General features: G+C 36.9%; 2 protein-coding genes across 2 annotated transcripts; one reads left to right on the forward strand and one right to left on the reverse strand.

Annotated features, from left to right (window-relative positions):
• The first annotated feature begins 24,881 nt into the window (after positions 1-24,881).
• LOC139695169 (lachesin-like) lies at positions 24,882-185,487 on the forward strand. Its single transcript, XM_071593835.1, has 9 exons — positions 24,882-24,977; positions 55,232-55,439; positions 59,595-59,750; positions 61,753-61,881; positions 76,304-76,441; positions 115,426-115,575; positions 153,007-153,087; positions 173,319-173,429; positions 185,316-185,487. The coding sequence occupies exons 1-9, from the start codon at positions 24,882-24,884 to the stop codon at positions 185,471-185,473; spliced, it is 1,227 nt and encodes a 408-aa protein (XP_071449936.1). The 3' UTR covers positions 185,474-185,487.
• A 19,180-nt stretch (positions 185,488-204,667) lies between these two features.
• On the reverse strand, positions 204,668-286,879 carry LOC139695414 (apolipophorins-like). Its single transcript, XM_071594160.1, has 61 exons — positions 286,795-286,879; positions 273,775-273,810; positions 272,859-273,103; positions 271,394-271,579; positions 270,681-270,830; positions 270,313-270,505; positions 268,563-268,830; positions 267,504-267,669; positions 267,224-267,406; positions 264,403-264,555; positions 262,534-262,681; positions 262,011-262,134; positions 261,353-261,512; positions 260,216-260,440; positions 257,955-258,137; positions 256,710-256,897; positions 256,162-256,309; positions 255,583-255,698; positions 254,652-254,872; positions 253,291-253,440; positions 252,678-252,896; positions 252,257-252,441; positions 250,703-250,834; positions 249,497-249,626; positions 246,810-246,973; positions 246,288-246,496; positions 245,136-245,383; positions 244,470-244,608; positions 243,526-243,916; positions 243,029-243,307; positions 241,136-241,348; positions 239,932-240,042; positions 238,984-239,176; positions 238,241-238,469; positions 237,243-237,390; positions 236,980-237,139; positions 235,750-235,944; positions 234,635-234,870; positions 233,719-233,895; positions 232,826-232,978; positions 231,240-231,405; positions 230,885-231,069; positions 228,647-228,867; positions 227,100-227,205; positions 226,813-227,005; positions 222,161-222,288; positions 220,880-221,005; positions 219,269-219,406; positions 217,837-218,035; positions 216,893-217,098; positions 215,988-216,115; positions 215,394-215,502; positions 215,168-215,301; positions 214,788-214,939; positions 213,040-213,223; positions 211,515-211,653; positions 209,616-209,822; positions 209,395-209,521; positions 208,032-208,153; positions 206,450-206,641; positions 204,668-205,136 (listed from the first exon to the last, which is right to left on the reverse strand). Exons 1-61 carry the CDS (start codon positions 286,853-286,855, stop codon positions 205,101-205,103), a joined length of 10,413 nt encoding a protein of 3,470 aa, XP_071450261.1. The 5' UTR covers positions 286,856-286,879; the 3' UTR covers positions 204,668-205,100.
• Positions 286,880-288,358: the final 1,479 nt, after the last annotated feature.

Genomic DNA, 288,358 nt, shown 5'->3' on the forward strand with positions numbered 1-288,358 from the left:
GCCATGGCAGAACGAAACGCTCCTCTAGCGATAGGTGCCACGGTTCGCGGCTTAACGACCCCTTCTGATGGACTCACTTAAAGCGCCCACCACAAAGCACCTTTACCAGGGATCGGGATACCAGTGAAAAATACCTGCCGCCGCCGGGATTCGAACCCCGGCCTATGGGAAGACAGTACGTTAGCCACCATACCATCCCTATCCCTCGACCTAAAGAGATAAATTCATTACTTCGTCGACGCATTTACATAATAAATTATTGAATTCCTTGAATGAGTTACTTGACATATGGCGCAGAAAAAGAGTTGTCAGCAATTTAATTTATACAAGGTACGCCATTAGTTAATTAATTGTCTTCTACCGTATCTTTGGGAATGTTATTTAACCCAACCAGTATATACATTTAAATAAAGGTTAATAACTCATCAGTTCATCATAGCAGTCGGGCTACGTAATTTCGACCCATGAAAATGGAACGATGTATTGATGACCCCGATATAGCCTCGATAGTGTGTGGAGTGGTGCGGGTCATAAAACCGCAAGTCCACAGTCAAACGCCGCCAACGCACGGAACATTGCACCGTCATGACCAGAAGCAAGTCACGAACTTCCAACGGATGTTGGTAGTTTCAGGGCTTTTACTGCCCATCAAGTACATATTGGTTTGGTGTTGGTCGGTGACGTGACAAGTATTAGTTAATAATTAGTTATACTTCCTCTAAATCCCAATATTCTGGATACCTCAATTTAAAAGATCGAAGCAGGACCTGCCATCGACCTTGGGAAATTTTTAGTTGTTGGATGGTATGCTGCAATGTTAATTTGTATGAGCGTGTACTTTTGGGATGGAACTGAGGTTATAATAACTTCTTCGCTGAACTTTAATTCCCGCTTTATTAAGTGTATAACTAAGGTCAGCATATGCTGTATTCGCAACACAACGACGGAGAAAAGTATCTTTTATATTTATCGAAGCTGTACTCACATTCCGTTCGCATAAATGATTGGTAAAACTAAGCAAAGAAAATATTAATTTAATAAGCAAAAATGATGTTCATAGCATGGGGAAAATATTAGTTCTTATGATAATTTAAATTTGACAAGGAGTTTTTTCAGACAGTGAAATATCAACCCTTTGATTCAGCAATGCACCATAACAGCTACCTTAATATTATACAGTAATCATTAAATTTACGCTAAAGTAAAATGTTAAGTAACTTATGAAGAAGATCTTTCAAAAATATATATATTCCCTTATATTTCACAAATTTAAATTTCAAAGATACTTTATAAGAATTCGGGATATTACGAAACTCGGAAGAATTTCACTTCCGATTTTATTTCCTATATTTTAATTTCATCCATAGATAAAAATGAGTTCTTAATATCGCGTCATGTTGTTTATCTGGTATGAACACAACTGAGTGCCGCTATTAACCATAAAACTGTGATCATCAAATTACCACCAGGTGTAAGATAATCAACTTTCGCATGTCAGATGTGAAACACAGAACCCAAAAAGCGGATTCCCGTAAATTTGAAGATTCATAATACATTTCCGACATTTTTATGTATTGTTTCTATTCTTTTTTTAAAACGCTTCTTTAATGATTAAGCACATACAAATTACTATGGAAGTACTTTAATACCCAATTTGTGTACATTGAATTCTGTAGCGTCGAGTCCCTTATCTTTACAGTGAAATTCAAACGGTGCAAAAACGATCCCTTCTCTTGGAAATGGCCTCGCACAAATTTCACTTGTCTACTCTACCATTCAATGATTTCCTCTCAAATGTCAGCGGTAGGAAATCTCTCATTCCGGGACATAATGGGACGCTAAAGTCTCCTCTCAACTAACAGATGGTAGCAATGAATCAATGATGCCAAAGGTTATTACTTCACTCTAATTCTAGTTCGGGATCGAGCAAAAAGCCATACGCATTTCATCCCCTCGGAGACTTCTCCAAAATTTGTTTATCCAGATGGCCCTTTAATTGGCCTGAATTTTCGTCTATTTACTCGTAATGCAAGTTTCATATTTAAGTAAGAACTTTTCCTTTTAAATTTATTTCATACGGAATGATAAGAAAGGTCGGGACATTTCAATCCTGATTTTCGATAAAAACTGTAATTTGAAGAAAATATTAAATCAGATTCCAACTGTAACAGAATATTAAGGACTTCGCCGTTGTGTTCATTTTTCGGAGCATAGAAACCTAAAATTCCAAGTTCTCCGAAATAAGGATGAATCATTCCTCTTTTCCTGTATAAGTCAGGAAATTTATTTGTTTAAGTATGCCTACACATGTTTTAAGATTTAAGAGAATGCATAAATATTTTAATATAAGTTTACTTTCTTGAGTATAATTTTACTAATTAAATTCATTTAATTTTCTTCTTTATTTAACACTCTTATAACGCTTATAGTGATCTGGTGAGAAAACATTCTCGCAAACGCTGGAAAGTTTTTTAAAAATTCCTTCCTGAATGATTACATTTTTATTTATACTGCTCGTGTTTCTCGGAAGCTTTCTATAAATAATTAGTTTTAATTAATACAAATATACTTTCCTCGATATCAAGGCATCCGTGTATGGCATCACAGAAGAAATTGCATCGAAGGATGTACTTCTCTGCATAATATCCATCATTAAATATCAAATTTAATGAATAAACGAGAGAACTATAAAATTTAGCCAAATTGGAGGTCTTATATTTCATATTTTTACGATAATTTTTAATATCATTGTACATTACGTGTGCCTCGATCATCACGCAATGTGCAATGAAGTCTAGTTTAAGGCTAAGCTATAAATGCCATTTGTCTACACTAATGCAGTACGAGAAATTTACTTTAGAGAGAGAATGTATTTAAGTTGAACACCTCCCATTGGTACTGTCCTTTAATAGTTTCTTCATTTTTAAAACCAACATGAGATAGAGCTGAGTCTATCGATGACGGTTATCTTTCTAAAAGCCTTGTTACCATCTCAAGCATCCAAATCCGCCAACCCTCCAACAGTGGCAGCTCCGGTCTGGTCTGGATTTCAATTCCGCAAATCATTTCCCCCCTCCAGTTTGCTCTATGTCATCATTCCCCTTATTACACCCCGCCAAAGCCCGCTCTCCATAACTCCTCAACATCCTTCGGACTTTCAAACATCTTGACCGATGAGAACTGTGGGCCATGCATCAATAATGATCTCGCTTGCTTCTCCCCTTCCCCCAACGAAGACAAATCACGCGGAGAACTGCGTCACCATATTTCCTGGTCCTTCGAGCATAAGAGTCTCTTCTTACCCTCTTCCTCTTCCTCCTCCCTCTTCCAATTTCTCTCCTTCTCGAAATTCCCACCCCTCACTCCCACAACGCCCTTATGAATCGACATACTCCCTCTCACCCTTCCCCTCCCTTCGATCGCCCCTCCACCTCTTTCTGGCTCGTATGTACGCAATCCCCTTTTCTCGACCGCCCGAAAAAAATAAATGAGCCCCCGTACAATCTTCTCCGCCATTTTGCCAAATGTGACGGCTGCGATATGGGAAGTGGCCCCAGTCAGTAAAATTTCCATCCACTCACTCTGGCTACTTCATCTTCGCATTTCGTCCACCCGAATGTTAGCATCTGGAAGGGGGTGATGGAGGGAAGGGGGGAGGGTTAAGAACATCCTGCGCAGCCGTGTTGCCAAACCTCGTGTGCATTCTATAGAGAGCACGTAGCAGACTCGAGGGGTGTGCCTTAAAATAGAGGTTTTCCAATCTTAAATTGTTCGCTTCGACAACATATGGCAACGCGGAAGTCATCGCTGGTATGTTTGCTTCGGTGTGTCCACACTAGGGGCTCCATCCACATCTCATACTGTTAATTTGTCACATACATACATACATACATGGTAGCCAGCAAGCCACCACTGGGGTGCAAGGCAGGGGGTAACCACTCTCTACTTTTGACATAAAATAGAAAATACTTTTCCCCGTAGCATAGTCGAATAACTTTATCTGATCCCATATCGTTCATGGAAAAGATGGAATCTTAAATTTATCTCTTCTAGAGTTTATCTCTCCATTATTATTTATCCAGGTAAATACCTGTAAGATATCTCCTACCATAGTATGTTGGAGCTAATAATATAGGTTCAACATGATCGCTAAAGAGATCTGATGTGTTGAATATGCGGCGCTATTCCCGCAGCTAGTTTCCAAATAAACAAATACTTGATCTAGCCCGGAGGATTTGTTGGGTTTAACGTTTTTCAGCAAACGCTCTATTTCACTGTGTGTAATTTTAGTTTCTGGCACCGGTTGGCAGAAATGATTTAGCAAGCTATCGGAGGTATCCGGTGAGATATTGGTGAAGACTCTTTAAAAGAGTGCATTCAATAAGTCGGCCTTTCCAAAATTGCTGGTTACTCTTTCGCCTTTATCGCTTTTCAGTGCATTAAGAGTAGACGTATTTTTCCTAACGTCTCCGTCGTACGACCAAAATGCTTTCTTGCTCACATTTTCAATAACAGCTAATATATTTCCTTAGAATTGGCTTAACGTTTTCCTAAATTCCTTCTAGGCATTTACCCTAGATAGCTTGTAATCACAATCACATACACGAAGCGAAAGTATAATCACAGATCAAATCTCTTGTGTACATAAAAAACTATAGGTATAAAGTAAGGAACGTAAACTACATCATCTTATCGAACGAATTATACGATGATGACTCTTTTGGTAGCAATAAAGTTTGCTTATATTTCAAATAAAAATTATATTTTGAATTAATCAGTTCATCGCTCTATACTATAATAATACTTATCTCTCGAAACGTTACGTACTATCTCTAGTCCAAAAGGGAACGTAAAGCAGTTTTATATTTATTTCGATATCATTCTGTTTCATATATTAATTACATTTTAAATCTTATAATTTAAACTTTTATCTACAATTGGTTTTCAGATTAGTTCCTTGTTCTATCTCTTCGCACCATTAACATTTTGGTAGCATTGCTGATTCGTGGTACCAAAATACAATACTACGTATAACTGCACTTAATTTTGAATTCAAAAGTGGCCACTATAAATATCTCTAATGACATTCTAAGGGGGGACAAACAAACAGAAAGGAAACTACTCCTCAGTCTTTCAAAAAACATAGTTCAAGTGTAAATACATGCATATGTCAGTTCATCCGCAATTTTACGGGTAGCTTTTCATTTTAGCTAAAATGACTAATCTCCGTTTCACCAGTTTCATTATCGGTTCAAAGCAAAAACAATCAAACTTTAATTGTTATCAAATCTGTCTTGATCGGAAAATTTTGATTACATACTTGCAAATAAGCGGAAAATTACTACACGGTCAAAATAGTCCCAAATATTTTTTCAGCATCAATTTGATTCGCAGCAGTCAAAAATATTCTCCGTCGGGGGTGTCCAGTATTGCATAAGGCTTTAGGTAAGTTTTCTTGTTCGTCAGCCATTCAGATATAATTTTTTTATTCAGTCTGCCGGATTATTATAAGACATATGAAGAGTGTACGGCTTCATTCATTCCTACTATTCAACAAAAATATAAAAAAATAGAATTTTTCAATTTTTATCACCAGTTTTTTGTCTTTGTCTGATTTCTTTGCGAATATAAATGTATAAACTAGAAGCGCATTTTTGGGCTCCAGGTTCCAATTCTGTATCAATGGTGTACTCACTTTCGATTTTACCTAACGCATTGCGACTGAACCACATCCTATCTAGAGGGAAGAAAAGGTAAACACCGGCCGTGGCAATCATTTGGTAAATAGTAGTCAACGAAGAGGTGACAAACTACGTTTAAATAAGTTAATCAACACAAGAGCCAAAATGCACATAGACACGAGGAATATTACATTACATCAAGCAAGTTTTTTTGACAATTATTTCAAAAACAATAATTAAGTATATGATTTTTGTCAACATTCATTAAAATACATTTCTTGTTATTATTATTTTTTCAGAAAGATTTTATTGCACGGATTTGCTTTTGATGATTTTAAAAAAACAATGCCCTACCTATTAATCTAAGACTTTTGAAACCTAACCTAATCTTTTTTACCTTATCCCTTTGAAAAAGCTAGCAAATAATATATCAGGCATTATAAGTTAACGAAGACTGAAGTAATAGTATATATATACGACTGATTTTGTAGCTATATATTCATTCAATGAAGAAAGCATTGAACTTAAACGTATTTTAAAATACATTTTCCACTATTCACCCTTTTCCACATGGCATTTTATTCGTCACCAAAAAATGCTCGAAGCAAATTGCAAGTAACGAGATTAAGTTTCAATCACTTGTACTCTACATTTGATACCATGAGTAATTTTACTCAATTAATTGACTTAATGGGCGCCCCATAGAAAGGTGAAGGCGCTTTTTGAATGTAAGAAAGGAAATTTCATCGCACGATTAAGTTTCCTCGATAGCTCAAGTGGTTAGAGTATCGGCCCGGCATTTTGAAAGATCCATGGTTAAAGACCCGGTCAAGAGAATATTTTTGCACTTGTGATCTGCTTGTGATTCCGCCTTCTCCACCTCTCTTATGTTCGTCTTTTACAGGTATATAAGTTCCTTTTGTCCTGTATGTGTTCCTTTCCCTTTTCCTTATATCTAATTCCATTTAAATGAATATCTTTTCCCCGAATGGCGGGTTTTTGTGTTTTAATGTCTATAGTTCCTTTCATATATATAAATATATTCAATGCATATATATATATATAATATATACGATTAATTAAAAGCCCGGTCAAGGCGAATGATTTTTATATCTGAAATTGCTGCATTAAAATGCATATTAGTGGATGACTCCGTTAAAAGTTACTGCTGCGGCATCTCCCGCAGTTTCTTTGGAATTTGAGAAAATAAATTGAAACACGCCGAACAGTTAGTGTATTTAGAAAGTGTTTTATAAGGAGATATATTGTATTAGTAGGAATATTAAAAGAGGAATCGTGTAAGAAGAAATAAAGAGATGGGAGTTGGCGACACCTTAGGGTTTGAGATGATTACTTCTTCAGCAAATCTGGGCGAGGGTTCGCCTTAGCTGTAAAAACTGATTACTGAAAATCATATTCACTGTACCTCTATCTTCATAATTATTAAATTAATTTAATGGCAATACGATGGCATGACCCATGCAGTGCTCATTCGTCTACAAATCCACCTTTTGAGATAAAATATTTCAAAAAACACGGTTTATATATTACTTAGATACGTAATTGACACTTGAGCCGTAAGCAAGTGTTACGGGTTGCTGTATGGAATCATGGTGCCATGGATTATGCATGGAAATGGAAATAAAACACGTAATGTACAATGTAGAACAGTTTGATGGACAGCATGCGTGTTTCTACAAACGATTTATCGCGAATTTTGCACTCCAGATGGCTTTGCAATATGATTCATGGCCGTGTTGATATCGATTTCCTAAAGCGTGACGTATATATAATTAATGAATTATTTTGGGGTCGTTCTGAGTGAGCAGGTAATCAATGAGAAATTCTTTTTGAATTTAAATATTTAAAACGCATCTTTAGAAATATTGAGAATAGTTAATAATATTTTTTTACTATAATGTCTGCATGAAAGAAAATTCTTTCATTGCATTGGCCGATTTCTCCTCAATTAGTTAGTTAATTTTCCACTACTACTCCCATATCTGGTACGTATTAAATATTAGTACACGTTAATACACTTTAATAATGTTAATTGTTAGCTTAAACCTTTACTTTAGGGAATGTATAATTTACTGCTACGGCTACTCTCCTGCTTCTAATATTGTAACTCAAAAATTGGGCGGCCGAACAAATAATGAGGATATGATTTGGAGTAAAGAAACGCTAAATGTAAAATTTTCCCTATTTCGAGTAGTTCAACGTTGTGTGAAATAACAGTTTGATGCGCTACCTTTCTAAAACGAATGAATTATGACAGAAACATTTAGAAAATATTGCTTTATACTAAAACCATTTCAGCATCTGCTAAGACTGCGTGGATAAAATAGCTCTTGGCTACTGTATTGATTTAGACACTGCGTCAAATTAAGTAGAAATGATTAGGTTACTTAAGTCATTTCAGGCTTAGACATAAGGTAATTGGGGTGAGGGAATTATACTAAGCATGTAGAGTGAATTGGTCTGAGGAAGGATCGGATACGCAGGCTATAGGAGTGTGGTACGACGTGGTGATTATTTAAAATAATTACGACTGAAGCCACACACCGCGATGCTATGACAGCGGTGGTGTCGAGGTTAGGAGGGGCATGAGCCGATTGAGTCCGAGTTTAGTGGTTTAAGCTCCAGATAGCTCGACCTGCAAGGGATTGTCCAAGTGAGGACTAGACAATTAATTAGAGATCAATGAGATGGAAATGTATCTTAGTACTCGCAACGTAAGCCATTTACAAGTAAAATGTAGATATTGGAGTCGGAAGGTATAAACATAGTAGATTGAACAATACTCGTATATGAGTCTTCTACAAAATAAGCAATATAAAAAATTAAATTGAAACTATTTTGTGAAAATAGTAAATACGGTAGCAGCGGAAGCAGTTCAGACAAATGGGGAATTTTAATATTGGAATTTGTAGTTGTGCATGGAGAAGGATGTGATTTCATTGATATGTGAATGTTATGAGGCACAAAAACATTGGGTATGCAATAATAAGATACTCAAATATTTGGGAATGTTGAACAATAGGTATTTAGGAAGCAAAAGCAATAGAAGGAAACCAAAATTTAATTGGGCGATAATTGAGATTAATTCTAAGAAATACATAAAAGCGGGAAAACTGGTTATTAAGTTACATAGTTGTATGATTCTTTAAATAAGATGATTTTATGGCTATTATGAGCAGACGTACTTCAAACTGCGTTAAGCATTTCGTAACTCTCTAGTAAACTCATCACTTTATTTTGCCTAAACGCGTTGCATTTCATCTTCACAAATTTATTTTATAATAAAAAACTCAACCACAGAAGTTGACGCTTTTAAAGCTATGTGTTCGCCAAATGGGAAATCTCATACAAACAATATTATGTTGGATATGCCCAATATTTGTACCGTAAAGAGAGACCGAGAATACTTCAAAGAAACAACTCTACAATATCTACAGAAACTGTAACTGATATTCATCTTCCAAGTAGTTTTTTTGTGGAATGAAACATAATTTTATACAAATTTTCGCAAGGTTGAGAAATCATTGTGTTATATAAACCTGAGGAAACAGATTTCTGCTTCCTTCCCCAGTGCCCAATGCTCATTCCCGCGCCATTCCCCCACCCCCACCCTCCTCTACCAATGCGACCATGGCGCTGTCTCTTTCTTGGTGATTGGGAGAGACACTTCTGTTCTTCCATCACCACCGTCTTCTGTTCACCCCTCTCCAATTTGGAGGACGCCCTTCATCTCTCGTGGCAGTCAAGTGTTATTTGAGACGGGTAGGCGGGGATCGCGTTTCTACCAGCCGCGTGGTACAAGTTTTTCCCACAATAACGGCTAGTGCAATACATTAATTAATATCAAATATAAAAATAAAAAGGTCGTATTAGTTTCCAAATTCAACACTTGGTATTGCGTATTCCATTTTTTCTTGAAAAAATGAAATGAAGCAATAAATTCAAATCTTAATTGTGGAGGAATAATTAGTTAAAAGTTTTATTTCTACTATGCTATTTTTATTCGCACGACCCCGGTTTTCAACACTTCTTGTCATTTTCAAAAGAAAGAATGTTGAAACCCGAGTCATGTAAATACAAATGGTATAGTGGTAACCACAATTGTTAAATCATTTCCTTCCGATATAGAAAGTTTCCACAAAGGTAAACCGGAAACTATACGTAAAAATCTTAATATTCATTCGAATTTGAATTTAGATTAATCACCATGTTATTTTTTCCTCGAATAGGGGAAAACAGAAAGGGAACTCATGAGAGAATCTCACTTCCGCTGCCGTTGCATAAAAAATGTTTTTTGCCATTTCCTCCCAATTAAGGTGCTTTCTATACTAATGGGTATTGAAACCGGCACTGATTCACTTTCAATGTTATTTCGATGAGGCATTCTCCCAAGTACATCAAGTATAAGAAATAACACTCACCTGGCATTTTTCCCGCTACAGAAGTCCACAAGAAAGTATTTAAATTAACATCAAACGGTAAGGTTACCACTTTGCAAGGACGTCAGATCTATCATCAAACTATACCTGATTATTTTGTGCCCGTTTAGACCTTTGGCACTTAATGCGTGCACTCGAGTACCTGCGAATATCCGCATACATTTTCACCCAATAAAAATCTCTTCATCCATTACTGTAGAGTGACCCAGAGTACCGAATAAGGAGTTATCGAAATATTTCATGATCTCCTCCCTTTCCTACTTCGGAACGATAAGCCGAAGAATGCACCTGATACCAGTCGGGTGACACATTATCACCTCGCCAATTCCTTGAAATTCTGCTGGCATATCTTTCGACTTCCATAAAAAAACTCTCCACATTCAAATTCGAGGTTCATAGAATTATGTAGGAAGACACTGACCCGTTCCAGGACATTTGAGCAGTTTTCCGCGCTATATTATCTTACGTCCTCTTTTAATACGAGTAATAATTTAATTTTACCATAATAATTTTTTCTCTAAAAAAGTCGTTTCTCAAAAAGAGATCAACTGGGAAAAATTTTCCTTCCTTCGCGAAAACGTATGTTTTAAAACAGATGAGGGAAAATTAAAAAAACCGTATCTTCAGATTTTTCCCAGACCAGAGAGGGACTTGTTGTTCCTGCACGCACCAATTTTTCCCCATTGGGTACTTTGAGAAATTTTTGACCCCGAAAAACATCGCTGGGCATACGGATCAATATTTACTTAATTCCGTAAGCGTGGGACTGTGGAAGGCAATCAGGGCCCCTCATCCGGCGATTCTCCGAGACAGCGCGGCTGAGGATGCGTTCTCTGGAGTATTGGCAAGCATGACGAGATCCTTTTTGAATTTAGAGTAATGGTGACAAGGAAAGCTTAAGCTTAGGAGTGTTGAAGGCTTCATGGTGATTCTTACTTTAATTTCTCTGTTGACAAGTTTTTACGAGGAAAAATGCTCCTACGACGACCTTATGTCCTAAACGTCTCCAGATTCTCGAGTTCCCTGGATCATCTCCAGCTTCCCTTATTTAGGTCGCAAAATATCCACCTCATTCCAGCAGGACCGAAACTAGCGAATCTGTTATTTTTGTCGGTTAATGATACTGTACAATATCCCAAGTGAACCGCTCGCTAACAGAGAGCACTTTCCTCGCCCCTATCACGTAAATACGTGTCCACAATCCTCACCTTCGGGACTTCGTACGTCTCATCTAGCTCGCTTCTACACATTCATGACCTCGCCGTAGCTGGACCAATAAACTTCGCGAAGTACCTGCTTGCCGCAACAAATAGTCTGGCTGAAGGTTCGTGCATACTAAATCTCTTGGCGAATCTCTTAAGATACCGCAGAGACTCCTGTACACTCACCTCATTAAGGACATGAATCACACTTAACACTCAATTAAAGTTCGCTTGTAAATCAAAATCGCTCACTACGGAATGTAACTCTATGGGAGTTTCTCCTTCCTCTGGCTCACCAATCACGCCTTCGAACCGCTGTTTCTACCCATTTGTTTTCAAGAATCGTGACGAAAGGATTATTGCAGCGGATACTGAGTCAAAAACGTGTTTTAAATGAGCATTTACTCTGTCTGCAGCTTCAATAGTCATGCATTTCTGTGAGTCAGTGACAATTTCACAAGCCTGACTGCATCACTCTCCCCCTCCCCACTACTTTGTTAATCATCCAGTCCATTTCAAACTAATCCTTAACTCTTCAACTACCATAAACCCCTTAAATAAACAAAATACCTAAGGTAACTTCTCCGACGTGTTATGCCTCTATGACAACATACTTTAATAAATCAGGTAAACAAATTTAGCAAGTAAATTCAATGAAAAAAAATAATATGCTATTGAATAAAACTCAACATTTAGTTGCATACTAAGGAATAAAAAAAATATTGGCTCTAAAATAAATGTAAAATTTTAACGTGTACAAACTAAAGTAATATTTAAATACAACATTAGTAAAATAAGCTAAGAAGTTAAATAAGCTAATTAAGCTAACACTCTAAAATATTCTGAATAAAAAATTGTATCACATTAGCAAAGCTCCCTAGCAAACTATTATTATTTTATTTTTCCCTTTTGCGTTAAATAAAATAATTCTATGCCAATCTGTATGAATTGATATTAATCTTTACTTTACAGTTCTTTGAAAACACGAAGGATCGGAGGTTGAAACTAATGAAAAGAACTCTCTTCAAAATACCTTTCCCCTTTCGAATATGAATGACATCGACACCCTTTCAGCGCAAGTTCTTCAATTTTGGAACGCAACAAAGACGCCCAGACTGAGAAAGGGAATCACGTAGGAAAATAAGGAGACTGCCATATATCCAACTATGATCTTCCAACCAATTATCTCTTTGACACTACCTATTTCTATATAACCATCCCCAATTAATTTCAGTCAAGAATTCTATTATGAACGTTCTCTCAGGGCAAGAAAACTGCTTCAAAAAATGCTTAAATTTCAAAAGAGAGAGGAGCAAGAAATACCGCAACTGAAGAGGCCACTCATTATGCAGTAGAAAGAGGTGCTTACTCAACATTTATATCAAAGAATATTTAACGAGCTTAGCACGGCGTACCGTTAATTGAGATTAAACATTCCGTATACTCACGAGGCTTTCCTGTTCTCATGCCCACCATCAATCAATCGTTTGATTTCTTCGCAGATTTTAAATATTATTAGCAAATAAATGGGTCAATTTGAAAGAACAAACCTGAAAGACGAATCATAAAAACAAAAATATTCTTACCCTTATCGTGTCTCATATTTCATAGTTTTGTCTAGTAATTGAAAGAGACCATGGCAAATCCACAGGTTTAACAGGTAGGATTCTTTTTAACGTAAATCACCATTTTCATGGGATGGCGTAGCCTGTAGTACGATAGAGCGTTGGGCTATTAATCGTAGGGTTAGTATTTACCCGAGCACCCTCGGGTGTAGGTGCTGTACCCTAGCAGTATGATATTTGAGTACCAGATCTTCCTGGGAATTAAGAGAGGTCTCCATCGAATGGAACTGGCCTCTCTGTTCTGATGTGGCATGTGTTCATTTCAAACGCCGTGGGATAAAGTATGGTGTGAGCCCTCACTTTATGCATCAAACGCATCGGTTTGATGACTGTGGTTCTAACTCTTATTTCATGCACCTTGATTAATCAATGTATTTCTTCTTCGGATCGGTTTCAAAATATTCCTAAGGTTATTGTAGTAGCAATAGTCAAATAGAACTCAATTTCGCTCTTGGAAGAAAATGAAAAATATTTAGTAAGAAACGATGGAATATTTTCCACGATTATATCGATTTGTTTGGATAATTTATAAATCCAGAGCTTCATAATGTGACCTAATGCTAGGCTATCAAAATATATGTTTTGACAAAATGGTAAATTCGGAATACCCCTTGGCTAATGCCCGTAGAATTCCAACCAAAAAAGAGTTGAATGATCAGAATGGTAAACCTTCTAAGAAAATATCTCAACTACCTAGGCTCATCACATAACATACTGGAATTAATCAGAGACAAAAGCAAAATAAGCGTCTCGTGAGAGATAAAATCATAGGTAAGAAGGGTGAATATCAATTTTACCAAATCTCAAGAATAATCTTAATACTCCATCTACATAAGACACTATTGTCAGAATCTTAATGGAGAGATTAAGTACTAATCTATTCCATGAAATCTTTGACTCGTGCATGAGTTAATTTTATTTTGAGCTGCTTTGCATCATAAGTCGAGTTTTCTGAGCAGGGAGGAGACACTCATCAAAAGAAAATAGTTTTTGTTAATCTTGGAAATAATAATTACAGATAAAATCGTAAAAAAGGAAGACTTCGTTCAATAATATGCCATATAATCGGAAACGTCAAAACTTCGTCAATATTAAACCAATCAATGGATTACAATGCAACAAAATATCGAAGTGTAAAAATCATTCGTTTTGACCGAGAGCCCGGTCAAGGTGAATAATTTTTACACTCTGAAATTGATGCATTGTAATGCACACTTAGCGGATGATTCCGTTAAAAGTTACTGCCGCGGCACCTCCCACATTTTCTTGGCAACTAATGAATTTTCAATCGGAATATTCAATTAATTTATTCCAGAAATTCTTCATCTATGCAACAAGAAAGTAGCTCAGCACAATGATTCCTTGAGCAATCGATAAATCCTGGTTATGCCATCACTGTAAGCATCGGGATTCAATGGAAGTAATATTACTGCACCTTTTGTTGCCTCAACTATGGCATTGCGTAGTTGGTGACATCCTCGGATTTCCTCATATCCTAGGACAATTGAGGGATATTAGATTATTCTCAGCTAATGAATTAATCTCGCAAAATAGCAGCAGGTATTATCAACTGGTTCTTCAAGAATGGTTGAAAGATAAATGCGAAAATTAAAGAAAAACAGAAAGGAATAAGAAATGAGGCGAATTTGGCCGCATAATAAGATTATTCTAAAGGAAAAGAAACTGAGCAATTTAATGTTTAATGTTTTATTCTTTTTAGACCGTGTTGTAACCATGCATACAAATTGTTCTCCTATTCGGTACCAGGTATGGCCGATGTAACCCAGAAAAAAGTTGCATGCTACAATGATCGAACCTTCGACTGGCCTAGAAAAATATGTATAAGGCAACGAAGCCACGCTTCTGGCTGCGCTCAAAATTCGCAGTCACATAAATCCAACCCTCATCAAAATAAAAGTGTCATTGACCTTTTATCTCCTTCCTTTGTCACGGGAGACATAATTAGAAGGAAGGACGCCATTACTCATGTGGTATAATTACCGTCCGAAATAGGCAGAAAAAATATTTATGACGCTTTTACAGCTAAGACAGCATGGAGTGCTATCTGATTATGTCTTTATTACTTATCTATTAACTTGTGAAATATAGAGTTTTACCTTTATTAAAATATTATATTTCTGGATTATTGCAACCATGTTGTGAACTGTGAATTTGGTAAACCACTGCTCATTTGAACGAATGAAACATGGACAAACGCTGCAAATTCGCCCAAGTAAACGAGCGCACGCATAGCTATAATCCGCTCTTAGCATGAATTTTCTTTTGATTAGCCAATTGAAATGAACCTGGCGGTAAGGCCTTCCCAGTTGGGAGCACATGATTTCATTAATCACTAGTGTTAAAAAATTATATCTACTCTTTTGGTATAACAATTCGTTTTATAATTTTTCATGCTATTATTTCAACTTCACCGACCATAGTTTCTACATATGGTGTATTTATTAAGGCAATACTTGTGGGTATTTGGAGCACTTAATACACTTTAATATTCTAGGGACGAGGGTTGCGGAAAGAGGGAGGGTGAAGGAAAAATGAGTTGGTATTTGGAAGGAAATGAGGAGGGGGGAGAATTTGTTAATGGATGTTTTCGGTATGAGGCCTATTAGCTGCTAGAAATAAAAATACAAAACTCGAGGCGAAAATAATAGGATTTGTCAATGGCTAAAAGCAAATAAAAAGATAAAATAAGAAATAGTGCTAAGGAACGAACTTGTATAGATTTTTTTATTCATTTACACGTTGAAGGATTGAAAACAACTGAAATGATACGATCGCAATCAATAATATATTTTGTAAAAAGACTTGAGTAGACTTACAACTGTACAGAAACTTCGAGTAGGGGCAAATAGGGATAAGGTAAAAGGTAAATGCATACGACAAACAAATATTTTCAAAGGTATCTACTGCATTATAATGGGTAATTGAAACTTCCCCAAATTAACGCCTTATTTGGTATCCTGGCAAATCCTGTTTACAATACCTTCCAGATCCACTCAACTCCAATGATACAAATTATTATTGGTAATCTACGAGTAAAGGTAGGTTTTGGATGGGCACAATGACTAAGAAAATATTTTTTGACTCCTAACTAAAGACAACCCAACATTCTACTCTAAAATAAGTCCCTTTTTATCTCTGTGCACTTCCTTGCTCCATTCATCTTGTCCAACATCCCTATACTGCCCTTTCCACGTTTGTCTAGTATTCTCCCCTCCACTCTTGCCTAATATTCTCCGCTCCGTACATACCGGCGCTCCGAATCAAAGTTTTGATGAGCCTTTTGTTAACATCCCTACTCAGCGTCTCTTTCATCAATTCTCTCTTCCTTGTGAAAGATCATTTTTCTTACGCATTTTATTTCCTTACGTCACTATTACTTTGACCCGTAAACTCTTCCACCACCAATAGTTTTACCCTCCTAATTTAACGTTTAGCTTGGCCTTTCTCTTTCTGGAAAACCGTATAGCCCTATTTTTTTTAAATATTCCTTCTCTTCCCATATCTATATACTAAACATACATATGTAATATAGATTGAGCGTGCATATATATACCGAATTTCCTATTCACTCAGCAATGCTTACAACTCATTGGCTGACTGACAAACTAAAGTTTGATCAATCGCAAACCTAACTGATTTTTACAATTGTCCACCGACTTTCATTTCTATCTTGAGTTCTTCCCGTGCCTCTCACACCATTTCCCCCAAATATACAATGAACAGCAAGGATCAAAATGGGCAAAGCTGCTTTTCTCATCCTCCTTATACTGCCCATACTATCCGTTCCCCACTCGCACCTGAGCAGCCTGAGACATGATACAAATACATGTAAAAAATATCGGATTCTTCCCCTCACCTCACTTCTATCTTCGGCTTTGTTGGCGAAAGAAGAAAGTAAGACCAAAGAGGGTGCAAAGGGAGAGAGAAGTCTGGCCCCTGAGACATAAAATGCACTCAAGCAGTGAGCAAACTCGGTCGAGGAAGAGGCGACGGCATCCCGTGTTCCCGTAAGCGGCCGAGGCAGGAGGGTGATGAGGTGGCAGATGAGGCGGAGAAGGAAAAGGAAGCGGAGGGCAAAGCTCGCCTCGATGCGGTAATGAATGGGGGCATCCGTGTGGAGAAGTGTAGCAGCCGTCCAAGGTTTACTACGGGCCCGGGTAAAGGGTTGGGAAGCAAGTGTGACGAAAAGAGAGTCGGAGGGTCGGGTATAAAAAAAAGCCTCGCTTGGAAGAGTTGTCCTTGGAGGGGGAGGGAGAGGGAGGAGATGGAGATTTCCTTAATTATAACGAGGGACCTGGGCAACACAAATAATGGGTCAACTCGTGGGAAATAATTGATTTTTGAATGAAGAGGTTGAGGCAGTGAGGGACGATCTGGTCTCTTTATGATGGCGGAGTTGACTCTTCAGTACGTTTTAGTTTTATTAGGCAGACAGAGGTTTATTAAATTTTTTTTCATCATGTTCGCCCGCTTTTTGCTTTTAAGCGAGGACACGAGAAGATAATCTGTCTCTGTTTAATTACATTCGCTAAGAAAATCTGTTCCCGTAATTGACAACCATTAGTAATACAATTTAACTGTATGTTTCATCATTTTACTCAATGTAGATTACTTCGTGCTTACTCATGTAAAAATAAATGTATAAATAAACAAATTTTTACTATTGCTACCATCACTTACCGATTCAATATTGCGGCGATTTATAATAGTTTATCAGAAATTCTGAACATGTACAAGAACCCAGAACGACAGTCGCAACATTTTCGTAAAAAAAATTTTTTAATAAGTGAATCTTGTCTTCAACGTGTTCCTTTATCATCATTCGTCAACTTCTGGAGTATGTATTTGATTAACTTGCACTAAACTGGGCTAAATACTTTTTCAATTAATTTTAACGGTAAAAAATGTAATGCAGGAAATTTTAAGAGAGAAATAAATGCATGAAGGTTCCAGTTTTACGTGATATTTAGGGTACTAAAAGCTTCAGCTTCCTGAAATATTGTTGAAGTTCATTCGTCGCTAAATATTTGTCGGCAAACTCAATGGGAATCGAGGAAGCATCGGGAAACGATCTGCCTCTAAGGTTAAAAATAACTCCCGGTGCCCTAAAAATAGAATATCATAATGCTCTTACATTTACTTAGGTGTTGTTGCATGGTTTATAAGTCTCTATACTATTTTTAAAATTCTAGCGATACTTTATTTCAAATTATTCTTATCTTAATTTACAATTTGGGCGATTTTCCGTAAACTAATATCAACTGATTCTGTTTAGAAGTTATCCCCAATTGTTTCAATCAATACGGGTCCTCTTTTTCCCATCAATTACCGCAAAATACCTTTATAGTGCTAAAATGTTTGCAAAGTGTGAGAACCAAAGTAAGCCACCCCTTTCTTGTAATATAAGGAATATTAATTTTTAATCCCCTTGGAATTAGCTTTTTTTAGAGATTATTTGAAATAATATGAATTCTCTGCTCAAATAGACTATACCAAGTTAAAACAGTGGATTAATTATCCACTGTATTAACTGGGATTATCAATGATTAACTGTATTATGTATTATATACCGTGGAAAGTGTAAACAATCATTTGGTAACCAATGCGACGGCTAACGCCGGACTAAGCCTCATCCCTACGCAGTAGCACCATCTTTCGTAGATGTACAGGGTGATGCAACATAAATTCATTTTTCCAATCGCAAAACGCTTTCAAAAAAGAAGTTATGTTGCCACACCCTGTACCATATTATCATGTGTGCGAGCGAAATATAACTGAACACGAAATCCTTAAATATAAGCTATTAAGTTAAAAGTAAAATCCCCAACGAATAAAACCATTTGAAATATTTTTGAGGATGTGTTAAAAGTGAGAACGAAAGAATTCATTACAAACCCACATAAGTAAGTGTGATATTTACGTCTAATTTGGTATTCTGAGACCTTTTGTCAACAGTTTCAAGTTTGTCTTCGGGACAGCGGCAGCAAAGATCAGTTGACGCCTTTCACCAAAGGTATTATCATAATTTAGCCAAGGATACGACGGGTTTCGTGAAAATAAACGGAAAATCCTGAACAGACACAGAGATCAGGGACCCTTTCTCGCCAATACCGAATGCCCAGTAAAATATCTCGGCACACAACGACTATACATACTTCATGGGTCTGCATAATTTTGAAACTTACGATGAGTTACGAGAATGTAAACACCACAAATCCCGAAGGTCGACCCGTGAAAGAAGAATCATGAATATCATCACTACTCCTATGGATGGCCCGTAATACGTATATATACCCCTTTACCTTCTATGAACACACTGTTTGCTTGCTGCTGACTTGTAAAGTTATTTACGACGTTGAGGCGTTTTTCTAGAGATGATCAAGATTTGAAGACGCGTTTGCGTCGATGATGTTTGTGTGACGAAATAATTAGGCCTGATATTAAAAACTATATGGAAAATTTATACTTTTGGGGGGAATAAATCCAGAAAATGTCGAAATACATATGACATTGCTGGTGAATATCGTATTATTCTTACCGAGAAGCTAATCTTTAGGTTAATTAAGTGTTCTTTCTTCCAATTTTTCTGTTCCACCCAAACTTTTTCAGCAATGTCCCATTTACATTCATCTTCATGGCATATGTTTCCATGGCACCAATGTTACGCTAATTTCCTTATTTATAAGACCATACTCTTGTTTTTAAAGTTACGATTAACTTCTGCGAATATACAAGGAACTAGCTTTTTAAAAAAGTCTCCTCTATTATCTCCAGATTTGATAGTTCGGTCATGGTCACACAGCTGTGCGGAAATTTTGATTCTGAAACAAATTCTCCATTTAGTTTTAGCTTAATAATTGGATAATATTATATATTCTTCATTTATGGGATGTTTAATTTCCCTGGAACTCCATGGTGAAAATCCTGATCCGGAAGTGCTTGAAGAACAAGAGCACTTTGTGGCAGGGAGCAAACCGTCTTCATAAATTAATTCGTAACTAAGGCAGGGGCAATTAAATGTCTAGAGAAAAACTATTCTCACCCGACTTTAATTTCTAGAAGTTAGCTTGTTTCATCTAAGTTTAGTTATTGGCCTACAAACGGTAAAAAAACAATACAGCAAATGCCATTATTTGCATTTTTTCGAACCATTTTTATAGAGAATAAGGAGAAAACTGAGAATATATGCGGCTAAGAAAGAGAATAGAATGAATGCTGGAACTAGTAATTAAAATATTTGAATTCTTAAAAGAACGGTGAAGCAGCCCATACCTTCATATCAACGCCAGTTACAACAGCTAAATGAAGCGCACAGCATTCAAATTATATTTTTAAATTTCAGCTTAATAGTTAATATAATGCTTAGACAATGGTCACGGATTAAAATAGTTTAAAAGTGCACATAGCATCGGATTTTAAACACTTAATAAGCCCTGCAAATCAGTGTCCTATGGAACTCAATGTTTTAGTGCGTAAGCTTTAATTAATTCTTAGGCAACCATTATGAGTGCCAAGTCATTATGTATACATGTTAATCAAAGAGTAATAAATATTATAATATGATAAAATTGACTAATTTAAATTCGAGGTCGAAGTGAACTATGATATTCTCCCGTGTATGATTCAATTTTCAAATACTGGGTGCGGTAACAAAACTTCCTTTTTTGAAAGCGTTTTGCGATTCAAAAAAGGAAGTTATGTTTCCACACCCTGTATCAATCAGTCTGTTGACAAATCAAATGTAAGTTTTGAATTACTCAAAATAGAAAAATGTAACAAGAAAACATTTTGAATGAAAGGGTAGATAAAGCATAACTACAGAGAATTTTAATATATATTTAGCTGAATTGATAAGAGAATAAGCTAACAGTCTCACCTCTCAGTCACTCTACCTCAAGTTTCTGACCCTAATGAGTGTTTTGTTGTGAGTAGTAAGGGCAGAAAAAAACGATAACACTTATTTGAATGCATGCGTACATATGTATATATACATGATGAATTATAATGTATGCATTGGTATAAATACCTAATATGATTGAGTCACTATCAAAAACTGACGGACACAAAACTCAAGAAGGGCTGCGGTTTTGAAATTTTCAGAGATTGTTGACGCTTTGAGAAACCAACAGAAAAAATGTACCTCACCTCTGGTTTCTCAGGTTTGCTGGCAAATATTTCCCATAAAATACCTTACCCTAAATCTTAGGATTAAAGACATTTCAAATAATTTGATAGTTCTATCGTATTGACTGTTAGCTGACATTTTCAGGGATTTCGAAAAAGGAATATATTCAATCCACAGCATAAGGGAGGCATTGACGAAGATATTCAACATATGAGCTTTGATAATACATATAATTTAATTGACACGCAATATGCTGACCCAGATTGGTAGATTCATTTTTAATCCTCTTATCTACGAAATTATTTTTTTATTCTCTCTAAAATACTGCTTAACAGGTCTGCACAGGAATGTTGGACTCCATACGGTTAAATGTGAGAGCATATTACTCTGCCGACAGTTTCTCTCATCTCTTTCGATATTCCGCCAAACATTCCTTCAAACGTAAATGCTTAATAAGCTTTTCTCTTTTGTGCTGATGGTCGTCATGGAGATCGTTCCAGACGCATTCAGCCGTATTGCATTGGATACAGGAATTACAGGTATTATTGGACGTTTTCGAAAGATGCTGCTGACAGAGATCTTACTGGAAAAATAATTTTATTCAGAATTTCTAAATATTTTTTAGCTTTGGTAATTTATTTCTCCGCTAAAAATCGTCGGCTACAGAATATGAAATAGTAATTTTAATCTACTTACTGCAATACATCTGCAAAATGTTCCCATTGCAGCAAATGAGGTTTAAAAACATGTATTTATAGCCCTGAAAAAGTTAGAACATTCCCTGACTGGATAAACAACAAATACAAATTTCTTTCTTAATGGTTTTCTTATAATATCATCGTGAAGAAAGTATAAGAAACCATTGAAATGAAATCAGCTACCAAGCTAAATTCAGCCATTGCATCCCCCATTTACCTTCCTCCCGTAAATACGAAATGGATTTTGCGCAGTGTATCGAGCCTCAAAAATAAATAACATTTCACTTCTTTCAAAATTGTAATCAACCGACCTCATTCATACCATTAGAGGTTCATCTTCGAGGTTACTCTTCAAGTTATTTAAAAATCTGTGCGCAAGGACGACGGCTTCATTCACAGTGAGCTGCCCATAGAGCAAGGCAAGAAATAGTTTATTTACCATGTAAGAGTTATATTGCATATATTTTTATTTATTTAAACATTAATCATATATTCCTTTTTTTATAATTTGTGTATTTTACTCCTGTGTAAAAGATATTAGAAGGAAAGTGGCTTGCGTGTAATGCGTTGCATTCATTCGTTCACCATTAGGTCACATTTTATTTAGCACCGTTTGCATTTATAGTTCAATATTTTATGTATATTAAATGAAATATGTGGAAGTGATTACTCACCTCCAGCATGTCATTGTCACACACAGTTGCTCTCCATCCTTCGGTTCCGTCAATATACAGGGTCCGTCCGGAAAATAAGTGTACTGAGCTCAGGAAAAAAATTTATTACACTTTTACATATCTTAAGCTAATATTCCTCAAAATAGGACCCTTGTGAGTCGATACACTTGTTCCAGCGGCTTTCCCATTCCTGGAACGCTCCCGCGAAGGCATCATCGGGAACCTCTCGAAGACTCGTCGTCGACGTCTTCTCTGCCCTCCACGAACATCTTGTGCCACCGAAAGATCATGTTTCTGGACATGGCTGACTCCCCGTAAGCCTGGTTAATCATACCGACAGTTTCGGTAGACGATTTCCCAAGCTTTACCGCAAATTTGATGGAATAACGCTGCTCCAAAAACTTCGGCATCGCGTTCCGTGACGTGGGTCGAGCGTGGAGCTTCGCGTTAACAGAGCTCCTCACTACACCACAGCTCAGAGCCGACTGCCTTTTTTCAGCGTCGCTGGCCAACATACCTCCTCCAATCGCAGCCCGTCAGAGCGGTGCTGGGCGCGCCTGGAGCGGCGCATTTCATAGTAGGAAATGAGGAGAATTGTCTTTAGGCAGGGAACGAAGTCAAAGTGGGTCGAAACCCTACAAGGATCGGAACCATAGCATTCCCACTAAAAATTCGGATTCTTCAGATGGTGGTACCAACCCTGCAACGACATACGTCGAACGAAACTTTTGCGCAACCTTCCTTCATAGGAACTTCATCGAACATGTGAACGTTCACACTTAATTATTCTTATCACCACCACATTACAGTTAGAACACCATTGAACAGGGGCTCGATGACTCTATTTTTGAATAAACTATGCCGAAATTAAAGGTTTAACGTCAAATAAATAAGAAAGGTGGAATATTTAATGTAGAATTACTGAAAACTTTTATATGGATCGATAATTTTATGGCTCATAAACTTGACCAGAAGGGATAGAAAATGGCTAAATTTGGAAGGTATTTAGTTTTCAGTAGGAATGGGGATGGAGAAAGTGCAACGGACAGAAAGGAAGATGTATTAGGCATAGTAGGAAAAGAGAGCACAAATTTTCAAGATTCTGGAAATTTGAATGGCAGAGACATTGAGAGTCGACATGATGGCGTAACCTGCTAGATAGCAGGGAAATTGCATTGGTTGATGAGGAATGGGTAGGATATTTAATAGGCATTTCCAAGCTACGTTCTTAAGGAAATGCATCATGCTAACAGAGTCGATAATTACGTTCTCCCCATCGGCAGGCAACTCATAATGATGATAGCTATCGCTACCCATTCCGGTATTTTCTTCTGTTACATAATTAAGCATTGATCATTCACCAGGAGTCCCGGTGAGTTGAATTTTTTATAGCGAACTTTAAAGAACTATAAAAGCAATCGCGTAATCCATCTTAGTGACAGCGACAAACCCTGCACTTTTAGGAGATCTGTAATCTTGACAATATTGATGGAAGAAGAAGAAAGTGATGACAAGGGATGATGTTTCTCTCTTCAGCGACTGTTACGTCTGAAATGTCTGCTTATGGCTGGGTATCGAATAACAAAATGAGACCACCTTTTCACATTTTCCCCACAAACCAGGGTACGAGTCCAAAAAGACTTAAAATCCGGATAGCGGATTCTAAGGAGCTACGAGTTAGAGGGGTCAACCCGTGCGCAGTTTTATTTTCTACGGACTTGAAAGATTTCTCCAAGCACGGTAAATATCGTTTAGTTCATGGGATCAATGAGAAGTCTCATTTAAAAGGCAAATATTTTCTAATTTGAGGTACAACTCTATGTTTAACTGAAGACATTTCAACGAGAGATCAAGTGGAGAATTTCTGACGTGAAGTGGAGTGGATCCTGACACTATTTTACGCCGTATAAAAATAGGAAAGCCCACTAGGATTGAAAAAGTTGGTACTCCGATATCAGTCCAAAATACTACATGGAGAATTTTATTATCGAAAAGTTTACAAAGTTTTCATCTTTATAAATCTCCTGTGTGACCACTGAATATCATAATAGTTATAATTGTAAGTGTGTCTCTTTCTAATATTCTAATAATGATAGAAATACTTTTCCATGGATCGATTTTCTCCAATACGACTAATACAGGCGACCTGACCTTGCTTAATTATTACTACATGGCTAAGCAATAACATTTAGCTTACCAAACATGAGACGGGCACTTCCCATCTAAAACCCTCCCTATCGAAAAAGAGATGAATATTTTAGTAAAGATAATTTAAGTTTCTTTGTTCTCGTATACGCGGATTCTTTTAACTATTTGCTTGTGAAATTACTTCACATTTATCACTGTGTTTCGACTCTTCTAATAATCTTTCCTTCTCCTTTTTTCAGAGGCTATGATGCCACGCTTCGCAGAGCCCATCCCTAACGTCACCGTAACAATTGGAAAGGACGCCCTCCTGGCATGTGTGGTCGAGAATCTCAGGGGATACAAGGTGAGTTAACACGTCAGCGCAGCGCATATTTTCCACAATTTCATTGCATTTGGGCGATTTTTTTATCAAAAGTAAATGAACCTGAAATAGGAGCTACAATCTTATCTATGAATTTCACTCAAGAGTATAATATTTCTCAAATCATCAATTATATTTTATCATGCTTATGGAATTGTAGATAATATTCTTCATTTCATGTGAATACAGGAGACTACTTGAATACTCGTATGTTATGAGCCTTGTTTTAGATCCATGAAACTTATTTTTTTTTTTAAATATAAACCCATATTTCCCTTCGGTTTATACACATACTAAATGATTTTAGATGCACAGAAATCAGTATCAATGGCAGGGTAGGCAACTAAGCAATTGAGATATGTAAGAATAACATTCTTAAATTTTGGAAAAAATTATACTGCCATCCCTTTCTTCAATGACTGATACTGATAAAGTGGCTGACTTAATATTTAACAGCATGAAACAATCCATTTTATATGAAACGAAATTAAGTGAAACTTGTCCTTAGGTTTAAGCTATTTGTAAAGTAAAAAGATAACGTTCACAGTCAAATTTAAGAAAATCATTTCATATCTTAGTCAGTAAAGTGACAGCTACTTTTCTGGTTATGAATTTTGCTAGTAGTTCAAGAATCTCATGCATAGATTTTCGTTGGAAGTTGGACGCAGTGATGCAATATATAACCTACTTCAAAATCCAGAAGTGCGAGGGTGATGACGAACACTGGGCGTTCTTTAAACAAATTACTACAATATAGATGTCATCATTAGTAATTGGTTCCGCTCTTTTTAGAGAGCAGCTCGTTATCCATACATGTACGAGTTGGTACAATTTTATATGATACATTACATATATGTAGGCACATTTTGCAATCAAATCCTCGAAATCGACTCGGCGGTTGCTTTTATATCCCAAAACTGCGCCCAATTATGCATTTTAATGCAAATTTTATCCAATAAATAAATTATTTTGAATATTCGTGCCCAAAATATTTTCCAAACACACGTATAAAAGAGACTCAATCAGTGCAACGATTGATTAAAGACTGCGATCTATGTATACATAGCTTTTCCTCTTTAAGATGGAAAATATGCATGTGTATACTGAACGAACGGAATTCCATCGCCATCCACGTCTGCGAGAAGTAAACTCTTTTATATGTAAATAAGTGAAAAAAATTGTCTGAAACTAATGGCACATCATTTCCTCATCACTTGACGTTAGTATCAAGTGCAATGTTCCCCGGTGTTCGCAAACCGAATAATTCAAAGGATACGATAATAATCTCACGTCTCTTGTGGAAGAACTTAACCTTCGAATTGAAAGACGAACTTCGCCTGAACTCTTATTCAAAAGGCGCATTAGACATGCTAGAACCCGGGACGCCATAATAATATTTGTAACTTTTATTAGCTTCCTATGTTTCATTGAGCCAAGGAGCGCGAATGCATTTCCAGCACAAGAGAGAAAATTTAGTTTCTATACCGGTAAGAATGCTCGAGAATTTAGATATTCTACATTTGCCTCCGTCTTAATTAGTCCTCACCAACATGAAGATGAATGGCCGCGCGGGAAACAGCATTTCTTCCCACGAACGAGGCGTAGGAGAGATAGAAATGTGAGAGCGGTAAACAGTAGAGGTGAGCACAGCAGCTCAGTCAACATTTAACTACGAGATAAGATCGATGGAGATGGCAGGTAGTGACACTAAAGTATGATACTAGTTATTCTACTTAGAGGTAACGAAAATCGCGAAATAAACAGACACTTGCATTTAAATCAATGGTGTGTAAACATTTCCTTTAAAAGTAAGTACATTTATTGGCTAATAATTAGGCCTATATTTTCCAAATTTTATATCGAGGACTACATATAAATAGTAATAGAAAATTCTTGCGGTGGTACAATAAAATCAATTTATTTAAAACCTCAAATTTCTCTTTATTTCACATACTAAGGAGCACACCCCTTAAGTAAGTGGAGATAGGAACACCAAATCAATGGTGGAAGTATCAGAATGTCAACTTTAATTAAATTAAAGTGTCAAATGAATACGTGAAATTATGTCTAGAAAATTGCTGCATAATTTTTCCCAAAATGAGAGCACCTTAAGTGATGAATTTTCTAGTGCTAAAAATTTTAAATTTGAATAACATAATGACACTAACCAGCAGGAGAACGGAGAATAGTTAATTTGTAGACACCCGAGACGCCTAGTTGCAGATTTTACAATTTTTCAAAAGTTTATGAGCTAGTATGTGCGTATGGAAAATCATTAATGAAACCAACAGGAAGAGTTGTATATTCATGAACGAAAGAACACAACACCAAGGGTCACCGAAGAGAAACTTTTTCGGCATTTAACCGTCGCCGCAGATACGCCTTCGGAACTTCGTCAGCAAGCTAACGTAAAAGTAAAAAAGCCTAACCAGCAGTGAAATAAAAGCAATTACACCACATAATAGTCAGGGGAGTGGTGAAAATAGCCTAGAAAAAGCGCTTAGATCTACCAGGAAACATGGATAACAACTGGCTTCTGCATCACATCGCTTGAAGTCAGCTGGAAACGAACTCAAGAAAGCATTTCGACCTGAAAAAGCTTCCAGGAGAGGGAGAGAGAAGCTATTATCACCTGAAACAATGTATCACAATTCCTAAGCCAAGGCAAATACTTATGGAGTAAAATAAATTGTCAGTATTCTCGTATAAGATGATATAACATTCGTAAAAATAGTTGAAAAAGAAAATAATACCAACATCCAAAAATGAAAAAAAATTCCAGTCATCAGTTACAGATTTTTATTTAAAGCAGTACTAAGTTCGTTATAGTTCAATAAAACTGTTGCAATTCAATGGCATTACAATATCTCTCTCTTTCTGTTAAGTCGAAGTTCAAGCCGAGAAAAATCTTAAATCACCGTCGATTACATGTCTCGATGACTAAGGATAACAGGTGCGTCACTGCGCGAATGAAAAACATTCCTATGCTGACAACATTTTGATGAGAAACAGGGGCTTGCAAGGCTGGAGAGGAGGAGGTGGAGGGGTGCTGGTGGAGAGTTTTCGGGATGTGGCGTTGGGAATGAGTTTGAGGTGAGGGGGAGAGGATGGGGGAATATATGACCGCCAACGTCTCAGTTACCCCGGAGGGGCATCGGTGTGGTGCAGGGTAGAGCACCCTTGGGGAGGGCGAGGGTGGCGAGATGGAAGGGACGAAAGGAAAGCGAGAAGGGTTAGAGAGGGGGGGCAGGAGACGGACGAGGTTTAAGGGAAGAAGAGACGACCTGGATGGTCCAACGCCTGAGGTTTCGCGGTGCAGTTCCTGTGAGGCTTGAGAGCCAGGGACGCCGCCGTGGTTTCTGAAGGTCGTGATGAACGAGAGTGGTCTTGGGGAACACTTTTAGAATAAACGATGACTCCGTAAGCCTTTCGTTTAGATCAGTTCCCTTATCTAGGAATGCCATTGGTTTAGCGACCATTAAGCAAACTTTCTCCGGGTGGAAACGTCTCGCGGTCTCTATTCACTGATTTTCACATCTTCAATGCGAACTTTCACACTGGGAGAAATTTCACTGGTATTGAGCACAGGAACATATGAGAGAGTTTGGCTCATCTTTGATGCCATTATCATTTTCAATCTTTCTCCATAAGATTTGTAAATGTGATGAATTTTAAAGAGCCAAATAAATATGATAAAAAATTCACCTTTGCGGTGTTTCGAAGTATATGGAATTATGTTTTTCTCCCACCACTCGATTTTCCTTTCAATTGAAATGGAAAATGTGCAAGTACGTCATCAACACCTCAATCCTCTGGCTCCTATGCAATATATTCTGGCTCAGATAAATTCTTGAAAAAATTGAATACAGAAATCTAAACTTTGTGAAATTCATGGGGAAATTTAAAAGAACTAAGTAAAATTTAATAACTTATGCATGAGCGTTACGCGTGTATTAATAATAATGTGATGATTAGATATGCTAAGGTAAATTCATTAAATTACAACTTAATTGAATAATCTTAAGGTACCTTGCCAAGAAACTTAAACTTTAGGAGTTTTGAAAACAATAATCAACGATGTAGTGAGATAGATGAAAAAAATCTTTTCAATACTAAAAAAATGACTACAATCGAATTTAACACAATTGTCAGTAAATTTCAATGTTTGCCTCGAATTTTGCCAAATTTGTTTGCTTTCCTATAAATGCACGTAACCTTAATAGATACAACCATATTTTTAGATAAACCTCTGAATCAACAACTTTGAATCATCACTTCAAATTTAAATTGATAGGTATATAAGAAGAAAAGATAAAGCTGTCCCTAAACTCTAAATAATAATTAGGATAAATTATAAAACTATTTTACCCTCTCCCCTTCCATGGACTACAACCTTGACGTGGTGGAAGGGCTTGTGCGTTTCAATTACCCCTAGAGCTCCCGGTAGGTTCACCCATGCGAGATAGGTCGAAGGTTAGGAGCCAGACGAAAGGTAGTCCACGCAGCGTCTGTTCCTCAGTGAGGCGGCTGCAATGGCGTCTGACCCCAGTGATGCTGTGAGTGAGTGATGCTGTCATGGAAACCATATCGAGGAAGGCTACGGGAAACCACCTCAATTATTATTCCAAAAACCTAATAATGGGCAGTATAGAGAATATGGATCCTGACAAGTACGGGACTCGGCCAAATAGGCCGTGTGTCATGCCCGGGAGCGGGAGAGGCAAGTCTTCCGCTCTAGCCATCTCTCGAAACACTTTCAATGCACAACCGACAGCAGCAGAACAGAAAATATTGGAGGAAGAAAACGAAATTAGTTAGGATATGAACTTGGAATACTAAGACAATGATGAGGAGAGGAAAATTATTGAGATTATAAAGTGAGAGATGGAAACAAGAAATACAGATATTTTAGGTTTATGCGTGGTCAGATGGAAGAATTGCTGGAATTATTGGAGTGATAGTTATAGCGTAATATACAGCAGCGGGGACGAGAGCCAACGAGAGGTTGCCATGTTCATAATAAAGGGTTAGGAAGAGGCGTAGTAAAACATAGCACAAGCAGCGTATAGAATAATACTAGTAGAGATAAAAGCAGAATCGACGAACTTGGTCATTGTTCAGGTATATATGCCACCGAGCAACCATAACGAGAAAGAGACCGATAGGGTATACGATCAATTAGAGGACATAATCGCGTGTGTTCCTGTAGGGAAACATTTGATAGTGACATTTGGGGTATTGAAATGCGACGGTAGGCGAAGGAAGAGATGGTGATGAGGTGGGGGACTACGGTTTATGCACGAGGAATGACCGCGGGGAGAACGAAATTGCATTCTGAAGAAGACACGGATTAGTCATCACCAAGATATGGTTTAGACACCACAAAAGGTGTAGGTATACATGTAAAAGGCCAGGTGGCTCAGGAAGGTATTAGTTAGATTATATTCTGGTTAGGCACAAGTTTAGGAAGAGGATGATCAATTCGCACAGCTACCCGGGAGCGGATTCGGACTCTGACCACAGTATAGTTGTTATTAAGGGTAGAGTCCCTTTAAAAAGATAGGGCAGGGGTGGCGGTTAAGGATATGGAATGTAGAAGCATTAACTGGACTGAAAAGGAAGGAGTATCATTAGGCTGTATAGAAAGTCATGAATGAGGGGAAAATGCTGAGTACTATTGAGGAAAAATGGAGATCTATCAAACAAGGGATATCGGAAGCCGCAAAGGAAACTATAGCAACCGAAAATGGGAGAAAGACATAGAAACCATGGATAAGATGGTTAAATAGATTAATGAGAGAAGAAAATGAAAAAATGTAAACACAGAGTTAGGCAAAAGGAAATATAAAGAGTTGAAAAATAAATTGAGACGAATGACATATAAAGCAAAAGAGGGGTGGTGGAAGACACAGTGCGAGCATATGGTGAGTTTGTAGAGGAAGGTGAAATTAGTGTGCTATATAAGAAGGTTAAAATACTACCGGGAAGTAAAAAGGGAAGACCTGTGTTAACAGTTAGATAAAATAATGGTAAAATAATACTTGAAATAGAAAAGAACCAAGAGAGATGGAAGGAGTATATAGAAGAACTGTATGGTAAAGAACTCAGACCAAAAAAGTTAGACATTGAAAAAGAAAATGACGTAGAGGAAGACAGCTTAGGTCCAGGCATACTAGGCGATGAGATAGAAAGGGCTTTAACGGAGATGAAATTTAATAAGGTTGTGGGGGTAGACAACATTCCTGTGGAACTACTAAAAGTTTTAGAAACATGTGGGAAGAAGCGTCTTCATGGACTGATTCGTAGTACCTATGAGGAAGGAATCTTCCCGGATGACTTCTTCAGATCAGAGTTAGTTCCTGTTCCAAAAAAGGTAAAGGCAGCAATATGTGACTTCTGCAGAACAATAAGTATTATTTCGTACGCAGCTTATCTGGTTCTCAGGATTATCAAAAAGAGGATAGATAGTAGGGCAAATGATTTCTAAGGGGATGATTAGTTTGTGTTCAGTATGGGGACAGGCACACGTGTTCATAGCATTGATATGATATCACTAATTGAGAGGAAATTTGAGCGAAATCAGGATATCTTTGTTTGTTCCGTAGAATTCGAAAAAGAATACGGTAGAGAAACGAACGTGAATAGGATAGGAATGTTGAGCCGAGAAAAGGCATGCAGGAAGTACACAGAGATGAAGAGTAATTTTTTTTTTAACTTTTCCACCTTCTTATGTAGTCAATTCATTTCACCCCGCCTCTTTTGATTCTTCAAATCCTTGTACTGCTCTTTCCACCATGTTTCATACGCCCAATTATTTTATTAGCTTTATGTACTTTCTATAGCATTGTACGTTATTTATAGAGGCATTAAATACACTTATGCAAACGATTTAATATTTATCCTATTACGTTCTATAGGACATGTGGGTCCTAGAACATAATATATTTCTTTGCTCAACTTTCTTCTTCCTAAATCTGTGCATACGTTCTCCCGTTTCCTTTAGTTAAATATCTTCCAGGACATTCCCTCTATTATCCATGCCTTCCCAATACTTTTCCTATTCGCCGTGCCTATTGTCACAATTGAAGCTCATTATAACCCTCTTTTGAGCTCTTCCCACCTATCATCTGTTTTCCTACCAACATAGTTCTAATTTACTGCAAAATCAGAGAAAATATATTTTTTCCGATGGCCTGCTCTCAATGAGGTCTTTTGAATAAAGATGGATTTGAAATTACATATAAATAGGAGGGATAAAGTTTGACTGCCTTTAGTAGAGCATATGATTTCCATTTAATTAATGAGCCATTAGCAAAAGGCCACTGTACGGTTCATGATTGAAAATTAACAGAGGTGGAATGACGAAATAAAAAATGCACTAGAGTGATAGATATTAGTCAATACTGTTTAATTGTAAGCACAAATAATGACAAGTTTCGATATGCAAAGGAATAACTTTTATCCGAGGGGCTTCGGTTATATATTTAAACGTCCTACGAATACCGTTTAAAAGCTTATGAGAAGTCAAACAAGGGCTGTATAATCGTACGTAACACTCCTGGGGCTTTTCTCGCCTCGGCAAATGCACTTGCATCAAGTCCATATTATTTCCCTTTTTCTCAAATCATGAACTATTTTCCTTTGTCCTAGATATAAACTCACCCAAAATGGCTCAAATTATATCAGAGCTTAAGTTTTCCACAAGGGAAACTTAGGCTTCATTGTTTGACGAGTGCCAAAATAGCGGTAAATATATTGCCATGCCATACACATATTCTTTCAACTCGTAATACGACGAAGGTAACAAAACTCTGTGCCTCAATTTTATATTTTTTGATCGATAGGTATCAAGTGAAATGGAGTTCATTTTTTTCACTTTTAGAGATTGCTTATAACTATTTTTATCAGAGAAACAGTTTATAGATAATATATTTGACAACGAAACCACCATGTCTTTCGCTCGAAATGTATGGGTGGATAAGTAATTTCATGGAGGTCCTGGTTGCCTATGAATCAATCACCTGAGACCGTACGTATTTTTAGAGAAATATGCTTTTTCGATAGAAAACCTTAAACAATAACAAAAACCACAAATTTTCACATGCCCAAACTACGCCTATATCCTCTTAATAGCATTTCATGCCTTCGTGCTGTAAATTATGCCATATCAATACCAGGTATCCCCAGTTCCACGGATACGTTTTACTGTGTTCCACTTTACACGCAGCGAAATAACATTATCATAAATTTAGAAAATATGGCGAGCATCGTAAAGAGTCTAAATGTATGCACAGATGGTCACTAATCTACAAACCATCACCCATTTCTCACTGATTGTACACTGAAATCTTAGCCGAAAAGGATATCCTCATCTCAGAGATTTATTTAATTGCAATAGTCTTACAAGTATGGGTAGGATTTTGAAGGACTCTGAAACTACACAATACTTATCCCTAGACCATAACTATGTAATACGACTGAAAATATCCTGCAACTTAATATCATACATTACGCTGGAAGAACGAAAATTTTAAGTAATTGAAACCGGCATTGGGAAAAACCACAGTATCTTTGATTTATCTTTGTCTTTTCAGAACTCTATTGGTGATGATTATTATTGGTATTTTATCATTCAAAATTAGGTTTTGGATGGACCCAAGATAAAAAACGGTAAAGTGACAATTCACTTTTCTCTCTAGACGAAACACAACCTGATATTCAAAACTACAATACATCCCTCCTCATCTCTATAGTTTCTTCCTCTCTTAATTCCGTCCAACGCCCCTATCCTATTACTGCCCCTTCCTCGTTTTCCTAACATTGTTACCTCTATCACAGTTTTCAACATCCCTTTGCCAATCAATATGCTATGCATCCATCCTTCCTGCCTCATTTGGATATCTACAATGACTCCTCTCTTCTCTCCCACCATTCCCAGAACTTCATCATTTGTTTTCCTTTCTATTCACGTCATCTTGTCCATCTTTCTCCGCACCCACATTTCAAATTCCTTCAATCTACGCCCATCATCCTGCGTCAATGGCTATGTTTCCGTGCGGAACATAACTAAGCTCAGTATCAAAGTTTTGACGGGTCTTCTGTTATAAATTTTACCAAACATACCTCTCATCAATTCCCTCCTCCTAGTGAAAGCTTCTTCGATTGAAGAAAAATCTTCTCCTTATGCCCCCACTACTTTGACCATTTTAGTCCAAAACGCTTCCTAAATCAATAAACTGATTCACCTGCTCTATTTTATTAAGCACTGGTTTGATATTTAAATTGGCCTATCTCTTTCTCGAAAACCGAATAACCTTTTTTTTTATTTATATTGATTTTCATCCCATGTCTATTGCACCGATTTTCTAATTCACTCAGCAATGCTTGCTGCCCTACGGCTTACTGATAAACTAAGCTCAAGTATCCGGAAACCTAAATGATTCTATGGATTCCTTACCCACCATTATCCCAATCTCCAGTTGTTCCCATGCCTCTTTTACCATTACCCTAACATAAACGCTACAAATCACAGGTTATGATGGACCTTGTGATTTTATCCACCCTATTTCAATTTGAACAATGTATCTGAAAGTAGTCAGTGTATTTTATTCAGACGCGAAAGGCTGAGTTGTAGTCATGGGTGGAGTGAATTTGAGCTCCTGCACTCTCCTAAGTCCCGATATAGACATTTCCAGATCTGCGCATTCAAATAACTCCTATGTAAAAATCGAGTCACCTAAAATTTGGTATTAGGGCACCAGGAGAGGGGCGTGCTTTAATTCCACCCCTCACCCTCACGGTTAACCAATTCCACTTGAGCAATATAAAAAAACACCCCTGGGGAGAAGAAAAGGGAGGGAAAAGGGAGGGAAAAGGGAAAATGGGGAAGCAGAGCGAAAGGTGCGAGCAAGCGACGTAATGGACCACCAAGTAAGCCGCTTACTTATTGCTAATTTTTCTCGCAAAAATAAAACACCCACTCGCGACCAATTTCCTGAAGATTAACGTCGTATTTGCGGAGACGGATGAACGAGGAGGAAACACTGCACACGCCTCGCGTGCCGCGTTCCCATGCCAACGGCCTATGGCCACCACCCGACCAAGCTATTTCCTTTTTTCTAATTGCCCCCTTCCACTCGGACGCAATGATTTGTGAGCAGAGCAGCGAGGGGGCTCGGTGAGCGCTCCCGGAAGGATCCAGCCCGTGACCCCGCGGACCTGGAGGATCAAAACCAGGAAGAGATGATGTCGCGGGAGAGGTAAAAGAGGGATTCCTTTATGAGGGCGAATAAATGAAGGTAAAAGAGCGGAGGGAACTTATTTTAAAGGGGATAGGAGAACGAAGGAAGCCAAATCGGCGACGGAAGTCCACAACGCGTTTCGCCTCACGTTCTCCTGAATGCGGGGAAGAGCAAAGGCACAAGAGAGCGGGAGGGAGAGAAATAGAAGGAAAAAGAGTGGATGGAAATAAAGAGGGGAGGCGGAGGCGGGAGGAGCCATTTGAAATAAAAAAGAGCCGCGGAAAGAAAATCTGCGAGCAAACACAAAGAGTCGGGGAAATGCAGAAGGGAAGAATTAAATCGCTCGGGAAGAAACGAATACGGCGCAAATGGGATTAATTAATGGACTTGAAATATAGACAAAGAAAGCGGATGGGAGGAAAAGGACTTTTGGGAATGAAATTTGTGGCTGAAATATATCACATTGCTTGAGGTTTGCTGAAGGGAAAGGAAGGGAGCAATGGCACGGTAATTGGGGGAGGGATTACTGGTAGGGTAGGGGGTGGAGGGGTGGGGTGTTTTACCGTAGTGGGAGGTGTGGGTAAGGATGAGGGGAAAATGGGAGGACTAACGAAGAGACCACCACCTAAACAATAAAGAAATCCATCACTCTAGAGAGAGATGATTGCCTTAATGATAAAATCATGAAAACATTAGGTACAGTCGGGTTTTTAAGTGCAGCAATTACAAGAGAAATTACTTAATAATGAGAGGAAAACAGTCACGCAGAGCTCTTTTACGCAAAGGGGGTTAATCGCAAAGTCTCCGGAATCACCAAAATCCTTCAATAATAAATTACCCTTCTATCGTCACTTAGCGTTTGATTTAAACTTTACCATTCAGTGAAAGTGCACGGTGCAACTACGCTGGAAGAAGCAATAATGAGCTATTAGTATCGCCTAATATAGCGCAACATTTGTTGAATATTTCTTTATTGCCATATTTCAAGGATCAACTTGGAAAAATTAATTTCACCAGCAACAAGAGCAATTCATTCACCAAATAGAGAGGCTTGTAATTACGGTAATTATCGATCTGACAAATGTTTGAATAACATTTGGAATTGTATTATTTCAAATAGCAATATCATACTTCTGGAGCAAAATTTATATTATTTTATATATAATTAAATATATTATAGTATATATTTATACTCACCTTATATATAACTCACAAAAATATATTGTAAACTGGGGATACTCATATAATTTATTTATATATTATATTCTGTTTTCGATCCATTTGAACTTGTTCAAGATTGTAACGGAATACTATTTAAAAGAAAATAACTACGAGGGTCATCCGGAAAGTAGTACCCGTTCGTGAAATAAAGACACAAAAGTAAATATTAACAAACATAAATAATTTTATTTGAAAGAGGATACTTTAAACTACTTCTCAACATAATCTCCAAGCAAATTAAGGCATTTGTCATAACGTGTGACAAGTTTCTGTATTCCTGCTGCATAGTCCTTCGCCGCCAGCTCATTGAGATACGCGAGGGACCCATCTTGCACAAATTTTTGCATAATGCAGATGGTGTTTAACAATTTCATGAACAATTGTTCGAGAAACATTGGGAAAATGCTCACAGATGTCATCAATTGTGACGCGCCGATCGTTCCTCACGAATTCGTCAACTGAGCTCACCAGTTGGTCTGTAATGACAGACGGTCTCTCCGAACGCTCATCGTCGTGTGTGTTCCCCCTCCCCATGTTGAAGTTGCGACACCACCGCCGAACAGACGACTCGTCCATTACATTGTCTCCATACACCTCCTTTAATTGGCGATGAATATCACATGGGCGAACGTTTCTTGCATTGAGGAATTTAATCACTGCCCTCACTTCACAACTGGCGGCGTTCTCAATTTTTTTAAATATTGTAAACAATCACAGAAACAACACAGGCAATGCTAGCGTCACGCAACTTGGCTCAGAGAAGGCAGACAAGCCACTGAAGCTATCTGACCTCGTCCAGCGGCTACTCGCGTCGTCAGCACTTCATGCGGCACGAACGGGTACTACTTTCCGGATGACCCTCGTACATGCGTATAAGTACGTGTAGAGTCAGGCCAAGACACATGAAACAATTAACAGGCACGAAAAAATATTCTATTGTTTCAGGCTTCACTTCGTGGAAGTAATTGATATCCATTATTAAAATAGAAAGAAAGACTCGTACTTTTCCACAGATTTTATTATACGGTGAAACGCGTTGTACCTTATAATAAAATCTGTGGAAAAGTACGAGTCTTTCTTTCTATTTTAATAATGGACAAAAAAATATGTTATATTAGCACATGAGTAATACACGAAAGGAGACAATTTCATCATTAATTTTATATAAACTCCACCTGAATTATTTTCGAAATTACATTAAACAAATTTTATTTTTAATCAAAGTTAATATATTTTCCGATATCAAATGAATATCAAAGTTAACGAGCCTTGACGTAATAAATTAGTCACGAGTTCAAAGTTTCTAAATCGGAGGATTGATTTAGGGGTAAAAACTAAACATAATCCATCAGTAATTAATTATACGGTAGTTGTGTTCGTCGAATTCAGAAAACAAATTATTCTGTGTTTTGTTAGAAGCAATATAAAGAAGGTTGTTACTACTCTACAATAAGGAAAAAAAAGAATCCAGAACTAAATGGCTCAGCTCCAAAAAAGAGTATCTAAGACAATTTCGGTATTTTTTAGAATAAGCACAATAGCCATTTTCGTTCCAGAGGAATTTATTTAACATACCAATATGCTTCGAATTGCCAAAGCTCTCTCCTTAAAAAGCAATCCATGTCAATTAACCTCCCCAAAATCAACTTCTTACTCTCTTTCCCTCCTCGCTACGTCGCCAATTCCGCTGATGTAAATCGAAATGAGCGAGATTGATGAAACACCCGCTGGGGAGCGGTTAGGCCATTGGACCCCACGCACTATTCTCCGATCCGATACTAACTCTTGAAGACACAACGTTGACTGAAGATTCACTTGAGACGATCAATTTAAAACGCCGAACCTAAGTCTTCCCCACTTGAATATTAAAACTTATTATAATTTGATATTGATGAATTATAAATATTTCTTTTAGATCATTACACTTTACGTTTACAGTTTTACGTGAAGTAGACACCCAAAACAAATCCATTTTTTTAATTGTGTACACACTGGAGATCTTTCATAGTACAAAGAAAAGCATTACTGAGCCCTTGCAGTCATATTATCAATAGTATTGTCTTCATAAAATAAATTATATCGTAAAAAAACATGTCGACGCATAATTTGAAACATTTTAATTATGTGAGTTTGATTGATTGTCTCTATCCCTATTATCTTAAAATACAGTAATATTATTATTATCTTTATATTATTTTTAACTCTACATCTATCCATTCTAATTATCTTGATATAAATCAAAAGTGCTCGGAGAATACTCCGCCTTTAATTCAATTTTCACGATCGAAATTCAAAAGATAAATTACTTGCAGCATGCGAGCCACACAAAAAAAACCAACCTTTCAGAGTGGAAGGAGAATCAATGTCGAATCGACTAATTACATTATTCAAAGAAGGTGTCTGATACACGTTGCAGATGGGCTGAGGTTATAAATTCGGCTTTAGGAAGTGAGTGGCTCCGTCGTTTGCCACGAAGCCGCTACCGTGAGAGCCCCTTTTCCTCAATATATACACACCCACATCAGTGTGCCAGTTCTTTTAAAGACGCCCGGGATTAGGCTTACGAAACATAGAGAGAGAGAGAGAGAGAGAGAGAGAGAGAGAGAAAGGGGGGTGGATAGGAAAGGGAGAGAGTGAGATTGAAAACCTGTCTGAAGGAAATACCGTCAGCTCTGCTCTGTTTAACTTCGCCGCGGTGAAACTTCCATAAGGAAGCCACCAATGGTGTAGGCGGTTATAGTCGCACCGGTTACGCCTGAAGCGTAACAATTTCCTCAAAATTCAAATGCTCGTTGGAGCTCGGGAACAATGACCCCACGCATAAACAGAAGTTGCGTACTATTTTGTGGCCGACGTGTGTTGCCGCACGGAGCCGAACAAATTTGGTTCGTGGTACGTCATGTGCATGTGCTCTTCAGCCATTAGTGCGATTCGAGGGACCCTCGCGTTTTGAACTTGTACCTACCAAAATATCATCCTTTAACTTAGGATGAAAATGGTTGACTAATTACGGTCACTAATCTACGTTTAGGGGCCGATACCTTTTTCTATGAATTATAGTCTTTTCCCGTACGCCATTAAATTGGCGTAGGCATTTAATGTATTCATCGTTGCAAAGTTATGTGTAATACTGCAACGCTATTAAACCTCCAATGTCAATAATTAATGTCTTAAATATATTTTTAAAAACCTTCAAAATGAAACTTAATGGCATTATTATTACATAGCAAATTGCAGAGAGAAGAAAACAACTATGCTTTTGCTATTAATTACTACACGTTTGTACAACTATGCTTTTGCCATAAATGACTACACTAATCGTTTGGCTATTTCCATTAGCTCTTTCATTTTTGAAAAAAAACTAAGTCCATCTTGACAAAGTCATAAAATATAGGACTGTGAGCGAAAAAATTGTATTATTAGCTTAAGTTAATGCTTTGGGCCTAAAAACTTGCAATTTGGGTGTATTTTAAATAAATATTTTCAAATACTTAATGACTTAACTGGTCAAGCATCAATGTTTCAATTTTTGAACGTCGTTATAGCCTATTCTATATTACAGAATAAAATCTAAGGTTTGAAAATACAGTATGGCACATCAAAAAAACATTAATACGTAATGTATCTGACAGTAGAAAGATAAAACTTGGGATATAAATGTATTCAGAGGATGTTTAATTGGTCAAAGCACTCATTGTTGCTAATAAAGGCGTCCATAATTGTTATGTTTCGTGATTTTTACTTAAATATGTACATTACTGTTTAAAAAAAAGGTTCCCTTTTAGAAGATACATCCGCAAACACTGGAGTTTTGTTGCAAACAAATCAATTCATGGAATACTAACCAGGAAAACTTCACAATCTTTGCTTTTTGGAAGATAACGCGAAACGTTCAATCATTTTTGCCTATGTCTTTTTTCTATTTTACTTGGAATCAAAGGAAATAAAATAATTTCAGTCACCGTCAATCTTTAAAAATACAGTTTCTACTGCAATCGTACGCTACGCTATCTTAAAATAGTACCCTACATTCCACAACAAAATCTTTTATGCGCATTTTAAGCCTTTACGGAAAAACGGTGGGCCTACATACACTTTCTTTGAAATCCCACATTAATGCGAGATGGGAGTGGTTATGATAGTTTTCCGCATTCGAGGGAATTATTTCTTTCGGGAATAATGAAGCGTAAGTGATTGCTTAATCGAAACGAGGGAGGCAATCATCGTCTATTGGACAAAGCACCAAGAATATTCGTCATCGTGGAAAGTCGGTTTGTCAGGACGCATAACATCGCTCTCCACCATCTCAGTTAATCAATCTCGAAAAGCCAATAAGAGCGTGGTGAGGAGGGAGCGGGAATTGTGGGGAGGGAAGGACAGACAAAGGGAAGACGGCGAATATAAGTTGCAGAGTGAAAAGAAAAAAGCAGGTGAGTGGAAGAAGAGACGATATTCCAATCAATGGATGATTTCAGGTCCGAGTGAGTCATCTCCTCCGCTATCGAGTACATGAAGCACACGAAGAGCGACGGGATTAAAATGAGAAAGATCCTTTAAAAATTGAGAGAAAATATGCTTGTATTTTTTCTGAATCAATGGAGCAGAATCTGTTCATGGAAAAACTTTGTGGGAAGGAGGAGGCGGGGCTCCTGTCGGGAGGAAAGAAAAGGATTCTCGGATCGGTTATGGGGGTGAAAGGTAGACGAATGAAGGATAACACCGCCGAGGAGGATTCAACGAAGGCCTGAGGGATGGATAGGGTGCAGGGCTGGCGGTTATGAGGAACTGGAGATAGTGATCCCAGGTGGGCAGTAACATTTGGGCAGAGAGAGAGAGAGAGAGCTGGGGGGAAGACAGAGGAGCAGTGTAGGAGTTCAACCGATATAAGACGAGAACCCTTGGGACAGGTGCAAGTGAAGTGGAGGGCTGGAAGAGACGGGTGTACGACTGAATGAAATCAGAACTGAAGGTATAAGTCGAGTGCATTCTTCGGTTCCACGGAGTGAATCATTCCCTGATACGATTCAGCTCACAATTCATCTGAATGTTGAAAATTTCGATGGTTGCTTCCATATTTAGATATGTATATGGTTATAATTCTAAACATGTAGTCACAAAAATTCTGCTCGACACAAAAGGCGTATCAATCAGAGGGAACGCATATGCATTGAATAACATCGCCGCATTATGTGAGTTGAGTCCAGTAAACTCGGTGAAAATTTTCTCGATGATGCACACTTTAACGATTACGGCCAATTTTCTCTTCTGATGAATAGTTCTAATGAAATTGAAAATACGAATGTATTTTTCTGGATAATAATTAGTTAAGATTTTTCCTCTACTTTATTTTATATAAGATTCATTTTGAGAATCAGAAAAATGAAAAACGTCCAAAACTATATTACGAAAATATCCTTCGGACAAATACAAAAGGATTCTTTGGATTAATGTAAAAATATACTTTGAACAAATTAGTATGACATCTAGGAAAAGTATTTTTTGTTCTTCGAAGTCTCTGATAATGGAGATTTTACTAGAGTAATGTCGAATAAAGTCAGCGAAAAATGTAAAAGAAATTATGCTTCATCAGTGATTAAAATAAATAAGAAATCGTTTTTAATTTCATCGTCTGATAAAATTAATTTTTAATCAAATTGGTTGAGGTAGAATACTCAGGGAATGGTGGGAGGGTGGAAAGAAACCTAGCATCGGCACCTTAACGAAGGGTGCCAAAGGGTTCCATATTTTACTGTAACATACAGCGGACAACATGATCGACTGCGCGAAGTACTGTTCACATTGCACTGCAATCAGGATAGAGCTGAAAAAAATCATGATACATTCGGGATTCAAACCCGGGCCCTAGATGTAGTAAGTCAAGATATTAACCAGGACACCAACGCTTTCCTTTCATCGAAATCTATTTCATCTTGTGAGTACGTGTGAGCCTTTTGGATTTTTAGACCGAAAACTTTTCAGTATTTTACACCCTATGACTAAGTAATTAATATTTGGAATAAAATAATTTTCATTTTCCGGATGTTATTGATACAATATCACGAAATAACTTTCTAAAAATGGTCATTAAGTTGACCAACAACATTCCAAAGCTAGATAAATACCCTGCTACAATCCTTCTTACGCGGAGCACAATGCAGGAAGGGACCGATATGATTGTTCAGGCATTCACAAACAGAAATACAATGAATATGCCACAATTTATCCTTCCCAAATGGGAAATGGGTTTAACAAAACAAGGGGGAAAGAGCATGGTCATTCAAAAATGTATGCGTGAATGATACCCGAGAGTCCTATTTTGCAGAAATCCTCTTGGAGACACGTCACTTCGGTCTCTTTGACTCAGCTTCATGTGGAAAACAAAGTTCATGAACTAGATGCCCCGTAACGGTTATACATACGTGCGGAGTTAAACTTTGTCATTGACGAACTTTCACCATTTGAATCTACCCTTCCTGATGTCATGCCAACTGCCCAAACACTTATTCGCCTACTTGACCCTTAGGAGGCGGAAAATACCAAATTTTCACTTTCCCACACTTACTTCCTGCTTCACTCTCACCAAGGAGTCGTAATAAAATTTAACCGAGCTGATTGATGAATATTATATTTGCATTAAAATTTTCTGTAACTGACGAAACTAGTAGCATCCTAAACAGTCATTCCTGCAGGTTATGAAGCATGCTTAATGTTTTTGAATTAATTTGAGAGTGCAGAAATATTGGCATGAGCAGAAATTGAGAAGCAGGTAATGTGAAGTGAGCACGAATATTAAATAAGAGGGAGAGAAAAAATGGAATAACTTTGATTGCATTAAGTAAGGGAGGTTGACATTTTTTTGAGCTATGAAATGAAATGTTGTGAATTGCGAAAGGCGTTAATATTAGACGAAATGCCTTCATAAAATGTTTCTGATATGTAATATATTTCAGAAAAAATAAGCCCTAAGCTTTCATTATGTTTTCTTTATCAATAATGATAATATAATTAGGGAATGCTAGTATTCCTTTTGAGAACAATAGCATAATCATCCCATATCCTTTTATTAAGGGAAACATGGTTTAAATTTGGACTAGGATACTTCACACTACATGCAAACTACTTCCAAATTATTTTTCAGTTTTAAGAATAATGTTCTTAAACAATAATGAGGAAAAAATAAAATAACGACCATTGGATTAAGGAGATTTAATCATGTACTTAAACTAAAGATGCAGGAGTGAGTTGCATTATTTCGAGCAATATGGATTGTTTACGGGTTTTTCGAGTCTTGTTAGTTAGGAATTGCCAGGACAGCATGGCGAAGTGCCGGGGTTCATCAAAAAACTATTCTTAACTGATATACAACTGATAATTATAACTAGCAGTTGTTGTTCAGTGTAAATGTGAAAACCGTGTAAAATAGAATTAATGAACATATAGTATGCCACTGTGCCATCTCATAGCAGTTATAAAATTTCTTGTAAGAACCAAGAGGAAATCTGAACGTTATACATCACAAAATCCGAAATTTTTCATCCATAATTTTAACTTTATAATACAATGTACGACAGGGGAATAATTTCCATATATTTCATTCCACTTTAATAAATAATATTCAGGAACGTAACTTTTATTTAGCTTGTCCATTAGAGGTTTTATTCCTAGAGCACTCACTCACTTTTCAGTAATCTGAAAAATAACCAAAAGGAATGCAATAATTGGTCATTTTTATTCTCTCTGCGTCATTTCTATACCAGCATACAGCATTTTTTATCTGTGTAAATTATAAGAGAGATCCCATAAATAAGCCGAGTGGGTGCATTGAAAATTTTAATAGACTAGCGCTCTGATCACCATGGCGCTGGTGAACCTAAGCTTCTTTCAAAGGAATGGCTAATTAAAATAACGGACGATCAATTTATGAGTATAAAATAAAGTTCTTGGTGACCTCTTGATTCATATTTTAATGAAAAATGTTGAATGAACTAGTATATAGAATATATCGAATGGATTTATCGTCGTCATCATCAGTACGGCCGACGAAGAGAGAGACAATACATTTCTAGGAAGCGAAATTGTGGTAGCATTTCAGGTCATGTTATAATTTCCATCTTTGTCCTACAAGTCTTTTCTAACTTCAAGAATATATTTTTCTAATGAATGGAGTAACATACAATACAATGTTAAATTTATGAAATTCTGATTTTTTACACCGTACAATCTTCTCTGTGTGTCGTGGTAGTCCAAGGGTAGAGGGTTGGACTACTGACCTCAGAGCCTGGGTTCGATATCCGGATAAGCCCCTCTGGGCACCTATGAATCCACCTAAAATATATGATTTTTCGGGTACCAGATCTTCCTGGGAAACCATAACCGACACAGGGAAAGGAACTGGCCCCCCAACCCTGTTGTGTGAATTTCACACGCCGTATATGGCATAGCACTGGGTGAACTCAGCCAATACCTACCAAACTGAACTTCAGGCTGATTACTCGTCTCTTACTCGATACTCTTCTCATGAAAATCATTTAAACAAACCCCTTTATATACACATGCGTGTATACACACACAAATATACTCTAAATACAACCGGGAAGCGGGAGCCCCTGGTTCAGATTCCGGATGCATCATACTGTACCGAAATTCACCCATGTCATCAGTTCGTCCTTTTTCTTATATGTTTTTCCTAAGTCCAGCATTTAAATATTCACATACACGCATACATATACAGGGTGCGGACACATAACTTCATTATTTCAAGCGCAAAACCCTACCAAAAAAAGTTTTGTCGCCGCATCCTGTATATGTATACATACATATTACCATCATTATACTTGAAAAAACGTATACCGATTATGGTCGGTTTGTGATGGGCAAAAGCTAACAAAGGGTTAATCTTAACAAAACACAATCTGCCGTCGATAAAAAATAATACCAAAAATAAATCAATGATACACCACAATGATCAACAGCAACAATGGCGAACTTTCAAAAGAAAATACCTTTCAATTTTTAAATTTTTATGCAAAGCAAATATTTTTGTAAACATGTATGCCGAATTTTCCCTCCAAATGGACCTTGACGTAACGGGAGGGCTTGTTCATTCCGATAACCCCTAGAGCAGTGCTATCAAGAGATATGATAATTGCTCCTGGTAGGGTCACCCGTGCCAGATAGGTTTACATAACTATTCCCAAAAACGTAATGATAAAGAGTATGGATAATAACAGTCCTGGCAACTACGGGATGGGCATCGAATAGGCAAGGCTTCCGCGCTTGCCATCACATAGTACAACCATTGCAAGGGAAAACCGACGGAAGCAGGGCAGAAAACGGAGGAGAAAAAGATAAAATTAGTTAAAATAGGAACTTGGAATGTTAGGACAATGATGAGGACAGGAAAATGAGAGAATATACAGCGAGAGATGGAAAGGGGAAGTATAGATATTTTAGGTCTATGCGAGGTGAGATGGAAGGATAGCGGCGATTACTGGAGTGAAAATTATAGAATAATATACAGCGGCGGGGACGAGAGCCAACGAGGGGTTGCCATAGTATTAAATGAAGAGGTAGGAAGGAGCGTAGTCAACATAGAGCAGGTAACGGACAGAAGATTACTAGCAGAGATAAAAGCAGAACCGACGAACTAGGTTATTATTCAAGTATGCATGCCACCGAGCAACCATAAGGAAGTTGAGGTCGATAGGATATACGACCAGTTAGAGGACACAATCGCGTGTGTTCCTGCAGGGAAAAATTTGATAGTGATGGGGGATTGGAATGCGACGGTAGGCGAAGGAAGAGATGGTGACGAGGTCGGGGACTACGGTTTAGGCACAAGGAATGACCGCGGGGAGAAAGTAGTTGAGTTCTGCATGAAACAGGGGCTAGTCATCACCAACACTTGGTTTAGACACCACAAAAGACGCAGGTATACATGGAAAATGCCAGGTGACTCAGAAAGGTTTCAACTAGATTATATCCTGGTTATACACTGGTTTAGGAACAGTGTGATAAATTCGCACAGCTTCCCGGGAGCGGATGCGTACTCTGATCAATATTTAGTTTTAATGAGGTAAAGCCTCCGTTTTATAAAGATAAGGCAGGGACGGTGGGTTAGGAAACATTACCTGGCTTTACAAGCAAGAAGTATAAGCGGACTAAAGAGCAATTTATGGATAAGGAATAAGAGCTGAGTACTATCGAGGAAAAAGAGTGAAAAGGTCGCTGAATTAAAAATACCAATGTATATTTTTCCACTCAATTTAATATGGTACAACTAATTTCGACGCATCGGCGTCATTTTTTAGACCTGAGGATGTCGTCGATGCGTCGAAACTAGTTTAACCGGAAAAAATTGAGTGGAAAGATACATTAGTATTTTTACTTCAGTGGCAATGAATTTTCACAAAGTTCAGTCTGAAAACTTCGAATACGTTTACACTTATGTGAGGAAAGGTATGTAAAAAATGGGGCATCGAAAGCCGCAAAAAGAAATAAAGAAACTGTTGATAGGGCGAATGGAAAAGGGTACCATAAATTAAGAATGAAAGACTGAAATGAAAGAATTTAAATACAGAGGTAAGAAGAAAGAAGTAAAAAGAGCTAAATAAGAAATTCAAAAGCGTAACAAATAGAGCAAAAGAAGCATTGTGGAGAGTCACAGCCGGAGGATGTGGAAAGTTTGCCGAGGAAGGGTGAAATCTTATCGCTATACAATAAGGTGAAAATATCATCGGGAAATAAGACGAGAAAATCTGTATTAAAAGGTGGACATAAGCTGGGTAATATAATAGTTAAAATAAAAGATCCATAGAGATAGGTACAGGCTTACTCGACGATAAGATATAAGAGGCATTAAGGGAGGTTAAATCAAATGAGGCCGTGGGGGGAGAAAGTATTCCCACGGAACTATTACAATGTCTAGGAAATTATGGTAGAAAGAGTCTTTATGGAGTGATTTGCAGTAAATTTTGGGAATGAATCTTGTCAAAAGACTTTGTCAGATCAGTATTGATTCCTATCCTAAAAAAGGCAAAGGCCACATTGAATGGGGGCCACAGAACAATAAGTTTGGTATCGCAATTAAAGCAGTTCGCAGGATAATCGGAAAAGGGATTACTTAGGGGATGATCAGTTGTGCTCAAGAAAGATAGAGGCACGCGTGACCTCATAGTATTAATGAGATCACTAATCGACAGGAGCATAAAACACAATTAGGATATATTCGCCAGTTTTGTATCAGTTAGGTTTGCTGATGACCAAGCTCTAGTTTGTCAGTCGGGCAAAGGGGTTGCAAGCAGTGCTGAGTGAGTTGGAAATTCTGATCGAGGATACAAAATGAGAATCATTATAAATACAACAAAGATGTTGAGATTTTCCAGGAAGACAAAGGCTAACCTCAACATTAAAACAGGAGGGATAAAACTAGAGCAGGTGTAACAGATTACGATCTCGGAAGTGTAAAAGTAGTAGGAACGTAAGGAGAATAATTACGTTAGGAAAAGAAACTTTTACACAAAGGAGAGATTTAATAAAAGAGACCCTGAGTAAGGATTTTAAGAAAATAATCTTCGAAATTTTTAAATGGATCCTAAATATATACTGCGTGGAAACATTGTCATGGAAGATGAATGATGGGCGTAGATTGGAGGCTTTTGGAATGTGGGTATGGAGAAGGATGGAGAAAGTGAAATGGACCGAAAGGAAAACAAATTAGAACGTGCTAGTAATTTTAGGGGAGGAGAGGGGAGAGATTCAAAGGAGACAGAAGAAATTGATGCAAAACATTTTTATTGGCAATGAGATGCCGAATACTGTGACAGAGGGGAGAAATTTATGGAAATGAGGATGGAGTGTGAATAGGATAGGAGTGTTGGACCGAGAAAAGGCAGATAGGAAGTACACAGAGATGAAGAGTGATTTTGTTACAGCATAGTGTTGGGTTGTTTTTTGTTAGAAGAGACAAGATATTTATTTCCAAGTATTGTCCATCCAAAAATTACCCTTACCTATTTTAATTCTATAGAATTTTAAATAATTGGAAGTCTGATTGACTTTTTTCTTTTTTAATTAGTGAATTCCGTCATTTTTTGCATTCTTGGATAATTCAAGTGAGTTAACGTGTCCAGTTGTGGAATTGTTAATTTCTACAAATGACACCAGAAATCACAACAATAATTTAACTACAACAGGCCATTAAGAATTGTTCCATTGAAAACATCGTATTTAAATTATTGATCCATTGAAAGGAATGTTAACAAATGGGAGAGTTTTAATTGAGTTATGTTTTGGTTAAATGTCCTCAGAGTATTCAAATATTGTTCAAGGTCATCTGAACACCTTAAAATATTACTTATTAGCCCATAACAATAAGAATTATGAGATAAGGTGAATATTAGATTTATATTAAGGATATTCCATATTATGTACTGATTTCTTAATGTCTGAACCTTAAAACCTTTGCATACCTGAAAATAATTTATTTCAAATAATAACGACGCTAGATTAATCAATTTCAACGGATTAAATATCATTCAGTTGCCGAGTCATAACTCAAGATTAACGAAAGTATGACTATCATCGTTACCATCTGAAATGCTAGCATTATTTTATTTAGACAGTGAATACCGCCGTTGCACTTTGCAGTATACAATGCATCTCTGTACTACTCATTACTTAAATGTTTATTTTTCCTCACATGGGCGTATTTCATAAAAAAAACTTTTTATACGTAGCGTACTTCATTATGGCTTGGAAAATTGATTATTTAGGGAGGATGTACACTAGTTGTACATTGTAAGCTTTAGAAATGTGTTTTTTGGTAATACTGGAAAAATTAAATAATAGTAATAGGAAAGGAACCAGAGAGCTCTTGACATGGCAGGGGAGGAAAGAGGGTTGTTGCGAGAAATTCGAAGAAGGCAGGAGGATAATTGGGTGCAGGAAACATTGAGGGGAAATGGGATACTGCTTGCGGGAATGGAGAGGAATTACATCTACATCTACATCTACATAATACCCCGCAAGCCGCCGCAAGGGCGTGTGGCGGGGGGTGTTAGGTCACCAACCGTAAAAAGGAAAAATACCACATGCAAAAAAAAAACAACACGGAAAATTACACCCACAGCAGCGCACACACTCATGCAAAAATCCCTTCATCCAATACTCATGCAAACACGTATACCGCAAAACAACTAAAAAACTGCACCCCATGATGCAGCACGAAAGCCATCCTACAACACGGAAGCCAGGACACAACAAGCAAGAAATTGAAACATCACTACCACATGAAAATGCACCAAGAAACACTCTACCCCCAAAGAGTCTGTAAAAGGCAGGGAATGCGACCCAACGTTGCAGGTAGCAGGAATTTCCCCCCGCGGAGAGGGACGAGGGATTGAAAGGGAAACTTAAAAACAGATGAACAGAACACGAATGAGGTCATTCGGAAAGAATGGGTTATTATAACAAAACACACAAGGTTAGTGGAAGAGCATGCATTTAAGTACAACTAATTATTTTTTAGACGCTGAGGGTGGCAAGTGGAATTTTTGCTATCTATAACCCTGCAGTTACAATTACGGGGAATGCTAGGTGTAGGGAAATAATAAAAAACTATAGATGAAATAAAGCGAGGTAGATAGTGTGTAGGGCTAAGGAACAAGGTTATTGAAATACTAACTATAGTTATAAGGATATATTGTAATTTAAGCTAGGGCTTAGGAGTAGAGTAAGTGCATAGTGTCAGAGTCCCTCGAGGAACTACCCTAATCCGGTAGAGAGCTGCCGATAGTAATAATATGTGCGTCGGAGCAATTATTTGGTCGAAAATAATCTATTTTCATATGCATGAGCATTATAAGAGGAATTGAGTAATGAAAGTGATGGAAATGAAACCAATTAAACCAGACTCTATAGTAAAATATTAACAAAGTCTTTGATATAAGGTTTTGGGAATGCGGAGATGGGTAAAACTATTGTAAGGATAAATATAAATGCATATGAGGGAATGCTGTGCATAATTCATAATAGGCGAACGTTATGGATAAAATTTAAAACAGACGAAATACGTAGTTTGAGATGCAACTATTAAGGTATATGATCGGAAAATGCGATGGGAATTGGAGGAAAATGGTAGGCCTTATGTGAATCTAAGTTATAGTAACTCGAGGTAAATGTTCGATATTAAAGGTTTGCACATTGTTCCGAAAAACTAGAGAGGTAAACAAGTACCCGCAATACTTCATTTCAGGAAATCTCCAATCCGGCAAACTAATGGTTAATGAGACTAATATTTTATTCCTTGAATCTTGCTCTCTCTTTAACCAAGTGACATGAATATAATATGATGCTTACTTCTGTAGTAATTTATACTCTGGATGCTGCTCTTTACAAATTACAACGGTTTAATTCCGTTAATTAACTCAGAGAGGTTGTGTAGATGATAAGAGCGTATTTTCATATTTTCATCTCGTTCTGTTATGCTCACATTAAAATTTCCAAATAACCAGTAAGCATTTTATACTACTTATGACTGAAAGGGCTTTGACTCAGGGCAAAAACACCTTCATCATAGAGTGAATTATGTTGGTCTGTCAATATTTCCTTAGAAAATCCAAAATATGAAGCTCGCAGTTTCGGAAAAGGTTTCCATTTAGTAAGCCTCATATTTCACTAGACTGCTGTTAAAATTTTAGCTATATATAGTCTATGGTTGCATTTTTATAGTCAAAGTAGAATCAATAAACTTTACTTTATTACACATCTGTCTTTTTGTAAGTGACCGCTAACAGTTGAATAAATCAGTTGAAACTTGGCCGTACATAAACAAATAATGAACATTGTTTGGTACGTTCAGTGGAAGTAACTTCCTTCGATCTGATTGACAAAATACAAGTTATGACTTTAAGACGGGTAACTACAAGAATTGTGACATGTGCCTTCAATGCTTAGGATAGGAATGGGAAACAAATACAAATTAAGATGCGACAATTAGACATATGAAAACTAAGTTTGAATGAGAATAGTAGACGATGGCACCTAGTAGAAAGCAGAGAGGAGGCCAAAATGATTGGAGTGAGGTGACTGGGGTAACCTTTCCACAGGGTTATATTAAAACAGTCCACGTAATGTCTTCGGTCACAATTAATTAAGTTGGTGGTCTTAATAAACGGCCCAAATATTAACAGACCGAGGAATGGGTAACGGCTTTTTTCGTGGAAGGATTGAAACCCTGGCAGTGGAATGAAGTGACCTTTTCCGGGAAATGGCAGGAAGGAATTGACGAGATAATTGAAGTCCGCATCTCTTCGGCAAATCATGAGCATTCCGATAAATTGATTCTTCGCCCGTCAATATTTTCACCGGCCCCTTCTCAACTTCCCATATATACTTAAGTAGAAACTAATACCGCGGATTTCCCGGTCCTCCCGCCTCATCAGATCCATCGTTCTGAACCCCTACCCTTGCCCGATACGCAGGTATTATTATCGTACAAAACCCATTGGGGGGAGGAGGGCGGAGGTCGGGGGGTGGGAAGGAATGGGGATGGCTTTTCCGAGGAGGCAATAGGACGGGGGGGAAGGGGAACTGAAAGCAGCTTCACTTCATCCGGATTTGAGAAAGGGAAATTCATTCGGCCGTGATCGAAACTTGCCTTTCTTTCTCTCTCTTTCTCTTCCACTGTATTTCTCTCACAACCACTCACTCCCCTTCCCCCCCTCCAATTCACTCTCTCCCTCTCTCTCTCCTTTGGAAAGAGATCTGGCTCGGATTTTTTCCCTTTCGTTTTGTACTCTACACAATTACTTATTTCTCTTCAACTTCATGGAAACTTCTTGGAAACGAGGATTGCACCGGATTTATACCTCCATTGTTGCTGCATTTCCTTGAACTTTAGTGAATACATATAATTACTTTTTTTTAATTCATAAAATGGTTTTTTTTGCAAAATATTAACCTAACATTTATTGAACGCAAAAATATTGCTGGCAATCGCAGCGAGTGAATGATATTAAATATTAATACAAATGAACAAAAAGTAATCAATCGTGGTGTGGTATCACATTTTCAGAGAACGAAACTTTTAAACAGATTTCATTTATATTTGCGTAGTGAACTTTGAAAGATTCATAGTGAGTTTATAAATTAGTACATCGAAATCAGTTAGCGGGTATAGTTCATAATAGTACTAAGTGTTTTTTTTTAAGGTTTAGACGTTTTGGAGCTTTGGAGCTCCAAATGTTGTGGACTAGTATAGTGGACATGAGAAGTATGACTTATTGTTTGGTTACGTTGCTCCATGGGTTCTGTGATGTTCTGATGAAATTGGAACTGGAAAACGTCACATGATGAAAAATTCGGTACCTTCCCATTACATGAATCAAAGGAATAACTTTTGAACAGTTCACCAGATCGCTATATTTTTCCAGTTGAATATGAGTCATCCTCATTACTCTTGTCTAGTTCTTCTTCATTTTTTATAGACCAGGCGTGATCGGTTGAAGCCAATACCCTCGTTATTTCATTCCACGAAACATTAAGCTAAGAAAATTCGAGGAACTTATTCGAGCAGTTATTTTTCTCAGATTTTTAGCAAAAGTATCGATATTAGGAAACCATCCTTAAATTTAGCATTGTATGGAAAATAAAATTTGCTGCCTAAAGCGTTCAAGGGAAAGGTTGCCCCTTCTATAAGAATAGTTGGAGATTTTACAGTTTCTTTTTAAATGATTTTGCGATGGAAAAACTAGTGTGTAAGGAGACTAGACAATTTGGAATATATGTCTGCTAAAGGAAAAGCTGATATGTGGGGAATTTGCATAAAACGGAAGCCTGCCAAATTAGAAAGTAAAGTAAGCATAAAATAATATAAGGAATAGTTTAATAACTTTATTTCAACCTGCCTGCTTCTTACTTGGAGTTATTTAATATTTTGGCGTCAAATACGTATACTATCCTGAACCCGTTAATAATATTTTTCCCATGGACAATACTCTTTATTGTGTACACTGTTCAATTAAGGTTAATTAAGTTGAGGGGAGAACGTTAGGCAAACGGGGAAAGGGAAGGAACAGGATAGGGATGTTGGACGGGATGAAGGGAGGAAGAAAGTACTCAGAGCTGAAGAGGGACCTGATGTAGAGTAGGATGTTGTGTTTTGCTAGGGGCCACAAATTATTTAATTAGTAATTACGTCCATCCAAAAACCTACCTTAACCGGTAGATTACCCAATAATAAAAGTTATGACTTTTATGTTTTTAATTGTCACATGGACGTCCCTATCCGTGGCTTCTTCCTGTCAAAGATGGAAAGCCGTCACTTCCTTGGGAACACCCTCGTGGCTCCCTGCGATTCCACCTTAGGTAGAACATACTTAAATTTATTTATGAGTCTAATAAATAAAATCTTGCCCACCGATACCCGATAAGTAACAATGCCCTCCATGACATAAATATATTCTTCAAACAGTTCTATTAAATCCTCCGAAAACTTGCTCATCTCTAGTCATGAAAGACAATCACATTGTACTCCTAAAATATCTCCCATTGAAGAAAATATTTTTACCTACCTTTTGGATAAACATTCCTTCTCAAATCCCTTAAATAAAACTCATCCCAATGAGTCCTATCACATTGTTTTAAGGTGAATATTTATATTTTTCAAGTACATTCATTTAAAAACTCGCTCGTAACTTCGAAAAAAGTGACTCAGAAACTGCTAAAAGATACTTTCAAATAAATTACAGATGGTTGAAGAGTGGTTACTTATTAATAAAATTTACAGTTTAGTTACATTCGGACACATATGCCTATTTCCATAATTGTAAATCTCTATTGATATATTCTAAGAATTTTTTGCATGGTCATATTAGCCGTTACGTTATAATGCAACCGCAGGAGACATATGCAATGCGTTATCGTTTATCGTCGATAATTCTAGTCAACTATTGATTCCATAACAATGATCTCGTAATTAGGGGTCCATGCCAGCGTTCGATCAAAATTCTTCAAAATAGTGCTAATTACAATATATACAACTATTGTAGTCTCATATTGATTTATGTAGGTAATTGATGCAATAATCACATACCTCATATTGGTGAATTACAAGATCTTGCAAACTGACTTGCACTTTTGAAAAGTTTGCCCCTAATTGATAGCCGCAAAATTACATTTAGTTACTGTGACCGTATACTAATATGTATATTATTGTAAACTTTCCACGGTTAAGGTGAGATCATGAAAAACCAATGTGGAATCAAGTAATCTACGAGTTTAAACAATCATGGGGAAACAATTAAATATTTTACAGGTTAGTGTAACCATTGTGATCCTTTTTCTCCCACTATATAATAATTAAATAATAATAATAATAATTGGGCCCATTTATAAGTTTTAAATTTTTTACGGACGCTTCTGTAAATCCGTGGGTGATTTCATGCTTTCATTTGAAGGGATGAAACTCGGGAAATTGCCAACATTTCGGAGTTTTGTTAAAAATGCAAAAGGATCCCTGCGTTCGCGCACATCGCGTAGAATGTACGTTCTGGAGGTACTGTCGCGAGGACATGCCGAACATTCTCTTTAAATAATTAATCCAAAAGGTGATGAGGAAAGAACGAACTGTAAAATCGGCACCTTGCGCTCCCAATTTAATTTCTAAGCACAAAGGCTCGGTGGGTGAATTCAACCATGCAGGGATTATTTACTGCGTTTACGTCATCCACTATTCATCTAATGTTCTTTCTTTTTTTTCCGTTCCTTCCGCAGGTGGCGTGGGTGCGAGTGGACACACAAACGATCCTCTCCATCCACCACAACGTCATCACACAAAATCCAAGGATATCCTTGTCGCATAACGACCACCGCTCGTGGTATTTGCACATACGAAATGCACACGAGGCTGATCGCGGCTGGTACATGTGTCAGATCAACACGGATCCGATGAGGAGTCGGGTGGGATACATCCAAGTGGTTGGTAAGTATTAGGAATGGTATTGCTGCGGGCTTATACGCTTAATCGTATTCACTCCGATGTAAATTTTACGGCAACGAGTGCCGTCTCAAAAGGTTATAGCGGACTTTTAATAATCCGTGAGTTTAGAGCAAAGGATTTACAGAGATAGATAGTTGAAAAATCAAAAATCTATCTGTAAAAATTGTGTTCAGCTGGACTAATACGTGATACCAGTCAAGTGTTAATACCATCGAAATAATTTAATCATAAGATATAAAATAATAACCAAAATGGTCTCTTCAACAACTTATTTTAATTCATTTTTGCTGTAAGTGGTTATTGAACAAATTATTGATTGCCGCGGCGACATATGACAGAATAAGAAACTCCTCGACTTTGTTGATGGAATGAGGCTGTGGTAGTTACAATTATTTTATACATTTATACCCACAGCTCAATCTCCAAAAAACAGTAATCCGGGAACCGACTTCCAGCGGGCTTTTGACGAATGGCAGACGCGCCGAACTAAGCATGTTACGATGCAGGGGGAATGTATTTTGAAGATTATTAAGTAATTGTAATTAAAACTGCAATAAATGTTGATTTTTGGAACCAGTCCCGATACTTATTGCATGGATCCTGTATTTTTGTGTTATAGGACATAATGTACAAATTAAATAATGAATAATTAATTGATATTATGTAATACATTCTAAATGTTATAAAAATATTCAATGCTCAAACGAAGTTTTTCATATGGTAAAAAATGACAACAAATATATATTACATACCTGTAAACATAATATTACAGATAGATAGGTCAATTACATGTATATAGTTAAAGTGCAACGTCATTGCTAATTTTATCGTTACTTTATCCAAAGTGGTATTGTTAACGTGGTTGCTATTACTGCTTTCAATTTCATTAACAAGGCTTATTATAAATAAAGTAGGATATAACGCGACGGAACTCAAATGATAAATGAATATCTCAAACAAGCTATTTGCGACTGTACCAGACATTATCGTTCCAACCGTCCTGCAAGTGTTGAGAATTAAATTACGTTTGTGAAAAAATTGCAGTAGTGTTTCCACCGGCTCTGAAGCAAAATTGGATTTGAAATCATCGCTCACTATAATAGGGTTCGCATGGGAATTTTCATGAAGGTCTTGATAACCTACAGGTGCGTGTGACGGAGATGTAGTTTGTGAATGAATTTTTAAATGCCTCCAATAGTTTTGATTAGTGCTGCAGTGTTGGTGAATGTCGTAAACGTTACCAAGGTGCGTGCGGTTAGGCTACAGCTGCACACGAGGCGTATCCTCTGTCCCTTTCGCATTGATGAGAAGGAAATACGGTTGGCACTACACACACCCACAACGGCACCATCTCTCTCCCTCTTTTTTTAATAGAAGTTTCATTTCAACACAAACGTCGCAGACAGTTGGAAGATATTCGATGCACACATAATCCCCAGTTGATTATGCTTGACCCTCCATTCATTTCACCTTCGTGGAGTGTCGTGCCCTAAAAGGAATATATTTAACCAGTAACGTTAGAGCTTCAGGGCTGCTAAACCGATTAGTTGGTACATCCGCGATGAACGTTCCAAAATAAACGGATCACGCCTTTTCAGTGACTAAGTAGGTTTTCCGTCTCATTGTACATTCTCCTTCACGCCATTGATATCATAAACAAGGTGTCAGCGTTGCGAATACCTATATCAATGGCAAAACTACTTTTCGGGTTCTCTATCATTTACGAAATACTTCTCCCACCACCTTCTTTCAAGGATTTCTCTAAAGTCCCTATGAAAATCAAATAATGGACCTGTCTATGTACGAATATACTTCAACCATTAACGGAAAATTTTAACTTAATTTTTTTAGCAATCCAAACACATACAGTTACAGTCTTGGTATGATGATTTTTCAATAAAACAGTTACTTATATTTTTTCGAAAAAACAACTTTGGCCTTCATTTCACCCTATTTGTCGTGCACAGTATAAATAAATGAGTATTTAAAATTCTCATGGTAACATAACTATCTTATTCTTCTCTTTCCAACAAAAGTGGCCCATAAATTTCAAAAATGGATGAGAACTTGAAGAAATAGACATGAATTTAGGCATCTCACGTTTGGCTGTTTCTGAATGTTAAAACATTTACAGGTCTATTAATAAATAAATAAAGCCATGGCTCATTTTATGACTAAACTAACTCTTTAATAAAAAATAACTTGAGTAACAATATTATTCCTCCACGTAAAATGGGGCTTGGGTTAATAAGGAGTAATATAAATCGGTTAATTAGATGAAAATAGGTAAAAACAGAGATTTACGAGATGTAATTATAGGTCAAGGAATGGATCGCACGGGAGAAAGAAATACAATGGGAGGAAATTGGATAATGAAAGGGAAATTTCGAGGAGAACAGGGATAATATTGTTCTACTATGCGAATTTTTCCTTGGATGGGTCAGGAAAAAAGAAAGGTTAATGAATGGAAGCAATGAAAAGAGTTAATAAAGGATTATTCTCATCAAATTTAAATATGGTGCCTAAAAAAGGCCGATATGCGTTCTTTTAAAAACATTTTGAAATAGCAGGGGAGCGAGGTTTACCTAAGGGGCTGTCGCGTTTCGTTATCATTATCCACTTCTTGAAAATACACATTCCCAGAAACATTTCACAAATTTCCCAGTTTCCTGTGCTATAATGCCAACCTTAGTCAAAAGTACAAAAATATTAAACGGTTAAATGAACAAAATTGTATAAACCTTAACCAAACACTTGAGCAGGGATGCTAATAATAGCCATTAGGGAATTTAAAAAACATTATCTTATTTCACCATATTAACCCGGTAAAAAGAAAAACTTGTACTTTTCCACAGATTTTAATTAATAGTATTATTGTACCATATAATAAAATCTGTGGAAAAGTGCAAGTCTTTCTTTTTAGTATGGATATTAAATACTTCCACGAAGTGAAGCCTGAAACAATAGAATATACTGTTAACCTGGAGCATAACACATCCACATATTCGGCCTCCGCATAACGTCCATTGAAATACTTAGCCACATTAGTTCAAAAAGACATTGATAATGTAATATCTCAACAATGAAAAAAAATTCAAATTTCAATAATTTAACTTAAAGAATGTACTGTAGAAAAACAGGTAATTAATATAAAAATTATAACATTAAGCCATATTCTATCTAATATCACAAAACTCACACATACTAGCGGTGTAACTCACTAAAGTTCTTTAAGCACGTAACTATAGTTAGTCACTTAAATACAGAAATATGATAACGATAATACCCTCACAAAAGATTTTAATAATAAAGGCAGTAACTGTAAATCATGTGCATATATCGAAATATAAAACTTGTAAATTTTTGCAAAAATTTCACGAGTATAATGCAAGAGCTTTTCTAAAGAGAATGTATAAAATCACTTGCCATTCTTTAAAATAATAACTAACTGATATTACCCAATTATTTTACTTAAGTGTCATATCTATTTCGTATTTATCAAAACTAATTGTATCTATTTTGACGTTAAATTACCTCAAAATATCTCTATTTGATTGCTCATAACATTTGCATTAAGCGCTAAAACGACAAAAATTCAGTAAATGCAACTTTTCCGTAATGATTCATAATTTTGTGAGTTCAGTATTAGAGTATCATTGACAATAATAGATCGTCTATGAAAATGCCCTATATATTCCCAGAATCATATCAGCTATGAAGGAAAAATGATCAATTTTTTTATGTAATGAAATAAGTTCATACAAAAAATATATTATCAAATATTGAACACAATTTTTACCTGTAGTAATTTGTGGCCAAATCTAGTAATATATTGAAATTCATATTTTTCTTAACTAATTCTTTTAAGTAGTTTCTTGAATATTATCATACAACTTATCTCTGTGTGTATATGTATATATATGTATATATATATATATATATTTATATATATATATATATATATATATATATATATATATACAGAATTGACGCCATAAGAATTAAAAAAAAAACATGTTAACCCTGTTTTCACTCCATGATGACAAGTATTTTTTGTGTATCTTCGTAAACCTTTTTAAACTTATTAACTAATATCCTCAGAGTAATCACAAAACTCTTACTTTTACATATTTTCAGTTCCTCCAAGCATCGTCGATCAGGAAACCAGTGGGGACATGGTAGTAAGGGAGGGATCCAATGTAACTTTGGTATGCAAAGCTGTTGGCTACCCAGAGCCCTATGTAATGTGGCGACGAGAAGACGGAGAAGATATAAGTTACAACGGCAAAAACGGTAATTATATCCCATATAATACGTGCATAAAGATGTGTGTGAATCGTACAGATTCCTTATTATTTCTTCATTCGGAATACAACCGTATTGTGAACTGTCCAAGACCGACAAAAATGAATCTCCCTACGAACTTCACCTTCTAACTTCGTATGTTGCAGAGAATACTTCAACAAAAAGTTTAAATTATAAATTAAGAACATATTCACAGATGCTTTAAATTATTATATTCTCAAAGATAAAATAAAATAATTATAAATTCTGTAGCAAGCCCTTAGTTTGTCTCACATTATACTTATCGTGCCATGATTATTCGAGAGAGCGCAGCTATTTACCGGAAATGATATGCAACGAAACTAAAATGTTTGACTCTCAGTAAATCACAGCCGTAAAACCTAGGCCATAGCTTTTATTCGAACGCTAATGCTTTGAACACGACCAGGGTCTTTCGGAAGCAACAATTTGAGGTGGAAAGGATTAAAAAATAATGTTGTAAGGGTATTGCAAAAACTGTCTTGTATGTCAAAGTGAATTTACTGAAATATGAGGATAATTCTCTTTTAGCATGTATGTATTTGATAACTGTGAAGTTTAAAATTAAACAAAAAAACAATTTATTCATGATCACGCACTTGGATGTATCTTATCTGTACGTTTGGTACCTCGGTTACCCGTGGGACATACCGTGATTAAATTTAGAATAGTGACTTCATATGGTTAGCATAAAAATTTGGAGATATGGAATTCAGTTCAGGGATATATATAAGATTTCTTTAATTACATTTTCACGTTTCTTTCAGTAGAATGCATTAATTAAAGTGACTGAAATCCTTGGTTTATAACCTATCGTGATTGCTACCTCACTGGTCCTGAATAAAAGGGACACAAACAACTAATATCCTTGCTTCGTTTTAACAATTTGGCAAGACGCCGTTTTTTCTAATTGAAGAGCAATTTTGTTTGGCATAACCTTTCACCTGTTCAATCTGTATCTGAAGTACCTTGGAAAAATTAGGCAGCTGAATATCCTACAACATATACGACACCGCAATACATTAAAGTATATGCACTTGCCTAACACCTAGGATACACCAAAGCAAAATTGCTCGACGAATAGTTTTACTTCATTAGTTATTTAAGTAAAAACAGTTAATAAATACCTAATGGGATTCAAAATCAGTATGTTTCCTTTCCATAACTCATTGCCCAGCTTCTTTCAACTGGTAATCTAGCTATCAATTCTTCCTCCATGAAATTAATCGTTCGTTATCCTTACCAAAAATCTACCATGTAGGTGAAGATGCAAATTAACGGAAATGTTTACACGGTTTAAAGTATTGAAACAATGAAAGTACAGTTAAATATTAGAAAAAGTGTTTTTAAACTACCTCTCGTTTGTCTGCCAATTTCATTGCCAAAAATGTATGCACCCCCTAAACATTACCTTTAATAAAATAATTTTACAAATGAAAGCTAAATAGACCCCTTTTTTAAAATTAATCAAACTGAATTCCATCAATTAAATTGTGTTGAACTATATTAATGTGAATTTAACATTTTTTTATAATAATATTAAAAATATCATAAAGCAAAGTAACGTTTAGTTTTGGTTACATGTTTATATTTTATTTTTATGCATAACTTGAGGCAAAAAAATCAATTGAAATTCAATAATTTCATTTCAATGTCAAATACTGACACAATTGAATCCAGTCATTCAAATTGTTACGACCAAATAATCCTGCTATGTTATTATTTAACCCTAAATAAAAATCTTGGTGGTCAGAAATTCCCTCCGAATTTGGAGCGAATTTACGACCACTTTGATTTTCCCTTAAGACATCAATCATTTACTGTGATCATGTCCATGTCTCACGTACTCAGAAGCACCTCCATACGCTGGCACGGCAGTTAACCACGATGACCTTGGGCCATCCGCTAAGCGCCGGTGAAAACGCATTCTATTTGTACACCCTCTGATGTCTCCCCCCTTCCTCCTCAACAGTTAACGTCATTGATGGTGAGGTTATGACGGTGACGAGAGTCAGCCGTCTGCACATGGGCGCTTATCTCTGCATCGCATCCAACGGTGTGCCTCCATCTATCAGCAAAAGGGTGCTGCTACGAGTGCAGTGTGAGTATGCCACCAATGGCCCAGTCTCACTTTGTAATACTACTTGCAAATGAATAAAGGTGCATTACTACCTATTTTAATTAATTAAATCATGAATTTATATCAATCGCTATAACTCTAAAGAATTAGGAAATTTTTAATATTAATTTCCTTTTGTTACAAACTTAATTTTCCTTCAACAAATCATAAAACTTGTCAATGGTGGTAGTAACAAAAACGTTGTTTACAGAGAGGTAAGGGGTTCTTTGTAACCAAATATAGGATTTTAAAATAACTATCCAAGTATGTATATATATATATATATACTTGTGTATGTGTGTATATGTATGTATATATATATATATATATATATATATATATATATATATATATATATATATATATATATATATCTCAATAATATAGAAGCACTCACGAGAGCAATATAAACTTTGGACGACACAACTGCATAAAAATGAAATAGATAGCATGTAAAAGGACAGTCAAGTCTGAGCTTCTCTTAGGCCTCCCTCAGGTCAGACTCATTTAAATATATATATATATATATATATATATATATATATATATATATATATACATATACATATACATATACATATACATATACATATACATATACATATACATATACATATACATATACATATACATATACATATACATATACATATACATATTTCATGCAAATTAATTAAAATAGCTTTAAGATTATTCAACCTACTAACCAAAATTCAGATTATTGTATTAATATAGTTTGAGGGTTCGGCTATCAACACAATTTTATTTTTATAATAATAAAAAAATTAATGATTGAATATTCATAACATGTTCTTTAGTCATAATCAATAATTGAAACTTTTTGTAAAACTCTAAGGATCCTCCACTATCCGCTTCACAAGGCAATAAATATCTCCTGTTCTACCTTCTCGTCCTCCTTCAACGATTTCATTCCAGATTACCAGGATAACAGGAACTTCCCTTATTATTTAGTATCTTGTTCTGGACCTCTCTTCCTTACGCACCGCTCTCACCTTCTTCCCTTCTTCCTTAAATGCAAGATAGTTTTTTAGCCTCCTCTGATTGCATATGTGCTCTCCTGCTATCTTAAAGTTGTTCTTGACATTTATTTTTGTTAATTTTTCTTTTTTTTATTCCGCTTGCTTATATATATATATATATATATATATATATATATATATATATATATATATATATATATATATATATATAATCTTTCTGTATCTACATGCTTGAACGACATTCCCATACACTTCCTCAACTTCGTCATCGTAGTCAGGCGTCGGGATGCAAACTTGTAGCAACACGGTATCCGTGGAATTTGCTGCCACATTCACCATGACAATTCTTACGTTGTATCGTATAATCTTCCCTCTAAATGTTAAACTCTTCCTCACTACGAATTGCCACTGCCTAATTTCCATTTCCTCAGCCTGCGTCAATTATCCTATGGTAACCGTATCAAAAGCCTTCTCCATTGAGCCATTTCATTTTACTCACGTCTTTGACATTTAATCCAATTTGAACCCATTTGCTTTCACATTCTCCGACCTCCCATATCCTTGGAGTGACCTAGAATCCCAGGATCTAATCCTAAATTCACTGTCGCATTTGTCAGGTGTACTCTCTCAAGCAGGTTCCCGTCCAGAGATTCTAACTGGGACTTGTTTAAAGACTGACTAATCTGCTGAAAAAGGTTTTATGGAGTTATCGGCAAACAAGTTAACTTTATTCTTAGTATTATGAACGTGAAGAAGTTTTTGATAAAAATGATCACTTAAAAAGGTAATTACTAGACTTTGTTTAAAAAATATTTAGCATTATCATTGATGAAGGCAGTAAATGCCAAATGTTTCTCGGCTAACAGAAACACTTAAATTAAACCATAATATATGATCATATTTTTATTTCGAAAATTATTTCTGTCGGGGCTGAGGATTGAAATTAATAACGAAAGTAAACAATGTTTTAACTTAATAAATTTAAACAAAATTAAATTTTAGAAAGCATAGCATAGCATGAGGTATCTTTAAGTTTAATTTATAGGTGGTATAAATAGTAGTTGTTTGATTCAAGTATTGCGTTTGCAGAGGCCATTGAAATTTGAAACATGTCCATATTTCATACGACAATGATGGAGGCAGCATGCGACAAAGATTGAAATGCATTTAAACTTCGATTTCTCATGAAAGAATCGTCAGCCGAGGCCCCTATTATCTCCAGAGGTTCATTTTGAGAACCTCCTTCCCTATAACACATTCAGAACGTAGTTTACAATGCTTCAAGAGGAGAAAAACTAATTGCAAGAAATATGTGCCTGGAGCTCCAATCACTTACTGCTTTTACAGGTACAGAAGGTGAACATTAATCTTGCTTTTGCCATTATGGAAGAAGATCATGAAAATAATGATCTCGGGAACTCATTCAGAATATTTGACAAATTCATTTGCTTGCACCTATTCGTTGTTAACAAATAAATTTCACATTAGATGTGTTTTTGCACAAGGGGTTCTGGGATTTCTCAGAGGGAACAAGGGGATGTTCACGTGCACATTTTTTCTAAGTCGAAGTTCACGTTACACGAATATAAGGATAACTTTCCGAAAGCTATCGCTGCAGATGAAACTTGGCTACATCGCTTTGAACCTGAGAGCAAACAGAAAAGCTTCTTTGGAAATCTCAAATGCCAAAAATGTCAAAGGGGTGTCTCCTGTTGCGAAAGTTACAGTCATATCATATTTTAATATTCATGCAAGTGTACCAACAGGTTATACCAGCATACATTAGTGAAAATTGAGTACACTATAGAAATGACCTGAAAAGCCTTATCAACCTTAAATATTACATTTCAAAGTAATAAATAGATACTAAATCACAATAATTCAGGGCTGCATGTCACAAATTTTGCTTTTATGGCGTATGAAACTCAATATGAAGTGTGTTTCTACTCTCACTGTAGACCATAGCAAGTCTAACGTGACTTTTCCTTGTTTCAAAATGCGAACAAACACCTTTAAAAACGCTTAATTAGAGGGATGAGAAAAAATAAACTGTTATAATATAGTCATTCTTTGCTGAATGAACCTTTTAATTTCCACGCAACAACGTTTAAGATCTTTAAGTATGAGTTCAGCAGGTTATCTTTCCATAAATGTCATAAATGTGTTTTACATGTCATAATGTGTCTCATTTTGCAAATATGATATGCAGAAACTGAAAACCTACTTGATTAAATCTTACAATTAAATCATTATTAAAGAATCAATTTTGTCTTCAGCATAATTTGTGGAAACAGATTAACGACCGTTTTATTTCTAAGCCTCACCTAGCGAAACAACCAAACATCGTACGCTGAAGTCACGCCATCAATTTCGCATACCTTTTACTTGCTTTCATATCATCTAATATTCCAATTCTTTTCCTGCTCCTACCTACCCACCTTATCATTCTCTTTTCTTTCACAAAAACTGTATAAATATTCTAATTTTAGCTTTTTATATTCCTCGTCATATACCACCGCAATTCTTTTTAAAACGTTCCCTAATACATGCTCGCTACGGTTAAATACTAATGAAACCGAAATGTATAAATTGTAATCTATAGATAAAACTCAATCAATGGTGTACCTAGTATGAATTCTAAAACCAAACGGTTGATGAAAGAAAATATTAGCACCAGAGGGGAAACCTGGTGACATTACCGCCCACTCCCGTCAAATGGCTTCATGACGGATATGTGGTCGAAACAGCGTTCTACAAGACTAAGTGAGGCAACGCCTAAGCTGATTCGCCTACCACGAAAGCGGACAGAGGCGCAAGGTCCTCATGCCTTCAGACATCTTTCCGGGAGAGTCCCTCGCTCAGAGTGGCTGGCTCCGCGAACTCCCGGCAAAACCAAGCAACCGCCGCCCACCGACCGCCTTACTGGTAGCACGATGATGTGAGGCGAGTAACGGGAGTGGGATGGTCAGAAAGAGAGATAAAATGGGAGAGGAAAGAAGAGAGAAGAGAGAGAGAGAAGGCCACGTTGAAGAGAGTTAAGGGAGGAGATTGGAGAGGAGGATGAAAGGAGGTGAGGGAGGTTTGGTGAGAAAACTACAACGGAGAACTGGTGGGTGGCCAGGAAAAGAGGCCCGGCCACAAAAATGAGCGACTCCGGAACTCGGCCCTTTCTCTTAATTAACGGCTGAGGGCTTGGGAAGTGGGAGGGAGGCAAATAATGGCGGGGAAGAGAAGGAAGAAATGCTGCCGGGTTGGGAGTGGAAGGGTCGAGATGGAAGAGGGAAGCTGCGAAAGCGGCCAAGAACGGCAGGTTAGTTTAGGGAAGGCGGCAGGGGCAAGGTAGCTGGCGGACAATGTGTGTGTGTGTGTAAGAGCACCCTCCCTCCTCGCCCCAGGAACCTGTTCCCTTGGCCGGTGGGGGCGGTGAGGGAACGAAGAACAGACCGACGGCGGTGGTATATAGAGTGCGGTGGAATCCAGGCACGGAGACAGCAGAAAGAAGTAAAACTAACCTCCCCTCTCACTCTATATATTCTTTCCAACAGCTCCGTCGAACAGTCTCTTAATAGTCTTTATATGTCGCATTCATTCCTTCTTAAGAAGGCCGCAAAAGGTCTCTCATCGACCCTGTCCAACAATCGCACGTGAGGTGTTCCAATCCGAGAGTGAGAGACGGACTCCCTCAACCTCCTCGCCGACTTCAACTTGACCAGTTGAGCTCCAGAACCCCCCACCCATTCGCTAACCCCTCCTCCAACTATTTACCCCTGTCCTCCTCCCAAGGACCCTCCCTCCCATCACCCCCTCCCCTCCCCTTCCAGCTCCCTTACTCGTCTAAAACCACACCGAAACCGACCTCCGACAATAAAATGAATTAATGAAGGGGAGGGTTTTGAATTGGAGCCATGCCGTACCCCTGAGATCCCATGCCGCCTCCCTATCAACCCCCGCGACCCCCCAAACTCCTTCTTCCCCCTTTATCTCGCAGGCACTCTTACACGCGTCCACCGAACTACCCCCCCATTTCTATTCCTTCCGCTTCCAACTCTCTCTTTCTCTCCAACTCCGCATCACAAACACAGCAGCTTCCTTCCTTCCTTTCCTCTCTCTCCCACTCCATCTCCTCGGACGCTAAACGCACGAGAACTTCATTTCCTATTCAAAATGTTCCCGTTAACCGGCCACGAAAATTATTTGACCTAAAGTAGAGAAATCGAATTCTTTAAATTTAGACGACCGTATGGAAATCATGAACCACTTTCAAGACTCAGATTTTCCAAACTTATTGAAATTAAATAATACCTGACTATCATTTTAAGTCTAATGCTTGAATGCTTGAATCCAAACCGCAGTATTATGTTTTATAGGTTGTCTCCACCATTCACTCTACCACTAAAGATGGAGGGAATTCTTCGCACAATTTTAAGGGATCTAGTTTCAATTTCTGCCCCCATTGTAAACAATGATGAAATATATTATGAAACTAGAACACAGTGCAACAATTTAATTTGCCAGCAAATAAAAATACTTAAACAAAAGATTCTTTAAATCCATATATTACATTAGATTTCAACACAAAATAAACCGCCAGAAGTTTCCGCTATGAAAGAAACTTTGATAGAAAAATTAACGCAGTGTCCATAGAACATCATTTTTTTCAACGTTTTGACCTAATGCTTTCACGCGTTTTTTCCACTTTCACAATAAGATGCAGATAAACTTGGCATACATTTATTTATTTCATTAGAGTCAGAAATTCCCCATTGGAAAAGAAAATGACAATTCTCACTATTCTTGACTTCTCTGCCCCTGGAATATTCCCTTCGATAATCTCCCCTTTAATATTCTCTCCACCCGTCCCCCAATACCCCCCTTTCCCCCCGCAGCTTTCTTCCCCCTTCGGTTCCCACCTCTGACTAAACGCCCCCCCCCACTCCCTCTTCCTGCCCCCCACCATCCCGCCCGTCCTCTCTCTTTGTGTTTTCCACTCTTAACGCCCCCTTCGCCCCCCATCCCTTCCCGCGCGCTCCACCGCAGGAAGCGTGTGTCTTAAACGAACGTTCGAACTCGTTTCATTTTCCAACTCCTCAAAGTTATCTTAGTGCCTCAATTGTGTCTAGCATCACGGCATTAATAATAAAGCATCTTGCACGTTGTATAATGGCCCCTCTTGTCTTCCCTTGTGTGGGTCATACCTGACGATTGCTATTTCAAACGTTACCTGGGAAGAAATACAATTCTAGCTAGTACAATTATGTCTTAGCAATAGTTCTCCATGAAATATATGCACAGCTTTTTCTCTTTTAAATTATGAATAATACTAAACAAGATGTTTGGGTTAACTTAAAACAAACTGTTGTTTCACCGACAAAGTGCTATTATTCCGAGGGTTGATCATGCAAATCTTTCTAACTTGCCGTGCTCCCTGTCACTGTCGCAAAGCTCCTTGCTCTGCCATTTTCTATGAGCTGCTTCCCATATTTAACCCTTGACTTTCCTTTATAGTCGTGCCCTCCATCTACCTATCCTTCGATTATGGTGTTCAAATAACAATTGTGTCCCAGGCTGTTCTCAGTTAGTTTCACTATACTTACAAGCCTCCTCCATAGGATTCTCTCTTTATCTGCTCTTCGAAGAACTTAATTTTTCCTCTACGAGTACCTATCCACTTTATTTTCAGTATTACTATGGTATCACATTTATATCTCTCTCAACTTTCTCTTCCTTGCTACTGCTGCTATCGTCCAAGTCTCATCTTTAGGAAATTAAACTAATTTAGGCTTCGAAATAAATCGATTCGCTACACATATTTCCCGTTTGTAATTGATTCATTTGACAAAAAGCCTTCTACGACACTTTTATGCTACTTACTACATCCCCATTTCTTCTTCCAACGAAAGTGATCCTGCTGCCAAAATAGCGGAGGTCTTCCCCTTGTTTTAGTGCGTCTTTTCGCAGTCTTATTTGGAGATTTCCCTTCCTTATTTTTACTGAATATCTTAGTTTAAATCTTGATTATCTAGAATTTATACTTTTTTATCCCATTCTCCATAGTGGTTTGTATCTTCGTCAGGTATTTTTTCTCTTGAGCAAGTATAATTATGCCTCACACATTGGTGTTTATCTTTGACAAATTCACTTTAATTGCTGGAAATTTCACTTCAGTGGCTTTGGCAAACACCCCCGCTGGTGTGCAAATGCGAGAATTCCAGGGAACTGGGTTCAAATCCCAGGGGGAGGTGAATTCTTTTTCCACTTTGAAACTCTCGGAAAGGTTGCCGCACAGTGAGTGAATTCGCAAAACATTACTGTTTCTTTGAAGTCATTAATAATAAAGTGTAAAAATGTGGATGCGTAACGCGTACGTGAAAAAGATATTTGATATTACTTCATTCGTGCATAAATCCTATCGGGGACTCTGGCGTCATTACAGCGTACATGTATTTAGGCATCGTTTTTGTTTTTATTGTTGGCTAAGCCTCACAGTTCCACAAGGGTCCAGGTTTTTAAAATAGAAAATGTAAACCTTAATTCATGAGTTAGAATTTTATACTGACGAACAAGTGTTTCTTCCGTTATGTAGACTAAACCAATTTTATATTTTATGCACAATGTTCCTGGCGTGTCGGAATGACTCGCGCGTATCAGGATATATATTTTTTCGAGAAACTCAATAATTATCGCCGATAGGGCCACCCATGTCAGGTAGACTGATGTATAGAATTCAAACTTGAAGTACGCCACGTAGAGTAACCCCCGACAATGTAATGACTGTGTCATTTCTCAAAGAAGAAAGATTATAAAATAAACGATTCTTACTTGGGAGATCGTTATACATAATTTAGCCCAATGACGGCAATTCAGCTGAGTAAAAGGAAAAATTGCATGCAAAAAATGGAAGGATGATTTAGCAGCAGAACACAAAATCTCTTACTGGAGCACATATGAAGGAATAACTGTCCTATATTTATATTATCATAAAGGAGTACAAGGGAGCGTAGAAGAGAGGTTCTAAGATTTTTAAAAAATAGCTATGCCTACTAAAAAGAATATAGGAGAAAGAAATGCGAAAGAACAGCCTATAGTTAAAGGGGAGAGAACTAAGGCGAGGAAAAAGAGGTAAATTATTTGAAACACGCATATGCGAACCCAAATAAGGAAATCTATACTCATTTGAAGAAAAAAATCCCTTTGGCAATAGAAAAAAGAGAAAGTGCTAAGAAGAATGAAGTAAAAAACAGATTATATTCGGATAAGAAAATTGAAAGCGAAAACATCGCGGGAAGATATCGCAGAGCTAAAATCAAAAAGTACTAACAATTGAGTAGCTTCAGGCGTGATGTGGAGGAAGTTGAACGTAATCAAAAACAAATTCCTTCATTTTCATTCTAATTATTGTAAATATAATCCATAGTCTACAGTCAATGCATGGTACTCCATTTGTAAGACCTGGGTAGTACCCCGCCAATCATTCAAAAACAACATAACACAATGCATGACTGTCCCAGCTAATTACGAGCAAGTAGTTTGAGCTTTCAGCATTCTCAAGTCTTCTTCGGGTGAGACTCAGGCAGACTGAAGCCCACACTATAGTAAATGTGTGCCCTTCTTCGGGTTTTCTATGCATATATTTTTTCTATTTTGCCGTCAAAGCGTTATGTTATCCTCGCGAGTGCTTCTACATCATTAATCCGGGAGCAATGGTAATTGCTCCCGGAAGGGTCACCCATAGGTCGAAGATTATGAGCAAGACGGAAGGTAGTCCACGCAGCGTCTGTTCCATAGCAAGGCGGAGGCAAAGACGTCTGACCACAGTGGGGCGGCCAGTAAGTGATGGTGTCACGTTAAAAACACAATTGAGGAAGTCAACGGGAAACCATCTCAATTATCATTTCCAAGAATACGATGATGGTCAATACAGAGAATGTGGGTTCTGGCAAATACGTCACTCGGCCCAATCGGCCGTGCATCGTGCCCAGTAGTCGTAGAAGCAAGGCTTCGTCATCTAATAAAACCCTTGCGAAGCAATTTCGATTGAAGCTGGACAGAATACACAGAAGAGGAAGATCGAATTAGTTAGAACTTAGAATGTTGGGACAATGTTGGGGACAGGAAAATTAGAGAACATAAAGCGAGAGATGGAAAGAGGAAATATATATATTTTTGGTCCATGCCAAGTAGGATGGAAGGATAGCGGGGATTACTGGAATCATAGTCATAGAGTAATATACAGCGGCAGGGACGAGACAAGGTGTTGCCATAGTAATAAATAAAGATGTAGGAATATGCGCAGTCAACAAAGAACACGACAAAGATAGAATATTACTGATAGAGATAAAAGCAGAACCGATAAAGTTAGTCACTTTTCAATAGGCCAGCAAGCAATCATAGTGAGGAAAAAATTGATAGAATAAACGATCAATTAGAGGAAATAATAAAAGATGTTCCTGCAGGAAAACATTTCATAGTGATGAAGGACTGGGATTGACGTTAGGTGAAGAAAGAGGTGGTGGTGAAGCAGGGTACTGCGGTTTAGGCACGTGGAATGGTCGCGGGGAGAAAGCAAATGAGTTCTGCAGGAGACAGGGATAAACCATCCCTTACACTTGGTTTAGATATCACAAAATCCGTAAGAATATATGAAAAATTACTAGTGACTCAGAAAAGTATCTGTTGTAAAAGTGTGTATCTGTCGTAAAAGTATATTCTGGTTAGACACAGGTTTAGGAATAGTGTGATAAATTCCCACAGCTTCCCGGGAGCTGATGCGGACTCTGACCACGATTTAGTTGCTATAAAGTGTAGCGTGCGTTTCCAAAAGATAAGGCTGGGGCGGTGGGTTAGAAAATGGAATTTATAAGCATTAAATGGATTGAAAAGGAAGGAGTACCAACAGACTGTAGAGGAAATCATGTTGGATGGTAAAGAGCTAAGTACTATCGAAGAAAAATTGGGAAAGTATCAAGAAAGGCTTGTCTAACGCCGCAAAAGACACTATTGGAACCGTTAACGCTAAAAGGACTAGGAAACCATGGATCACGGATGAAATGATTACAAAGATGGATGAGAGGTGAAAATGGAAGAATGTAAACGCAGAGTTAGGCAAAATGAAGTACAAAGAGTTAAACAATAAATTTAGGCGCGCAACAAATAAAGCAAAAAAGCATGGTGGAAGTCGAAGTGCGAGCATATGGAAAGTTTGCAGAGGAAGGGTGAAATCGGTGCGCCATATAAGAAGGTTAAAATGCTATCGGGTAAGGCGGGAAGATCTGTGTTAATAATTAGAGTTAAGTTCAGTGAGATAATAGTTGAAAAAGTTAAGATCCAAGTGAGATTGAAGGCATATTATGAAGAAATGTATAATAAAGAACTTAGGCCATCAAGGTTAAATAGAGAAAGAGAATATGACGTAGAGGAAGATAGCATAAGTCCAGACATACTCGAAAATGAGTTGGAAAGGGCATTTAGGGAGATGAAATTAAATAAGATTGACAACATTTCTGGGGAACTACTACAAGGTTTAGGCAAATGTAGCAGAAAGGGTCTATATTGACTGATTCGTATCATCTATGAGGAAGGAATCAGGCCGGAAGATTTTTTGAGATCAGTTTTAGTTCCTATTCCGAAAAAGGTAAAGGCAACATCATATGAGGACTACAGGACAAAAAGTTTGATATCCCACGCAGCTAAGGTTGTTCTAAGGATCATTAACAAAAAAATACAGGGCAGGGAATATGATTACTTAAGGGATGATTAGTTTGGGTTCAGGAAGGTGAGAGGCATGCGTGAGGCCATTGCAGTAATGAGATCATTAATCGATAGGAATTTAGAATGTAATCAGAATGTGTTTCTCCGTGCCTTGAAAAGGCATTTTATAGAGTGAATTGGGAAGAACAGATTAGTACAAGACAGAAAAAAGGAATAGATTGGAGGCACAGGAGACTGATCCACAACCTAAACATATCTCGGACCCCTCAGGTGTCAGTGGGAAACGGAGAGTCCGAATGGGCAGTGTTAACAAAACTGTAAAGCAAGTTTGTCTACGAGGGTGGTCCCGAAAGTACTCTACCAAACAAAGAAAAAACAAAAAGTTTGGAAGAAAATGTATTTTCATGTATATTTATTGCAAACGGGGAAAGAGCAGAAATAGGATAGTATGTTGGGCGGGATAAAAGGAGGAAGGAAGTACTAATATTAGAAGAGAGAATTGTTGTAGAGTAGGATAATGGGTTTCGATTTATCAGGAGAACCAAGATATTTATTTGTTAACATTGTCCATCAAAAACCAATTTAACCGGTAGATTACCTTAAAAAAAATTATATATGTGTAAAAAATTATATATGTGCGTGTGTGTATATATATATATATATATATATATATATAATATATATATATATACACGCACACACATTCAAACACGAAATCCCGGCATACGGCGAACAAATATTCCTTCACATGGAAATAGATTTAAGGAAAACGGATAGGAGCACATAAAAAGGACGAACACAGTAGAGGTGGGTAAGGCGGAATCACACGGATCACAAGAGTGATAGCTCAAGCGGTTAAGAGCATCGGCCCGGTAAGTGGAAAGATCCGCTGCTCGAGTCCCGGTCAAGGAAAATTTTTACTCGTATGATCCGTTCGATTCAGCCTTCCCCACTTCTGCTGTGTTCGTCCTTTATATGTGTTCCTATCCGTTTTCCTTATATATATTTCCATGTGAATGAAAAAATAATATATTTATCTTTATTCATACACACGCATACATACTATTATGTGTGTATTTTATTCAAGAAACGTCTTAGCCCACCTAGTTTTCCACAAATACTGCTGTTGTTGACACCTTGGCAGGGGCATCAAGTGTTGAATTATTAATTAACGATTAATCAATAAATACAAGAATTAATTTTTTCATTGAAAAATTAATTATATTTTATTTCGTTTTACGATCAAATATCAATGACAGCCTGTTAAAAAATATTTCTAACCTTACGAAAGGTTTACCCGAAAGAAAAACGTGTTTTTATCGAAAAAATCGTTGGTAGCGAACATTAGCTAAGAAATTGGAACTGATTTTCAAAACATCAATCTCTAAGATGGTACCTATCTTATTGAAAAAGTCTCTTTGTACGTAAACATTTTGTACAAGTTTCAACAAGTACTTGCGTGTATTCTCACACAAGTACTTGTTGGATGAACTTCCCCGGGCGCTAAAGGCGTTGAGTAGACACCATTCCGCAGTTGTTGATGCAGAGACCGTAGAGAATTAAAGAGGTTAGGGTGAAACCAGCCAAGTGCCGAAACAAACGAGCGGTCCATGAGCAGATTGTTAAGCGATAACTTGATTAGCGAGCCTCGGAAAACGCCGAAAGCAATTCACTGCTAAATCAAGCTAACCCCGGTGGTTTATTTTTTCCTTGGTCCCCTTTAGGTGTGGGAATTAAGTTCATCGCAGAATGTGTGAATGCATGCAACACTGGTTTCTCATCGGCGTCCTCGCAAAAATTGCCTCCATAGAAAGAACATGCAAATGATGTCATCGTTCACCCCAGTCGGACGTCAGTCCTCTATGAAAAAGTAATTTTGGTGAGGACTTTCAAATTGTTTCCCACAAACTCTCTGTGGGAAAAAATAGAGGCAAAAACAATGACTACTGCTTCATTAAATCGCAATTCCTACGCGTGTTCATCTAAACAGCGTATAATGTTAAAAAAAACGCTGTATCAACGTAATGACAGTTAAAAAGTAAAAACAGCCAACTTAATTCACGAATAAAGCGTTCCATTTAGTTAAATTGTAAATACTTATTTCTAATCTAAGTCTAATATATTAAATTTCTATTACTAACCTATTAAATTCACAGATGGAATCCCAAAATTAAAACTGTATTTTTTTGCGTATTTCAAATAAGCAGTGCCGAAATTAATAAAAACTAGTGTTGCTCGAATCTGAAAAATACGATTTTTGCAAATTTTCTGGGAAATTTCAGAGATTACAGATTATGTCGGACCAATCACTGGTTATTTAAATATTCCTTTCATGCCGGAATATTTCGGGAATACAAAGCTCATAAGTTATATAATACGTAGCAGGAAAAATTATTTTTTGAACTTGAAATCTTATATAAAAGCACAACTTTGGCTACACATCGTTCATGCTTAGTGATCATGCCTCTTGTACAATTTGATCATCAGGGGCATTAATGTATTGGTATTAATTACCGAAAATGTGTTTTACTGCACGATATATTTCAGTGCAATTTTTAAAATATTTTAACAACAAATATTTTAATATTTATCAAATAATCATTCTTATTTATTTGCATGAAACTTATTCTAAAGCTACATTTTTATAGCCTAACTTTCAACACCACATCTGCTGACTATGGATTGCTTTCCGTTTCCCAGTGCATTGAATCACAATCGATTTAAATGTTCCTTAAATGTTGAAAATTATATTATACTCTATGCTATGAATAAGCGATTTGCCTAACTTGAAATAAATTAAAATAAGGTTATTTATAACCACTAATCACTTCTACAACTTAGAACGGCTAAATTGACATGTCGTCATGCATCCGATAACTTCATAGAAAGAAGAAGATTATCATAATAAAAGTTTTATTAAGAGACTTCATATTTAAAAGTAATAAAATTAGCTCATGTTTATTGATTACCAGGGAAATTTAATTATAAATGAAAGCTGTACCTCGAATAAAATGTCATAATTCATGAGGGTGATAATTCACATGAGTCATACACGAGTCCTGTACTCAAGCTAATATCCACCAAAAAGATGAATGGCATCCCAAATTCTGTGCAAAAATTATTTTGCATAAAAGTAACGTTCCCAGTGACATAATAGCAATAAAAAGGGAATGAAGTAGCAATCGGAATTCACACATAAAATTTTGTTTTTTTTTCTTCCTCGTTAATTTATGTGTGTTGTAAATTTAAACGGAAAACAAGCCACAGGAACGATATCAAAACGTAAAATTCCACGATGATATATCATGCTTTTCTTTATATATGTTAAATTTTACACTATTGTACTTTCTATTAAAGTCTATTTCCTCTGCATGTGTCTCATGAATCCTTGTATAAAATACAGAGTTTTTTTCTGGATATATCGCCATTTTTATTGTTGATGAATATGTATGTGTGTGTGTGTAAATATATATATATATATATATATATATATATATATATATATATATATATATAATGTGTCTACATATAAGCTAGAATGTACTAAACTGACTCAAATGTCAATTTCCATTTAGCCATATCTAATGCAAATATTTTTTTTGCTTTTCTCCTCATGTTGAACACCCGCATATCACGATTGGATGGACCTATGACGCCCTTCTATGATTTCATTCAAATATTTCTTGGATGAGAAGTCCCGCCAATGTTGTGGATACAAAATCAACTGGAAGGTGCCTATTTGGGCCAAGACGTGAACCTGGAATGCCACACAGAAGCATATCCTAACTCAATAAATTTCTGGATTACGGAGAGGGGGGACATGATAGTATCAGGTAACTAATCTAATTGATTATTTTTAAATAATACCAAATTTTATCATTCAATGAAAACATACTTGAATTTCATTTCAATTAAGACTATGGCGCGGTATTAAATGACTGAAAATGTAATGATTCTAAGCTTAATTATTTTTCCATATGTTGTCAATAATACGCAATAAATACAAATATCGGTTTACATTCTATTTTTAAAAGGTATTTCATCGAGGTTATCAGCATGATAGATATGTGAAACTTACTCCTGTTTTGGCGAAATAGCTGTGTGTGTATATTGCAGGCAAATGTTTTTTGACGTGTATGAGAATGTTTTAACTTAATTGTAAACTGAGGATTTGATTTTTTTAACAAAACATTTTCTTTTGATAAAATTATCTATGACTTTTCTTGATTGAAAAATCTATTTCTCACTTATCGTAAAATTAATAATCTACTCTTCATCGCACATCCACTCTGGTTGCCCTTTATGAGTGTCATACTGACACTCTACGTTTTAAAACCATTCGGGAAATGCAAGAAAGACAAAACATAAATGTCCCAACCGTAAATTTTCAAACGAGCAAACACGCGAATCGCAAACGAGCAAACGCTCGAAGTACTCCCTTAGCACGCAGGCGTTACTAGGACGTGAATTAACAAAGAACTTGAGTGAGTAGCGGGGATACTCAACATTCCGACGGCCGAGATTCAATTTTCTGGTGAGGCAGAAGTCACTCACATCCTTAATGGGTAGCCGGTGAAAAACGGTTTAAGGGATGCGCTCCGTCCATTGGATGGGGCATCATAGTGAGCCCAATTTTGAGAAATCAGGCATCCCTCCCCTTCTCTCCCCTCAAAACCTACCCCTTTCTATCCGACGTTTGTATCCACCTAACTTTAATGGCGGAAAAATGAACGCAGATGCCCAGTGACCATTGCCGCGATGCGCGTCGAAGACGAGCGGGATGAGGTGGAATAGATTACAACCCGATGATTTGAGGTCAACCCAATCATGTACCACTCATTGGTCGCAGCGCTACAATTGCACAATCACAATGATAAGGTTCGAAAAATGTTGACGGCTCGGCTTTGGCGTGGTTACTCGGGGTTGGAGGGAGAAAGAGGTGGAACGCGGATCAGGAAGAGTATTCATTCGGCATCCAAACCTTCTTTTATTTCCTCGTCCCCAAATCTTCTGATAACCCGCCCAAATGCGGCTATCTGCTCGTCTGTGTAATTCGATTTCCTCCGCTAGGTTTCGCTCCGTCGGTTCCCTCCACCCACCTGCCCCCCTAACCCCCTCTGCCCCCGCCACGCCCACTCCCCCTATCCCCAACTTTGTTCCGCCCCGACGACTGACATATTACCGTTCCATATCAGATGACCGCGGATGGCGATCTTAAGTAATCCAATTATCGATAATCCCGCAACGCCACGTTTATAAGGAACGGATATATGGAACGCCAGGTTTCCACAATGTGAATTAAAAAACTACGGACATGAACTCTATCGCCATCCGTCTCGGGAAAAAGGGTCCATCGCAGAGAAGAATGAGACCGTGGGGGGGGGGGGAGAAAATCGCTCGACAAACATTAGAGAATGAAATCCGTTTACCTCGATTTCATTTTTCCCATCAAGTTTTTCCGAAGGATGAGCAAGATCTATTAAAACGGCAAATCGACCCTTGCATTGCCTGTGTCACTCTCCAATCTCCCAATTTTATAATAAAAGGTTCTCACTAACTCATCCACTGTCTGTGCTAGTTTTGCTCGTTCTAATGATGTCCACTTTGAATCAACCCCCCAAATCAACCCCTCAATTGGCTTTTTAACTAAAACATTTAAACCCCATTTAGTCTTTACTGCTAAAAATGTTTTTTCTCAAATAATTATTACATTATTTCATTAAAATTATAATTGCCCAAAAAATTAATATTCTTAAAAAGATATCTTGAGCCGTCACATTATCAGCATATTCTAAGTATCAAAATTAAGAATTCCAACGCCTTTAAGGAAACTTTTCATCAAGCCATTCATTAGCATCAAATAAAGGCCATGAAATAATGCTACTGTACGATGTCATGGTATTACCGTCGATGGGCATCCATGACAATAGCCCTTTCTCTCATAGATGGATGTAGATATTTTCGCCACCGATTTATCGAAGATCAAAAGTAAGAAGGAGGTATTGTGAATTAAATAAGGGTCCATTGCTAGAAGAAGGGTATCAGGTTCTATTTCCTTAGCAGAGTAAAAGGAATGTAATGCCGTCCAATGTCTGTCCATCCTACCTTGACTAATTTTTTTAAACTACTTTAAACGACACTCTGCCTATGAGTGTTTATTTTAGCAAGATAGCAGTATCAATCGTTATCGAATCAGAAAAAACAACGCGTTCCTACCGTATGCAATGTCATTTGGAATAAGAATGTTACACAAAAGGCATGGACGAAGTTGAAGATATAAAACAGTGTGCTACTCGTAATAGCTTCTCAATTAGAAGGGTTTTCTCAACGGAGAAGAACTTTCCAACAGCTTTTATCAATGTCATGAGTAAAAATATTATAATTCTTTGCATAATAGAAAGGTAAGCTGTTATGAAAGGTTTTCAATTTTTGTTTCCTGTACTGAGTGGTTATATACACACTAATAATAGCTCCTAGGTGATAACTTTTAAATTTTAACTTGGAAAATTATGTGGAAGCCAAACTCAAGTAATTTATTAACAGATATTAATGCTATTGCCTCTGCACTAAAATAGAGTTCTATAGTATTTTTTTAGCAATAGTAGCCCTAGAAAACAATTTCTCCTAGTTTCAAGCCCGACATAAGTTGAACCTACTTCTCTTGGACCGTTTATTATGATTTTCATTCTTACAGAAGTGTAAAGTGCAACTGCTATTAGCCCAAATTTTTCAGACTCTTTCAGAATACTTCTTACGAGTCGCGAAGAATGAGACCGTCTACTTTTCAACAGTTATAACCCTTGAACCAAAATAATAAACAGCTTGCGTGTTGGATCGGGTGGGAACGTTGCGAAGAAATTTCAAAGGTAATAAGAAGTTGCCATTAGTTAAATGGAGTATTTAAGTTTTCAACATTTGAACAAGTATTTGCGGCTCAAAAATAAATGTGCTGAACCCGAAAGTCAACAAAAATATATTGAAGCCATTTAAGGAACAATTGATATAATTAATAGCGTTCACGTCTTTTTTGGCAAGTATTCGCTCAATAAGCTCGTCAAGTAAACTTCCATCTACAAAGAACACAGCCTATAACATAACCTTTCTTACCATCTTTTTTGGAATAATATCTATGCCATTACAAAAAAGGTAGTACTCTAAAACTGCAACAATGCGCACCAGCCTATTTCCATAGTAGCTTGCGTTTGTTACCTATTTTCTGTATTCGTTTATGTCACTTAGGGCATGAGATTGTTCGCAATTGAAATAATTAAAATTTAATTACAACGTACGCACTAGAATGTTTCATAAAATTGAATTAATGATAATAATAATTACCTCCCCCATAGTTTGAGAACTAAAGCATAATCAATGCAAGTTTTAAAATGAACTTCGAGAAGATTCAGAGTTAGGTATAACTGACCATCAATTCACTCTTGGCTACTGATGGTCAGCAAGCAATTACCCACCAACATCGAATTTTTGAGGGAAAATACCACCCTCAGGGAAGTAGTTCGATTCCTTTTGCGTTGAAAACCAATTCACAGCTCATGTACGTCAGATGCATAAATTTAGAAATAGATTTAAATATTTTTCAACAAATATTTGATTATACTTTGAATGTTACTAATTTTTAATGGCACGGATACATTATTTTATAAAAATAGCAAAGAGGGCTTCAATAACTAGAAATTGGAGGCACAAGACAGCCGTAAGAATGTTTCTCACCTACGTAATTAATACACATCTTCTCAATGCAGGGGGACGCACTCTATAACCCCCTTCGCATATCGGAGACCGGACGCCGGATCTAATCGCATTTGAGCACTTAATATACTCCAAACCTTCCTCCCGTTTCTCAACTTTTTGGGAACTTCTCCGTCGAAATAAAGCAAAAATGTAGGGGAGATGAAAGGGATGAATCTGAAAATCATTCTTGAAGAGGGGGGGGTAGAAGGGCGAAATCCTTCGAGGCAGACGTTTTTGAACACGAAGGGTAGCGGAAGATACGAGACATCAAAACCGTGTGGAGGTTTGCGGGGGGCGGAGTGAGGGGACGGGTGAGGCGGACGTTGGGGGACGGGGAAAGAGAGGCTGGACACTTCGCGTGTCCGGCACAAAAGGCCTACCCCAAACCGACTACGAAATAAAGCCAACTCCGTCTCATCTTCACTATCCTTGCTCCGGCTTCGCTATCTCTCGACCCGCCCTCCCTTCCCTGCCTCCCGCGACCCCCTCCCCTCCCCCACCGACTGCTGCCCTTGTTCCCCCGTTTTCTCCCCTCGTTTCTCCCTTTGAAGTAGGGTACTTTTGTCCGTAATGAAAAAGCTGCGGATGAAAGCAGGAGCACTGCCCCGACTAAAGACTTAGCTCCAATGGATCCCCCGTGTTCCCATCCACCCCCCCCCTTGATGCCATTTCCAATATCATCATGTGACCAATGTAAGCGGCCTGTAGTACAACAGGACAAAAGGGTCCCACCCCCTTACTTCCTCTCTTTTTTTCCCTCTAGGCCGGGATAAAATCGTTCGCCAGGGCTTTTCGCTTCGATGTCCGGCTACCGGGTGGCGCGCTGACCGACCTCTGCACCGCCGGACGAAAAAACCGGAGGGGAGGGTTTAGGGAAGAGCGGTGGTGATTGGATTTATCAGGGAACGCGGAAAGGGCGGAAATCGAAAAAAATAAGCTTTTGCGTGTGTAGTTGGATTAAATATCTTTCGTTTTTGACGCAGTGTTATGCGAATTCCAATACGCGAAAGCTCTAGGCTTACTCCACACCTATATTCGTTACGAGGACCGTAGAATGGAACTCGAATATATATATATATATATATATATATATATATATATATATATATATATATATATATATATATATATATATATATATATATATATATACATATGTATATATATATGTATATATATATATATATGTATATATATATATATATATATATATATATATGTATATATATGTGACTATTTCCATATTTCACTTGGTATGAACTTTAGCATGTTCAAACTTTACAAATGTTCGGTACTCGTACATTTACGAGTATATGCATTTCACTTGGCAATGCAGGCGTTTCATTATTTACCGAAGTGGCGCTCTGGTTTCAGGAGTATTTAATACTTTAAAAAATATTCTTCAATTATGTCTCATAAAAATGTCATGCACATTCCGCTGTACTTTAGCAGTTTTACTACGACATTATTTTATCTTAGTTCCCACAATAAATACGGATAAGTATGGATAAAAAGTATCAGGAACCATATTTTCCTACCGTGACTGTTTATCGCAGCGCGCAGGTTCGTTGGTTGAGAATCTTACCAACACACGCACCAAGCGCCTGCGAAACGTTTGCTCGTTCAGCCTACATCATCTTTTTAGTGAACCCCTGTTGATTCACTTGGTGAAAACGCTTAATGCAGCGAGCAATTGAACAGTGGTATACCACCAAGTTTTGTGTTGCACTGGGGACGTTGGGCATGATTTCTAAAGTATTGAAGTGTGAAAGAAAGTCAAAAATTGCAGTTTTTAAGCAGAATGAGCTCGCCAAGAGAATGTGAAGGACGAGTTCCGCGCTGGATGGCCGTCGACTTCAATAAAAGACGACAACGTGCAACGCGTGCGTGAATTGCTGAATTCAGACCGTCGGTGAAGTGTTTGCAAGATCGAAAATCCAATTGGCATTGATATAATGCCAGTGCAAACCATTATTAGAAATGAAAATTCAGCCATCTGTACCAAATTCGTCGCGAAGGTCTTGATGGAAAACCAAGAGCAGACATCGCAGTGGTGCCTTAAAAAAGGCCTTCTGCAATGCCATCACGACGAAACCCCAACCCCCTACAATCCCGACTTGGCACCAGCAGACTACTTTCTATTCTCAAGAGTGAAATGCTCTCTCAAGGAACACCAATATAATCCTAAGTGCCGTCAAAGAAACCCAGGAAGAAGGACCTTCCGGAATTCACCTACCAGTTGAGCCTTCGAGTTGTTTACTTATTTATTTACACAATTACGTTGCAATTAGGCAAATTTCCTGGTGACAACGGTCAGGTTAGGTCAAACGACGACGAATGACGAATGGTCAAACGACGATGGGCATCGAATAGGCAAGGCTTCCGCGCTTGCCATCACATACAACCATTGCAAGGGAAAACCGACGGAAGCAGGGCAGAAAACGGAGGAGAAAAAGATAAAATTAGTTGAAATAGGAACTTGGAATGTTAGGACAATGATGAGGACAGGGAAATTGGAGAATGTTAAGCGAGAGATGGAAAGGGAAAATATAGATATTTTAGGTCTATGCGAGGAGAGATGGAAAGATAGCGGGGATTACTGGAGTGATAAGTATAGAATAATATACAGCGGCGGGGAGGAGAGCCAACGAGGGGTTGCCATTGTATTAAATGAAGAGGTAGGGAGAAGCGTAGTCAACATAGAGTAGGTAACGGATAGAATACTACTAGTGGAGATAAAAGCAGAACCGACGAACTTAGTTATTATTCAGGTATACATGACACCGAGCAACCATAAGGAAGAAGAGGTCGATAGGATATACGATCAGTTAGAGAACATGATCGCGTGTGTTCCTGCAGGGAAACATTTGATAGTGATGGGGGATTGGAATGCGACGGTAGGCGAAGGAAGAGATGGTGATGAGGTGGGGGACTACGGTTTAGGCACGAGGAATGACCGCGGGGAGAAAGCAGTTGAGTTCTGCAGAATACAGGGGTTAGTCATCACCAACACTTGGTTTAGACACCACAAAAGACGCAGGTATACATGGAAAATGCCAGGTGACTCGGGAAGATATCAGCTAGATTATATCCTGGTTAGACACAGGTTTAGGAATAGTGTGATAAATTCCCACAGCTTCCCGGGAGCGGATGCGGACTCGGACCACAATTTAGTTGTTATGAAATGTAGCTTACGTTTCAAAAAGATAAGGCAGGGGCGGCGAGTTAGAAAATGGAATGTAGAAGCGTTAAATGGGTTGAAAAGGAAGGAATACAAACAGGCGGTAGAGAAAATCATGGAGGATGGTAAAGGGCTTAGTACTATCGAAGAAAAATAGGAAATGATCAAGAAGGGGTTGTCTAAAGCCGCAAAAGACACTATTGGAACCGTTAACGCTAAAAGGACTAGGAAACCATGGATCACGGATGAGATGATTACAAAGATGGATGAGCGGAGAAAATGGAAGAATATGAATACAGAATTAGGCAAAATGAAGTACAAAGAATTGAACAATAAATTGAGGCGGGCAACAAATAAGGCAAAAGACGCATGGTGGAAGACGCAGCGCGAGGATATGGAAAGTCTCCAGAGGAAGGGCGAAATCGGTGCGCTGTACAGCAAAGTTAAATCGTTATCGGGAAGTAAGAAAGGAAGAGCTATGCTAATAGTTAGAGATAAAGCGGGTAAGGTAATAGTTGACGCAGGAAAGATCCAAGAGAGATGGAAGGAGTATATAGAAGAACTGTATAGTAAAGAACTCAGACCAACACAGTTAGACATTGAAAAAGAAAATGACGTAGAGGAAGACAGCTTAGGTCCAGGCATACTAGACAATGAGATAGAAAGGGCATTAAGGGAGATGAAACTAAATAAGGCCGTGGGGGTAGATAACATTCCCGTGGAACTTTTAAAATGCTTAGGAAAATGTGGGAGGAAGAGGCTATATGGGCTGATCCGTAGTATTTATGAAGAGGGAATCTGGCCGGAAGACTTTGTGAGATCAGTTTTAGTTCCTATTCCGAAAAAGGTAAAGGCCACGTCATGTGAGGACTATAGGACAATTAGTTTGATATCCCACGCAGCTAAAGTTGTTCTCAGGATCATTAACAAAAGGATAGAGAGTAGGGCAAATGATTACTTAGGGGATGATCAGTTTGGGTTTAGGAAGGGGAGAGGTACACGTGATGCCATTGCAGTAATGAGATTATTAATCGAGAGGAATATAGAACACAACCAGGAGGTATTTGCCTGTTTCGTAGATTTCGAAAAAGCGTTTGATAGGGTGAATTGGGAAAAACTAATGAGTATATTGCAGAAAATAGGAATAGATTGGAGGGAAAGGAGGCTAATCCGCAACCTGTACATGTCTCAGACTGCTCAGGTGCGGGTGGGAAACGGGGAGTCAGGATGGGCAGTGTTAGGAAGGGGTGTAAGGCAGGGTTGCCCATTATCACCGTTGCTGTTCAACCTGTATGCAGAGGAAATGATTAAAGAGGCATGGGAAGAACTCGAGGTAGGAATGAAAGTGGGCGGGGAATTCGTAAAATCAATTAGGTTTGCTGATGACCAAGCCTTAGTTTGTCAGTCAGCCAAGGGGCTGCAAGCATTGCTTAGTGAATTGTAAATTCAGTGCGACAGGTATGGGATGAGAATCAGTATTAATAAAACAAGGGTTATGCGATTTTCTAGAAAGAAAAAGGCCAAGCTTAACATTAAAATAGGAGGGCAAAAACTAGAGCAGGTAGAACAGTTTACGTATCTCGGTAGTGTTTTGGACCAACACGGTCAAAGTAGTAGGGACGTAAGGAGAAGAATTGCGCTAGGCAAAGAGGCTTTCACAAGGAGGAGGGAGTTGATGACGGGGACTCTGAGTAAGGATGTTAAGAAAAGACTCGTAAAAACTTTGATATGGAGCGTAGCTATGTACGGTGCGGAAACGTGGTAATTGAAGCAGGAGGATAGACGTAGATTGGAGGCTTTTGAAATGTGGGTGTGGAGAAGAATGGAGAAGGTGAAATGGACAGAGAAGAAAACAAATGAGGGAGTACTTGGTATGGTGGGCGAAGAGAGGGGTTTGTTGGGAGGAAACCTATGGAGGCAGGAAAAGTGGTTGAAGGGGGTATTGGCCGGCAGTGGGATGTTGAAGACTGTGATAGAGGGTAGAATGTTGGGCAAAAGAGGAAAGGGAAGGAACAGGATAGGGATGTTGGACGGGATGAAGGGAGGAAGAGAGTACTCAGAGATGAAGAGGGACCTGATATAGAGTAGGATGATGGATTTTGTGTTTTGTTAGGAGTTGGGGGTTGAGGAGTTGTCTGTTCCTTTCCTGTATGATGTTCTATGAATTCTAACCCACTGTCCTTTCCTTTCCTTGTGTATTGTCTATTTCTCCTTTGGTGGGTGAAACAGCCCCCTGACGCTATCTCTTGGCTGAAAGAATCGGGGCGCTTGGCGACATATTAGACCCACGGATCTCAGGGTAAATTGACTATCCTCGATAGCTCAAGTGGTTAAGAGCATCCGCCCGGCAAGTGGAAAGATCCGGTGTTCGAGTCCCGGTTGAGGAAATATTTTTACTCTTGTGATCCGTTCGATTCCGCCTTCCCCACCTCTATTGTGTTCGTCCTTTATATGTGTTCCTATCCCTTTTCCTTATATCTGTTTCTGTATATATGAGTATATATATATATATATATATATATATATATATATATATATATATATATATATATATATATATATACAGGATACGGCAGCATAACATTATTTTTGAAAGCGTTTTGCGTCTGTGCGTCTGTGCATATTTAGATACTGGGCATAGGAAAACAGATAACAAAAAGGACGAACTGATGGGATAGGTGAATTCCGGCACAGTATGATGCATCCGGAATCTGAACCAGGGGCTCCCGCTTCCCGGTTATTTTTAAAAGTGTATTTGTGTATGTATACATGTGTGTATACATGTAGTTGTATATAAGGTGTTTGTTTAAATGTTATCAAGAGATAGATGATTGTAAAAGAAACACAGTAATCAACCCGAAGTTCAGATTGGTAGGTGATGGTAGAGTTCACCCAGTGCTAAGCACGAAGGCGTGTGAAATTCACACAACAGGATAGGTGGGCCAGTTCCTTTCCCTGTGCCGGTTATGGTTTCCCAGGAAGATCTGGTACCCGAAAAATCATATATTTTAGGTGGATTCGTAGGTACCCAGAGGGACTTACCCGGATATCTAACCCAGGCTCTGAGGTCAGTAGTCCAACCCTCTACCCTTGGACTACCACGACACACAGAGAAGATTGTACGGTGTAAAAAATCAGAATTTCATAAATTTAATATTGTTTTGTATGTCATTTCATTCATCGTATCAGGCATATATCATTTAAAAAATATATGTTTGAAGTTATAAAAGACTTTTAGGACAGAGATGCAAATTATAACATGGCCTGACCTTTAATGCTACCACAATTTCGCTTCCTAGAAATGTATTGTCTCTCTCTTCCTCGGCCGTACTGATTATAACGACGATAAATCCATCCGATATTTTCTATATACTAGTTCATTCAATATTTTTCATTAAAATATGAATCAAGAGGTCACCAAGAAATGTATTTTATACTCATAAATTAATCGTCCGTTATTTTAATTAACCATTCCTTTGAAAGAAGCTTAGGTTCACCAGCGCCATGGTGATCAGAGCGCTAGTCTATTAAAATTTTCAATGCACCCACTCGGCTTATTTATGGGATCTCTCTTATAATTTACACAGATAAAAAATGCTGTATGCTGGTATAGAAATGACGCAGAGAGAATAAAAATGACCAATTATTGCATTCCTTTTGGTTATTTTTCAGATTACTGAAAAGTGAGTGAGTGCTCTAGGAATAAAACCTCTAATGGACAAGCTAAATAAAAGTTACGTTCCTGAATATTATTTATTAAAGTGGAATGAAATATATGGAAATTATTCCCCTTTCGTACATTGTATTATTAAGTTAAAATTATGGATGAAAAATTTCGGATGTAGTGATGTATAACGTTCAGATTTCCTCTTGGTTCTTACAAGAAATTTTATAACTGTTATTAAATGGCGAAGTGGAATATTCTAATTAGTTCTTTTTTCCACGGTTTTCCCATTTGCACTGAGCGTCAACTCCTAGTTATAACTATCAGTTGTACAGGATGTATTCCAAAAGTAATCCATATAAATATCCTGCCCCGCTCCTACTTGTCAGAGTTAAATTAAATCGCTTGGAGTAGGTGGGAGGTATGCTAAACTTTGCCTTAAAATCAGTCTCAGTGCTCTCCAATCTGTGAAAGTGGTAGGGCGTCAGCTATTATAAACCTCTGCGCGCCAACCGTGTCACGAAGGACCAACCGAGAGGAAATTTCGAGTTAGCTTATCCAACGCATTGGAAATGAACCTGATTATTTGGAATACGTCATCACTGGTGGTGTAACCTGGGTTTTTGAATACGACGCAGAAACAAAACACCATTGCTCTGAGTTGCTCACCGACCCCAAGTTCTCGAATCCCAAAAAGGAAAGAATGAGCAAAGAAAAGTAAAAATAATTATCATTGTAATTTTCTACGGTTAAGGGGTTGTCAATAAGGAGTTTGTTCCTAAAGGGTAGACAGTTGACGCTGTCTTTTACGTGGATGTGATGAAAAGACCCCGAAAATGGGTCATCAGGACGATGAAAGACATCTCCACTGCCTGGTAAGTCCATCACGATAACACGCCTTGCCACAACGCGGTATGTGTCCGTGAGTTGCTACCCAAGTACCAGGAGCCGACGCTGCCCCACCTCCATTGCCCAAAGGTCGCCCCAGCAGACCTTTCAAGGTTCCTTCGGATTAAAGCAGCCCTGAAAGTAACCCGTTTTTCGTCCATAGAAGAGATCCAATCAGCCGTGACGAAGACCTTGCCAGAGGTCCCCGAAGACGCCTTCCAGGGCGCGTACCGGTCATATCAGAGTCCCTGGAAAAATGTGTAGAGGCCCAAGGACAGTACTTTGAAGAATTTTAAGAGTTTATGCAAATTTTTTCCATAAATTACTTAGTTAATAATTGCAGTACTTTTGGGACGCACCCTGTAATTAAAATATTGTTTTCCGAATGTTATGGTAATACTTTTTACTGAAACCGTCTATATTGAATGCGCATCTAAAGGTAAACTATCACCATGGGTTGTGCAGTACCCAATTCATTCTTTTGTTGAAATAAGTTGGCAAATCGACTTCACTTCCGGAAATTAACAAGCAAGAAATATTGAGCATATCGAAGTATTATTTGGCTTACCCTTCGTATATCCTTATGGATTGTTTCATAAGTATCTGAAATGAAAAAAATGCCACCTTTACATTTACTGCCAATTTGAGTCCAACACCTCATTAGCAAAGCTAATGCGCTGCTGTTTTTGTTCGAAATTGAGCACAAATTGGAGTACGAATTTTGCGGCGACCCGTGTCATGCCCAAATCATTGGTAAAAATCACATGGTGCGAGCCAATCGATATGTTCAGGTCTTCAGCAACTTCTCTAACTGTGATTTTACGATTGATTAATACTATTTTCCTCATTTCATCAATGTTTTCGTCTGCTGTTGGCGTGATCGGGCGTCCGGCACGCTCTTCGTCGTTCACATCTTCTCGGCCCTCTGAGAACATTTTCTATCACCGATAAACGTTGCTTCGGTCCAAGATGGCCTCTCCTTATGCCACAGTCAACATTTGAAATGCGTCTGCGCACTTAATTTCGTTTTTCACACAAAATTCGATACAGATACTTTGATCAATTTTTTGGAACAGGCAAAAATCGAAGACAAGCCAAAACACGTCGAAGCAAAACAGCTGCCTAGAATTAACTGCACGTTCAAATAGGCCAAAATTTACGGCTTAATTGAGACACATAAGAACCAACATAACAACACGAAAAATTCAAATATGAAATGTACGTAACCCGCGAAAATCCAAAATTCGCGATACTTTTTGAACAGACCTCTTGACGTTCGATGCACATTAACAAAACCAGGATGGATTTCATATTTCCATAACTATATTTATGGCTATGTAAATAGGAAATGCATTAGTCTAGAAAATAAAGCCGGCTATAAAAATACTAGGTGAAATTCTCTCTTGTGTGGAAAGATATTGTAATTAAATAAAAGTGATTCTTGGAATATTATTTATTTTTAATAATTTTCCACTTCTTATTTCATTAATCAAGGCAAAAATACTTACTATACATTTTCAATCATATAGAAAAATATTTGACACCAAAAATCATAATATTCCTCCCCAATCTAGCAACGTGATTATTAGCAAAATTTGCTTACCCGTCAATAATACACCCTCCGAATCCTGCTGACTGTCAATATAATTTGGATAATTTCCAAAGTAAACTCAAATAAAGATGAGAAACCATTAGATCGAACCTTCAGCACTCAGGAATTGAACCTGGTCCCTCATCTAGTTTTGGCATCAATACGCATGGTCCGAAATCCGATCATCTTCCGATTCTTTGCTAGGATTCACAACAAAAAACTCTCTAGACATCTTTCCAAAGCGAATTTAACGTATAAACCCTGTTTTGAAAGAACAAAAACAATGGCCATGATCCATTTTGGAGTTGTATATAAAGAGGCATAAGTAGATCTGGAGATAGGGATGAAAGTTGGCGGACAATTCATAAAATCAGTTAGATTTGTTAACGATCAAATTTCAGTTTGTCTGTTAGCCAAGGAGTTGCTAGCATTGCTGGAGAATTAGAAAGCCAATGGGATAGATATGGAATGAGCATATTGTTCAGAAAGAGAAAGGTTAAGTTCAACACTATAATAGGATGGCAAAAGCTAGAGCAGGTGGAATAGTGTACGCATCTTGCAAGTTTTTTGTACTAAAACGGTCAAAGGGGTAGAGAGATCTGGGAAAAAAATGCTTTAGGCAGAGAAGCTTTTACAGGCAGAGAATTGGGACGTTAAGTGAGGATGTTAAGGAAATACTCATTGAAACTTTGATATGGAGCATAGTTATGTGTAGCGCGGAAACATGGTCATTGAAGCAGGATGATAGCTGTAGATTGGAGGCTTTTGAAATGTGGGTGTGGAGAAGGATGGAGAAATTGAAGTGGACCGAAAGGCAAGCAAAGCAGATGAAGAAATACTGGGCATGGTCAAGGAGGAGAGGGAATTGTTGTGATAAATCTAGAGGTGGCAGGAAAGATGTGTGCAAAGCATATTGATTGACAGTGAGATATTGAAGACTGTGACAGAGGGGAGAATGGTAGGAATATGAGAAAGGGGCAGGAATAGGATAGACACGCTGAACAGAATAAAGGGAGGAAGGAAACATGCAGAATGGAAGAGGGACTTATTCTAAGTCCGAGTTTCAGGTTTTTTTGTTAGAAAAGGCGAAGAAATTTCATTGCTCAATCTTTTTCCATTCGCAAATTACCTTAAAAGGTAGACTAACTAATATTAACAATAAATTTATACGATTAATTCGATGGAGCCTATTAAGTTCCTTAAAAAACACATTATAGCTTTATGCATGTGACAGTGATAATTGTCCACATTGGTTTGATATTACTAGCAATTTTTCACCAATAGGAATTTTCCTACTTTCACATTTTATCTCTTTTTATTATAATTAAATATAATTCTGAGTATCATGTTGAATTTTGCATGCCATATATTTCATTTTCCTAACTTAAGTTTTTACGTGGGACCCATGCAACGGAAATTATTTAGTCGAAAATCAACGCCGGAATATATGGCAGTGGTACCAAGTTACAATGTGAAATCCGTTTAATATTAACGATTTTATGGGAAGGAATTCATGATAAAATCACCCCTCTTGTGCGATATTCTCATTCGTGACGGAATAGCACAAAAACTGATTCCCTTAGATTTATAATTATGCAATAAGTTGAGATGAGTCTCCCCACTTGCATGGTTCACGAGTAGGGAGGAAGTGTGTTCACGAGTAGGGAGGTGGAGAATACATCAAATGTGTCCAACGCGAAAATCAAATATCTCCGCACGACAAACTTTAATGGAATTTGCATTTTTCATAACAATTTGAAAGTTCCTGCGATGGATGGAGCCTGCTAAATTTGCTATTAATTGAAATGCTTACTTCCGAAAAAAGCTGTAACCATTGTCGATCCACTGAACAATTACAAATCACACACATTACCAGTCTTACACAGAATTACTTCATCACTGATGGCATGCCTTTCTGATAGGGAAAGGAAAGAGCTGAGTAAAGCCTGTTCTCAAATCAGTCTCTTTTAAAACTCCAACCCATCCGAAAATCCCATCTCCGGAATGACTACTCACGTCGCAGTTCCGGCCGCAGCCATGACAACAGCTTCCGGAGTTGACGAATGTGCTCGAACACTTTTATTCGATTTGAGCCGCGGCGATGCCCACTCCCTCCACCCCCCCCCACCCCTCACCCTCTCCCGCACCCATCCACTTCACATCAACAAAACCGTGCAATGAAAATAAACTCGAGGGGATTGATGAAAATGACGGCTGCATTTCACTAGAGCCGACGCTAAAAACGGTGGAGACAAAAAATTTCAAGAGCGGAAACGGGGAAAAAAATAAATATGTTGAAATTGAAGCCTAGAAAAATTTCGAGGGCCAAAATAATTTTAAAGTGTTGTTCCCTTGGGAACGTAAATTGAGCGAATAAAAAGACTAAGGAGCGGTCATAACGTCCTTTACCAATACATACATATATATCGTTCAATTAGGATCGATTTTTTTCGAAACGATCTTACACGACTCTAATTTGTTTCGTGCATCGACTGCGTTGGAACACACAAGCAAATTTCTTCAACGCCGTCGGATTTCCGTAATCACGAAACCCCAAAGCAAATTCAAACAACATATGTGATTGATTGTCTTGGATTATTCTAACGGTAAGCATTCCACGTGGGTGTAGAAGGGACAAATGGAAGAAACCAACAACGAACGTTTCAAATATTTTAGATACGGTTCTGTCGCCGTAAGATGACGAATAACAGCGAAAATATTACGTATGAGGTTATCTCCATTTCATTAATTAATATCTTCATGAGAAGCAAGAATTTAATCGTATTTATTTATCATAATTTGATCGTATATGTTTAACTGTATAATGGGCCGTAGTGGATCTGTAGATATAAAAAGTGGTTTGGAGTTAATAGGGTGAGCGTAGATTTGAGGGTTTTTGAGATGTGAATGTGAAGAATAATGGAGAAAATAAGTTGAGCAGAGAGAAAAGAAAAATGCCATAGTTTTAATTATGGAGGAAGAAGAAAGGAAATTGATGAGGAAAATTCGAGAAAGGCAGAGAAAGTGGGTGGAGGAAATATCGCGAGGTAGAGGCCGGAATTTGAAGAGAGAACGTTGGGTAAGCAGAGTGGAGAACGGAAGAGAGTAGGCTTTTAGTGAAAGAATTAAGGCAGAAATTACAAAGAACTTCAGAAGAAAATAAGGTGGTGGAAATATAAGGAAGTTCTCGTGTAGAAGATAATATTCATTAGGGTCCATCAAAAATATACCTTTAAATGGAAGAGTTCCTTGAATTGATTAATTATAAATATCACCTAATAAACTTCTCGCCAGATTACTTACATCCTACCTTTTCACCCTTGGTAATGCTACCGAAATATATAAAAAATTCGTTAGTCATAATGCTTATCATACCATGATCATATCATACGCAGACATCTATTTTGAGTCGCTCCTGATGACCGATGCATAAGAACGTTATTTATCCTCGTTGAAATTATTTAACACAAAATTCCCTAAGCAGTCAAAACTTATAAAAATAAATGTTCATCTCCTGCCCCCAGGAAAGTATGTTGGGTAAGAAAAAATTGAATCCTTACGTTCAATACTGCGGTCCTTCTTAAAGCCTCTTTCAATTCCTTTTCCCAACGATTACTTCAGCAAAAATATGAAGAGTTCAAAACATATACTGTGATAGTGTTGACAAAACGCTGGGAATATACTCGAAATAAATATTCGTAGCCTCCAAAGTAAGAGCGGTTCCGGTCCAAACGCAGTGAACAGAATTGAGGGGGCACACATATCCATATCCTGAAAGCTGAATAGGGTGAGATCTCGTCGCATGCAACAGCAATACATTTTATGAATGTTTCGTGCGTGCAAAGTGCATTGCGTAAGCCGTATCACTCCTCGTATTTTCGTGAGCTGAAAGATCTCGTAACACCAAATCGAGTGCGAACGCCTTTGCAGTCTTTCAAGCCGCTTAAGAGTTCTTTGGGCTATCTTGCGAGCTATGTAGTCCACCAAGGCTAACAGGAGTTTTTGCAAAGTAGCATTATAATATGAGGCACAAGGTGGTAACTAACTATGACTGTACCTTGAAGTTTACCTGCCATTTGAAATGAAGTAGCTAACTTTAAGTTGCTTAGAGACAAATAATAAAAGAATAATTAGAATCAGATGCAGGGAACGCGTCCGGCGGCACCGTTGAAAGAAGGACGAATGCTCGAGTCCCAATCTATTCAAAATCTTCAAAATTGTAATTTTTTATACGATCCAGTATGATATACGAAACACGTAAAATCAAATTATTGCCGCGACTACTTCAATTAGAAGGGTCACGATAATGGGGTTGGGGCTGGGGATAATCACCTGTTGATCCCTGTTCCCCGGTCCACGACCCCTCTTCCACCTCTCCTCTCTGCCCCCTCATGTCCCCTCCTCCTGATTCTCTCAACCTTTTGTCTAGCTTTCTCCTCCTCCCTCCCACTCACCCCAGCCCGCCCAAACCCCATCCGCCTCCCACCCCCCGGACGAGTTCCAAAAATAACCACGCCCTCCCCGAGCGGAAAAGACAAAATTTACGGGGCGGGTTCGGAGGGGACGAGACTGATTCCGGGCAGTCTCTATGTCGATTCTCGGGAGAGGCATGAATAATTTTATGGCAAAGGGGTTAAGGGAGGATCGAAGAGCCAAGTGATCCGATGAGTCTCGACATGGGATGCAAGGAACTGGATGAAGAAAAGTGAGACGGCGTGGAGGCGTCAGCTGGACGAACCTGGTCAGGAGACGAGCTGTGCGACACCGCTCGGATACCCTGAAACCTGTCCACGACCAATTCCTTATTAATTCGTCCACTCATTCTGAGGATGGTGGAAAACTTGTAATGCAACATGTAATACAATTTTCAAATGGTATAATGCCGATTGTAATAAATTTGATCCAGTTTCGGGTTACGGTGGATGTAAGCACCTTTCCGTCGTATTTTATAATGTGTGGTTTCAATGGCCATTTTATTGAACATAACAGAGGAAGGACTAAAGCAATCCTATTTTTAAACAATATTAATACTTTCACGAATTGAAGCTCTAAGCTAAGAAAGTTCTGCTCTTGTTATAAAATAAAATATTGAATGTTTACTAATTTGTTTTGAAAAATGTTCAATTCGAATCGAACAAATAATATGTAATCAAAACCCATTTATAAATGATAAACACATTCGTTCATCATGGACCACTAAAGTTTTCATCGTTCATTGGTACGTGTATTTCATCGAATTAGTGCCTATAATATTTTTTTAAAAATACAATGTTAATTTCGAGGCCAGATTAATTAATTATTCTTCGTCAGTTAATGACGAGGGAAGCTCAATACATTGGTCATAACTTTTTATTCATGTACTTCATTATTCAAAAAAAAATTAATTTCACGTCACATTATTAGCTTTATGTGTAATTTATACATTGCCGAGGTTTCATTGAACTGATTGCAGTCTTTGCAATTTCAAGCATGTTCACCTCGCCTACGGTAACGATGGAATGGAGCACAATACAAAAAATATGTCCCATTGAAATTTCACTGGAATCAGAATAAACTGGCTACACGTCCCTTGAAATATTACAGAGCGCTTACGGAGTTTTCTTTTCCCTACAACAAAGCAAGAGGATAGTTTAAAATGTTTAAAAGGGCTATTATTGAATATGAATTCACACCTGGATCTTCAGCCACCACTCCTATGAAAGTGAGCATCAATACTTCTGTTGTCACCGTAAGAAAAGATTGTGGGATAGGATTGAGAACTTAATCAGAAATACTGAAAATCTCAGCAGTGATACCCTCGTGTTTATGATACACAGGAGGATGTTTTTATGAGAAGTAGGCGTAGACACGTCACATAATCAAAACAGCATATAAGCAAGTTCATTTGCATTTGCTCGTATTATTGGAATATTTAGTTATATCATGTATGTTGAAGATTCCAAAAGATTATCTCTGTCGCAAAAGTCCGCGTTTCATAGGGGTAGTCTGGATGGTGCTCCACGATACTGCGCGGCTACAAATCGCAAACGATCCTGAATGTCTCGCCAAAAGCAATTTTAAGTTCGTTCCCCATCGTTATTATAGTCCAAATCTAGCCCGATGTGACGTTTTTCAATTGATTAAAGTGAAAAAACATCTTAATTAAGAGCGATATCCATCGTCACAATGAAGGTGAAGGCTTCTGAGGTAATTTTGAAGAACCTATCAAAAAAGGGCTCCCAGCACGTTTCCAGATATGAGAAAAGATGAAACAAGTGTATTGCATCCATTCCAAAATACCATTATTAATAGCATTAAAATATTGAATATGGGTAAAAGTGTGCCGTAAAATTAATATATCAATATTCATAAAGTAGTAATGACTTACTAAAATGTTCGCCTCTCATTGGTGATAAAGGAATGTTTTTCTTCTCTTCTGGAGACATGAAATACATTCACACCCTTACAAAAAATAGCGTACCGGAAATGGACTTTGGTGGATCTTCAAGAATAACTCATAAATCGCTTTCTCAACCGACTTAATATCCAAAACAGCCCAAAAGTGTTCATATGTCCACCGGCGTAAGTAATTCAAGACATTCTGGAGGGTCAGTTTCTTTCCGTTCACCTACTGCGAGTTTCCGAGAGAACCAGATGCTCGAACTATCTCCCAACTTTGGTGAAGCTGAGGGCCCAGGATAACTCAAACTTTAACCGGGGCTATCTGGTCAGTAAAATATCACTATATGCATTGAAATATCACACTCCTAGCATAATCGCAGTTCATACAAATAATTTAAACCCAAATTATCTCAGTACATTCATCAAAGCCAGCCTCTTTGTCTCCGGAATTAAATGTTTTGCAGCTGTTGCGTTCACGAATTCGATCGTAAAATCTAAACTTCCAAATAAAATCTGTTTCTTAAGATGGTCTTCCATTTACTCCATTGACTTGGATCTTTCCGACGCTTTTCAAAGATAATTCAAATTTTTGAAAGATGCCATGAATAATGGTTTATATTCTGGGCATGCTTAAGTCTCTTTAGTTCCAAACTCGTCACAAGTTAATCAGATTGAGACGGTTAAAAATAGTAGGAAATGTATTTTCGAAGAGTTAAAAGTCATGGAAAATCCCCAAGGATCAAGACAAAGTGAAGACGCGAACGAAGTGAAAGAAATCCAAAAACAAAATAGCACTTTTGCATAAGAAACTCTAAACGTCCTCTCTCCACCCGTACGTGGACCACACACATCACGACGGCTGCCCATTGGAGCCGTCACGAGGCCACTTGACCCAGGGCGTGAACTCGTCCCTCTGAGTGAGGAGGCGCATTGGCCCTTTGTCCCTCGAGTTGATGCACCTTTTGCCCCGCCACTTGCCCCCACATCACCCCTGACCGCCCCGTCTCGAAGCAGGACGAACTTTTTGAAGGGCGCTGCTGTCGTCTGCCTTGGCTTCCTGGCTCCCAAAGGGACTCAAGACTCCGCTCGAGCAAGTCAATTCGCTCCAGGCGAGAGAAGGGCAGAAAAAGAGTGGAAGAAAAGGGATAAATACGCCGGACATCCTTTAGGGGTTGCAGGCGAGCTGGTATAAAAAACGTTAATGGAAGGGTAGAAATAGTCAAGGGAATGCGGCCTGAAAAGGAATCTGAGAGTCAAAGAACAAGAACTTATCGAGTTATTACCTTTGAAAAATCAAGTAAAAGAAACATAAATTTTACGCATAACTCTGGGAACAGCGTTGATCAAGTTGCGTACTAGTGATGACCAATATCAAATGGAATGAGGAAAGCAAACGAAATATGATGCGACTTAGTTAAAGCAAGAAGAGTATAATTTAAGAAGTATACTATAAGAAGTTTACCATAAGTAGCTCCAAATAGCTCACTGAAAGCTCAATGAGGAGCGAGGGTATTTACATATTGCACGTACTCCGCCGAACCTTCTGAAAATTGTTATTACTAAAAAATTCAACCATCTAGAAATACATTTTATCCACCGTATATGGGCAGTATGTATGAAAAAAATTTTTAAACCGATATTTATCCACTTATTTTAAACATCACTCCATGATTCTCTGTCAAATACCCGAATGTTAATTTTGACTAGCAGGTTAGGGATCATTATGCCCAGAAAGGCGTAAGTATTAGTCAAAGAAATTCATTATTTGAAACATTTCCCACCAGAAGATTAAAATTAAAAAGAACGAATAATAAACTTCAATGCAATTTGTTATTTTTGCTTCAAACAGAATCGTGAAAAAATAACAGGTACTAATCGCATTATTCAAGTGAAATTGCTCAGTTGGTTTTCTTCATTTTATTTTTTCGTGCGATAATAATAAACCCCAAATCTTTCTAGAAACACAGTGGATATTTTTTTCGCTAAGTTATCGAGCCAGGTAGTTCTGCATTGGATCAATACAAAAAGAGATTTCGAGAAGCCACTTCGCTTAGGACCGCCGGAGGTGAAACTCGACGAAAATCCCAACGTCTTACGCTCGGAAACCGCTTTCTACGTACTCTTTCTCCCGCTTCGAATTGAGGCACGTCTTCAAGAATCAAGACGCAGAATTCTATCCTTTCCTGCATGTACGAGGGTCATCCGGAAAGTAGTACCCGTTCGTGCCGCATGAAGTGCTGACGACGCGAGTAGCCGCTGGACGAGGTCAGATAGCTTCAGTGGCTTGTCTGCCTTCTCTGAGCCAAGTTGCGTGACGCTAGCATTGCCTGTGTTGTTTCTGTGATTGTTTACAATGTTTAAAAAAATTGAGAACGCCGCCAGTTGTGAAGTGAGGGCAGTGATTAAATTCCTCAATGCAAGAAACGTTCGCCCATGTGATATTCATCGCCAATTAAAGGAGGTGTATGGAGACAATGTAATGGACGAGTCGTCTGTTCGGCGGTGGTGTCGCAACTTCAACATGGGGAGGGGGAACACACACGACGATGAGCGTTCGGAGAGACCGTCTGTCATTACAGACCAACTGGTGAGCTCAGTTGACGAATTCGTGAGGAACGATCGGCGCGTCACAATTGATGACATCTGTGAGCATTTTCCCAATGTTTCTCGAACAATTGTTCATGAAATTGTTAAACACCATCTGCATTATGCAAAAATTTGTGCAAGATGGGTCCCTCGCGTATCTCAATGAGCTGGCGGCGAAGGGCTATGCAGCAGGAATACAGAAACTTGTCACACGTTATGACAAATGCCTTAATTTGCTTGGAGATTATGTTGAGAAGTAGTTTAAAGTATCCTCTTTCAAATAAAATTTTTTATGTTTGTTAATATTTACTTTTGTGTCTTTATTTCACGAACGGGTACTACTTTCCGGATGACCCTCGTATATGCAACAAGAATTTAAAGAAACGATGGTGAGGGAAAGATAAGGAGAAAGATAGGCTTAAACGATATCCTCGCTTACCCGAGAGCGTACGATTAAGCGGGTAGATCTATCAAGGGTTGGGGGGTCCTCGATGGGGAGGGGAATTTGGGGTAGAATTGGAGTACAAGGGATGATTCAAAGAGTAATCCGTGAAGAGCACGGGGGGGGTGAGGGGCGGAGGACTGAAGAGAAAGGTGCGAACCGAGAGGGGAAGGAGGGAGAGAAGAGAGTGGATGAGGGCGGTCGGTCATACGTGTACTGCGTGCTGACAAAGTGCCTTTGGGGGAGAGGGAGGGAACTAGGAGGATCCTCTCTCTCTCTCACACAAAATGAGGCGGCAGTCGAGTGAAAGAACGATTGAAAATGAAGGAGGGTTGCATTTCGGGGGAAGTAATTACCCTACAAGGTTGCCGGCCTCGGTGGCGGCGGGGTAACGTCCTCGCCTGCTAGTCCAAAGGTCGCGGGTTCGATTCCCGCCTAGGTGGATTTCCCTCCATCTAGGGCTTGGTTGTATGTGATTGTCTTCAATATAATGTCTGTAATGTAGGATCAGGTGGAAGAGGAGACTATTAATCTCAACCTCGCCCAATTAAGTCGATAAATAAATAAATAAAAATACAAAGTCGGACACAAGGAGCACCTTTATTTATCGAGATACAATTCCAGTGCCTCCACCAGATGTGGCATGCTTCCTGTACGGCATCAATAGGATCCTTGTTCAGGTACTTCGTCATGGCCTCTATGACATAATCCAGGGGTCAAAAATGGTACTCAAAGGCTCAATGTCTCGTCACCAGTAACCACGTATAACCACGTAACCACGTCTAAAAATTAGGATCACTGTCACACAAGCAGTGTTCTAACAGCACCTTGGGTACCATCTTGGCACACCTTTCTCATGGATAAATCTTCTGTAAGAATGCAATGAACTGAATTTTTCTGTAATTTGCACTCTTCTGCTAATTTTCTGACATTTTGGGGTCAATCAGAATTGAGAATGTATCTCGATTTTACACTTGTCATCACACTGTGTGGTTTATGAATGTCCAGGGTATTCTTTATAGTCTACCTCCTCATTACCATCCCAGAACATCCAATACCAGCAGAAGACCATCACTTGGGACATTTCTTCATCTCCACAATCTTATCCTTAACCATGGTCATGGGCTCCAAAACCAATTTTCCAAGCTTAATGCCCAATATTATTGCACATCATTTCTCCGTGGGACGTGAATTCGTGACGTGACCATCGACCAAAATATTTTGTTTGTTTTGAGTTTAAGGGGAATTGTTTATCAATGCATTTTATTGTACTAAACGAATCCGTTTAGATTAGAAAGCATCTGTTGCTGCAGTGGATTTTTACCAAAGGCGAGTTTAATCGAAAAGAGCTAATCTACGAGAATTCTTCACATTGGGTGCATCTTTATCAGAATGCTGCAGTGATAAAACGACGCTGTAGCGCGCACAGTTCCACATGCCAATTCTGAAATGCTCATGGAGATTTCTGCAACATAAGGGTGCCGGATCAGGAACTCATTGTAGTTTTTCTGGCGCTAAAATAAACCCTTCTTCAATACCGCAAACTTCCTTCCTCCCTTCATTCCGTTTAGTATGCTTATTCTATTTCCACCCCTTCCTTGCTGGGCCAATTTTTTCCCTTCCAATGATATTTTCATAATAAATTTTATGTGGTAAGTATATTTTTATTATTTTCAAACACAGTGATTCTAAGTTTAGATGTAGAGTAAACTTATTTTCAAGTCCATTCTTTCTTTTATAATTATACTGAATTTACTGGATATTATTCGGGAAAACATTGTTTTGATATTTCAGGGTTCATTGCTATTATTCAACTCATTCAGTTATTTGCAGCAGATAGTATTTTTGCGCAGTCTGTCGCACTAAAACCGGATTTGCCCTAACTTTCGTGAGCATGTTATTTTTAAACTATAGAACTATAGCATTAATATATGATTAAATTAATATTTTAATTCCATACCATAGAAATTAAATGACAAACTTTCAAGGAATTTGACACATAACTACATCATATAATTTGCAGTTTATTTTCTTAAAAGTCTTCGAAGAAAATGTCATAAATAAGATCCACCGACTTTAATGCCCTAAGGGCAACAGAAGGAATGATTCGGGTAATGCAACGGTGTGGTGCAGGGACCAAAATGTTTTCCATATCTCGCGGCGTTCTCCGTTCACTGTCTCCTTGGGGAAGGGGGCCGAGTCAAAACTTATTTCGTCTGCTTTGCCGGGCACTGGAAAAACACGCCGGCATAATCTATGCGAGTTTCAACTTTTTCGGAAATGGCAATAGGAATGCAGCTGCCACCGTCTCTGAAATTTGCTGCAACGGCCTCAATGGTTCCCCGGGCAATCGCCCTCCCTTGCAGCGGAGAGGGAACCAGGGCCGTCCAAAAACTGTGAGGGGGCAGGGGCACTTCTCGCCGCTCGCCCACTTCTGTGCGCGCTATTTCCTTTCACGAGGAGGGCTCCGAGACATCGAAGGGTACCACACGGCATTAATATGCCGCAAATAGTTTGGTTTTATTATTCTCAGCCGCTGAAACTCTCTAAGATGTATTTCTATTGGAATTTTGTAGCGGTCCAGGAAGGAAGAAAAGAACTTTGCGACAGGAAATTAGAAAAAACAAATCCGGTAGTTGAGGCCTTAGCATTTTCACCGATGGCCGTAAACAGGCCGTCGTTAAGCTTAGCTAGGAATTGCGATGGGATACATATATTAAATCAAATCACATTGGCATGAAATACTCATTTAAAGTTTTTTATTGCTCCTGCTCTTAGACCTCTTGTTAATAGATATCTTAATTAGCATAATTTACTGTGAGGGGAATAAGAATTCACGACAAAATGCGCCCATACTTTTACCATTTTCTACTATTAGGGAAAATAAAAATCCAAGATAGAGTTCGACCCAATTTCAGTTTCGGAACTTTAATAAATATAGGTGGTAAGACACTTAGCGATAAAGTATTGATATTAAGTCCAAGAGTTGAAATAGAATGAAACATTTCGTAATACCCTCGTCTAAACCTTGTAGCATTTACTCATGTACTAGCAGTTAATCTGTGTTTATACAACTCAGCTTAAAGAATTGACTATCATCAATAAATAAAAGTGGTAGAAATTGGGTGAAAAAAAGAGAAAATAATTGAGTAGCTAAAACCACTCGAAATTTCTGCATTTGGACAGTGAGGTGTTTTTAATGCCTTTGTCATTTAATCTTAGTGACGAAATTGTGAATTATTTCATTGTAAATACATTACATTATATATTTTTCTAATTTTACCGTAATTATTTTAACCAATATCTTGTAGAAAGGGTTGCATATAAGAGGAAACGCTCTTATCAGAGTAGATATATGGGTGGACGTGATTCTCTGACTAAAGTCCAAAGCAAAGGGGGGCGACATCCCAAGGGATGTTACATCTGCATAATATCCATGAAGCCGTCCCAGGGACGCATGGCTGAGTCACCTATTGGGGTACCAGCGCCACCTAAGTAAAAAAGGAAGCATACAGCAAGCTCTGCTCTGAGGCGCCTCCGGGAACCGTAGGTCTGGCGAACTTTTTGGAATGAAAAACAAATCTTCCCGGCGTATGTAAAAGTGAATGGATACAAATATCACACGAATGCTTATCCGATTCGCAAAATACAGAAATGTTTGAATTTGACATACTGAATCCTTTTGTGTCGATACCGATGGATAACGGGGATCCCTTGTTCTCTGTACGGTCAATAAGCAATGTTTTCTACTGTGCATTGGAAATACGCATAAAACTGAAAATCCCCAGACAGATCCAAAATTTTGATATTCATTTTACAGTGTATAATTACTCGATTTGCACGTATCAGAAGTTAACCTCACCAAAAGTTTTACCTTTACACTACTTTTTACAAAACCTAATACTGCTAATGTATCTCTTTGTTTCGTAGATTTCAAAAACGCATGCGAAATAAGAAACTTGGTAGAATAAGTGTATGTATTGCAGAAGATACAGGAGTAGATTGGAGGATTGGGAGACTTATCCACAACCTGTGCATTTTTCAGACTGCTCAGGTGAGAGTGGGGGATTAATAGTTGGGATGGATAGTATTAAAAAGAAGAGTAAGACAGGGATGTTCATTCCCTCTGGTGATTTTTAACAAATACGCAATGAAAAGGGCACAAGTAGCCCGAGATGAATCGGTATTCAAGTAATTATGGAGACGGAATTCTGAAACCAGTAAGGTTTGCGGTAGATTAAGCTTGATTATCAAGTCTGCGATGTGATAGCTATAAGGTGAGAATCAACGTTCACAAATTATAGGAATTGAGATGCTCCTGATATTTAAAAAGAATAGGCAATTTCGATGGAATGAGAGTTAAAATTTATGCAGACTTGAAGAAAGATTTATTGCAGTGTGGAAAGTCAAGGGTCATTTGAATTCAAAGAATGAAGCGGCGTTCAGTATGTTTTCATCCAAAATCCACCTTTAAAAATATGACACCATAATAGTATTAATTATTATTAATTAATTAATTCAACTTCGTTACCTCTTACCGCTCACCCACTTCTGTGCTCGCTATTTCCCTTCACGAGGAGGGCTCCGAGACATCGAAGGGTACCACACGGCATTAATTAATATGCCACAAATAGTTTGGTTTTATTATTCTCGGCCGCTGAAGCTCTCTAAGATTGGAAATACTCTCAGGTTAGATAAGAAACGAACTGTGAGGTGATGTTAACCAAGTAAAGAGGATTTATGTTTAGGCTCCTTTATGAATATAATGAATTATCCATACGAGTGCTGCGGTAATTCAGGGGAGTGGTTGCGTTTACCAATATTATGTACAATAATAATCAGTTAAGGGCTGTCCTTGTGATCACTCTACGTATAGTTGACATAAAAGTAAAAACTATTTGGAAAAGCGTTTTTCTAATAGCATCCATACTTTTCTTAGTTAAATACTAATGCTGTATCACTTATCAATTAATGCCAGTATTTATTTTTGGTGCTTTTTCTAAGCTTCTTAGTACGTGTACTATAAACACTTTTCGAAAAACAATGTTTATCTGAATAGAAATCAAATATGCTGGTTGTTTACCTGAATGCTGCTTTGGTTACGGAATGAGAGTGAAAAATACAGATGTGAGACTCTGAAGTTCATTCTAGCAAAACATTTGAACCCACCGACCCACTAGTGCCTGATTAAATGTAATTGATGAAATTTGAACCATTTCTTTTTAAGGTGAAGACATTTCATAAGGAGAAGAGAAAAGACTTCAAGGACAAATATTGCAAACCTATTTGATATCCTTAGTAGTTTGTTAACAACAGTAAGCGAGAAAAGGATCTCGTCCCGAATACTAGTCAATGAACACGCAACCTTTGACGGATGATGCCAAATAGCGCGCGAAAGATGGATAAGAAGCCGAAATGAGAAGTATCACCGAGGGATCTATCCACTGAACTTTCTCAGTTTCTAATTCTGAGGATATATGTACAAACCTAATCGTAGATCAAGATTTGCACTCATGTAATTTAACGTAAACTCCAGTGTGCCAACGCCATATGTTTAGACGTTTATTATACTTAGAAACCTAAATATTCGTAAAATATGCCAAAATATTCATCATTGTGTTTTACATGTGCATTAGCGTGATTGCAAGGTCCTATTAATATGTTCAGCTTAAAAGATGGAAATTACCATTATGATGTATATAAAATATTAATAACCTTAGGCGTAGACCACATATACGTAAATATCATGTATATCCTATATTTATTGAAATCGTGAGAAATATCAAATAAATATAAATACAGAATTTTTACAAGGTGAAAATCCTTTTCCTCAACCGGGACCCGAACTCGGTCTCCTTCGCTTGAAGAAATTAAGCTACCAAGGCATCATACTACAATATGAATTTAAAAGAGATTTAAAACATTTTAAATTGAATAGCATATGAGTTCACAGCCTCGGTGGCTTTATTGGTTGAATCACCCGGTTAGAACAAGATACGGACTCGAATCCTGTTCAAGGCGACTTTTTTTTCCTCAAAATGTCTGTATGTAAATGCGAAGGACCCCTTTAATTTAATTAGCACCATATCTGCGGTAGTTCGCTAAACTTCCAAGAATTACCTGTAGTTGCATTATAAAGCATTAATTAGGAAGATGTTTTTTACGAGGGTGAGTCAAGCGAAAGCTTTAAAACTGCGCTACAATTTGGTGCAAATTTTCATTTCCCGCAGTGGTTTGATGAGGGGCCTGCAACTGGCAGCGCGGTACCAAAGCGCACCAATACGCCGCAAACATAGCGTAAACATAGCCGCTCCACTTTCAACATGCGCCACAGAGAAACAGTTCTCTCATTTATTTACTCAGAACTAAGGGGAGAGAAACATATCTGCATTCGCCGACGAATGAAAGTTCAGAATGGTGAGTCGCCTATTTCACCCTAGCAATACCGCCTAGACTAGAGGTTCATAAACGGTGTTGTTTCCATATCAGGCTCCAGTTGACCTCAATCAGATCAGTCAAACACCGTGCTGTGATTATAGAGGCTTTTAGAGAAGTTAAAGCTATAGTTTTTCTAGTGGTATCCGTTAACTTCCGAATCGCTGAAGTACTTCTATTGTACGCAAATTGGACTATATATGAAAATTTTATGAGTGAGAACCTTTAGTAATCAAGAAATTATGAGATAAAAAATATTTAAATTTTAAGGATTTATTTTGATCCAACCTCGTGTGAAACATGCTGTTCAGTGATCATAAAAAATGACTGTAGATTGTGTTTCAACCAATATCCAATTTCGTATCCTTTTCACATTCACCTCTCATAACAGAGTGGATAGATATAGTAATGCCGTGGCTCAGAATGTATGGCTTCATAATACTGAAATTGTATTTACACCAACATCTAAGAGTTCCAACATTCCCCTGATTAAATATTCCACGAGGTAGCCGAAGATTCACGCGAGGTTAGAAACTTCATTTAGTTAATTGGTAGCGATTTGATTTGCAAGAGTTAACTTCAAAGTTATGTCACCCTGATCGTCTCTCTTTTTTTCACCATTTTTTGGCACCCTTTGGGATACCCTTGAGCCACAGTTTCACCTATAAAGAGTTTCCAATACCAAGTCTTGAATCAATTTAGTAAAGGCCAAGTTTCGCCAAGCAATCCTTTACGTACTAAAAAAACAAGGTCACTTTTTGACGTTACGCTGGAGGTGTTATTTCTCTTAGCTTGTAAGCGATAGGGGCATGAGCGTTTACCATAGAAAATATTAATGACTACATTTCTAACTCGGACTTTTACAATATTGAATTTTAAATATATAGGAAATATAGCTATTCTTTTCTTGTTATCCAAATCATATCTTTCTACTCTTAGCTAAAAAGTGTCGGTAGCCAAGTGGCGAATGGAATAACAATTGTAAGGTATTTTAAAAATATAAATTGACACGAAAATAAATATCGATAAATATAAATTGATAAAACGTGGTTACCAAAAATAAGTAAATACAAAGGTAAACTTGAAATTAACGTTAGCTTCGCCATTTTTATTCAAAATAGATCATTTGAAGGTTTACTCTGACGAAAGATAATTAAAATCTTACATTTCAAATGTCCACCTAATAGTGTGCAACAACTGAATTCCAAATACACGGAATATAATTTCAATACAGGAAATTCCACTTGAATTTATGCAGCTAAATTTGTTAAATTCGGCGTGCTAAGTTAGAATGTTACGTATACGGCGTGCCGTATACGTAACATTCCTTGCACTTTTTATAATAACTATTTGATTGCAAAAACCAACTGGTGATAGCATAAAACGGTCAAATATTTTCATAGCTACTTGATACAATTGATCACTACAATAATGTCTCTTTCATTTCATTGCCAACGAAATGAAATCAGAAATAGTTTCGTAGTTACACGTCATTTACCCGCTATTTCACGGGAAAGCAACACATTTATTTCTGAGCAAAAGCCTTCCCCTGTCTAATAGCTGTCAAATTCAAAATTAAAATTATCCTTCCTCACACCAAATTAAATTTTTTCATTTCATTTCATTTTTCGAGGGTTGACAGCAACGCGGCAGAAGGTTGGTTCCTGCATAGCAGTGACAAGCGAACGTGAAACCCTGACTTGTCTCGGGAATTAAATAAGAAGAGCAAAGGTAGGGAGGAAAGTGGAGACTCGGGAGGAGGTTTGGATTCGGGTGCTGAAAGACCTAATTTTTTCATCTTCCGGCGGATATGCAAGTCGCGTGGGATGCGCAGCAAAGAAAATGCACCGATTTCGCGATTGCAGACGCTTTTTCAGCTAGCTGAGGATTTTCAGTCGGGGAAGAAAGACAGAGACAAATGCCGATCACCAGTTAGATAGCGCGCTACTCTATGGTTTGCCAATCCGAGCACGTATTTCGGTCATTATTCATTTGAAATGCACTCCGAGGCACGTGGCTCCATGATTACAAACCACATGCAACGGTAAATATAGCGCCGTGTAGAGAAGTCTTTATAAATTAATCACTATATTATCGGTGACTCTTAACCTCAGAACTCTTTCGCTTGCAATGACACAATGTACACGAGTTGCATTATTTTTATAATAATATCGATAAGACCTCACAAAATCTGCTTAATTTACGGTGCATGTTTTACACCAAATTATATTTAAAGCAGTTTCTGAATCACATTTAATGAATCCGTTCATGTCAATATTTTTAAACTCCTCGTCAAATTTGAAGCAGATTATTAAGACTTATCTGAGAAATATTCCGAAACATATGCACGAGCATGTAAACTGAGTCCCACATTCTAATACACAGCTTTGCTCTTAACATCTCCAAATCATACTTACCGTCAAAAACACAATATGCAATTATTACAAATTATACTCAATCAAGGAATATTTTGCTTCGACTTGAATACATTTTCAATACGATTCAATCGTTATTATGTTCAGTTATTAAGTCACTTCTGAAGACTATATCTTTACTCCTTTATTTTCGAAGTAATTCAATAGTTCTGTAAAGATTTTTTGAACAATTTTGATAAGTATGATTAACTACAATTGAAAATTCTCTTGCATCACTCGAACCTTAGTGTTATACATTAAGTACCAATCCGAATTCTATGATTCAAAATTTTCCCCCGGAGATACTGTGTCTTTCATTAAGGTGTAATTCCTCCCTGAGTTAAGGTGGGTGGGTATATTATAACGACTTACCATTATTAAAAGGCAATTTATCAACTTGCTTGAACTTCTTATGCGTCAATCCGTTTGAATTGGATTGAATCAATTAGAAAAAATTTAAAAAATGTGTGAACATAATTTTGCGGTATGACAGTCATAAATAAATTAATTATGATAATAATATTCATATCTTGGGAAATTGTGCGGTTTCTTCATATTTTAGCCAACAAGATTAGTGGAATTCCGTCGAAATTTATAATGCCATGTTTATGCCTTCTTCGAAATCGCATTACTGCAATATAGCATTGAATCTAAAATAGAGAATTTTTCCCATTATTTTTCTAATTCTACAACTCAAGTATTAACGCATATTTTCCTATTTTTACCCCTGAATAATTTGTCTGCATTTTGTTAATGCTCATAAAGTTTTTCTAAGCCTCCATTCACAGAGCGTAGAATGACGAGTGATGAAGAGTGATATTCTTTTATTTATGTCCATAAAACATGTCTATTTTGAGAGATCAAGCACAACGGTGACATTTAAATTGATAATCAAAGCATTTCTATCCCAATGTAAGGTGAGACATGTTAACAAGAAATATTTTTAGATCTTGAATATACATCACGGTAACATTTTTCTATTTTCAACTGGTCGTATCGCATTTCAGGCCACTGAGTTGGCAGTACAAATCCAGGAGAATTGAAAGAAAGTCTCGCGCCAGGGGAATCAATACCGAGATGACCAAATCTACCATAGACCACGGTCAAAGATGAAATCCCCTTTCCGTGAGGCACCGAAAATCAATTCCAAATCTCGTTCCTACTCCGTGGTGGCAAAGAATCCTTTTCATTCCGGCAGTTTCCTTCGCCGTGTCCAAAGTGTACAGGGGAATGCAAATCGCTTCACGATTTTATTTGCCTTTCCGCCACGGTTACTGGGTAAAGAGGGAAAGCTTCAATTTTCCAGCACACACGTTCCAAGACGTTGGGGTGTCTCTCACCCCTACCCAAGTAGAGGAAAAACTTGCAATTTCCCCTGTGGCGCCGTGACGGAGATGCAAATCGAAGAAAATAGTTCCACACACACACACAAAAATAAGTGGTATTTTATTCCAATCTTTGTCCGGAATCTTTTCCTTTCTAAAATGTCATGCCGTTTTGCTTAAAGTCTTGTTCGACTACGGATATTTTTCGTTCACAATTGTAGACAATGTTTCACAAGGAGGCACCTAGAGATATGCGAATCTCCTTTCACAACTCCGAACGTTATTCATCCTTGGAAAAATGCGTTTTCTGTGCAATACGTCTTACAACTGCATATTCTTGTGCGTATAATCAAATACAAACTGGAGAGAGGGATGAAAATATATGATAAGAAAGAAACGGAAACAATTGTGTCACGAACCGTTGGGCCATGCAAAGTTTGTTATATTCGTAAGAATCCTGTTTTTTCTATTTGTTGTTAAAATATTTTTATGTATATGGGGGTGAACAAACACCAAACTAATTTTTACCCGAACATGACACTACCGCGGTTGGGCAATGTTATTAGGATCCCCTATCGTTCGTGGAAAAAACGACATCTTAAATACATCTGTTCTGCCTTATACTCTATAATTTTATTAGCATGATCATTCCTATCGTAGTACTATGGGGCTAATAATACATATTCAATGTCTCTACTAAAGAGACTGCCTTCCAATTAATGCAAGAGCTTCAATCTGTGATTAAACTTTGGCTTCGTCTTAGCCACATTTAATGAAACTTCACAATGTAATTAATTAGTGTAATTAAAACTTAATTTAATGCAATTAAACCCTCGCTCCGTGCTATCTACATTTCATGAAACTCGTATATGATACCGCATAAATATGAAACTATTATTTTTATCGGTGGTCTATTGCTTAAGGTAGGTTTCGGATGGACACTAACTTAGCATCGCTCCATTCCACGCGCTCTTCCAACGAGACACAGCCTATGTTGCTGAAAGTTGTGTCACCTCACACTTCAATGAATTATTCTTTCACATACTTTCTACTTCCCTTCCCAGCATGCCTAATCCATTCCTTTCCATAGAAATAAAATATATGAAAATATAGAAACTCCAAATGCCTTCTTTCTTATTAGGAAGAAATAATCACATAAAGAACAACTGGTCTACATTGCACACGTGGAAGTGGAAAAAAATTTAAAGATGCGGATTGGAACAAACTGCAAAGCGGCATAGTGTTGACATTGCATTCAGCGAGAGGATATTGGTACACGTTACAAAAAAATGAGTATGTACATTGAAGATATATGAATAAAGTAGGAAAATAGCAAAATTATGGATTGCTCATTATCTTGCTAGGTTATTAATGAATGCATTGTGGAAGCAACGGATGGGATCAAATAAATGATTAGAGAAGGCGTGCGGAAACACGGAGAAAATCTGCGATTATCGAACGACAGAGCTATAACTGCGGAAAACGAATTATACCTGACTTGGATTTTAGCCTGGATGAGAATTAAGACAAAGAAATGAGTGAAAAAAATGGATAAATTTAAAACGAGGGTAAACGCCCACGTTCGCAAAAGAATAGAAAATTTATTTCAAATAAATTCTTTGGATCATGCATTTTAACGTGTTTAAGATTTTTTCTATTAGTATAAAAATTCTACCGCTTATTCAAGTTTTTTTTACAAATATTTATCCGCAGCTCGACTGGTCTACGGAATCACTCGCAATATATTAACAAAAATAATAAGAAGAGATGCGTGAAAAAGTATTGATTGAGATGCAGAATTGCTAACCGCATTTATAGCACTCGCCGAAATGAAAAAGGTAGCTCATGAAAAAATACATAATAAAATCACCTTCGTCAGTTGTTACGCACAGACAGTATTAGCAGGGGTAATTAAATTTAAGGCGAAAAAAATGTTACGCTACCAAATGAGGACAAACTTATAATAGTTAGACTAATGAAGAAGTAATCGATAGAGTGGAAAGAAAGTGAGTGAAGAAAGTATGTATGTGGGGGTAAAAGGGTTAATCCTCGAAAGTGCACTAAAATTTCCAAATGGTGCCCCACTGTCCCGATAGTTAGCCTTTGTAATATGATGAGTGTCCCTCAGTTAGCAGTATGCTACCAGAAAGCAGCAATATAGTGCTAAAATAGTGCAAACATGGCAACCGTATTCGTAATATGCATCGAAAAGGAATTTTTGTTGTTGAGTACTTAAGTTGACATACTTAAGAGGGGAAAGATTGAGCTTCATGAATGAATGAAAGTTGGCGATTCATCTCTGTCACTCCAATAGGTTTACACGTGAACTAGGCAGTTCTTCAGCGGAATTACTTCTCTAGTAAGAGGCTCCCCTTGACCAGGTCAGGCAAACAAAGTATTCACACCAATGGCCTTACAAAACAGTAGCTGATAGCATTCATCCTGAGGTACAAGATCTTACAAAAAGTCATATTGGAAAGATTTACTAAAGGGGAGGAATTCCGGGTGCGGGCAATAGTAAAAATCATTCAAAATAAACCAGACGCCAACTGAGGGGACACGTCAGGGCATACGAATCATGAGGAAATAAACAGATTGGCAGGCAGCTTGGAGATGGGTGAAAGAGATAAACCTCGCATTGATAGCCCGTGTTTTTGATGCTAAGTGACGCTGTGCACGTTTCCCCTATTGGATTTGTAAATTTGCGCGTAACTAATGATGCAAATAACCCCTATTTCCTAAATTTATAAACTGGATAACAGGCCGAATGCAACGAGAAAAGAGGAAAGATAATATTAAATTTTTGATAGTGATAATTCTGAACTATTTTTCGAAGACAACTCGGTCACAACTCCTAGGACTACAACTAACCTTCGGCGTTGAAGTCCTTTCAAAAGAGGAATTTTTGAGGCACCTAATAATTTTTTTAAGGCATGGAAGCGCACAGTCTCAATAGCTCCTTTTATAATTAATCCCGACGTCTGTATCGAATGAACGTCTCACAGCGGAAGCAACTGAGGAAACAAAAACTTCACGTGGGTAGATTTTTGAAGGAATATGTACACTTCTTGGAATCGGGGATTCGGCACGTCCACAAGGTGATCTGGAAGAGGTAAGGCGATGATGGGCCCATTAAAAGTGCTCTTACGTGAAGGAGAAAGATTAACTTCATCCACGGAGGCGGTGAAGCACCAAAATTTTCTCTAGACTTAAGATACTCCATCAGTATCTTAAGCTTTCATTCACTAACGAACCACATCATTAAGACTAAGATATCGTGCGAGTGACCGGGGATTTTTCATTAGTAACGAACTTAGTTTAAAGAGATATTTACAATATAGGCTTCTGCAAATCAGAACGCCAAGCAGAATCTGATAAAGATATCTGAAATTTCAAAAATTTCGTCCCAAGAATATTCCTGTTTTGGTAATTTAGAGGTGGTATGAACTAAAAGGTGCTCTGTGAATAAAATTGCACTTCTCATTTATGCGAAGAATGCACCTGTTTAATTATTCAATCGATGGGAGCCTCAAAAGATTTTTTAATTCAACGCAGTTTCGAAAGGACCTCAGACCAGAGAATGCTATTAACTCAAAGCAAATAAAAAGGGGCTACTTAGGCATCTTCAACAATTGTAATGAGCGTCTGGACCGAACGAGGACTTATTGCCTATTGAACCGTTTTTAGAACTTAGAATATTTTTAGCAAAGCTCGGGGTATTTTATTGGGTTAATTTTAATAGATTTACTCTGGGGTATCATACCTACGGTGGTTTATGTAATTTCTTATCTCACTGAAAGCCCAAAATCAAACCCACCAGTGGAGAAATACAGCATTATTATGAATTCTACAGGGATAATTGCTCCAGTTAAGACACTTTACCGAGCATACACACATCTGGACCCAAATTTACACAGATGTGCTTGCAAATTTAAAACCTGGGTGACACATGAAAAATTAATATCATAACTCAAAAAAAGAGACACTCATACTAGGATTGATAAGAATTTTTGGCGGCACAATCACCTTATCTAATTTAAAGAACAAGAATACACTTCCCCCACTGAATTAAGAGGAAGGAGGGAAGAAGACTTAATCGCGGAAATTTCTAATTAATCCTCGTGTAAGTTTCTACTTTTGCGTACTCTTTGCTTTTTTCTTGGGTCATTCAATTGTCAAGCATATGTGTATTCTGATTCGATAAAAAAAATTATTGCCAGAATTGATTATTTCGCACAAAAGTCGAAATTGATTGATTCGTTAAAAATTCTAGCACCATTGTGGGTCCACACATCGCTCACAGCGGGATTTCCACGCCCCCTACGCCTTCTGGAAGGTGGCGCCCGAAATGCTGTTAAGCTCCCTCGTCACGGCCTGTTGTAAACACTTCCACCGAGCCGTGGTGGCGTCCTTAAGCACGGATTTGAGACGAGGGAAGAGAGTCTAGTTCCCAGTCTAAAATATTTTGACCCTCACTCACGTGGTCGAGAAGATCGCTCTTGGAAGATCAGCGTGCGAGTTTCCTTTTGTTCGTCCGAAAGCACTCGCGGTACCAACTTCTCACACGCCTTTCTCATTCCCATGTTTTAGGTAACAAGCCGATGTACTTCATTACTACAAATGTATAATTGAGTTGCTTTTTTTGCGCTTATGATCTGCCCAATACCACCCTCCTTAACCTTCCTGTGCTCGTCTTTTATATGTGTTCCCATCCCATTTCCTTATAACTATTTCCATAGGAATGGATGAATATATATATATATATATATATATATATATATATATATATATATATATATATATATATATATATACACATTCAAACACGAAATCCCGCCAAACGGCGAATAAATACTCATACTATATATACAGAAACATATATAAGGAAAAGGGATAGGAACACGTATAAAGGACGAACACATTAGAGGTGGGGAAGGCGGAATCGAACGGATCACAAGAGTAAAAATATTTCCTCAACCGGGACTCGAACACCGGATCTTTCCACTTGCCGGGCGGATGCTCTCAACCACTTGAGCTATCGAGGATATGTAATTTACCCTGAGATCCGTGGGTCTTATATGTCGCCAAGCGCCCCGATTCTTTAGCCAAGAGATGGCGTCAGGGGGCTGTTTCACCCACCAAAGGAGAAATAGACAATACACAAGAGGAAAGGTTAGTGGTTAGAATTCATACAACATCATACAGGAAAAGAACAGTGCGTTTCGTGGCACGCATAGCCAGAAGAAAGAGATGAGCCACATTGGCCAAATACACATTCAAACACGAAATCCCGCCAAACGGCGAATAAATACTCATACTATATATACAGAAACATATATAAGGAAAAGGGATAGGAATAGGATAGGGAGGGAGGCGACATATAAGACCCACGGATCTCAGGGTAAATTACATATCCTCGATAGCTCAAGTGGTTGAGAGCATCCGCCCGGCAAGTGGAAAGATCCGGTGTTCGAGTCCCGGTTGAGGACATATTTTTACTCTTGTGATCCGTTCGATTCCGCCTTCCCCACCTCTATTGTGTTCGTCCTTTATACGTGTTCCTATCCCTTTTCCTTATATATGTTTCTGTATATATAGTATGAGTATATATATATATATATATATATATATATATATATATATATATATTTATGGCATATATATATATGCCATAAATTATTTAATATAGTACAATATATATGAGTAATAAATATGCTTGCGGAAAAATTCAAGAAGCGTCGAGTGAAAATACTAGTATTACATATAAGCAAATACTCAAATGAACATTCGATAGAAATAATTCGATGTACCGATGTCGATGGTACCGTTGTATGTTCTGGAGGGTGTCATATAAATTTCAGCTGAAAAAATGCGAGTATATAAAAATTAAATTTTGAACTTGCCTTCTCAAACTTTAACATCGGAGTGTGTTATTTAAATATTATTTATAAATATGTTTAATTTATTTTTGATCCGCGAATTTAATAATGAATATTTTGGTATATTTCAAGTGACCATTCGATCATATTCATATTATTTATGGAAGCATATCTTAAATGAAATATATTAATGTTTCGGTGATGACATGCATTGCACTTGGAAGTTGAGAAGCAGTGTAAACGTATGCCATAATCGGTCTTACATCAAACATTTCTCATTTTCAGGGGACAAGTACGAAACCATTGTAGTGGAGAATAAGTACAAGAGATACATGATGCTCAAGATACGGAATGTCAGTGCTCGAGATTTCGGCTCCTACAAGTGCATGGCGAAAAACTCACTTGGAGAAACAGACGGTGTAATTAAGTTGGACGGTGAGTGAAATTGAAAATTACTTCAACTATTGATAAAATTCTTTTAATTCAAGTACTTATCATTAACTTACATTTAAGGTGACCTTATTTGTGCGTCGCTATCCCCTTTTTGAGCCTTCAAGTTCTTTCCCATATAAAAGTCACGTCAAACTTAGAGTACCAAAGTATGACTTGAAAATACCCGCTTAAATAAACTTTTAATAATTATGTTGCCTCCTTTGTCCTCATAACATTTCTCTTATTACCTTTTTGGAATCCATATAATTCTAAAGGTGTCTTCATTACACTATAAATGTATATCCTAAATGGGCAAATATTTCGCTACGCAGAATTTCTAACTGATCTGGTGATAGGCACACTTATCAGTCAAAACGTACTTATCGTGTTGTAAATAATTATATCTTAATATAATTATTATTCATAGTTTATTTTAAGAGTCAGTTATACCTCAGTATAATACTGCCTCGATAAAATGATATCCAGTTATTGTCATCGTTGAAAAGGTTGCAAAATGGCTGCAGGAGGATACCAGAACTTATAAAAATCCCCAACATTATTGGCAGAGGCTGTGGAGCCTGATGTTGTGGTTAAATTAAAAAAAAATTTAGGGATGATATCTCTAGCGAGAAAAAGAATGAGATCACTGATGATTATAAGATATCTAGGGTGAATGCATGCATTTCGGAAAGCGTTAAGGGAATTGAAAAGGAAATGATTAGCGAAAATTCTGAAAGAGGATTCTGGTCATAGGTTAGAGAAGTTCAGGGAAATAAGTCAACTATCAATTCACTCAAAATTGATAAAGGCGAAAGAGTAACCAGCAGTTTGGAAAAGGCTAACTTACTGAATTTCTTCTTTCAAAGGGTCTTTACAAACATCTCACAGAATACCCCCGATAGCTTACCAAATAGTGCCGATCAACCGATGCCCAAAACTGAAATGTCATATAATGGAACAAAACTTTTGCTTGAAAATATCTAGCGTTAATAAATCCTCCGGACCCGATCAAATACCCGCTCGTATATTTAAAGATCTAGCTTCGGAAATTGCACCATGTTTAGAAATACTATTTAAGAAGTCGCTTGTAGATCACAAAGTTGGAAAATTAGAAAACGGCTAACTAAACACCAATATTCAAAAACGGAGACAAGGAGGAACTGAGTAATTACAGACCTAATTCCCTCTCATTCATTTCGTGCAAGGTTATGGAACATATAGGTTCTAGTTCAATCGTAAGACACCTCAATAATCAGAATTTTTAAATGAAAAATCAGCACGGCTTCCGAAAAGGTAGATCCTGCGACAAACTACTTGCGCTTTTTGTTGATGTATTCTTATTTCGGGAGAGAGAAATGTTCTAGTGGACGCGATTTTTCTAGATTTTAACAAAGCCTAGAACAAAGTACTATTACTGGTAAACTATTCGCAAAACATACGGTATAGATAAATATATTCGGGTTTGGATTAAAGAATTTTTGAATGGTCGGATACAACGATTAGTCATAGATGGAGTAAGCTGAAATGCTATAGAGGTTACTTCAGGTGTTCTCCAGGGGAGTTTCATCTCTTTTAATCCTACTTTACCCTGACGACATTGACTCCGTAGTCACTAGTAAGATACGTTTATTTGCCGAGAATAGAGTGTTTTACCGTGATATCCGTGATCCTGAGTACTCAGTAGCTCTTTCTCAGATGACCTAAATGCTATACAACGCTGGTGCGACACTTGGCAATTAGAATTAAACTTAGAAGAGTGCGTGATCAAGATTTGTTGGAAAAAGAGCGATTCCCACCCGAACGCCTGCTGCATTGGGAACACCGAAATGGAATGTGTAGACCCAATGAAATACCTAGGCGTTACCCTCACTCACGATCTCTCCTGGGTGAAACACAAACGGGGAATATGTGGACAAGCTAGCAAAACGTTTATTAGAACGGTACTTGTTAAATTTGATGAAAAGAACAAAGATAAATGTTATCTTTCGCTAGTTAGGCCTCATTTTTGAATATGCTGCAAGTATATTGGTTCCTCATGAAGTTGGATTTATTGTCAAATTAGATCGGGTTCAGCGTGCAGGAGCTAGATTTGCAAAACATTATATGATAAACTTAGTAGCGTATAAAAAATATTAGAGCAGCTAGGCTGGGAATTACTCACGGAGCGAAGGTTAAATTACAGATTGAAGCTCTTGCATAAATTTGAAGGTCTCTTTAGCAAAGATGTTAAAAATGTATTATTACCCCCATCATAGTTCGGTAGTAGAGATCATGTCAATAAAATTAGAGAGATTAGGTGTACAACAGATGTGTTTAAGATGTCGTTTTTCCACGAACGATAGGGGATCATAATATTGCTCGGCCGCGGTAGGGTCATATTCGGGTACAATTATTTCACCCCCTGCCACACACCCTGGCGGTGGCTTGCAGGGTATACGTTATATATAAATAAATAAATAATTCGTAACATATTTGTACTCGACATCCGCAGGGCCTCAGCGGGGTCGTCGCCGTCCCCAAAGGCCGGTAGTGATTATTGGCAATTACAATCTCGTACATTTAGAATATAAACTCCTACCACTACAATGCATTTAAAGAATCTGCAGCCAATAATGAAATAGAGGATGCTAGTTTGCGGGGTAGTCTTAAAATTTTCCGGTCTAACAAGTAAAAAAGACATTTATTTCTGCAAATTTATTTTTACTCTTTAACATGGTCTCCTTTAAACTCGATTTACTTTATCTAGCGATGCTCTTACAATTTTTACTCTCCCAATTAGTACGCCAACGTAATACAGTGTTAGGTTTTTTACAGCATACATGTTTCCCCCCACTTCTCGCACAACAACCAAACCCACTTAATTATCAGAGGATAAAGATGGGTATTAATAATAATATGGATCTCGAATAAAACTTCATTACAGATAGTTGAGATATATTCGTGGAAGATGTCTGACAACTAATTTACGGGTAAAGCCTTTCTGAAAAAATATTTAATGGCTTTTCTCCTCCGCAATTATCTTCTCGAGCCCATTATTATTGTAACCGAGCTTAATGCGTTCATATTCTATGCTATAATATTCCTATCTCCTCTATCTTGCGATTACCGACCATTCTATCTTTTACGTAATCCTTCCAAAGCCACACATTTTTTTCTGTCTAAGAATTTCTAATTACTTTTCTCAGCCTCCTCCTATTTTAATCTTAATTCCCCGCTTACTCTTCGTGTGACTTATTCAATCCATCCTTCACAGACGCACAGGCTCAAAATCCTTAAATCTACGCTTTTGCCATTTATTTAAATGCCAAGTCCCCGAGCCACAAACCGAGACAACACAAAATAATGTCCTCTCTATTTATTTCACTATATATTAAGATTTCCTCCCTTCCGACGAAATTAGTACTTGAGCACTGACTAATTGCGGTCCTCTCTTGAGTTTGAAATTCACCTCTGATTGTTTTTCAGCAATGTATTACCATACGCGAGGTTTGTGCTACCGAAGTCTTTAATGGAATATTCAGTCGGTATATGTTTATTGCTCTGAAAGGCGCTAAAATATTATAACTTAAGGTATAAATCATCTGTTGCTGTTGCCTCCTTGTTTTACTTGGCATTTTATTAAGTTAACTCTGGAATTCTTTACTTCTCGAGCAATTTAATGCTTATAATAGCGTTTTCCCGAACTTCCTTTCCTAATTTAAACACTTCAACTTGACCTTACGCTTTATGAGCACTGATTTATCACCTGATTCCGCATCCTCTTTTGGAAAAATCTGTGAATTATCTTCCTGTATTCCCCAAAGTTTTACACGTGCACTGATAGTATTCTTATAATTGTGCTTGCACCCAGTGTTATTAATCATTATATTACGATTTGTATACTTAGAGTAATAACAGTCTCTAATTTCTCAAAAGAGTCCCTGATTACACGAAAAAATACGCTCCAAAAGTTATCTTCTCAGTGTAGATCTCACTTCAACGCATAGCTAACGATTAACCTCCGAGCCCTTCCCCCCGGGTTCAGGGTCCACACCCTTTCTTCGATAAAAACCCAACGTCGACATTATTCAATTCACCCCACCTCCGCAAGGAGAATCGTCTAAGCATGACGACGACCCCAAATCAACTTCCTTCCCAATTAATTAATCCCTCTAATCCACCATCCTCAGAATTGGAAGTACTTGGTCATTTCTCCAGAGATCACAACGAATAAGAATTGCCAGCACTCAAGTAAAACCCAGGTCAATGCACCTATCCGAAAAAATAAACCAAGTAAATTTTCTCGGATATCACTCCCTTTTGTAGAAATATATCCTGGCAAACTCGAAATTCCAATCCCTTTGTAATTAAACAGCCTCTGAACAATCACGACCCCTATTCACTCATGACCCTAAATCTTGCACTTTTGACACAAAGTGAATTATTTCATTAAAATAAACTTTTACTCAACTAAAATTAAAACTTGTTAAAGTCACTATCACCTAAATTTTACACATTTGTCCTTCGAAAAGTCACCCGACACATGCTGACAAGATAACGCGACATAACAATCACCACAAACGATAAAATGGTGAGCGGTAGAAGTGTGAAACGTTCGCTCCCATAGAACCGAAGCACCAAGCCGACTGTCATATTCCTGAACCTAATTGCTTCTGCATCTCGCAGGCAAAATGCGACTTTTTTCGTCTCTCCAAATGCCATCCAGTGGCATTCGTCGCGCGCGAGTTCCTGCCACGCCCCCTTGAGGAGTGCCTTGCGCCACGCGTCGTCACCCCTGAGGATGCGCAGGCTGAGCTTCGCGTGGGACACCCTTGCCTTTGGAGCTTTATCTGTTAAATTGAGACCAACCAGCTGAAACTGGCCATGTAGCTGGTTGCGGGACACTCTTTGCGTTGCCGTTCCATATTATTTGGTTGGTCGCTCGAATAAAATATGCATTATATTTAGCGGGTAAGGGCCACAAATGGGCTACGTACCAGATCCTTGAAGGACAATCTGGTTGAGGAGGCGGGTGGGAAGGGAGTTAAGGTTTCCTACACAACATTTTACGTGGCGGTCTATTATTCACCAGTTTCGCACAATCGTGGGAGCCAACTACTTCTCCCACCAGAACCCTAATATTTTGAGGGATGGTTCTTCTGACCAACCGATGGAGGTCGGGGGCTGGTTGCCCTTTGGCAGTAGAAACTTGGATTTTCGGTTGTTTAGGAAGAAACCGCCCTGTTCATAAGACGTTAAGACGTCGTGGGCTAAATTCATGTGGGCCGGGTCGTCTATAATAATAAAGTATATGATGTAAGCCCTAGTGGACAAGGACAAAAATACAGAAACACACGAAAAAGAACAGAAACTCACAAATGGTATCTGGTGCGCTCCCCGCGTATGAGTTGGGTGAATTCTTCTCGGGTCTTCATTTTGATTGCAATCAGAAGCCCTGATGACGATGACCGAGTCGGGAATCGAAACGTCGGCAGCTATGGAGACATTGACCCGGTGGAAGACCCGAGAAGAATTCACCAATAAACTCACTAGTTTTCGAATGTTCGGTGGTCAAATCTACCTTTCCTAAGGAAGAGAAGGAAGGAGTTCCTACCTTCTCTTCCTTGAGAACGTTGGCTTGAACCACCGAATATTATAAAACTAGTGAGTTTCTTTTCTTTTTTGTGTTTTTGCTTTGTCCTCTAATTCTACATATAAAATATAAACGCTATATATATATAAATATATATATATATATATATATATATATATATACACACACACATATATATATACATATATATACATATATATATATATATATATATATATATATATATATATGTATATGCCGTATATATATATATATATATCTGTATATATATATATATATATATATATATATACAGAAACAGATATAAGGAAAAGGGATAGGAACACATATAAAGGACGAACACAATAGAGTTGGGGAAGGCGGAATCGAACGGATCACAAGAGTAAAAATATTTCCTTGACCGGGACTCGAACCTCTAATCTTTCCACTTGCCGGGCCGATGCTCTTAACCACTGGAGCTATCGAGGAAACGTAATTTACCCTGAGATCCGTGGGTCTAATATGTCGCCAAACGCCCCGAATCGGGGCGTTTGGCGACATATTTATATGTATGTGTGTATATATATATATATATATATATATATAAACACACACACACTTTTAAACATGAAAACTCTCCGTATGGCGAACAATTATTCATTCACATGGAAATAGTTTAAGAAAAAGGGATAGGAACACATATAACACAGCATCGGCCCGGCTAGTCAAAGTCCCGGTCAAGGAAAATTTTGCACTTGTGATTCGCTCGATTCTGCCTCGCCTACCTCTCCTCTCCCTCTTTTATATGTGTTCCTATTCCTTTTCCTTATATATATTTCCATGTGAATATATATATATATTATTAGATAATCAACCGGTTAAGGTAGGTTTTCGGATGGACAAAGCTACTAAATAAATATTTTGTGATTCCTAACAAAGTCCAAATGCAGTATCCTACTCTACATCAAGTCCCTCTTCATCTCTGAGTACTTTCTTCCTCCCTTCATCCCGTCCAACATCCTTATCCTGTTCCTTCCCTTTCCTCGTTTGCCTAACATTCTCCCCTCTATCACAGTCTTCAACATTCCACTTCCGGTCATTACCCTCTTCATCCACTTTTCCTGCCTCCATAGGATTTCTCCCAACAAACCCCTCTCTTCGCGTGCCATACCAGGTACTTCCTCATTCGTTTTCTTCTCGGTCCATTTCACCTTCTCCATTGTTCTCCACACTCACATTTCAAAAGCCTACGGTGTACGTCTATCCTCCTGCTTCAATGACCACGTTTCCCTACCGTACATAGCTAAGCTCCATATCAAAGATTTACGAGTCTTTTCTTAATACTATATAAATCTTCCATTAACGGAGATAAAACTAAATAAGGCCGTGGGTGGGGATAACATTCCCGCAGAAATATTGAAATGTTTAGAAAAATGTGGGAGAAAGAGGCTATATGGGCTTATTCGTAGTATCTATGAGGAAGGAATCTGGCCGGAATACTTTGTGAGATCAGTTTTAGTTCCTATTCCGAAAAAGGTTAAGGCTACATCATGTGAGGACTACAGGACAATAAGTTTGAAATCCCACGCAGCTAAAGTTGTTCTCAGCATCATAAACAAAAGGATAGAGAGTAGGGCAAGTAATTACTCAGGGGATGATCAGTTTAGGTTTGGGAAGGGGATAGGTACACGTGATGCCATTGCGGTAATGAGATTATTAAGCGAGAGGAATATAGAACACAACCAGGACGTATTTTCCTGTTTCGTAGATTTCGAAAAAGCGTTTAATAAAGTGAATAAGGGAAAACTAATGAGTATATTGAAGAAAGTAGGAATAGATCGGAGGGAAAGGAGGCTAATCCGCAACCTGTACATGTCTCAGACTGCTCAGGTGCGGGTGGGGAACGGGGAGTCCGGATGGGCAGTTTTAGGAAATTGTGTGAGGCAGTGTTGCCCATTATCACCGGTGCTGTTCAAATGTATGCAGAGGAAATGATTAAAGAGGCATGGGAAGAACTGGAGGTAGGAATGAAAGTGGGCGGGGAATTCGTAAAATCGGTTAGGTTTGCTGATGACCACGCTTTAGTTTGTCAGTCAGCCAAGTGGTCGCAAGCATTGCTGAGTGAATTGGAAATTCAGTGTGACAGGTGTGGGATGAGAATAAATATTAATAAAACATATGTTATGCGATTTTCTAGAAAGAAAAAGGCTAAGCCAAATATTAAAATAGGAGGCCAAAAACTAGAGCAGGTAGAACAGTTTACGTATCTCGGTAGTGTTTTTGACCAACACGGTCAAAGTAGTAGGGACGTAAGGAGAAGAATTGCGCTAGGCAAAGAGGCTTTCACAAGGAGGAGGGAGTTGATGACCGGGACGTTGAGTAAGGACATTAGGAAAAGACTCGTAAAAACTTTGATACGGAGCGTAACTATGTACGGCGCGGAAACGTGGTCATTGAAGCAGGAGGATAGATATAGACTGGAGGTTTTTGAAATGTGGGTGTGGAGAAGAATGGAGAAGGTGAAATGGACAGAGAAGAAAACAAATGAGGGAGTACTTGGTATGGTGGGCGAGTACAAGGGTTTGTTGGGAGAAATCCCATGGAGGCAGGAACAGTGGATGAAGGGGGTGTTGACCGGTAGTGGGATTTTGAAGGCTGTAATAGAGGGGAGAATGTTAGGTAAACGAGGGAATGGCAGGAACAAGAAAAAGAATGTTGGACAGGATGAAGGGAGGAAGGAAGTACACAGAGATGAAGAGGGACTTGATGTAGAGTAGGATACTGGATTTTTTACTTTATTAGGAATCACAAAATATTTATTTAGTAGCTTTGCCCATCCGGAAACCTACCTTAACCGGTAGATTACCTAATAATATATATATATAAAATATATATATATATATATATATATATATATGTATATAATTATACACACACACGGGCGGTTCAATATGTACCCGTGTTTGACGACAAAGGACGTTCCTGAGGAAAGTTTATGTTATCATCGTGTACTGCCATATATCAAACGACAGCGAAACAAATTCCAGATTGATTTTAAGGTTAGTTTGGATTTGGCAGCCATTCGAGTAAGACGTGTTTCGTGATTTTCGCTAAGATGGAAAAAGAGGAGTAACCTTCGGATTTTCACTTTTTGTTTTTGGATGGGAAGAAATTCGAGGAGATAAAAGCAAAGTTGGATGCTGTTTATGGGGACACTTCACCATCTATGACCATAGTTAGATATTAGTTCAACGAATTTAAACGTGGGCAAACATCTGTTTTTGATGAGGAGTGACCAGGACGCCCAGCAGACGTGGTTGCCGAGGAAATCATTCAAGAAGTCCACGCCATGATTCTCGCTTATCGACGAACGAAAGTGCGCGAAGTAGCAGAGGCCGTGGGTATGTCGACTGGAACGGCGATTAATATTTTACCTGATAAGTTGGTGATTGTCGGCCCGATGGTTGACGCGATTGCTCACGGTGGACAACAAGCTTATCCGGCTGTAAACTTCATGAACTGCATGAACTACGCTATGAATTGCTGCCGCACCCCCCGATCCCCCGTATTCACCCGATCTGGCTCCCTGCCACTTTTTCTTATTCCCTAACATGAAGAAATGGCTCGTGAGAAAAAAATGTAGCTCAAACTAGAAAGTTATCGCCGAGACAGAGGCGTATTTTCGAGAGTTCGACAAATCCTATTTTTTGGAGGGATTAAAAAATGGCCGGAACGTTGGGAGAAGTGTATCTTTCTAAAAGGGGACTATGTTAAAAAATAAAAAAATGTTTTTGAAAATATAGTTTCTTTATTTCTAACAAGGGTGCTTAGTGAACCGCCCTTGTATATATCGATAATATAGATACACTCACACGAGCAGTGTAATATTTGGACGGCACAATAGAGCACAAATAAAATAGTAGCACTTAAAAGGACACTCACATTGTAGATTGTTTAAGCTTTCGGCCTTTTTCAAGTAAGACTTGAAGTGAAGTGAGTGTTATTTGAAAAAGGCCTCAGAGAAGGCCGAAAGCTTACAAAGTCGACAGTGTGAGTGTCCTGTTAAGTGTTACTATTTTATTTGTGTTCTATTGTGCCGTCCAAACATTATATATATATATATATATATATATATATATATATATATATATATATATATATATATATATATATATATATATGGAACCACAACCTACAACATTTACCAGCAAGAACTTTTAACTATAGTTTGAAAAACGGACCCAAAAAAGGACTGTTGGTCAAGCTGCTCAATACACTCTATCTCTCTTCGACCTTCGATTTTAAACCTCCCCCCGATAATGTGAAAAGTTGGTACCTCTGGCCGTTCCATCTTCTCCAGTATTGCCATTCACATCACCGAAAAAGTCCCTGGGATCGTCGATTTCCAACTTCACCCAATGGTCAAGATCTATCGTATACCCTACACTTTCGCCGTCTCTGGTCAACAAATCTCCACTTCATGGAAAAAAAAGCCGCTACTTATGGTGACAATTTATATATTGTCTCTATACAAATCGATCCCACAGGGTAGCTTACCTTTGACCGCAGTTTTTTCTCCCTTCGCCCAGCATTCGTCATCCCCTCCACAAATATCCACTTAAGCCCGACTCAATTTATACTGGAACATAACGCTTTTCAGCTTTGCTTACATCATATGAATCATATCTAAAATGCAGTCCTCTTATGCTTCCTTTTGTACTTGAACTAATCATTATGTCTCGTAAGCAAGTTATCCTTCGAAAGTGACATTCACGGGCATGAAGAAAAAACTACCATATTTTTATGGAAATCGGAACTCACTTAATGAACTATATACTATTAATGAGTCGACGAACGTCCAGAAAGTTTGTATTGGAATAGAAACTACAGCATTGTTTAATATGTTTTGTCAACGCATGAACAACTGATTACGTCTATTCAATTAGTTAAAGCACTTTGTAAGCCAGATAAATATAAACTTTATATTATTATGGGAGGTACACATCTTCTACGTGCGATCTAATAGTTCATAGAATACATGCCGGAGAACTTCCGAAAAATATTTAGTACTTCTAGAGTAACGAGAGAGTTGTTATCCTTATTTTTGACGACTCCTAAACAGTACATTAATGGCATTCATGTCGTATGTCGTGTGTACGTTGTTTGCAGAATAGTAAACACAGCATACAGGTATAATACTTTGTTGAAAGAAGAAGCATTTTAACTGATTAATACGTTTTATAATTTTAATATTAAGAAATATTTCATTGAAGAACATCGAGCTTCTATAAAATGATTACAAATCTCCCACAATTTTCCAAAGAGATATTCATTTTCTATTTTTCTTTTCAATAAAGCCATCTCTTCTTCCAGATATGTTGGAAGTAAATCATTCGAGTTGTATCATTAGTATTTTAAAACTATTATTAATTGTACTCCACGGTTTAAGGTACGAATTGAATGGGCACAGTCTATACATTGGTACAACAATAAATTAATTTATTTGCCTCGCCTAAAAAAACACAACCTGATAGTTTATGTATATCTAGGAAAATCTTCGTACTCGGCACAGGAAAATATAAATATTTATTACGTCTTTCCTGTTCAACATTCTCTCCAAATTCTTTTTGTTAAAATCTCATAGGAAGAATCTACAGACTCACATCAATATTTTCTCTCTGAATCGTCTAATTCTTGATGTACAAGGGAGGTCCCATAAGTACCCGGCCTGACCTAGAGATGGCGTCAGTTGTTTAAAAAATATCCCTTTATTAGAAAGTATGCATTCTATAAGGCATATGTTTCAAGTTTGAAGATTCCACGTTGTTTAGTATTTGTTTGGCAACCATCAATAGTGAACGTGTTCAGTGAAATTGCGAAAATGGAGAAAATTATTAATCGTTATGTGACACAATACTTTTATTTGAAAGACCTCAGCAGAACCAATATAAAAGCTGAACTGGGGTCTACTCAGGGTGATTCTGCTCCTTCGTGTACAACAGTAAAATATTGTGTAGAAGAGTTTTAACGAGGTCGCACGAGCTGTCAAGACGAGCATTGGTCGACCAAATGAGGTGACGACCCAAGAAAAGGTGAAGGAAATCCACAAAGCGATATGAATGATCGTCGACTGAAAGTGCGCGAGGTAGCAGACATAGTAGGCATTTCAAAAAGTACGGTATTCGCATATCAACTGAAAATTTGGACATGAGAAAGCTTTGTGCAAGATGGGTTCACACTCGAGCAAAACCAGTGTCGTGAAGATGTTTCAATTGATTGTTTAGCCAGGTTTCACTGTGACAAAGCAGAACTTTTGCGTCGTTCCATAGCAATGGATGAAACGTGGGTCCATTAGTCCACACCCGAGACAAAAGAGCAATCAAAACAATGGATTCTAAAGGGAGAACCGTTTCCAAAGAAGGCGGAGACCGTTTCATCTAAGGGCAATATCATGGCGTCGGTTTTTTGGGATGCGCGTGGGATAGTTTTCATTGACTTTCTTGAAAAAGGAAAAACTATCAACGGCTAGTATTACGCAAACTTATGGAAATGTTTGAGCGAATAAATCAAGCAAAAGCGGCCGCATTTGGCTTAGCAGAAAGTGTTGTTTCATCAAGTCAATGCATCAGCTCACAAATCCGTTATTTCAATGGCCAAAATTCATGTAATGAAGTTTGAATTGCTACCTCATGCACCCTATTCACCAGATTTATCCCACTCGGATTTTCTTTTCGCAAACTTGAACAAATGGCTCGGTGGTCACAGTTTTTCCAACCGTGAAGAAGTGATGTCGTCAGTTAATGCTATTTTGAGGAGCAAGGCAGTTCTTATTACAAAAAAGATATCGAAGTTATTGAACGTCTCTGGTACAAGTGTATAGAGCTGAAAGGAGATTATGTCGAAAAATAAATAAATTTTTTTCCAAAATTTTTGTTTTCTTTTTGTTTTGGAGTCGGGTACTTCTGGGACCACCCTCGTACTATCCTCCAAATCTGGCTACTGTTTTCGTGAATTCGCGGTCATTCTATTCAGATCCATTCACTTTTGATAGGCTCGAGGAGAAGTGAAACCCTATACTCTTGCCAAGAGTTTCACACAACAGTTTCACACACACGCATATAACATGTTCCTCCCGTATCAGAGTTCACTTGTTTCACTTGGTCACAGCTTGTAATTACATTTTATCGATTTCATCTCACTAAAACACGCAGATCAACGTTGCATCCTACTCATACCGACATTGCATCCTAAACATACGACCGTATGGCGAAGGTGCAACTCGTATGAAACCCGAACAAACTCATGCCGACCTTTTTCGATAGGAGAATTACGAGCGAAGCAAGCACCTTCAAAGCGGGTGAAGTTTGGGGATGACAGATTGCTTTATGTAAATCTCTAATATTAACCAGAGATTTCCCAATCCAATATGTTTAATTGGGATTCACGGGTGGGTTTAAGTGTGATTTTTTTCTTTGAAACTCACGTTTTACAATTTTGCAGAACACGTGATTCACGGTTAATGATATTTTATCTCTCAGGATTCCCCCATTTCGTTGGTCTCCATTTCCGCTACTCCATATTTTTCCATTTTCATTGTCTCCACCCACTCAGCCTACCCGCGATTGAATCTCTCAATATGATTTTTAATCATATTGGGAGATTCAATCGATACTTTTTTGGGGATATGAAAAAAATACACAAAATTCATAACATTCTATGAATACATTCCTCTAAAATAAAAAGACGAGCGCCTATGTCGCAGAGAGTGGTGATAGCTCACAGTTATCAGAGTCTATCGAGGAAACTAGAGGAAAGCTCAAGATGACCGTAATGCAAAATATTACATGAAATTTTATTCATTTTCTATTCAATGCCCACTTATTATTCCGTATTCCGTGCCCACAATTATCACGTATTATTCTAATATTTTCTTAAACTTGGAGAGATGCACAATTTTCTATTTGTGTTCCAGTTAATATTTCAATTTTAATATTGCTTTATTATTGTTTGTTTTGGTAGAAAATAAAAATGTAGGCATATTACTATAAACAGCGTTATACAACAATTACTAAAGGCAAAAGACATCTCCCCAGCGACTGTAGACCTCATACAAAATGAGTACCATACCATTTTTTTATGGATTGAGAGGGATATATCAGTAACTTTATTTAAGACGTGAGTAATTACATGCAGTGAGCATCATATTTTTGCAATCTAATAAATCAACTAATTACTTTACTCTTTTTTAGCGGATGTGTGCATTCGCAGGAAACAACGCCGCGTGATTTACAGCAAGTACTGCGCGATTATAATCCCACTTTTCGTCTAGTAAAGCTTATTTCCAAAAGGAAAGTATGGCAAAAGGTATTGCAAAGTCTCCTTCCTACGTTAACCGGTTGAAGAGGCACATTGAGAGATCGTTTTTCAACCACTTACCTCCAAAACCCGAAATTGAATGGTTCAGATAAATTGATTATGCATATATTAATAAAGCGCAAACATGGCGAAACAGTCCCCAAAAAAATGTACTATACACAACAACTCTTGCCCCACCCTGTCCTTTCACACTCCTCTAAACATACTGAACGTTCATAGGCTTAGACGTACATTTGTCCAAGATCATATTCACAACATTAGTCCACATTAGACCCACCCACAGACGATACGCGTACCATGAATAAACCTCTCACCCCATACACATAAAAGGATTCAACCTATACCCCCTTTCATCCAAGAGCATACGATTTACAACACCGCTACAAGTCTTGAAAAACACATTTCAAATTTGCTTGGCGCACTGTCTAAACGTGGATACCTTAAGCATCTCTTCAATAGAAGCATCTTGCCAGCTTCCTCCCTTTGCTTCTAAAAAAATAAGAAACGACGGTAACGATAGCAACAACCTATTCATCATTTTCTCCCCCAAGCGCATGAAAGATAAAAAAACCTTGCTCAGCGATCTGTATCCCTTCATTTCCAATCACAAATCCACTTTAGAGCCATTATAGCATAAACACCCTTCACTGACCTCTCACAGCAACCTATTGAATATATCTCTCGCCGAAAATCCACACTGTACCCACCTATTCTGGTCCACCTCCCTCCCCATCTCTCTTCTCCTACCGCATACCCTTGCCAGCGCCCCCAATGCAAAATATGCCCAATCTTCCATCCCCTTTCTCCCTCCAGTTGCCCTCTTTAAGTACCCCTCCCACTCCATTACCATTATTATTATTATTATTGATGGTATTCTACATAACGTTCAAGCCATGTATCGAAAGGACTAACGACCGCTTAATTTCTGAGCCACACCTATCATGGCACAGAGTGTCATGTCTTCCTTTCCGTCCAACACCACTACCCTCTTCCAGCCTAAAGCCCTCCCCTCTAACACACAGTCTTCAACATCCCATATCCCAATGAAAATTTCCCCCATTCACTTACTTTTACGCCTTTAGATATCTCCCGACGACCGTCTCCTGTCCCCCAATTAATTCTAGCACTCCCTCCTTTGTTTTCCTTTTTGTCCATTTCACTTTTCCATTTTCCTCCACACTCACATCTCAAAAGCCTTCAATTCAAGTCTGTCATCATACCTCAACAGCCAGGTCTCCGTACCTTACAAAACCAAGCTCCCTAACAAGATTTTCATCAATATTTCCTTAACAGCTTTACATGCACGGATAGAGTATTAGAAACAAAAAAATTAAGGAGTAGGATAAGTGAGAAAGCTACGACGAGGAAGGCATTCATGACGAGCATATTAAATAAAGACATGAAGAGAAGACAAGTAAAAATTTTTCAACTGTTCTTAGTATTGAATGAGTCGGAAACTTGGTCACTGAGGAAAGAAAATAATAATCTAGATTGAAGGCTTTTGGGTTTTGTGGGTTTGGAAGAGGATGAAGAAAATAAAATGGACGGTAATGATAACCAACGATTAAGTTCTAGGTTTAGTAGTGGAAGAGAGACAGCAGTTGGGAAACATTAAAAGAAGGCAGTGAAGAACAATTGAATCAAAAAAACCTGAGAGGCACTGGAAGAGTGAAAACGCTAATGGGAACGAGAATACAAAAAATTGAGGTAGAGGGAGTCAAGGAACAGGCATTTTGGATGAAATTAGGTAAGGGAAAGGGTAATTAGGATTAAATGTTCAGTAACTATTACATATAGTATGGGATTTAGGAATTTTTTATCTAATATAAGTCTGGGCTTACGAGTACAGTATGGTGAATCCCCAGGGTACACCAAAACCTACCTTAAGCCGTAAAACCACAGCTAATAACAAAAATCCTTATTCAATGTCCCTGTCAACAACTATGTCTCCTATTTTATTTTCTTTGTCTAGCAATATTATTTTTCTTAAGATCATACAACGAGTATGACTTACTTTACTATGTACTTTTTATGCATTTTTACCACCTTGTCTAAAATACTTCCTAAATAGGTAAAATGAGCCACCTGCTCTAGTGTATGCCCTCCAATTTTAATGCTGAATCCAGGTAAATATGAACAGCAATTTCCTGTAAAAAAAATGTCATATATATCCTCCAATCAACCTTTTCTCCCTATTTTAGCATTTAAGAATTTATTTATTTTATTTATATATACCCTGCAAGCCACCGCCAGGGTGTTTGACAGGGGGTGAATACAAACCAGAATAATTTTACCCGAACATTACCCTACCGCGGCCGAACAATGTTATCCCCATCCCCTATCGTTCGTGGAAAAAATAACGTCTTAAATATATCTTTCCTAGACTTAATCTTTCTAATTTTATTAACATGATCTCGCCTACCGTAGAACGATGGGGGTAGCAATACATTTTCAACATCGCTGCTAAAGAAATCTACTTCCAATGAATGCAAGAGCTTCAATCAGTAAGTTAACTTTCGCTCCGTGAGTGATTCCCAGCCTAGCTGCTCTAATGTGTTGGATACGCTACTAAGTTTTTCATAACAACGTTTTACAAATCTAGTTTCTCTACGCTGCACGCGATCCGATTCGGCAATTAAAAGAAGAAAAAGAATGTACCAAACTCCTGGCCGTAGACATCAATAATCACCGTTCCTCAAAGAAATGCGTTACTCCGGTTATTGCCTCCCTTTTTACCCCCAGCTCTTAAACTTTGAATCTCGGACTCTTAATTTCACGAAACGTACCTCCCTCCATCTCAATTTTGGACGTACGTGCCCTAAGGTTAGCTTACTTTCGAATTACAAGGGTCTTTTAAAAACTTTGGATTCACCCTCAGCTGATAGCAAATCACTGAATTTCATTGACCAAAACTGGACCAAAAAACTAGTCTACCAAGTTAAACTAATTATCTTGTAGAAGATTAAGATGGCACTCTAACCTTTTATGTTCTTATAACGTTCAATGCAGTGAAATTTTCAGCCTGCCCGTTATATCTAAGAATCCATTCCTCTAATTTTATATTTTTAACCCGTAATAACGTGCAATACACGGATAGATTGTTAGTTTAACCTCTTTTAGAAGATATAAATACTGAAAATTTAAGACAAATGCTATCATTTTAACATTCATGAATTAAGTGTTTCAAGCATAACTTTTCTAGCAATCTGATCTCGCTTGTAAGTCATTAAGGACATGTTTTTAGCTGGTATTCACTAAAATCAAATTCAAAAAGGCAAAAGTACGTAGAATGTTAGTACAGGAAGGTATAGAATGAATGAGTTAATGGATTAAGTTTCTCGGATTGACTTAAATTCTGGCTTTTTTAATTTTTCGACATTGAAAAGGAACAACGTTCTTGGGTCTGTGCGTATCTTTATGAAGCTCATTGAGGTATAACTTGTAATATTTATTTTGCCACGCATTGTGCAGCGTTTTTTCGCCAATAAATGAAAACAGCAAAAAACGCTTACTTCAAATCTTATTCTCAATGCATTGGTTTAATTGATGTTTCTTATAAGATAAAATCATATTTCAATGACATGAATGAGACAGAAAAATAAGACAAGAGTATGCACGTGAGAGGACAAACGGAGTGAGAATTTTCGCCATATACAGTCGAGAAATAAATAAATACAACTCTGTTATTTTTAGTCGAGTTTTTCAGGAATTTAGAGATATTGAAAGTATATTTAAATACGTAGAACAGAGTTGAGTTGGATTCTGAAACTTCAAAAGTTATTTTAGTGAAAACGAAATGGAAGACTTTACAGATGGAATCTGGAATTCACGTGAAGGAAGAGGAGGAATGACTGAATTGAACAGAGGAATCAAAAACTCCATGAGGCAGATCTTTCTACTCCCACATCTCGTGTGCATTCCTGGAGAGCTGTCCGAATCTCAGAGGCGGAGAGTTGGAAAATAGATGGCAGCCGTCGGAATCGAGAGGCAGATGGTGCCTTTAGCTTATTTCGCTGATGGACGCAACAAAGGAAATAAAGACGAGAGGGGTGGAATGAGCACGGGGGTGGGGGTTGAGGGGGGAGGCGTGTGAAAAAGCAAAAGGCCAAGATGAAATTGTCAGATATCTGACCTGACGAGGGTAGATGACTCATCGCAGCTGTGATTTCCAAATTCAAATCAAGCCCACGCGAGAAAAAGGGCGACACAAATATGTCGCCAATGAGAAAAAAGATTATAAACAGTGGATAATAAATGGAGAACATATGAAGAGAGGGGAGGAAGTCATATTATATATTATAATTTAAACTATAGTTGCCACAAACTGTTCATACAAATAAGAAATATTTCATTCCTCTTTAAGAAAAGGTTCCGCGAATGAGATTATCACATGAGAATTTCTCTTGCTCGAGTGAAAAGTAAGTTTTTCAGTCTATAATTTACAAGTTATTAATATTTACTTAAAATCCACTCTAGCCTAATATTTAAATGGCAGTTATTAATGATAATTCTGTTAAGAAGTAACCACGATAGCAAACGACGCTTTGACGAATGCTCTGAGAATTAGGGCTTAATGTAATAATGTCGGTGTATTTATGATTATAATGAATAACGCCAAGCAATAAGGACATCAAAATCGTCTTGGTAAAAGTTAAAAAGAGCTTTTGCATGAGTGAACTGAAAATTCTAGGAAGCGAAACATAACATCTATTAGACTATAATTGATAACCCGATAAATTGTGTCGAAAATCCGTATATTTCGGAATCCAACAAGCTCAAAAATTCGCATGTTTCGGGATACTGACTACTGAAATATGATATATGAAACCAGGTATAAAGATACCTGGCTTGCATAAATATGAGTTTGAAACTCAAATTTTAATAACTATAGTCAATTAAAAGTTATTGATGAGCATGAGTAATTGTTGTGACACCGTGTCCCGAGTAATTCTCTTCGGCAAAGCAAAATGCATCGCATGAAACTTTTCTATCATTGTACCAACAAAAAGATAAAATGGATAAAATAAACTGCCAATTGTCAGTGATGTAATGCCCTGATTTTAAAAAATCGCAGAAGTAATCTTTAAAACTACCTTAATATTCAATTGTTAGACTTTTTCCTTTTCAAGTTTTCATTTTCTTATTGATAATAAATTTTTCATAGAGAACCACTAGGTCTAACGAAATATTCTTCCTCATGCAAAGAGAGTGTATTGTATGTACAGGGTTCGTCCGGAAAATAAGTGTAGTGAGCTCAGGAAAAAATATTTATACACTTTTACATATCTTAAGCTAATATTCCTCAAAATAGGACCCTTGTGAGTCGATACACTTGTTCCAGCGGCGTTCCCATTCCTGGAACGCTCCCGCGAAGGCATCATCGGGAACCTCTCGAAGACTCGTCGTCGACCTCTTCTCTGCCCTCCACGAACATCTTGTGCCACCGAAAGATCATGTTTCTGGATATGGCTGACTCCCCGTAAGCCTGGTTAATCATACCGACAGTTTCGGTAGACGATTTCCCAAGCTTTACCGCAAATTTGATGGAATAACGCTGCTCCAAAAACTTCGGCATCGCGTTCCGTGGCGTGGGTCGAGCGTGGAGGCTCGCGTTAACAGAGCTCCTCACTACACCACAGCTCAGAGCCGACTGCCTTTTTCAGCGTCGCTTGCCAACATACCCCCCTTCAATCGCAGCCCGTCAGAGCGGTGCTGGGCGCGCCTGGAGCGGCGGTAAAAAATCAGTAGTCAGTACACTTATTTTCCGGACGAACCCTGTATTACTTGAGCACATCGTCTTATTTGTAATATATGAACATCTATGAGCGCAAAGGAATCTACAATGATAGAGAGTATTGTACTTACTAGAGCAATTCATTCATTCTCTTGACAACAAGAACTTTGGCTAAATATTTTCATTCATCGATTCTCATATACAAAAAGCTTTGACTTAATCTTATTGCATAACTACTTTAGACATGAGGATATAATGATGTCCTAACTGTTCGACTTAGAGGATGCCCCCGTACATACAAGGCATTCCTGAATTTCGCTCTGATTTCTCTGAATCCACTTCAAAGTCATAAAATTGATGCACGAGCGGTCAGAGCAAGAGTTAAAACCTACCATAGAGCTTCAATAAAACTTTATAATGAATAATGGAACGTTTTATAAGTGATACTATTTACATTCCCTTGAATGAATAATGGAATGCCATACTCGTCAAACTCTTTTATTTTCGCGAAGACTTAAAAAATTTTCGCCTCCATATGATACGATTTTGACATCGGAAAAAGAATTTCTTTAGCATTTTTTTTCTTTAAATTGCTCATCAATCCTCTCCCAAAACCCAGGAAATAACCATTTAGATGTGGATGAATTTATTAATTTTCGTTTGCCAAATTGTGCATGACTGGCAGAAAACTTTGTAAAAAAGAAACAAAAAATCGGCATTCACATCTCCACAGGATCGAACTGTTTATATCTCCCACGGTTTTATCCCACTGAGAGTTTCATAATGTCCCGGATTTGCCTTCCCTCGAAGGATCCACTCTCGCCGGCCTTAGGGAGAAAGGAACGGTGAGGGGATGAGAAAGAGGGGAGGGAAGAAGGCGAGGCGACGCTGGGGGGATGCGAACGGAAAGCTAAAGGGGTGGGGGGGCGAATAGGGGGCGCGAAGGACTTGAGATTTAAGGGAGTTTCAGGGGTGGCGGGGGAGAGGTAGGGCCAGGCTTAAGAAGAAGGGCCTCCCTTCCCTTTTGCTCCACTTCCTGTCGGACAGGGATTTGAAGATGGATTCGCGGTGAGAAGAAAAGGTAAAGATAGAGGCCAGGGCGTGGTTGGGCGATGGGTGGACCAGGATCTTATATGGGGGTGCAGTGGGTGTGAGGTGGATGGCATAGTGGAGTTTAGAGCAAGGGGTGGGTTGAGATGTAGCAAGAATGGCTGAAAAGGGCGGGGGTTTGAGAAGGAGAGGGGATGAAAATGGGGAAGGGAAGATAAGTGAGGATGTCATCCTCCTTATATTTGTCCCTTAGAAAACTTTGAGGAAAAAAATATGTGAGATTTATTTTCGGCAGAGGAGGAGGCATGAGGGAGTTTGAAAAGGCGGAGGAGAGTCACCGCGACAGAGATTTTTCCGAAAGATTTCCGAGGCCTTTCTCATTTTTTTCTCCTTATTAGGGATCATTATATTTTTTTCTTCCTTAAGGACGCGAGTTTTGGAGATGAACGCCATGATTGCTTTTTGGGATTTGGCATTGGAAAAAGGAGCAGCAAAAAAACGGGGGAGGGGACGGAGAGGGAGGCAATGAGGAGCAATATCCAGGGGTCATAAAAAGGATTCAAAGGAGACTTGCTCCCATGTTTTAAGAACAGATTCGCAGTCTTGACTTCAGTAATTATTGCAGGTGCTTAATAAACTCGGAATGTCAAGCCAAATATTTCATTGGCCTCGAGAAATGAGACGGTCATCAATTCCTCTTGAGAAGGTACTCAAATCTAGGCAAAAAAGAGCACTTATTTTAAAAATATAACAAGTAATGTGTTGAAGCAAACACGATAAAATTTTAATGTCAATTCGCATTCGCAACTAGAAGGCAAAGAACAGTTTCAGTTGTTTTAACCTCATAATTATTTTAACAGCAGAATTATTCCTTGGCCTTCGGTACTGATTTATTAATATGATACAAGGTATTTGGTTCAAGTGCATGACTTTAAATCGCCTTTGAATTCTGTAACCACGAGTTAGCGACGATTCTCTTGAATCAAACGATATTTCACGTCGTAAAAACGTAAAAAATTGAATAGGATAAAATGTCACCAAATTCTTCACAAACATTTGCATTCAATATGTTCAAGTAATCATGAATATAAGCATTTATCAATGAAGTAATGGATGCCATGGAACAAATTTCCAGGCTTAAAAAATTAGGAAGAAAATATATGGAAAAATATACGCATATACATACAGTTCACAAGTTGAAATGATATGGATAGTGACGCTCGCGCGCAATAGAATTCAAATTATTTGTTGATATTAATGTTTCATTTTATTGGCCCCTAAACAACAGTATTTCTTTATAGCAAAAAAAAAATTTCCGGAAAAGTTATGGAAAACACGCTTGTTACATTCTTATCTCTCCCATATCGTAATACAAATACATTTCCAACACTGTTTCGCAGTCGTAATTATCAAAGCATAAATATTATTACTGCTATTTTCCCGCAGCGCAGAACCAAATAATACATTGATTATAAACTATATGGATTCAGGTGTCACTTTATGGAAGTTTAATATAACCATAATAGCAGAAGAATGAGTACGTACTTTTCCGTAGAATTTTACCGTTTTGTACATTGCGTTTCGTCATGCCTTCAAATATAATGAAATACATTATTTTTTCGTGACCATATATTTTAGAAAATTAATGGCACGAGGCACTTTAGCCCACATTCATGGCATATTCTGAAACAAGGTCATTCCCCCTCCATTCAATGATTGATATCACACATCATCATCCCTCCACTGTCGCCGTCTCCATCTTTCCTACAATTCTTCCCAAACCAATACTCGAATAGATACCCTGTATATACTCAAAATATTCTCAAATATGCCATAAAGAAATGTATCCTCTTGCGCGCTTCAAATGCATCTGTCGGAAAAAAGAGTTGACTACACTTACCAAGCTCACGGAATATATCTGATGCATCTCGTTTGGCGAAAATACTCCTGATATGCCTGTATAGAATCCCAATATTCATATCTGAGGCCAATTTTTAGAACTGCAGCCAGGAAAGCGCAGTACTTAGCAATTTTCAGTACGGCGATCTTTTTGCAAGGTCTGTCATAAAAATAGAATGACTTATTTTTTCCCGGATAGACGGACGGATGGGCGGTGGTTTCTCTGGCTGGGTTCGAGGGAGGGGAGTCTCAGGATAGGCTACATGCCGGTGGTTGTTGGCTCCAAGACTTTGTGGAATGCGGATAGTTCGTTTGCGAAACATCTATTACGTGACCTCGTTCCGCTCCGTCAGGAACCTCTCATTGGAACAGCGCTACGCCTTTAAATTTTGTGCGAAACTGGTCAAAATTGGGAAAGAGACTCATTACACGCTCACGGCAGCTTATGGTGATAGCGGCATGAGAACAACGGGTGTTTTTGAGTGGAACAAATTGTTTCAATAAGGTAAAGTATATGTTGAAGATGGCCAACGTTCAGGATGCCCTTCGGCCTTAAAAAGTGAAGAAAATAGAGCAAGATTTTCCTCTTTGTTGAACATGGATCGCAGCGTTAATTTTTGCACGGTTTTTTTAAAGGAGTTACCATTTCTAAATGTGATGTGCATCGAATTGTGATCACTTACATTGCGTTGAGAAAGATGTGTGCGAAGTTGGTGCCATAAGTGCTCGCCGTCGAACAGAAGGAAACTTGTACGCGGATCTGCCAAGAGCTTCCCGGCAATTCCTCACCTGAGGGTCTAAATATTTTATGCAATTTCGCTACTGGAAAGAAGACTTCTTCCTCTTCCCGCGCCTCCAATCCACGCTGAAAGGACGTCGCCACAGTTCGGTGGAAGAGTTATAACAGGCCCTGATGAGGGAGCTTACAAGCATTTCAGGCGCCGCTTTCCAAAAGGCGTGTATATATATATATATATATATATATATATATATATATATATATATATATATATATATATATATATATATATATATATATACGCTAGGCAAAGAGGTTTTCACAAAGAGGCCACCTAAGCATCAATTTGCAAAAGTATGAGAAGTTTTTAAAGAGGGATTAATTCATTTGATCAAATGTGTAATTTAGCAGGAAGAGGTCGAAATTAAATAGGAATTGCCAGGAAAAAACCCATGAGTATGTATTTTATGAATGTACCGCCGAAAGTCAGAATCATTGAAACTCTTTTGAGGGGTGGTAAAAAAATTAAATACCTTAGCTGTCGTATGACTGTCACGTGTCAAGTAAAATTTCACCGTAAAGGACACGTATTAAAGCATAAAATTTTTTGAAGATAAAATTAAATTTTGACAAGTGGGCAAAATATTTCATCTCGGTTCAATTTGGCCCATTTTTCCTCCTGAAGAGACCTTACAAAAGATAGTTAGAACCGTTTAAAAAAATAAACTTCATCTTAAATATTTTCTTTCAATCACGCCATGTTGACCAGAAATAATGAGCAATGTATTTTATTCATTGCAGTACTAATTACTTGGTGCTAAATTGTACAGAGCGAAATTTAAAGTTGAACACGTAAAATATTGAGAAACAAAACAACGTTTACGATCCTTTATGGTATTTCCTCTGAAAGAATGTTGATTTGTGGGAATGAATGCTGACTAACAACATACTCTTGTGGGCATATTTCATCTCAAATTTCAGATTTTTTAAAAATATTTTGTAAAGCTTAACCTATATTGTCCACATGCATCAGAATTATTTAGCATTTAACCAGAACACTGCGTAAGATACTTTTGGATTAAGATACGGATAGCTAAGATCTAGGACACTTGTCAGTGCTTTCAAAGGAGTTGAATTTTTTGCTAGAAATTCCTTTATCAGATAATCCACCCTTACGCTTACACGAGTGGCAATTGTAGTTCTTGAAGAGGATTGTCAACAAAAATTTTGCGAAAGTTCGTCTAATCTGTTGTGATATTACCTTGCACTGAGGATTACAAATCCTTCCCCCAAAAAAGTTCTGATTTTTTTAGTGAGCTTGAGTTTAGGGAAAAAATACATGTCGAGCAGGAATTTCACACTCCCGCTTGAAAAACTGGAGGGACTAAAAAAATAGCGCATAGAGGTCTCCTAAAATCTGAAGCACTACCTACGTTTGGCGACGTGAAGTATGGTCGGCTTAATGAAACTCGAGCTCATTCAGGAGGATTGATCGAAAAAACGATTGTCACATCACGGAAAGCTATTTTTTTCGGTGAAAAAGATTAACAACATGTCACCGGTATTACAAAATCCAATGAGAAAGCATTACAAGGTATTATAACAGCAATAGAACCATTAAGAAAGAAAACGACTCTTATAAGTAAATTGTGGGTGCTTTTTAAGTGTCAATTAATTAACGAAATATTTCATTGATAGCTATAGTATTTAAAATTCTTTCACGCCCGTATATTCGTACTCTGAAAGTTTCTCTTTGAAAAAAATTGGAAACTGTGGTTACAGGTGCGCTTGGGTAATTGAAATCACAATGCAAACATCAGGACGATGGGACATGAATTGGCAATTTGTAATCACCGTGAGGAAGCAATTATTCATTATAAAAAGGGGGACACAGGTTGTAGAGGAGAGGAATAAGTTCGATTACACTGACAGAGCTACAAAATAATATTTTTCATTCGTAAAATATTCCAATCAGATACCATTCGTTCCCAAAATACACTTCTTTCTAGAATTCCCGCCACAATTTTGGACAAAATTAAATGATTATTGTATGGAATAACTTTGAAATCCAGAAACTGGATTGTGGGTTGCTAGATTGTCAGGCAAAAGCACGAATACCCCAACCTAACTCCCACGACCTTCTCGATGGAGGTTCCGTATTTGGATTAAGACCGCCTTCATAAAAAGAGACTTTCCAGGCGTGATATGGTGGAATGTCATAATTACTTAAAAATTAAAAATCGGCAAATTTCCACAAAATAAAATTTATTAATGCGACCAGTTTCAGTGTAACAACATCATCGTCAGGTGAACCTGACCATTGTCAGGTTACCTGACGATGATGTAGCTACATTGAAACTGGTCGCATTTATGAATTTTATTTTAGGGAAAATTCCAAATTTTTCAATTAACCGCCTTTGTGTTATTTTAATTATTTTCTCATTGATATAAGTTTGTAATTCCAAGATAAAGTCAGGTATGTCCTGCATAGGCTTTTATGAATAAAGCGAAAGGAAATCTATGAAAAGCCACATACGAGGGTGATTTGAGAAATTCTTGACCTGATAATGAAAATTAGAGCTGACGTATTTTTTTAATGGTTCTATTTTTCAACATTATCGCCTTAAATATTCGGTGTTTCAGTGCCATTATCCCGTCTCTGTAGATTTTTTACCGAAATGCTGCAAAGTACTCGTCTACGGACACAACCGCTTTTTGATTGGACGAAAAAAATTGACCTGGGAAGAAACTTTTGAGTTTTCAAAAGAGGTCTGAGGAAGTCCGAGGGAGCAAAATTCGGGGAATAGGGTAAATTTTCCAGCACTTCGTCATGCAAACCCCTCAATTGAAGCATCGCCAAGACACTTTTGTGGGTGGCTGCATTGTCCTGATAGAAAACTGTTTTCATCCTCTGCAAGCCAAGTCTACTTTTACGATATTTGTGCCAGAATTCGATAGTTGGTTACAATAGTACTTATGAGAAATACAAAATTTGCACTTTTCCACAGATTGAAATCTGTGGAAAATTGCTAATTTTGTTTTTTTCATAATGTTGGACTTTCTTTATATCTCGCCTGAATCTGTTGAATATATATAATAATACTCGGCAGTTTTTGTTTTGCCTTTTTAAAGATTTTAGATGAATAGAATTCCTTTCGCGCCCGAAAAAACCGATACAATGACCTTTCCCGCCAATCGCACCGTATTCGCCTTCTTCGGAGCGGAAGAATCGGTCTTTATCCACTATATGGATTGCTTTTTCGATTCTGGTTTGTAATGGTCATTCCACGTTTCATCCAGTGTCACATATCTCACCCAGGAAATCTACCCTCGTAAGTGCGCTAATGAATACTCCTCAGCCTAAGTAGACAGCGCCTTTATACCCAACAAGTTACCACCACCAAGACATTATGTGGGAGTTAATAAGATGAATCAACGACTGCTATTTTAATGACAAACAATGAAATTTTCATTAAATCCACCACTCTTGTACCCCAAATACGCATTTGTTTATACAAATACATTTATGATAATTCCCCCTCCTTGGCATTTAGTCCCTCAAGGACAAGCTATCAATGTCACTCGACGGAAAGTTGGACTATTCACGTTACAGCTTGAGAGACAAGTCCGGAGATATGCCATATCGTATGACAGACGGAGATGCCTAAACAGATAATCGTCTCCCAAAAAATTAGAAGAATGGAAGGGAGAAAAGAAGGATGGAGGCTTGAAGTCGAAAGAAAAGACTAAGAGACGGGACGAGAAGACTTTTTTAAGGTAAAGTCTTCCCTCCGTCGGGCAATCCACGGAGGGTTATGAGGGCGGGAGTTGGGGAAGGAAGGGGGTTAAGGGAGGAAGTCATAAGGGAAGCCTTCCCGAGACCGGGTCAGCGGAAGAGGGGGAAAGGAGGTGAGAAGATGGGGAGTGGGGAGTGGCAGGGGGTGGGAAGAGGTAAGAACGAGGAAGAGATGTGCGGTGACAAGGGTCCCATACCGGCACATTAATTATAATGACTTCGGCTCTCGAGACGCGATGAAAGGGGAAGAAGTATGGTCGGGGAGCAGGAAGGGGGAATGATCACGATATCTGGGAGGGAGTTAAGAGTGCGTTATTCGAGAGTAATGAGCACGGGAGGGGGTGGGTCATTACTCGGATAAGAGCGGCAAGGAGCGAAAAATTTTTAGAGTGCGAGAGGGGAGGGTATGGTGATTTTCGGGATAAGGCATGCATGTCGCTTTTGTACCGTTTATGGCACTCGACGTCTTAATATCAGGTTTGTATCAACTTTTGTTGAGTTACTCAAAAGACATCTGCACAAAAGAAACACCCCCATAAATCACACCATGTTGTTTCATCCGGCTAAAAAATTGATCACAGCCCACATTTCTTTGAAACGCTGAGTGGATATTGAAAATTATATGAAATGACACCTTTAAAAGTTTTCTATCGCACACCTATCCTTATTTTGTCTCTGATAAAAAGCATGCATCTCTTAAAGATCTCATTTAGGGCCAGCATTTTATTCATGCACCGTAATCACTGAATGGGAGCGAGTGTACCCCAAAACTCATTACAGATGATACGGAGGCATATTACCTCAAAATGTATATTCTATTTAAGGTCAACTTTACGATGCCAATCTGACACCATTATATTATTATTAAGGCCTGCATTAAGTCAATAAATTTGAACTATGCGATAAAAAATCGTCGCATTAGCATATTTTCAATTCTGGCGTCAAACTTATTTCTTTCTAACAATACAGGTATGATAACCCACGGCGCACTGATGCAAATGAAATTGATTGTAAATGGTTGAAATTCAAGGTGTAAAACATTATTTTTGTTAGTTCTAATCGATAATAATAGTTCATCGGTATTTACTTCTTCTCCCCATGAATAAATATTGAAAAAACTGAAACATTTTCACTCTCCGAGAGCTGTAAAATTTAAGGTACATGGAAGAAGTAATAGTTATTGAAATTTGTCATCATCCATTTCTATGCAAAGGTAAATAAATTTGTTCAAATGTAACCCAAATGAATGCGAAGAGTATTGCTAGGCTACTCATAATATGATTCTTAAAAATGCGAGATTATTATTTAAATAACTTATTCATTTATTAGCTAAGAATAGATGGAGCAATTTCGTTGAAACTTCATACATTTTGATCTAGTGATATTTGCTTGAAAAAACAAGAAGACAAATAATTTATGTAATCATAACAATCATTCCGATTGGTTGGTTTGATAGCAGAGGGAAGCTTTCACCTGGCACTAAATCCTTATACGACGTGTGAATAGGGCACAGAATAAATGAGGCAGTTCCTTACCCTGTGCCGTCTTCTGCGGTTCTCCGCGAAGACCTTATGCCCGAAAAATCACAGTTTGGCTGAGGGTGAAGTCATCCGGAGGCGTAACCCGAAATAGAACCCGGGCCCTTCGGTCTGTAGCCAAGCAATCTGGCACTAAGTAGCCAAGCAACTGGGCCTCCAAGTCTCCTCAAAGGTAAAATATTTTCAAAATCAAAATAATTTCATAAACTGCTCTGCCTGCTCAGCATTATACAATTACATTCGCATCTACATAATACTCCACCAGAAGCCGCAAGGGCGTGTGGCGGGGGGTGTTAGGCGACCAGCCATGCATGTACAATCACAATCATTATATTCTAGGCAAATTATCAGTTGGATCATGCACTCGAACAAAGCTTGTCATACGATTATACTTCAGTGGTAATAAACACATTACTTTAAACTACTTCAATAAAAACTGTACAAGCGATATAAAATACAAAACGCGTTCTAAATTCATTCTAATAAACCGTAAGATCAGTTTTATCTACATTTACATGTACACAATACCCCGCAAGTCGCCGCTAGGGTGTGTGGTGGGGGGTGTTAGATCACCACCTGTAAACTAGAATAAAACCACATGCAAAACCAAATCATGTTACCTCTACATAAATATTAGTTCGTTCATACATTCGACAAACCTCAATCACACGAATGAAAGTACTTAAATGAAACAACAATTAATAACAGAATAAGTGCTTTCAAATCATGCTTGAGAATTGCTAAAAAGATGGAAATTTTGAGTAAAATGAATAACATGCAGGAAGAAACATGCGAGATATCGCCAAATCTTAACAAAAAACAAAAACCTTACCAATTTTAACGATCTCTAGCGTGATTAGTGTCATGTCTATTATGATCTCTAATAGCTCGAGAAAAAAACGGCATTTTGAATCTATACCCTATACAATAAATCCCCCTGATTTTACTTTGGTGATCTCATCTACCAGAGTATATCGGGGCCTGTAATATGTCCTTAACATCCTCAGATAAGTAACCTGCCTCAAATTTACACAGTATATTTAACCTGTCTTTAAGCCTGCGGTCAACTAGTGGCTCCCATCCTAATTCTTTCAATAGTGTCGTGGCATTGCTTACTTGTTCATTTCAACTTTTCACAAACATAGCTGCTCTTCATTGCACTCGATCTAGTTCCAAAATTAATCCTGCTTCATGTGAATCCCATACCTTTGCAGCATACTCAAGTTGGGGTCTAACTAACATGAATTGGCAAAGCTCCTTGACCCTTTCATTACAATTCCCAAGTATTCTTTTTATGAATCATAAATTTTTATTAGCTCTTCCGCAAATTTTACGATTTTGTTTTCCCCACATATCTGTAGTTATCGTTACTAAGTATTTGACCGATTCCGCCGGTGTAATGTTGGTTCCCTGTATAGTGTGAGTGATTTCTGGTGAAGTACCATTCCTCCAAAAATTTATCGAAACACATTTATTCAAATTTAATTATAGCGCTCATGTCTCGCACCACTTTTTAATTGCATTTTGGTCGTTAGCTATTGATACTCTATCTTAATGACAAAATATTTCCGTACATGTCACGGCATCGTCGGTAAGTAGACGAATTTTGCAGGAAACTGGAGACCTTATGTCATTAATATATATATGAATATAAGGAAAATAAGCGGACCAATAACACTTCCTTGTGGGACACCCAATGTTACGTTTCCTCTGTCCCTTCTATTACGACTCTTTGCTTCCCAACCTTTGGAGCAACTTTTTATGAGGGACTTTGTCGAATTCCTTTTTAAAATCTAGAAATATAGCATCAACCTGAAAATGCCTGAAGTTTCTACAGACAGCTACCATGTTTTCTTAAGACGAAAATTTATAATTAATTATCTTTAACAATTAGGACCATTACGATTATGTTTCTATTAAAAACAAGGATAGCTTAGAAGTTAAATGAGCTGGTAGTCTATAACGCATTTTACCCTGTCAATATTATCAAATTGCCTCGCAGTTTCCGCTTATCATTTACGGTAAAGAATTTCGATCACATGACTTGCGCTACAATGTGGCGGTGGAGAATCTAATTACGAAAGACCGTGGCCGATCAGTGAAAATCAGAAAAATATCATAATTTAATTAAAGAATGACAGAAGATGGAAATTACCGGTCAGTTAAAAAAAACACCGGCTCCGATATTTTGCGCCAGGAAGATTACAAACTGATCTAATTTTGAAAAGATATATATTCTTATGATTTTGCGACACCCTATAAGATGGAGAATTGAGCAATTCACTAGAAAGTATGCGTTATGGCGTGGTTTCCCTGTGATACATTTGCGTTACGCCCCAGTTTCAAACCCACGCATTTTTTCCCGATAGTTCGCCTTCACTTAAATATCAATCCACTTTATATGTGGTTTTATTCTCCAGTCTGGGAAAGGATAGAAAATAATTACCTCATTTACATGAATTAATGCTTTAATGCTCCGCTCCATTTAACTTGAGTTAATTCCTATCTTAAAAGGCAGATTTTGTTCATTTTATGACTACGCATAGCCCACCAAGAAGAAGGCGTATGTGATAAACAACAGGGCGTAATATTCTACCTTCCGAAACTATTTGCCTCAAGGCAAGTGAGCGCGGAAGTATATAAATAAAGTTTATAAAAAGAGGAATAATTTCATTCTGCTCCTGAACATTTTTCTCATGCAACACCTATCCTTAAATTCTATTACGTAAATTAATTTACTCGAACAGAGCAGATCTATGTAATTAAAAAAAATCCTTACGAATGCCGAAATTAATTTCGGTAAAGGTGGAATTAGACAGACTGACGTACTAGGAACTCCAAGAAAATCCTTTAAAAATTGAACATTGTTAAGTTGTGCGGAATTGCTTCTTGGTTTGCCAAATCCCACACGTTAATTAAACTAAGAAAAAAATCCAACTATTCGGTCAAATTGGAAAATGAGAAGAAATCCTCTAAAGAAATTTTATCGCCAGCGTATTTTAAGATGCTGCTCTTTTCAGGAATTGTTTTAGAGTCTACAAAATCTTTTCCATTTCTTCATTATTAAAGGCGTTCACGTGAAGGAAAGGTTTGCTGTTGCCCTCAAAGCTTACGTGTTTCATACCAATCATTCCATTCTTTAACCGTTCATGGTATGATGGCCTGCCGTCGCATGCCTCTCGTCCTTGAATAGCCACTGTGGCTCTCCTCTTCATCCCATTACGATTCTTATTTAATGATATTCCCCAAGATGCACTGCATTCAATTAGATTTCCACTTTTTCATGAGGCTTTCATGAAGTTTCTTTCCTCAGCCACTCTCTCATGTGAGAGTATTCCATTAGTTGTCCATAGTATATTTTCTCATTTTAATCGTCTTCTACGGCATTGCATTCACATTGCTTCTAATGCATTTTTATGATGTTGACTACCGAAGAAAAGGTCAACAGCATTGGTAAGTTTTTAAAAAACATTTTCTGATTCCAACACTAGTGATAACTACTATGACTTTTTTCTTCCGTAAGAAAGCTTTTTGCACTCTAGATATTCTTGTTTATTAGATATTAATCTCTACTTCCACCAATGGTAATACCTTATCTTGGGAACTAAATTACGACACTTCTCCAATTTTTTCTTATCTTTACTTTGCAATTATCATCTTTACTCCAGTCGTATGATATTTATTTATGCTATTTTCTCAATTATTTTAAAGACGTCTATTTAAAATTTTATCTTATCAACAGGAAGCTATTACTTACTATATTTCATCATAAAAATGTCCTCCTTCCATGAATTCGTAAGTCATAGATATTATATTTTCCTCTCCTCTAATTATACCCTCATTGAAGTATATATTAAAGAGGGAGGTCTACAATACGCATAATTAGTTTACCACGCCCTTTATTTGAGCATTTACACTTATGTTTAGAATGTCTAATTTATTTTTATCCATTTCAACTTTAAGATTTACTAATCTCCCGCATATTTGAAGCTATTTGTATGCAGCTCACGACTCCGATGCAAATTCTAATGGTGCATTGACATCTTCTCCCAAATCGATCGTCACCAGGAGACCGGAATAGGAGAATTAATCTCTCAAACGTTCATAGAGAGATATATAGCGTCTGTTTTTATATTCTAATAAATAAATAAAAAGTGGTCGACTGCCATTTTTGGGAATGATAATTTGGTTTCCTGCTACCACTCACTCACTAGCACACCACTACCGCTTAAGTATTTTTTACCACCCTTAATTGTGACTGGGTATCACCACCAATTGTAGTATCCACCGTCACACTGAGTTAGGTAGGCCGGTTACATTTTTATTGGGTTCTTGGCAACCCATAGGTTCACCAATATCTGGCATCTCTATGGGTACTGTAGTATTTGGTGGGCAATTTTTTGATGTATTTCTTATAAAGAAGTACCAATACGCCTCCGAGACTTAATGATTATTTCCTCCGGCTTCTCATTTACTTAGTAATCTGCTTCATTTATAAATGACCTCATGCCTCTTACATAATCGTTCATTACAACGTGGAGTGCACCATACTCTCGTCCTTGCATTCAATCCAGGACTTTTTCATTAGAAAAATTAACGTAATCCACTCCAATTTGCGACCGAAATAGAATTCTTTTACTCTTCTTAAACCATTATTTCTATCCCCATAGAAAGGTATATTTTTCATAAAAATATTTGATAGTTTATAGGCGTTATAAATAACTGATATGTCACAAGCAAATGAATGGCCGTGATACTTTACGAGTTATTTGACAGAAATGAATTTCTTCCGTGAATGAATTATAGATGCTTTTTTCTGACTGAATATCCAACATTAATTCTGAATAATCTATCTTTTTATTCCTGGCAATTCATTTATTCAAACCTATTTTGACGTTTATCCCATTTCCTCAACTTTTATAAGTCGTACTCTGACGCATTCCCTTTCCTCTTACGACAATTTAATGTTACAAAAATCAATTAAGTGATAAGTAATGTGTTCCAGGTATTTCATTACAGTTTTTATGTGAAGTGCAAAAAGAAATCGCTGCATCCACTTTTGTACAACTCCCATAGTTGTACAAAACCGATTTTAACTACGAGAAGATTATGAATTTAAAATGAAATTTCGAAAGTCTTCATTTAGGAAGAATTTCATAGAATTGATTTACGGGCATACATTTTAGCTATTGTGGAATAACGCAGAATAGAATGATTAAATTAATGTTAAATTTGCAAGTTCCATGCTTTCATTTCGTCAAAACGAAACGGAAATCAAAGCCGTGTCCCAATCTTCCAAAGAATGTTTTCGACGAATTAGTATTTTTCCAGTTTGTTCTTGGAAGCTGGCTATTTCAACGGCACTACTCTGAAAATTTATTAAAACCAGGTTAAGTTAATATAATCCAGGACTTTCATTTTTTGTTAATTAATGGTTAATAAAGGTCTGCCCTTCCAACGCAGCCGATCTCCAGTTTGCTCCGAGCTGTCCGAGCGACTTTGTAAAACGGCGCGATTGAGCGTTCGCTTTAACAGCCATATGTCATCAATGTTCGCGTGCAGCCTGGAAAGAATGCAACTGAAACATTTCAAATGCTTCAAGTGGCTTTTAAGGACGACTGCAATTCAAGGTCACAGTCTGGGAGGTGGCAAAAGGCGTTCAAGAAGGGGAGGGAGGAGGTCGTCGATGAACCCCGTTCTGGACGCCCAAAAACGGCCAGAACCGACGAAAACGTGAATAATATGCTCGAAGTTTTGCGTTGTGACCACCATATAAACATCAAGCAACATGCTGACACAATAAACATGTCCGCATTTGCGGTACATGGGATAGTGACTGAGGATGTAGAAATGCGCAAGATCATACGAAGCTTGTGTTGATAGTGCTGACGGAAGAGCAGACAGAACTTCGAGTTTTGTGCTGTCATGAAATGTTGAATTTGATTCAAAATGAGCTGGACTTTCTTAACTCTGTCGTAATCGGAGATGAATCCTGGATGTTTGAGTAAGACCCAGAATCGAAAAGGCAGAGCAGCGAGTGGCACACGAAATGGCCGCCGCCTCAATAAAGCGCGAATGAGCAAGTCTCGCATCAAAACGATGCTCATTACCTTCTTTGACGTCCGAAGAATCGTCCATTTTGAGTTTGTACCGGCGGGAGAAACTGTCAACTTAGTCTTTTACCTGTAGTGCTCAAGAGATTGAAACGCCCGGTCGCGCGCGTGAGGGCTGACATCGAAGACACGATCATGTTCCACCATGACAATGTCCCCAGCCACACGTCCTTCATCGTTACCAACTTCCTGGCAAGGAGCAGGAGTCCTTCCCAGCTTCCTGACCCGGTGGTTCCCCAGCCCCCTTACAGTTCCAATTTGGCTCCGTGCGACTTGTTTTTGTTTCCCCGACTAAAGAGAGAGCAGATAGGAAAGCATTGGGAGACCCTGGAAAACATTCAAAAGCGTGTTACAACGTTCCTGAGAGACATTCCCGTTGAGGAGTTTCAGGGTAACTTATAGCCATGGCAGACACGTCTCTGCAATTCTTCTCGGGTCTTCCACCGGGTCAATGGCTCCATAGCTGCCGACGTTTTGATTCCCGACTCGGTCATCGTCATCAGGGCTGATTGCCGTTCCGCCAAAAAGTTTCAAATATATTTATTTATTTACCCGTCTCCACGGCTCAGGTGTCATCTGATTGGTCCCCAGACCCACCATTGTCGGGGCGCCCCGTGATTGGCCGAGCGTTCTGCCTTGTTTCCCTGATGCATTTCAGAATAGGTTTCCAGGTATTGCTCAAATGAAAACCTGAATCCCTATTGAAATTTTACGGAGGAGAAACCGCTCGCCACCGTCTGCCTGCCGTATGTCTCCACCGTACCTGGAAAAATATCCAGAATGCTCAGGAGATTCAACATCGCCACTATTCACGTACCACCAGCCAAAATAAGGCACCTACGGGTCAACGTGAAGGACCCGATAGGCCTCAAGACTCCCGGGGTTTACCAAATTCCGTGTGAATGCGGCGAGGTCTATGTTGGAGAAACAGGCGGCACGATTGAAACCCGCCTGAAAGAGCATAAAAGATACCTGAGACTGGCACAGCTGGAAAAATCGGCCATTGCCGAACCCATCGTCGGCCGAGACCACGCCATCAACTGGGACGAGGCGAAATTACTTTGCCGCGCGCGTGGCAACTGGGATCGTCTGGCAAAGGAGGCCATCGAGATCCGCCTTCAAAAGAAAAATTTCAATAGGGATTCAGGTTTTCATTTGAGCAATACCTGGAAACCTATTCTGAAATGCATCAGGGAAACAAGGCAGAACGCTCGGCCAATCACGAGGCGCCCCGACAATGGTGGGTCTGGGGACCAATCAGATGACACCTGAGCCGTGGAGACGGGTAAATAAATAAATATATTTGAAACTTTTTGGCGGAACGGCAATCAGCCCTGATGACGATGACCGAGTCGGGAATCGAAACGTCGGCAGCTATGGAGCCATTGACCCGGTGGAAGACCCGAGAAGAATTCACCCAACTAATACGCCGGGAAAGCACCAGATCTTTCATTACGTCTCCGCAAGTGTATTGATGCAGATGGAGAGTATTTTAAAGGGTGTTAAGCATTTGTACAAGTACGATCAATAAAACCTTTTTTCCCAGCGAATACTCTTTACTTTTGTAGAGGACTCTGTATAATGTATCAAAGATAATTCAAATCGTTAGTAACGAACGTTTGGTGATGGGTTTATTACATGGAGGATTTAATGCTGTCAAGAAACTGCCTTACGTTTCGGCCTAGCGTGGTGTGGGCACGGCTGGAGCCACCATCTTGGATTCAAAACGTCCCTCCAATCAGTACGCATCATACAGTGCAGTGCGCAGACTGCGGTTCTTCTACTTAGCTCGCTGCGAACTGTTAAAATGTGCGCTGCAATAGAGAACCCCCTAATTGTCAGCGTTAGTAATCCTCTAGGAATGTGGTAGAAAAGTAAAATTAAAGTACGTATGTTGTTATGAATGTCCGAGAATTAATGCTTAATTTACGCTATTCACACACACACACACACACACACACACACACATATATATATATATATATATATATATATATATATATATATATATATATATATATATATATATATATAGATTGTACTTCTCATTTGCATTGATTTTATTTTTAATTTATTGTAGTATGGATTAAAGGGGTGGGTTTTGGGCTTCGCCGTGGACTAGTGTTTGTTCATCCCTTTACTGTATTGTGAGGTTCCAAAATACTTATTTAGAGAGTGAATACCTTTCCTCCAATATTTTCACTCGCTTCTTCATCTGCCAATGGTATACAACCCACTTCATATCGTCCTCAATACCTCTTGTATTCATACCTGTACCGCACTAGCCTTAACTGCTCCCTATTATCACAGTATTCGAAAGTGCATTACGTCTAATCCTCGTCTTCATACAAAACAATAAAGCTTAAATAACCAAGATAGTATGGTAGTATTTAACGCTTGCTTAAATGCATTTCATTCCATGCAAGTTGTTTAAGTGTTTAATGAAGCTGTTCCACGTCAAATCATGAACTAGTTAGTATTTTTAATCAGGGTAAGTGTGCCTATCATATTTTAATGTTTCCGTGTATTTGATTGTTAGGAAAATTTTATTTTCATATGCCTGCATAATCACTTTGGAATTGCACCGAAATAAAATTCTTGAACATTCATTTTTCAGAAATACCTGCCCCACCAACAACGACCACAACCACAGTGGCGCCGACCTCTCCAGCTACAGTGAGCACTCACAAAAAGAAAGGTAAGCACGCAGTGTCCCTCCTCCTCTTGTAAATACATTACTCTTGGCCGTATGAAATCCGACAACGGGAATGTTTTTAAAGTCAATTCATGACCGAAGAGCGTATTTTGAGTCCCTGTAATTGAATTCCGAACTGGACTCCTGCATTAGAACCGGCCCTTCTATGTTTTATGTTTCAATTTCCTCCACTTACACCTTCTCTTTTAGTTTCTGGAGTTTGTCCCCTCTCTTCCTCATTCCTCTCGTGTTTTAGATTTTGTTTTCATCCATCCTTCCCGCACGCTCCCTTTCCGAACCTTTTATCCGTCACATTGTCCCTTTCCTCAGTCATACACAGAACTTGGAAAAATCCAGAAGCTCCAATTTCATGCGAAATACGTGTTTTCAGACATCTTAAAGTATCCTCTTCCTTTAAACCAGAGGGCCTAACCGAGAATGGCAGTATATTAAGCAATGACAAGATTTGCTTCTCCTCATTAACGGCTATCAATCAAGTCGTAATTACTATCATTCTGAAACACTGCAAGTATTGAAACATCTACACTCTTTCCACTGCGTTTTTTCTGATAAAAGGGTACACGAAGTCACCCAGAAAATTTCACAGATTATGTTCATTGTTATTTACTTGTTAATTGTATTATATTTTATTAAATCTTATATTTCACCAATTGATGACGGCCTGAGGTATCATTCAAGTCAGTATCCCAGGCTCTCTGCAAAAGAAAGGTTCACCCGAACCAATAGATTTCCACACCTTCGTAAGATAGATTTACGACAATTTCGTATTTTTACTGTGACAGCGCTACAGAGCGATTTCCAGTCTCATATATATATATATATATATATATATATATATATATATATATATATATATATATATATATATATATATATATATATATATATATATTGTCCATCACATTAGAGGGTAGAATGTTGGGCAAAAGAGGAAAGGGAAGGAACAGGATAGGGATGTTGGACGGGATGAAGGGAGGAAGAAAGTACTCAGAGATGAAGAAGGACCTGATATAGAGCAGAATGATGGATTTTGTGTTTCGTTAGGAGTAATAAAATATTTGCTTGGTAGTTGTGTCCATCCAAAAACCTACTTTAACCGGTAGATTACCTTAAAAAAAAAATATATATATATATATATATATATATATATATATATATATATATATATATATATGAGACTATGATGTATCCCCAACTTAACGTGTTTTATTCCCTTCCTCCTTTTCTTTAATCCTAGAGAAAATATTCCAAGGTACTAATGAAGGGATTCCAATCCTGCCTCCAATAGCATGTATCTCTCCCTCTAGAACATACCACAATAGACCCTGCCCCTGCCATTTTTTCCAATTCGCCCTCCAATGCTCTCCCTATCTTTCTCTTTCTCTGCCTACCTTTATTACTTTCCCTTCCTACACACTCCTCACTATTGCTCCTCCACGTTTCTTTCGACGACTTTGACGACTCCGATTTGCTTATTTAACTCCAATATTTCTTCATAATCGAATCTTCACTTTACTTTCGGCATGCTCTTCATAAATAGTTTTTCGTTTGAATTGTACCCAAGAGCTTTAAGACCAATTTTTATAACGATTTTTTTAACTGAATGTTAACTTTATCCTGAGGTTAGGGCCAAAACTATTTGACATCTGCCTATTAAGCTTGAAATTTACCGTTAAAATACTCACTAACTGGCAGTGTTACTACGGCTACAATGCTGACATTCAATGATGAGATGAGAAACCTTATTATTTTATAAAATTTGATTTTTCGCTGATCTCGAAGTTTAGCTAAAGCTAAAGACATTGTTAAACTGGGCTTAAGTGTCGTTTACAATAACCTGAAGTACGATATGGACATTGGAGAGGGTCATGTTCATTAAAGTTGTAACTTGAAAATTCACCAATTCTGCAAATGTATTTTTCCGTTAAATAAACATAAATGCTTGCAGGAATTTATATTAACAAATGACTAAGTCAATAAAATAAATACGATTACGCTGGTTTAGACGAATTCTAGGTCATATTAGAAGAAACTCAAGAAAGGCGTGATAATTCACCAATGAGTACACTGTTTCTCTGAGTGTGAACTGATATACTTTGGTAATTTCATATTCTTTGATTTAAGAGAACTTAAATTCAAGCTCTAAATTGTCATTACTATATTTTCATTTGCAGGGAATGCAATAGAAATATGTTTAACGCGAATAGAATTAAGATATTTAAGTAGACATAAATGATTTAAAGTTACCTGTATACTGGGATACGACATAGAAAATTGAGAGAGTTCGCAAATATTTAAGATTTAATTTCAATTTTCACTCAGGTTCAACAGAAAATTCGACGGGAAAATAAATGTGCTCACTTATCCTTATCAAGTGAATTTCATCGCATTAAATTTAAATTTAAGAAGAGTTCCAATTATTATTTATCTGCAGACCCACTTTTTTACAGCTGGACTACGTATTACTTTACTAATTATGTTACATTGAATTAGTATCACTTAAATAACTAAATATTTTTCCGAACTTCATCTCTCAATAATGTCGAAGCTGTTTGCATAGATTTTTTTAAGCTCAATCAATTTATAGAACACGTTTGCCGAATTCCTTAATCTAATAATGTATTTCTTACGCCGGTCGAACACCCATTTGAGTGACCAACTTAAGTATTTCCGAGGACTAAAAGTATTCTAAGGTTAACTTAAATAAATTCATTTTCTTTCATCACTCAAAATGCACTTCAGCGTAGGGGATATTTTTTTAATCAAAGACTGGTCGCCTATTATTCCAACAATAAAATCAAAACTTTTTTTAAAATTTAGAATCTCAGTCCTTCCCTTCGCTCGCCATCCAACTTGTCCTTTCCTTTGTTTTGCGCCTACATCCCTCTTGTATTCTCCACATCCGTCCTCCCCTGTTTACTGCTTCGTCCCCTCACACTCTCCCTTCCTTTCATCACCTATCCCCAAACATTCTTCACCCCTTTCTCCAGCGCCCTCCTTCACTCGCCATCCCTCTCACCCATTCCGGAACGCATTTCTCCTTTTCCCCCATGCCCTCCTCTCTTTCTTTCCTCTCCCTCTCTCTCCATCTTTCTCTTTCCAACTCTCATTCCCACACACTACTTCCAGACTTCACCCTCCTCCTCTTTCCCACGGTCCTCGCGATCCCCACCCTAAAGGACGCTCCCGGGGCCGACTTCTCAACCCTTCGCCGTCAGGTTCGCTCTTTTCCCTCACCCTCCTCCCCTTTGCCTCCGTTCCCCTCTGACACGACGAGTGAATCCAATCACCATAATTGATCTGAGGAAGACGAGGCAGCCTCTCTTTCTATCCTCTTACCTTTCCTATTCCCCCCACCCTAACCGTCTCACTCTTTATTTCTCCCCCTTGCCCAACCTACCCTCCCCCCTTTTCCTTTTCAACCCCACGGTAACGCATCCCCCTCCCCCCCACCCCCGTACATTTTCTGGCTCCTCCTTGGGAATTCCACCCCCAAGCCCAGTCTTGCCCTTCACGGCAGACGCGATAAAACTAGATGCGACGCAACATTCTGGTTTCTGGTCATGTGCTGCCGTCTGTCATGCCCGGCCCTGCGTCCCCCCTCCCTCCTGACCCCTCTCCGACCACCTCTCTCCCCATCAAACCCCTCCCCTCGTCCTCCCGCACCCACCCCCTGTTCTCCCGCACCCTTACGACTGCCGCCCTCTCCAGGCGGATTGAGGGTTGGAAGTGGTTCGAGTTATATATGTATTTCCACCTTCCTCCCGAGGGTGGGCGAAGTTGCAGCGAGGTTTTGGGGGAGGGTGAGGAGGGGGGGGGCTGGGGATGGGATTGAGGCGGGATGGGGATTTCCTCGGCCCCTTGTTTGTGCCGGGGACTCGAGCGTGGAAGTGAGCTCACGACCGCTCAGCAGTGTCGACGTTTGGGCTCGGGTTTGTGCTCGGATCCACTGGTGCCATTGTGCTCAACGGAATATGTGGTGGTCTGTCCGCACTAATCGGATTCTTTCCGGAATCAATGAAATGCTAATTTGAGAAATATTAGGTTCCGCAGAGGGGCGAAAATCCCCAGAGCAATAAACTAAATCAGCCACCACCTTCCGACGAGGACATTGACGACCCTCCCCCCTCTATTACTTGGAGGATAAAATTATATGCTACTGTAAAACTTCCAACTATTAATAATACTAATCTGCGGGTCAAAATAAATAATTGATGGCTCTGATACACATTCAAGCCTCATCTAACACAAATCTGAATAAATACCCTCTATTAAAGCTATTCCTCACATAACTCCTGCCATATCTTCCTTCCAACCAACTTGTCTATTCCTTTCCTGCCTTTTCTACTCAACATACTATTCTCTGTCACAGGAAGTTATATTTACAAGCATGCTTACTTTTGTATCTCTATTTAATACAATGATAGGTCCAATTTTTTATAAAATAGCCAAAAAGTATTGCTATTCCTGGTACGCTGCGAAGAAAGTGTCATGGTGGCTCAGGCCTGACAGCGAATTTGTTAACTTCACTTCATTGATCACTTCATAAATATTTAAAATAAAATAATTAAATACTTATACACTACGTATCACCATGTGAAAAGGTAGAACATTAAATGTATGTTTGATACCGAAGAATATTAATACACTATCGTCAGGTTATGATATCTTGACGGTGTAATTTGAATTTACCTCAACTCGTGGTTTGTTTCGCTTCTTTGAAAGAAACCAGACTTAAATAAGTTAAGCCGAAATGAGGAGTTGCACAAAGAGAAAAGGAATGAATGCTAATATTCCGTGAAAGAAAATGACGAAAGAAGAGATTGGAAAAAGCAGGGAAAATTGGTGAATGAAATTGATGAAAATAAAAAGCTCTTTGATGGATAAAAATGCCAAAACAATGGGAAGGCACTGGAGTGAATACAATAAGTGGTAAATTTGTATAGAATTAATGCGGAGTTGGTGACTTAGGATTTTTAAGGAGTTGTATAATAGGGGTTTGGAGCATGAAATTCAGCTCAAATGGTGACTTGGTTAATGAACATGAACGCAAGGATGTTGTGAATAAGTGAAAATGAAATTGTTTTAAGAATCTATAATTATGAAAAATCTGCAGCGTACATAGTACATACGTATATTTAGCAAAATGCTTAAACGAGGGGTGAGTTACTTTCCTCCTTCTTCCCGAATTGTTCAATACATGACGACAAACTTTACTTGAGATAAAATAATGAGATAATTAAATACTAATTAATATATTTGTAATAAGGGAAAGAGAGTTAGATGGACACAGGAATAAGAAAGGAATTAGTATTTTGTGTGGTTATATTTGAAATTATTGTTAGTGCTATTTTAAAATTTAAAAGGTAATATACAAGGTAATACAAAATAATAGATATTTGCATTACAAAATGAGAGGATTCAAATACTCTTTAATGCTTGGCAGGCTAGGAACAGATTATATTTTTATACTTAAACAAGTACCTGATAAATTAATGGAAGTAAAAAAGTAGATGTATTATGCCATTAAAGATTTTTATAAGACATGAGTACACAGAGAGAATTTCCGAAAAATTTTGAGAGAAGTTTAAGTGAATGAGCGGTTAAATAATTCACCAAAATTTATGATCGCCCGAATTACTTGATTAAGTGAAATGCTCTTAAAAGCAATGCATTGAAGAAAAACATAGAAATATTGGGATGGTAATGAATGCTGATTAAATACAGTGAAACCGAAGTACTTTATAAATTATTGTGGTAACAAAAGAAGTGATTGTGTGAGGAACGAGTGAATCGTAATATATTTTGGTTTGGACTCTCCGATGATCGACGTATTAGAAAGAAATGTCCTCCATTAATTTGATTGCATCGAGGGAATGAATTTGAGTCAATTCACCAAAAATATATGCGAGAGAACGGTAATTAGTTTGAAAGGAAGGTATGGAACCATAGAGTCATGGGTATATTTGGTTTATGAGAATTAACTTAAAGGTCAATAAGTAATAAAAATTAGAACAAAGGACGTTTATAAAACAATGCATGACTGAATAATTTTTAGAAATCAATATTGGTAGCGGACGCAGGATTAATTATTATTGCAAAAAAGATACATGGAGGAATTAGATACTTCATAATTGCCTTTTAAAATTTTCTCTCGCACGACGCTAGGTTATTGTATTCACCCAAATATTTTTCATGGCAATTAAACCATAAATCCTAGGATAGAGTATTTTAAATTTGAATTATGGGGTGCGTTATGTTAATACTAATGTGAAGCTGTGTGTAGAAAATAGTGTTTCTGAAACCCGGCATTTTGCTTATTTGGGATTCTGTATTTGTTGATAACCGTTGCCATGGATATTTGTCTTGGAGTAATCATAACCAAGTAAAACAAAGGTTTTTAAAATGAAGAATCAGTTGAAATTCCATTAATAAAACAAAGAAACCGAATTTTTGGGATTTTTTTAAAAGTTTAATAATATCTATCCCTCGATAAATTAAATGTGTGCGAATTAGAAAATATCTTTTCTGAAACATGTCATCCTTATCATCTGTAATTCTACAATAATTACTATTGTAGCCATCAGCTGAGTCGCTCCACGAAAATTTCTAAATGTCATGTACTCCTTTCGGTTCCTACTATCATGTGACGGCAACTTCATGTGGGAGAAAACTTTAAGCTCTATAAGTCTATATTTATTTTGAAAATATTAGTCCAAAAACAATTAGCAGCTGAAAACCTAAACAAAATGAAAACAAAACTCAGCATTTATATTTTATTTACCTTCATACGTTCGTTATTATACAGCAGATATGTTTTTTTGAGTTTCCATGCTTGCTTTAATTCAGCGCCTCGTTTAATCTTATTTAATTTCAGTGCCTCGTATAATCAAATTCTAATTTCAGACGTTTCAAATAATTTGGCGCAAACTTTTCTCTTATGAGTCACTTACACACACCTTCTGTTTCTCAATTTCAGACATCCTTCATTTATTAATTTATCTTATGGTAAACTTCCGCAGATATTAAGCGCTACCCTTTTTTTTAGTGTTTCCGGCATAAATCAGTTTATCGCGAACTTTAGAGGAAACAACTCCTAAGTCAATTTACCGTAAATAGTTTGGTCTTCGGCATATTTCCTCTCGTTGGACATGGAAACTGTATTCAGCTCTGATAACTCGTCGATCCCAGTGGTGCGCCCACCCTTTCGACAGCCGCTGCAAGCAGTTCCCCCTCCCCATCCACTCCAGTTGGAACCGCATAACCCCGCCAGCGAGTGGGCGAAGAGAAAATATTCTCTCTCGCTACGCACAACCTGGGGCAGAGTAAACTATTGCAGGTGCGTCAAATTAAGTGAAAGGATAAATATACTACAATCAAAAGACTCTGCTCCCACCTCCAACTCTAACACCGGTGTGTTCGGGTCGCGCCATTGATCTATGAAATCTAGGAATGTTTCTGACACAAAGAAATCTTTCTTAGGCGAAATCTTCGTGAGGTGGACACCTTCCAAAGTCGGAAAGTTAAGACACGTAAGAAATGAAATACTTTAAGCATTCGAATTACGTTAGAGAAAACCCGTGAAAAGCCATCGGCAAGCAATGATCTTAGCCTTTAAGCGAAGTATGAATCATTTGCATTTGAATACGGTGGAGGTAAAGTATTAAAGGCAAAGAAAATATTTTTCAGTCATTCCGTTCAGGAGTTTGGAGTTCGTCAGCGTTTAAAGACCAACCTTGATCGTGAATACCTTTTCTTTTTTTCTTTAAAAAGTAAATTATATATTAATTAAAATAAATTTAGCTATTCTTTACGTCTTTTTAAATTTCACAAAGATGTCCGTGTTCATTGTTACCAATCCATAAAGCCAAACTTAACATCTTGCAAAAAGAAAGTGGTCCAAAGGGGATTCACCTTTGGTAACTTCGACTGAAATGGCATTGAAATTGATTGAGAATTTCGAGATTTTGCTTAGATATTTTTAAATGAATAACTAAGGCGTTTTGCAAAGTATTTAAATTTATGTCATCTTTAAGTTCAATATTTGTTCATTATATTTAGCGGTATGCAGCGATTATTGGGAAAAATCACTAACAGTAGACGTAATTTGTGCCTTCAGGAGATGTCGGAGCATTCAGGGGAATAAGAAAATTTATTCTAGAAAGAACAGAGAAAGATAGACTCTTTTAGAAATGGTACCAAGAGGGTTCGTAGTTTGACATCCCATCAGATGGATACCTTTAAAAATAAATCAAAACTGATGAATTTAACTAGACCTAGATGATGGATGGCTGAGGAGTAGGAATATTATCTGAACCATCAGATCCAACAATCTAACTATCTAAAGTATTATTTCATACATATTGTAGTAAATATGTGTTTTTAATAAATAAATCAAGAGACCCCGAGTACCTCTAGCAGCTTGCTAATATTTTTTTTTATTTTTCCTGTTTTTATCTAAGAGAACAGCATCTTTTAGCAGGAGATGGCGTGGAAAGTGCAAACAGTCGCCGACAACTCTCAGAAATATAATAGAGGGGAGGTATGGTTGGAATTGAAAAAATCAACTTGTTTCCTAGGAAAAGGATTAATGCAAGAGTACCACCTTCATCCATTTCACTGCGAAATTTTCCTCTCCCACCACCACTCATCCTGTATCCACTTCACTATAAAAGGTCCGCTCGGGTATAACGTCCTCCCCCTTCCACCCCAACACTTCAAACCTCTCCTTCCACCCTTTGGGTCACTTCCCTCAAAATCCTCCGCGCCCTTATAATCACCCCATCCTCACACAGCGGGCGACCGAAATCCCTGCGACGTCCAGGGGAAGCACGCTCGGAGGTGGTACACCTGGGAGCGGGCGCCGGGAGGTGGGTGGGGTGTCCCTCTGCCCCCCCCCGCCCCATCACAGACACCACCTCCTCAAAGCTTTCCCCTGACCAACTCCTCACGACTACTCGTGTGGCCAATCCAAACCGACGACTTTCACTCCTCCTTCGACTCGGCCCGAGAATTCGCGGAACTGACCACGGTTCGCGAGTAACCCGAGCATATTTGTCCGATACCGTTGCGGTCTTCGTCCTGATTCCAAATCCAGAGATGGTTTAAACCCTTACGCCACTACATTTCTAAATTCTACATTTCTACGCACTAAAACTTCCGACGGTAACAATTCGGTTACACCCCATTCTCGTAATACTGATCTCCTGAACTTCCTGCGTCGCAAAAATCCAAGGAATGTTCAAAAGAAGGCGAGACTGTTTGAATAGACGCTTAATATTATTAGTTACCCTTTAACCATGCTAATCACCTTCAAAATTCAGCCCTTGGCTGCCAATACAACGCTCTCAACGTTTTTCCAGCTTTCGGCAGTCGCCTGGAAGGCTTCTTTAGGGATAACCTTTAAGCGTGAGGTACAGTTTTCTTACATTTCTCCAATAGTTTTGTATTGGCGCCTTGTCGAGGTAGATTTCAACTTAAGGAAATAGGAAAAACTCCCCTGGAGCAAGAATCGGAGATTAGAGTGGCTGGGAGGATCACCGGTCCGCTGTTTTTGGCCAAAAACTCGGTAACAATCAATTAAGTGTGCGCCGGAGCGTTGTCGTGACGAAAGCACTTGTTTTACCACATTTGTGGTCTCTTCTATAACATGGCGTGTCTTAACCTTCTAATGACCTCTGTTTAGCGCTGCCCAAACCTTTTTGTCCTTTGGGGATATTTACAATGAATAACCACTTGTACACAATGCCGACAAAACGCAACAAAATCCTCCGTCAAATCCTGTTGACATGAAATGACCAAAATTTAATCACAGGAGCTGGTTGTAAATATTATAATCTTATATTAAAATAATTTTATTTTCCGATCAACTGAGCATATATTTAATGCCAGCTATTAAAAGTGATCGTCCTATCTAACTTCTATTCCTTATGGGAGGAAGGCAAATTGCTTGCACCTAAAAAATTTAAATTTTAAACCTAAAGGAAAAATTCCCTAGTAAGAACGAATACTTTCCTGTGCGCTTAGTGCTTTATCATAGCCTCTCCATATTGAAGTAAACGAAATTGATGAAGGTTTTACTTCGGAAAAATCATAGATGAGGGTAATTAAATGATAACTTAGTAGCTAACAAAAGTTTTATTGGTCAAAAATGCGTTGTGCCGTGCTCAATTTGAAATCCAGGTATTTCAGACAAAGATGCGTGAAGAAACTTCCGTAATTTTATGTTTAGCCTGGCCAGATAGTAGTCATAGAACAATAAATTTGCCTAGCATATCGCTGTTAACGTCAACTCCGTACAGCTCAGTCCACGATCAGTTTTATTCTCAGCTAACATATCAATGCGAGAGTTCAAGGCTGCGGTTTATTATTATGTTATTATTACTTTTATTGTTCTTAAACAATACCCGTAAGCCACCGCCAGGGTGTGTGGCAGAGATTGGTTACACACTAGACTAATTTTGACCCAAAACACTTCCGCCCCCTCTAAAAAAAATGTTATTCAAGGCATCACTCTTACCGTTCATGGGAAAAACGATGTCTCCAATCTATCTGTTCTCCACTTAATTTTTCTAGTTTTATTGACATGATCTCGCCTATCGTAGTACGATGGGTAAAATAATACATTTTCAACGCCATCCCTAAAGAAACATCTTTCCTATTACTTTCATGCGAGAGATTTAATCTGTGCCTTTAATCTTCCCTCTGGGGGTGATTCTGAGCCATTCTAATAATTTGAATCTAACTACATTTTTATAATTTACAAATGTAACTCCTCCTACACTGCACGTATTAGTATTTAGGGGAAGCGACCGACAGCTGAGGTCATTTGCGCCATAGGGGATGGACAGGAAAGGATGAAGGGTGGAGAGAAACCCGGCGTCGGCATTAGCCTGCTCTTTACGAAAAGCGCCAAGGGGTCCGCAGCTTAACGTCCCATCCGACGGACGGCGTACTCACTTAAAGTGCCCTCCACAAAGCAACTCAAGTAGGGATCGAAATACCACTGATAAACCCTCTGGGGGGAAGCCAGTACGATAGCCACTGCAACATCGCGATTCGGCAATGAATCCAACTTCATAAGGATCCCATATACTAGCAGCATTTTCTAAATAAGGCCTAGCCAGCAACACATAGAATTTCCCTTTGACATTCCCGTCGCATTTCCCCGATATTCTTCTGATAAATCTTAATTTTTGTTAGCATGTCCACATATTTCCCGTATATAATTCCGCAAGGAGAGCGCAATGATCAAATATTTAATCCTACACTTTCTATAACGATTTTCCTAATACCGTAGACGCTCGGAAGGGAACTACTTTTTTACAAAAATTCATCACTATGCAGTTTTATTAGTTTAACTCTAATTGGAAAATTTCGCAAGAAAATTGTATAGTATTTAGGCAATATGCTAAAACTACCTTATCTTTAGACTACGTATATCCCTGTTAATCACGGCAACGTCGGCAAATAAACGTATGCTACCGTTGGCCACGGAGTTAATGTCGATAGCGTAACTGTTAGTGGTAAGCATGGAAAAAATAACAGGCCAGACGGAATATTTTAGATAGATGTTAACTAATCAGTTTTCCTGAGTGTTTCATTAGGTTAAAAGTTCATCTCTGACCAAACTAACCTAGCTCAAGATGTTAAAGGCTATCATTGGCAAAAATAAATCGAAGAGATCGACTAAAAAAATGGTTTTTGTGCTAAGCGGCGTCTGAAAATGGCACATTCAGATTAGGTGTTCCAATATTTTTGTCTATATTACCATTAAGTTTCACCCGAAGTTACATTATATATTGGTATGTACTTATTTAATTAGTGAACTCAGTCAAAGACAGCACACAGGCCAAATTTTAGCCCACTTTCAAACACTGAAAAGTAGCTAAACCCTCTAATCAACCGAGGTACCACTTCCCACGGAATTGTGAGGGCAAAAAGAGAAATTATTGTGAACACAGAGGAAGGGGAATCAAATAATAAGTTATCGCAAATATTTGTTACGATTATGTGGACCTCGAGGGCAATTACAGGTGTTGTATAAGTATTATTGCCCTCCTATGAGGTATTCTACCGATTGTAGTAGGTATTGGATAAATACAAGCTTCCAAACAGCACAGCAACTTTCCCCTTGTCTCTCCTAGCAAAACACAACCTGGCATCTTATTCTACAATAACTGCATCTTCAAATGTGTATGCTTCCTTTCACCCTTCGATTCATCCAACATCCACGTCCTTTTCTTGCCCCTTCTTTGTTTGCCTAACATTTTCCCCTCTATCATAGTCTTCAACATCCCACTGTCGATCAATATGGTTTTACATCTATTTTTTCTGCCTCTTAATGATTTCTTCCAACAAATCCCCCTCCTTCCCCTTCAAGCCTAGCCCTTCCTTATTTGCTTTCCTCTCTGTCCAATTCACCTTCTCCACACACACATTTCAAAAACCTTCAATCTAAGCCTATCACCCTGCTTCAATGACCATGCTTCCGCGCTCCATGCTCCATATCAAAGTCTTAACGAGCCTTTTCTTAATATCCTTACTCAAGATCCCTGCCATCAATTCTCTCCTCCAGTAGAAGGTATCAGTAAATGGTGAACATGCCCTCAATTAGTGGCTTAATCGCATGTATAACTTTCTAAAGAAAAATACTTGTTACTTTTAAATAAGTCAACCACAGTAAGTTCTATCTCAGCTGAATGTACAAGTTGTCATAATTGATTAACTAAATCCTTCATTAGCCATCTGCTTCAATTGAAGTATTTCCTAAACGCAGTAAATAAATTACTACATGATCGTAGCACGATTTTATGATTTAAATTCATTTACGTAGGTACTTCAAGGGAAATTTTCAAAATTACTTAATCGATAAAAATCTATTTAAATGAGAAAACCGTGTTCCAGTCGAATTTCATGAATTACTTCAAGAATTTCCCGCGTTTCTGAGTGGATTAATTGCCTATTAATCAAAGAGTCCGAAATGTTCATTGACTGCCCAAACGGGCAAGTATGAACCGTCTCGGTGAGTGAAGTCCCACCTTTACCGGTCATTGTGCATAAGAAACGCATGGCATTGAAGAAAGAAACATGGCTGAGGTGAAAGTGTGGCTTGCGAGAAGAAGAAAATTAAAACTAGGAGTTAAATATGAAATCTTAACCTAGCAAGAAAGGAAAGCCGGCATGGAACGACTTTTTATGAACAAGAACGTCATTAAGAGAACTAACTGCCCACCGGCGCACTCTGAGCATAGAGCGGTATAAAAAGGAAACGGAGGCATTCAACTATAGTATTCTTTTCTGAGTAGTAGTTTTGTGTCGCGGAGTTCAATTTTAAAAATTAGAAATTCCCGTTTAGAATAACTTGCTTCGTTACAATAAACTAATGGTATACTATACACTTTAATTGCTAAAGGTCTCTATACACCTCTGCAGCTTATAATATTGGAGAGAATTGTTTCCAAACACTGACATACACCGACTATATGAACAACTACGCATTAGTAACATAAATATAAGCAAGCTTAGAACCCATCTTATTTCCGAAATAACCTAAACGTATTTTAACTACAGATGAAATATGAGCCAATAATGTGTATAGTCATTGGACGTTCTGAGGTCAAACGCTTATGAATAAAATAGAAAAGCATCAATCAGATCATTAAAACATAACTTTAATCTTATTCATACGGTTATCCAACTTCAGAAGTAGCAGAAAAGAGTATCATTAAGATTATAAATAAACTTCTCTATTTTTATTCACGCAGCCATCCAACTTTCGATGTCAAGTAATTACAACGGTAAACAAAGCTAAAGCGGCGAATAGATCAAAAACAAATTTCCTTTTGATTTCTTGTTCCCTGTCATCACCGCTGCAGTCGTCATTCGCAATCTATTCACACAGAAGTTCATAATTCTCACTTGAACGTGTGTTTAACATTGTATTCCACACGTAAACTTCCCAGTATCTTCTCCACTGTTGAATAAATTAATCTTACGATTATTAGCTGGTACCTGAGCTTTGAGAGCTTAATGATTTCTGTTTAACGGGTCGATCACTCAGGAAGAACACACTCGGGACCACGCGCCCATAATCTTTCACCTCTAGCCCGATTTGTGTCTTCGACTCGACCGACGTAGTCCAGATCCTTCCATCCTCCAACCTCCCCTCCCTCCCCCACCACCATCCCCGCCTTCATCCCTAAAACCTTCGCCCTCAACCCCAATCACCCTCTTCGGGTAGGATAAAAACTTCGACCCAATCCATCCTCCCACCCTCCCCAACTCCATGCCCTTCCGGCCAACCAAACCGCTCACTTCCCGCCACGGAGGAATAAAAAGAATAAAAAATAAAAATAGGAGGATATCCTTTTCCCCTTCACTAACCCCCACCCCCACCCCCTTTCTCACACTCCTGAAACATTGTGGGTGGAGAGAATAAAAAAAAGACGCTGGCGTGAAGAGAAACAAAACACAGCCTAGGAGACCCAACCCCCCTTAGGGGAAGCTTTTTGGGGTTGGATTGAGGGTGCCGGAGGTGTGGAAAAGGAGGTTGTGAGGGAAGGGATGGAGGGAAAAGTTTTTCCTCCCACCTGGATCATCCAAACCCGTTACTCACGTATATACGCACACCAGAGGCCGTGGGGCTCTTGAGTTTTCCCAATGCCAAAAGCAACCTGCCTTACCCTTCTCTAATGCCTCTCCCAACACCCACGAAACTCCCTCCCACAACGCCACACCGCCCCCTCCCTCCCAACCCCTCGACAACGTCTCACGCCAACTCAACCTCACGTTCTCCCTATCCTTACGGATGATATCCCTCATTTTTTTTCTTCTCCTTTCCCCTCCCAACCCCGCCGCCAAGCTCTCACCCTTCTCTTCCCCATTTCTTCCTCTCCCTCTCTCTCTCTCTCGGGCAAAACTCTCCTCCTTCTCCTCCTCGCCACCTTAATACGTCTCCTTCGGTTATTTTTCACCAGATTCAAAAAGTTGGCCTGTTTTACTCCATCTCCCCAGCATACGTCTCCCTCCCTCCCCCCCTCACCCGCACTCCCTCTCACCTTCGTCCCAGGCCAAGAGTATGAAAAATGTACGATCATGATCGACATTTACTGCGGCAGTAATGATGGCATTGAAAAGATTCAACGAAGGTGTTCTTCGTACACTCTTTAGTAGGCTGATTAATAGTTTACCTGGAATCATTGAAATTGACGGGAATAGTTCGACATTGTGGTCGAGAGTTATTGATGGTGTACGTACACGGCAGTTGGAGTGTAAGGCTAGACCCAGGATAAGAGGGCTAAGATTCATATCAGTAAACAGGAGAATGTTCTAGGACTACGCTGCATTGAGTTCGTATGAAAGATGAAATCAGATTTCGTATTGCAATTTGTTATGCCTCAGAGGATGACGATGGTGAAAGAGTTAAGGGCGAGTTACTGGGAAAATGAGAGGAGTCTTGAAAGGGTGTGACCACGGTCAAAGAATTATATCAATGGACGGCATGAATGTTTGGACTAGTTTTGAAAGTGATAACTCTATAAAAACGGTAGGACCATTCGGTTACCCTGAATGATAGGTAATGGAGAAAACTCGTCGAGCGTGAACTAGGAAAAAAAGATTATTTGCCTCAAACAAATGATTTAGTAGCAATTATATTCATTAGTGTGCATGATGAAGAGACGAGCGTTTCTGGTTTAAATATATTCAATGAGATGCAGAGCTTTAGTGAAGAACACAAGGGTAACGAGAGGTGATAAATGGGGAATAGACATGGAATGAAGGAGTATTTATGTACGGAATGGAATGAAAGTGTAGGTATAGAGAAAAATGGTGGAGATATTTTGAGAAGTTTAATGAGAGAATTGGGAAATCGAAAATGAGCTAAGGAAATTGCAGGGTGACGATGAAAGAAAAATGAATGTAACCGAAATTGATGTTTTAAGACTAATGCAAATGTTGAAAGGTGATAAAACATAAGGCTTAGATGGTGCGAGGTGTGTTCAAAAAGTTAGAAAAAGGTAAAACACTAAAAGGTCAAACGATCAATAAATAGTTTTACTTACAAGTTCAACGTTGTTTACGAGAAGCAATACAAAGCAACATCTATATTTATGGTGAAACAATTTATGACTTTTGCCCCACCACGACAATACATGTCCTCACACTTCTCACTGCATGTTTTTCGTGAATTTTGGTAAAAAACAGTACTGTAATGATGTCCCAGCCTCCATATTCGCCAGGAATTGCCCCGTTTGACTTTCTTCTGTTACCAAAAATAAAGAAAATCCCAAAGGGGTGTCGTTTTACAACCATAGATGTGATTAAAAACGCATCGCTGAGAGAGCTGAAAGCTATACTAAAGATCTAGTTCCAGAGATGTTTCAATGAATACAAAAATCGCTGGTATACATTGTTTGCAAAAAAAGTATAAGAAAAAGTTTCGGAAAAATATATTTATTTCAGACATGGCTAAAACGCCTCAAAATCCTTCGAACTACATCCCTTGAGCGTCTATACACTTTTTCCAGCGTCTTTTCTTCGACTCCGAGGCTCCCTGGTGGGCGGATTCCGGAAGGTCCTAAAGGGTACAGCTGCAAGCTTCTTTGATGGCAGTTAGGGTCTCATGGTGGTGCCCTTTGAGGGAGGGTTTCACTTATGGGAATAGAAAATAGTCTGCTGGTGCCAAGTCGGGACTGTAAAGGGGTTGGGGAATTGTCGCGATGTCGTTGCAGAAGGTCTTTGCAAGCAAATATTTGACTCTGCTCTTGGTCATCCGTCAACACCTTTGGGTCGAATTTATCACAGATATTTCGCATCGCCCAATTTTAATCTACGAACTTTCAGTAGAAATGGAATGCACATCCATCTTATCAATGCCAATTCAATCTGGGATCATTCGCATATGATACTCGTACTTAACTGACGGTCATGCATGCGTCTGGAAAGCATTTTTACCCATACATTTTATACAAATCTTGTTAGTGGTATAATATCTAATGGGGACTACTTCAAAGGGAAAACATTGATATAAATTTTAGATTAATTAATACATTTCTTTCCATATAATTCAAATTCCACTTATTTATTGAACACACCTCGTGTTAAGAGAAACGTTGCACTTCGGGAGGCAAGTAGGCATTTTCCTTCCTTGTGCAAATATCTGAATTTATGCTTGCAGATCAATTAAAGCATATGGCTAAAAGATTCAAAGAGTCACCATAATTGCAACGTAATACTTGTTAGTTTCGAGCGTGGGAAGTGGGAAGGAGGCAGGTACGAGCAAGTATGACTGAAGTATGAAAAAATGGAAAATGGAAAAGTTCATAATTGAATAAAAGTAAGAAAATGTTATAATTAAATGCGAGAGGAAAGACTAAACTAGAAACAAGCGGAATAGAAAAAAGAGTAAATCCAAAAAAAGAAGTTCGGATGATGTTTGAGGGGGTGTTGCAAAAGAGGCATTGTTGAATTACCCGAAGGTATGTGTAGGAATGAAGTTTGCTGGGAAAAAAAAATGAAAGTTGAAACCTGACTGAGAGAAGAAGTGAAAGATTCTTTGAGTGCAGAGAAAGAGACGTGCATGAAAAAGGTTGATGCCAGCTGAATGGGAATGGAATCTCGAAAGGTAGCGCATAATCTTGAAAAGAAGAGATAGAAACTTCATGAGAAAATGTGAAAAATTTAAGTAAAGAATACCTACGGCGAAAAATGTTAAAACACAGACTCAATTCGAAAGAGGGGGAAGAAGTTGTTTTGGGAATGGATAAAATGGCAGAGCAAGGAGGGGTGAGTGAAATGAATGAAATAAAGAATAGAAGGGTTGATATTTTATGGAATTATTGCGCACTTAGGGACGGTGGGAGCATTTCCAGGAGTTTAATAAGAGTTTGTTATGAGAAGGAGAGTCAAAAATATTTATTGGTTTCAATTAATTCAAATAGAATTTTGAAGGATTATAAATGAGTAAGGCATTGAAAAATTGTTTTAAAAGACTTGTAGGGAGGGATAGTTCGGAGGGAAAGTTAATTATTAATCGGATTGTTAGATATGTGTATGTAAGTGTATAGTGTATGTAAGTGAAACTTTTGTATACCAGGATAAGGATATATGTGAAAGAAGATGCGGTAGTTACATATCATTAAGAAAATACCCTATACTTAATAAATTTTGGTGATAAACTAGAGTAATTGATGAATGTGTCATCAAATGAATGTGGAATGAAATGAGCCGTGATCGATAGGCATAATATTAAAGTATAATGCCGTGGTGATATGCATTATTATGCCACGCTGTTTGTGTCAAATTGAAAAAAGGTATGAGAGTCTAATCACCGAACAGATATTAGAAAAGAGAAATTAGTTTGAGAGAAAGGGAATGCCTGTAAGAATGTGGCCGGCGAGACTCACAAAACAAGGAATGTCAGCAGTCTCAGGAACAGAGAAGAGTGTATGAAGCGATTTACGTATAGAAAAACATGAAAGAAAAGGGCAGCCTGGAAATAAATGAATTCAAGTCCCTTAAAATAACCTAAAATGAGGCTTTTTTTGATTCGCTCATTTGAAAAAGTGGCGACGTAAAGCGATATGTATTAACTATTTATAAAAGAAAATTCAGAGTAACTTTGTGATATATCCACGAATACTAAGACAAGAAAATGGCTCAATAACGATTTAGGCAATCTTTAGTGAGATTTAAACTCGCCCCGCTCCTACAAGCTATATTTCAGGGAAGAGGTCAGCTCATGGAAACATCAATAGAACAATCACACTTAAAAACGGGCGTTAAGGGTTACATTTACACTAAATGCAAGAAAATCCTGCCGAGAGTATTTCAAACGTCACAACATCATGACCATTCCCTGTATCTATATATTTATAATGCGATTTTGTATGCCTGCACCGAAACCCCTTCACTGGTCAGAAATAGGGATGTTCACAAGTACGACACCAGGGGTGAGGCTAATCTTAATAATGGCCATTGCAGAGTAGCAGCACTACAAAAAAACCCAGAAGTTTCAGGAAGACTGCTGTTTAATCGACTTCCTGAAGAGTTAAAACGAATACTCCCCCAAGAAAATGAATTCAAAAAAATGTTAAAAGATTTCTTGGTAAATAATGTTTTTTATGGCGTCCAAGAGTACATAGAAAGAGCCAATTTAGGGAGTTCTGTTTTTAAAATCTTTAATACTCATATATTTCATGTACATTATTATTCCTATGAATTTGTATATATGTTAATGCACCTATAAAGGTAACTAAATCTTAAAAAAGCCCATACAATTATGTATTTTTCTATGGTGAATAAATCTATCTATATATCTATCTATTTGAAAACAGCAATTATAAGTTTCCCACTTCTCATTCATTCCTATTCCCTTATTTTTTCCCATTGCTTCTTGTGTCTTTCGTGCAAATTGCAAGAATGAAATCCTGCAAACTTTATCTTGTTGGGTATTGGGAAAATTGTTTCAACCAGGTTTCATTTTAACTATGCTTCAATATCTCCCATGTTCCAGGGGAGCGATTGTAGCTTGCAGAAGAAAGGAACCCTGGCACCCTCATTCCCCGCCTTACGACTGCACCCCCTAACTCTGCCGAAGGGGAAAGAGATTAGATTGTGGTCCCCAAACATCTTCTTCGTCCTCTTTGTTTTGTCAAACACCGATAACACCACCCCTCCAATACGGATCAATGCGCATATAAAACCTATGTATTTTTTCCAATGTTTGGATCATTGGTAGCAAAGACAGGTTTATTTTTTTGATCAGTAAACTCATACTTTTTAAATATTTTTCATTTCTCATTTTTTGGGGTTATTTTTTTCTGATGTAATAGTAAGGGGTTTTCTCTTGAATGAATGAAGGGTGGAGAGAAACCCGGCGTCGGCATTGGCCTACTCTCATCGAGAGGCGCTAAGGGGTCCGCAGTTTTACGTCCCTTCCGACGGACGGTGTACTCACTCAAAATACCTCAAGCAGGGATCGAGATACCACTAAAAAATATTCGATGCCGCCAGAATTCGAACCCGGGCCCTCTGGGTTGGAAGTCACCGTACCGATACCCTTTGAAAACTGGATGCAAATAGCCAGATTAATCTGTCATCCACAAAACAAAGCAAATCGGAGGTGAATCCATTAGAGTGGGTCACCAGTGAAAGTATAACATGTATTACTCTTCCCTATGCTGTTAATACGATATTCATTTTTTCCACAGCCAAAGGAAAAGGGAAAGGCCACCGAATATGGGAAAATCACAGAAAATCGGACACAATGAAGAACGGAGCTGCGAGAGGAGATTACGAGGTGGAGGAATGGCGTGACAGAGGTGAGAAAATCCCATTCACATTTGTTTTCGACGAAGTTTGTTCGACGCTAAAACTGCTTGTAGTGTGTTTCTAACCTGATTCTGTAGGTGTAAAAAAATTCAAAATAACTTAATATATTTTGGAATGCCTTCTTAATATATTTAATGCCTAGAGCGCTCTGTCACAGGAAAAATTATAATTTTTATCGTCAAAGAGGGTTTTTGATATAAAAATCCATAAACTTAGTCTTTTCGGTAGTGTGTACCCGAAATCGAAATTTTTGCCACGAATCGCCCCAATAGTTTATTTTCAATTAAGTCAAAAAATAAATTACAGGAAGAAGTGAAAGCCATATTCATTTCAAAGTTTTGTTTCATCTGGAAATTTAAATTTTAAATTCTGTACAAGAGCACGTTTAAAAATTCCCCTTTTTGACCAGACATCCGTTAAGGTTTTTCTTTGATCTATCTCACGGATTTCGTTTCTATTAAAAATAACTTTAGTGTTCCCGATTCCTTCAATTTTTTCATCGTTTGAGATTTTTTCTGGCGTGTTTGTTGCAAATACATAGAGTACACTGCTTCCTCGGATATAAGATTAAACTTGCTCGTTCTAAAGAATGCCGGTGCGATCTTACGTACTAAGAAGTTCGTCGGGGTATTAATAATTTCGAGCCACTTTTCTTCGTTGTATGCGCCACATCTGCTCCATGATAGATTAATTTTGCTTGCTTACCCACTATTTTTATGATCGCGATTGACTCTTTGTACTTGGTCGTCAAGGTTACGTGGGTCACCGACAATAAAGTCAGAGTTACTGTTCAATGAACATGCCTACTACGAGTGACTGCGTTGTGTGCAATCCTTTATTCCTTAACCTTAATGCAGTCACATTATACTTCGATGCATCTCTTTTATCTAAAGAAAAAATATGATTTAGTTGTTATTAAACGGCTGTTAATACCTACACATTCCTACACACCTTCAAATAAATAATGACCCACATATTGCATAACTTATGAAATCGTAGCTGATTCTGTATAGGTATTCACTGCTCAAATCGCTACTTTATACTTCTCCAACAATGTCTGCCATTTCAACGTTGTAAGTATGTTCTACTTCTGATTTCTCAGTAAAAATAATTGGCTAGTTACATAAATCACAGAGAAAAAATGAGATAAAGAGGATAGTATGGATTCAGATCTAGCAGGTAGCGTAACTCTCGTATTTGCCTGTTTCGTAGATTTTGATAAGGCGTTTGATAGAGTGAATTGGGAAAAACTAATACATTACTAATATGAATAAAGTAGGAATAGATTGGAGAGACGGGAGGCTAATCCGCAAGAACCGGAGGTAGGAATGAGGTAGGAAACGTAACTAATTTTACGAATTCCCCCGGTTGGGGAATACGTCAAATTAGTTACATTTGCTGATGACCATGCTCTAGTTTGTCAGTCTAGGGGTTGTAAGCATTGTTGAGTGAATTGGAAATCCAGTGCGACAGATATGGGATGAGAATCAATATAAATAAAGCACATTTTATGCGATTCTGCAGAAAGAGAAAGGCCACGCCTATCATTAAAATAGGAGGGCAGAAACTAGAGCAAGGGAAACAGTTTCAGTTTCTAGGAGGTGTTTTGGACCCAAACCGTCAAAGTAGTAGGAATGTAAGGAGAAGACTTGCACTAGGCAAAAAGATTTTCACAAGAAGGAGGGAGTTAATGACATGGACGTTGATTAAGAATATTAAGAAAAGACTCGTAAAAACTTTGCTTTGAATTATGTACGGCGCAGAAAAATTGTCGCTGAAGTAGGATGATAGACATAGACTAGAGGCTTTTGAAATGTGGGTTTGGAGAAGGATGGAGAAGGTGAATTCCACCGAAAGGCAAACAAACGAGGAAGTGCTAGACATGGTGGGTGAGGAGAGGGGATTATTTGGGAGAAAACCAAAGGAGGCAGGAAAAATGGATGAAGAACATAAAAGTCGGAAGTAGGATGTTGAAGACTGTAATGGAGCGGAGAATGTTAGGCAAACGAAGAAATGGCAGGAATAAGATAGGGATGTTGGATGGAATGAAGAGATGAATGAAGTATACAGAAATGAAGAGGGACTTGTTAAAGAGAAGGATGCTCTATTGAGTTTTGCTAGGAGATATTCATTTGGTAGTTGTGCCCATCCAAAACCTACCTTAACCAGTAGATTACCTTATATATATAATATAAAATATAATAATATAAATATATCTGTATATAATATATATGCATATATTATGCATAGATATATGTAAATTATTATATATTATATATATATATACACACATACATATACATATAAAGGGCGAGATACAGCTAGCAAACAAAAACACAGACACAGATAAGCACACACAAATGAAACTCACACGTATTCCGAGTTTTCGGTGGCCAAGCGTCTTCATCGGGGAAGACTTCTCTCCCTTGAGGAAGCTGGATTGTTTACAAATGAAAAGTAAAATTGGTGCACTCTATAGGTAGCTGAAAGGACTTTCAGGAAGTAAGAAAAGAAAGTCAGTGCAAATATTGAAAGATAAGTCTGGAATTTTATTAATTGAACCAGGGAAGATTCAAGAGAAATGACAAGAATACATACCTGTACAGAAGATATACTGCAAAGATATTACGCCAGCATTAATGTAAGTTTAAACATGAAGAGAATATGATGTGTAAAAGGATGGCTTAGGTCCAGGCTTATTCGATGGCGAGATAAAAAGGGAATTAAAATCAAATAATGCCGTAGGAGTAGGCAACATTCGCAAGGAGCAACTTTAAGGTTTACGTATATGTGGGAGGTAGGGTTTTATTGACTAATTCGGAGCATTTATGAGGGAGGAATCAGGCCAGAAGATTTTGTCAGACCTGTGTTACAGCCATATGTGAGGACTACAGAGCGATTGGTCTGATTTTGCACGCAGCCAAAGTGATTCTCAGGATTATAAGTAAGAGGATGGAGAGCCGGGCAAATGAGTACTTTGGAGATAATCGGATTGGGTTCAGAAATGGGAGAGGCACGCGTAATGACACAAAAAAGTGTCAAGGCAGATGAAACCACTAATAGAGAGGAACATGGAGTACAATCAGGATATATTTGTTTGTTTTCTAGACTTAAAGAAGACATTTGATAGAATTAATTGGGTGGAATTAATGATTCTAATTTCGAACGTCATAAAGGCCATAAGCAGTGCTGGGGGAGTTGCGATCAGCGTCTTTTACGCACCTCAGACTTGATATGAGGAATCAATCCTACACCTTGACTAAGGCGTTGTCCCTCTTTTTGTACCCCCTGATCGATGTCTAACCAGTCATATCAAATTGAACAAGATCATATCCCTAGCGATTCTATTCAAATTTCCGCTGGGAATACCTATGTGTACGAGGAAAATACTGTATTATTATTTGAACATAAAAAAGGTTTTTCCGTTCGAATGAAAATAGCCTGACTCTCATTTATCTTGTATTTACACGGCGAACGGCGACTGTTTTTTTCCAAGAATACATGCGCTATCCTTGGTAAACAATATGTAATAAACTCAGAATAATCTGTTTATTATTCACCGAAAACGCGAAAACATCCCGCATCGTTGTTGATTGCCGGAAAAGAGACTTTCTCCACCGCCCACGCAAAGTGAAACGCGATAATGTAAAGAGGAGAGAGGAAAGATTGAATGCGGAGGAAGGGATTGGGAGCGTATTGAAAACAATCTGATTTGTTAGACTCGTGAATGCGTTCCGAAATCCAACAACAGTGATTGTTTATATTCCATGCACTCTTCATGAGTTTATTTCGTGTGTACATTTGTGTCCATCTTGTAAAAACCTAGTGGATGAAGTGTAACTTGGTCACCCCATACTTATTCCTCCATTGCAAAGTAAAGTGAACCAGTGCTTGCTGGCATTTCATCTCATTTTCAATTGTAGTAATGGCAGTTAGGTACACCATTAAAGGTTAGTTTGGGAACAAATCCTGCGAAACAGTTCAGTCACGTGAGAATTGAGATAAATAGATACTTGATTGCTACCAGTTTATCAACGGCCACAATGTTATGAAAATGTAAATCTAATTAAACTGAATTTTTCATTGCGTTTAGAAACTCTCAATTAACATTAATTTCCCTCGTGTTTTCAACGAGTTGCATAAAATAATTTCTTCTTGTGATTTCTCTGATCATTTACAGCTAGCAGTTAATTGAGTACTTCCTACTAAGGTAGGCTATTTTTCAATTAATGTAGCCAAGCTTGTAAACGTAACGTTGTGTACTGACTTTATCCAGTGAAGTAAGTGTATCATTATAATTCACGTCGATTTACAAAATTACAGCCAAGTCAATTCTGTATTATTTTTTCATTAAAGAAGGTTTGGGCTACAATCAACCGTTACCCAATTCCTATTAAATAAGAGATCTATTTAGGGAGAAATTCTACTCTGCACATTATTTCGATTTACAAATGTCGCTCATAAGCTGATTTAACACTATGCAATACATTTAAATCAAAAGAAAAATTACAATTAATTACAATTAAATTACATTTGTAACTGTTGTGACATCTAACACTATATAATAATCATATAAGTAATTATAGTCGAAGTATAATGACACAATAATAATAAAATTCCTCGCGTAATGGCGCACGCTACATGGTTAAGCAGTGCTCAAAATAATGACTGGCTCCAAACCCAAATAATAAAATTGACAATTAAATTGCATTTGAATGGAATATTTTAAAATAATCGCTACGAAATGTATTTTAATTTAGTTTTTTAAATGTTTTCAAATTCAAAGTTAAAGAAAATTTATATTACCCTAGATAGCCATTTCCTTCATATGACTGATTTGAATTTACAAAGAGGTATACTATGGTCTCAATCAGGAAGTAGTATTTCAATGTCTTCTCAATTTGAAATGCATTGAAAATTTTTTTAAAAGTTCGTGTTGGTCCCATTAACGGCTCACCAATAGCGAGCACTGAGGAAAAAGGAAAACTACAATCTGGCGGAAATTTAAAAGGAATGAAATAGCCAACTTGCCAAAAGGTCATGAATGCTTTTAAATTGAGTATCTTAAACTTCATTACCCTCAAACCCTTTGCAAATATCAACTTCAAAGCTTTTCCGCAATTTTTAAAGTCACTGAAATTGTTATCGGCAGTTTATCCGAACCATTCTGAGAAGAACTCCTTCAGAATATAAAAATGAGACAGCGTAGCCTTTAATTTTCCAAGAAAATAAAACTTTCCACGGTAACCGACTAAACTCGCAGCCATTTTTAATTCATTCATTCTAAATTTTAACAGGGTGCGTGAGCGGCAAAGGAAGTTACAAAAGAAAATTCAAATAAATGCTCAAATTCTCTAGCCCTTGCTTGACTAAATAACCTCAACTTTCTCAAACCAATTACCGAGTGTCAGTATGATCTTCAAAGTGACTCAATCCCCTCGAAGTACATGGCGAGGAACTGCGGCGGGTTGATTAAAGGTTTAAGAAACGAGAAGGATTCAGATTCGTTTTTGAGGGATTTTTGAGACCCCACAATGTATCGGAATAATACACGACGCGGATTGAATAAAAGAAATCGGAAATCCTTAATTGAAAATCCAAGCATTCAGTTTCCCCTAGCAGAATACCAAAACCAATATTAGAAATTTTAACACATTTTTTAGGATATATTCTGGTTTAATTCTGATATTGCTTTGAATCAATAATATAAGATAAATATGCTATTCCCTACAATTACATGATGAATAGACTGACACCGCCCCCCTTTTCCAATGTAATCGCACCGTCTAGTTAGTGACACAGGACGAGAGGTAAAGCAATGAAGGCTGATTATGCCACGGAATGACAAGAGAGAAATGACTCGCTCAATTTGCAGTCACAGCAAGTACAAGGTTAAACACCACGATACCATTCACACATGTACACCTTATGGCGATCTTCCCTTCCTCTTAACAGTACTTCCGTAAATATTATTATTTTTTTCGATTACAAAATTTTAGTCTTTTATACTAACACCAGTGAACGTGGCCTTAAGCATTATGCACGGAGGGAACAAACTAGATAAGTTGGAGTAGCTCACGTATTCGAGCAGTTTTTCTAAGGAACGAGAGAGTATTGGGGACATTACGAAAAAAATTGCGTTCGCGAAAGTGGTAAAGAAGAAAGAAAATGACAGGCACGTTAAGTAAAGATGCAAAGAAAAGATTAGTAAAGACTTTAATGTGGAGGGTGAGGCTGATTGGATCTGAAAGCAGATCCATACGTGAAGCTAAGGGGATGAGCGTGGATTGGAGGCTTTTGAGAGATGTAGGAGTGGGAAAGAATGGAAAAAAGAATGTGGACAGTGAGGAAGACAAACGATGGAGTTTTAAGCATGGCGGGCGAAGAGAGAAAGTTTCAGGGGGAAATCCGAAAAAGGCAGAGAAAATATTGAAAGGTAGTAGGATTTTAAGGTTTGGGATCGGAGGGAGAATGTTATGTGGGAACTAGGGAGAGTCAAATGAAAGCCTTGAAACTTATATATATTTTAAATGTCGTAATATCCTGAATACAAAAGATTCTTTCTTATATTATTTTCATATCTACTCTCCATGGAGTGTGAATATTCAAGCAATTTGAAATTTCACGATAACTATAGAAATACCACGGCCTTAATTGGTACTGAGGTCAATGGTGTCAAAGACTTGGTGCACCAGACCTGGTCAAGGGGAGTCTCTTACTAGAGAAGTAAGGCTGTTTAGGAAATGTCTATTCCACATGCAAATCTGTTGAAGTGACGGAGATAAATGAATCGCCAACTTTCATTCTTTGATGATGTTCAATTTTCCTCTCCTAACTACTCAGCAAACAAATGTTCTCTGCAATGTATATTACAAATGCATATGCCATGTTTATACTATTGGTTCACCATATTTTTGCAGTGTGGCATCGTGCTGCCAACTGTGGGACACTCATGAAACCATGTCTATCACTACTTGCAACTAACATGACAGTGGGACAACATTTTGAGATTTTTGTGAACTTTCAAGGATTTTTCTTGATTCACATTTAAAGGTTGGCGTAGAAGTTCAATTTGCGAAGAACTTAAAAGTAAAAAATGCAGGACAAATTGGAGAAATTTCTCGCGATAGAAGATATTGGCGATAAGGAATAGTATAAAGCATATCTTCAACAAATAGAAGAACTTGAATGAAAAGTGGACCAACACCCTTCTGTGTGGGTGTGTTCCCGTGTCTTCTGGCACGCCATGACTTTGATGTAGATCGGGCAATGTAAAGAGATGCCGCCGTAGGTTTATCCAGGCGACAGACAAAGTAGATTGAATGGTTTTATCCTAGATGCCCTCATCTATACTCCTCCGTCCACATCTCCGCCGGCTCCCCGCCTTTTGATCCGCGCAAAGCATCGCCATTACATTCGGAAATTGATCCTGAAGCCGCTATGAGAATGACGTCAGAGGAAACATGAGGAAAGTGCGTTCGCTTCCTGCTCTTTCATATTTGATGTTTCTCTAGTACCAATCACCCGACCTCGCAACAGTGGATTTATTCGATCATTCATACCTTTTGAGGGCGGACAAACCCTCTAGGACGTCACGCGGCGGAATTTCATTTTTGGATGCTTTTCCCTTGAAAAGGATAGTAAATTTTTGATCACGGTGAAGTTGCTTATTGGGTTGGGTTACGTTTTTTTAAAAATAATACCCAGACCCTTTAATTATTACCTCATAAGAAAGACTGTTATCGACTTACCCTTACATTGCTTTCTTCTTAATGAATTCATTAAAACAATTTACTTTGAAAAGAAACTTCATGTACCCAAATATATCCGTAGATTTCATTGTTTTTTAGGATATTGGAACATATTCTACGGCAATCATAAAGGATCGACTTTTTTAAAATACAAATCAAACCTAACATTTTGTATATTTGCAAGTGGTTTTATTTTCTTTGACGGGTGGTAACCTCACAACACCCCCCGCCACACGCCCTTGCGGCGGCTTGCGGGTTATTTCGTAGATGTAGATGCAGTTCTAAGCTTATATTTATAGAAGTATCAGATATAACTAAGGCAAATACTTCTACCTTTCCAGTAAAAGATATTATCATTTGAATTAGAAGTATGAACCATTAATAATAGTTATGAGACTGTAACTCATTGGGTTTCTAAAAATGTGTTGCACTACCATACTAAAAACATTCAAGTAATACTGGCAATTATACTGTTTAAATTTCGGGCGGCTCATATGATATCGCATGCTCCCTAATTAATCACGTAAATAATGTAACATAATAAGTATCCACGTAAGGTTTAAAACCCGTATTCTTCAGGATAAGGTACAATGAACAAATAAAAGTTATTGGCGGGTAATGAGATAGCTCGGTTCTAACCAATCCACGGGCAAATAACGCAATGGGTAGAGAGGCCGTCGAGCAAACGTAAGATAATAATTTTAGAACCCGTTAGTCTTTTCTTTCCTTGGTGATCTTTTCTCTGTTTAAGATGTTCATGTAAGTCGTAGTGCCGAAGAATCTAGGAGCTGCAAGTAAATCTACTGTCTACGGATAATCAGGAGCCAAATTTTTTAAAAATACATGGTAAAGATATCTATAATTGCTTTGTAGTAACTCGGACGTGAAAGGCACTGCATTAATGTAAAAATATCGTGTTTCCAATGCATTAACTTGTGTTAACCATGAATAGAATCAGCAAGAAGGGAAAAAATCATTGAGTTTTTAAAAAGATGGATATGGGCGCTCCAGGCAATATTCAGAATAGTAGAAAAATGAATGGGGGAGTTATTGAGAGATTAAAACAGGGGCTGATCGATTTTCCATGGTCGAATCCTGGGGTGGGCAATCCTGACCACAATTTGAGGGGTTGAGGATAGATAGATAGATAGAGGTCTTTATTTGGGCGAATTTGAGACCTAATGATCCCTTATTCTATTTAAGCCATCGTTGCATACATATATTAGGCATTAAACTTATAGTTACATTCATAAGTACACATAAATATATATGGACAGACATATATTCATTTATCGCATATTTGCGCATCGAAAAGAAAAGGAAAAAATGTGTATGTATATGTATATATATATATATATATATATATATATGCATACATATATATATATGTGTGTGTGTGTTTATATATTTATATACACACATATACATATGTAAATTAAGGATGCACCTACGCATACACAAATACTCAAAGTAAATGACAGTGAAAAAAGAGAAAAATAAAATCTAAGCTTAGAATGAGGTTTGTAGGAAAAGCTAGGGAGAGCGTGGCATTGCTCAACTATTAAAAACCCGCGCAGGAAAACTCCCACGAAGAGAAGGGGGGGTTGAAGAACCTGCGAAAAAACCGAGGAGTTAGGAGAATAGTCAATTGTTGAAATGCGACAGCTTTTTAACCAAAGTCATCCGGATATCGGGTGCTTGGTAAATTTGGACAAATTTCTGGATTCTATCTCAAAGAAATATCATATCGTGGAAGGCATTTCATAGGGGGCATGGTCCCCTTGTTTCCTCGCTTAATCTGCCGCTTTATCGGAGAACATCTAAGGTCACAAATTGAGTAGCTTCAGGCGTGGTGTTGTGGAAGTCAAGCATAATGAATAACTGATCGAAGCATTTTTCTACTTGATAAAAAAATCATCAAGTGGAAAAGTGCTTCGATCAGTCATGCATTATCTAAGGTCACGTTAAAATAGATCGCTTTGAGAAAGCAGCCAAGATTATTCCAAAAAGTAGGCTTTAAAGGATACATATCTGAAGAATGAAGTCATTTTGGGCCGAGTTCAGGCAGGTTCATTTATGAGTGAGTGTATGGCGAAGTGTGGGGGTAATCATTCGGGAACCATGCAAAGTAACCTCAAGTGGCTACTATTGATCTTTGAAGACGATCTTTTTCTTCCATTTCCCGAGGAAAAGTATCGATACCCTTTCAGCGTCTCCTGTGCGCAGGCATACCCCATCTATTAAAAACAAAGCTTCGTTTTAAAGGGAGATAGGTCGTAAAAATAATTCTAAACTTCCACTCGATCACATTAAGAGCCAATTAAAAATCTACGCGCGTTTAATACGCACACTGCTCGGAGCTCTAAGCAAACGATTACGCCGTCACTGGCATATTCATCTCCGCTCACCCCTGGTCCGGATTTGCATCTTTGAGCGCTACGCCATGATTCAGTCATTTTCCCATCCCCTTGGAGACGCCGGGTCAGAGATACGCCGGAGAGATTAATGGAAAGAAACATAAAAGAGTATTCATAAAAGATTCTTTGATGAGAAAGACACTTTCTTGGACCGAATCGCATCCCCCCCCCGTCTTAACCATCCGCTCTTAACCAAGAAGAAAAGGTGGGATGATAGACGCCCTGGCCAAGCAGAAACGGCAGCGCTGACGTTATGAGATCATTAGAGCATCGTTAGCGACTGAGCTCCACTTAGTGGGACTGCGAAAATGTGGTAGAGAAAGGCCACGAGTATGACAGCAGGAAGGGAACAAAGCCATAAAGACGATAACGTGCCATTATGATCACATTGGATCCTCACCCCAAACCCAAGTTGAACCGCTCACCGGCCAAAGACATTAGGAATCGATTAAACCACCTCACACGAGCAGCAGGTACACGGCGGAAGCACTATGCGACAGCCATAGCGCGCGCTGTAGCAGTCGAGTGCTGGCCTGCATTAGACAGCTAATCGCAAACTCATTTCATTTACATCCAACCTTCGCAATACAGCGCCAACTATCACAAGGGCGCGTGGCAGAAGATGGTAAATGACACGTCTTTTATGTGTATTGAATATTCACTTATATACTATAATACACAAAATTACAAAAACTCATTTTTGAAAGCATGTGTATACATAAATAAGTTTATTTATTTTAATGGTATTTTACATCATATTAATATATATCCTTCCATCCCACCTCGCATATATATATATATATACATATATATATATATATATATATATATATATATATATATATATATATATACTCATATATACAGAAACAGATATAAGGAAAAGGGATAGGAACACACATAAAGGACGAACACAATAGAGGTGGGGAAGGCGGAATCGAACGGATCACAAGAGTAAAAATATTTCCTTGACCGGGATCCCGGTCAAGGAAATATTTTTACTCTTGTGATCCGTTCGATTCCGCCTTCCCCACCTCTATTGTGTTCGTCCTTTATGTGTGTTCCTATCCCTTTTCCTTATATCTGTTTCTGTATATATGAGTATTTATTCACCGTTTGGCGGGATTTCGTGTTTTAATGTGTATATATATATATATATATATATATATATATATATATATATATATATATATATATAAAACTTATGTGAAAGTCTCACGAATGTGAATAATAATGTATATCAATTTAGCACTAGCGAACAAAATCAAAAACATAGAAACACACAAAAAAGAAAAGAAAGTCATAATTTTTCGAATTTTCTGTGGTCAAGCCACCATTCTCAAGGAAGAGAAGGAAGGAACTGTGGAGAAGTTCATAACAGAGGGAGCCGGAGACGCTGGGTGGAAGGGGAAGGTGGGGAAAGGTTAACGAGGGGAAGAGTTTGGAGGTGAATTTGGTTAGCAGACAGTGTGATCTGTTACCTCTGAAAAATTTCGTCCACACCTGGATTCAAACTCGGCCCCTCGGGGATGGAAGCAAGTACACTAGCATCCGCAGCAACCCGAACCCCCCCCCCAACGCAACCCCCTGGATTCTTCTTATGACGCGCTTAATACTTTTAGTGTAAAGTGCATGCAAGAAAGTGATTCAGCAAGTCTGCCTTTGCCACGCACGCTTAATCACAGTCATTTGTTTCCACCTTTTGCAGAGTACGACGGAGCGGTTGACTCAGAGCTTACCACGGACGACGACGCCTCGCTGCTGTCATTTGGCCACGCGGTCAAACCCTCTTCAGCCCAAGACCTGGACTCCGCTGCGATTTGCATGATGCTTGCCATGGGCGCCGTCTACTGGACATTTCACTGACAATTGAAGCAGTACGCACCGGGTCACCGACTTCAATGAGCTCTCTCGTGCCTCTGAGAAACTCCGCGAAGGGCAGTGGCACCCGTAAAGTGGCGAAAAACGAGAACCCCTGGACGTGAAAAATTTAAGTATCACGTTCGTATTTGAAGCAAAAAAAATAAGGCGATGCGTTGTATACATAACCCCTGGGCTATAAATATTTGAGGTGCTTGTAACCCAAAATGTAAATTCCAAAAAAGGGCTCTACCTCCAGAAACATTACACGACTGATATGTTAAATGGTTAGCTAAAAATGTGCCATCGAAACAGTTAAATGCGTTTTTTAATCCAATTACAATAAAAATCGTAGGACTTGTTAAAAAAAAAGCATTGTTCTCCGAGGCTTCCCGCAGAAAAAAAAAAACAATTTTAAAATGGCTCGGCATAAAACGATAGAAAATACTTTCTCTAGCTTTTTTTGGATGAAAGAGTATGAGAATACTGTGCTAAAAAATTCATGCTGATACGATCACGATGACGATATGATCATCCATCTGAGGACATTAAAAAACTGACTCAGATGAGTTTTGTGCAAATAATAAGTGATGTAGGGTGAGTTGGTGAAGGACTTCGAAGTCATTGGATCTGTTCAAAATGTTGCAGAAAGAGAGTGTAACAATAATCAAATGGGTGATGCCCTGCGTCATTTTAGTCGCTAGGGTGAACTGACACTATGTGGAGTGATTTCCAAGTACTTCTGAAACTGCAAAGGCTCTAATGCCGTCAGTTTCGTATTATATTGGCCTGAAAACTCCATATCAACAGATCAAAGATTTACTGTACATAACCGTTCACTTGGCATGCATACAAGAGCATGTTCCAGAGTAAACCCTTGTGTTTACCTTTGTTTAAGGTTAAGATATAGAGGTTCGTTTTGAAACATGTTTACCGAAGCTGGAAAATAGCAATATAAATTAACTACCACTAGCATTCATAATAAACCTCCTAATTTTATTCGAATGAATATAAATTAGGAGATAATTCCGCCATTGATACAAACGTTTCAAGCGTTAAATAACATAAATGAGTGGAATTTTAATGCTTGACTGATCTGCTAGACTTTGAAGAATTAATTTTTGTTTTTTATTTTCTTCTTGATCCAATGTTGATTAGCCTCAAACAATAATTTTGTTGACTGAGGCATAATTATTTATGTTATTCTGACGGCAATTGTGTTGAAAATTTGTATGTATTATTTCTAAAAAGATAATAAATTAACTCAGACGCAGAATGTCCTTTATGCTCCACCTCTTTCTTTCACTGCAATTTCAAATTAGATTAAACGAAGTAAAATTACATGTGATTTTATTTTTCATGCTTTAAAACGTCATCGCTGTAATCCTGGAAACAGTTAAGTATTTCCTCTATGAAAAATTTGATTTTTATCGATTTCATTCCCTTTCAAATGACACATTTATCTCATTCATAATACTTTAATTTACCATTAAAATTTTAGAGTAGCTTTTAACTTCTCTCTCTCTCGCTTCCAATATTACGAGCATTTAGTTTTACGATAAGCGAGCGCAGAGACCGTTCGACGGGAAATTAAACCCTTTTCCTTCATTTACCATCACGATTTGTGCAATAGAAATTGCGATTCGATTTTAGTTGTTATCTTCATTATAGTCGAAATGAATTAAACGAAAACTGATAACCAAGGAGGCAGATTTATGAAAAACGTAATATCTGAAACGCTGTTCCAATTTGGTCTCTTTTAAGCATTTCAATTACATTAAATGAAGCGTGAAACATTTTTCATTTGAAGAAACCAAAATTTATTGAAATTAAGGAGTCCAGATCATCACCTTTACCGCAGTCTCCTATCGGACTATGCTCCAAATGGTAATATCAGCGGGGTAGTTTTATTTAATGGATTCTAATCCTTAAAATCAGATTATTCCAGCATGTGCTGTTCTCGAAAGTGAACATTTCTAGGAAATCGAAGGCAGCAAAAGGAAAAGGAGTTGCTTGCTTGCTCTTTACCATGAATAGATGATTTTCCTATTTCATAAGCCTTGCACTTCCCTCGTACATCAACACAACTTGGAACTGTGAACAATTTTTTTTTCATTTTTATTGCTTTTAAACTGCTAACTATGTTTATCACATAGTTTAGCCCAAAATTACAGGCTTCCAGAAATTCATGCGGACGGTAAGTAGCAGAAGGCGTTCATTTTTTTATGCTAATTTCCAGGCAAGGTAAGTTCTCTAAGTCCTATGAATTATTTTTTGCAAAATTATTATTGGCATGCCATGACAAAAAGAAGGAACTTTTGGACACGCTGATATTTCACTATTGTTGAAGTGTTGACAAGCCATTCACTAAAGTGAATGGCGTGTTCCGCATTCGATGCAAACGGAACCATCCGATTCAATTGGGATGAAGAGATACGGCTGGCATTTTCCGGACTTGATTCGATGTCAATAGATATTTATATTCCTCTCTACGGATGTGGCGCTGGTTGCCATATCACATGAACAAATGTATTCAAGTTTCTGCTCAACGATGTTGTCTTTCGAGAAAAACAAAAACTTAACTCAAACCAAAGTTTAAGAAAAAAGACGATCATACCCTAAATGTTAGCGTGCTTATGACGAAATGTCACCTTTAATGTGCCCTTACCCGCGCTAATTACCATCACGTATTTTACTAGTTCTAATGCCATAAAGCCGCCTACATACTACAATAATTTACGCACTCATTTTTGCATTCCTAAATGGTCAAATTTCTATGTGTCCTTAGATCTAACAATCTCGCATATCCAATCTTGATTGTTCTATTTAATTAATTTTGGATTAACGAATAATAACGGTAAGAGTTTATTACCAGTGCCATTATAAGGAATACCTTATTTAGGCACCCTAATTGATTTGATTGTTAAAACTCTGTTAGCCCCAGCTATAGTAAGTTAAAAGTTAGCACTTACTTTAGATAAATATAAGCTATAGAAAGAAACAATAACTATCTGTGGTCATCAGCAAGTCAGGAAAGCCACCAGAAAGATGAAGCAGAGGTTATCCCTGAATATAAGCATATAAAGATGGAATTGTAGGACAAAAACCATGGTTATTATCGACCAAAACGATAAAAGAGGGGGGGGAGAAACTCCAATGGCCGTAATAATTAGTCGCAACTCTCTCGTCTGACCAATGGTGGTGTGATGGTATAAAGGGAACCACGTCAGGGACCAACCACGACCTCTCGACCAGAATACCCTCTGTGGTGGTTTACGGGAAATTAATCCGCGTCAGGGACCACACACAGCCACACGCACACAATCCTGACTGAAATCCTTCACGAGGCTGTGAGACCCCGTTAAAGATTTTCAGGTGGAGATGGAATCCTTCACGAGGCTGCAGAGTAGACCACGTTAAAGATTCCAGGATATTCTCAAGCACACACTTTGTGACTGGTACAGACCAATCACACACACAAGCACTCAAGAAACACACAACCACGCACTCAAAAAGGGGCCCACCTTCTGGGAGAATCTGAACACAGGCATAGAGCGCAAACGAGGAGATGCGTCGAGCGACTTGCGTTTGCGCCTAATTATTATCGTTTGCGACTAATTATTACGGCCATTGGAGTTTCTTCCCCCCCCCTCTTATTTTAACTGAGAGGCCGTAGAGATCATTATTTCTTGCTATACCAAAACGATGTTCTATCATACAAAACGTGCATATCATAATTGTGCCGCATGTATTATTAGCTAACCAGGTTTCTTCCTCGAGTCTTTCTCACAAGATTCACCATTTAAACCTGAAGTTGATGCATCTACACGTATCGTAAATAAAAACTCTCAATTCCAGAAACAACTTAACAAAAATTGTCGATTACGATTCCGCAATGTCGACACTGTCCGAAAAATAAAGAAAAGGTTATGAAAATATTTAGACAAAATAAATTCAACATGCATGCAAACAAATAAAATACAACTATGGAGACATAGGTATCCTAAGCAACTCGACGTTAACTTCATTTTCCACCAATTAGCACTAAAATAATTTTAAATCTTATAAATCTAATAAATTTTTTTCTAAACTAATATTCTAAAATAATTTTAACTAGCGTCAAACTCATAGGCAGGGTACACTATAACAATGATGCGCATTCTCTGGGAAAAATAGATTTATGGATCATAACTGTACAAATGCTTAACATTCTTCAAAATACCCCCCCCCCCCCGCCGCATCAATAATACACTAGTGGAGATGTGTTTGTCACGCCTAAGAAGGCAAACTGAAACTCCTCTAGACGGGAAATGTCTCGCAGGTAAGTTATAGCATGCTTCTGGATGTTTTCCACGGTCTCCCAATACTTTCCTTCCGAAATGTTCATTGACTGCCCAAATGGGCATTTATTAACCGTCCCGGTTGGACACCCATAACCATGAACACAGTAATAAGCCTTAAGGTCGGTTTGGTAGGTGATGATAAGGTTCACCCAGTACTAAGCCCGACAGCGTGTGAAATTCACACATCAGGGTAAGAGGGCCAGTTCCTTTCCCTGTGCCGTTTATGGTTTCCCAGGAAGATCTGTTACCCGAAAAGTGACAAAACTTGGATGGAGCTGCAGGTACTCAGAGAGGCTTGCGCGAGAATCGACCCCGGGCCCCCCGGCCAGTAGTCCACCGCCCTACCCCTTGGACTGCCGCGACCTCCACACACGCATAGACAAAATTAGTTAGAATAGGAACTTGGAATGTTGGAACAATGTCAAGTAAAGAAAAATCAGAGTTAAGCGAGAGTTGGAAAGAGGAATTATAGATATTTTAGGTTTATGCGAGGAGAGATGGAAGGGATATCGGGGATGACTGGAGTGATAATTATAGAATAATATACAGCGGAGGGGACGAGAGCCAACGAGGGCCACCGAGCAACCATACGGAGGAAGAGTTCGATAGGATTTACGAACAGTTACAAGACATATAGTATTCGTTTCGTGTCCTGCAGGGAAACATTTGATAGTGATGGAGGAATGGAATGCGACGGTAGGCGAAGGGAGAGATGTTGATGAGGTGGGGGACTACGGTTTAGGCACGAGGAATGACCTCGGGGAGAAAACAATTGAGTTCTGCAGGAGAAAGGGGTTAGTCTTCGCCAATACTTGGTTTGGACACCACAAAAGGAATAGGAAAACATGGAAAATGCCAGTTGACTCAGAAAGTTGTCAGTTAGAATGTATTCTAGTTAGACACAGGTTTAGGAACAGTGTGATAAATTCGCACAGCTTCCCGGGAGCAAATACGGACTCTGACCACAATTTAGTTGTTATGAAATGTAGCGTACGTTTCAAAAAGATAAGGCAGGGGCGGGGGGTTAAAAAATGGAATGCAGAAGCATTAAATGGATTAAAAAGGAAGGAGTACCAACAGGTTGTAGAGGAAATCATAGAGGATGGTAAGGAGCTAAGTACTATCGAATAAAAATGGGAAAATATCAAGAAAGGGTTATCTAAAGCCGCAAAAGACACTATTGGAACCGTAACCTATAGTTTGTCAGTCAGCCTAGGGGCATTGCTGAGAGAATTAGAAACTCAGTTAGACAGATATGGGATGAGAATCAATATTAATGAAACAAAGGTTATGTGATTTTCCAGAAAAAAAGGCTAAGCTAAACTTTAAAATAGGAGGGCAAAAACTAGAGCAGGTAGAACAGTTTACGTATCTGGGAAGTGTTTTGGACCAACACGGTCGAAGTAGCAGGAAGGAGGAGAAGAATTGCGCTAGGCAAAGAGGCTTTCACAAGGAGGAGGGAGTTGATGACAGGGACGTTGAGTTGAGATATTAAGAAAAGACTCGTAAAAACTTTTATATGGAGCCTAGCTATGTACGGCTGGAAACGTGGTCATTAAAGCGGGAGGATAGACGTAGACTGGAGACTTTTGAAATGTGGGTGTGGAGAAGAATGGAGAAGGTGAAATGGACAGAGAAGAAAACAAATGAGGGAGTACTTGATATGGTGGGCGAGGACAGGGGTTTGTCGGGAAAAATCCTAAGGGGGCAGGAAAAGTAGATGAAGGGGATATTGACTGGTAGTGGGATTTTGAAGGCTGTAATAGAGGGGAGAAATCTTAGGCAAACGAGGAAAGGGAATGAACAGGATAGGGATGTTGGACGGGATGAAGGGAGGAAGAAAGTATTCAGAGATGAAGAGGGGTCTGATGTAGAGTAGGATACTGGATTTTGTGTTTTGTTAGGAGTCACAAAATATTTATATGGTCCATCCTAAAACCTCCTTAAACCGGTAGATTACCTTATAATAAATAATAATTTATATAATAGTCTCACATACTAATTAATAACCTGATTATGTTTTTTCATTCCATCTTAGTACACAAACAAAACACTTCGACCACAGTATTGCGGATAATTAGAGAAACAGATAAAAAGCTGGGTGAGGCCTACGACAGTGACTTTTCGGTCATAGAAGTAACGAAAAGCCGACGTCATCAGCCATCGACGCTCCATGAGACAACACCCACAGTGAAATACTAACTCGTGGCAATAGTGAACGCGTGCATTGTACGGCCGCAAGAGAGGTCATGGTCGAGTGTGAACCACCAATCACGGACGGGTATGAAGCACTGGAGTCGAAGGATATGTGCCCTTTAACAAGGAGATCCTCATCTCAGCACGGTCTCATGGACAGCAAAACGCACTTTCGGAGTCACACCCCCCACACGTCTATTTCGTTAAAAAGATCTCTCTCGTTATCTTCCGGCGTTATTTTTTAAAATCTTTTTCGTTAATTCTAAATTCATGTCCTGGGGACAATTTGCGCATAAGATGTTGGTCATAAAAAGCTTTGGGTATGTTTTCATACATTTTTAACCCTTTTACTTCGCCATTCTTACCCAGTAGGTGAAATTCAAAGTTTGATGTTACAATTCTGAATGCTGATATTGGTGTTAGTAATGTTTGTACTATTGGATAAAAGACGCAGTCATATTTATATCCAAGTACCATTTCCAAGATTTATAATATTTATAATTGCAAGCTTTATTCAAGTCAAATCTAATCTTATTTGTAAGGAGAGAATGGATAAGCGATACACTGAGCAAAGATGAGAAAGAGTCAATTAAAAAATATCAGTAAAATCGAAAATCTCGTGTGGAACGTAGTGCTTTATGGGAGTAAGACTTGATTTTAAAGACAAGATGATGAGCAACGATTGGAGGCTTTTGAGATGAGGATATGTTAAAGAGTGGATAAAATAAGTTGAAGAGGGAGGAAGACAAACTCTGAAGTTTTAAAAAGAGTGGGTGAAAAGAAGACATGGTAGGTAGAAATCCAAAAAAGGCAGAGAAAGGGTGGATTGAAAGAAATTGAAATGTTTTAAGACCGTGATAGAAGAGAGAAAATTAGATAGAGGTGAGTAGAGGAAGAATGAGACTAAACGGCACGGCAAGAAGGCAGAAGTTACGAGGAAATGAAGATAGAAATAATGTGTTTCGAAGAAAAAGAGAAAATGATCAGAAAATAGTCGTTAGTAGCAACCGTTCCAAACTCACCTTTAAATGACTAAAATGCATTGAATGAATCGTTTCAAAACAACAACTGAAGTAAGTTTAAACATTTTTAGGATCATAAATTTGAAGTGGCGATGCTAAGAAAGAAAAAAATTAAATAAATTCAAAGGAATAAAAATGATTCCTCATGTACTTTAGATCCATGCATACCATTAACAAATACTAAAAGTTAGGTTTAATAACTTCAAGTCACGTAATAGGGTAAAGAGGAAACTTCGACTAAGCTTTTAAATATCCCAGTGTGATCAGGGGATACCATTTTATTGCTACCAATATATCATTCGAAAATTCTCTCAACTAATGGTATTGTGCTATTTAATGGCTGAGTTCCATGTTCTGGAAAATTAAAAGCCTGATTAAAAAAATATGAAATAACTCCTAGGTAAAATGTCGCATTAGTACTAATACCACATTCTACATTTAGTTTTCAACGAATATTAATTTCATAGAATGTAAAAGCCAAACATAAGCTTTCTCCGCGTTTGCAACGCAATTACTAAAGTACATAGGTATTTCTAAACTTAAAATGGTTTCCTAACATGAAGGGTCCGTAACTCGTCAATCTTCTCCATTCTTCTGTGATGCTCACGGCAGGACGATTTTGGATACTAATACCCACATCATTTGTACACTACTAACTGATTCATTATGAAATCGAATTGAATGAATCGAAGAGAGGAAACAACATTTCTCCCTATCCCAACCATTCACGAATCGACCGTTTGTGGCTTAGTTTGCGAGACACCTAATCTGGAGCCTTAGTCCTCTTCACGTCATGGACCATCTGACCCCAAAGAGTGCACACATGCTCGCCTTTTTCTCCCAGTCCCCGCTTTAATTATACGACCCGTTGTCCATGGGAAAGGGACGAAAGTACATGAGGAAGATGTGAGGTGGGACAGGAGAAGATAATACGTCCTACGGTAAGGTTAAAAAAGAAAACCCTCCTTCGCCCTATTCCCTTCTGTCTGGAGAGGATTGGTGAATGAATTTGCCTGCGAATGAAAGAGATTGAAAAATATAAATAGGTCTCCATTCGCAGAACTCAATTACCTTGTGAGGGAGTGAGAAAGGGAAGGGCCGTGCAAAGACGCAGTCATTGAATTACGCTCAATGTCAATGATCAATGAGAGCCCCGTACAAAAGCATAATATTTACTGAAAGTTCTCTGTTACACATAAAGGACCTCAACAGAAGATTTAAGCCTTTATTGAAAGTATTTTTTTATCATCATTTATAATGCACCTGCTCTGAAACTTACGTGCGGCATACATCGCAACATCACCTGCGCACATATTTATCAAAAATAGCTATTCATATCGCAAACAATAAAAACTCATGAATCCCTTTACGCATTGAAAAAAGATATGCATCTCCCCCGATATGCCGTCAAGTACATTTTTAGAAATATTGTCGAGGAATGTATCCATAGGGAATGACTTACGACAGTAGGACCTGTATATCGAATCCTTTGTTAACTGGAGACATTTAGACAGGGATACAAAAATAATTTGAAAACGGTAAAGGTTATCACGAGTGCATATGAAGAATAAGTAGACATCGATAAAGAGTGGCCTTTAAATTAAAATTACAAAAGAGTAACGAAGTATTACAGGCGGGCGACAAAGTTAAAGGCTGCTAAATGATAAGAGAATATTAAAAATTGGAATGGCTCAATCGATGACTGATTGAAGAAACCTACAACCTATAGTGCCAAAAGCATCAAATCAAATTTTACAAATAAAAACAGTTATAAGAAGTCATAGATTGGAGCAGGGGAAATAAGACAATACAGAAGAGAAAGAACAACGACATGTAACAGAGATACATGATCAGAGAATCAACCATTGAATACGAGTTTTGACGAAAGGAAAATTCAAATTCGAAGTGTAAGAAGACGCTTCGGTTGCTTAACAAGCTAAAACACTCTGCTGGGCATCGAGACCTTAACCGGGATTCGAACCTTGATCCCTAGAAGGTGGAGTGCTTTAGCCAGCAAAGCTACTGAAGTGTCTTCTAATGTTCCGAAATTTGGGGGGCTTCGGCTGAACAACGAGGGATCCAGGTTCGAATCCCAGTCAAGGGGAGTGATTTTTGTACTTTGAAAATGTTACATTTTGATACATATTAGCGGTTGACTACGTCATAGGATAATGTAAAACGTTTCTCAAATGCAAATTCAAATATTCAAAATTAAGTCATGCTACAGAGGAAATAGCAAATTAACTTGTCCCATCATAAGCTTATGTCATAATTGGTTGAAGTTTAAAATGTTACAAAAGTATGCTTTCTTCATTTTATAGTGACAAACGTTCGGGCGAACAATAAATGAACTACTTATTCACACTTGGCGCTATTTGTGCCAAAATATTGGCACGCAAAAAGATGGTCATGACCCTCCACTTAAAATAACCCGAAAATCGATGTAACCCGACCAATACGAGCAGTCCTTAACAAACTGCCCAGATACCCAAACCGCTAACCAGCACAAACTTCCGTGAGCCTTTAAAGGTTTATCAGGATAATATTTCACCCATGAGAGGAACTTTCGGCGGATTTTATAGAAAATTTCGCTCATGGCGAGGAGGAAAAAGAACATGATCTGCGCCAGGAGTGTTTTGGTGAGGTGAACGAAAGGGATAGCTAGCGAGACGTTAAGGACGGCTTTGCGATCGAGAGCATGGCACGGGCCTGGTCGGAGAACACATGGGAGAGAAGATACCATGGGAAAGTCGGAAGTGGATAGGAGGGTCATTCGAATCCACGTGAGCAGAACTGAGAGGATCGAAAACAGGAGTGGAATAATTGGATTTCCCTTTGGATCCGAATGTCAGCCAGACAGATGGAAGAATAAAGATAAGAGGAGGTGGTCAGGGAACTGGGGCTGGAGGGAACTGGGTCTATTTTAAAAAGGATACTATTTACCCTGTCCTCCAGCCCGCGAACTTGCGGGAGAGAGAGAGGGAGAGAAAGAATCGCAACATTTCATTCTTAGACCAGCGATTCGACGGGAGACTCGAGGGTTGCCTGACACCACTCAAAAGGAACGGAAGGAGAGGAGGGCTTTGCCGGCCGAAGTGAAAGAGACGTACCCCTGACCACGCAACCGCTGCGGGATTAAACCCAGCCCAAATTTGAAGGGATTGAAAAGACGTCAAGCGGGAAGGACGACTTCTTGAGGAAGGGACAAGTACACGAGAATTGAAATTCTCTAAGACGCGGCCACCTTCTTCAGGGGAAGAAGGGGAAGGCTTCACACACACAAACATATAATATAAATATATATATATACATATATATATGTGTGTGTGTGTGTATCTATATACATATAAACTGCATATACATAATGTATATACATTATATATATATATATATATATATATATATATATATATATATATATATATATATATATATATATATACACACACACACATGTATACGTGTGTATACACACATTCAAACACGAAAACCCGCCATATTTTTTAAGGTAATCTACCGGTTAAGGTAGGTTTTTGGATGGACACAACTACCAAACAATCATTTTATTACTCCTAACAAAATACAAAATCCAGTATCCTACTCTATATCAGGTCCCACTTCATCACTCTGAATACTTTCTTCCTCCCTTTATCCCGTCCAACATCCCTATCCTGTTCCTTCCCTTTCCTCGTTTGCCTAACATTCTCCCCTCTATTACAGTCTTCAACATCCCACTGCCGGTCAATACCCCCTTCATCAACTTTTCCTGCTTCCATAGGATTTCTCCAAACAAACCCCTCTCTTCGCCCACCATACCGAGTACTTCCTCATTTGTTTTCTTCTCTGTCCATTTCACCTTCTCCATTCTTCTCCACACCCACATTTCAAAAGCCTCCAGTCTACGTCTATCCTCCTGCTTCAATGACCACGTTTCCGCACCGCACATAGCTACGCTCCATATCAAAGTTTTGACGAGTCTTTTCTTAACATCCTTACTCAACGTCCCTCTCATCAACTCCCTCCTCCTTGTGAAAGCCTCTTTGCCTAGCGCAATTCTTCTCCTTGCATCCCTACTACTTTGACCGTGTTGGTCCAAAACACTTCCCAGATGCGTAAACTGTTCTACCTGCTCTAGTTTTTGCCCTAAGGTTTAACTTTGCTATACAGCGCACCGATTTCACCCTTCCTCTGCAGACTTTCCATATCCTCGCACTGCATTTTCCACCATGCTTCTTTTGCTTTATTTGTTGCCCGCCACAATTTATTGTTTAATTCTTTGTACTTCATTTTGCCTAATTCTGTATTTACATTCTTCCATTGCCTCCGCTCATCCATATTTGTAATCATCTCATCCGTGATCCATGGTTGCTAGTCCTTTTAGTGTTAACGGTTCCAATAGTGTATTTTGCGGCTTTAGACAACCCTTTCTTGAAACTTTCCCATTTTTCTTCGATAGTACTTAGCTCTCTACCATCCTCCATGATTTCCTCTACCGCTTGTTTGCATTCCTTCCTTTTCAAACCATTTAATGCTTCTACATTCCATTTTCTAACTCGCCGTCCCTGCCTTATCTTTTTGAAACGGACGCTACATTTCATAACAACTAAATTGTGGTCCGAGTCCGCAGGACTCAGGATAGGATGCAATTTTTTCTTTTACGTCCAACTATATAGCTCTCGGTAAAACAACCCTGATTCTCCAAAATTCTAGGTTTCACAGCTGAATTTATGATTTTTATAGGTTTTTACCATTTCCTGTTTAATTCCGGTTTTCAAGGATTCGTGGCTCATGACCACCTTGTTTTGCTAGTTTGCCACATCTCCGCACTCAGCCCTCCTAACGGATAGCCGTTCCAATAAATTCAATTTTTTTCTAACTGACGTCTCTCACTTCGCCTAGCATTTCCGGTAGCAATAAGTAGATGTATGTAGGTACACTGCGCAGTAATTGGGCTTCCATAATATCGTAAATCTAAAGCAAAAAAAACGGACGAAGTTGTAATTACTCACAATCGTATAGTGAGCCAAACTGGCAATACGTTTGCGACTGCCTCGTATCTAAGTGAAACATCAGCAGAATACTGGAAGGAACCAGTAAAATTGTTGTACAATTTTGCAGTGATTAGACTTTTTATTGAATTTAAAATTTGCTTTAATTAACTGCAAAATATGCAAGACTTTAATGATCTATAAAGCTTCTAAAACACTTCAATGACCACTATCTTCACAACTCCTAGAAATACAGGGTTCGTCCGGAAAATAAGTGTACTGAGCTCAGGAAAAAAAATTTATTACAATTTTACATATCTTAAGCTAATATTCCTCAAAATAGGACCCTTGTGAGTCGATACACTTGTTCCAGCGGCGTTCCCATTCCTGGAACGCTCCCGCGAAGGCATCATTGGGAACCTCTCGAAGACTCGTCGTCGACCTCTTCTCTGCCCTCCACGAACATCTTGTGCCACCGAAAGATCATGTTTCTGGACATGGCTGACTCCCCGTAAGCCTGGTTAATCATACCGACAGTTTTGGTAGACGATTTCCCAAGCTTTACCGCAAATTTGATGGAATAACGCTGCTCCAAAAACTTCGGCATCGCGTTCCGTGACGTGGGTCGAAGCGTGGGGGTTCGCGTTAACAGAGCTCCTCACTACACCACAGCTCAGAGCCGACTGCCTTTTTCAGCGTCGCTTGCCAACATACCCCCCTCCAATCGCAGCCCGTCAGAGCGGTGCTGGGCGCGCCTGGAGCGGCGCGCCCAGCCCAGGAGTCAGTACACTTATTTTCCGGACGAACCCTGTATGGCCTCCGCGCGAAGACCAGCGTTAAATTGTCCTCCCTTTCCACAAAACTCAAGAACTTTTCGAGCGAGGCTTTAAGAGCTCCACAAAACAATGCTAATAAGGCTTTTGTATGGTAAAGTTACACTTTTTTTATTTTTGGCGGAGTTAGTTGAAGTTACGACAGAAGTTGGTTCAGTCAAAGGAGATGAGTGCACTTAGGGAGGGAACATTTGTTACAAATAACCACGCTGAAGATTGAGGAGGCCTAAAAAAATTCTTAAATGCCACAAGCACGAGAAACAGAAAAACTGTTTTGAAAGAAAATAAAAGAAATATTGATGGGCACTGCGTGAAATGTCTCAACGCCGTTATTGAATAAAGAGAGATGGGTCATTTCATTGCAGATAACGAGTAAAAATTCTCTTCGGAGTTACCCGAAAGAAATAAATTTCTCCAAACACAATTTTCAGGCACAAAAAAGGAAAAAAATGATGTAATATTCCTTAATGTAAGGCAACAACACTCGCTGAAGTCTAAATACACTCGAAGTAATCTGTAGAATAGCTCATTGATCCAAAATAGAGACAAAAAATACAACTGCCGAGGACGACTCCCAAGTCTCATATGCATAATGCAATTTTCAAAGAGTGGGTGCAGCAGAAGTCATGTACTTGCGTTATCGAATGCGTTCATCAATCTCTTTTGCTTAGATTTTTGTTTAAATTTAATAAAATTCCATGTAGATGAAATAATAAAAAACACCTAATTATAAAAGTAAATTTTAAGACTCGTCAAAATATCACAAATCCACGTAATCCTGAGATAAAAGAGCTTTGTTAGATGACCTAAAGGCTATACATACGACGCTGTTGCCACACTTGGCAATTAGATTTATTCTTAAAAAAGGACGTAGTGATGAATTTTTGGAAAAAGAGAAATTCCCTCCCGAATACCTAATGCATCAGGAACACCCAAATGGAATACGTAGACTAAATTAAATACATTGGGTATTTATTATGATTATATAAATAAATACTCATTTACATATCCTCACTCGCGACCTCTCCTGGGTGAAACTCATACCGGGAATATGTGAACAAGCTAACAAAAAATTAGGAATAATTAGAAGAGTATTGGGGAAAGTTATTGAAAAGATTAGAAGGAATGCCATATATCGCTGGTTAGGCCTCATTTAGAATATCCTACTAGTACATGGAATCCTCACGAAGTTGGATTAATTGCCGAATTGGATCATGTGCAGCGTAGAGAAACTATATTTTTAAAACGTTGTTATGAAAAACTTAGTATTGTATCCAAAATATGAGAGCAGCTAGGCTGAGATTCACTCACGGCGCGTAGGTTAAATTACAGATTAAATTTCTTGCATACATTGGAAGGATGTATCTTTAGCGATAATGTTGAAAATTTTGTATTAGCCCCATCGTACTACGGTAGGAGAGATCGTGTCAATAAAATTAGCGAGATTAAATTTAGATCAGACAAATTTAAGATGTCATTTTTTTCACGAACGATAAGAGATCAAAATAGCGTTGTCCGAGCGTGGAAGTGGGGGTAGTATTTCCGGTCAAAATTATTCTGGTGTTTGACAGAAGTGGGAAATGTAAAAAATCCGTTTCCGAAAAATTTTCAAGGTCTCGCGATGGGTGTATGATGAAACGTCTTACGTCTTCTCGCGACTACAGGTAGATTTGAGAATCTGTGTTTACCTTTATTCCCATGAGTGGAGAGGTCCCTCTCTCTCGACTACCTTTCTCAGTACAAAACTTAACGACATCACAAGCAAAAAACAAAGGGTATTGAGTGGCCATCCTCTTTACCCACGCCCCAACGGCTCTAATTCAGCCAGCCACGCCAGGGTCCGACGACCCCTGGGGGAACTCACGACACTTATAACTCCAATGAGACATCGCCCGTGACTCACCATCGCAAACTTTCACTTATAAGTAACCAGACTCACTGCTGAGGATATTTGGGATCCACTGGGATATTTAAGGGAAAATGTTAGATGAGCGGGAATGAAGAAGGAAGAGAATAGGCTTTTTCGACAGAATGAAGATAAGTAGAAGATTCGAAGAAAGAATGTTGTTCAAACAAAAGAAATTCTCGCGATACATATAAAATACTAATAGTCTTAGGTACCGTGAAATACCCACCTTTAATACGCAGGATACCTTTAATGAAAAACGAATGGCTAATTTCTCTTGTCCGCACCCAGAGTGAATTTATTTTACTGCTACTGAAGTAAGTACTTGAATGTGGTCTCGGAAAGGTACCTAGTTTAAATTAGGTATACCGGCACATATTCAAATGAGGAGCATAATTCCCCAATCAATGCTAGCCTTATGCCATAACTAATTCTGAGAGAGGCGTCCGAAGAATAACGATTTCACTCATTTCACTCGTATTAGATTTTCATGCACCGATATCAGTTCATTTTTATTTAACTCATGATAGGCTAAGTACTCATAATGATGTGAGCAAAAGCCTTCCCTCGTCGGGTTTTCCAATTGAAACACGGATATTATTATCCAAGACTATGTGTCATATGCAGCTACCGAACAGAAATTCCTATCTACCATCTGCTAGTGAGAAAAGCCTTTCTGAAGTTTAACTTAAAGACAGCCGAAGGAAATGACACTGCTGTAAAATAGTTGCACTATTTTGATCTTCTCGGATTTTAAACTAAATGTTTGAAAAGAGCTGGTGGGGACTTGTTCCAAGTATGTGCCTGGAATATACTGCATTCGAAAGAAAACCGTTGAAATTGAACTAGTGAAGAAAAAGTTTCAGAAAGGTTTCAAGTTAAACTTTCACCTAACATGTTGCTTCTAACTCCTTGCACCTCCAGCACCGAAATCCCCACGGGCTTCGTTTCCGTCGGCTTCCATAACATCTCCTTGTTTTCTTTTCGGAGAAAATGGAGCGGGCAAAAAAAGAGAACGAATATTCAAACTCGTTCGCAGTCGCAAATGCCCTGGAATCCCAACGGACATTGGCCTTTCTAACACTTTCGTCCGAAGGAAATGGAATCTCGAACTCCCCGCATGTCTCTCTCTCTCTCTCTTTTCTTCTATTCTTTCCCACCATGCGTATATGTTGTAGTATTCCGTCTTCCTCTCGAATTCACTCAACGTTCTCCAACCCTTTACACCTTCCCTCCTCCAAATGAACTAACTAAAATATCGATCGCATTTCTCAGCACTACCTCCGTATCCTATAGATTAAAAGGAAGATGGAATAAGTTTCAGTTTGGGTCACTAAAACCACATAAAAGAGATGATATCATCAAGTTAAACATCACTTAAAAATCTAACTAACTGTCCAAATGTTAAGATTTACGATTGCAGACTATGATAGTAGAATGAGTCATTACTAGTTCATGAGCAAGACAGCATTGAACCAATGGGTTGAAAAATAGTAAAAATGTGTCGTGTAACTACGCGGTTTAAAGTACGTTATACTGTATTAGTGTGAAACATGAAAAAAGGAAGGCAGGTGGAAAGCTCCTTACAGCCAAAGTCAGAGTACAAAGCTTTCTAAGATTACAGGACACCAAATCCAAAGGTGATGGGAGATTAAATCTGAGGATATCTATATCAACCTAACACGGAGGAAGTTCAATTCCCCACCAATTTTGCACAGCACATCATGGACTTTAATCTGCTTTACAAATACCTAAAAAATAGTTACTATTTATTGGGACTTGTAATTATTCCCTAATGAAAAAATAAAGTTTTTCAACCAATGCGTTATAGTAACAATGATGAAATGAAGAGCTGTCTTCATGAAATGAAATTCTTCTAACGAGTTATTTATTAGATGGACGTTTAGCACAGTCGATTCCGTCCTCTCCTTAAAATGAAAAAAAAATATTGATGAATTTTCGCTCCTTGACTCTATTTACGGAAAATCCCCATTTATTTAGGCAGGCTTATAAATACATCTGTTAAGTGCCCGTTTATCAATGCTACATGTCAGTATCTAGGTCCTAGTCATTTACACAAATAGAGTCTGCTTGTTGTAATAAATGACCCACTACTCGTAACATCCTGCATTACATAGCATGCAAATTTAAAAAATAACAAATGATGTCACAAAATAATGACAAATTGCCTGATATTTGATCTAGATTATAATAATATGATCTATATATTGGCCCACAAAGAGGTGAAACACTGGAAAAAATTTTATTCAATGAAGTTTAATGTTTTTGATTAAATTTATCTATCCTTCACAGAAAAATAATATCCTTCCAAATACCAAATCATTCTTGCAGGCGTTAAAGACACCAAATGGAAGACATATAGTATGTAGACACATACATATTTGAGTCTGATTAGAATATGAAGCATGAATCAACTTCTCAAGCCTTGTATATGAATCCGAGAAAAAAAACATTTGATGGTTAATACCAGCACCCTTAATCTCCCAACAAGTTCATTTGACTATGCAAAAATTTTACTTATTTATAATTAGTTAGGCACCTTTGTTTGTATGCTTATTCCAATGGCTTCCCTCCCATGAATAAGACACGTCACAAATCGTATCTGGAAAAATATCATGGTCCCCTCAGGTTCTGCCTATGACAACTTTCTCTGTGTAATATTATTTGGATATAACTGTACTTTGTAAAAAAAATTATGAACAGAAAATGCAAGTGTCTAAATATTTTGTTCCTGGAAGACAGCAGTGATGGAGTAGGGAAGTGGTACCTGTGGAATGGGTGAAAAGAATACAGCATCTCTTTGCTGCATCCCTAAATGAGTTAACATCAATAGTCAAGCATAAGTTCTAAGAAGAACAAGTAATTAAAGCAACAACAGGAGAGTTCCAGAGAAGCAAGCTGAAGTTTTACAGTGAAATCCAGGATATGATACCACAATGCACACTGTGTAAAATACAATATTAAAGATTATTTATAAAAGAAATGGAAGTATGAATTTGAACTATAAGTAATAATTTTTTAATCATGTTACTAAAGAAGTCTGTATTACTGCTAAATACCATACGGCCGTACTAAAAATATTTATTTGTCATCAAGTATATATAATGAAAGGACATCACCAAGAAAACACAAAGAACACAAGTCTATAGTTAAATCAAATGACTAGATTAGAAACAGTATGTGAGAAATATTCACCTACATAATACAGACCTATAGATGCTAGCCATAAGTGCTAGCCACTGATCTGAATTCGGCAGAGACAACTGTTCTTGTAATCACTGGTATATAATTAAATAATTTTATTCCCATATTTGAAGAGGGAGGAAATGACCAGAGGTCTACTGTCCATTGGACTACTGACCAGAGGCCCTAGGTTCGATTACCAGGCATGCCCCTCTGGGCACCCTCAGCTCCACCGAACCTGTGTGATTTTTCTGGAGCCAGATCTTCCTGGGAAACCATAGCCGGCACAGGGAAAGCAACTGGCCCTCCTACCCTGATGAGTGAATTTTGTATGCTGTCGGGTTTAGTACTGGGTGAACTCTACCATCACCTATCAAACCGACCTTCGGGTTGATTACTGACATTATGGTATTATTCAAACAGGATTTTTGAGATTTAGTTTATCTTCATTGATTTACTGATAAGAGATTTTTTTCTTGTGTAATGATTAGAGTTTTACATTATACCAATACAATTCCATATGATTCAAATATCTCCCACTGGTAAGGAGCAGAAAAATTAAATGGCTCATGCCCCAGTGTATCCTAGCAAGATCACAAAATTAGTAATTTCAAATGGAAAGTATGGGTGTGGATTATGGCACATCAAAATGCATTTTTTGAGCTGATGTCCCAACACTTTACATTATGGTTAAATAAAAGGACTACGTTTTAAGTTTTGATGGTATTCACTTTATTGACATTCTTTGCTTGGAATACATTTGTAACATGCTCACAATCATGTTAAAATCATTAAATCATTCATTTGGTGAAATATGTACAATCTTTTATTTTCAAAACATGGGTTAATAATGAACTTCGGTGAATGTTCATACATTTTTTTAAACATGAATCAAATGATTTTAATTTACTTTAATGTTTTAATGAGTACATAGCAGTCTCAAATGTGTTACAACTTCCTCAAACCACATAATTTAAATGAAATTCTGTGATAAAAAAATCACTGTCTCTATGGTATAAAACCTAGCACAAGAATTCTTTCATACTGGCAGGTTTGTCTCACTTTCAATACACTTCATCCAGGAATCACACCACACCAAATCATTTAACTGATCTAATGTTTGTCCACACTGCAAAGACACTTAGCCCTTGATTGTTTTGGTTGTTAATCTTGCAGACTGGAGTAGAATAGAAAAAATAAAATCATTTTTTCAAGCTATGAGAAAAGTTACACAAACCAATAATATAAACATTGAAAATCATGCACTTGTACTTGTGTCAACAAGAAGTAACTGCCAACGGCACACATAAAATAAAAATCTTCAATCATTCAGACTATGAATCAATAAAATTGTTTAAATTGTACATTCACAATTGATCGGTATGATTGTGGATTGACTATGAAAACCAGTACATATGATATCATATTGTGACAGCCACTTGTGGTATTATGATACGGAAAATGCAAGACCCTGTTTTATCAACGCTAATAAGTTCATAAGAAAAATATAACTCCTTTTGTTAGGTCTGATTTCTTTCAGAAATCAGCCATTACTACAATTGGGAATATTGAAAAATATTTGCATATTTTGAGCAAGTCAGTGAGTCAATCCCGACTCTAATGTCACCTGGTTGCCTTTTTTCATTAACAAATGAAATCCAAAACTTGCCAACGTTAACCCTACCACAAAACAAATATTTAAAACAACATCTAAATATGATATGGTTTATTAAATTAAGAATACAATGTATCTTTCCACATGGAAAGATACATTGTATTCCATGTGAAAAAATACATTGTATTCTTCATTTAATGAACATGAATTTCCACAAAGTTAAGCCAGGAACAATTGAATATGATATGGTTTATCAAATAAATTATTTCATATTCTGACAAATTCACCAGCAGAGGTGAAAACATTGGATGGAAGCCGAAGAATAAATTTAATATATATATATATATATATATATATATATATATATATATATATATATATATATATATATATATATATATATATATATATATACACATATATTTATTTATTTATCTATTATATTTTTTATTATGTATATAAAAAAATATAAATGAATTTGATAAAAATTGCAAAGGTGCCGAGAGTATTACCTACATTATAGATCGATAAGTAGATTTAATGGAAAATGCCTTAACCAGCCACTCACTGAGTAAATGGTGGAGGGTAAGCATTTTGGCTTTGGAATATTACACACCAGGTATTTCTCAATCATATGATGAGAAAACTGTTAAAACAACTTAAACATTTTTCCCAAAATGTCTTCGATTGGGACTTAATGTAAGTATACAAACACCTCAATTAAGAAAAATGAGAGAGCATGGATTTAAACATTCAGTACTTCAAATATAAACTATCAAAGAAATAGAAAACAATGGTGAAATATAATGCAAAATATTAAGCCACTTCAACAGATGTCCCAGACTTTTGGTATGCTTTAATATGCTATTTCTCACCTCCTTCCTTGATGTTACCCTGCACCTAGTGACAGGGTGCCAGTCATTGAAGAGCCGGCATGTGCAGTCCTCTGTGAGTTCCGGGGAAAGGGATTGAACCACCCTCTGTGACACAACCTGTGTGAATTGCTTCTTGAACCCTGCTTTAGGCAGTTCTGCAAAGTTGGATGTACTGAAGGCAGCACCATGCGTCTGTAGTGATTTATTCAAAATAAAAGGGATCATTTGGGATCAAAATAATCTTCTTACATTATGATGCATTAAATTTGGTGATTTTTCATTTCTATCCAAATAGAATCAATGTAAAAATAAAGATCAAACATTAAACATTACACTTAAAAGGGTTTGCGATTACAATGCTTGATAAATTTCAATTTTCAGAGTTAAATTCTTACAACATTTGTTGATTTACAAAGTAGCCAAACATGTTAATTGCAGCTATTGCAACAGGATGAACCTGTAGCAGACTTTTACTTAAAGGAAATCAGTCTTTGTATCTCAGTATACATATATTGTGCTATACAATGAGAAAAATGAGGACTATTTAAATAATGTAAGAATTTAGCCGAGTGACACACATTTAGTTCTCAGTTTGAAGAAATGAAAGTGCCACCCACAGTACCTTCAAAATGCTGAATTTTTCCTTAAATACATATAAAACAATAACATCCAGCATGCATTCAAATATTAATATATAAATCAAATCTAAATACTACTTATTGTAGATTGCCATCAACTTAAAACACATATCAAAATATGAACATACGACTGTATCTGCCAACTCAGTTGAAATCAGACGATATACAGAGTTTCAAGAATATGGTATGTACCTGGTTACTTGCTCATCCACTTTACTCATTGGATGAATTCTTTTGTGACACTCTTCATCGCATTTAAGAACTTATGTTTATTTGTTAAATAATATTTATATTGACGTCATTTAATATGGTTGTACCATTTTCCAAAATGAATAAAGTATTATTATTATTATACATGAGCATAACATATCTGAACATTACATAGCAGATTCATTATCTCATTATTTATGCAAATGGAAAATATTGCATGCAATCTTCTTTAACAGAGTCAGACTGTCCAAGTAAGTTCAACTATATCAAAATGCACATGCAGAATAATCAACTGAGTGTAAGTTATAGCGCACACCAGACAATTGAAATGCCTGGCACAAACTAGCTATTGCTTTTTAAATTAGCAGAGGAAATTGACAAAATTAAATTATCTCACAAATGTACACACACACATGTTTTCCAATGAAGGTATGTACCATAAATCTAGTTTATAAACTGATGGTAATATGGACTCAAAATACTTAACATCACACACAGCAACCTCCAAAAGGATAAGACCTAACGGCAAGTGACTCCAGGACTAGGAGATATATATTAGTTGTCATAATAGGTTAATTTCATTCACTCACTAGGTACCTACATATTTTTTATTAATTTATTCGATACAGCCTAGCAATTTTTTTTTCTTCTGACCTGGAAAGGTCAACTGAAACAAAACCAGGCCTAGAAAATCCAATGGTGGTGATAGGTAATGAGAAAGGTAGTATACTTACATCTTGAGCAAAATCCACACATAAATCGCTATCATATGATATGTCCTTCCTGAATTCATTATCTCCATCAATAACCTTCTTCTTGGCATCTCCTAGACTGAACACACCTTTCTTGTCAAGACCTAAATAACAAGGTAAAAATATTTTTAATTGATAGAATTATATCCAAGATAATTATTGATTACATACATATTTCAACAATTGAAATCAGTTACTTATGCATCAGACTTGAATGAGTGCATCGCTAAAATTTAATATTGCTCATTTTTTTCATACGAAAAGATGGAAAGTCATCTAAAGTCTGTGAAATATATGTTGCTGTGAATATTTTCATGCGACAATAAAGATAGCATTTAAAGATAATTAGCTAAACCTATGCTTAAACATATTTTGGTGAAATAAAACAAATGAAAAAAATTAAAATTCCTCAATGAGTGAAAAATCTAAAGAATTGGTGATTAATCAATTCAAAAATTTTAGATCCTGATTCAAATACGCATGTTTTACGGTGATACAAATGTCAACATAAGATGGCAAAAAATGCTCATTATCAATTACAAAGTCCGAACCCTCATTAATACTGTTTTCAATTTCTTTGATACTTTTTCACACCATCCCTGCATAACCACATCTTATAAATCAACAAACACCCTTCTGGGCACCACCAGGACAAGATAAAACAAACAAATTAACATCTAACCAGAAGAAATTTCAATAATGAATGAACCATAGAAAATAATTTTTTTTCCCTTTTTTGTACCAATGTCATACTCTGGAAGCATTGAAGCTCTGACTTGGTTTAGAATCCCATTATTAATTCTCATTCATCATAATTATTCATCATACTTAAGTTACGGCATATTTTTTTTAGTAACGAAAAAACCAAAATCTTTAGTAAGAATATTTTTATGCAGTAAGTTTATTTTCAGTCTAATTATTACGACATCCTTATGACACATTCAATAATGTATAAGAAATGCTTTAAATTACCAAGGCAGCATTGAAAACTTTACATCTCATGATCTCTTGCCATGAATTTCTACAAATATTGAACAAAAAATGAGTTCACTAGCGCAATATGTCAATTCAATGGTGTAATCAATGTTTTTTTTACATAATCCCTTATTTCCGCCACTCTTTACAATTGCACAAGAAGTATTTACCAATCTGTTTTAAATCGGGGAAAAAGTTGGTACTTCAATAGATATTTTAAATGTTCAGAACTATCACTTATGATCATTAATGTTTTCCATTGGATGAATTTATTTCTTACGTGTCAATATTTTCTTCTTAGTTACTTTATAAATTTGGCAAAATTAACTCCTACTGAAAAATATATAATGCTTTCTTGCTGGGAACTTACCAACAACCTGCCTGATCTGTTTCTTGTCCTTTGTTTTAGAAGTAAATGCCATTGGTGAAAGTAAATGGAATGAAACTCCAGCCATCTCATATTGCTTCTTTTGGAAGAAGAGCCTTGCTGTTTGGGACTGCAACACAAAAAAAAGGTTGATAAACAATTTTCACTGAATCAAAGGCCATGATATTAATCCATTTATAACAAAGATTGTGCAAACAACTTACTGAAAACATCAATGGAGAGTAGAGGCAGCGCGAATTGACCATGGCAATAACTGTCTTGGCTGCACCTGGTCTGAATGGATACTCTCTCACAAGGTGGAATGCATCAGCATAAGGCAAGAATCCAAATTCCACCTTCACTATCTTTTCTAGACGTTCAACCATGTTGATGAACTTCTGCACGTCTCCAGAAACACCTTCAAGCACCTTCTGAAATACATAAATGAAATTTTCACAGGTAAATGACATTTACCTTAATTTGTAACTCAGAGCAATGCATTTTAACACGGTTATTTACTATATAGTGGGGATCGAGATGGTGCGGGGGCTAACGTACTGGCTTCCCACCCTGAGGGCGCGGGTTCAAATCCCGGTGGTGTTGAATATTTTTCAGAGGTATCTCGATCCCTACTTAAGGTGCTTTGTGGAGGGCACTTTGAGTGAGTACGCCGTCCGTCGGATGGGACGTTAAACTGCGGACCCTTTGGCACCTTTTGATTAGAGTAGGCTAATGCCGATGCCAGGTTTCTCTCCACCCTTCATCCTTTCCTGTCCATCCCGTATGGTGCAAATGACCTTAGCTGTCGATCGCCTCCCCTAAAAACTACTACTTACTATATGGTGCATGAATTTGGCGTCGAATGTATTCCTGTATCCCTTTCAGCAATCACATACATATAACATATATTCACCTTTTGTGTCTTCATATACACCAGGCAATATGGTAGCATACAAACTCACCAACATGAATACCAGGGTTGTCACATTTTTCTGATTGCAGTATTCCCAGTCTAATTTTCAACATTTCCCAGAATACTCAAATTTTTCCATGAATTTCCTTAGAATTCAATTTGCAAGTACCTTAATCGCCTACTGTCTATTACTGCCTTATCTAACAACTAAATTTTAACTCAGTTTCAATGAGTAATATGTGACCATTTAGTTTTTTCCAAAATAGCCATTAAGCATAAAATCTATGAGGGCAAAGACTTGCAAAGACAATAAGAATGAACATATAAACAGAGTTATTTAGTTACTAATATGAACTTCACTTAGCTTTCATTATTCTGGTGTATTGCTACATTACACCTACTTTAGGATTAAACAAGGTAGAATCTTATGTGAACATTTTCCTTTGTGGAAAAAGGATTCTAAGGGGTCAATTTTAAAGAATCTCTGTCCCACATGCCGAAACAGCTCACAAGAATTTGGTTTGTTTAACAAATCACAGCCAATTCACTTATTACACAGAAAAAGGAATTTGGGCATGTAGTTAGAGACCTATACTTTCCAATATGCATCAGACAATTTTTTAAAAAACCTTAATGAGCTCCCTTAGAATCACTGCTAATGCCAAGGGATGGTGAAAAGCTGATTATTACTAGGAAGACAATGATCATGGTATTTGCACAGGTTGTTTCAAAGGTTCCCATTCATTTTATGATGTACGTGGTTGTTTAAGTACGCCAATACTATTTGCCCTGTCACTTCCTCTCCCTCATTCCCTCAAACACAGTACTACCAGCTTGCCTTTGTGTGGACACTATAATATCATGAATCTTGTCATGCCAGAGGATAGAATTGTTGCAAATGGCATCTTAATAGAATGTAAACATAATGGGAAAAGCAGTATGAGAAATATATTATACAGGTATAAAAACTAAGTGGTTAAGTAGGCACCACATATATTACACAGCATGAAAAATAAACTTATAAACACTTAATGTGAATTGTTAGGGTATAAAAAAATTAAATCCTTTATCTATGCAAATGCTTATTAAATGTATGTTAATTGATCGGTTGTTAGGAGATAATGAATGAAATATTGCACACTTCTTCGCTGCAAGCAACTACATATTTACACCAATGCTTGCATAAGTAACATTTAATCAAAAATCATACCTTGTCTTCACCAGCCTTAGGTCCAACAAAGTTAACATTCTCTCCTTTTCCATCAAATCCAATTTGGCCATTGGTTGTGTAAATTGAAGGCCATTCTTGGTTTTGTCCTCCATAACCAATCAGAACAAACTTCACATCCCTGAAAAATAACATCATTTGTAATCATCCATTGATTTGTCAATTTCCTACAATAAGACATAAAAATATAACTTTTCTGGCTTGATAACTAAGGACATAACAGTCCTGAAATAAAGCTCTTTAAGCATAACAAGAAAATTATGACTATTTTGGCTATGTTGAACAGCTTGAGAACTACACTGTTCTTTGGTATTATTGATACTAATTACTGAGCTGTTTTACAAGACTGCATATATTACTCAACACATTATGATATTGTGATCTTGTGATTTTTTTGAGCACTTCTTTAAAATATGAATATACTTTTCATATATTAACAATTCAATAATGATAGTTTTTAAATTATATTGGCTATTATCATCAATATCCATGAATTATTGTGTGATGGGTCATTATGTCTCAATTAATCAATGAATGCACTTCCATCATAATAATCAAATAAATTAAGCAGCTTAAAGCTCCAATGAAAATCAATAAAGAGTTATGAGCCACTTCAGAATTTAACCCAACAAAAAAAACAATTAGCGTCAATTAGAGGCACTTATACACATTTAGAAAGTGAAATTTCTCCAAGGAAAATAGAATTAAAAATTTTTGTGTAATCTAAAATAAGTTTTGAGTGCTTACATTGTGATAAACTGTATATAAAATGATGAACTTATAGGTCATTTCAAGTGAGACATTATATTTAAGTTGAACATATAATTTTAATATAATTTGTGAGCCTCCTTACAATTGAAATCATATTCCATGCGCCCTATATTTTAGTTCAATAATTAGATTCAATGCATTCTTTGATATTAAAAACATAAGTATAAGTCATGATTAGACTTGAGTATTAACAGGTTAAAAATTAACATGCAAATTGAACAAGTTAATGTTTTGACTCACTCAACTTATTTTTCTGTTACCTTTATATTGCAGATTTATTATGTTCGGAAAAAGACATTTAACTTGTCATGTTACAAGTTAATTTGGCAGATAACAGAAATTTTCACCAGAATAACTTTAGGTTCCATCAGAGGAATAGATAATTGAGATGATGGCAACACCAAAAGGGCGCTTTATTCAGGCCATTATTTAGAGAAACATATCTGTTAGTGCATTCCTACTGTATTTTTCTTGGAGAAATGAACAAAGTTTTTGACAATAACATTATGTGTAAGTAAAACTATAATTGTTCAATTGGCTTTGGGCATAAATGCTGATTCTACTACACTGACATTAATTTCATTAAACACTACCTTTTATATTTATTCATTTATAAATATATCAGCAGAGTTAACTTTTACAGTTATCCTCTGTAAGACTGGTCATGACCAACTTCACCCAAAATCAATTTCATATTTAAATAAACACTCCTTAAAATAAATTCAATTTGACTCACGTTATTTTGAATGCCTTCAAGTCATTAGTCAGGGAAGTTACCAGAGGAACCATGAGTTCTTTAAAAAGTACTTCATTCTGAGGGACTTGTTCCACCACCAGTATGATGTCAGCTTTTCCTTGTGGTGCTTTAAGACTGACTGAATGCCCTTGATCCAGAGGACTTCCACCGACCATGCACTGAGCTGAGTAATGATAGATTCATAATTTTGATATATACACATATTATAATAATTATGAAACAAGCAATAATGACTTATTTGTCCAAGGACCAGATTGTATAAAAAAATTGCACATTTAGCATAGGACACCTCAAATGGGAATAAACCACATTAGCAACAAGAAAGATACCAGTACTATAGGACATCATTTCGGGCAAAAGGTATTTCAGCTTATACTTGAAGAATGTAAGGTACATTGGGGTTTTTAATTGAGCCGGCAGTTTTTTGTATAAAATGAGGCCCATGTTATGGGGCCCTGGATGAGAACAGTTAGTATGTACATGAGAATTGCAAGTTATTAACCTGAACTTATGTACATCAACATCCCTAGAAAATACTGCTATATTATTTTTTACAAACACAATTGCAGTCAAAATATAAATAGATGGAAAAGGTAACCCATTGAACTTCCTGAAAGGAGAAGACTTGGTAGCTTCATATCAATCCAAATATATTGCCTATAAAAAATTATCTTTGTATCAAAAATCCTTTTATGTGAAAGAGAGAAGCTGAATGTAGTTATCATAGTTTGAGGAGTGAAACTAGAGTAAGTAGAATCCTTCATCTACTTGGGCAGGAGAATAACTTGGGATGGAAGAAGCTCGAACGACATCAAGCAAAGAATATCCCAAGCTAAGAACGCATTCATGAAGAAGAGGCAATTACTATGTTCAAAGAACCTAAGGCTGGAAACAAGGAAGCAATTCGTCAAGACTTCCGCGAGGAGCATGGTGCTCTATGGTTCCGAGACTTGGAACATTGGAAAAGTGGACCAGTGAAGAAAAGCAGCCTTTGAAACATGGTGCTGGAGGAGAATGCTTGGACAGACAAAGTAATGAACAAGGAAGTATTAAGAAGAGCAGAAGAGGAAATGACCACTAGGAGAGCTCTACAGTAAAGAAGATTAAAAATATTATAAGATTAGTTAGAAAGGTAATAGAAGAAAATATTGAAGGGAAGATACCACAAGGAAGGCCAAAAGGCAAGTACATAGGGAAAATTAAGAAGGACGTAAAGCAGGGAACCTATCAGAGGGTGAGGGAATTAACACTAAATAGGGAAAAATGGAGGGCTGCAGTAAACCAATCTTAGGATTGAAAAACAGATGACCAAAAATCAAAATATGAGCGATTGTTGCTAACAACTTATTTGTTGTTGTCTATTTGCCTTCAATTGTTTCTGACAACTGATTTATTGTTGTATATTTTTCTTCAATTGTTGCTGACAACTGACAACAATGATTTGTTGAAATACTATTTATTACTTCATTTAATGATCTGCAGGCACAGCAGTAGTTGCAATTTTACAAGTATTTTATTTTCTAGGAATCTGTAAATATTTAACATTTAAAATGAAATTTTACCTCAAATATTATAGTAATTATAATTAAGGCAAATAATTTAAATGAGTCTAATTGCTCTGACACAATTTTTCAGTAAATAATTTATAAATGCTCACTGAATTCACCATTTGAAATAAATTGAAGTGCCTCCAAGTCAAATTTTCATCAAATAAAACTTAAGCATACCACAGCTGGAAGGCACTCGAACATCAACTCCACTATGGCGACAAGCAGCAGCATATGCGGCGGCAAACTTGCATGCATCACCACTTCTCATTGCAATATCTGCATCACAAGCCTCTCTGAACGCAGAAGGATTCACAATTGGGAAGCATAACCTGCAGAGAGAATAACATTAGAATTAGATTGGTATCTGTAAATTTTCTAAATCTAATGCAATCTGTTTGTGAACATCATATCCATTCCAGTTACATTACATCAATATAACATGGGGATTATTGTACATAACTGTTTTATTTGATAAGAATTATCAAAAGATAGTTTATGATTTATTTCACTATATTTTCAGCTCTAAGAACAGAAAAGTCACCTGAATAGATACATACCTCATTGGGGAGTAGCCGGCAAATATGTCAGAGCATTGCTTGACATGTTCATGTACATGTGTCTGGGCGGCAACATCACTGCATTGAGAATCTAATTTCCAGGCATTAGCTAGTTTGTCGACACTCTGTGCAATCTATAACAAAAAGGAAATCATAGCAGGATTAGAGGCCATATGAAAAGAGTTACTTAGAGTATGTTCAAAGAACAATGCAGTGAAAAATTTACCTTTCCACTAGGCAAGATGAAATCATCAAGAGGTTCATTATTCAGACTTCCCAGAAGTCCCCTTGTCTTTCCAAAGTAAAATCCATTGACAGATACACAGCACACATCCCTAAAGCAATAATAGAAATCAGTTAATCATAAGTAAGAAAATAAGGCTATAATTATACTTGCATGGGTAAGATAAATTTGAAAATTAGAATGCTGAGTGATATTATGTAAATAAATAATGTTTTAGAAGATATATCCAGGACATAACTGCTTCAGTAACTTTTCAAAGTCATCAAGCACATACAGATATGCAGTAAACCATATTGAGAGATGCTTAGAGGTAAGTTTATCAAAGGCCCGCATTCTTTTTTTTTATGGTCACAGAAATAAGGAGATTGTTTCACTTAATACCCGGCAAGCCACCACTAGGGTGTGTGGTAGGAGAGATTAAATATATCTTGATTATTGCAGTTTTATCCTGCATAAAAGGAAAGTGTTATCAATCAAGTCAAAACCATCTAATTATTTTTCTCACTGAATTCCAAATATGATGGCTATGATTTCCTTAACATGATAAAAAGTAATTGAATATATTAGCATAATTACTTGAAGCGCCTGTCACAGGTTACGCGAGCTCCATATTCAGTCTTTATGCTGATGGTGTCAAACTCTGTCCAGGCGGAAATAGTCTCATGGCGGACGGGGAGTTCAGATGGTTGGCCATTGAATTTAACCTGAAATTAACACAATTATCCTTTCAAACTGCATAGAATTGAATATAATACCACTTGATACTATAATTGGTCTGATAATTTTAGTCATAAGTAATGCAAAGGTGATTTGTTACAATTATATTCTTAAGTATAATATATATACAAATGAATTAATATTTTGTCTCTCACAAGGACAAGATCCAACTTTCACATCAGAACATTTTTTGAACTCTATTAGAGCCATTGCAAATTATATTAACCATCCTAAAAGCATAAACTATATCCCACAAACATTTTAACATGAATAATATTCAGTATACAAATATTTAGCGGATTAATATGCATATGGGTATATAATAGCATGCAAAGTTGTCATCATAGAAGCAAATATTTATTTCAAATAAATATATAATAAAAATAATTTATATATTTAATATAAATATATGAATATGTATTTAATATGGATCTAAGTGAACTGAAGTTTTCAGTTTCAAATAAAATCCCTTATGCTTTATATAAGATGATGTTTCTGCAATTAGGCTAACTTATAATCTGATCATAGCTACAGATTAGACTGATAAATAATCGATTTTAAGATAGAAAAAGGGTTAACTGATTTTTGCTCCTTCCTTCAGTAATGATTAATGAGAGTCACAGGGAGCTTGTTACACAGAGAAGAACTTTTACTAAAAAAATATAATTGCTGATATGTATTTGAAGTCGGAGCAATTGAGTAAAACAGAGAGTTTTAGGTCACATGAATCCAGGCCTTGTGAGCAAATGATAAATATTACTTACTTTCAGGTCGGTAGAAAGTTCAATCACTCCCTTGGGGTCCATCAAAGTTATGGAAAGGAGTTTACCACCCTCAAAATGACCCACGATGCTAAAGTTTCCATCCTCAAAGTCTTGGGCCAACACGTAGTCACAAGCACAACCGCTCAATGTGTAATGTTTGTGATCGAAAGTGAAGAAGTGCTCCCCACCAACAAGGTATCCATGACCTTGTATGGATAAAAAAAACAAATATTCAATTAACAATATAATTACCACACATGTACCATAGGTATAGTTTACTTTCACGTTTGTGGCTACTACATCTATTCAATGTATATTGTTATAGCTGTATTGTTATAAAAAGCTAGGAAAATTAGTAAAGTATAATTTTTTGATGATGGAATGAAGCCACAAAAAGAATTTTCTCTATTAATAATAGAAAATCAATGAAGGAGTGAGAAATATTTGGAATTGAAGAGATTTCATCAATAAATTAGAATATATGGGTTTTGAAATCATCACAAAATCCATTCAAAGGTTATTTATCAATACTGCTGCATACATAATTTTGCAATACATACACATGTATCTAATAACATTTGGTTAATGAAAATGAACATATTCATTACTAGATTTTGGGGAGATGATCCCAACCTAATCTTATTCATCAATTATATTAGTTTATCATTTTATACTGAAACTAATAGCATATCTCAAATTGGTCACATTGAGATTTCTTACTAGAAGACGATGGCACATGTTTCAAGAACATACATGTATTATAAAGTACTTTCCATATTCACTTCCTTCCAGGAAATACTCATAGTAGGGCTAAAATAAATATAAGTAGGCACTATTTAAAATGAACGACTGAATTAACCACGGTGCAAGGCTGAAAAATATTTATTTGATGGCTGCTGGATTGCTTACCTAACAAAACATTTATTGTTAAAAATAATAATTACCATTGTATGGAGGGAACTCATCCTTCAGTAGAGATGGTACGAATGCAGAGAAGATTTCAGTTGGAGTTGGGAAGTCCTCAACCTTGTAGAAGAAAGGACTAGCCCGAACAGCAAAGAAGAATGGAAGGCGAGCTATTTCTTCCAAATTGAAAGTCCACTGCTGTGAGCCTGGGCCCATGGTCCAGAATGGGATCTTGAGCTATGGAAAATGAATCATTTGATGAGCATACATAAACACACAAAGACTAATCAATCACATGCACAACTATATATGTGTGTGCTCCATGTAAATAAGGTTTCCACTAGAAGAGAATTGATGGCAGGGACATTGAGTAAAGGATATTAAGAATATGTTCATTAAAACTTTGATATGGGGCATAGTTTTACACAGCGCAGAAACATGGTCACGGAGGTAAGATGACAGGCATAGCTTGGAGGCTTTTGAAATCTGGGTGCGGAGAAGGGTAGGGAAGGTGAAGTGGACAGAAACGGAAACAAACGAGGAAGTGCTAGGCATTGTGGGGGAGGAGAGGATATTGTTGGGATAAATCCCAAGGAGACAGGAAAAATGGATTCAGATCATATTGATTGTCAATGGGATATTGGACACTGTGCACTGATGCACCTTATTTTCCTTCTATTTTCAGATACCATAGTGTGTAAAGTGATACCAAATTCCCAAAAGATTTACAAATCCAATTTCTCAAGAAACTTCACGTTGACGAGGGTAGAAAAAGAAACTTTGCACTTCCCCATAATGATTGAATATTTAACATGACCATGGTTTCGAAGCTGCGCATTATTACCACCTGATAGATCTTGTCTGCCATACATATTTTTGCACGTATTAATATCTCCAATAATTTGTAATGATTACAAAAATGCCCGAAAGTATTTGTCATCTATGCCTTTTTTTGCTTTTGCATGATAAATTTATGAAAAACTAACCTTATGTCTAATGATTTGTATAAAAGGTAAAGATTGTACGTAAAACTTTATGCAAGTATGAAACTTCTCATGGTTTATACACATAATTTCTATTCAGGAGATAATTTTCTCCAAAAGAGGCAAGCTTTTACTTACTACTGCCACCGTTGATTGTGCAGTACTTGATCATTCACTGAACTTAGTAGAACCAAAACCAATAACTAACCCATGGAAGTGAACCTAAATGGATCCCAATAAAAGGCATAATTGATGCACAACCAATGCACACACTCCGTTTTTCAAAATAACTTGGAGAAAAAATTTGGATTTTAAATTGAAAATTACAGAAAAGTTAAAATTGATAAACTTGAAAAAGAAAAACCTTGACATTCATGAGATATAAATGAGTTGATGGTATTGAAGTAATCTCCAATCATGTAATTTAAAAATGATATTCTAGGCAGGAAAAAATCATCATATAATTAACGAAAACTTTTAAATTTACCTGAGCCAAAGAGAAATCCTTAGGGTAGTCATGTCCTTGAGCTCGTAATAACTCTTCCAAAGATTTTATTGCTTTGACCAAAAGAGTATACAATTTTTTAAGTTCGGCTTGATCATCACATGCAGTTTTTTGAATTTTCTGAAAAAATTAAAGGAACAATCGTTTCTTATTATTTCAAACTTAATATTGCAATGCAGGATACATATCACACAAAAAATACACAAGTGAAATTTTCTGAAACTCTGGAATCATTTGAACGTTTTGTTTACTAAGTAATATTCCTCAGATTCTATTTATTCTCTCATTTTATCTGGATGGAAAGTCAAAAAAATTTAGAAGAGCGAAAATCTCAAAGAAAATAAAAATTTGGGAAGAATAAAATTGTCATGGATCAAGTGGAATAAAACAATTAATCCATTTGAGTATTAATGGGTTAACTAAGGAAAGATTAATTCAAAAGAAATTTTATTACAATTTGATTATTGATTAAAATTACTGATATTTTAGATTTTGATGACAATTTTGTTTGTATACATTCTATTGCCCACAGATCTGTCTATAAATTATTAGCATATGGTTTTTAAGATGGGTGAAAAATACTAAAAAGGAATATCAATCAGCAGTACTTTAAGTTAAATGCAATGCTAACACTGGCTTAATTAACAGAACCTATATCAAATGTAAGGCTGTTGGGACAGTAATCAAAAGGAAACAGAGGCATCAAGAAATTACTGCTGTGTCCCTACCAATCCAGAAACTTCGAACAGCTAATTTGTCAATTCTGTGATAACTACTTGATCAAGTATTACTACTCCAAGCTGTGATGTTCAGACACATCCAGTCACTTCTGTCTGATTTCAATGGTGCTGGGTAACAGTAAGGAAAATAATCAATGTAGTAAAAAAATTGAAATTTCCACAAGTTAAGAGACGTCAATGGTCTCTCAAATGATGTAATCAAGTTGGTTGTCCACTTCATTGCCCATTCTCTTCCCATGTGCCATTGCCCAATCTTTTCCAGGATTTTATTCAGGAAACTTCTAGGCTCATTAAAATTCTGAATAGTATATCCATTGCATTAAAAAGGTAATGCATACAACTGTTCCTAAAAGCTATAGACCCATCCCCATTATATCAGTAACTGCAAAAATAACTGAAACCAAAGCCCACACTCAAATTCTGGAATATTTCAAGAGCTGAAATCTAATCGCCTCCTTCAAATTGGGTTTCCTCAAGGATTTGAGATTGAACTAGTGGGTAAAAATATTACATGCATTCTAAGGTAAACAATGTGTCTCTACCTGATTGTCATGTACAAAAATGTCACTCTACCTGATTAACTTGCAACATTAAAATGTGTTAATCACTCAGCCCTCAAGCTTTCACCTCAATATTTTGGATTCCAAGACAAGGAACTGAAATTCTTGACATCTTCCTCAACCAATCAAAAGCAGATGATCCAAATAAATGGTAACAATATTATTTAGCTATGAAATATGAGTACCAATGATCAGGGATGGATAATTATAATAGTTGAGAAATTGAATATTATAATTTTGATTGTTTGGAATGAAGAAAAAAAATATTCTACCAAGACAATAATGATACTTACCATTTTCAAGTAAGATTCAAGACTTGTCAAAAATTCTTTCAATTCATCAGTTGGTGCAGACTCCTTCAAAGTAGCCATGACCTCCGTCATCACTCCATACACTGTCTCAGGAAGGTTTGCCACAAACTGTGATCAAATAATTACTATTAAAAAAGTGTGCATTATAAAAAAATAAATACTAACTACTTATGTTATAAAATTAACTTTTTTACAGATGCACTTTCTGTTAGATTAACATCATCTTACCACATTCACCATTTAATATCTCCCTGTATCCTAACCAGATATAATTTCTGTAAAGAATAATTATGTACACTCCGTATTTAATCACTAAAAAATAAGCAACCCAGCATTCAACAAGGACAAATTCGGATGAAATCTTTTCCCCTAATTCATTTGCAACTATGTGCCTACGTACTTGAATAAATCATTCAATTAAAGGTTGAGTACTGAAATAACCATTATGATATGTAATAATTCAAATTTTATATATTTTGATATCTCTAAATTATGCATAATTTTGATGGAATGTAATAACTAATAATGGAATGGATAAATGGAATCTATAAATAATGGAATGTAATAAATAAATTTTTACACAGGCGTAAGCTTGAACTCAGCAGTCTAGCAGATATTGTCTGTGCTGTACTTTGGATATTCATTCATCCCCTTGGAGATATTTACTAAACTAAAGAAGATTCAGCCATTTCAAAATATTTGCAAATGATAATTTCCTCCTCCGGATTAAGTTGTACATCTTACACAAAACATTATGCAATAAAATTAGGTGAATTTAAATTAATTCTTCTGATCCAATAATAACATGTGATTTTACAGTTAGTAAAACCATCAAAGCGATTATAAATTTTAATTGGGACAGTGAATATTTCATTAAAGATGCCACATTAGTCGGTAAAGGCTGTACAATAAGTTATGATTAAAATGAATCCTAAACTTGCATACTTTCAGCATGCAGCACATGCTGAATACTTGAAATAATTGTTTCACATGGTAAACTAATAATAGAGGTGATTGTATTAATTGTTATTTTGCTACAAATATGAAAAACCACATTAAATTCAATACTAAATTATAAAAAAAAGCTGGCAGATACTTATTCAATGCATATACTATTAGGTTGAACAAGAATGATCTCCCCTTTCTGCTGCATGAAAAGCAAAATACATCTAAATGCTCCAAAAATTACAATTACAACAAATCAAATTATTTAAGGCTGTTCAATTTAGTTGTCTTAGAATCAACTCCAGGGAAATCACATACCTCATCGTAATACTCCTTGATCATATCAAATGCTGGTACTGCCTTCAAGTGCTCGGCCGCTACCTTTCTCAATTCTTCATAACGGTGCTTAACTTCGTCCAACAGCTTGCCAACAGTTCGCGCCACGTCTGCAAGGACAGGATAGTCCCCTTTCGATAAGGCAAAAAAAGCTTTCCACAAACTCAGGAAATGAGTCTTAAATTAACTGCTTTCGGAAAAGCACCTCAAAATCATTTGTCTGAGCCACAGCATTCTTCAGTGATTAATATCAAGTTGATTTTGAGTTGCCATTGTGAAGGTCTACATATTTTAGAGAAAATTTTTCACCTTCCTCCTCCTCTCCCTCCTGAACAATTATTGGCATAAAAATAAAAGCTGAGAGCACTTTTAAAAGATTGAATACATAACTGATTAGTTGCTTACAGCAGTATTCCCATAGCAATCTCATGTGTGGCATATTATTAAGAGTTCTCCTAAATCCTCCAACATTTGAATCATTTTTTGGTATAGATATTGGGGATAATGTCACCACTTAGAAAGACAAAGGCGAATCCACATGACATAAATGTTCCCCATTTGATATATCCCCAATGCCCTCCTTGATTTCTTATCCACACAAGCCATGTTCACTGTTTTCTATTAACCTCTCTTCAGTGTAATTTTTAGATGTCCCCAGTTGAGAATTAAATGTGCTCATGCCTCATAGCTGATCTCATGGGGATAACAATGCAATTTCTTTTACGATTCTACTTTACACATTCAGTGTTGGTTAGACTATTATTAAATATTTTGCATAACTTGTAACTTTTTTCTTTAAGCCAAGGTTTATTAGAACATACAGTTGCCCTTAAAAATGGGAAGTCAGCACAAAAATAGGGGGCTAAATTGACTTTTAAAGGGAGAGATGGTGATGTTCTCTACTACCACCGGACTGCTGATCATAGGTATTTCATCACTTTCACACATGTGGAAAGATGAAAATAAAATTTAAATCAAGTGGTGTAAAATGTTAGCCAGAATTGGATACAGGGCCAAAAGGAACTGCTCTGCAAAATGAAATAGGAAACCTTGATTCATAAACACCTGAAACCTTGTTTTATACACAAAAAAAATGCAGCTCAGCTGTGTGATGAAGAGTGAACCAATGATATTCAATTGTGCCCGGCTCAACTTTGTGGAAATTCATGTTAATTAAAGGAACCAATGATGATCAAAAACTAATGTAATTCCAAACATGACCTCTTCTCTTGGTGAAATAAAGATTTTTTATAGGTACTACATGATCTAGCGGGATGTTCATTCTCCTGATAGTCCTAAGATAAGATATTTAGCCCTAGCATGGTAATGCTTTTTTTTTCATCCTATTCTTGTAACAATTTTCAAAAATTCATATCTCATACCCATTATGACTATGAGAGTCCTATTGGGGCTGATTTTTTTGTTTTTTAATGTATAATCACGTGACACAAAGATTTTTTTTTCAAAGTTAATAAGATGAGAGAAAAATGTTTTCGTTTAGCACAAGATTTCAACCCCTTTGGGATGTTTTTTCACCCCCGTTACCATTCTTGGATTAATTAAATCATCACCGATAAGAAACTTCTCAACAAACCCCTATAGCCTTTTAATTAATTAGTTTAATTAAATTAGGTTTTCCTTTTGCCAGGTTCCCTCAGGAAAAGATTGCAATTTGATTGAGATTTAAAAGTTGATCATCCTTAGGATTCTAACTAAGTTAAAGAAACACAAAATTACTCTCATCAAATTTAGAATTAAGTGAGATATAATCAGTCTTCTTTCCCTAGATATATACAAATGAATGCCATTCAACATGGTTGTTTGAGTACAAAGAACTTGTGCCTTCATATAATCATAATTTATATATCTGATCAAAATGACTAAATAATTGTGCATCTAATGCTAAGTGCAATGGCCTCTCTTCATCATCACACAAATTCTGTAGTTTCTATACAAATTGACTGAGACAACCTTGAGTACTTAGCAATCATTCTTACCTCCAACCTTTTTCTGAGGGATCACACATTACAGGGATTTGCAGAACTACCTTAAAGAAATCTGGGATCATTAGATGAGCCGTAGATAAATGTAAAACGAAAAAGGAGAGACATTATTTTACATTAGTTTCACACTTACACAACAAGTACAGGGTAGAGCAGAATGGACTCTCTGATTTGGTGAGATAAATTGTAAAAAATCAACCAAGATAATTAAAAAAGGTTGTTGTTTCTGAAAACTACTTCTAATACCATTTTTTTTCATAGGTTTTGATTATTATTTCATCCAGGTGACAACCATGGTGAGCAGTGCACATTTTGAGCCGTTCAAAAATGTTTTTAAAAACTTCTCAACATATCTTCCGTTAATCCAGCAATGACATCTATAATTGCCTCCTTAAGAGCTTCCAAGGTCCAAGGTCCTTGGTTGAACTTCATAAACCTCAGCTTTGAGATATATCCCCAAAGAAAAAAATCACATGGGCTCAAATCTGGGGAGTGAGGGGCCAATGGAACATCCCCTTGTAAGTAGATCAGGCTGCCAAGAAATTGTTCTTGCAGGATTTGGCGTGAACGACAAATGGTATTAGGCACCATCCCATTGAAAACAAAAGGCTTCTGTGCCATATTCCTCACCATATTCTTCCATTTTGGGGAGTAAAAAGTCCTCCAGCATCTCACAATAGTGCACAGAGTTCACATTTGATCCTCGAGGTTCAAAAAAGTAAGGCCCAATAATGCTTATGTCACATTAACACATCACACCAAAATGTCACTTAGGGGTAATGAAGAGATCTTGGGTGAAGTCCCCAAGGATTGTCAGTCGCCCAGTAATGAAAATTTAACATATTAACTGAGCTGGAGAGGTGAAAATGCACTTTGTCACTAGACCACAGTGCCCTCTGCATCACCACCACACTATTATTGTTCTTAAATAATGTTTCTACAGCAAATCCTCGATTCTCACCAGACCACTGCATGGTAAGTACTAAAAATAGCATTTTTTACCTCAGCTAATGCCACTACTCCTACTCTGCTAATTCACCTGTGTAGTTTGCAGTGATTTTTTAAACTAGGTAGTTCATTCTACCCCACCCTGTATTTGGGAACCATGAGAGAATGTTAATTAAATAGTTCAATAAAGTTAACACAACATCCAAGAGATTTGTGAAAAATTGTTAAAAGAAAGAACATGTGATAGGGTAATTAGTGAAAATACACAGAGTCCCTCGAGTAATAATGATTGGTAAAAAGACAGTAAGACAGACTAACTGTAAGATTTATGAATGAGTGTCCTTCCAATGCCATTGGAATTTTTAAGATCACACACAAAGTAAGCAGCTAGACGACATAGACAACGCATTAAAGACTGTGACTCTGATAGCTTTAAATACTTCATTATCCAATACATACATTTCAATTGTAACAGGATAAACAAAAAATATAAACTTTACATTTTTCCCTTCCCCAGGATTAAAATATTGTTCTGTTGATAATTATTTTTATGAATGGTTTTTGTGGGATTAATCAAATATTTTCAATTAATGGCCATCTGAAGGAGAATAAATCTGTGGAAAAATGCTCACTCCTTAGGATTTCACTAAAATAATTAAACATTACTGTGACTTTATTGAATGTCAAATAACATTCTGCTCTATGCACTAACACAGCAGTTCATACTTTACTCCCAGCATTCAGCTTGCATCACTGATGGCAATCAATATGTTATGGAACTAGCAATGTCAGTCAGAGACAGGTCTCAATGTATATCAGTACTGTTAAATATAATTTTAAGTATCCTTATAATGTGATATTATAGTATTATTTTTCCATTAAGAGTCTTTATAGCAGACACCTGCAACTATGAACTTAGTTTATGCAGATTAATGGGATGTTTGATGTTTTAATCCTAATTTGATGCTACATCACATGTCAAATTTTTCTTATTGATATAAATGTGGATACATAACTTCCTGAAAAATACTTCCACCACCATATTGGTCACAATTTTGCTTTTACTACTGAGCATTAAATTGAAAGGCTTTATTTTCAAGTGCAACCTTATGGGTAATGCTCTTTCTCCATTTTATTTTTACAGCCATAAATACATCCTCCCTTTACTTACACATTTGTAGCATTTCCAAATAGTGCCATTGGTGCTTAAAAAAATTGGTAACAACTACATGAAACTTAGGAAGAAAAATTTACTTTTATGGCCAACACATTATAGTTTTCAACAAATCTATGATGTCTTTCTTTTTAATCTCATTTGTTTTTCCATAGCCTCGCCTATAGTACTAAAATTTATAGGCCCCAAGACATTATTTTAGACATTAAGTGTAGAAGTATGCTTTATAAAAATTACATTTATATACTTGGTGAACACTCATTGTAGTCTCCTTCCACTGTAGTTAGTATTAGGAAAGACATTCACTAATATTTTCATTAATGAACAATTTACAACTACAAATAATAGCAAAAGACAGATGAAGAACAATTCATGCAGGGATAGATTCAACATTTTCCAATGCTGTGGAACAATACGTAATTGACAAGACAGAATATAATTATCAAACAAAGTCTCCAGCCCAAATAAACAAAATTTATGAGCAATAAATTGAAGTTAAATGTACTTACCTTGTATAAACTGAACAATAACCTTTCCAACAGCCTTAAATTCACCACTGAATTGTTGCATGAATTCAAATAGTTTTTCAAATAACTCCACAGTGTAGTGGCTCATTTTCTCAAAACCTTCAGCAAATACAGCCACAACCTTTGAAACTGATTCACGGACCATAGGCATCATTTTTTCATAGAAAGCAATAACCTAAATAAAAGAAAAAATAATAATTAGAAGAAAAAGAAAATTTCATGGAAAACTGTAACCATAAACACAGAAAGTATCACATTTATTTATTTACCTTTTCCCAATACTGATTCCATGCTTTGACAAACTCTTCATTCATGTGATTAAGCTTCTCAATGGTTTTAGCAAACGTTTCTTTCAATGTACCAATAAATTTCTCTCTGAAAAAAGATACCAAATTTGAACGAATTATTATTTACATGCAAGATGCAATCTCTTTTCGTGATCCATGCACTGATACAGCTAAATTCATTCTATGCCCAATGAAATATACGAATTTTAATGTTTGCCACCAGTCCAGTGAGAACAGCTTATGTATCCATATCAATTCCACATAAAATTCACTAAGGAATACAGGTAATTGCTGGAGCTGAAAATTAACATTATTTCCAACAATTACCAAAAATGGAAATAGGGTAGAATGGAAGTGGAAATGGTAATTTTTTGAGAATAAAATAATATTTCCTCCTTAGAGCAAGGAAGTAAATTTATAGGTAGACATTTCCTTTTTTAATCCCTTCTTAAGTGATAAAAGAGATTTTCATAGAGATACATGGTTGTTTCTACTTGGAGCTGGCTATTTGAACCCCCAAAGGAAGTCATGATTCAATGAAAATGATAAATGCTCTACATTTAAGGTTTATTATATTTAAACTTAGATTTTACCATTTGCACAATATTTTGGTTAGGACTACATTTATGCACATCAAGATTTAAATTATAATTGATGATCAGTTGATAAATATTAAGAGCTTGAAGCACTTCTTAGTGCAAAGGTGGAGGTATTAATTATTTTATTATATTTTTCTAATATGTGTATATAGAGTATATTAGATTATGTATATCCAAAGAGTAAATTAGGTAGAAAGGTTAAATGCAATTTAATTAGAAAATTTCAAAAATTTATGGAATTAAAGTAGACCCCACATTAAAGTTTTCAATTAAGTGGAAATATGATGGATTAGATTGTCTCAGAGAAATTAGATTGTCTCAAAGAGTGAGCAAAATCGCATAGATTCAACCTTAGGTTCATACCAGACTTCCACCTCAATTTCTATATGAATTCCATGTGGACTCAACCACCTTGATCTTACTTAGATAAGCTCTTGAAAGTTATCAAATGCATAGTAGTAATAAAGCATATAAGAATTCCATTTATAAATATAAAAATTTAACTTCAACACAATCATAGATTAGAATCAGGAATTAAATTCACATAGCATAAGGCATTAATTCATGGTTATTGTTATTTTTACAGCAAAATATGTTTTTTTCTGATATTCGTTTAAGTAGTACAACCTATTTCAACTGCCTGGAAAAATCAGGGCAATAAGTTCACATTTTAGTGCAGAAATGATCAAAACAGTGCAATGCAAATCAGATTCAAATGTTCATTACTACTTTAATTAAAGGGCACAGAAGTGACAAGTTCTTGTTTGCTAATTTCTTAAATAAGCAACATTTTGAAAACTCAAATTCATGCAAAATTATTAGCTAAAAATCAAATTAGATCAAAAGTATATGAATAATGAACATAGTCCACTTATCAAAAATCAAATAAAATAGGTATTGAAAGTTTAGAATACTCTGAGGAATACTTACAGGGCAACCACAATTTCATGAACATGCTCATCACTGAGGATTTCTTCCTTAAATTCATTTAACTGAGTCTTATAAGATTCCAGAAGAGGTTTGAAATTTGGTGAAGATTTTTTAAGGAGCTCCAGCAAAGCCTTTCCTTCAGCTTCAAATCCTTTACTCATTTCCTGAGTCATTTTCTTGGCCTCATCAACCATGTACGTGTAATCATTCTTCACGTCAGACTGCAATGAGAAATTTACAATCAGTTCCAACTTAGAGAAAATTTACTTTCAGAAACCGCTGATAATATTCAATGAATTATCATTACAGTTACATTAATAATTCTCAATACACTGAGCATTATTCTATAATGTATTCAATATTGATTCCAAAGAGCTAGGGACCATTATAGGAGCAATATGATGTATGTGAACAATGAATATACATGTGAATATAATTCTCAATATCCCTCCAAGGGGGTATAGCCTGCAACAGTACATACAGAATATTACAACATGCATATGGATTAACAAGATTTGAATCTTTTGCTTTTCTGGCGTGCTAATTTCACCACTGTATCGTTAAAAAATACAGGCTTCATGCACCAAAATCAAAAATCTGGCAAATAGCAGTAACCGCAGTGACATTTTGATAAGATTAATTTTGTATCCATGCAGATATTCATCAATTAAAAAAATCATTTGTTTTCAAATGTTTCTCATCATTGGTCTTCACTGTTCACTTTGGATATTGGTATGAACACTTTAAACCAGGGTTTTCTCTCCAGAATACTTCATTGATGTACAGATATAATCTGAATGTCAAACACACAATATTGCAGAGCCTTTGCCCATTCTAATACACTTATAACAGCCGAGGACGTTACCCCGCCGCCGGCCTCGGTGGCGGCAGGGTAACGTCCTCGGCTACCAACCCAAAGGTCGTGGGTTCGATTCCCGCCTAGGTGGATTTCACTCCACCTAGGGTTTGGTTGTATGTGATTGTCTTCAATATAATGTCTGTAATGTAAGGTTAGGTGGAAGAAGGGACTATGAGTCTCAACCTTGCCCAATTAAGCCGATAAATAAATAAATAACATGACAAAATTTACATATCTCAGAGTTATGGCAAGTAGGCACATGAACTTGATTTCAAAGGTTATTAACTCAATGGGTCAAAAGAAGAACTTGGTACGTGTCCTCAGAGAGAAAGATATAGATGTATTTATGTAGTTTAGATTTTTCTAAGAATAACTATATTTCTCTAGGCATTCTTCTTGTTTTTTTCTGGTACCTAATGAAATCTAAATTCAACTCCAAATCATTCAAATCAAATAAATCATCAGCTAAGGTGAAATTTTCTGGATCTGTAATTTATCATATGGCTCATACGAATTGAATGGTTTAGGCTACCCAGAAAACTTGTCATGAAACTTAGCAGTTTTGTTCAATTGATTATGCGCTCAGTTTTTGATGATTCAAAATCAAGTTTATATTACAAAACTAATTTTCCACATTTTCTTGTCTTCAACTTAAATTCTATCCAAGAAATTTAGTTTACACTATGATAAATTTTGTTTCTACACCCACCTCTTTATACCCATTCTTCACCAAGTAATGTCTGCCTCTTATGTATGTTAGCATAGCCCAATATTCTGCACAATATCTGCTAAAAGTGTGGCAAGGGTATTAACAACTTTGTCACACCTCACAATACCAAAGACAGTCCCAGAAAAAAGGCTGAACCCTGAATTTTCGACATGTAACTACATCATCCAAGACCCCTATTCCTTCCAGTTTACCTGGAATCCCATCCTTTGGCTGTTCTGAATGATTACAGAGATGAAAGATAATGGAAAATGACTCTACCTTTAAATGTCACAGATGGAACATCATTCCTTTTATTTTTCAATCGATTTTGCATTCATTTTGATTCTGTTCATGTGTGCCTGTGCTGAACTCAGTGTCAATAGATGTCTAGTAATGTCACAATCGAAAGGTTTATTTTTATATCCAGCTGGAAACTCAAAATAAACTTTTGGTTTGAAAATTATGCTCATAAAACTCTCTGTTTAAAACCATACCCTCCACCCAATCTGGGAATGAACCCATTTGGATAAGAGGATATTCACAGAGAGCTTATAATAAGTTGATTTTGATATTTGTTAAATACATTCACATCTACGCGATACTCCTCAAGGGGGGTGTAATCCATGAAATAGAATGCAATAAAATATACCTATTTTGTGGTAATCCTTACCAAGTATGTTTTGATGTGGGCTTGCTCCCAAGCGTGCTTGACATCAAAGAAGTGCTCCTGATCAAGGGCAAGAGTCAAAAATGCCAACACCTCTTTCTGCCCACCCTTCAGTCTATCCACATGCACTTCCATAGCCTTGCCCCAGACAAGAGTACCATGAGCCTGGAACTGATCATTTGGCGATCCTAATAGAAAAAAGAATTCAATTTTACTTGTCTAGTGATTACAAAATGATCACATTTCCCCATTTCATGCACAAGAAGCCATTATTACCTTTCAACTCAAAACATAAATTGCATTTTATTGTCATAGTGGCAGTATCTATTTTGTAAAAAGGAAAGAACTGACTACTTACCCTTCTCGTGTGAAGAGTATTTGAAAGAATTTAGCCCACGGAATTCATAGGTGTCAACATGAGTGTGTTTACCAAAGAGGCAAACTTCACTGGTGATAGCTTGTTTCACTTCAGAGAAATCCATCTTCACATCAGCTCGTACAATTTCGTGTTTTGGAGCCTTAACCTGAAGAAAAAAATTAATCTTCAATAATTCCCTGGAGGAAGTGAAATACAGTGAACTTTCAAATATCTGTATCCTAATGTACTAATACAAATGACAAATCATGCACATGCACAAATCATGACAAAGCACTCATAATTGAGAAACATACAGATGACCGAAATATGCAGAAAATAAGATTGTGGTATAAAACGGATATATGCAGAAACTCCTTTTTTTCATTCTGTGTTTTCCATTAATTTGAGTTTTTTAGCAATTGAAAGTACATTTTCAGCCAGTTTATTAGGATGAAAGTAAGGATTTACAATCACATAGAACTATCCAATGAAGTGAATAGCAGTTCTTATATAGAAAACTCATTGCCAGGAAATAACTAATTAATGGCGAAAGACAAATTTTAAAAAAAAGGATCACTATTGCAGATTCATATTCATCATATGATATCAATTAAAATAATGTAATGGGGATAGTTAACAATTACTTTGCTGAAGGGTAAAACCTTCTCACCCTAGAGGAGAATATTTCATGGCTAATAAATGTAATTGAAACAATAATGGGAAAGTACAGATTGTTCAAAAAATGTTTAAATTAATACATTAAACACTACTGACAACTATTGATTTTGTGAAATTTAAAAGTTTTTAGAAAGCACAGATATTTAAAGCCTGAATTTAAAAAAAAAAAAGTTAATCATAGTTTCAGAGCATTTAATTATCTTTTCAATCATAATTTTATTAAACTTTGAGGTACTGAGAAGAGAGAATCGCTAGGATAATGCAAGCATGCATAATCAAGAGTTAACTGTATGTACATTTAAGCTCTTCAAAAAAGCAACCCATTCCCAATATAAATATTATCTTCCCTTAATTAAAGATTAATTCCCTTATTTAAAAGTCTTCGCATCATTCATGGTGGGCAACAAAGGATTTCTCATAAAGCATAGAAAGCGCTCCATAGGAAGAGAAACAATGACATTATAATTTTAAAATTACACAGCAAATAATACAAAAATATACATATAAAATAAAAGGGTAAAGCTGGTTTCTGCTAATTCTATTGTGATTTTTAACAGAAAGAACTGGCATAATCTTATAGAGAACTATTCTGATCCAAACCAAAAGAGACATAAGCAAAATCTTAAACCACTCATAAACATCAAAAATGTATTTAATGCCAAAAATAATGAAAAATATGCTAGCTTAATGGACCTTTGTGTATTACTAAATGGGTACAGTTTTTATTTAATTGCCTTTGGAGAAATTGCGAAAAAACAATGAAGCATCACATGCATTATTTTACACTTGGAGAAATTACATATTAATGAAATAATTAGGAGATTAGAGAGCATTTTGATCTATTTTACATGAGGAGTGGTTCATATTCTGTTTTATAATTTCTAATACAAATACAGTAGTGGCCTTACCAAAAGGTACAGACTGTCAGTAGATGCCCTGAAGAGAACTCCAGTATCCACACGCTCCTTCTTAGTGTTAAGATATGTGGCAAAAGTACCTACTCCAAGGGAACGCTTAGTGTACGCTGCATGAGTAACCCATTCCAAGTCAACATTTTGGCTCTGAAAAAAAAATTATGATTGTCACTAATATGTGAATAGGACTAAATGATGAAATTTGTAGAAAAAGCAGAATCATCATAAGAAAACAAGGGCAGCTCCTTTTCCTTAATACACATTACTCTATTGCTTAATTTCAGAAATATCTACAAAAATTAGCTATTCAGAAGTCAACTAATTGAGACCTACATCATATCAAGTATAAATAGAAACTTAATAAAAATAGAATCCAGAATACTTACTGGTGAGTGCAAAATTTCTATTATCATAATAAATCACAATTATAATAAATGAATAAATCATCACAACAAATTCATTATTATCAAAAGATATTAACTAATTTCAGACAACAGTAATTTTCAGAATTCGTTTGCAAATTAGGTATGGTGCTAATAATAACTTTTGGGAACTCATTGATGGCCGAGTCATAATTTCAGTAATGCACAATGCATTGCTTTCAATTTCATAAATTTTTTCATGGGATCTTTAGCACCCCTTATTCTTGCAGAATTATCAATTGAATGTTTCCTATGCTTCATCCCCTTCCTTTTACAACTTAGGATATAACAACAATGGAGGGAAAATTTTGAACAATGAGTGTTATGCAGGGATTTTATTTGCTATTTCAAGTTTTCATTACCATCTTTGGAAAGGATTTTGAAAGTATCCTCAGAAACAACATTAGAAGCACAATTCATGCACAAATGGCCAAAGTACTTATTATATTTTAAATAAATATTCACCTTGCTCTTGAGGTCCATTAAACCAGTCATATTGTGGCCTCCTTGAACTGCCTCATGGTGCAGTTTCACATTCATGACTATCATTTGATCTTTCTTGGCAAACACATCCAGTTCCAATTTTGAGTCAACCCAATTATGAGGAGCTCCAATTGTTGCCTCACCCCTGACGACCAAGTCCTGAAATTTAATGGATGACCATTTTCTTTAGTGCACCAGTCACAGAAAACATTATCACACACATGATACACAACATTGGTACCAAGTTTAAACTCATTTTTGGATATTAATTTAATGCATGTGATTGTCCTAGTTCTTGATAATGGTAAATGTGCAAGTAAGATGATTTTTTAGTACTCTGATTCTTGAAATGATAAGGTTGTACTGTAATACATACAGGAATAGAAATCCACAATAATCAAATATATTTTTTCATGCAGTATTTATGTTACAGCAGCAACATTCATATTATTGTAAAGAAAATTCAATATTCTATCAATGTTACAATGAAGTACATTTTCATATCTCTGAAATTTAAAGAGATATGATAGAAAAACAGGCAGGGAGTGACATACCTAGTAGAGGATAACTTATGATTAAACAAGTACATTTACTTCATGGGCATGATAAGATTTAAAACTTAAATATTGATGCTTAAGGAAGCAATGAATTATTTTTTTGGCCTGTAGCAATGTTTTTCATTCAACTTTGTGCTGTCGTAACTCTGTTTTGAACATATTACCAAGATGGGAGGTGTGCTTAAAATTGGAAAAACCAACCACTCTTCACAGTATTTATCATCACTTTTATAGCAACCCATATATGACAACATACCTGTAGATGTAACTCTGGCAAGCTATACATATAGATCCAGCTAAAAAAACTAAATGGTACTTTATTATGAAACTGATGCACTTGCCTTTCCAAGAGATGGATGAGTGAACTTCACTTCAGTCTTGAAATTAACTGACGGATCTTGTACTTTGGCTTTAGCCATAAATGATAAGCATGCTTTCTGTTCTGGATGACGTTCTTTGTCCAGCCAGAGAGACAAATCACCGTCAACTTCACTAAATTCACCAGCCTGATTTCCACGTCCAGCATTAAGGGTTCCAATGACAGCCAAAGTCCTCTTAGGAAGGGCCAAAATAGCTCCTACAATATACAAAGCATATTGTAACTTTGATAGATTAAGAAACATCATTATGACATTACAGATAAAATTAATGAGCAAAGAAAAATATTCAGGAAGACATGTAAAGAAATTTTCACAATCCATGAAGAGTTTTGCAAAAAATTTATTCAAAAAATATCTCAAAAGCAGTTTTACTTTCTGAATCTTAGTTTACATAAAGCTTCCCATCCCATTAGAAACACTTCATGTGGATAAAAATACATGTTGCCAAATCTCAAGGGATTTTTAAATAGCTACACTTGAGTTTTTTGACAGAAACTTTCATTTTTAGTGACAGAGGCAAACATGATCTGGAAAGGCTATCAGTTCATTAGTAGTAGGGATACGCCTATAATTATGGCCAATTAATCATTGGTTATTTTGTAGCAAGCTATAAACAAGTATATCATTGAATAATGTAATATGATATGGTGTTTTTCCTGCCATTTATAACGGATTAATTGCTGATGAATGGGGAGGAAAACAAAGAAAATACTTAAAATCCTACAAGGAATGTGTAATTTAAACTAACCCTTAATATGGTATCAGGAGATGGGTCATGATCTCATAAACTGATCATACACCCATTGTTTTCCATGAAATTCTTTGCTGATTATACTAAATTTTGCATTACTTCAAATCACAATATAAAACCATGAAACTGTGACACAATTTCACTTTATTAACCTGTAAGCCATCATTCTGAATGACATTGAATTTAAATATTGATACTTTAACTTTGCAGATCAGATGTCTGAAATAATAGGCATGCCTTTAATTTGCCAAAATAATTGCGCTGCAATTAAAAGTGTCATGCAAAAGCCAAATTGGAAAGAAAATAAATTATGGTTAGTATTTACCAGCTTCATGTTCCTTGAGATAGAGGTGGTAGGAATATTTTGATTCCCCCTTGCCAATGTGAACTTCAACCTTGTGGTCCAGGTTATAATCGCCAGTGCGGTGGGTGTTTCCTTTCACACTGAATGGAACCAGCGTAGTTACACTACCCAAGTCTACGATGAATGCAAATTCATGGTCCATGTCATGCTGCAAGTCTAGAAACAATTAAAACTGTTATTATTTTTTCAAGACAGAGATCTAATGCAAGAAATTAGCTTGAACTGATTTATTCCCTTAATCATCAAGGTAATAGAATGTACAAAATTTAGCTGGAAGAGTAGCATTTCTTTTACGAAACATAAACTTGCCCTAAATCAAAAGAACAGGCAAATTGACTTCAGATATTTCAAAAGAATTAGGAGAAGAATGAACTATGAAATAAAGTCTTCTAAAATATATTTTTCTACAACATGAACAATGCATCTTTTGCATGGCGTATCAGAAGATAGAAAGATGAATGCTCATTTTCACCATATTTTAATGAGGACAGGGATCACAGTTTTTAGTCATTCATTTTCAAAATGTTTTCGCAAGAAATCCTTGGCTTAAAAAGTTTTCTTTAAAAATATGCCTAAAATAAATATGGATGGCTAATTTTTTTAAAAATTCATCATGATTTGGGCTAACTGAATGAGAATAATCCATCACAACTGCACTTTCCACATTTAGTATTGTTAAAAATTTTGATTTTTTTGAAAAGTTAATTTACTTTTAATACTACTTATTCTAAGCTTTTGGTGTTCAACACTGATATTATACAGTTTTACTATTATTAATTCTACGATAGGAGCTAATATTTATAAGTACAGGGATATTTACTTTTGGCCTTGACAACCTTTGGTTTAATCAAGTAAATTATGTTTTAGACCTCAAGTAGAAGTGAGGCCAATGCATGAGGAAGACCAACATAAATATGAGTTATTATTTCAGAATTAACAAAGAAGAATGAGTTACAACTCCCTAATTTTATTGTAGGTTGAAAGACTTTACTAAAGTGATGCATAGATTTTTTCACTTGTTGTTGGTATGTACTTCCATTGTTCCATTCCCAGGGTTAATGCTATTTTATTCTTTATACAATAGTGATACAAATAATATTCAGCACTGCAATAAGAAAACTACTCACAAAGATATAGATAAAAATCTAACATATTCAAGCTAAGTTCTTTGAAAATATGAATTTTATTTACCTTCAAATTTGACCTTAGAATAAGCTTCCACAACAGAACAAGCATCTCCTCCTTTGCACATGCTGCTGTAAAATCTGAGGACTTTACTGGATAATTTAGTCTCCCCCACTACAGTATATTTCAATCCCTTATTTGACGAGGTGGAAAAGTCCATCCTTGACTGAAAAATGAGATTTTCAAGGTTAAAAATCAAATATATTTATACTAAAAATTATTTGCAGATACACATGGGTATATACCACAAAGCAGGGGTATACACCTACCTCTACTCCAGTTTCACCATTTTCCTGGGCAGACAATGTCTTGGTAATCAGCTTGAAGTTTGCATTCCTTGACTCATCCCCCATTTTTAATTGTCCAACACCTTCAAAAGTTATGGCATTGCCTTCTTGCTTGCGAGCAAAACTGGTACTATAAATCAAGAACACCAGAAAAGTTAATTGCAGTAAACATGTTTATCCCAACACCAATTTATCTGTTAATTATAAACACAGGGCAAGGTAGTCCAGTGGGTAGAGCACTGGGCTACTGACCAGAGGGCCTGGGTTTGATTCCTGGGGTTGCCTAAGGTTTCACCCAAGCTGTTTGATTGTCTGGGTACCAGATCTCCCAGGTGATCTATAAGTGACACAGGGAAGGAATTGGCGCGTGTATTCTTAACTGCTAATTTCACAGCCTGTTGGGCTTAGTATTGAGTGAGCTCTTCCCTCACCTATCAAACCAACCTTCAGGTTGATAAATGTGGTTTTATATAAGCACTATTACATGGAAATTATTAAACTGAATGGGTAATGAGTTCCTTCATTTTCCAAGTAAATAGCCTGGTGTACTGCCAGGTTCAGCAGTTCATAACTAATAATATGACTGACTAAAATGATCATTCCATCAATTTTAACCATTTAATTTTCATTCGACCATTTTAATCTAAACATAATGGAAAAAAGTTTATCAAATTTAACAAGAGACCATCATCAAAGAGTAGTTGTTATCTGACAGTTCTGATAAGGAATTACAGTAGAAAAAATCATTCCTATATAAATATACATAATATACAACTTGAAAATAATATGGAACTAAATTATTAACACAATCTGTGCATGAAGGATACTAAATAGATGTATACAAATTGAATTTTCACTCAGGAAAAAATCGGAAAAGGACTTTTGACTTTACATTAGCAAAACTGCTATTTACACTTTATACGCATAAGTTTCAACAATTATTATACTCTATATCACTAAAATCATCAGGAGAAACTTACCTTCCCTGTACAACAACTTCATCAGCTTTCTTTGCTGTAAAAACAACTTTCTTTCCGCCCTTAGCACCTTTAGCACCTCCTTCTTTGCTGGCTATGTCAATGGACCACTTCTTCACTTTCAGAGCAGTGCTGTCCAAGTAGCCATGAATGGCAAAATTGTCTACACCACTGAATCTTAGGGATGATTCTGCAACCAAGTGCTCACCAGACCAGTCAACTTTCAGTTCACCTGGGTTGATAACAATCAGGAGAAAATTATTTTGCCATTGAGTTTCAAAGTAATTTCTTTGTTCTAGTGATAAAGTTGTGCTTAGTTGAGTGAATAAGATATTTAAAAATGTTAGTCTATTTAGTTCACAGAATCTCCTTTCAGTTTTCAACAGTTTATTTGGTTTCTAAGTTATCTTCTTGAGGGCATTGCCATTTAATTTTTTGACTTAGTTTCATGGGTTCAAAAATTTATTGTTACACTCCAAACAGATTTTTAAAACATGAATGATGTTTATATTTCCAATAGTTTACTAAGATGAAAAAACAATACGTCAGAGGCCATGGTAGGCCATATGCCACAACAGTCTTTTTCTTTTTCATTTTACTTCATACCTTGAATAGTTTTTTAGGTAAAAGATTTTTATTTTAAATCATCTACCATTTCCCTGCCAACATTTTAACACCAGCCAACAATAATCAAAGCAAAATAATTACTGCAAACAGTCATGACTAATCTAACTCAAAGTCCTTACTTTCAAAATGATTTTCACCCTTCTTTTCCAATCGGGCATGTACTTTGTTGGTTGTACCGCTTGGGCATGTCATGGACAGGTCAAGGATGCGCTTAATCTGAGTGAATTCTAAACGTGAATGAAGGGTAGTTTTCTGCTCAGGAGAGGCGACAAGAGTGACATCAGTCTCCAAGGCATGCTCTGCTTTCAGGTTCTTGAATTAAAATTATTTATTTATCAGAGTACATTCCTAAAGAAAGCATTAGCACATTTACAAAAAAATGCATTTAATTGTAATTATTAGAGGTCTTAGAGCATAAAAATGACACGGAATTAACTCAGTATTAGTTCCTAAGGCAGGAGTTCTAAGTTTCCTTTAGCCCTTATGTACTAGAACTCATTATGTATCTTGAAGTTTTTTTTAAATTCAGTTTCATTGATGCTTTCCTTAAGTCATTGCTTCATTTTGAAGAAAATAACATTATTCAGGTTACTTTCTAGTAAATAATGTAATTCCATGAGGTAAATTTTTTTTTATCCATAGCATATAGCACACACAAACATTTTTTAAAGAATTTCTTGAAAGTTAAAGAAAAAGATCAGTTTGCAAAATGTTACAAATAAATGTAAGTTGCACCTTTACTTAACTGCATGGTATGGCGAAATGTAAAGTTGATCAATTTGAAAAAATCAACATTTTGAGCATGAAATTTATTCTCATTAAAACTCCAAAAATGCACTGATGCATTAAATAAGATAAAGAAGTTGATAAAATGCCTGCCACTGTTCAATAAGAACAAATATTACTAATGCCTTTGTTTCTATATATATTCAAAGTGTTAGGCTAGCTCAGGTATTAATAAACAAACCAACTTAAAAAGAGTTTAATGAACTATGTAACCACCCTGAGATGACAAAACATTCTATCTGGTACGTACAATACTTAAAACAGTAAAAGGATATTATTACCCTGTGATTGACGATGAGCTCCATTTTTTCATGCCCTTGAACTGGAGTGTGAGCAATGAGGTGAAGAGCAAAAGAGTCCTTGGGTGCTACAGCTTGAATTTCCAGCTTTGCCTGTTAAATCAAGATTCTTTCTTTTAAAATTCTGGATAAATAAATGATCACATAGGTTATAATTGACAAAAAATTAGCATTGTTATCAATTTTCAAGAGAATAAATAATCCACTTAAGTAAATAAGCTAGAGGGAGAGTGCATGAGATGAATGAAGCCAAACTGAAGTCTAAAACCTGAAATATTGAGTGAGCCCATTGGAAAATTACCAAGTGCAAAAAAATCATTACTTCATTAAGGCCTAAAGACACCATTTAAGATTTTTCACCACTAAAACAATCTTAAAGGATGTATTTTAAAGATTTCATAATTTTTAAAGGTTTATGGTGACTTTTTCAGGTTTCACCAGAGAATCTTTCAATTCATACAGGTATCCACAAATTATTAGAAACAAGCAAGGTAAGAGCCAAATTAAAACATCAGAAAGATAAAGTAATTCAGTCCAGGTGTTTGGCCATTCTCTCCTGGTAGCTCCCGACATTTGCCGAAAAAGGTTTGAAAACTGCTCCAGGTCAACCATTACACTTATGCCCTTATTTAGGAAGGAGTGCTTACTTATGTTAAATCTATTGAGTGAGTCATTTCATTTTATGCATCTGATTTCCCCTTCCTTTGTAACAAACAGCTTGTGTTTTACTTTGATACCTCCTTCAATTTAGTATCCATAAAAATGTTCATTCTAATTTAAATCACAATTGACATGCAAAGTTTTCATTTTTCTGAACACATCAATCATATACAATTTAAGGAAAGCTTAAGAGGGTATCACTTAAACACACTCTCGAAATGGAAATATTTTTATAACACACTTTTTGCTTAAAATTAACCAAAAATCAATACAATTTAGAAACATACTAACATATCAAAAAATGTACGATGAAAATGTTTAACTCTGAGTAATAGCTGGTCATTTTGACATTGAAAATCTGGCATTCGTATTCAGCTCTACTGAGTATGATTTAACTGCATATAAATATTTTAAATATAATTCTGTCCCACCATTCCTTTCATATGCATTTGTCTTTGGTTTCTGAATCAGAAAGCAGTACAGTAAAAGATCCTCCTAAAAGAAATGAGCACCTCTAGGTGATTACCTTCTTTCCTTGAGGCCACATGAAAGCCACAAATCCCTCGGCGCGATGAGCTGTATTATCATGGTCCCATTCCACAGCTACACCATGGTCTTCAGTTTGTCCAGGGAGACACATGTTTACGGAAGCCGATCCCTTTTTACCATGCCTGCTAGCCTTTGCACCAATGGTGAATTTTTGGTCATTACCCCAAATCAAGTCACTTGAGGAATATAACTGCAAGATGGATAAAATAATTTTACATTTCCTCATAGGCAATATGTGGGCACAAGCAGATCAATGAAATATTATGCTATGTTTTTTATCATTCACATATTTAATGACAGTGACTATGAACACTTAAAATTGTGCATCATACAAGAACCTTTATTTTCTAACAACTTTCAATGCATTCTATACCATTCAAAATAAAGTTGAAATTGCAATGCTTGCAGTAGAATAGAAAAAATAGGCAGTTTTTTAAAATATCATCAAATTTTATATAATAAATTATTGATAAGTCCAAATTCTGCATTGTGTAGCATGCCCCAAACTAATCGAGCACTTAGCAAAAATTAGCTAAATAAGACAGATTATTAGACAATTTTTACATGATTTGATTTGCTAAAAGTAATGATTAAATACTTAATTTGTAATTTAAAATATTGGAAAACCTCTGCTTGGCACACCCCTCTATGACTATGCCCACTACAAAATGCATTTCTGTTGGGAGCCAGTTGGTCAGGAAATCAATTAAATTCAGACTGATATACCAATCCATGCTTATACCATACACTCTTCAGTTGCTTCAAAACAGTGTTCTACCATTTGTATAATGTTGTCACTTTCACAAGCTAAAAATCTATGCAAAGCTGGTTAACCATTGAGATATCACAAAACTGTCGAGTTTTCTCAACTAGATTGTGAAATTACAACATCAATAATTTCATTTCAATATTTTCTCAACTTGTTAGTAATGGATTCTACACTGACAATATACTCACTCATAATTCTTCAAACGAAAGCTCCAAAGACAATAAATCACATATTTTACAACAGATTTCATTTTTGGCATGCATGAGTACTTTTAGTTCACCAATTTTGTTGATGCTTATTAAGTATTGAATCTATTGTAAGTTTTATATGTGGGTTGACGCATTAAGATACGAAATTCGCATTATGTGCCAATAAATATACAGTAAAATCTCAAAAATTCGTTTTTGGATTATCGATCAAGTGGATTATTATTTCTATTCTCTCTTTCCAGCACCTTGAATATTTTAATTAAATTACAATCATTTTGATAATTAAATATTTTGAAACTTTGACATACTTTTTTTGAAAATGCAAGTTTGAAATATCTGCTCTTTTTTTAATTTTACAAAATCAAGATTTGTCAATAGTATTTAATGTTTTAATTTCAACATCTTTATGCTAAATGTACTTTCCTATTAATAATTTCCCTCGCTTTCATTTGCACTGAGAATTCCGTAATCTCCTTTAAGGCAAGCAAATACATCGTTTTACTACACAAAAAATAAATCATTTTAATCAGCATATCATATGATGAATTTAATCCACATTAGCCATCCTTTTTTGAAATTTGTCTTTCACAGCTATCTGAAAAAAATACATTCTGCCATTCACTAGATGATATTAATTGTGTTCTGGTCAATCTATTCCTTCACCCATACAAAATGACTGAAAAAATGCACCTTCCATCGTAAAAAAAATCTCAAATTAACCACTTGGAATGAAAAAATGAGTCTGTGTATATTTATATCACTGCCATATTATCTGCATACATCAATTATCAGTGTTTTATTGATGATTCATGTTTTTTCATCCATTCATTAGTGATAATATTAAGAGATTACTGACTTATAAAATTGAAGTCACTAAAAAAAATATTCTTGCCTCATATGCCTCTGGTGAGTTCACTGTAACTTTGGCCTTTTGTCCGAAGGAAATGTGCTTCAGGTTTTCAATTTGTGTGTGAGCTTCAATGTGGAATTCTTCAGCAGTAGTCTTGCCATCATCAAGACTGGTGTCCACGCTTCCTTTCAAACCCAACAACTGGTCTTCACCAGCCTTGCCAAGAACATGATAGGAGTAATGTCCTTTCTTTGTTTCACCACCCCATTCCACAGACATTGGCTTCACATTTGGCCCAAGTAGAGCGCCACCAACAAATCCCTAAAGAAAAACCATGTATTAAGCTTCTGGCACAAAAAATCCCACCATCAAATTTCAAGCCAAATTACGTGTATTCATTACCATATGACATGCAGGATAATACTAAATGGGAAATTAGAGAACCACTTATGATGCTGATACAAATAATGATAATGTATTTTCTGTCTATAGCTAGGCTAAACTTAAGCATTAATATAAGTAAAATAAGAGTTAATTACCTTTCCACTGACACTTGTCTTATCATCTTTGGGTAGAATATGCAATTCCAAACCAAACTTCAGGTCTTTCCCATCATATCTCACAAAGTTGGTCTCGGAGCTGCACGAATAAGAACCTTTTTCAAGATTGAAATTGGACAGCTTTTCGTGCACCTTGAAGCAACTTTCACCCTCATCACCCTTATCACAGATTGACAAAGTGCCTTCTCCATGGCCATCACCTTCAGAGCTTGGAGGCAAATTCATGGCTGCCTGATAATTTACAGCAATGTGGCGGCCACTTGGCAAATGCACATCTACAACTAGAAGAGCATCTCCCACAGTATACGTTCCCTGTCCAGAAAGCTTCATGTCCACGCGAGTTATTTTATCCATGAACACAATTTTGTTCCTGAAAATAGAGGTGGCAAGGCAAACCGATGAGAAAGATGAGAAAAGAATTTTAATTCACTGTATTTTTGTGTAAGTGATTTACAAATGTATTTTTTCGAGTTAAAATGTGCAGTGGATGTTGCAAATATACAGATATGCCTATATATATATATGATTAATCAAATGTTAATTGACCCCACTTCTTATGTCATACTTATTTTTTTGGAAAAATGGAGTGAAAGAAAATAAAATGTTATTTTTTCCATTAGAATGATCCACAGCTTAATGGGAAAATACTACAATAGGATTAGTTAATAATCCAAATATGAAATCTGACTATATCTATTACTTTTTAAATCCCAATTATTCCAAATGTGAATACAGCAGAACCCTGGTATAATGAGCATGACATTTGATATGAATCTCAATGCAATCAGTAATGATCAAGATACTTGTAGGTGTAAAACAATTGTAGGTTGATTTGTAGTAAATGTTTAGCATTACTAATTTACTTTAAGTGCACTTAAGGGTGTTGTGGGAAAATGATTAACTGAACCAAAGTATCAACTTACTTGGAATCAATTTTCCTCCCTTCTGAGGTAGTCAGACTCTCAATATGGAGCTTCTTGCTTGGATCTTTATCAGCATCCCAGAAGAAATCTACTAAGGTCTTGCATGTGTCATCTCCAGGGTGAACAGAACTATATTCACCTGATTTGTTGAAAGATTATATTGATAAATATAAAAATATTGATATCATGAATAATTTAGAACTAAAAAAATCTACATTTTTTTATGTAGTACTAACTTCTACAGCAATTTAATGACCAACCGTATGAATCACTGATGATAATCAAGTTTGAAACACACACAGTGATGAACAAATAAAAGCCAAAATTTATTACAGAACACTAATTTGACTGATATTAACCTGAAAATCATCTTTAATGGTGACAAATATATATTGCACAAATTGATTCAGTAAAACTTTTATTTGTATAGATTTTAGTAGATATTTTCTCTTTGAATTAAAAAGCACATCAAGCCATATGACAGAGCAGGGTGCATGCTGCGTACTCAGAGTATTTCCCTAGAGTTACACCATGGACATATTTATCAACAAGAAAATTCAATTCACCTTTATTTTGACCAAGGTTTCAAGGCAGAAGAAAGTTTTCTGCCTTGAACCTGCCCCTGAAGTAAGAGGATCAAGTCAAATTATTTTTATATTAACCAACCTTTTAGCTTTCTTCCGGCTTTCAATAAAGTGATTAAAAAGTCTCCTTTGTTGCTCTTTGCATCTGAACTGTAATGTCCTGATCCTTGAAGGTGGTTCAAAAGTAATGCAGACCATTCAGCTGATTTACACTTTCCATCAGCATCAATTTCTCCATGAGCCCTCAAATTTACATTGCACACCTTTCCTACGTGAACTTCCAAGTGAGTCTTGAATCCATTTGCATCCACAGCTGCACCTCCATCAAGCCTAGAAGCGAAATAAATCACCAAAATAATGTACAAATTCAGAGAGATCCCATTTCTTCCTACTATAAGTGGAATACATAAATTGGTAACCATACAGAATCCTTAAAATGCAAAAACTATAAATTTCAATCAGACCATTTTCAAATTTGTACGTTTAGGATATGCTAGATGAGAAATTTTTTAAGGGATCTCTAGGGCAACTATGAAATGAAATACAATTAATTCTAAATTATCTTACTTTCACAAAATTTTTAAGGTCAAAAATCCTTAGAATTGGAACAGGGTTGATGTCAGACACCAATTATAATTCCGTCCAATAGTAACAGACAGCAAAGAAAATACTTCACATAAGTAAGAATTTTAAGGACAGATACTATGGCATAGTTTATTTCTGATTCATTTTTTATCTTCATTTATTTTAAACCAGGACATTTTAAGCCCAATATTTTGGTTCATTGAATTTGAAAATAATGAAGTTTTTTACTTTGCACATATTTATGCATTTTAAAATTCAAAAATTGGTTTGAAACTGTTGAGAGAAATGAACTTTTTCCAAATCAAGAGTGCATAATAATTTACCACAAACTAGGAAATTGCTTGCTTGTAGGATTAAAAAATTGTTAGAGAGATTAGAACGGATTGACTTAGGAACTTTTCAACTAAACTCAAGAACATAAATATTTTCATTCATGCAAAGCAGACTAAACTTTAAAACTCTGGAACACACATCTGTTTATTCATGCAATAAAAATTTTGCAGCAACATTTTTGAACAAATTAAAGTAATGAAAATGAAGCTTTAATTGTAAACTTTATTATGAAAGCTGGTATCAATGAGTTTAAAGGCCGAGGAATGGCTAAAAATATCACAGAAACAAATTTAAATGAGTCCACACATATTCTTACCGATAGTTCTCATGGCCTGGAACTTTAAGCACCGAATTAGCTCTGAAGTCAAAGTCTTTTGGGCCAGCATAAGAATGTGTTAAATCAGACTCCAATTCATACTTCCTGCCGCCTGGTTTCAACTCAAGGCACATGTCAAACTTTGAGTTCTTTGGTGAAGCAACCACTCTTTTACTGTCCAGTTGGAATCCAGTGCCAAGAGCAACCACCTATGACATTAGTAGAAACACAAGAAGATATGAAAATTTGAAATTGAATCAAGCATGTGAATGAAAGAGTCACAAAATGAGCCTACAGCATTCATCAATAGGGCAGAACAGTAAATTTCATTTCACTTCACATTTCATCCAGGTAAACATATGCAGTTAACTTCGTCAAGTCTTTGCCTTTCTTTGTCATCAGGCCCAAACACATTTTTTAGCAGTTAAAGCCATGACCATGCATGATAAAGTTTTGAATAGCAATAGAATTTTATAAAATGTATAAGACTTAACCTTAAAAAAAAGAAGATTTAGCTCTTACCCCCCATTTTAAATCATATCCTTCATTAATGGTTTTTCCAAACTTGAAGTCCAAACTGGAGTCAATTCTGTGCTTGTCATATTTTGCGTCAATATCATACTGGACATGAGTGGGGCTTACTTCCGCTTGCATTTTTCCTTCCAAGCCGACAAGTGGATATTTCACTAGAAATGGAAAAATAAATACATTCATTTTTTTCCAAGAAATCAAATAAAATATTTGATTTCTTGAAGTTGAAGATGAAGTTTTGTCAAGTTCATTCCATTTCTAATGAATATTTTCCATATAGCATCACATACCATTACAATTTCATCTCTCAGCGCTTATATAATTTCACATAAACACCCTTTGCTTCATGCTGACAAGGAAATAACTACTGTCATCTTATAATTTACACAGAATTTTTAACTTTTCAATCATTAACAATTCTAGCAAGTTTAAACTTTCTTTCTGCAACAAGAGCTGCCCAATATATGCAAGTATCCCTACTTCTTGTAATAATGTTTGACTGAATAAATACATTATTTTTTTAAGGACAGCCATGGCATTGATGATTTTCAACAAAATGTTGATGAAAACTGAGACCACAGGAAAATATCTAAAGGAAACTCAGGGGCGAGTGGAGAGTGGAGAAGCAGTGTTAGAAAGAGGTGTAAGGCAGGGTTGCCCATTATCACTGGTGCTGTTCAACATATACATGGAGGAAATAATTAAAGATGCATGGGAAGAACTAGAGTTAGGTATGACAGTCAGGGGTGATTTGTAAAATCAGTTAGGTTTGCTGATGACCAAGATCTAGTTTGTCAGTCACCCAAGGGGTTGCAAGCATTGCGAGTGAATTTGACATTCAGGGCGATAGGTAGGGAATGAGTATTAATAAAAATAAAACATAGGTTGGGTGATTTCCCAGATAGAAAAAGGCTAAGGTTAACATTTAAATGGGAGGGCAAAAACTAGAGCAGGTGAGACAGTACATATCATGGAAGTGTTTTGGACTAAAATGGTAAGAGTAGTAGGGATGTAAGGAGAAGAATTGCACTAGGCAAAGTGGCTTTCACAAGGAGAAGAGAGTTGATGACAGGGACGTTGAGTAAGGATGCTCAGAATATGCTTGTTAAAACCTTTATGTGGGGCATAGTTATACACAGAGCATAAACATGGTCACTGAGGTATGATGACAAGCATAGATAGATAGACTTAGATAGATAGAGAGGCTTTTGAAACGTGGGTGTGGAGAAGGATGGAGAAGGTGAAATGGATGGAAAGGAAAACAAATGAGGATGTTCGAAGTATTGTGGAGGAGGAGAGGGGATTTTTGGAAGTAATCATAAGGAGGGAGGAAGAATGGACGCAAAACATAATGATCAGATGGGAAGTTGCAAAATGGAATTAAGGGGAGAATGTTAGGCAAATGAAGTAAGGGCAGGAATAGGATGGGGACCTCGGGTGGGATGAAGAAAAGAATGAAGTAGAAAGACATGAGGAGGGAATTGTAGAGTAGGATGTCGGGTTGTGCTTTGCTAGAAGAAACAAAATATTTATTTGATAGTTGTGTGGACCCAAAACCTACCTTAACGGATAGGTGACTCTGCAAAAAATTTGTATCTCACTCTATTATGACCTGTTGATTTATTCATTATAACATTTTTAAGTAAACCTTACATTACCACTTAATAGGGATTGAGAGCTGGTTTGTATGTTGTAAATTCCCTAGGTTCCAACTAAATAATCTCCTATGACAAATGGGTAGAAATCTGAAAATCAGTTTTCTGGAGCAAAGGCAACCAGATGCCATGCCTTATCATTATTTAATATGAGCGCAATATGCTTCAGAAAATTATCCGTAATTCCTAAAGTTCACCAGTTAGAAGGAATAGTGTTGGTGTATAGTACAATGCTTTGAATTGTAACAAAAAATAATTCATAGGTTCAATAAATAATAATCCTACATGTTAGCATACATTTTTTTGGGGTGGAGTGTTTATATAAATTTTCATAATTTAGAATAATTATATCTCTTACATCCTAGGTAATCAAAAGTCTACTGAATTATTACAAAAATAATTTGCATCTTGAACGTTCAGGAATATAAAACAATAAAAAAGATTTTGTTGATATCCATTATGGAATGTTAATCTTTTCATCCTAAACCCATTGCCATTTTAATTCTGTAATTTTATTTCCATAGAGACATGAGGCATACAATCAGCAGCAAACAATTCTTCCAATGGCCACCTATGTCCTCTACTACTCTTCCTTTAGTATCCACAACCAAATTTCTATTCTATTGTCTTATCATCAATAAGACACAATTTAACTGATGTAATCTTGTAAATGTAATTTTAAACTTGTAACTTTTAATCTCTAATGTAGACCAACCTGAACTAATTCAAAGTAGGTTGTTCACATTTTTAAAGAAAAAATGAATCCCAGCAGCATGCCAACTCCCCTAATTGCATATCACAATCTTTGATGAATTTATAGCCCATATACTGGCATACTAAAATTTTGAATATTAAATTAAGCTATGATCACGCAGTACTGTGGTACAACTTTTTTTACATCCATCATATGTATCCCAATATTAGTATTAAGAAAATATCATAAAAATCTCAATTATTAATAGGTGCAATAACTGCTCTACATTGAAATTTACTCTATACATCAAGACACCATTGACTACTCACCTTTGTTATTCACTGAGATGCTGAAATCATTTTTATCTACAATCTTGAAGGCATACATATTCGAAATTTGCAGATGAGCCACTTCTGATTGGGGATCAGGTCCATGAATCAAATCAAAAGTGAATTCAACCTGCAAATGTTTACAAAAGCATTGAATAATCGATTGATCATTAATTACTTACCTGAATTAGCCTACATGATTTAAAGCTATTCAAAATGTAATTATTCAGATATGCAAGTAAGTAAGTGGATCTTTAATCTAAAAGCTCTCATGGCTTTTTAAATTAAATGTTGAAATGATCAGACCACAATAGCATTCATGAAATAAACTCTGCTTGCTACACAGCTACTTAAAGAGGCCATGGGAGAAGTATCAATAGGTATCTGAGAACCAACCATAAAAAGATATGAATAAATATAATCTGAATTAGAGTACAACTCAAGTTAATTTGGGGTAAAACCTCTCACCCAAAAAGATGAAAACAAACCATTCAAATCACTTTCAGTAAGATTAATGTTTTCAGCAAATATTTCTTTCAATCAATCACCTTGCGTGCTACTATTTACCCTTAAATATCATTAATTTATATACTTAGACCGCTGCGGTTTCTTTTATGATAGACCTTGTTTTACAATGTTTGGTATGTGTCATGATATGAGATGCAAATGCATTTATTCATCTTCCTACACAATGATTTCAGGCAGAATGCCCAATAGAATCGATTAAGACGCATTATTTTTAGCCTAGTGATGAAATTTAGCTGGTATTTAAATGCTTTCATTTTTTTATTTTGTCATGTTCTTAATGGTTAGTTGAAACATAATTCAGCTCAGTCATATAACAGATAAATCTTCTAAGAAGTGTATTAGCCATTAATGCTTGCCTTTAGGTAGAGGTATGAAGGTATTCTTTGAATTTAAAACTTGAGTCATAGTTTGCCTGTGCTGTTGAGGATTTTTAGCAGGTAAAGTTTCAATTCATTAACTTTCAAGATCAATGCAGTTATATAACAGTCCATAATAAGTTATATTTCTCCATTTACTTTAACATTACCATCAGGACATTTAATCATTATCTCTTTGAAATTAAAGTTTTATTGAGTATGTAACAAGAGGCTGATGAAAGTTATAATTACCCCTAAATTATTCCATATAGGTAATGCTTGCTCAGTTTAAGTTGTTTTTGACTATTACTGTTCTACTTACAAGATCTGATTTGTGATGGGAATCCAACCCAAGGATGAATCCAAAATCAGGGTACTGAGAGGCAGCAAATTCAGCATTCAGTTTTAAACTGCTATCTGGACCAGTTAATAAGTTGGATTCTTGCACTTTTCCCTAAAACACGAAAAAAATATTCCTTTCATGTTTTCAAAGTAAGCAAGAATATTATATAACTTATGCCTGTTAAAATAGTAAAAATAAGTTGAATTAAGCGATTCAGGAAAATAGCCTTTATCATTCATTTTTTGAAGGAATTTTTCACATAATATGTCAACACATTTTCAGGGGCGAGCAAAATATAACATAAAATGACATATGAAATAACAGTTGCATTCCACTGTTTTGACAATAAGTGGGTGAATATTTACTTTAATCAATATTATTTACCAAATCAGTGTACATATATGTCATCACATCATTTTCAAAGGGTTCAGTTGCCATGAGCTGACGACACAAAAGATAATATTAGAAAAATTTCATAAACCCTATGATATGCAAATTTTTAAGCAATCTCAGCCATACTGCAGCAGAACTAAATATTTGTTTATTGATAGCCATTGGTCAGAGTTTTAAGGCTGGCTATATTAGTCCCTGAAGTATAGTACATTAGAGTCATGATTACCCCGCACCTGTTTATCTGATGGGCTGTTTATCGACTGGTCCCAACAAGAAATATTTCCCCATTCCTCTCCCATCCTCTCTTGCCCCAAACATAAGTGGCTAATGACATTTAATGCAATGGGAAAGTTTTTTCCTTCCTCACTCTTGAGCAATGTTCTCACATTGCTTATTGCTGTGCAAATGCATTAAGATAAACCTTCTGAAACATTGCTCCAAATTAGTACAACTCGAGTGAGCAAATATGCACTCCTGTTTCACTTATGAGGTTATTTTATTTTGCTTAAAAAAGATTTTTCAAAATAGGGAGCAGAGAGGACCAGCGTTTCATTAAACAGTCAAAATTAATCAGAATACATTGACTGAATGTCTATTACATAGTCATGACTTGGTGCATGAAGGCATTGACAGAAGCTATCTGCATCAAATATCTTGGAGTAGGAGAAGATGGTGATCCTGACTTTTTAGCTCTTTGGAGGTGAGTGGGTTGTGGTATTCAGGATTAATGTTTGGGACTGGTGGATCTCTGAAAGGACATTTCTCAAGTGACCAAATGCCACTAACTGTGAGGCCAGAGGACTCCATTCAGCCAAACTACTCTCTTCTCCACTACTTATTATCTCCTTTTAAGAGAGAGAGCAGTGGTGAGCACATATGTATACTATGGCTATGTACAACTGAGTTTCACATGCACCCAGTCACCTACATATGGGTGCATGTATCTAATTCAAGGGTTTTTCTTTTCATTCCAGCTGGGACGGATCGAAAAAATATATAAAAGAGAATGATATGAAGATGGGTTATGTGTAACTCATTCAGATTCTTCAAAGTTTAAACAACCAAGTTGTTTCAGAGCATAAGTATTATCACACAGTCAGTATTTCAAACAATATTTAACATAAAAGATTGTAACCTTACCTTCAATGCCAAATAGTTTGTAAGGTCGTCATATTTCAATTTCATATCACAAGAATAGGTATGTTGATCATCACGTCCAATACTGCCATCCATGCCAAATTTGCCCTTCGGTGTTACAACATTGACTCCATCGAAAGAGTAAATACGTTTATGTGCAGCAGAATCTTCTTCAATTGTTATTGTCCCTATGATTTAAATTGGTGAAAATAAAATGTAGTCCATAAGTAACAAGATCAATTTTAGCAAGAGGAAAGGTAAGGTTGAATTATTAAGCATTAACATTCGTCAACGACATCAAATCGATAACAAAAGAAATAACAGAAACTGTTGGGCATCAATACTCATATGCTATTAATTATACGGTTATCTTGTGTTTACAGAAATATCAAGAAATGAAATAATCAATTATTATCAAAATTACCTTCAATTGCTAAACCTTTGGCTCCAGGCTTTGGTTTCCTTGGCCCTTTCCCAGGAAGTTTTTTCTTCTCTGGATACGTAACTTCCAATGTTGGTGTGTACACCTTTTTGTTACCACTAGCTGATTTAGTAACCAGCCCCACCTTAGCCATGTACTCATTGCCTTCACTTGCATATTTTCCCATTAGGCTATGTTCTTTTTCATTGGTAATAGCTGCCCCTATAATTTGGAAACAAACTGCTGTAAAAAGAAGCTGGTCCAAACCCAAGAAACGGTCTCACAAAGATACTTCAATGAATTTATCATTACATCCTGTTCGTATTTTTTAACTTCTTCCATAATAACGTTCTCAAAAATGTCTACAGAAATGTTTTTAACCAAACAAGTTTACAGGACCCATTAGGAAACTGAATATCCATCTAGATCAAAACAAAATTGAGTTGGAAGGCATGATACTTCAACTTCCACAGTGAATTTTTTTAAATTCATCATAGGTGCTCATTAGAATCATTAAACAAGTAAAAAAATGCTAGAGCAACCCAAAATATTCTGAACTTTTTTGGACACAATTTCAAGAGATTTTAAAAAATGACAGAAATCGCTGTAGGCTCACCTTCTAATCCAAATTTAATCCATGGAGTTTTCACATTAACTTTCACAACTTTGTCAGGCTCAGTGTCTGTTTCAATTGATAGCTGGATGGCTCGATTCACTTTAGTATTAGGTGTGTCGAATTTCAATTCAAAATTGGTCTTGTGAGGGCCTGCAAAAGAAGAATGGGAAAGGAATAGAATGAGTGAATGATGATCAGAGGCCTAGCCACAAACTAAGCTAATGTCATAAACCCTCAAAATATACAACTATTGTCAACTGTGTGCTAGAACTCTATTCTGTAAAAAAATTCTTTTTTGATACCATACAGCCATTTAGTCAGCTAATGATTCTTTTTTTAATGAGTAATTACATTTAATTTATCAGGAATTGCTTAAGGAAGGTAATCATGCTTCAAATGAAAAATTATCAACTAACAAAACAGTCAACTACATAGTCAAGTATGCAGCAGTCTGACTAGGCCAACACATCTAACATTCCCTTGCCCATCCTCAAATTGATGTTGAAAGCCAGTGGTTCTCAACAATATACATGGGACTAAACTTTGGAGGTTGCCATTACAACTTCCTGCTATTGCCCTCCCACTCTCACCACTGTTGAGGACTTAATAATCCTTCATTTTATAGGTAAAGTAATATTCTGTAAAAATTAAGTACCCATCATTTTCCTTCAATAATAAAGAACTTAAGTTTTGAAAAAACATTTCAAGTGTAAATGGAATATTTTTATTCCCATCTGAAAGAAGCCTGGGAATCAATTGGAGTTGTAAATGACACCTCATCATTATAGGTTAACAATTCTATAACTGGTGTATAGCAGTCCTCCATAAATCCTTGCTCTCAGCTATCCTGTCTCCTAACCCTATCCACCTATTCTTTGAGTTTATGTTTTCAATCAGTTGGGATGACACTTCGTGTAATTTTTGATCTTGATTGAAACTTTGATCCCATGGGAAGGATATTATAACAACATTTTTTTTTACAATGAAGTACAGATATACAGAATAAACTGCCATTAAAATATTGCAATGGGTAAATTACTGCTTTGAATATTTATTGAGCAAATAATTGATGAGAATGGCCTCATCTCAAGCACTACCTCAGATTTTCAGGATAGAATAATTCCTCAAAAATAATTAGACAAGTCTAATTCTAAATTAGATGCCCTATGAACTCAATTAAATTGGTTTTGAGGAGTGCAAATGTTTATGACAATAGAGAAGAGCATGAAACAAAGTCCAGCATCTGCTAACTTGATGTATATCACAAAATTTAATTCAAAGGTGGCACATGCATCATTTTTTCAAACGTACAATTAATATCAAATGGCTCAGATGAAACAATAGTTGTCAAAAATTCTTACCCTTTTCTGATAACAGAGCACGGAAATAATAGTGCGTAAGTGCATCACTCTCCTTTTCCACATGGAATGAAGCTTTCATTGGTCCATCCAGAGGAAACAAAGCTTGGCTCGGTTTAGGCAGGACTGCAGATGATAGCCCATCCCAAGGGAATCCCACATCACCACAGAATACCAAACCAGTCAATGGAGTGAGTTGCTCAAAGCAGCCATGATAGGATTTGCTGTTTATGTAAAATGACAGAGGGGTATAAAAATGAATTCATACTTCACTACAGAGCATGATATATAACAATCCATCATGAGGCTTATCAAAAAGAATATGGTTTTCTCCTCTATTAATTGTCTATGAAAATGAATCACTGAAACATCTCCAGTAAAATTAATAAAGAAATATGTATATTTTTCTTAGTACTTTTAAAAAGTAATAGTTCAGTTTGAATGATGAATTTTATGCTATTAAATGAGTCGCCACTTTTTGCTACAAATGTAGGTGAAACCTGTTAAATTACTTTTATTTTCTTTTAATATTTCTAGGATTAGGTTATCATAATGTAAGACATTAACATGCAAAAACTATACATTAAAAAATGTATCTACCGTTACCCCTGTGAAAAAACTGCTGCTATCCTACCAATCATAATATGATTGGTAGGAAATCAGCAGTTTTGAAAAATTTCATATTACAGACAGAAAATCAAAGCATGTATCATTATTCTCACTCATTAGAGTTACTAACAATTAGTAGAACAGTGGTAATATATATTTCCTCATTGCATTAACTATGTCATTTTACTGTTTTATTTAAATTTATGCACATTATTAGCAGCCAGAAGTTTCAGTACATAGATGAATTAAAACAATAAAAGTGGTAGTTTCAACAAACAATGAAAATAAAACAAATTCACTAGCCTATGAAGCATATAATACCAACCTGTCTCGATTGAACTTCAGTGGAGTAGAAACAGGGGCATGTCCCTTTTCACGCCTCACAGAATACACTTGTGTGTGGAAGCTGAAAATTTCCTGCTTAGGCTTAGGCACTCCCAACTTTCAGGAATAAAAATTTAACTACAATGAGTACTAGTCTTCTACTGGTATCTATGAATGATTTAAACTAACAATACTAGGCACAAGTTTATAAATTATTATTAATAGCTATGATAGTTGGTTAACAGTGTTGTAGACTTTTTAGAGTGAAACCCTTCTCACATTTATACTTTTTATGAAATGTGACTCATCATCAAATTTTCAATTTAAACTTGACATTGAAACAAGTGAAAAAATTGTGCCACATCAATTTTGTGTACTGCTCAAAACTTAAAATTATTTCCATGTCATTTAGCAAGGATTTTCATCAAGTTATGACCATTCTGAGAATATTCTTAAAATATTAATTCAAATTATCAAAATACCTTGGGTATTAATTAGGTCACATATAGCGATTGGTTTCTAGATCATTGTTATTCAAAAAATTGAGTCCAGTCTAAAATGATAAAAGAGCATATTCTACCTTGACTTCAACACCATGGCCATTTTCAAGAGCCTGAACATCAAGAGATAATCCAGTAGATGAATGAACAGTTCCCACAACTTCAAGTCCTGCCATTACATTGGAAAATGCATCAACAAACATAGCACCAGTAACTTCAACGGAAGCACTAAAAATGAAGAAGAACATTATAACAGATTTTGTGCTGAGTCAACAGCAAAAATTAGACAATTCAGTTATAACACATAGAAAATATGTACAACTCAAACAAATCAGTATAAACTGCAAGCTATGCATAATAAAGTGCACTAGATATCTGTAGGAATGAAAGTAAATAGTGGTAGGTTGAAAGAAATCCTAACAGCTCAACAGGAGTCAAAATGTTCTCAGAAGGGAGGAGTTAAAGTATGGCCATTTCTTAAAAACCACCACCTGGTGCATGGCCCTATGTGTCAATAATATAAATAATTACGATGCAATAATGCATAAAGATTCGAAAACCTACCAAACCAAGCAATGGTAAGTTTCATTTCACTTCCAGATATCATTGGCAATGAACAAGGACTCACCTTGGCATCAGCTTCAAATGGAATTTTGAATTTCCTGGATTTTTTAACATAGCTGGTATATCCATTTGAGACTCCACTTCCAGATCAACAGTGGAGTAAGCAGTTGCATCCAATACCAAAGAAAATCCAGCACCAGTTGGGTACACAAGCTGAGTGTCTAATAGTGCAACATTGGGGTTGACATCCAACTGTAAATAGACAAATTCAATTACAATGGTGTACACACTTACTTTGGTTAAGTTGGATTTATTCAAATAAAAAAATTCAACTGAATAGCCACAAAAATCAAGAGAAGTATCAATCTCTGAAGTAAATCTTCAGGGGCTGAAGAGAAAAGCATTTATAAACCACCAAGAACTATTTAAAAACAATTAATTATTTATATTTGAATAAAAAAATTCAAAATTATGGAAAATAAAATCATATAACTTCCTTTTTATTAGCAAATAGCTTCCAAACATAATTCATAAACTCACGCAGGGAACTTATGCATTGAAAGAAGCTTGTTGAAGAATGAATTGAAAGGCCATCAGAAGTTTACAAGGAAGAGTTATATGGGTGTGCTGTACAGAAAGGTGGGATCAATCAGGAAGTAAAAAGATAAAATCAGTGTACACTGCTTAAGATATGGTAAAGAAATTAGGTGACCAATTTTAGACAAAGGAATAGAATATGGCATAGATGAGGATAGTTTAGGACCAGGCAAACTTGATGGCAAAATAGTAAGCATAGTATGCATTCACTGCCTGCCATAAATAAACAATAGTATCACCAATTTTTCAAGATCTCAAACTTCAGGAAAGTTCACAGCAATGAAGTCTGAAACAATGATAATTAAAGGCGTCAAACTGTTCTAACCCTGAGTTCCTTAATATGTTATAGGTGCTATTGTGACAGCGCATAATACAGTTGAAGTACCTAGTACTGCATATTTCAATACTGTCAAGGTACTAAGGTGTAATCACATTACATTTCTCCAAGAATCATCTCTAGTTAACTGTGTAATCAATTTGATTTTCAAAATATTGGTTCCTAAATTATTACTTAGTATAAATATTTATTTTGGATGAAAGCTTTAATTTATAAGAACCCAAAACCAGCATAAAAATTGTGCTGAGGAGGGCAGTAGTCTGGGCCTTTGATTAACATCTTGTTTAACTCAGCAGGTACCACTCTAACAACTACGAACATATCACTCCAACACTTACAAACAAACTTCATCAAAGGGTGTGGTACATCACTCACCTTAAAGTTCTTTGCTTTGTTTATTCCATTGTCCACATGGTTAAAGAATTCATCGACCACAGATTTAACTCCCATTCCTGGAAGACCTCCGTGGTAGTTTGCCCAACCAACTTCGGAACCAAAAAGTTTTAGGTCAACATCAATATCCAGACTATGATCATCATGGTCCACTGAGTGGCCAACCTGAAAAAAAGAAAGAAGTAATATAATTCATAAAATTCACTAAAATGAGTACCTACTTGCTTGAGAAAAAGTGGCAAAATGGATAAGTAACAAATCAAAATTTTCCATCCCTTAAGTGTTTTCCCATTGGACTTCACCTACTTATCCCTAAATAAATTCACATTCTAATCAATACCAGCCACTTAAATGTCTTCCTATTCTCAGTCAAAACCACCAGCAAAACAAATTGATGCTTAAATGACAGAGAAAATGTTTCCAATTAACAAAATTATTGATACACACACACTCACTGCTGTGAAGAGCAGTATAAATGTTAAATTTACTGAAGATTAACGGAATTGGAGTGGATGGGGGAGGATGTATTGCCTTTCACTGGGACCAATGGAAGCCCTGCCAACCAGACAGCTGCAATCGTCAGCGCTCTACAGTAATCTATAATTCAATTATTAAATCAATTTTTCTGGAGCTACTTTCTTTTATGGATGTAAGAAACACCCAAATGGCATAGGCATTTTGTTAGCAAGGTAACTTTTTGCTAGACTCACACTATTATTTAAAAGGTGGCTTATGCACAGAACAATTCTGCCTTAGCATTTTTAAGCCAATTAGTTGCTTTTGGTTGTGGTTTTAACAGATTTTTCCTGTATTTTTCATTATCATCAATAATGGTATGCATTTTTAATCAGGAATATTACAGTTTTCCCCCTTCTCTAAGTCCAAAAAATTGAAACTATCTCTACTACATGAGCAGTTCTAGCAGAGTTTTATTTTTTCCTTGAAGGCTATTCAGAAAATCAAGGGTCAGCGTGCAATCGATTTATGATAACCATAATTGCTTAAACACAGTCTTTGGGTTCATTTGAATGTATAACCCAAAGTCTTTGGGTTCATTGTGTCAATGTTTTTGCCAGTATGGAGGATGCAACAATTATAAAATTTTAAATAACATTTAATGAAGGTATACTTTGACTTAATTACATGTTAGGCTTTAAATCACATTTTAGGCAGCCCTAAAGTAATTTCTTGCACCTTTAACTTTACTCATTTCTTTATCAATTATCTTTGCTAATCTGTAAGTCTTTCCAGAGATTACTGCAAACCAATGTACCTTGTTAATTTTATTATGACACAATACAACCTAAATATTCATGTTATCTTATGCTATGTTAAAGAAAGAGTAAATGATCTCTTGAGAAGGTCCAATGTACATTAATACAAAACAAGAAACAGACAAAAGCTAAATACCTCATATTTTCACTTGGCTTAGACCCAAGACTTCGTGAAATGCATGTATCTCATTATTTAATAAACAACCAGTTTCTGTGTTTAGCATCAATATTTCAACATCTAAAACCAAGCAGCACTTCTGACTATCAACAAAGCCTTTTTGTATACACAATGAACTTTTGAGACTAACACAAAGGACTTGGTTTTCAAATAAAATGTGTATGAATATATTTAAACTCTGTTTAAACCATAAACACAGAAATCTGGTTCGTTTGGTAGGTGATGGGTAGAATTCACCCAGTACTAAGCCAGACGGCATGTGAAATTCACACATCAAGGTAGGGGGGCCAGGTCCTTTCCCTGTGCCAGTTATGGTTTCCTAGGAAGATCTGGTACCCAAAAAATCTCATAGCTTGGGTGGAGCTGCAGGTGCCCAGAGAGATTTTCCCAGGAATCGAACCTGGGCCCTACGGTCAGTAGTCCAGCACTCTACCCCTGGACTACCGCGACCCACATACTCTGTTTAGTGCTTCAATATTTTTAACATCCTATTGTGGCATGTAATAATTTAATGATAAATTATTATCATGATTTCATTTTCATAAAGGAGATGGCATATTATGCCTCCCTTCTCATGGATGGGTAGGAGAGATAATTCTGCCCCAATCCTGAGTCATATTCACTATCTATACAGCAGTATAGCTAGTTTAATTTGAAATATTATTTTTCATTTGCTTTTATTCATATCGAATCATGAAAATTTGCACAAAATCTGTGTAATTTCAATGAAAACACTACTCCAATTATCTCCTATTGATTGGAATGACTCATTATTATTCACTCATGCATACCTTCTTCCCAATAGCATCAACCATTTCCCTGGTGGCATGGCGAGCTACTCGTTTGCCCTTTCCTCCGGTTGTCTTCTTCACATGCTCTTTCACATGGTGCAATACATCCTCAAATTCTTTACGGGCCTCTTCTGCAATTTCCTCTGAGCTATGCTTTTCAAAGTAACCTCGGGGCCCAAGAAGAGACTCAAGCATGAAATCCACATTTTCAGCACGGACGCCAACCTTTGAAAGTAGAGTATTTCATGTTACCTAATTATATATAGTAAAAAAGTTTGAGAAAGTGCTGAAAACACAAGTAAGATTAATATAAAAATATATAAAAAGGCTGACCATTTGGTAGAATGAGTTTTAAATCAATAAAGCAGACACCAATGTTTGAAGCTGTCAAAGTATACAGCAAACTTGAGTAAACATGAAATAAGCTTTACACGGAATCCAAATTCGTAAGTTGATGAAGTAAAGGTGACAATTGAAAACTTCATTGAAAAACTGCCTTCAAGGCATTACTGATCATGGCTTCATTATATGAAGAGTATTTCACAGTTCATATTTATGAGGTCTAAGAAATACCACTTTCAATCATTACATATTAAATTCATTAAAATAAATGGTATTACAACTATGGTGGATGGAGTAGGTGCTAAGCTCTAAATCATACTCCATTTAGAATTTCTGTAATTTGGTATCAAATTAATGTACCTGTACAAGAAATTATTATGAAAAAGGCTTCATGTTCTCCATTTTTTGCTCAAACCCATAAAATAATATTTAAATCATTTCTTCTCAATTTCCTTTTTCATTAAAACCATTTAAAAAACAGAATAATTTTGTCCATATAGTAGGCTCTAAGTTAGCTGTAAACATTATTAAGTTCATCCATACTTTTATTTCTTGAAATCATAGTTTTATCTTCCTTTAGTCACCACCCAAAATTTCTAAATAACCTATAAATTACTCAAAATCAATAAAATCATTAATTACTAGATACGTTAATAAAAGAGCACTAGAAATGACTACAAAATAGCTACGACAAGAAAAAATCTCTTAAATTCAGCGTTTTAGCATGGTATAAAATATGCATAGAGATATTTGAATTAATATGAATGCATTTATTATTTTAAAAAACCACCTTACCTCAAACAGATTTATATTGTGGCCAAACAAGTTTGTCGTGAGATTCAAATTTGCAGATCTAGGCACAAAGGATTTCTGGGAAAAGATGACATTACCCTCAGCGGATGTTGCCAAGTTGAGGCCATCCATGGAGTATGACATTTCATAAGCACGAGAGAACCTTAAAAAAAGAAGCATTCATAAATCACAAGTGTATTTTTAAGTATGAATTTGCTATTTAAGTGCAGAGAATAAAATGTTTTTAAATTTCTTTTCTGCTCAATAATTTACTCTTATGCCACAGTTAAGTTCCACTTTTAATTGCTGATTAAGTGGAAAATTTCTGGCACATGATATGCCTACTCTGTGGTGCATGAACATCTTAAACTGCCCTTTGTATGCATTCAAGGATGATTTGTACAATGTCACTGTTTTGAGTAACTCTGTGGTATGTCATTAAAAACAGAGATTATGATCACTATAAATTAGCAGTGTCACAGAAGAGTAGAGCATAAAATTTCCTCCATGCACTGTCCCCAAGTAAACTTTTCTGAAAATATTAGCAGTTTTGTGATGTTTTGCTAAGCTGAATTTATAAAAACTTACTGCAAAAAGTTTTTAGGGCATCAAATTGCATAAGAAAAAATTCATTTTTTCAGTAAAACATCAAGAAACTTACTTGGTGACATCAACTGGATAACGTTTCTTGGGTCTAATTCCTGCCAAGAAATGCTTTGCACTTGCATGATCAGGATTAGATGATGTGCGCAGGGCAAAAAGATGTGAGGAAACAAATGATCCAACTGCAACAACAATCATGACAAGAATTAAAACTTGAATTCATAACAGTAGTTAATGGTTTCCTATTGCACACATATATCAGTTTTGAATTACATGACCAGTGGTAAAAAATTCAATGACAAAACGTGAGAATAATTCCAATTGATTTAGGAAATAAACATCATATTAACCAACCCAAAAAACCTAAAATATTATTTACAATACTAGGTACATTTTATAGTTCTTAGAATATATCAACATTTATATGCAAATAATAGCCTGATGTGGAATGATCATAAATATTTTTTCTCCCAGAGGCATTTTGATTTAGCATCTACATGATCTTTGCCACATCCTCCTAAAATCTCAAAATCACTTACAATTATGACAGTTGAAAAAAAATAAAAAAGAAAAAGTCTTACCTTGATTTAAAGGCTCACCATCCATCATTTTTTTAATAGCGGTGGCCACTGTTTCACAAGGGCATTCAACAACAGCTAGATAGGCTTTGATGCTCAATTCAGAATCTATTTCCTTGTTATTCATCATTTCAAGGGCTGTCTTCTTCAGCTGTAAATAGTATTGATGAAGACATTGTGGTCAAATTTCCAAGGCCATAAAAGCACTTCCATCATTGGTGTTTTAGTTTTAAATCTGGGAATACACTTAATAAAATGCTGTCTCTTATGTGTATATGTTAGTTAAATAACCAAAAACATTAAATATAAAAGCAATACAGCCAACCAAATCCTGATAACTAAAATAACAACATAAATATCATCATATTAAAAGGGAATCACTTTTTTTATTCCAAGACAAGAAAAATTTTTCACACCATATATTCAAAGTTTATGATGCAAAAATATGAATTATCCTGCAGACGGGAAACAATTGTCTTTCCCATTGTATTTCCAAATTTTTTTATATTTCCAAATTTTGATAAATCATCCTTACAGATGGACTTTTATCCTTTATTACAGATCGTAATGGGTAAAAATATGTGTATATGTAAGGGGTTTACGAAGGCCTCCCGAGGCCAACTTAAGACGTTCACAGTGAATCACAGTTCAAGGTGAACATTTGAATGCTGCACCTTTTCAAAGCTCCTCTGTTAGGATGAGATGCACAATAAATGGCATGGCCAAGGACTGATAGGTAAATATGCTCCATTAATTCAGGGAGAAGGAGCACCAACAACAGCAAAATTGTATTCATTTTTTAAACATTATTAATGTTTCCTCAGCTGCTCAAAAATATCATAGATACTACTGTTAAATCGATTTAAATTTACAAATAAAGATGTATTTCAAGCAACCAGAAGATATATGCAAAATGACTAATAACATTGTGCCATACCATTGCCTTTTAGTAAACATGACAGGAGGGAAAAATTGAAAATTTTCAAAAGTTAGTTTAGGATTTTGCATACTCTTTTACTATTTATTTCCAACAGCTAATTTTGATAGCTTATTAAAACATACATGATAAGAGAAGTTAAATATCTAACATTTTCACCATAACTTAACGATGAATACCTAATGAATACGATAAAAAAGTAATGCCCAATCTGATTTCATGAGAATCTTTCAGCATAACTTTTTTTGGTTTATGATAAATGAATGAAATCCACATTGCATCCTAAGCACTCATAGCCCTGCAGCATATCAGCAGTTCAAGTTATTATAAAATTTTATATGAATTTCAATTAGTTTGATTGAGTAAATTCCCAATTTCACATTATGGTTTCCTCTTCATTTTCATGCCTGCCTTTCTACTTTAGTATTATTAATTTATCCCAAGCTTCCATCTTTTTGCAATATGCCAATAAGTTTCACTTAAGACACTCAATTTGCAAAATAACTGCAGATAGGCAAACCTGTAAAAGACTGCTTTTGTTTTAATTTAAACCATTTGACTGTTATTTGGGACTTCTACAGATTAGGTGCAGAGACACAACCAATAGAAAATACAAACTTCTCAAAATTACTCATCAACATTTCTTTTTGTTTTTATGTAGGAAAGGGATAGATAAACTTTGTCAGCCTTTCAAGCAGTCCATTAATTTTCATTTAATTCTTGGTGAAATAATCCATTATCATGTACAAAAGTAGTCAATAAGTGTTTGAGAGATTTTGAGAATTAGTATGTTGCCCTAAACAATGGTGGAGAGAATTGTACCACTTCTAACAAGAATGACTTTTTGTGAATTTCTTTCCTATAAATTTGAAAACTCGAGTCTAGTTTAATAATAATTTAAGAGAGAACATGTAAATCTATTTTAAACTATAAACCTTTGGTTGACAAGCATCTCCATGGAAAGTTTCCAGGGCTGCAACTCGAACTCTAGTTGGAACCTCTGTGTTGATGGCACACTTCATAACGGCATCAGCAGCTTCACTTGTTAATTTCTTTGTGTTTTCAAGACCTTTGAGAGCTGCGATAATCTGAAACATTTAAAAAATACTACCTCATTTATGTGGACTCAAAATATTTTATCATTGGCATTGTCATAAGTTCAAAGTCTAGATGAAAGCACTTTTAATTAAACATAAATGTAAAAAAAATGATTGATTTGGGCTTAAAAAACCATAAGTGAACAATTTGAGACAGAAGTATTTCATTTACCGTCTTAAAACCATGGCTGTGTAAATGATTTGAATAACTACAGACCAATAGCCGTCCAAAATACATTTGCTAAAATATTCGAAAAAGCCATGTATATGCAAATAGCATCTTATCTCGAAAAAAACTTCCTACTTTCTAATTCTCAGCATGGATTTAGATCGGAAAGGTCTACCACAACTGCCATATGTCAGGCAATCGACAGCATACTTAATTCATTAGATGCTAAACACAAAACTCTTGGAATGTTTTTTGACTTGTCAAAGGCTTTTGATAATGTAAACCACAATAGACTACTAATTAAACTCAATAGAATAGGAATTAGAGGAAGTCCTTTAAACTGGTTGAAGTCCTTTATTCATAATCGCACTCAAAAAGTAGTGTTATCAGTTGATGGGTCAAAATATTCATCCGAAGCATACCAAGTTAACAAAGGTGTTCCACAAGGCTCAACCCTTGGGCCACTCCTCTTTCTGATTTACATCAATGACCTACCTAACTGCTTACCAAATAATGATGGAATAATACCAGTGTTGTACGCTGACGACACTAATATAATAATATCAACACAAACATATCCCAGCCTTGTGGAAAAAGCTAAGTCTGTCACACTTGCTATAAACAAGTGGTGTACAGACAACCTTCTAGACTTAAATGTAAATAAAAGTAAAATAGTAAACTTTACACACAATAAGAACATATCAGATGATCTGCTGGTAAAAATCAATGACCTATCAATTGAGCGTGTGACAGAATGCAAATTTCTAGGTATTTCTCTATGTGCAAATATTTCTTGGGATACTCATGTAAAAGCCCTCCAACACAAGCTCAGTTCAACTTGCTACTTATTAAGACACCTGTATGAAACTACAAGTAAAACTGTACTACTCAATTTGTACTATGGGGAAATTTACTCAAATATAACCTACAGTATAATATTATGGGGATCAGCTGCTATTTCTCAAACCATCTTTAAAATGCAAAAGAAAGCTATTAGAATCATCGCCAGGAAACCTTACAATGCTCCATCAAGGCCTATTTTCCATGAATTAAATTTGCTACCACTCCCATGCATCTACATTATGTTTTTAATTCTATATATAAAAAATAACATCGGCAACTATTCTCTTAACTCTGCCTATCATCATCATTACACCAGAGGCAGGAATGACTTCCATTATGGGAATATAAGAACTAAAGCATTGAAATTAGGACCCAATGAAATGGGCATCAGATTATTTAACAAACTACCCAAAAGTATCAAGGATACACAGGGAACTGCCGTATTCAGGCATAAACTAAAAAGATATCTACAACGCAATATGTTTTACTCGGTTGATGAATATCTCAACAATATTCCCGACCAGTAAGTTCATACTTTTAGTTTCTAGCAATGGTAATGGTATGATTCATGTTTGTGATCAATGATTTTTCTGAATTTGATATTGTATGTGCATGTTACAGCCGATGTTCATGGGTTTGTACCAAACACTTATGTAACTATGAGCATCTATTCTTTTATGTATCTTAACTGAGCCTGTGTCTTTGCTCCTCATTGACGTGCCTTATATCATGTACATACTTCACCCACCTGGTATTTTTGTATTGTGATCTCTGGGCAAATAAAAGGTAATAATAATAATAATAATTTTAACCCACAGATTCTTCAGAATTGCATTAAAAATTATCTGAAAGTATGTCTAAGTTCACATCAAATATTTATACCCAATTTTGAACTTTTTAATGGAAGTTGTCCTAAGATAATAATGGAGGTTTTAATGGAGGTTGTCCTCACATAATTTTTTTTTTAATTCAGGGAGAGATACACCAAGTTAACAACATTTTCAGAAATATACACACACACACACTAGTTATGACTAGAATTAATAGCAAGTATGTATATACTGATAATTAATTGATACAGGGGGACTTGGTTGATTATTCCACATCAAATTATAAAGGAATGACTGTTTACCACATGAAGAAGTTGGGATGTGGAGCTATTGGCTCTTAAGCAATAGAACTAGGGGAAAAATTAAAAAAAAACCTAGAGAATATGCATGGATGATTTTAAATATCGATATTTAAGATCCTCCACATATTTCCTTTTTCCATGTGCTATGCCATTATCAAAACATTAAAGTTATTTCCTCTCCAGATACAACTATTACCCATTTTCAGTCCTGGTAATTAGCACATAGTGATTTATCTTTTCCACTATCAGCATGAATTCATAGATTTACAATTTTTATTTTGCTCATTTTTTAGAAAAAAGAAACTTGGAATATTATTTTACTGAAAAATGACAATCCCTCAACGATTCATTAAGTAAATCTTTTGTAAGAAACTGCAGGAGATACCACAACAATTAATTTTAACCACTCATCATCTTAACCAGTCATCCACTAATGTGATTTTTATGCATTGAAATTATTGCAAGTAAATCTTTTATAAAGTCAACATAGTTCTAAACTTATTGCATGATCTTACCTCATTTTCATGAACCCTATTTAGTGGTTTGCAACCATTGCCCAACTTGTGGGCAAGTTTCCCAACCAGAATCTTGTACTCAGTCACTGTGTCATCACATTGATGTTCAGCGCAATAACGTCCAACAAGGGCACCAGCTCCAAGGTATGCTTCAGATGGCAACGATGGTGATTCAAGCAGAGACTGTCAAAAAAAATTGATTTGTAAATGCAAAAGCTCCTAACTTGAAAGCGAAGCAGTTAGTCTATGCATATAATGCAAATTTATTGTGAAAACTCACAGCAACGGCCTTCATGGATCCACGAGTGGCATGGCGGATGAAGGAAAATCCCATGTAGAAGAGCCTGGAAAGCTCAGGTGAGAGCTCTTTTGCATTCATTATCTGTACCACGGTTTCAATTGATTGACCAGTGCCAGTTTGGAACAGAGCATCTAGAAAAACACTCCTTGAGGAATGAATGAAAGTTTAATATCAATCAAATGCAGGAAAAAATAAAAGAACAGGCCGGAGAAAACCCACAGATTTTTCTGGTTATGTTTTCATGGCCTATTGCAACTAGTAAATTCTATTTAATAATTATCATAGCAAAGAAATAAATGTTAAATAGATACCCCTCTGCTTTCAGAATGTTTACAACACCTACTATTGTAAGTCATGAGTAAGTACGATGAATAAAATTAAATACTTTTGGGGGGTTTAAGAATTTAGAAATCACTGACAAAGTTTTTAAGTTGTGTTAAGGTGCTTTATGGCAAACATTTTAGCATAGACCTTCCCAAAAGGGATTTAGGGCTCAGTTGAAATCTTTTCAATTAGTTTATTCCATTTCAAAAACCCATAACATACAATCACTTAAAGAAGCTCCCAAAAAGGTAAATTTATTTTCTTTCCATTGCAGTTTGATTTGAATGATTCACTCAAATAGCCATTGGCAATTGGCATATTAGATAAGGGGCTGGTTTCTCAAAGCTACAAGTCAGTTTACAAGTCCTTGTAATTTGGACAATGATGCAGCAACACTTGTTACTTTCCCATGCTATGCAACATGCAACCTTGAAAGTTTTATATTAACTTAAGACTGTTTTCAGAGGAGTTTCAAACAGACTTGCAGCTTTGAGAAACAAATCACAGTTGAGTGAGTTTCAACATTTTATGTTATGAGCTAATCTACTAGTTTAAAGAGAACGTTTCATTGCACTAAAAAAATCATTTTTAAACACATTTGCTACATTTTTGAATGCCATCGAAATTTTGAATCAAAGTGATTGCATCCAATCAGTGACTTTTGCATTTCAATCCAAGTAAAATTAGGTATTCTTTCAACCAAAATGTACGTACTTGGCAACTTTCTTGTTGGTGAATCCGGCCCCAGCTTTCACTTGGGAATAAGCACCCATCAGGACCTCTGCAGATGCATATCGCATTACTCGGGTGAGTCCACGAAACAATCCGGCTGATTCAGAGCTAGCTCCTCCACTGAGAGATTTCTCAGCAGCTTTGAGGGAATGGATGACATGTTCAACACTTGCATGATCTTCAGGGTTAGCACCACCAAAATTCCATTCGTGGGAATCGAAAAGGATTGGCTTTGGATGACCATTGGTAACTGTAAAATTACAATGAGAAAGAATTTTTAATTAAGTTATGAACATATATTTCATATTAATCATAATAAACTCAAATGCTCCCCATAAAAATTGTTCTCTAGAGAGAAAACTAGTTTGATAACACTTGGAAGTTAAACAAGATTCTTAGACCACCTAAAAAAAATGTTTAATAGTATTAGTCCTTTTCTAGGCAAACAAGAAAATGAAGCTAATTTTATATGAGTATTATGCATACAATATTAATTGGAAATAAAATTATATTTTAATTCTGCTGCCTTTTTCTTGTCCTAGAAGTTCATGTAAAGAAGAGTTCATGTAGAGTTTTTTAAAAAAATATTGATTTAGATTTGAATTATTATGATATAATGAATTTAAAATAACAAAGCTATGTTCAATCTCATGAATAAATGCAAATAAACAAGTTAAATAAGTAACCTTCATATCCTTGAAAAATATCAAACTGAAAAATGTAATTTGGATACAACAATTGTTTTTCAGATAAGCAAACTCAATTAGGTGGCAGATTGGAAGGGACACAGACACTAGTGCCTAGTGGCATGTGGATATAACAATGAAATAAGTACATAGACCAACTAAATTAGAATGTACTAAAAAAATGGTTTAAAATAACATAAAAATTGAAATAAAAAAAGGAATAACCAATTGATGTAATTCACATTCCTTACCAAATACATATTTTTAAGTCCCTTAATACAGCAAGAAATGCCAATCCCTTCAGAGCCTATTGCCCATGAGTATTTAGATTAAAAAATATTAGTGGCACCATCAATGCAATGGCTGATAGATGAGCAGTCTGAGATGAGAAAGTATGATTTTTTTGTGACCTAACCTCTCCTCTTCTGTGGCCTTCTAATTGATGATTTGTCTTTGTAACTCCTAAACTTCCACTTGCACCTTAGTCTCCACCCTCAGCCTCACACCCTTATTCCAAAAGTAAAAGTATCGCACCTTGTTCTCTTGCCCCGACGATTCATAAAACATACACACTTATATTTGCATCTAAATATGTCAGAAAAACTCTACCACTGTGGCCGCAGACATTTGGAAGAATTAGGGATAATGAGATTATGATAAAAAGATAAAACTTAAAAATTATAATACTAGGCTTAAAGGTGAACACTTATTGGTTCTAGACTCACGTGAACCATCCTTTATTAAGCAAATTTTGATCAAGCATATTCAAAGAATAGACAGGAGGAGGTGAAGAGTAAACAAGTGGATTAGGTTATGCTAGAACAGGACAGAGAAGGTTATAGGGACTGGGGGATGGAGTCTTTCAATAGTTATGCAAGGTGTGAGAGTGTTTGCAGGTCCCATGGCATTTCCAATTGCAGGAGGAGGGAGATTTGCATAGGATCAAGAAAGTTTTACATACCTATAAAACTAAGTACGTGCATACAAGAGTAAATAAGCATATGCAGGCATGCCAGCATGAGTGAGATATTCAAATAAAGTCTCACCAGGTGGGGCTGGACCAGGTTGATGTTTGACAAGTGTGAGGCGAGTGGTGACGGTTGTTTGTGCTCCAGATGCACCATTTGCAAATGGACGGAATAGATAGGTTTCTTGACCAACTGCAGAGGTAACTACCTTGTCCTTGATGGTCTGCTCAACTTGAAGGTTGGACTGAAGTAGAGGGGTTGATTGAAGATCCTAGGAAAAAAATCACCAAAAAAATCTAATTTATTCTCGTGAAAAAAATTGATTATGACAACACATAAGCATCAAATTAAAAAATATTAACAAAACCAATCTTGGGACACCAACCGTTATTCTAAAACAAAAACAATAAGAAAGTCTTCAAAATTAGAACATCAAAGGAGCTTACCGAAGGACCATCATAATGGGCTGAATGGAAAATGTTATGAATATCTTCACGATGCCCACAGCGGTTTAAGTTTCTACGCTTTGTCACCTTAAGTACACTACCTTCTTCATGATAGGTAAAATCTGTTGGGCAGGTACCAAAAATATCAGTCTGAAATAATGAAAAAAAAGGATTATTACAAATTGCAGTAAAATAAACGCTAAAACAACTACTAATGAAGCATGTTCTTAAATACTTTTAATATTCCAATTCAAACCAAGAATTACCCTCTTAATTTTTGCCCCTGTCTTTGTTCATTCAAAACCAGAATATTACAGAAATACATACACAGATTTGAATAAAATTTCGCTAAGGAGTGGATAAATATTCATAAAACTTAGGCCAATAAAAAATGGGAAATTTTTAAAATAATAAATTCAAAACATTAACAAGAAGTCCAGGATTAGCCAAATTGATATCTCAGCACAATGCCTCATGATTTTCACCAATTAATGACGTGAGTTTAATTATGATGTTCAAAAATCTAAACCATTTAATGGCCTTTTGTTTCATATGGCTATGCCATCTAGATCACATCAATATGTCAAAGAAAGAAAAAACTGTTGCCATTTCATGACTCATATGGCTGAATATTTCACTACTTTCTAATTATGTGGATTTTGCCTAATTGACCTTCTTAGCAGATTATAAAATGTTTTTTCACAAAACTTTACCTCATGGAGAGTTACAGATCCAGAAGATTGTACTTTAGACACTTGGCTGAGTGACAGAATGGCACGTTTCACATTGACATTCACTGGGGTATCACCATCTTCAACACAGAGTTCATCACCCAGGTGACCATTGTTCCAGGTGAACCCAAGTGGATGACTCTCACAGCTGGCAAAATCTTGGAATTTCTAGAAGAGTCAGTCAATAGAAAAAGTCAGATTTACAACATGGGATTTCCTTGCTCATTTAAAAATTATATTGAAATCTACTTCCAATCATCATGAAAGCTTGACATGATCCATGCCCGCAGATTCATAGATGTCATAAAATATTTTTTATGGTTGGATTCTGAATATCTATTTTTCATTATTCATTTAAAGTTCCAAATAAGTATAAGGTACCCGAGTGATTAAACAGATAAAAAATTGCAATGGATACCAGATCAGTTTATCAAAATTCATGGTTATTCACGGTTGTCTACGGTTGAACATTTTTCAGGATTCTTGGTACGATCACTTATTATTAATAATATTACTTGGTTGTCACTAATTATTAATTTAAAATTGGAGGACGCAGCATTAAATACTCCTTAACTCACTGGTATTTTCATTGTTGTCACAAAAAAGTTTCAAATATACACTCATTGATTTTTAAGGCATATTTAATTGTATACATTAGATAGGATAGGTTTAGATAAGTAATGCAAACACCATGATTTTTCTTGAGATTCTCTATTAGAACTGTTGCCAAATTTTAATGAAATCTTATTGAATTAAAGCAACGATAGTTCCATTGCCAATGATATGATATTATAGCCAAGGAAACTTGAGGCAATACTCAAAGCACATATGGGCCAGATACATTAAATACTAATTCACACTTATGAATGAAGAAATAAAGGAACTGAAAAATGAAAATGTAACATGGGAACTTTCAAATGGTTAAAATTGACATGCTCTGATCACAAAGTTACATCTTCATGAGAAAAAAGTAAAAGTGAATCTATGCTGTCAGTATTTTATATAAAATAATCAATGGTTGAGCAAAGGATGCTCACTAGCTAGCTAGTGAACTGTTATACCAATTGGTTACCATTCCGATGATATTGCAGTTTGTATGATAAGTATAACCTAACAAAATATACCCTAGTAAGGGGATATAATAACTACACACAATACAATGCGCATAAATTACAACATGAGATGGTTAAAAAAACACCAACGGCAGTAATCGCTTCATAATAAATACTACAGCATGTGGGATTTCCAAATTCGCTCCCCATAATGTCCCATTAAGTTCCATAATTCGGAAAATAAGCTAGGGTTTAGCTAGAGACCCCCAGAGGAGTCACCAATATTACACCCCAATCAATGACCAAATGCCGTCTCTTAGTATACCAAACTATCAGATAACAGGCTACAAGCGATTATTTATGGCTGCATATGATGATTCTATCATTAAACTCACCTTTCCATCAGCTCCAGTCACTTGGACATGAAGGAGCTGCATAACATGGTTGCAGTCAGCACCAGCATGAATTTCTGCCTGCCCAGAGATGTGCACCCTCTGTCCCCCTGGTGCCTTATCTCCCCCGGATTTCTCATCCTCACCAGTCACAGCTGCACCAGGGACACTTGTCTCCGTAGTTGCCTCAAAGTTGTAAACATAGGTGTGACCAGGCTGGACGTTGAATTTGAAGTCATGTTGAGGGGCTGAGAAGGAAAATGAACAAACTATTTAAAGAATGCTGCAAAGCAGTAACTTTGGAATCCCTCTGATTCCTGGATGCTAACATGTTGGCATGATCATTTGAATAATATGTGAACATCATTAATAAAATGTTCTAAAGCTCAACTTAATGAGAATTCATTAGCTTGTGAATCATGGCTTTCACCAGCCATGTAATTTCTCCAACTGACGATGTCACTTATTATTGAAACCAATATTACTGAGATAAGTTAACTATGACAGCTATAGACTGCTTACTTGTTCCGTGTGAGCATTTTTATTATCAAGAAAACTTAATAGTTGAACTCTGGAAGAATTAGGCAACATAATACCTATAAGCCAAGTCAGAAGTGCCCATGTAAGGCCAAAGGAGGCAAAGAAAAATATTATCACTTCTGGGAGTAGAATTGAAAATAATGAAACAAACTTGAAATTGAAAAATGTGACTAGCAAACACATTTAAACATAGTTTTGTTCGTGGAAGGATAACATAAAGGATGGCGTAAAAGACAGAGCAATTTAAACACATCAAGTCTTCATTGGAATGCTAATTGATTAAATTTTCAGCAATTTTAAATGCTGGAGGAATAAAAGAATTTTTATTTGAGGAATTTTTACTTTTCTTCAAATTCGAGACGGCTTCAATCAAACTCACCATTTTTGCATCCCTGGGAGCATGTCCTGGGAGAGTCTGCAATGAATAATATAAAGAAATAATTAATTGATGCTGAGCTTTAACATATCTCAGAGAATTTAAAAAATATGTACCACTCGCATGATTAAACATTAAATCAAGTGGGTGAAATATATTATTTCTGTCTAGTGAGGATAAAAAAAAATGCATCACTCTTCTGAGAGGTCTCAATATTCTGTGAGAGATTTTTGGGAAATTACTGTTTGACAAACTGAGTGAATAAAAATAAACTTCCGTTGCAAGCTAGCCAATATAAATTTCATTACTTTTTCAACTATAAAATTAGGTATTAAAAAAACCTTCTGAGCATTGATACTTGAGTTATGCAAGGGCATTTCTGATTAATTTAATGTTTAAAAAATTTCTCCTGGTCGCCAGAGACCAAATCTCTGCATTTTAAAGTAGTTTATATCTTTACTAGGAATTTGCACTGATGCGTCTATGCTTGAGCCAGTCAACATCCTAAATATTTTTCGCATTTCTCAATATGTAGAACAAGATTGTAGTAGAAGATACTGGTTGATAGGCAACCACCAAAAGGCCAGTTTCCACGCGCGATAAATGATCTTTTGAAGAGTTTCCAACGGCGTTATAAACTCCATTATCAACAAAAAGCGCCCTCTAAAGAATTGGCAGTATCTCAGCTAAATGTTTACCGAGAAATTAATTACCTCTACCCTTTAATTGCCGCCACCAGGGCTTACTCATCAAAAGCGGCAGCGAATCAAACACCCGCGTATTGAGAACCGTATACCCTCATAACAGAAAGGAAGATACCAACAGATTGGGTACCCCATTACACGGGAGTAGAGATTGATCCTCCCGGAAGTATTCTCATATTTGATGAAAACTATCACATACTTCCATAGATTTCTACGGAGTTAGAAAAAGCTTTCCAGTCAGTAGTCTGGATACCAGGCTACGGGTGAACGGATCTGAAGGATAGATTCGTGTATGGGTAATCCGAATAAAATGCAGTACTAATATGACTGTTACACTACATGAACGAGTGCATGTTCTCTTTGTGCCGGAATCTTAAATATTTTGAGAGATTTGACAATTGACAAAATCAGGCTGTGATTTGTTTTACTTTCTGCTAAAGAAAAAAGGAAGTCCCAGTGGTTAAATAATAGTCGGATTATAATAAAAGAAAGTTAAAGGGGACAAAGATTTGTTTAAGGACTTTGAACAGTTGCAATGTATTCTTTTAAAAAAAGTCATGTGTGAATGACTGGGCTACATTTTAAGTTCCTAATAAAATTGTAGATTTTGACGACAGTAACCATTGCACCTAAATTTATTATTAAATATTTATTGCAGGGGTATGAAACTTATGATAAAATATCTTCAATTATTAACTGGGTTAACTTTCAAGCTAATTCTAATCTTTCAATCTAATTCAATCAAACTAACAGGGTTAACTTATGTAGTTAGTCTGTGACGTACTCTGTGTGTAGTCTAAGTCTGTGACGGGCGCATGAGGTGGGCTTGGGCATCTTGTGATTATTTGGGACCTGTGTGCCACCTGACACTGTCTATCAGCACATGTGTCCTTTTAATAATAATAATCAACGTCGCGAAAGCAGATGGTGCCCCAAAAGGGAAGAATTGGCTTGGGTGATGCAGCGGTTAGCCTTCGGGGAAAAATTTAGAAACCGGCAAGAATGGTTTACACCTGTGGTTCTCAAAAACTTCTAACTCATTACCTTCCTTTCGAAATATTCCAGATTGTCTCCCTTTCTAGGACGCATGGTATAAATCAATGGTGCATCCAACATAATATGCATGCAATACCGAAAATCTGTAATGTTTCTGTATTAGTTCATATGCATTCACTTAAATTAGTGCGAAAAAGATTATATCAGAATTTAACAACAATAGAAAATTCTGATGGATTGCGAAACATAAATACAAATTACAAATTAAATTTCTTATATAAATTAGAAGGACTTCTCCTAAGCAATGATACTGAAAATGTCTAACAACCCTCATCGTACTACGGTAGGAGAGATCATGTAAATAAAATTAGAGAGATTTACTATAGAACAGATAGATTTAATATGTCATTTTTCCATGAACGACAAGAAATCAGAATAACGTTGTCCGACCGCGGTAGGAGTAAAAATATTCAGGTCAAAATTAGTCTGGAGTGTGTTCACCCCATGCCACACACTCTAGCGGTGGCTTTGAGGGTACTAAAAAAATAAAAGTGTTTACATTTGGAAATGATCAATTACGTAACAGACTTAAAGTTACTAAAGCATACTTCGATGAACAAACAGTTCGATAGAATAGCCAGGCCATGCAATCTATTTTATCCGACGAAAATTACAGTGTTTACATGATAATGAATGGGACACATTTTGCTGAATAGTAATCACGTTTCTTCCCATCCCTCGAAACCCTGAAATTTCCTTAAAGGGGAGAACTACCCTCCTCGCCGGGAACCCCTGGTTTATTCAATACGTTCATTTGAAAAGGTGGACATTGAGACCTTGCGACTAACATTGCCCTTTGCTATTTATTTCCGTTTGTGATCTCTTTGTGGTCCCGATCACCACGGAATCGGATTCATCGTGAGTGAGCTGTCCGCCAAGTTGGAATAGCCAAGACTGGTCAATTTGGTTCCCGTCCAATACTCGCCCCACCCACCCTATTGTGTCCGGTCCGGCATTGAGCGGTCATCACCTCCCTTCAAACTTGCGACTAAATGAAAATTCTGAAATGCACAAAGCTTGGAACGTGCAGATTGCAGCCCAAGAAAGGCCAAAAGCTAGCTGACATTTTTCTCCCCCTGTGCCTCCTCTATAGAGCGCAGAAATTGATCATAAGCAAAATCCGTCAGAGACGGAGTCTGTCAAAGTCGGAAACCCGTCAGAGCCGGAAATGTGGAAATTGCGTTGCATAGTCATGTTTTCCTCAATAAATTCCTTCAATGATGCGAATCTTGCGAGCGAAAAAGAAGTATGCCTCGCACATTACGTAGAAACGCGTACAATTAGAATCTGTGAAATAAAGCAGGAAAACTAAAAACGTGCAGATATGTTGTTAAACAGTCGGAGGTTGGAGTTTCGGTTTTCTTACCAATTACATGGCACGTGCGATTATAAATTCCTGATTTCAGAGGCTGAGGCCGTAAAAAGGATTTACGAAAAGTAACCGCAGGACCGCATGTTTCCCCTATAACCTATGGCCGGCGGGGTAAAGTCCTCGCCTACCTACCCAGAGGTCGCGGGTTCGACTCCCTAGGTGGATTTTCCTCTATCTACGGCTTGGTTGCATGCAATTGTCTTCAGTGTAATGTCTGTAATGCAAAGATTAGGTGGAAGAAGGGACTACAAGTCCCACCCCTCGCCCAATTAAGTCGATAAGTAAATATCTGAAATGAGGGGAACTGTCCGCTTACCTACTACCCTCACATTAAGTATCAAATACTATGAATTTGTTGCTTTTTTTCGTCTTGATGCCGACAAAAATGACTATTTTTAAGAATTCTGTTAGCCTGCAAAATCATCCCGTGCCTATTATTTTAACGCGCTCGTGCTGGAATTGGAGTCGTTCCTTGTGATTCTATCAAAGTTCGGTTTAACTGCAACTTGTTCTTAGGTAGTGGCATACGTTTTCTATTTACACATGACAAACCGTGATGCATGCGTCAAACGTGGCGGATTGGAAGATTACAAGTGGCGCATTGCATCCTTGCGCCTACTTATTTTTTTAAATAGGGGTCGTAACTGATTCCCTCTTCATATTTCCAGCACCAAACTGATCTCAGTTTAATTCGTACAGCCTTCGGTAGCAGTATCGGTATCTGAAACCTATAATTGAACTTGCTAGATACTACTTTAGGTAGGTTTACAAACGAACGAATATTTTTATCGGTATAGCAGGTGAACACTCCTGCTCAAACGATCGCCGCAAACTAGCAAAACATTATTTTTTTGAAGTCACATGGAAATGAGCGGTGAGCTTTCAATATGGTCAGTTAGTTGAGAGTCAGTTATCGTGACGAGGAGTCTCAATCAGTGTTTTATTGGGTGAACTAGCGTGGTTTTTGTTTTGAGAGGGATTGGAGGACAGATTCAAGATAAAATATAAGTAACGTTTGTCAAAGAGGAGCGCTACTACTTTCAGTTGACGCGAACATACAATTCAAATTCCACTTAATTTATATATTCTGTGTGATACGACGTACGCACTGGTGATCTATTTGTTCTTTTTAAATTTTTTTAGTTTTATACATTCCTAGGTACTGTCATCCATTACAATGCAAAAGTAAATGAGCAAAATAAACAAAGAAAGAGATTGCAAGCGCGAATTCAATGTGGGGTGCTGATGTGAACAGGCATTTTCATCCGTGAAATTGCTTAAAAGCAAATCGAGGTCGCGATTAACTCACTTAAATTTGAAGAACTCTCTGCTGCTTTCATTGGCAAATTTAACACCTAAAATTAAAAAAATAGCGAAATCCAAGAAGGTTCAAAAGTTTCAATAAAGGTAAGTATATGTTTTCGCGCTCTAATAGATAGTGCTTTTCGAACAATAATTAATTAATGTAAAAATTTTGATTTCACCAAGAAGCATACTTTGATTTAAAATGGCCAACACTGCTACAAATGATGCTCCGGGACTTCTTCTTCATAATAAACATGTATCTTTTGAAATGGCGTAAATTAATTAATTCAATTTCATGATTAAGTTTTCCTCTTTCCTCCCTTAAGACAAAGTAGATACCACTCCTATCCCCATTTTAAAAGCCCAAACTTGAGAGTATGACGGTAAGAAAACTTGCTTGAGTTGTATAGCGCATCCGAACTAGTCTGTGAAAAAATTGCCCCATGGTATGCCTAAGGTTGGCCGCCACTGATTCACACACACGAATCCCTTCTTCTCTCCTACCACGTAAAAGTGGTCTATATACGCACTTGAAAATAAAATAAACATGTATTTCACTTATTTTCTCGATTAAAAACTGTTCGTGGGTTATTTTATCATAAAAGGGAGGTAGCCGAGCGGGTAGAATATTCTGCTATTGACCGGAGTTCATATCCCTATCTATTTGTAGACACAATATAATAAAATGGGTGATTTTACGAATGACAAATCTTCCTGAGATACCAAAAGCGGCTCAAGAAAAGAAAACCGTCTCCCAAGTCCATAATATCTGAATTACTTACGTTGTAGAGTTTACAATAGTTATTTGTTGACGTTAAAAGCCAGATATCAAACCAACCTTCGGGTTGATTTTTGTGGACTCATTTTATCAAAGTTTCGCGTAATCGAATGAAGAGAATTATTAGGAAAATTCCACAGTATTTGGAACAATATCCCATTTTCACATAAAAAATGAATGATTCTCCACATCAAACAAAATGCCATGCTTTTATCGAATCATTATTATGTAACCTGCTCAAAGGGTAGGAGTAGAAATGTATTTGAATTAGTATTTGGTCGACTACAAATGCTATACTTTCACTAAGTTCAATGGGTGTAAATTTCTTTCCTGATCGTCTGATTTCACCCCGTGAAATAAGTGTGCATTCGAGTTAGAAAAACACGAAGCATTTCAATTGAGTGATTAATATCAAGCAATGTAACTTGAGGGAGACTGCATAACCGCCCATGAACCCAGACTTCACAGTGTCTTTCCATGGGCTCCTTCCTCGAGTGACCAAGGCAATTATACCTATATATATTTATATATATATATATATATATATATATATATATACATAAGTTTTGGAAGGATCCAGAATAAGACGGAAGTTCTGTAAGATCTTCCTTGGTAGTAAAAGATAGCACGAAAAAAAGGCACTAAAATACGCATTTTTCTATTTATTCACATTTATGTACGCTTAATTAAGGTAAGAGATCATTTTCTGGCGCACAGAAATTAAGAGTAGCTGTCACGTTTGATGGTAATTTTTCATTTCTAGGGAAGAGCCACAGACATTTGGTACGAAGGCTAGGAAAATAGAGGAACAAAATATCTAGCATGCATACCTATTTATTTCGTACTCACAAGCAGAAAATGAGTCATTATATCGTCACACGACGGATATAATGTACGGTGAGGAATATTCAGGGAAAACGTAACTTATCTACAGCGCTTTGCACTTGACATACCACTGTGGTCATACATTTTCATTGTAAAATAATCCAGGCATGAAAATGTTCCATGAACACTAGAGTGACTATTGAAAGTGGCTTGCTGTTTATTATTAAGAGCGGACTGGACGGATTTTAAACCATTAAGGAAGCTTGGCGGAGTTGCGAAAATAGTTTCAAAAATCGCGGACCCACCTCCAGAAGTTCTCGACAAAAAAAACACATTGCGACACGCGTGGCCTACAGTGAGAAAAACAGCCACTATGCGTACTTATAAAACGATCTCGTCAAATGCAATTTTGTTTCACAAGGCTATCCCTTGAATTTATCTCTAATATAAAACAAAGATTTTTCACAAAAGACGGCTACGATAACTGCACAGCATTTCGCAAATGAGAAGGCATTTATTAAATTTTTTAATCTCATAACGAAAAATTATCTCCTTGGATACAACCTTCCTTGACCCTGGATTGTCTATACCCGTCCTTAAACGAAGATTGCAACGCTTATCAATTTGCTGAGTCGCCACTGGGTTTTGAACTTTAACCCATCTTTCTCTTCCCATGCTTCCAATAATCATTCTCGACGCACTGTCAAGCTCCAAGATCAATGTCAAGGTTTATGGAGCGAATGTCAATAGCTGGGACCCACGGTATTCGTCACTCCCAGATTACGAACCGACTCACTTTTTCCCCAGACGTCGACTGCGTGTGGCAACATGTTCAACCAGATTACACGGTCAGCAAAAATAAGAGATTGATATGTCTACGGCGGAGGTCATAACTCAAAACTCATGAACCTCTAACCAGCGGGTAACGACTTATCATGGGGTCACGAAACCTTAATCACTGGATTCCCGCCATATATTGTCTCACAAATCTTTAATATCATCTTAAGACACTTGATTCCCCCCCTCCCCACTGTTCACTCGTCTCAGCCACTCAAAATCCATAACGACACAAAATTAACTTGAGGAGCAGAGGGGTCTGTACAAGTTTTTGACGTGAAAAAATGTCTTTCAACTAGAGTCAAACGCAATGATCATAGAACGGCGTCAAACACTAGAACAAGCCTTGGTAATATCTACAAGCCTAGGTCCTATCTAATAATATTAGAGAAATTAAGTGTAGAACAGATGGATTGAATATTTCATTTTTTTTCACGAATGATAAGGGATTACTATAATATTGTCCCACCGCGGTCGGGTCATATTCGGGTCAAAATTAGTCTGATGTTTTTTCACCCCCTGCCACACACCCTGGCGGTGGAAGGCAGGGTACTGAAATAAGAAAATAGGACAATTTTTATTTGAATTAACGCTGTTTCAGGAATCATTTATCTTAATTCCTATCACTATTACTCATCATTTTAACCCATCATAATTATTATCCTTGCTTTTATGAAAATCTTCTATCTATAAAATACATCCATGTATACTGTCATACGGATAATAATCGCGAATTAGCAAATGCACAAATAAAATCAATAAGTTTCAGTGGTATTTATTACCCTGCGAGCCACCACTACGGTGTGTGGCAGGGGGTGATTGAACACCATACGACCCTTGACCCAAAACACCTTATGTTATCTTCTAAAAATATACGAGACCATCCCAGAGGGGCATCGTACACAGTCTTTCTCATTAATATTTGCCCTTAGCAACTCCAAGTCTGTCAAATATGAGTCACTGAACTTTTAACGACAATTAATAAGCTCTTGCCCTGTTAGAATTCTCAATATTTTAAGATTCATTCATTCAAGGTATTCTACCAATTTTAATGTAGGTTTTGAACGGTCCCTTTTCTTTGTGATTTTTTATTAATCCATTGAGCATGTCCATATTTATCATGGAAATGTTAAATTTGGATGATTTTCCGCTGCTTTCATCAATAGTTTTGGCAAACGTGGTGGCATCAACTCTCGGTTGGTCATCACCCCCTTGGGTGAGACGATTTTGCAGCCGCCTCACTGAGGAGCAGGCGCTGCACGGATAACCTTTCTTCTTTTATACATTTCTATTTATTTAAGTACCCTGCAAGCCACCACTAGGGTTGTGGCAGGGAGTGAATTGAAAATCAGACTAATTTTGTGCCAAATATGACCCTGCCACGATCGGACACTGTCAGCCTAATCCCTTATCATTTGTGGAAATAATGACGTCTTAAATCTATCTGTTCTACTCTTAATATCTCTAATTTTACTAACATGATCTCTCCTACCGTTGTACGATTGGGGTAATAATACATTTCGTATTTTGGATACGCTACTAAGTTTATCATAACAACTTTTCACAAATCTAGCTCCTCTAAGCTGCACGCGATCCAATTCGGCAATTAATCCAACTTCGTGAGGATCCCATTTACTAGAAGCATATTCTAAATGAGGCCGAACCAGCGAAAAATGACACTTCTCATTGATCTTTTAATCACATTTACCCAGTTTTCTTCTAATAAATCGTAATTTTTTGTTAGCTTGTCCGCATATTAATACCCCGTATGTGTTCTACCCAGGAGAGGTCTACTCATTCCACTTCGGTGTTCCCGATGAGGAAGGAGTTCAGGAGGAAATTGCTCTTTTTCCAAAAATTTATCACTAAGCACTTTTTTAATTTGAATTCTAATTGCCAAGTGTCGCACCAGCATGATATAGCATTAAGGTCATTTATGAACGCTGCTGTGTCCTCAGGATCACGGATGTCACGGTAAACAACCACATTATAGGCAAATAAACGTATCTTACTAGTGACTACGGAGTCAATGTTGTTAACGTTAAGTAGGAATAAAAGAGGTCCGATAACACTTCCCTGAGGAACACCTGAAGTTACTTCTACTGCATTACTACTAACTCCATCTATCACTACTCTTTGCACCCGACCATTCAAAAAGTCTTTAATGTAACCCTGGATATTTTTAACTATGCCATACGCTAATAGCTTTGTGAGCAGTTTACCATGCGGTCGAAGGCTTTCTTAAAATTCAGAAAAATTGTATCCACTGGAACTTTGCTCTCTCTCGAAGTAAGAATATCACAAGCAAAAAAAGCAATTTGTATCTCGCAGGATCTACCTTTTCGGAAACCGTGCTGATTTTTCATTAACAACTCCTGATTATCGAGGTGTCTCATGATCGAGCTGGCTACCATATGTCCCATAACCTTGCACGAAATGGACGTGAGGGAAATAGGTCTGTAATTGCTTGGTCCCTCCCTCATTGTCTCCGTTTTTAAATATTGGTTTTAGGTTAGCCGTTTTAAATTTTCTGCTCATTTTACCTTTTGAATTCGCTTAACACTTTCCGAAATTCATTCTTGGCATTCGCTTTCGACTACTTCGCGTGATACGTACCCTTCAGCCTATTTGGCATGGGTGACCCTACCAGGGGCAAATATCATTTCACCTGCGAGCACAGCTCTAGGGGTCATCGAAACGCATAGGCTCTTCCACCAAGACAAGGATTTTTAATATGAAAGCCAAGTAAACCTACCAAATAAAGTTCCACTTGCCACAAGAAATAGATAAGACATGTCAAAAAATTGATGAAAAATGGCAATGTTTGTCTCGTAACAAATGACGTTCTTCTGGATTTAAAAATTATATCTCACTGAGATTTTCATATTCTCAGAAAGAACTTTTCACCCGCTGAATATTTTACTTGTAAAAGCGAAAAATCTAAAGAAATATAGGTATGTATGTTAACTTGGTTGCCAATGTGCGACACTGCTAATCTGTCCCCGGAAACACCAAGGAAATAGCTATTCGGTAAAATATGTAACCGATGCATCGGTGTCACAAATTCTTTCTGTCACGGAAAAAAGTGTTCTCATATTATTCAGACGAATACGACACCGATTATCATCTGCAGATGGCCACGGGAATATGGTTCAAAACTGCCAGCTGTTACTGGGGAATCTGCGCCGTTCAAACCGATGAACCCTTGTTGACCAAGAATTCGAAGGATATTCGCCAATGACTAACGACAGTGATTATTTTTGAAATTATCGTCAGAGAGGATTATAGTTACTGAGGAATGTGATTGACTGTTGAGGCCATTAGAAATACGCAAACAATTATAATAAAGAGAAAAATTGAAGGACGTTTGAGATACATCGGGCAACAGTGAAATATATCTAGCTCGTTGCCAGCGAGTTCAAATAGTTAAGTACCCTACGCGACGGATTATTTCTTTTGCTCCGAGATTGACGTAATAATGGGAATTCACTTCGTCACTTAAAACAAAGGTATGAAAGCGATAGGAGGAGGCATCCCTAACATGTATTGCAGCCTTTTCTTCCCGTTCCTCATCATAAAATCAGGAAATTGAAGCAAATAAAAATTAAATGACGTGATTATAGAGTTAAGTAACATCAACCGGCAAGTGCCCATACCATGGAACTTTCAGTATATACCATTTGACTACGTCAGTCAACAGGAACTTTGGACGGGCACAAAGATAAACTTGAAGCCGACCTTAGAAATACAAATGAGATATACGAACATTCCGTCAATACGTCTCACCTAATCAGTATTCATGAGAGATGGAAACTAGGAGCAAATGAGGGAGTTAAGCTATGAATACAAAATCAACACTAGAGTTTACCTTTTCAATAGTTTCATAGCGATCAATATTCCAGCCTATTGTCTCATATTCTTCCTACTGGTAAAAAAATTCGTCATACAAAATCTCCAACTGTACATCCTCCTTCCAAAATGTATGCATACAAAAATCAGTGGTAACGAAAATCAGCATTATAAGACGTGAATTGCAAAAGCAACAAATATACTAAAGAGTACTTCAAATTCAAACTATATTTCATAAACAGCTCAAAAAATACTCGCCGTGAATAATTTTTAATAAAAATAATTACTTCAATTATCGAACAGCAGGACTTAATATAGTTCAATTTTTGGAAAGAGATTTGAAATTTTCCACAGATACATTTAAAACTCGGATTTACACTTGACCTGGTAACCATCCTCACTGGAAAAGGACGTCTGCACAAATCAAGTACTTTTTTTTAAATTACACATCACTTCGATAACAGGATCCCAATTCGGATTTCATCAGCTCACGGAAATTGGACCTTTCAATGAGTAATAAACCACAAATACATAACCTTTTTTTTTTTCAAAAAATTTCCCACTGACTTCACTGGTATGAAACTGAAAAAACACGTTCAGTTCGCTATACACTTATTTTAAACTTTAACCAAAGATTTAAGACAACAGAAAAACAATTTCTTGGCAGATACAGCACACCATAGTTTGAGCACTTCTTCACTTCAGGGTAAAATTGCTAATTTCACGCTTGACTTTATGGAATTTATCCATTATGGGAAAAAAAGTTGCAGCTTTGTTTATAATTAAATATTTGAACTCAATTTTTTAAATCACTGAGATAGACATACGAACCAGATACTAATTCCACGAATTAGCTTCCGCATCGTAGGGATGTATTCGTTTCATCTAAAGCGACAGAAAGACGAAAGGTAAAGACTGTAAAGCAGTACCGGCATCACACTTGGATGTACGGAGATGGGGCTTGGTGGGCTGAACATGAAACAGGACATAGCCAGAAACTGGGAAACTGTAATAGGGTCCGTTTTTAACATATAAGCCAAGAGGATGCGCCGTTGGTAAAATAAAAATTTTGAGACCTCAAGTACCTGTAATTGAGGTGGATAGAACCCTTCCAATTTAAACTCGCAGACGCTTCTTTATTGGCTAAATAAGCGGATTTGAGCCCACGTGACTCTCTCTCTCTCTCTCCCATGCCAAAGAGGACGTCTACCCGCACATTTCATCTCACAGCAATATAGTTGCGAATAACGGGACAGAATGATATGCGAGTTATCGGACTATATTCGGATGAAAACCACTAAATGATAAAATCTCTACTGTTAATTTGAAGATTATTTCATTGAATTGCTCACATCCGAAATAACTGTCAATCACAGTAGTTTTCTCGAAATCAGAAAATCTTCTCCTGGACTTCTGTTTCTAAAATCACTAGGTACATATAGGAAACATATTTTCCTTGGGCAAACCTCGGGTTTCAACTAATGGCGACATCGAAAGACTAATTTCAACGAAGGTAAATACATTTGTCATACTTCCTCCGTAAGGCTTAGGTGGGGTGAGAATAAGAAACGAGGTTGATAAAATAAATATATTCTTTGCAGTGGTCCCACATAGTAATTTTAATGGACTCATCGTGAATTAGTTCCTCAGAAGAGTGTAATACTTCCACCAATGCTTCTAATTCAACTTTTCAAATGAGGAAACGTTAAATTACAACAGTAAATGCACACTGCAGAATAATATTTATTAAAATGCAACATTTTCAGGATTCTACACGAATTAAATTGTACCAAGTGGAATCCTCAGATATTCTCATGTCACGTCCACGTTTATCGGTCAGCAATAGATAACTAAAATCACCGAATGTCAAGTTCATTCGTTGAATTTCATGGAATCCACCACGTTAAGGTTTGCAGACCATGGCGAGTGAGGGGCAAGTCCTCCATTAAAATTTCAACAGTAGGCTCCCTCCAAAAGACAACATTTCCATTATTTTCATTTCTTGGAAGGTAAAATATGAGTAACGAAACGTTATAAAACAAACCTTACCTAAATAGTCGAGCTATGTTAATCACGACTATTTTTAAAACTATTCAAGCGTTCATCCGTGCCTCGACAATTATATGATGGCCGTTAGATTGGTTTTTCACACATCCTAACCCTAACAAATCCTCTCTCTCTCTTGGAATAAATTTCATGGAAACATTTTCACAATTCACACACACGCAATCTTTTATCACCAAGAACGAAATGTTAGGTTCCCAATAAAAAAAAGAGCGTGTCATTTTCCCACTTACCTGTTGCTGCGTCGTTCAGCGCCGTTAGCGCCACAAGCGCTAAAACGATCCACTTCGCCATACTTCAAGGCGGCAAGACCAAAACCCTCGCGGTAACCGACGGTTATATAGCAAAGTGTGGCGCTGGCGTCGAGCCACTGGGAAGACGAGAGGCGGAGCCCCGCGAGTAGATGGGCAATATCCCCCCACCCTTCTCCACGATTCTCCCTCCGCGGTCGGGTCACCATACGTATCCCATTGACGAGCGAGAAGTTTGGGAAGTGATGGCAGGGCGTTTGAAAAAAATGGCATTCACCATTGCAGTTAAAAATAAACAGGAAAACCATTTAATTATCTCATATAATTTGTAACAATAATTATTGATAGTCAACCGCTCACGATAGGTCTGTATGGACATGAAAACTAACCACCGCTCACCTAACAAGACAAAACCCGATACCCTACATTACAATATAACCTTATTCAATACCACATATTTCCTGCCTCCCTTCGCTCTGTCCAATACGCCAATTCTTTTCCTCTGTCTACCTCAATTTCCCATCATTTTATTTTTTATTTACATAATACCCTAAAATTATAATATAATAAACATAAATATATACCCTGCAAGCTACCAAGAGGGTTGTGGCAGGAGATGAATTCAAAATCAGACTAATTTTGAACCAAATATGACCCTACCGCGGTCGGACACTGTCAGCCTAATCCCTTATCGTTTGTGGAAAAAATTACATCTTCAATCTATATGTTCTACTCTTAATCTCTCTAATTTTACCAACATGAACTCTCCTCCCGTAGTATCATGGGGGTAATAATACATTTCCAACATCACTGCTAAAGAGACCATCCAATTCAAGCAAGAGCTTCAATCTGTAATTTAACCTTCACTCCGTGAGTGATCCCCAGCCTAGCTCCTCTAATATCTGGGATACGCTACTAAGTTTATATTAACGACGTTTCACAAATCTAGCTCCACTACGCTGCTCGCGATCCAATTCGGAAATTAATCCAACTACGTGAGGATCCCATTTACTAGAAGCATATTTTAACTCAGGCCTAACAAGCGAAAGATATTTCTCTTTGACCTTTTCATCACATTTCTCCAACGCTATCCTTATGAATACTATTTTTTTGTTAGCTTGTCCACATATTCCCCAGTAATCAGTCCTCTCTCCTGCCCTGACATGCCTGCTACTTCTTCATTTATTTTATTTTCCATTTGTTTTACTTTCATCATCCCTATCCAAAATTACATCGCAAAAGCTTCCAATCTACCTATCCTCTACCAAGACACCTATCATATTGTCCCAGTGACCAAGTATTTTGGGTAAAAAGGAGTCATTTTGGGATTTTTAGTACCTTACAAGTCGCCACTAAGGGGCGTGTTTTGTGTGAGTAAATACCCCCTACCATACGCCATATCGATGAATTTGAATTAAAGGGTACTTTGTAAATAAAGAGAGCCGCTATAATATTCTCGGAATAGTTTCGGACGAGTGAAAAACCTTGTTCTTTCATTATGAAGTGATGTAAGAAATAAAAAACTTGCTCTAGTATAAATAACCTC

This window comes from Hetaerina americana, unplaced genomic scaffold (genome assembly GCF_022747635.1).
Source record: "Hetaerina americana unplaced genomic scaffold, ioHetAmer1.1.p SCAF_6, whole genome shotgun sequence".
NCBI lineage: Eukaryota > Metazoa > Arthropoda > Insecta > Odonata > Calopterygidae > Hetaerina > Hetaerina americana.

Excerpts from the sequence above, each read along its gene's own strand:
- LOC139695169 (XM_071593835.1), top strand. The coding sequence starts at position 24,882 with ATGCCACGCTTCGCAGAGCCCATCCCTAACGTCACCGTAACAATTGGA. Across the intron at positions 76,442-115,425 it reads GGGGGACATGATAGTATCAG|GGGACAAGTACGAAACCATT; the intron begins GTAACTAATCTA and ends TCTCATTTTCAG. Across the intron at positions 173,430-185,315 it reads GGAGGAATGGCGTGACAGAG|AGTACGACGGAGCGGTTGAC; the intron begins GTGAGAAAATCC and ends CACCTTTTGCAG.
- LOC139695414 (XM_071594160.1), bottom strand. The coding sequence starts at position 286,855 with ATGGCGAAGTGGATCGTTTTAGCGCTTGTGGCGCTAACGGCGCTGAAC. Across the intron at positions 258,138-260,215 it reads TTGATGCTATTGGGAAGAAG|GTTGGCCACTCAGTGGACCA; the intron begins GTATGCATGAGT and ends TCTTTTTTTCAG. Across the intron at positions 239,177-239,931 it reads AGCTCATCGTCAATCACAGG|AACCTGAAAGCAGAGCATGC; the intron begins GTAATAATATCC and ends TTTTAATTCAAG.